The 228,849-nt window shown below is 34.9% G+C and overlaps 3 protein-coding genes, 2 long non-coding RNA genes and 1 other non-coding gene across 7 annotated transcripts; 4 read left to right on the top strand and 2 right to left on the bottom strand.

Moving 5' to 3' along the window:
- Window positions 1-25,051: 25,051 nt before the first annotated feature.
- Window positions 25,052-25,157, top strand: LOC120219610. The gene has a single exon (XR_005525326.1). It is a non-coding gene; the product is annotated as a U6 spliceosomal RNA (small nuclear RNA).
- A 15,281-nt stretch (window positions 25,158-40,438) lies between these two features.
- LOC120219600 (pleckstrin homology domain interacting protein) lies at window positions 40,439-170,476 on the top strand. 2 transcript variants are annotated; one of them, XM_039216423.1, is made up of 40 exons: window positions 40,439-40,635; window positions 40,751-40,809; window positions 40,942-40,971; window positions 41,161-41,220; window positions 56,327-56,477; window positions 56,565-56,663; window positions 75,589-75,749; window positions 92,795-93,016; window positions 93,288-93,388; window positions 97,985-98,055; window positions 99,435-99,535; window positions 99,628-99,668; window positions 100,427-100,525; window positions 101,290-101,443; window positions 101,862-101,996; window positions 113,160-113,288; window positions 114,428-114,653; window positions 118,175-118,312; window positions 118,978-119,161; window positions 121,570-121,687; window positions 127,467-127,607; window positions 130,256-130,332; window positions 133,129-133,360; window positions 136,737-136,856; window positions 138,886-138,993; window positions 139,730-139,854; window positions 139,982-140,064; window positions 144,295-144,406; window positions 144,592-144,653; window positions 147,033-147,188; window positions 148,479-148,599; window positions 151,006-151,131; window positions 154,047-154,116; window positions 154,460-154,510; window positions 154,804-154,953; window positions 162,453-162,605; window positions 163,974-164,137; window positions 164,592-164,851; window positions 165,374-165,571; window positions 169,698-170,476. In XM_039216423.1, exons 1-40 carry the CDS (start codon window positions 40,596-40,598, stop codon window positions 170,330-170,332), a joined length of 5,463 nt encoding a protein of 1,820 aa, XP_039072354.1. In that variant the 5' UTR covers window positions 40,439-40,595; the 3' UTR covers window positions 170,333-170,476. The 2 variants fall into 2 exon arrangements, with proteins under 2 accessions (XP_039072354.1, XP_039072353.1); XM_039216422.1 differs by having other exon boundaries at window positions 169,695-170,476.
- A 10,359-nt stretch (window positions 170,477-180,835) lies between these two features.
- On the top strand, window positions 180,836-184,711 carry LOC120219604. Its single transcript, XR_005525324.1, has 3 exons — window positions 180,836-180,906; window positions 184,210-184,293; window positions 184,475-184,711. It is a non-coding gene; the product is annotated as an uncharacterized LOC120219604 (long non-coding RNA).
- A 3,795-nt stretch (window positions 184,712-188,506) lies between these two features.
- LOC120219602 (proline-rich proteoglycan 2-like) lies at window positions 188,507-190,784 on the bottom strand. Its single transcript, XM_039216426.1, has 2 exons — window positions 190,620-190,784; window positions 188,507-189,141 (listed from the first exon to the last, which is right to left on the bottom strand). Exon 2 carries the CDS (start codon window positions 188,951-188,953, stop codon window positions 188,522-188,524), a length of 432 nt encoding a protein of 143 aa, XP_039072357.1. The 5' UTR covers window positions 188,954-189,141; window positions 190,620-190,784; the 3' UTR covers window positions 188,507-188,521.
- Window positions 190,785-201,906: 11,122 nt separating this feature from the next.
- On the bottom strand, window positions 201,907-216,673 carry IRAK1BP1 (interleukin 1 receptor associated kinase 1 binding protein 1). Its single transcript, XM_039216425.1, has 4 exons — window positions 216,340-216,673; window positions 207,120-207,185; window positions 202,319-202,449; window positions 201,907-202,211 (listed from the first exon to the last, which is right to left on the bottom strand). The coding sequence occupies exons 1-4, from the start codon at window positions 216,652-216,654 to the stop codon at window positions 201,941-201,943; spliced, it is 783 nt and encodes a 260-aa protein (XP_039072356.1). The 5' UTR covers window positions 216,655-216,673; the 3' UTR covers window positions 201,907-201,940.
- A 79-nt stretch (window positions 216,674-216,752) lies between these two features.
- LOC120219603 lies at window positions 216,753-227,140 on the top strand. The gene is made up of 3 exons (XR_005525323.1): window positions 216,753-216,817; window positions 220,666-220,756; window positions 227,017-227,140. It is a non-coding gene; the product is annotated as an uncharacterized LOC120219603 (long non-coding RNA).
- Window positions 227,141-228,849: the final 1,709 nt, after the last annotated feature.

Genomic DNA, 228,849 nt, shown 5'->3' with positions numbered 1-228,849 from the left:
AAAAAAAAAAAAGAAATGTAAAAAAAAATAAATAAATAAAAATCTATTCCAAATAAAACTGAAAAAAAAAAAAAAAGAAAATAGGTGTTCTGCTGTTTTCAGGTGGAGCACTCTATAAATGTCAATTAAAATAAGTTGCTTATTAGTGTTGTCCAGGTCTTCTACATTCTCAATATTTAACTCTCAATTTTCTTATCAATCACTGAGAAAAAAGTGTTGAAATATCTAAACATAGTTGTATTTTTGTCTATTTCTCCTTCCAGTTCTACTATTTTTGCTTTATGCATTTTGAAGCTGTTATTATGTTCATATACATTACGTTATGTCTTTGTAGTTAACTGGTTCCTTATCATTATGTAATGTTTCTTTTTCTTATTATGAATTCTTTAATATTAATGTAGTGAGTTCAGCTTTCTTTTGATTAATTTTTTCATAGTAGATGTTGTTCCATTCTTTTGCCTTTATTCATCCTTCTACTTTTAACTTACCTATGCTTTTACATTTGGTAAAATAAATAACATTTGGTTAGGTCTTGCTTTTAATCTAATCAGACAATCTCTGTCTTTCAACTTGCATGATTAGTTAGATCTGCATTTTCCAATAAGATAGCAACTAGCCACATTTGCCTTTGGACAACTTGAAATATAGCTGGTCTGAATTGAGATGTATTTTAAGTGTATAATGCCCATAGAAATTTAATAAACAGAATGTAAAATATCTCATTAATACTTTTTATGATGACTATATGTTAAAATAACAACATTTTGTATAGATTCTGTTACATATATTATTAAAATTAACTTCATCTGTTTCTTTTCATTTTCTTTAATGTGGCTACTAAAAAACCTTAAATTATATGCCTTACTCATATTATATTTCTATTGGACATCACTGGTTTAGACCATTTCATTCAATTTCATTGTTAATAGGATTTAATTAAAATCTACCATCTTGCTGGTTAGCTTCTACTTGTTACTTTTTCCCTTTTGTTTCTCTTTCTCTGTTTGCTTTTGAATTAATTTACTATTACGTTTTTCTTTATTGCTTACTTACTATTTATAATTTTTGCATGTTTTAGTGTTTTCCCTAGAGCTTACAATATGTTTTTAGTTTACCACAACCTACCTTTAAACTCTATTTTACTTCTTTTTATATAGTGAAAGAATCTTATAGCAACATACTTCCAATACCTTTCTCTCTTCGTTTTTGTTATTTTTGTCATATATTATACCTTTACATGTACTATGAATTCACAGTACATTGCTTCTATTTTTGTTTAAAAAGTCATCGGTTCCTTAAAGCAATTTAAAATGGGGAAATGCTGGGGTGCCGGGGTGGCTGAGTCGGTTAAGTGTCCAACTTCGGCTCAGGTCATGATCTCACAGTTCCTGGATTTGGGCCCCACATCGGGCTCTGTGCTGACAGCTAGCTCAGAGCCTGGAGCCTGTTTCAGATTCTGTATCTCCCTCCCTCTCTCTGACCCTCTCCTGCTCATGCTGTCTCTCTCTCTCTCGCTCTCAAAAATAAATAAAACATTAAAAAAAATAAAATGGGAAAATGCCTTTCATATTTACCTTTATTTTCTCTATTGCTGGAACTCCTCATTTCTATAGATAGCCTAGGTTTCTGCGTGATATTCTTTTCCCTCTGCATGAAGAATTTCCTTTAATATTTCTTATATCACAAGTTCATTGGTAATAATATCATTCAACTTTATGAAAAAATATTTATTTTGCTTTTATATTTGAAAAATAGTTTTTCTGGGTAAAATATCCAAGGTTGACAGTTTGTTTTTTCTTCAATACTTTAAAAATGTTACTTCATTTTTCTGCCTTGAATAGTTTCTGATGTAAAATCTGCTTTAATTGTCATCTCCATTCCTTTTTATGTGTGTGTGTGCATTTTCTCTTGAGACCTTTAAAGTTGTTTCTTTGTTTCAAGTTTTACACGCTTTGAAGACGATATAGTTAGGGGTTCATTTTTTGTATATTTTGGGATATTTGTTATACTGTGAGATTTTTGGATCTAATTTGTCTTCCTTAACTAATTTTGGCCATTACATTTTCCAAAACATATTTTACCCCATTATCTCCCTCTCCTTCTACAAGTCCATTTATATGTATGGTAAACCATTTTTATATTGCCACAGTTCTTGGATACTGTTATGTTTTTCCCATTGTGTGTTTTATTTTTTTAATGGGGCTTTTTTTTCTTTTTCTTTTTGAGAAAGAGAGAGAGCAAGCATGAGCAGGATAGGGCAAGAGAAGGGGGGGGACAGAGAATCTAAAGCAGACTCTGTGCTGACAGTAGAGAGCCTGGTGTCAGGCTTCAATTCATGAACCTGTGATCATGACCTGAGCTAAAGTCCATTGTTTAACACACTGTGCCTTTTTTCTGTGTTTTAGTGAGGATAATTTTTATTCAGCTATTTTCTTTTTTAAAACTTTTTAAAAATGTTTTATTTATTTCTGAGAGAGAGAGAAAGGCAGCGTGAGCAGGGAAGGGTCAGAGACAGAGGGAGATACAGAATCTGAAACAAGCTCCAGGCTCTGAGCTAGCCATCAGCACAGAGCTCGAAGCAGGACTGGAACCCACGAACTGTGAGATCATGTCCTGAGCTGAAGTCAGATGCTTAACCGACTGAGCCATCCAAGCGTCCTTATTCAGCTATTTTCAAGTTCACTGATTATTTCCTGTATCAAGTCAAGTGAGGAACACATTGAAGGCTTTATATATCTCTGTTGCTTTGGAGGTTGTGTTTTTTTTTTAATTCTAACATTTTATTTGACTCTTTCTTGTAGTTTTCACTTCTCTGCTAAAATTTCTTATGTGCTGGTGTATGTTGCCCACCTTTTCAAGTAGAACCTCTAGCATTTTAAAAATAGTTATTTTAAATTCACCTCATGATTTCTGACCTCTAGGTCACCTCTGATTCTGATTCTGTTAGTTGCTTTAACAGTGGGTTGCCATGAGGTGCCTGTGTGGCTCAGTTGGTTAAGCATCCAACTTCGGTTCAGGTCATGACCTCACAGTTTGTGAGTTGGAGCCCCACATCAGGCTCTGTGCTGACAGCTCAGAGCATGGAGCCTGCTTCAGACTGTGTCCCCTTCTCTCTCTACCCCTCCCCAACGTGTGCTCTGTCTCTCAAAAATAAATAAATGTAAAAAATTTTAAAAAATGGGTTGCCTTTTCTTAACTTTTTATGTGTCTGATAATTTTTGTTGAATAACTAGACTTTATATTTAGAACAGTAGAAATTGAAGTAGAAAGCACCTGGATGGCTTAGTAGGTGAAGCATCTGACTTCAGCTCAGGTTATAATCTCATGGTTCACAAATTCGAGTCCCACACCCAGTGAGCTAGAGCTCCACTTTGGGTGAGCACGAGCTGTGCTTCAAGTGAGTTCAAGACTGGCTCTGGGTGAACATGAGCCCTGCTTTGAATGAGCCCCACTTCTCTCTCTCTGCTCCTCATGGAATTCTCTCTCTCTCTCTCTCCCTTTCTCTCTCTGACCCTTGCTCACGTGTGTCCTCTCTCTCTTTCTCTCTGTCAAAGAAAGGAAGAAAGAAAGAAAGAAAGAAAGAAAGAAAGAAAGAAAGAAAGAAAGAAAGAAGAAAGAAGAAAAGAAAAGATGTTACTTATATTTGGAAATAGGCACACCTCTTCTATTAGACTGTGATTTTTAGTGTTGATTCAACCTCATCAGAAGTTGAGCTGGTTTTGGTTTTGTTGTTTCCATGAGTTTAGTTTTCTACAAGTTTCAGTGTCCTTTAGGCTTACCTTGTGGTTAGGGTTGGGGACTCTGTGCTGATTGTTTTTTTCCAATGATCCTGATATACCCTAAGCTTTCAGCCTTCCCTGTGCAACTATGGCACATTGAAGACCTTCCCCCACAACCTTGCCTCCTCCCCAGTGGTAGCCTGCTATTTATTATTCAATGCTTGCTCTCTGGGGAGGGGCCAGGAAGCTTCTCTGTTGTCCTGGTCCAGCTCAGTATTAGTTAAACTCTCTGTCCCTCAGCTTTTGTGATGGGGATTTCTCATGATCTTGTCCCTCTTCCCCATGATAGTCAAACTATGCCTTGTATCCTTAGTGTGGCTTGTTCAGAAATTTCCAGACTCCACGTCCCTGTACCTCCCACTCACCCTAGTAATAGGAGAACTTTAATGGCATTGATTGATAAAGGATTTGTGAAATAGAACTATTTCCTGACTCTCTTGTAAGTACCGAGTATTTTTCTTTTACCTAATCACCAGCCACCTGTGGTACTTCAAATGTGTCCTGAGAGTATCAGGGTTTATTGCTTCTACCTCCATGATTTAAGGCTTTTATTTCATAGAAGCAAAAGATTCAGGAGAAGCTTATGTCTTTTGCGCCAGAACACTCAATCCCCTTCAGTGGATCCTGCACCACTCAAGGAAGTTCTTTCTGCTCTCTTATCCTGCCCATAAATGTTTCGTGTGTGATCTCCCCCCGGAAACCATGGGAAAGGATTTGCAGGTTGGTACACACTAACCTTGTGTTTATGGCTCTCAAGTAGGTATGCTCTCATGCTAGTCCACATTTAGCCTTTTTATCAATTTCTTAATTTTTTAGCTAAACCCTTCTTACATGTTTTTTTGTGGTATATCATCTCTTTTTCCCATGTTATGCCACAAATGAGCCAATTCTCACATTCCCCATCTCTCTGGAGAGGACTGTCTGCTTTTGATTGCAGAGTTCATGGTTGCCCTGTAATCTTAACTCTCTGATGGGTTCAGGAAAATTTAAGTTTGTAACTCATTGTTACAAACTTGTTCTCATTTGTTATGATAAAACCAGCATTATTTCTAGCTTTCTACATCTGAAGAAAAAGCAGAAGTTTTCTTCATTGTTACAAGATTTTTGAAAAATTTTTTAATGTTTCATTTATTTTTGAGAGAGAGAGAGAGAGAGACACCATGACCAGGGGAGGGTCAGAGAGAGGGAGACACAGAATCCGAAGACAGGCTTCAGGCTCTGAGCTAGCTGTCAGCACAGAGCCCGACACGGGGCTCGAACCCACTAACCATGAGATCATGACCTGAGCTGAAGTCGGGTGCTTAACTGACTGAGCTACCCAGGCACGCCTACAAGACGTTTCTCAAAAAAGGTTTTTTTTTTCTGGGTGTAGAAATCTAGGTTAAAATTTTTTTTCTTTTGGTTTCATCTCATTAATCAAGTTCCTCTATTATCTTCTGGTCTGCGTGTTTTCTGATCAGAAATCTGCTGCCATTTTTACCTGTATCCTTGTGAACATAATGCATTCTTTATCTATGGATGCTCTTAAGATTTCGTTTTAATCATTGATTTTAGTAATGTTTCAAATTTTTAAAAATGTTTATTTATTTTTGAGAGAGACAGAGTGAGTGAGGAAGGGGCAGAGAGAGAAAGGGAGATACAGAATCTGAAGCAGGCTCCCAGCTCTGAGCTGTCAGCACAGAGCCTGATGCAGGGCTTGAACTCACAGACCACGAGATCCTGACCTGAGCCAAAGTCGGACATTTAACTGACTGAGCCCCCCTGGTGTCCCAATGATTTTTAGCTATTTGAGTATGATGTGGGTTGGTGTGCTTTTCTTCATATTTTTGTTTATAGAGGATCATTGAGATTCTTGAATCTGTAGGTGAATGATTGTCATCAAATTTGGAGTAATTGTGGCCATTATATTCTAAAATGTGTTTTTCTGTTTTGCCCTCCCCTTCTGGTACTCCAATGATACATATATTATTAGACTATTTGATATTGTCACACAACTCATTAATCTTATGTTTGCTTTTAGAAATGATTTCTCTGGGCACATGGGTGACTCAGTCAGTTAGGTGTCCAACTTTGGCTCAGGTTGTGATCTAGTGGTTCGTGGATTCAAGCCCCATGTCAGGCTCTGTGTCGACAGTTCAGAGCCTGTTTAGGATTCTCCTTCTCCCTCTCTCTCTGCCCCATCCCCACTTGTGCTCTAAATAAATAAATATTATTTCTCTTTACTTCATTCTGGATAGTTTCTATTACTGCATCATCAAGTTCACTAATCTTTTTTCTACAGTGTGTAACATGCTATTAACCTCATTCAGTTACTTTTCATTTCAGATCATGTCTGTTTCAAATCTGAAGCTTAATTTGTTTTTTAATACCTTCCATTTCTCTCATTCTCATCTTCATGTTCTCCTCTACTGTCTTGAACATATGAAATATATTTATAATAGCTATTTTAACATCCTTGTCAGTAAATTATATTATCTCTCTCATCTCTGGGTCTTTATCCATTGTTTGATTTTTTTCTCCTGCTTATGAGTTGCATTTTTTGTTCTTTTTTGCATGCTTGGAAATATTTGATTGAATACTATTGTAATTCATTTTACATTGTTAGACACTGGATGTTTTTGTATTCATTTAAGTATTGTTGGGCTTTGTGTCTTGGAATCAGTTTGATCCTTTTGTGGTTTGCTTTTAAGCTTTGTGAAGCAGATCTAGAATAACCTTTAGTGTAGGCTCAGATGTCCCCATTCCTGAGACACCATCCTTCTGAGGATTTATTTAATGTCTATGCATTAGGAAGTTGTTCCACTCTAGTTATTCAGAACACAGACTACTATTTGCCTATGTGAGCTCAAGGGTTCTTCAGCCTCTTCCTTCCTGATAGTTTTTCTTCAACCCCAGGCAGTTCCTTCCATACATTTACAGATCAAGATTCAGCCTCAAGACCTTCAGGGAACCCTCAGAAGCTTTCTGGAGCAAGTCTCACCCAACCCAGCTAAAGCTCTCACTTATTCAGTATTTTGCTTCACAAATTCTAGCTACTTTCATCTCTCTGAACTCCAAACTCTGTCTCTTCAACTCAGCAGGATTTCTAAGCTTTGTCCTGGGTCTCTCTTACTTTGCTATGGCCAAAATCTTTTTCTAGACAGTAAGCTAGAGCAATAAAGAGGCTCACTTTATTAGTTTCCCTTCTCTCTAAGTTCAGTGTCTTGTACCACTTATTGTCTAAATGTCTAAAAATTGTTTTGTCTTGTTTCTAATTAATTGTTTAAAGCAGGAGGATAAATATACCCATTTTTACTTTATCATATCTGTCATATAGTCAACTTAAAGGTTTTAAGGTGTTACCGAATCTGGTCTGGATCACCTGGCAGAAGAACCAAGTGACACTCAGAGGTCTTGGAAGGAAGGTTTATTTTACATCGGTGGGCTCAGAGGCGATCACTCCCCAGAGGTCTGAGTCCCAAGCATAAGCAAAGGGAACGATTTGTACTCCGTTACTTCCGCATTACTCATTGCTAGTAATTTGGTGCATAGCAAGGAGGGTGGAAAGAAGAGCCCAGTAGGGGAGTCTTCAGTCAGGGGCAGGAATTTTCCCTATCAGTTCCATCAACCATCTTATAACAGATTTTTCCCATCAAAGGTATACAGAACATGGTAAAATTTGTGTTTCAGTCATTCTGATGGGCAAATATAGTATTATTTGGAAGAGAGTGAGAATAGGAACCAAAGTCAGGTTAAGATGCCAATAGTCCCAACATACAACAAGATCATGAATTCTTGGCATGGTATATTATGTCCAAGAAGTAATAGATATAATAAATATTTAGAGCACTAGGATCTAGTGACTGATTGAATCTAGGAAGATCAAAGGAGATAATGAATACAAAATCATTTCCAAGCATCCATTTAAGCATTTAGTAAATAATGACTGTGTGTCCAGCACTATGGCAGGTTAACAGACTACATATATACATAATACATAGTATCTTGACTAAGAGAGTTAGCAGGCTTATAAATGTAATTTTAAAACAATGCAGGGACTGATATGATGGAAGTGTAAACAAGGTACTATATTGCATAAATAATGGAACAATAACAGCTGAGGGAAGTCAAAGAAGCCCTTAAAGAAGAGGTCATACTTGAGATAGTTCTTGACAGGTAAGTGGGAGCTCTTGGGCATATGAGGAGGAAAAGGGCCTTGCAGGCAAAGAATAATAAAAGCCTTGTGATTTCCAATAACAAAGACTGCTTCACGATGAATGAAGCATAGAATATGTTGGATAATCAAGCTATGTCAATATCAAAATGTAATATTATAAAAGCAAGATATTATTTCATCTCTAAGGATTGTTTCTATACATACATCGTGTGAAATATATGAATAGGTTTTGGTGATGCCAGGTACTCAAAGCAGAGCCTGTGTTGTTAGTTAACATAAAACAGAAGAAATCAATATTTATGCCTATTTCCAATCCAGGATACAGCAAATACAATTACTTAAAATGTCTGCATTCATGTACTGAGATAATGTTAATCTATGCACTTGAAAAGAAATAGAAATAAATATTTTAAATGCCTCTAAGAAATAAAGAACAGTCTATATAGCATTCATTATTTTAAGTTCCCTTTCTATTGGTGAATTCATTGGTATTCATTGCTACCCATTAAAGTAGTGTTCTTTTTGTTATTTGCCCATATTCCTAAGAAACATATAGAGTACCTTCTTGATATTTCAATTTTAAGCATTTGGATGTTAATTTTGACTCAATCTACTGGTTTTTCTTTTGGAATTCCCATCCTCAAGTGTGTCTGTGGTTCCTATCAAGACTATACTTAATCCTCTCCAGAAAATAAAGCTCTGGTCTGTTGTTGTATAGTAGGGGGTTAGTCACCTGCGGTGTAGGGTGGTGGAGGCTTCTGTGGGTGTAGCTGCTTCTTAAATAGACTTTCAGCCAAGTCTGTTATTGCCTGACATTTACCTTCTCTGCCAGAGGTGCCAGACACCCATTCCTGAGTCTTTGGGGTGGGAGTGGGGACAGGATTCTGCATGTAAATCAGGCTGCTGCTTGGCTTTTCCTTTTCAGCTTTCTGAGTCAAAGTTAGTTGCCATTCATCTTTCTTTTTTCCAGCTTCCGGTATTCTGGTGATACTGTTTTACTCTTGTTCTCTTTGTCCTTGTGGGTTTATATTTTATTTTTAAAAATCCATTTACTATCACTAGAGTGGTCTTCAGAAGGGAGCTGAAAAATGCATGTATTTATACTTCCTCTTTAACTGGAAGGCCTTCAGTTCATTCTTTTTTAATATCTATGTCTCTGTATTTTATAATGTACATAATATATTTGTACAATAATACATACAATTTATAAATAAATAAGTACCTTCTTTCACATTGCTTAATTTAAGTTATTTTTTCTTCTTCTTACAGATAATGCTATGTGATTCTAAAGGTTTGGAGACCACGAGTTTCCTGGCCTCTAAATGATGGAGTCCTCCAGGACTCAGAGCTTGGCATTATTCTCTTTTTAATGTTCAGACTCCCTTGGGTGACCTCACTGATGTTAATGATTCTTAAATGTATGCATTTAGGAACACGTGGGTGGCCCAGTTGGTTAAGCATCCATCTTTGGCTCAAGTCAAGATCTCATGGCTGGTGAGTTCGAGCCCCAAGTTGGGCTGTATACTGACAGCTCAGAGCCCGGAGTCTGCTTTGGATTCTGTGTCTCCTTCTCTCTCTGTCCCTCCCCCACTCACCCTCTCCCTCTCTCCCAAAAATAAATAAACATTAAAGTAAATAAATAAATAAATAAATAAACTAATAAATAAAATGTATACATTTAGCCCTGACCTCTGCATTCTGCATTCAATCCCAGATATCCAGATTCCTACTTGATATCTTCACCTGGATGTCTAATAGGTACCTCAGATTTAACATTGCCACAACCCCACACCTTCCCCTAAGTGCACCTTGCCTAGGCCGCCTGGTTATTCCGTCAAAAATTTTTATTGAGTATCTGTATGATTTCAGAATCTGAGAATACAACACTGAAGTCAACTGAAAAGACTGCTGTCATGCAGCTTATGTTCTTGGGGCAGGGGGGAGGGAAGACAACAAAAAATTGAAAAGTAAATAGATGTCTTGTATTTATATGTATCTACATTTTTCTAGGTTGAGTGCGTTAAGAAAATAAAGTAAATGGAATGGATAAGGGTATGTATGCTATGTGTTGTCTGTTGTCTCCTTTCCAGCCTCCAAAATTTTGTCATTAGTGCCTCTTCTTTTGTTGTCTTTGTCTTTGTGAGTTCATGGGCTTAAAAGTCTTAAATGGCTTAACTGCCATTTCATGGAAGTTGAGGAGAATGCTGAAGGAAATGCATGTGTTCAGTCTTCCATCTTCACCTAGAAGTTGAAGAGTGTTAAGGGGATATCTTTATGAGAGGATGATATTCAAGCAGAAATCTGAAACAAGTGAGGAAGTAAGCCACGTAGATATCTAAAAGAAGAGCAGTCCAGATGGAGGGAGCTGCCAGTGAGAAAGGTCCTAAAGTAGGAGTATGCTTAATGTGTTCAAGGAACAGCAAGGAGTTGTGTTGCTGAAGTGGAGTTGAGAGGTGGGATAGAAAGGGAAGACTGTTAGGAAACGAAGTTGGAGAGGTGGCAAAGGACCAGATCCCTTATTGGAGGCCGTGCTAAGGATTTTGATTTTTATTCAGAATGAAATGGAAAGGCCTTGGAAGGTTGTAAACAGACATTATTAAACTTAACTTTTTAAGTAAATCACTCTGGCTGCCGCATAGTCTCTTGTAGGGAGATGAAGGCAGAAGCAGAAACGCCAGTTAGGAGTGGATAAGCAAGAGATGATGATGACCTGAGCTAGAGTGGGGGCAATAAATGTGGTGAGAAGTAGCAGGATTTTGGATATGCTTTGAAGTTAGAGCCAGCAGAATTTTACTGATGGGTTGGGCAAAAGAGTGCCAGCCATATTCCAAGGTTTGTGACATAAACACATAGAATTATGATGCTATTGATGATGATGGTTGTATGTGGAACAGATATGCGAGGGGTGCAGAGGACAGGAGCTCTGTTAAATCTGAGATAGCTGTTAAACAACTAAACGGTGATGTCAAATGATTGCTGGATGTATACGTCTGGGGTCTCAGGGAGCAGGCAGGTAGAAGATACTAATTGGGGTTTATCAGTGGATGAGGAGTATGTAAAGCCACAGGGCGTGATTAGATCAACAAAGGAATGAGTGTAAACAGAAGAGTTCCAATGAGTGAGATTGGGCGGTTCCAACACTTACTGATTGGGAAGATGAGGAAGAACCTGCTGAGCAGACTGAAGGAAGAGTGACCGGCCAGTGAGGAAAAGAGAACCAGGAGAGGATGGTCCCTGGAGGAAAAGTTAAAAATGTCTCAAGGAGAAGGGAGTGGTTGACTTTCTTAAATGCTGCTGAGAAGGTAAGATAAAGTCTGAGAAATGATCATTACATAAACAATGCGAAGGTCATTAATGCCTTTGATAAGGTTATTTCCGGGGAATGGAGGGAGTAAAAAGCTGAACTGGAGTGCTGCCGATGCCAACTGATGGCTCGGGAAAGACCGGAATTGTCTGTTGAAGCAATGCTCAGAGTTAGGCAAGAAACACAGGAGCCCAATGTGGGGGTTAAAGATTAAATGATTTGCTTCGTCCTGAAGGCCCTTGTCCCTCGGCCCACTTGTCCAACTCCTGTAGCATTGTCTTCTCTGATAACTGTCCTGCCTCAGCCATTCTGGCCTCGTGTTCGGTTCTCAAACATGCAAACTCCTGTTGTCTCAGACTAATGAAATTCTTTCTCCTTCTGTCCAGAGTGCTCTAACTCTGGCTGTCTAATTGGTCACTTTTACCTATTTTCCAAGTCTTAGATCAAACTGTAACTTCCTCAAAGGAAACTTCCTTGAGCTTAATACTTAAAGTAGTCTTACCCATGTACTCTGTATCCTATCACTTCACTTGTTTCAAGCTTTCCACAATGTGAAGTTATCTTTATAGATCTGTTCACCTGTATACCCCAACTAGGATGAAGGCAGGGGCTTTGTCTCTTTCATTCTCCTCTTCTAGTCTTAGAGCAATAGATCTCAAACTCTTTATCTCAGAAAGTTTACACTTTCAGAAATCATTCAGAACCCCAAAGAACTTTTGCATATGTGAGTTATATCCATTATTAATCTACCATTAGAAATGAAAACTGAGAAATTTAGAAACTTTTAAGTTTTCCTTTATTTTTAAACAATAACAAACCTATTACATGTTAACACAAGTAACATTTTTATGAAAAGTAATTCTTCTGTCTTCTAAAACAAACTATTAGTGAAAACAGTGGTACTATTCTGATTTTTGCAAATGACTTTAATTTCTGCTATACTAAAAGACTTCTGGAATCTTATATTTGTTTCTGCAAAATCTGTTGTGATATGTAATATTGGTTAAAATCTGCCTTCAGGGCGCCTGGATGGCTCAGTCCATTAAGCATCCACCTCAATTTCAGCTCAGGTCATGATCTCATGGCTTTGTGAGATCACAAACCACACACTGGGCCCCCTGCTGGCAGCTCAGAGCCTGCTTGGGATTCTCTCACCCTCTCTGCCCCTCCTCCACTCATGCTTTCTCTCTCTCTCTCTCTCTCTCTCTCCCCCCCTCCCAAAATAAAATAAAACTTGAAAACAAATCTGTCCTCATACTGGCTTGTAGTTGGAAAGGGAAGATGATTTTATAGGCTTTTCAGACATTTGTCTATATTTTCTTTGATACTATGCTAAAACTCAGCAAGTGGTAGTTCCTTGAAGGCCAGTTATAACATGGAATTTGAAATCATATCAATTAACTTTTTCCTTTTTTTAAGTTTATTTATTTATTCTGAGACAGAGAATGAAGAGAGGAAGGGCAGAGAGAGGAGGGGACAGAGGATCCAAAGTGGGCTCCATGCTGACAGCACAGAGCCCAATGTGGGGCCCGAACTCACAAACCGGGAGATGGTGACCTGAGCTAAAGTGGAATGCTTCAACAACTGAGCCATCCAGGCGCCCCTCAATTAATTTTTTCAATGTGCATTAAAAGTTATTAATCTACTTTAAAATTTGAATGGATTGTTTGCCTGTGCATGATTTTGTAACTTTATGTATTGGTCATTTGATCATTTATGCAGATTTTTCAAATGTTTACACATTTTATTATAGAATATCAAAACATGTCACATTTGTTCTGATCTCATCAGAAAAGTCTTTAAGTATTGGGGAAGCATCAAGCTCATGGTAGTAAATAAAAATTCTCCAAAATTCTAATTTTCATTTAGAAGCTTTAGTTTTTTATTACCTATTGCTTCTTTTAAAATGAAGTACTCACTTTTTTCACTTTTGAGAAAATATCTGTGAAATATCCAAGTCTGATAATCAGTTTGTCAGCCAGTTGTTCTTTCAATATATAATGATATTCCATGAAAAAATTGATGCAGTTTTTTTTGGCAAAAGTGCTTTTCTTCAAGATGACCATTGTATTTCAGTATGTATACTTTGCATTCTGTCACAAAATATTAAAAAGTCATATCCAAGTGTTTGATTTAATAAATTAATAATTTTATTGCCTCAGCAAGGAGATCTTACTAAAAAAAACTGGTGTTTTTTCTCTGTTGTTGTTTCAGTATGAGTGCATGTTGGTGAAGAATACAATGAATATTGGTACAGTTTGGTGCTACTGTCTGGCCTCATGCTAAGATACTGGGAAGTTTCATCCTCCTGAATTGTTTTTGTACCATCGAGGACAATGTTAATGGAGTTGGAAAAGCAAGTAACATCTTAAAATTGTTATAAATAGAATTCTTCTCTTACAGACCTCCTGAAAGGGTCTCAGGTCATAGAGATTTACAGGTCATCCTAGAATACATGATACCCTGCCACATGGTAGGAAGTCAGTAAAATTTTATAATATAAATGAGAGATTAGATTACTCTACTACTTGAGTCTATTATTGAATCAAAAATTCTTATAAAAATAAGTCTTTATTCTATGTGTTGGAGAACAATCTGGCAAAGTAGTTGCATATGTACCAATTATGTTTGATTACCCAATCATATTTCTAAAGTAAAAGGGAGAGAGAAAAATCTTACAATAAAAAACACGTTAAGAGAGTATGTTTTTCACAATATTGTGGAAGCAGGAAATTGGAAACAACCTCGCTGCCTACCACTAGAGGAAGGAGAAGGCTGTGGATGCACACTAATGAATATGACCCCACAGTTAAAAACAACATCACTCTTAAAACATAATGCTTGGCAAAAACAGAAGAAAATACATGAAATGTATTTGCATACATTTTAAAATCCACACCAAAAAGCCCACACTACTCATTTCCAAAGATACATTTAAACTTAAGAATATACATTAAACACATTAGAGCAGTTATCTGTTGGGGAGGCGAGGATGGGAGTGAGGATGTGATCATGGGAAGAAATCCATTTAAAATTGCTATTTTGCCTTGCTCAGATTAATGATGATACTGTGCCATGAACCAGAGAGTTAGATTAACTCAACCTCTGCATCTATCACACCGTCTACAACAAACAACCAAACAAACAAACTAGATGTATATATTAGGATAGTAACAGATTCATGTCGTGTGTACATTTGGACAAGGATAATTAGAAAAATTTGCTGTCTACCTATGTTATGATCATTCAGTGGTGTTAGCCAGAGAACTGTAGAATTCTTGAGAGCTGGGAAAGAAATCTATACTTTAGATTTTCTAGTCCCTGATTGCAAGTATATCTGTTCCCTGACAAAACCAAATTGATATGTTGTCTATTTTTCTTCGGAAAAGTCATCAACAAAGGAGACTCCACATCTTCTTTTATAGCCTGTTTTAATATTTAACAAAAAACCCTATCAGTAAATTCTTTCTTATGTCTGTACTATATTTTCACAGTTACTTTCAAGTCATTTATCAGAGACGTTGGATAAAAGTCGCTCTATATTTTTCTTATGATGATGCCTCATGTATTAGGAAGCAATTATTGTCTCCAAACTAATTAATTCCAACCTCTTCTACCTGTTCTCATGGGTCTTATTTATTCACCACTTTAATCATATTATTAAACTATTCTGAACTTCCCCACTTCACAGCATCCTCAAGGTGAGGAGACATAAACTGGATGCAATACGAACTCCGCAATGGCCCAATAGGTGCCTAGTTGAGAGAGAAATTACTTCTAACTATTGCTACCATGAGTCTTTAAAGATAATAACTAGTGGCTGGTAAATCTAGTCAACTGTTTTCTTTATGCATTTCAATGATAACAATCCCTTATATGTATACATGTTATTGTTAAAAAGCACTATCTTACTTTATCTTCCAACAACTCAGTGGTGACAGGGAAGGTCTCCTTCTCATTGCATAGATGAACCATGTGAAGCATAAAGAGGTTAAAGTAACTTGCTTGACGTCACTGAGCTAATGGGTTCTGGGATAGAAATTCTGATTCTCAGTTTATAGAAAGCATGCTTGATCTCAAACATGTAAAGAGCGTGAGTGGGAGGCAGTATAGAGTAAGAAAAGGTACATTAATTTGTTGCCAGAGGACGTGGATTCATAGTCTAGCTCTGGCACTGGCAGCCATGTGACCAAACAGGGATAACAATAGGGTTGATGTGATTGATTAAGGTGTAATGAGCACCATAAGCTTTGATTTTCATGTTTTCTTTGTTCTGATGATTTGAATACATCTGACTTTAAAAAAGTTATTCCCAAATAATTTTCCTTTGCTTCTCTGATCCCACATCACCAGTTTATTCTTCTTGAAAGTATGTTCCTTTTTGTTGTTAATAGTTGTTTGGTTTTCTTCCTGTTCCACCAGGAACAAAAACAATCCTCTTGTTTTTAGGATATTTACTAACAACATTAGGGAATTAATTACAATTTTGTCCTTCCTTAGATTATGAAGCAAAGCAGTCTCAAAATATTTATAGACTATGGACCCTTCCCCCCCCCAAAAAGAAAAGGAAAGCATTAGATATTTGTGCTCCCATATATTTGTGGCTTATGAAGCAGTAGAAGATGGAGTGAATGATCACAGAAATTGAGGAAGAAATATTTTAATATCAATCTAAGTTTTGCCATGTCCAATGACTTCTTAAACCTTTAAATGTTAATATTGGAGAAGAAGGGCGGAAATGGTGGGGGAAAGGGAGAGAGGCAAACCATGAGAGACTCTTGAATGCTGACAAAAACTGAGGACTGATGGATGTGGGGGGGAGGGGAGGATGGGCATGGAGGAGGGCACTTTGGGGATGAGCACTGAGTGTTATGTAGAAACTAATTTGACAATAAACTATTTGTAAAAAAAAAAAAAAAATATTGGTGAGCAAAATTTCAGAATGTGTCAGTGATTCACTGGCACATAATACTTTATTTTATTGAACATAAGTATAATACTTGTACACCAAATTTTCCCATCTGAAGAATCACAACATCTTCACAAATTATAAGCAATGTATAAACTTTGTTTTTTGCTTTGCAGGGGACATTTGGAGGTGTCTGATTAATAGTCCTCTTCTAGAAAAATGCACCCTTTTCATCCACATAATTAAATTGGTCCAGGGCCTCTGCCCATGTTTCCAGAGTTTCCTCAGACTCAGTGATTCCTGGCTTATTATTTGGTTGTTCAATATTTCCTTAGATTACATAAGCCAATTTAACTTTTCTTTTGCCTTAACGTGGTAAAAATTGATATCTCTTTCACAATCTAACCAACACCTGCTACAATTAAGGTTTACGTGGTGAAGACGGTATCTGTCATTTGGGCTGCTGAGCTGAGTAGACCAAGTGGGAAAGTGTAGATTAGGAATAACAGGCTTCTTACTAAGCTAGCAACAAAGAAAAAAAGTCATGGGACGCATGCATGCAAGAACTTTACCTAGTGAGTATTAAAGAATCTATAGTCAAGTCATCAGCAATGTAGTATTGAAAAAACAACCAAGTAAACTGATTATTCTCTCTGCTTTTATAGATACTATGAGATGTTATTATACAGTTACCATTGATTATGTCACAATTATTGCTCTTTAGTTTTTGCTTCAAGTCTTTAACGCTTTCAAATGTGGTGCCACAGCTATAATATTCAAAAGGAACATAGAAGATCTGAGAACTCTTGCTTCAGATTCTGTGTCTTCCTCTCTCTGCCCCTCCTACTTTCACCCTTCCACAATCTCTCTCTCTCTCTCTCTCTCAAAAATAAATATATATTTAAAACGGGGGGGGGGGGCGCCTGAGTGGCTCAGTCGGTTAAGTGTCCGACTTCAGCTTAAGTCATGATCTCGGGTCATAAGTTCAAGCCCTGCATCGGGCTCTGTGCTGACAACTCAGAGCCTGAAGCCTGCTTCAGATTCTGTGTATCCCTCTCTCTCTGCCTCTCCCTTGGTCACATTCTGTCTCTGTCTCTCTCTCAAAAATAAACATTAAAAAAAAAAAGATCTGAGAACTCAGACTGATATACAAAATGGCAACAAAAAAAGTTGAAACACACTGTATCTTCTCAGTTCTAGTTTTCTATCTTCACACTTAATACACCTATAGTTGGGTTTTATTTTACAGTGATCTTTTCTTAAAACCTTGCCAGCCATCAGGGAAAAAGAAAGGGAAAAAAAAAAAAAAAAACAACAACACACACAGTAGATTGTCATTGTCTGTGCGTGTGCCAACCTGTATTTAGAAGGAATCTGTTCAATCTTGTTATTTGCTGTTGAATTTTAAGTTAAATGGGGATCTTGTTTATGTGAAGTGAAAGCCATTAACTGAAGCATTGAACATCTATCTGTCAAAAGCTCCCAGCTGGCTTAAGAAAAGTAATTTTTAATTTACAAAAAACCCACGATTTTACCCAAACAGAAAATGCAGGAAAAGCACATATTCTTCAATGTGCCTAGAATTCTATCAAGCCTTAAGATGTCAAAGAGGTCAAGGTTTGAACAGGAACTATGAAATGCAGTGGGTCACTATGGTATTATCCGTAATTGAAAATAGCTAACATAGTGCAGACTTCTTAGATGTCAGACATGCAGAAAATTTACTCCTAAATTCTGATATGTTGCTGAAAGAAAAAAAAAGACCTAATTATATGGATAAAAGATATTGGCAAGTTAAAAAAATCTTCATTTAATATAGTTTTCCCCCTTGAAAGCTACTGTAAAATGGATGAGGTGTCTCAAAATTGCTGGCAACTTATAATTGAGGGTTTCATGTATTTTTTTCTGTGCTTCTAACAGATTGCTAGTTGTGACTTGAGTATCTGTTTTTCAAATATATGGTTCTAAAAAAAATGTGGTTGAATTAAATATACCCAGGTCCAATTGAATTGCTTAACAAATAATTTTATTCTCTTTATCCTCTAAAACTTCTAGGATATGATTAGTTAATACACATTGTCCATTGACGGTTCTGTAAGTTTCTGCTACCATATTTTTAAAAAATTATCTTTTAAGAAATGTTTTAAAAGTTTTTATAAGAGGTTTCCACCAGGAAGTCTATTGAAAACAATTGGTGTTAAGTGCGTTCCACTGCCACTTTTTAAGAACTATGGTAGAGGGAACCTGGCTGGCTTAGCCGATAGAACATGTGACTCTTCATCTTGGAGTTGTGAGTTCAAGCATGTTGGGCATAGAAATTACTTTTTTCAAAAACTGTCATAGAGATTGGAAATTAATTGGGAAAATCTCCAACTTTAAAGTATTTGAATGTTCTGGCTCTGGAAAAATTGAAACTTGTATGCTTTGAAGCTGGTGATAATTGAGATGATAGGATCATTAGTAAGGCAAACAGTAAATAGAGCCAGCCATTACCGGTCCTTTTATATCCTTGTTTTTCTTCCAGTATCACTTAGCCCAACCAGCAATATTTAGGTGATCTTTAGCTCAGAGTTGCAACAGTATTGGGACATTTTATTTTATAATCTCTTATTTCATTGAATTCTGTAGCCTATCTAGAATTTGTTTCTATGTCAAGAATGCATAGCTTTCTTAGATCTTTCATATTGCTGTTTTATGAATAACTGTGTCATGATATGTTAATGTCAGTATGACCTTCTGTAAATAAAAATGTCTCTATGTAAAGATGTTTCATTGTTTAAAAGTAATCAAATACCTTTGTTTATCAAGACCTTAGTAAAAAGCAGCATGGAGTATTGTAGCTTGATACTAACAGATCAGATTCAGTTCCTTTGATCTGTCTAAGTTTCCACAGGGATGGATCTTAAAATAGTCCCCATATCCTGCTAAGATATTGCAACTTGTCACTTTTGCCACCTGTGCCACCAACTGCCCACCATGTTTAAGGGAAGCCACATGCAAGCACAACCAGACTTTACTATCTTCGTCGTTATCATGGTCCATAAAACTCAGAGAACACATTAAAAGCATTCTTTACAATCAGAGATTATAATTGCTGGTATTAAATTTAGCTCTTTTTTAACTTTAACATTTTAAACCAATTTTGCATAGATAAATGAATAATTTCCTCTTAGGATAAAAAAATACTTCACCCAACACAATAAATACAATGGACAAATTAATATTAATTTAAAGTAATAATTTCAGAAAGAACATATATAAAGGATCAACTTTAAAGACTTAACATTTTTAGAAATCAATATTTATTCATTAATAAAATTTAAAAGATAGGCACTTCTTACCAAAACAAAGAAAGAAGAGAGATTTGGTAGAAAAACTTGGAATCTCTAACTCTTTTTATTGTATAGGAAAATTGGCAAATAACATATTCTTCAATTATTAATAATGCAGTAAAATACTTCAGTGATGAAAGGAAATATCTTGAAATATATTTTATTTTGGTACATTATTGACTCTGTTGTTACGAGTGAACTGCTTTTTTGGTATATACTGCTTATTTCTGGAGTGAAATCAAATCAAAAATCAAAATGGGAAACTGCCAAAGGGAAAAGTGAGTTGAGTCTGAGACATGGCATGAAAAACAAGGAATATGATTAGATGAAGAAACTTTTTCTTGAAGGATGACTTCATTGTTATTCTTTTTACCAAAGAAATATCCCCAAGCATCAAAAACGAAGCTAAAGGGAGCTAAAGATATCAAAAGATAATGCTTAATAAACAGACTCAATAATAAGGAGGTGTGGGGTGCCTAGGTGGCTCAGTCAGTCAAGTGTCCGACTTCGACTCAGGTCATCATCTCATGGTCATTAGTCAAGCCCCGCATGGGAGTGTCTGCTATCAGTGCAAAGCCCACTTTGGATCCTCTGCCTCCCCTCTCTCTGTCCCGCCATTGCTCACTATCTCTCAAAAATAAATAAAAACCTTAAAAACACACACACAAGGAGGCTGACTTCTCTTATGAACATAAGCTTTTTTGAAGTTTCTGCCTTGTTAGTAATGACATAGAAATAGTAACACTTCCCCTATATAAATAATGATAGATTGATTTATTAAAGAGTGATTAAAATGACCAGCCTATATTCTGAGATCTAGTGTTGCTTACCTGGACAGGGAAAAAGTAGCAAAGACATGGTGGACTATGAGAAAGAATAACATGATTTAAAAACAAAATCATTCAAGTCTTGATATATAGTGCAATTAATCTTTTCAAATTTGCTTTATGATTTAGCATATACACCGGTAAATTAACACCTCTTTGCTTTCACTTGAAAAGTTAACCATGTGACAGGGCTCCTGGGTGGCTCAGTTGGTTGGGTGTCCGACTTTGGCTCAGGTCTTGATCCCACGTTTCGTGGGTTGGAGCCCTGCGTCGGGCTCCGTGCTGACAGCTAGCTCAGAGCCTGGAGCCTATTTTAGATTCTGTGTCTCCTCCTCTCTCTGACTCTCCCCTGCTCACGCTGTCTCTCTCAGAAATAAATAAAACATTAAAAAAATGTTTTTTAAGAAAAGTAAACCATGTGAATAAGCAACATTTTCTTTCTTTTTTTTTTAATGTAGGTTTCCCAGAAATGTTTTGCAGCTTTAAGCAAAAGTTTCTCCTGAATATGTACTTATTTACATGGTTTTAACATGACAGAAAAAAATAAAAACCAAATACAAAACAGTTATATTTTTAAGGCATAAGAAGAGCTGATTACTTTGGTGTTAAATTACCAGCTATAATTTGGGTAGTGGCAGGAGATTACTGGGCCAAAAATATCCACTCTGAGGCCTGAGTGATACAGATTCTTAATTTATTCTCAGGGGATAACTTTATGGGGGTGTCATTCTATATTACTTTTACAACACATCTGCTTGTTCTGTTGCCCCACTCTGCAATCAGACTACATGAAGGACTCGTCATGTGACACTCTTTTTCAGTATAAGTTAAAGTTATGGATTCTATGTGCAGAAAGTATAAACACACATTTGCATACAATTTTAAAATATTCTTAGATTTCAAAGCACTGTGTATCTGGTCCCAGGTTAAGAAATTATTTTGCATTGATACATATGCCATGAACTTGCCTTTTCATTAAACAGCCTTTTCCTTGCCATTGAAGTCTATATAACTTCCACAATGTGGAATATTCTCAGCTGCCAGTGGGTATAATGCTTGCTGGAAGATAGAACAGTAAAGAAGAGGATCTTTGCCTGCCAGTAGTAAACCCCAGAAGGGTACATGCCAGCACACAAAGGGAATGAACAAGTCCTAAATACTACAGTCTGTCCTCACTGACAGCCCAAAGAAGTCAAACTTCAATTTGTCTAATGTTCAAATTTTAGCTTTTGATTTTATGGTAGATTTGATAGACAAATGTATATTTTACATAAATAATTATAGAATAACTTCTATCTTTCCTCTTCTAAATGGTTAAAAATATGTCTTTATGGCTTCTCAACTAATCATCATGGGGAAAAAATGGACACAAAAGAAAACATGGCTGGTTTCCAACTTTTTTTGCGAAGAACAGTGCAGTGGCAAAGAAGAATTAAGTACAGCAGTTAAATCTTTTGCTTAAGTTTCTTCTTTTTCTTTTCCTTTTTTTTTTCACAATTAGGAAATGCATTCATCATACAAATTCTTACTGTCAGATTGATCCCAATAGCTTACACTGAAGACCTTTTATGAAGCTGATGGGTAAAAATTATATGAGTCAAGCTCCAAGATGAATACAACAATGAAAAGCTTTTTTTCTCCTCTTGGGGAAAAGTCAGAATTTTTAGCGTCAAAGTTTTAAAATATTACTAAAAAATAAGCATAATGTGAGAGAGATTAGTTAGTCAAATTTGGGTGAGATAAATATTTTAAAAGTGGAAGAATGTACTTCTGCTTCCAGAGAAGATGGACTAGTAGGGACTGAGTTTACTCGCCTGACCAAAACAAATTAAAAAACTGAATAAATATATGAATCATTGGTTTTCAAGAAATTGGACATCAGGAAATGAGTGACAATGATCCAATGAAACAGAACACAAATGAGATGAGCACCAAGATTGCCCCAGTGTATTGCCTATAAACAGACATCAAGTCTGGCTATCAATAAAAAAAGTACAGGGGCTCCTGGGTGGCTCACTTGGTTAAGCATCCAACTCTTGGTTTTCACTCAGGTCATGATCTCACAGTTTGTGAATTCAAGCTCCACATTGTGCTCCACGCTGACAGTATGGGACCTGCCTGGGATTCTCTCTCTCTCCATCTCTCTCTGCCCCTCCCTCTGCTCATGCTGTCTTTCTCTCTCAAAATAAATACACTTAAAAAAAAAGTACAAAGCACACTGAAAAGGCTAAACTCCCTCCCCCACCAAAACCAGAAGAACACAATTTGAAGAAAAGGAGCAAGCATCAGAACCAGACATGCCAGGGATGTTGGAATTATCGGACCAGGAATTTGAAACAACTATGATTAATATGCCAAGGACTCCAATAGATAAAGTAAACAGAATGCATGAACATATAAAAAATGTGAGCAGAGATATAGAAATTTGGTTCTAAGAAAGAATCAAAAAGAAATACTAGGGATAAAAAAATACTGTAACAAAGAATACTTTTGATGGGCTTATTAGTACACTGGATATGGTGTACTAATCTCTGAGCTTATTAGTACACTGGATATGGTATAAAGAATCTCTGAGCTTGATGATATATTCATAGAAATCTCAAAAACTGAAAGGCAAAGAGAAAAAAGACTGAGAAAACCATAACAGGATATCCAAGGACTGTGGGACAACTACAAAAGGTGTGATAAAGTATAATCGGAATACCATAAAGAGAAGAGAGACAGAATGGAATAGGAGAAATATTTGAAACCATAATAATTGAGAATTTTTCTCAAATTAATGTCAGACACCAATTCATAAATTCAGGAATCTCAGAGAACACCAAGAAGGATAAAACCCAAAAACCTTACACCTAAGCATATCATTGTCAAAGATAAAGAAAAAATTATTCAAATAACAAAACAAAACAAAAATAAAAACCAACAGAGAGAAAAAACACCTTACCTATAGAGGGAAAAAGGCAATAATTATATCCAACTTCTCCTAAGATACTATGCAAGTAAGAAAGTAGAGTGAAATACTTAAAGTATTAACAGAAAAAAAATCAACCTGGAGTTCTGTATCCTGTGAAATTATCCTCCAAAAATGAAGGAGAAACAAAGACTTCCTCAGACAAATTGATACTGAGGGAATTTGTTGCTGGTAAACGAACCTGCAATAAATGTTAAACTAAGTTCTTTAGAGAGAAGGAAAATCAATATAGGTTAGAAACTTAAATCTACATAAAGAAAAGAAGAGCATTGAAGAAGGAATAAATGAAGATAAAATAAAAACTTTTGTTTATCTTATTCTTAATTGATCTAATAGATAACGGCTTATTCAAAATAACAATAGCAACAATGTATTTGGTTATGTATTCCTATGTATGTGTGTACGCCTATGTGCGCATACATATGGTTGTGTATGCTTATATATAAGTGAAATGTATGACTGCAGTGATACAAGGGACAAGACAGAGGAATAGGATTATTTTGTTATTATAAGGTATTCATACTACTTGTGATGTAGTAGAGAGTTATTTGAAAGTGGAATTGGATTAGTTGTAAATGTAGGTGGAAAATTCTAGGGCAACAACTGAGAAAAGTAAAAAAAAAAATCTATATACCTATATATATAATTGATATGCTAAGAAAAGAGAGAAAATGGTGTCATATAAAATGTTCAATTAAAGCCATAAAAGGCAGAAAAAGAGTAGAAGACAAAATTAGGAACAAAGAATAAGGACAACAAGTGGAAAAAATTAACAAATATGGTAGATATTGATCCAACTGTATCAATAATCATTTTGAATGTCAGTGTTCTAAATGCATCAATTAATAGATGGAAAGACAAATATAAATTAAAATAAAATTGGGAATTAAATATAAACTTAAAATACATAGAGACAAATATAGATTAAAAGTTAGTGAATGGAGAAATATATACAGTATGAACACTAATTTAAAAAGAACAAGAGTAGCTATATTAATTTCAAATAGAGCAGACATCAAAGCAAAGAAAGTTATCAGAGATAAAGATATACATTACATAATGACAAAGCAGTTAATTCTTCAAGAAGACATAACGGTCTTTAACATGTATTCACCTAAAACAGAGTGTCAAACTACATAAGGCAAAATCTATAGACCAGAGAAGAGAATTAGATGGATCCATTATCATAGTTGGAGACTTCACTACCCTTCTACCAGATATTAACATATTCAGAAGGCAGAAAATCAGAAAGGTACAACAATGCCAACAATGACATAATTGACAACTATATCCTATTTCATCTAACAACAATAGAATATACATTTTTCTCAAGTTCACATCGAACATTCACCAAGATAAACCACATTCTGAGCCATAAAACACACCTTAATTTAAAACAATAGAAATCAAACAATGTCTGCTCTCAGACCACAATGGAACCAAACTTGAAATCAATAACAGAAAGATAATTGGAAAATCCCAAAATATATGGTGATAAACAACACACTTCTTAACAACAGAGGGATCAAAGAAGAAATATCAAGAGAAATTTTTTAATATTTTGAATTAAATGAAAATGAAAGCACAATTTATCAAAACTTGTAGGATGCAGTAGGGGGAAATTTATAGCATTGAATGCATATATTTAAAAAAGATAAAAGAGCTAAAATCAACAATCCAAATTTCCACTGTGGAAACTGGAAAAAAATAAGCAAATTAAATCTAAAGTAAGCAGAAGAAAAGAAATAATAAGAATTAGAGCAGAGTACTCACTTCGGCAGCACATATACTAAAAAAAAAAAAAATGGGAAAGATACAGAAATTAGCATGGTCCTTGTGCAAGAATGACACACATTTTTTTGAAATGTTTCATATTTTTCACTATATTGTACACCTGAAGCGAATATAGTACTGCATGTTAACAATATTGGAATTAAAATGAAAATGTAATATAAAAATTATCACAAATTACATTAAATAAAGAATTACAGCAGAAATCAAAACAGGAAAAAATGGGATACCAATAGGAAAAAAATCAACAAAATCAAAGGCTAGATCTTTGAAGAGATCAATGAAATCAATAAGTGTCTAGCCAGACTAACAAAGAAACACAAGACACAAGTTATTAATATCAGAAATGAAAGAGGGAACATTACTATAGATCCCATGGGTATTAAAAGGATAATAGAGGAATACTATGAACAACTCTATACCTACAAATTTTACAAATTAGATGAACTGGACCAGCTCTTTAAAAGACACAATTTCCAAAACCCACACAAGAAGAAACACAAAATCTGAATAGATCTGTATCTATCTAGTAAGGAAATTGAATCCATGATTAACAACCTTCCAAAACAGAAAACACCAAGCCCAGATGGGTTCACTGGGCGAGTATGTCAAATATTTAAGGAAGAAATTATAATTCTTTACAATCTCTTTCAGAGAATAGAAGCAGAGAGAATACCTCCTAACTTATTTTATGAGCCTGCATACAAAACTAGACAAAGACATTAAAGAAAATAAAACTATACCAATATCTCTCATGAACATAGATGCAAAGATTTTCAACAAAATACTATTTCCTATATACCACCAATCAAGTGGAATTTGAGATTAAAAAATACAATAACATTTTCATAGCACCCAAAAACATGAAATATGTAGTTAGAAATCTAACAAAATACGTACAAAAATCTGTGTGACGAGAACTACCAAACTGATGAACAAAATCAAAGAAGAATAAAGAGATGGAGAGATATTCCATGTTCATGGATACAAAGATTCAATACTGTCAAGATTTCTTTTCTTCGCAACTTGATCTATAGATGTGATGCAATTCCAATTGCATCACAGAAATCTCAACAATTATTCTGTGAATACGGACAAACTGATTCTAAAGATTATATACAGAGGTAAAAGATCTAGAATAGCCAACACAATATTGAGGAACAAGAACAAAACTGGAGAACCTAAACTACTGACCTTTAATACTTATTATAAAGCCACAGTAATCAAGACAGTGTGGTATTGGTGAAATAATAGACAATGGAGCAGTATAGAGAGCCCAGCCAGATGAATCTAGACACAGACTTTACACCCTTTACAAAAATTAACTCCAAATGGATCACAGACCTTAGTAAAATGCAAAACTATAAAACTCCTAGAAGACATCATAGAAGAAAATCTAGATGAACCAGTATGACAATGACTGCTTAGATTCAACACCAAAGTCACAGTCCATAAAAGAAATAATCGTTTAGCTGGACTTCATTACAATTAAAAACTTCTTTGTGAAAAGCAATATCAAGAAAATGAAAGACAAGCGATAGACTGGGAGAAAATATTTACAAAATACACATCTGATTAGAGATTCTTACCCAAAATATACAAAGAACTCTTAAAACTTAATAAGAAAACAATCCAATTTTTAAAATGGGCCAAAGACCTTAGTAGACACCTAACCAAAGAAGATATACAGACGGCAAATATCCATATGAAAGGATGCTCAACATTATAAGTCATCAAGGAAATGCCAACAGTGAGATACACTATTAGTATCTAATAGATACACTAATAGATACACATCTATTAGTACTTATGGACAAAATTCAGAACACTGACATACCAAATGCTGGTGAGGATGTGAGAAAACAAAAAGTCTCATTCATTGCTGATGGAAATGGAAAATGGTACAGCATCTTTGGAACACAGTTTGATGGGTTCTTACAAACTAAACATTCTCTTACTTTATGATCCAGTAATCATGCTCCTTGGTATTTACCCAAAGGGGTTGAAAACTTATATCCACACAAAATCCTGCACACAGATGTTTATATCAGCTTTATTCATAATTGTCAAAACCTGGAAGCAACCAACATGCCCTTCAAATAGGTGGACAGATAAATAAACTGGTACAATCAGATAATGGAATACTAGTTAGTACTAAAAAGAAATGAATTTTCAAGCTCTGAAAAGAGAGCTAAGAAACTCAAATGTGTATCAGTGAAGGAAGCCTAACTGTAAAGGTTATGTATTATATGATTCCAAACGTGTGACATTCTAGAAAAGGCAAAATTATGGAGACAATAAAAGATCAGTGGTTGCTAGGGATTGGGGGTGGTTGGGTTTGGAATACATATGCATGCAGAGCACAGAGGATTTTTAAATGGTGAAAGTACTCTATATATCATAATGATGGATATATATCATTATACATTTGTCTGAACCTATAGAATATATGACACCAAGACTGAACCTTGATATAAACTATGGACTTTGGATGATTATGATGGGTCTATATAGGTTCATCAATTATAAGAAATATACTATTCCAGTGGGGATGTTGATAATGAGGGAGGCTCTGCATAATGAAGGTAGAGGCTGTGATTTCTCTGTACCTTCCTCTTAATTTTGCTGTGAACCTTAAACTGCTCTTAAAAAGTCTTTTCTAAAAAAACAAAAACTACATCGGATTATGTAAAATCCTAAGTGTATCCCAACCTCTGGTGTGGTAAATATAATGAAAAAATATAGATAATTGTTGAAGCAGTTATTAGCATTAGTTGACTATTTTTGGTGTCACATTTAACCAGTTTTAATTAAAGTGACTCATGTCATGAGCTATTAAGTGATGGTATTATATTCCTTTTGCTTACAGGTGACAGAAATTAAATGTGATCTATACTAAACAAACAGGAGAATTTACAATATGGATATAGGATTTTCTCATCCATCCCAAGGATGGGAATTTGGTATCAAGTAAAAGAAGGGATTTGGACATCTGGTCTAGCACTTTTCACATGGAGGAAAATTTAGTAAGGAGTAAGTATGATCAAGCAACTGGTTAGTTCATAAAAGAGAGATGGTTCAAATGGACCATTCTGTTCTCAGATCACATTAAAGACGTTTTTCTGGTTAATATAACAATAATTATATAAAACTGACACTTTATCATGTGATATCACATTTAATTCTTACAACACTGAAAGATGGGTGCTATTACTTCCATGTTATAGCTGTGGAGGATACAACTTAAAGAAATTAAATGATTTATAAGTAAATAAAAAGCTGCGGTGTAACAGCGTTAAGGTTTAAATTCTTTCTACATCCAAAATCAATGTTAATTTTATTCCATATTGTCATGAAACAATAATGTAAGTAAATTTCACTTTGGAAATTCTGAAAAAATTAATGATTGCCTGTATCTGTTGTCGATTATGTAAGTCTTAACACCCTGCTTGAGTTTGGGGGATTTAGGATTGTTAAATTAAAGAAATATACACTTTGGCACCTGGCTGGCTCAGTTGGCAGAGCACTCAACTCCTGGTCTCGGGGTCAAGAGTTCAAGGCTCACATGGGAGGTAGAGATTACTTAAAAACGAACAAACAAAAAAATAGAAATATACACTTGAGGACACTGTGGATATAGGTAACTTGGAGTTAGAATATAAATTCTCTTTTCTCAAAGATTTTAAAATCTCTCTTCTAATACATTCCGAAAGAAGCATTTAGAACAAACGTTGCAAATGCCTAACAGACTGGGATTTGGTTTTGCGAAAAAAGACAGAGATATTAGAAAATGTCATTTTTAGTCAAGCTAGTATAGCATAGTCAGCATTCTGTCCTTGAGAGTAATGTCAAGAGACATAGGCATACTACACCCTGTAATGTTACTTGAAAAAAGTTAAAGAGGTTTTCTGAAACAATTCTTAACTTCTGAACGGATATGACTTTTATATATTAAGAACTTTTATTTTAAATGTTTTAAGCCAATAATATTATTTCCTTTGTCTTCTCAAAGGAACAAATACAATTTGGGGGTACAGTAAGAATTCACTGGTCCTAAACTTCTCCTCTTTCAAGCTTTAAGAAGTGCTCACAGGACACATTACTTATGCAGCATTCATGCCAAAAACATTAATCTAATCATGAGGAAACAATCAGAGAAATTCAAATTGAGAAACAGTTTGCAAAATAATTCGCTTGGACTCTTAAAAACAATCAATGATGAGAAAGATGAAAAAGGCTGGCTGACTTTTCCATATTAAGGGAGAGTAGAAAGTTATGCCAAATAAATGTAGTAAGAGCTATCTGATTGGGCTCTGAATCAAAAAAAGACTACAAGGAAAGAAGGAAGGAAGGAAGGAAGGAAGGAAGGAAGGAAGGAAGGAAGGAAGGAAGGAAGGAAGGAAGGAAGGAAGGAAGGAAGGAAAGAATGGCAAACTATAGAGGACTTTATTGGGACATTTGGAGAAATTTAGACCAGGTTATATACTAGATAATAGCATTAATGTTAAATTTCCTACCATGATAATATAGGGTGATACTCTAGGAGACACACTTCCTTTTGAGAGGTATATTCTGAAGCATTCAGTAGTTAATAAGAATAATAACAAGAACAACTTGCTAGGTTCTGGAACTCTAGATCTTGATGAATAAGTTTGTGTTTATCCTACTTATTTTCATCCTAAAAGTTTTCAGGTTTCAAACAATATTTTTAGTCCATTTTCTAGCAGACAACTTTTCATATCTTTGTCATTTTAATTACCTTTCTCTAGATGGTTTAGCTTTATGACTTTACGTTTCCCTTGAGGTGTGGTGACTAGAACCAAAAAGTGTTTCTAATGCTGATGTACAGTAGTATGGGATAATGCTTTATATTTCCAGTGCTCTTCCTTGTGACACTTTGCATTCATTTTGATAAAAAAGCTTTTTAGGACAATGTTTTACAAGGAATAATGTAAAATCCCTTTAGATCCTTGGTCTAGCGGTTCATCTGGGAGTCTTACCATTTGATATCGTTGGTTTGGCCCTTTTCTCCCCAGAAAACCTTAGTGTCAACTGAAAACTAGTCAATTTTAATGTGCATTTGTATTCCCCATTGTGCTCCTAAACATGAAACTCAACTGGCTCAAGCATTGACACTGGGGACATCAGTCATCAGCTTCTGTTCTTCAGAAACTTAGTAAATTTTTCCTTGGCAATTGTTCAAATCCTCTTTACTAAATATTGCTTACCTATAGGTCATATAAAATATTGATATTATGTATATATGTGCTTTATGTGTTCTGTACATATCTACTTATACACTTAAGTGGGGTTTTGGTAAAAGAGGAATAACAAGAGTGTGAATTCAAGTAAGAGTACAGGTTGGGATGCAGTAAAAACAACATGGGCTGTAGAAAAAGACTATCGTCCCCTTAATCTCTCTTCTGACCTATATTGGCTTCTGACCATGGTGGAACCACGGAAACTAGTGTCTATGGTTTTCCAGGCTGGTTTTAAAGAGAACGCCTCATGCTTAAAGTAGGTCTTCAGTCAGTATTAGTCCTCTCTTTCTTTTTCCACTTGAGAAAGTGTAAAAGTATTATTAACTGATACTTATTAGGTCCTTATTGTGTACCTTAGGCTGTACATGAAAAGGGGTGTGCATATATTGACAGTCAGGAGGTTGACTGGTTAAGAGTAGGGGCTCTAGGACTAGCCTTCCTGGGTTCAATTCCTGACTTTACCAATAACTAGCTTCAGGATTTGGACAAGTTACTTTGCTACTCTATGCTTCAGTTCTCTTATCTTTAAAGTGGGGAGATGATAACAGATTTGTTAAACAATTAGAGCAGTGTGCATTTGTATGCCCCATCTTAACATCTTAACATAAGTACTTAACGTACAGTAGCTTTTATTATAAAGTGCAATTATCTCATTCAATTCTCTTAGTAGCCTGGTGGGTTAGATAAAATTACTATTCATATTATTTGTGAGAAACTGATCCTAAGTGAGGTAAAATAATTTGAACCAGGACACTCAGTAAAAAACAGAATGAGGACTCGATTCTTGTCTGTTATTAACTACTCAAATTTCTCTTTAATTCTCTCCAATCCAATTTCTTATGGGGACTGTTTAAACAGTCTAATATACGAACTTGTCAAAAAGCTTTTTGGAAGTTTAAATATAGATTTTCTATCTAAATCTCCTTAGTCATACTTATTTATTCCCTCAAACAACTCTAGTGAAACAAACAAACATCATTTCTCATGCAGAAGTCATGTTGACTCATTCCATGCTAAGTTATTCTCTTTTGGCTATTCAGCTATCCTACACTTTCACCAATACCTCAGAAAAATTGCAAGGCTGACTGAAATTTGAAAAGGAGGGTGTGAGTTTGGACAAATCATTTAACCTCCTTGAAAAGGTATTTGGACTAGATAAGCTGAAGGGTTCTTTCCAGTTCTAAAATTTTATGATCATGATTATGGATGTAATGACTGAGACCCTCTTTTCCATTTGCTATAGGGGCACTGATGAGGCACTATTCCATTTATTTGGTACTCTACTTACATATATATTTGTTTTTCTTCTGATTCTTTAGGGTATAAAATAAAAGATGGAGACAAAAGATACATAAAGAAAATGTACTAAAAAAGACAAGTTAAAGTTAAGTAGCAAAGGGAATTTCAGAGGGAAAATGAGGGACTTGATATCATTTACTTTAAATTAGGCTTCCTTTTTGTTGTTGTTATTATTTTGGTATCCTGCGACCTTCCTTTATTGACCATATCATTCCTTCATTTTGTATTCAAATAATACTGTAACAGAATTTCTCAGAAGGCAGAGCTGATATCCAAATTTGAAGAACATTCTGGTGTTTCTTTTAAATACAACACATACTTTGTTTCCTTCCCTTAAATAGGAAAACTGTCAGCGGTTGCATGTGTCCATTTTAGTCCTGTCAAATTAGGCAAACTGGGGTCATTATTAGGAACCATCCTACTACACTCCCAGAAATGACCATAGTTCATCTAATAAGCACATTCTAAGGAAAAAAACCCTGTATTGATTAAATATCTGTTGTATATTCCGAATTGTTGCACATATTGGGGATACAGAAACCCAAAATTCAGAGACTTTCCTAAAAGAACATAGTGAGTCAAAACAATATAAAACAATAATATGCCTCAAAGCTGTGCTACAAAAGACATACGGCATACTGTTCTGGAAGCACAGAGGATGAATACCTGGTTTGTTTGCTAGGAGGAGATGCATACAGGGTCTCTCAAATAAGCAGAGGATAATTGGGTGGTATCTTGAAAACTACATGATAATTGGTCTGGTTTTGAGATGAAGTTTCCAGAAAGAGAGACCAGCATGTGCAAAAGTGAAAGACAGGCATATTCGGAAAACTAATTTCATTAGTTTAGAGTGCATATGGTCCAGTGGGTAAAGTTGAGTGTGGAGAGGTTAAGAGAGGCAGATTATGAGAGATTTCACATGTCCTACTAAGGATTGTCCAGGAGTTCATAAAGTATCATTGATAGGTTTTAAGCAATTGAATGGGATGATCTGATTTGTTAACATTTCCCATCATAAGAGATCTGCTTAGAAAGGGTCCCAATGACCTTGCCCAGCTAATCAATTTCTAGGATTTAATACAATGTCTAAAATACGGTAGATTCTCTACAAATGTCTATGAAGTACTAAATAAATGGATCAATCCATCAATGAAAGAACTAAGCTCTTTAGAATTTGCTTCTGGACTACATATCAAATTATTTACAGGAGTAATGATGAGATTTTCTTTAAAACATTTAAGCAAGAAAAGGGGTTGTAGGGGAGGACAGATAAAACAAGATTGTCCAAATGTAAATAATCATGAATACTGGGAATCTAGTACCCAGGGGATCATATTTCTATTTCTTTAATTTTTTTGAATGTTTGATATTTTTCCATGATAAAGAAGTTTTTAGAAATTGCCCAAGTTAATAAGGCAGCTTGATTTCTAGCCTCCAAATGTTAATGTTTTGAAGCATAAATATCTGTTAAAAAGATCTAAGCTTTTAAAGAATGATAATGTTTGTAACTTAAAAAAAAAAACCTAAACCTTGAATACTATACAAATTTTTGCAGTTTTTAATGAAATTCTTGACTCCAGGTTTTTAAAGTTTCAAACTAACTATGGCTAGAAAGCTTCTTGACTCAAACCTCTTTAGTTTATATTATAGAATTGCTACTAATCTGCTAGAAATTCATAATTTTTTAATATGGAAATCATACCTTTACTCCAAAACATGTTATGAAAGAAATGCCTTCACATTAATTCCTATCATGTGCAATTGATTTCACAAAATTTTTTTGTTAATTTTGCAGTTACTAAAAATAGCTTGGTGGAATTTATTTCTGCTAGTATTTGTAAAATATATACATTTAGTACTAAAAACAATTAGGTTAAGACACACAAAAACATTGCCTATATGTATAGGTGTATCATTGTTTCTATTTCAGCAATGTGAATTCATCATAGGTGAATTTGAATGGTATGTATAGCCATTGATTTTATCTCTTGCAGTCCATTCAATAAATTGAGATATTGCTGCTGAATAAAGCCAGATTTTAATAATTGACTATTTCTGGGGACTGGCCAGACTAGCACTGAAACCTTTTCTTTCCAGGCATGGCCATTTGGGGGTGGGGGATGGAGAGGGTCTCAGCTACTTCAGATTAGCTGTCATATCTACAATCAGCGTCTGGTGAGCTGGGCATCTCCATGTGTTATATGAAAGTACACAATGAGGATCAAACCAAGCTAGTGTTTAAATGATGGTTCTTCAGTTAATGCACGGAGAGAAAGTAAGCATGTTACAAAGAGGATAGCATAGAAGTAGGAATGGCGTATGGAGACAAGGGACAGATATTAAAGGTTGACTTGTGTCCTTATATCTACTCAAACAGTTTTGCCCAAGAAAAAGAAACACAGCTTCACAGAAGTGGTACAGGTTACAACTTGTGATAGAAGTTCTTATTTTTCTTTTTAACACTTACAAAATAAGTTTCTGTCAAAATATTCTCTTAATAAGAAAAAGGAAAAAAAAATACGAAGCCACATGAGAAACTAGCTAATTGAAAGGGAAAATGACCTTTGTAATTATTACTTCATAGAAGAATGATATGTTAACAGGTGTTGGGGGAAATCTCTTATTATTGTGCCATGGAAATTTGCCCTTGTCTGTTCATCAAGGATGCCTTTAAAAATTTTTTTAGACATGATGTGATCTGGCTCAGGAAATGACCTAAGTTTCTTTCCTATCCTAAATACCTCAAAGAGGTTAAGTTAAGCAATAGTGATCACAATGGGTTTTGAGTCAATGTAAGTTTTCTTCAGCCACTATTACAGTGGAAACTTTACAAACGAGAGTCTGAAAACTGCAGTAATTACTCCAAAGATTATCTCCACAAAATCAGTAATTCCTCTAACTCAGCAAAATTTAATATCTAAAGAGGCCAGATTTATGTTGACTTTGGCAAAAATGTTGAAATAAAAATTTAGTAACACACACACACAAAAAAAATATATATATATATCACAAACAGAAAAGGCTTGCTGTGTAGCATCTCATTTCTTTTCTTAACGGAAAGTAGAGAACTGAAGGCTTTTTTCTTTTCACACCAGTTGTGTAAATTATTTCTCTAGTTTTTTGTGTAAATAACCTGGAAAGCTGAAAATAAGAGATCTTGAAGATTTTAATGTGTGACACTCTCAACTATAAGCAAAGAATAGATTCTCTTTATATTTTTAGAGCCCTTAGGATATATCCACATTAATTACACTTTTAAATTCCTATGCTTGGTTTACCATTGAAAACTAAAGTTTCAGTGACAGAAAGAGAATGAAACTTTCAGGAGACACTGAAAAAACTGAAAATATGAGGATATGGGGGGAAAGGTGAAAATCTTATATTTACCAAAAAAACCCAAAACACTGAATGACAAAAGTAAGCATAAGGTGTAATGTGTGCAAACTGGACAGGTAAAGATGGCAAGACATTTAACGAGGCAATATATTTCTTTTTTCCTGTATGATACCACTTACTCAATGTTCTTAAGAAAGATGTTCCCTAATGATGTTCAGTAACATCACTTCTGAGAACTACTGAGAGAAAATAACACATATGTGCTTATGAGGAGATTCCATTTAAAGGCTATATTAGTTTTTCTATAAATCATTGTTATTTGGTAAGTTGTGATGATCCATTAGGAAATCTACTATACCCATTTCATCTGTACCCATTTTTATGTGCTTAAACATAAGCATGAAAACCTATGAATACTTAGGAATGAATTTGTAGGTGTAATCTCAAAATCAAATTATAAGCTTTTCTTAAATTTTGCACATACACACATCTCAGTTGAAAGATCTACTTGTCAATATTATTTTAAATTTTACAACTGTATAATGGAATGCATTCTTTGTTTGAGCTAGTTAGCTAATCACTATTTCAAAAAACTTAAGTACACCGATCAAAGGGACTAAAGTAACAGAAGCATAAGTTAAGAAGATCTTTGGCAAGCATATATACATAAGAAGAAAAATAAAGGCAATTTACAAGTAAGGTGGTAAAACTTGACAGGCCTTTCTGTGGGAATTCAGAAAATGGAAATACTATTTATTACAAAGTTACTTTAAATCTAATTTGGCTTCATTCTCAATTTGAGTTGGATCTTTCATAAATGTCTTAACTCTCATCTTTTAGTCTCAAGTCAGACTTTCGGGCATTCTGTCAGTCAGATCTTCCTCTTTAAACAACCATTCTTCTTCACCAACAGTATCTACTTTGTGTCCTTGATTCTGAGTGGTTTTTTTTTTTTTTTTTTTTAAATCATGTAGAGATTCCTCACTGTCATATAAATCCCCCCCTTACCTTCTCATGAATAAATACTTTTTATTCTTTGGGGTCTGCAAAGTTTATGAAATCAGGCATATGTAAAGACAAGTGAGTACTTACCTCTTGTCCTCAAATCCCATCTTTAAATCCCATTCAAAATAGTATGCTTTATCTAAGACACCACCACTAGCAACTTTCAAAGCCTCTGCATCTCTTCCCCAGAGTCTACCTTCCTGTTTCCACGGTTCTGGGTTAGTCCAGCCCACTCTTGATCCATCAGACATCTGCATATTATAGAACATGCCTACAGACTTCTTTAAGTTTCCTCCCATCTGGAACAGCTTTTTCTACTTCATCCACTGTGCTGCTCCAAATCTTGTGGGAATATGTTCTAAAATTGCTTTTCTTCTTTAATCTTTGTAATTGTACTGTTAACTCATGAATTGTTATTAAAAAAATAAATAAGACCACGAAGATGTGTATTTTTTGTGTAAACCAAGACTTACATATAAAATATGTAAGCTAGTAGGATTATTTAATTTGGAGGAAAAAAAGTTGGTGAATTACTAATAACAATCAAATAAGTGAGGAATTATACAATTGTTGGTAAACGACTAATCTTTGTTACAGATTAAAAGGAATTGAGCTCTAACATAAGTAAGTAGGGTTTTCAGTGAGATACAAGGGAGGCAACACAAATTGTTAAATAATGGATTGGTTTATTAAAGCTGGTTATCTTTATTCTTTCAGGAGCAGCCAAAAAGTTTATCTGCTCGTATGTTTCAAATTTGATATACATCCAAGCTTTGTGAAGAAAGAAGAATGTCTGGGTGGAGAGAAAGTCAAACAGACATGGACAGAAACATACAATATCAGGGAGCAAGCCAGGAGCAGGAGTGGGGTGTGTTAAATAAGACTCTATTGATAGTTGTATATTGTTGTTAGGGCAGATGAGTATTAAAAAAGAAGGCATTTTTTGAAGAAGATTGCTTTCTACTTTTCCATTTCTACGCTTTATAGGATAAAGCTTTTGCTATAAAACAATAAAAGCATAATATCAAAATAAAAACAAGACTTAATATATAATTTTAAAAATTGTGTTCGCAGAAATTTTTGGAGTTATGTATTATTTCATACTATTGGAGACAAACCAAATTTCATAAATGTAGTAGGATATTTTCATTTATAAATATTATCCCGTCTTGTTCTAGGAAGGACTTAAATGGCAGCATTTGTTTATTTCATTGGAATAATGGCTTATCGTGATCAAGACAATTAAGTGTTTACCTTGTTTCATGTGATACCAAATGAAAAGAAGTGAATTTTACAGAAACTTTGACATTTCAAGAAAAGTTTATAATTCTCCTGAAGAGTGTGTATTATATAAAAATATTTGTTGTTAGCTTTTCAAATTTTTACTATGCTTGTTAGCCTTCTAATATAAAAGGCGTGGAAATCTTTTTAAGTTGGCATTTTATTTTTGAAGTCCATGAAAAAGTTAAAATAATAAAACAAAAAGGGATATAGATGGAATCTGAGCTATCCTCACATGCAAAAGAGTTAATACTGGAAGAAGTGCAAGGTCCATGGCCTTGGGAACTAAAGTATAGGACTTCAAGGTCAGATTTTCTTTCTACTCGCCATGTACAGGCTTTCTGCGTTCATATGCACAATGAGTGACTTAATGTAAACTTTATAGTTAATTGATGAGGCCAGAATCCAGAAATGTGTTTCATGTTCATAAGAAATTAAAAAATTATAAGGGAGTATTTGTTATATTTGAAGAACTTAGAAAAATCCAATTTAACCTCTATTGTTAAAAACAAATAGTTTACTTGGTTGTAAAAAAGCTTTAATTTTAGCCGGTAACCTATATTTTCTTATAGCAGACTGACAGTAATAAATTAATTCAAAGGCAAGGTTACAAATGTCTTCAAATTAGGTATTTGAAAAAGAAACCATAAACATTGTCAAAGGTTAGTCAAAATAACAAGAGCATCATTTTCAGAAAACTTAGTAGGGAAATTTTCCTTAACAATTTTTTAGCAGCTAAGTACTGGTAGCAAGCTTGGGAAAAGTTGTCGTGGCCTTCTAAATGAAAAGCATACATGAGATAATCATACTAGCTTTCCATGTTTACATAACACTCGCAAGATATATATGGAAAACTTTACCCAGAGTAATTTTATATTCCATGTCATAATTTGGTTTATTTTTCTTTGCAAGGATAAAACATCTATTAGTAAGAATCAGACTAATACAAATATTTTAAAACCACAAGATTATGACTGTAATTTTTAGTTCCTAAAATATGTTTGTATGAAGAATATCATGATGATGTAAAATATCACAATTATTCGAAGAATATAAGACTTTTTAAAAAGTTAAAATAGAAAGCATCAATCATAGAAAGAAACAGAATTGCAAAAAGGCATATTAAATGACCGTCTTTTCAAACGTAACTATCCAGGAGCAAGCCACTTACCTATAATAGATAGAATGGAATTAATGTCTATAAAATGCAAATATTTTCAGTATTTGAAGGCTAGCCATTTCAATAAACACAGTAGCTCTGATAACCAGGCTACGTGGTAGGACGAGTCATGGTAACTTCTTTTTTTTTTTTAATCTGATTAAGATTGTTCTAAAAGGCAATTTTTACATCCTATCTTTCCAAAGAGGTTGAGGCTTTTTTCCTTCTTCCTCACATGATTTCTGGATATTTAGTATAGGGCATCACACCGGTGCAGTCTTGCAGTGCAACAACAAGGCAGTTGCAGCAAGTATTTCTCACTAGTAATGTAAGGAGCTAGGAGGGAACAAGGCTTGTGGAAACAATCTAGAAAACCATAATACAGCTTGTTGGCCCCTTACCCACAAATAACCTTTTTAGACCAGATACATAAAATGCAGTTTATTATCTAAAATGTTAAAGGAGAATCTTTTGTTAAATGTTAACAAAGAACGACTATCCTAATTCCCTTTAAAATGCAACCCTTAAAAAAAATCAACTATCAAGTCTTTTTGAAAAGTGCTTAAATCATCTGGAGATAAATATCACTTGGTGTCCTTGTTTTCTAACAAATGGCTTTTTCCATTGTTTCCATTAATTTCACCCGTATTCGTTTTTTAAAACACAAGGCCCTTACCCTCATCAGCAAAACACAGATGTATGATTTAGCATATAAAACCGGTAATTACATACTAATTTACCAAAGATTAATTTTTTTCTCTTTTCGTCAGTTTTCAAGAAGTCTTCCCGTGATTAACTGTAAACAGGAATGGTTTACACCTCAAATTAGAAGCCATTAATTAGCACGACGAAGTCAACTGCAAGATACACAGATGATTTAAATTATTTAATCACTAATCACCTTGGTTAAACTGTCGTATGCTCTTTCAATATCCTTCGGTAGGTTATTGATCTGTCAGTAAATTACCTACAGATCAGTTAGAGATAAATATTAGCGTTCTTTCCTCCCTCTCAGCTTTACATCATTCCTTCCTGTAAATACTTAAAAAAGCTTTAAGGTTCTTTAATCCCAAATCCCTAATTAGCCATCACTAGTCTTTTTGTAACCAGGAAAAAGAGTATCTGAAGTACAGATCAGGAGTTCGCTTTGCCCGTAAACAATAAAATAAAATAGAATAAAACATTTTTAAAATGTAAAATGCTTAAGGCAATGGCAATAATAAAAGATATATGCAGAGGTGGCTTCAGCAAATAACGGGCTCACAAACGCCAAGTGCTTAACAAAAAAAAGAGCCGAACGTCTATTGCAATATACAGCACTCCGATAAATTACACAACACTTTGCATAGGCTGCAGAAATAACGCAGGACAAGACTTACACAGATGCCAATCCGCAGCATTTATACACATGCACATGGCAAGAGACAGAAACCAAACACTATCATTCAACTCGGGCCGGGGAGCGCGATCCCGAGTTTGCCCAGCGCGAGAGGGCTCTCTGCGTGTGTGTCTGTGTGCGCGCGTGAGAGTGAGACCCATCCTCGGGGCATTTCCCCTCTTTGGGCAGTTTTGCTTCATTTGTTTCCCATTTCTGCTACATAGAAACTAACTTCCATCTCAGCCCCAGCCAGCGCCGCTGAATAGAGCCTGTGCTGCGGCTTCGTGTGCGTCAGATCCCTCCGCGGAGCCGTCCCCGGCCCCCTCCCTCCCGCGGTCGGCCTCCACAGAGAAAGCGCCTTTCAGCCAACCGGCGGCTCCGGCTCCGACATCTTCTCCGACTGGAAATAAATAAATAAATCGCACCTTTGGCCGGGGAGGAGGGGGCAGGGGTCTCGCCACACTGGGTGTGGGGGCGCTGGGGCGCGGGGCCGGAGGCACTCCTTTTTTGCGCCGGGGGGCGGGGGCGCGGGCCCAGGACGGGGCCAAGCCCGGGCCGCGAAGGCGGCGGACTCCTTTCTGCGGCGGAGGGATCCGCGGCGGAGGCGGCGGCGGCGGCCGTAGCCGCTGCCTGAGAGTTGTTGTTTCCTCCTCCTCCTCCTCCGCCTCCGCCGCCGTTGCTTGAATGGTGGAGCCGAGGCTGGGCTCGTGAACACACACTGACAGCTATAGGGCAGGCGGCGGCACCATCCCCGCTTCCCCTCGGCGGCGGGGTGTCCCGCCGGCGGCCCTGAAGTGACCCATAAACATGTCTTGTGAGAGGAAAGGCCTCTCGGAGCTGCGATCGGGTAAGTCGGGGGGCTGCTGGGGCCGCTGGCACCGGGCGATTCCGCCCGCGGTCCCCCGCCCCCCGCCGCCCGGCCGCTAAGCCTGTGTGTCTCCCCGTCCCCCTCTCCCGCGCAGAGCTCTACTTCCTCATCGCCCGGTTCCTGGAAGATGGACCCTGTCAGCAGGCGGCTCAGGTACGGCGGCGCGCGGCGCGCGGCGCGGGCCGAGCCGGCGCTCGCCGCTCGCGGGCGTGGGGGAGGGCGGCGGCGGCGGCGGGTCTGCGGCCCGGGGCGCGGGGCTCAGCTCTCCCCGCTTTGTTGTTGCAGGTGCTGATCCGCGAGGTGGCCGAGAAGGAGGTAAGGGCGGCGGCGGCCCGGCGCGACTCGCCGCCGCGCGGCCGCCCCTGGGCCGTGCCGCCGCCACCGCCGCCGCTGGGGCGCGGGGCGCGGGGCTCGGGGTCCCCGCCGGGGCGCGGGGCGGGCGGGGGAGGGGAGCTGGCGGGCCGGGGCTGGGGGCCGGGCTCACGGGGCGTCCTCTCCCCGCAGCTGCTGCCCCGCCGCACCGACTGGACCGGGAAGGAGCATCCCAGGACCTACCAGAATCTGGTGAGACATTCACGTCGCGGAGCAAAGAAACTTTTCCCCGAGTCGAATAAAAATTGAATTTCCCGCAATTTTTTACAGAGACAAAAACTTGGCCCCAGAACGTGAAAGCTCCAAAGGCCACGGGGAGGGTCGGGAGGCCGGCGCGGGGGCTTCGGGGGGCAGTGGTCGGGGGGACCCGCACCCCGAGGCCGCAGGGGCTGCCAACAATTTATTTGCGATATTTTGTTAATGTACTAGAAATAAAGATACGTCATGAGTGTTGTGCAGTGCAAGGCCGGAGGAGGAGGGGCCGGCGCGCGCGTCCGTGCGGGCGCGGGGGCGCGCGCGAGGCGGCGGCGGCGGCGGGAGCGGCGCGAGGAAGGAGGGCGCGCTTGCTCGCTCGCTCGCTCTGCACGCGCGGTCGGCTCGGCTTTCTCCTGCCCCACACAATAGCTGGTGACTAACTGCTCCGAAGTGGCATTAGCATTTCACAAGCAGGCTATTCAGCCGCAGCGGAACCGTAGCAAGGCGTTATTTTATTTATTTTTTTTTTTTCTGCCTCTCTCGATTCTTCTGCTTTCCTTAAATTCAGAGCTAGGTTTTTTGTTTGAGGGGTTCAGATATATGATGCGAGTCGGCCAGAGGCTCATCGTGCTTTTGCCAAAACACATTCGCAGACGTGTAAAAGCCTGTAAGACGCCCTGAAAGCCAGAAGTTTAACAGGCTTTTTCTAATTTTTGCTAATTCTCGTGCTGTTCTGCGACTTCAGTTAAAACCACTTATTGGAGGTCACTGAGGAGTTTTGATTTTTTACGCATATATTTATTGTGGTCTGGAACTTGGCAAGTAAAAGTTTCTCCGTTTATGTTGGCGTATATCTTAATAGCTATTTTTTAATTTTGCGGGGTTTCTAAGTGAATGTGTTAGTAATTTCTGATAGTGATCTTGTGAAAGTGGACCTGTTGTGGCCGGACGAGTAACGGATTTGTGTTCGGTAGTTCTGTTTTTTCATACTGTCTCCTAAACCGATTTAGGTGGTTGGTATGAATATGTGCGTCTGGGGCAGTAAAAGCAGTCACACGGCGGGGTGGCGGGGCGCTTAATCTGTGCAGGGCGACTGACTTGGAACTGATGTTTTGAAGTGGTTCTAACGAGTAACGTTATTTCATAAGGGCTTCTGAAACGATTAGGAAGTTTCACCCCAGAACTGAAGGTCTTCTGTGAGGTGAAGGCATGGCAACATTTTGATGGCATTTGTTTCATTCGGTTATAGAACATCTAACTGTTGAATCGAAACCTTTATGATCTAATATAGATTGTTAAGTGTTCATTAGGGTTAGGAAACTTATGGAACCATAACGGTAGGTTTATTTCTACACTGTTTTAAAGTAGTGATTGAGGCTACATTTGTTCAGTACTTTGCTACAGTGAATGGAGTTTGAAGCAAACTCCAAGATTCAGTGCCTGCAATATTTTAATTTGGTATGGGGTGGGGGTGTAAATATTTGACAAAATCCTAAGTGGATTCCTTGTCTTGTTATTTGAAAAAATTATGGAGCTTATAATCCGTTTTTTAAGAATTGGGCAGATTTTACACAACTCATCGTTGCATCTCGTTAAAACCTCAGTCACTGAAGATTGCTCTGTTTTGTAATATTGTAATGTAGTATTACATTTTTAAAATAAAGTAGCTGATGGATTCTTGCTAAATTATGGGACTGTCTAATACTTGCAGGAATATCATCTTGTTTTCTCCAGTAAAAACAGGGATATTAACGTTCATTTTTAATTTTTTGAGAGGGTTTCTCATCTCATTAATAAAATGAATTTATATTTCTTGACTCTTTGTCAGACTTAGGATAATAAGTGCTGTCCTCATTAGTGTGTTATTTTTCAAAATCCACCAATTTTGCATGGAAGTGGGGTTTTTTGCTTGGAGTGTTGTCACCTTTTTACCTGAACAGTCATGTTGGCATACTTATGAGGCAGTTAAGAATTCTCCTTAAAATTTAAGAGTTCTCTGGTTCGTTTTTCTCTTTTAATTCATTCAGCATATTGTTCACTCCATATCTACTGGATGGATATAAGACACCTTTTGAAGTGCTTTTATATCCATCAAACTGCATAACTAGGTGTGTGGGTATTTAATTTTATTCGGCTTTTTGAGATTCAGTTTAGTTCTCAAACATTTTGGAACACCATATGTGTAGGTGAGCACATGCAAAATCTCTTCAGTAATGTTCTTAATGTTCTTGAATAATGTCTTAATTTATTCTTAAGACTTAAAAAATCTTGACTTTGTTGTCTTCAAGTTGAATTTACTTAACATTGGTTTTAAGTCCACCCTGATGAATGAAACCAAAATAGTAACTATTGTTTATGGTTTCAGTAGTGTCTATCTCTACCTGGAAATTGGTTGCTATGTTAACGGATAAATTGAGTAATATGTTAAATGGAAGAATTTATATATGTCAGATAGAAATTTCTAGAAAATCTCAAATTACAGCTGTTTAGTCTGATGTATATTTGTACTTGAGAGATTTAAAAACAAGCATAGATCAGCATCTGTAGTCAGCCTACATATAAATCACAGTGATTGAGTTTTGACCAAGAGGAAAGTGGAGTTTTAAGAACACTTTTAAAGGTTTAAGGTTTTTTAAAAAATGATGCCCTTATTGTGTGATTGGTAAGTTATTGTAAAACATGATTGTATTACCATCTACCATTAGATTAAAAACATTTTTAACATTGAATGGAATTTGATAGAAAGTGAATTTTTTTTGTCTCATGGTATATGTTTAAACAGAGCTTATATTTTTAAAAATAGGTTGATCTTAAAGAAAAAGGGCATATCATAAGCTTTCATCAGAATTGTTATTTTTTAAATGGAACCAAGCATAGGTGGCAACCTTTTATAGAACTGGAAAACTCAGCTAATTTTTGGACAAGGGGAAAGCTTTGTCATTTATTTCTTAATTTGAATAGTGAAATTAGTTGGTTTATTAAGTTTCGCTATCTAGTTGTCACCTTAATTAGTGGTGATTGCATACTTAAGGGATCTTGAGGCAGAATCTTTAAATGTTTTTTACCAAGTTTGAGATTCTGATTACATTTCTTGTTTACAAGGCTGGGTTTATTTTTGTTTGCTATATAACTGGGTTCATGTTTTGTTACTCTTTTAAGATGATGTAATTCTTATTTTATGTAGTAGTATTTACTTAAAAAATTTTTTTTTAAATGTTTGTTTATTTTTGAGGGAAACACAGAGCATGAGCTGGGGAGAGAGGGAGACACAACCTAAAAAGCAGGATCCAGGCTCTGAGCTGGCAGCACAGAGCCTGATGTGGGGCTCAAACTCACGAACTGTGAGCCGAAGTAGGACACTTAACCGACCAAGCCACCCAGGTGGCCCTACTTTTCTTAAAACCATTCCACTCGTTAGAAATCTTTCTAATCAAGTGAAAGGATTGGGAGTTAGATATGGATTGTAATTTTAGTCCTGTCCACAGTTAGCCTGCTGGTTACTTCAAACAAGTCATGGAATTCTTTGGGTCCCAGTGACCTCATTTGTAAAATAAGTGAATTGAAATTTTTGTAATCTGAAAATTAATTTTGAACTAGAACTAGCAATACATTGTTTCTAAAAGCTAAACTCTTCATTTTGTTGATGGTTATCCAAAACAAAAAAGTAGATACGGAGAAAACCTGCAGATTAGAAAATTGTATAAATGCTTTTTATAGTGCCGTTCTTAGGTTGTAGTATGTTTCTTCTTAGAGATAGACGAATATTTTTGATACCCTAACCACATTTTAGACTTCCTCTTTAGTCTGTAATTAGTAGGTTTCTCTACGTGGTTTAAGTGCTAGTTTTCATAAATTATTGCTGGTCTTAAATTCAGAGAAGAATAAGAACCATGAATAAGATATACTTAAGTGTAGATCTTAAGTGTACATGTATTTAGAGTGTGCTGATTAATGTGAAAGTTAAGATACAAAACCTAGGAGACAAGTTTTGGGGGAAAAAAAACAAGTTTTTGAATGAGGTATTTCTGTTCTATATTAAAGATAATGTGGTGCTTTTAAAACTTAACCAGTACAATTTTGGGGGAGAGCTATGATGAGTAATGAAGTGAATGTGTAGAGTAGAGTTACATTTCATTTTCCAATGGAGTATCAGTGAAAGAGGAAGCTTTGCTTGGTAGTCTCTAAAACACAGTTTTTATGTCTCATAATCCTTGGGGTGCCTGGGTAGTTTAGTTGGCTAAGTGTCCGATTCTTGATTTTGGCTCAGGTCACCATCTCATGATTCATGGCTTCGAGTCCCTTATTGGGCTCTGCGCTTACAGCACAGACCTGCTTAGGATTCTCTTTCTCCCTCCCTCCCCCCCCCCAAATAAATAAATAAATAAATAAATAAGTAAATGTCGTAATCCTTTTAATGAAGACTACATAGGGAAACAACATGCTGAAAGGCTGAAATGGGCAAAACTTCATCCGTTCTTACCTATGCAGTTATTCTGTTGGTATATATACCATTATTTTAAGAAGCCTGAGGCATTTACAAATACTTTTAAATGGAACAAAGTATCTGTTAAATTCTTTATACTCCTGAATGATTGTAAAGCGGCCTGAACATAAGGAGAAGTTGGATTATCCCGTCCCCAACTACATAATGGTATTTTACATGAGTAATGAGGCAGAATAGTACTGCAGGAGTTTGTTTCCAGTCTGTAAAATGGGCTAAAAATAGCCATATTTTGTAGAATTCAGTGAGTGATAACTGACTTGCACCAATCAAGTACTATGTAAAGATTAGTGTTTGCTATTATCAGAACTTTAGTCATGGTAGTAAAGTTTCCAATTTTAGCTTTATAATGCATTAAAGTTTAAGAAAAACATCTTTATTTCAGAATTATGCATAATTTTCTGAACATAGCGGCAGTGTAAGAAAGATCGCTTTAGAACTTCAGAAGATACCATTGGTATAATTATGTTGTAGATCCAAAGATGAAATAATTAAGTCTAAGATATTAAAAAAAAAGTATAATAAATACCAAAAGTAAAGAATTTTTAACGCATTGTGGCTAGAATTCTAGAAAAATTTTGGTGGTCTGTATAGTGATTTTATGACTTTTTTTTGGTGAACTAATTAACATTAAGAAATGTTTGGATGTTTGAAGTGTCCAAAATTGATTAGAGAATATATGAAGCTTTTTATCTTTTGGTAGTCAGATGATATTTAGGGATATGTGAAGGGAACTTGGCTGTTGCTTCTGTCTCCTTCTGTTAAAAGATTTATATAATTTAAGCTCCTCACAATAGTTTTTATTTTTGAAATTGTCAGGGTGTTTTGTCAGTCGGGTTTAAAGATACATGTTTTGAATTAATACAGACTTGAATTAATCTTTAAGTGAGCACTAGGTTAAATAAATCCTGTGAATGCCAATTTTTTAACCCATTCAAAATTTGTATGTCAGACCATAAGTTTTTCTTTTATGTAGACGCACTTTCTCTAGTCTACTGTAGTCATTTTTCTTTTTCCCAAATTGTATAGTTACCTGTCATTGTCACTGCAGCATTATAACAGATAAAATTGTATCCTATGCAACTTGTTTTACACAAGTAATACTAGACAGGTTAATTTCATTCTTGAGTTTCCCTATTTAAGCTTCTGAATTCATAGAAAAGTATATGTAATACTAATAGCAAAGTGGACATTAGTTAACAGTACTAAGTCTATCCATTTTAATGGACTTTTAATTAAATTCAGGAAAGTTAGGCATTAAAATAAGTGCATTTTTTTAAGGATATTTAAGTTGCTTTTGTAATTCTATCTAAAAGTAATGAAAGCTGTTCTATAATACGAACCAAACTTAGCATTTTAGAAATAAATTTAAAATGTGTAAATGATCAATTTCTATTTTGCTTGTGAGAAGCTATGTTATAGGTACCTTTATGAGTAATTTGTGAAAACTAATAAATTATTTTAGAATAGGTAAGTATATGTTACTGAGCATATGGAATATAGAAGAGTGTATTTTAGAACAGATTGGGGAAAATGATAGCTTTTTTCTCTATGGAATTTGAGAATTCAGTGTACTAAAAAATCAAAATTATGATGTAGGAAAGTGAAATATGTGAGAAGCCAATCTTCAGATGTGAAGTTGGTCTACCTTTTTTTGCCTTATACACACAGAAGCAGCCTATTTGAGCTCAGGGATCACAGATAAGGAAGAGGATGGATGGTTGGTTGAATGAGATTTTTATATTAAGAAAATGTAGTTAACAACATGATCTGATGCACCTTTTGCTTAAGTTAAAACTAAATTATAAATAGAATGAGTTTTGTAATACAAAGCTTAGGTTATTCGTAGTAGTATGGATGATGGCAGCCCCCTGCCGAGGAGGCACATAAAGAATCCATGTATTCTGGACTCCCAAGTGGCCTATGATCATGGTGGCATGACCCATTTGATCTCTATCAGGGATAGAGAACAGGCACGTAGCCTGTCTTGGCAGAGGTTATAGTATAAATGCAAGAAATATTTACCTTGTGTCATTTGATTCTGGTTTAGATTTGGGGTGAGGAAATAGTAAATTCTAGGCAACTGGGAGAAACATGCATTTTTATTTTAAAACAACTTCTCTGCCATTGTATGTGTGGTGTTATTTCGAGTATACTGTTTGAAACTGAAACGTTACTAAAAATGAAACTGGTCGTTCTCTTAAGAGTATTTATATTGGCACTTTAAGAATAGTTTAAGAATTTTTCGTCTTAAATTAATAGACGATAACTTTTCCAGCAGAATCCCAAATTTGAAATTTAAATTCTAGTTTAGTAAATATTTTAAAGAGGATTTCTTAACTGTACAAATTTTGCTCAGAGAACATGATTTGATTTAAAAACCAAAACTTCAGAATGTGTTATTTCAAAAAGTTAAATTTTATCATGTAGTGTTTTAAATTAATTTTTATAAAGCATCTTTTGTGGTTTGTGGAAACCTAAATTCTTGATAAAGTTTTTTTTGTTTTTTGGTTTTTTTTAGTAAAATTTGGTCAGATTGTGATGAATAAAATTTGGAAGAGCACTATGCATATTCTTTAAAAGACAGATATGTATTGATAATACTAGCTGAATTATCTAAATTAATTCTTAGGTGGTTGATTAAATTGTGAATAGAAGATAGTCTTTCAAGCATGTTTATTGACCGTTAATTAAGAGTAAATAGACCACCAAGATTAATTTTGACACTTAATAAGATTCTGTATTAATTTTATTATACTTCTAATTACAAAGAAATCATAGGCATGTAGAGAGTCCTTCTGAGAATAGTTACCCAGATTAGAGAATTTGACTCGAAAAATGTTTATGTTGGTTCTATTAAGCGCATAATCATAAGAGCTGTGTGACAGTGGAGCAGGAACTTAAGTTTTAAGCAGGAAACTGTAATGAATGAAAATAATTAATCTTGGAATCAGGAGACCTTGGGTTTGATTACTAACTTTCTAAATGTATGACTTTGAAGAAGCTGTAACCTTTGGACTTTAGTTTTCTATATCTGTGAAATGGGAAAAATACTTAATCTTACTTGCTTGTGAAGATAAATTTTGAGAATCCTTGACACAAAGTAAGTATTCCGTGTATTTTTCTACATGGAAGGCTATCACACAGTTTTCTAAAATAATGCTCAGAAAATGTAAACTTGCTTTAAAGGTTGTAGATGTAATTTTAGCCTTTATTTTGTAAAGATGGTAATAGATTTATAATTACAAGTTTAAAGTTTTGAGAATTTGAGATCTGGCTTTAAAAATAGGCCTTAGAGAATGATTGATAGCAAATAGGGTTTTTAAATTTATGATTTTGTTTATATGTTAGAATAGTTCTAAAAATAAGGATTGTATTTTATTAAGCTGACCTTTTAGAACTTAGAACTATTGTGGAGAGGAGAAGTAACTAGTCTTCCAAATTTGAAAAAAAATTGAGAAAACAGTTGTGAAAAACTGGCATTTTTAGAACAAATCAGGTGTTCAGGACATAGTAGTACTGAATATTTGTGGATCTTCTTTTCATAGGGACTTCTTAAATTATATGCTCGGGGAAGGACTGGCATTTCTAGATCTCACAGGCAAATCAAGTAGTTTAATTAATTATATTGATCTGCCTCATTTTGGAAGGTCTGAAAAGATTTCCAAAATGTTTTTTCCCTGTGTAGGTCTAGATAGATTCTCAACATGAAAGATCAATGTGGAGGAGCATGTAAAATGGAGTATAATTAAAATGATAGTCACCTCCACATCAGCTACCAAGGCAATCTCAGTCTTGTAGGTGACGACATTGAGATGTGGAGTAAATGTTTTCCTCCTCATTCAGCAAGTTTAAACCTAGACTGTTGGACTTTAGAGCTTTTAATCAAACTTTTGACCTTTCTTTAAAAACCGACTACAATTCTTAATGACAGTATGTCTGGTGGAATCCAGTGGTTTCCAGGTTTTTTAATATTTTATTCCCACTGATAAAATTTACATTTTAATGATAATTTCCATTGACAATGGCAAAATTTTCTTGGTTGGGAAGAATGGCTGTTTATATGAAGTAGCATAGCAAACAGAAGCAGATAGTTTTAGCCAGAAAGGCAGGAAGGTAAACTACTCAGTCTTTTCTTGCTCCTTCCTTGCTACAGTTCACATTTTCAGAAGAGAGTCCTGTTGTTCCAATTGTGATAGACAGTTCTAGAAATTTTTTATATATGCAACTCGAAAAAGGAGTAGTAAAGGTTTATGATTTGGGTTGAGGCTTGAGCAGAGTTGTCTCTTTCACAGAATTCTGCTATCCCTGATAGTAGAAACATAGATAGAACCAAGAATTATTTAGATCAGGGGTGGTAAACTATGTTGGTTGCAGATAAATTGTGTAGGAAACCTGTTTTTTATAAGGCCTCAAAGCTAAAGTTACTACATTTTTAGAGCTGGTAAAAAAAAAAAAAATATATATATATATATATACATACACACACACACACACACACACACACACATGTACAACAGATAGTCGCCCTCAAAACTTAAAATATTTATCATCCGACCCTTCACATAAAATGTCTGCTGACCTCTGCTCTAGACATCATAACATATTTACAAAGGGATACCTTTAATTCAGGTTTTAACCATTAATTATAGACCATTAATCCAAAGATTATTGTTACTGTATCACGTGATTCTCTATTGGGATTGGAGGTAGGGGTGGGGATATGAGAAGTTTGAAAAAGCTCTGAGCCCCCTGGTGTAGGAGTGAATCTCAGTGGAATGACATCAGAGTTTGCATCTGTAAAGCAGGCTGTTGCATCTAGTAGGAGAGATGAGATGTTTGAGAATTTAAAAGGGGAGCACAGCTGATAAATATGCATTTTTTAAAATTTTCTTTTAAGGATAATAATCATAAATTTTACGGTTGTTTAATCTGTTTGTGCCTTGTAACTTTATGAGTTTAAAATTTTAGTCTTAGAAATATCGAGAAAAGTAAGGTTGATCACATTGATTTCCTTTAGCCACAGTAGGAGAGAGTACTTAGGGTTGTCACTCTCTTTGTAATTTTATTTTCTATCCTTAGTTTATCTTTTTTAAAGAGTTTTATTTATTTAAGTAATCTTTACACCCAGCGTGGGGCTTGAACTCAAAAACCTGAGACCAAGAGTCACATACTCTTTGGGCTAAACCAGCCAGGTGCCCCTCTATCCTTAGTTGTTGTGTCTCCCTTTACCTATAGGAATTTGTGCTAGTTTGTTTTGTACTAAAAATGAACTTTAGAATGTTTCTTTTTCTGGCACAGTTCAATGTCTGTTGAAAACTATTCAAAATGTCCAATTTTAAGCTTTCTTCTATATTGTTATATATGTATCTGAGGCAATAGGTACTATAGGCAGTGTAAATGAGGGCTGGAATTACACTGGCTTGGTTTGATTCTCTGCCATCCACTAAATGTGTGTGATCTTGGGAACCTTGCTTTATATTATTGTATAATAATTTCTTCATTAATGGGAATAATAGTTATATCTCTTATGGTTGTTAAAATAACTAACTGAACTTTTACATGTAAAATTTACCATACTCACCACAAGGCCTAGCATTGAGAGTGCAGTCAGTATGTGTTAGTGTTAATATTTATCACCATTAACTTTATAATTTGGTCATGCTTTTTATACTTTAATGTCTTAAGAATTTGAAAGCAGCATGGGTCATGGAAAGTGATCAGTATATTAGAATTGTGGATGATATTTTGTTTTTCCCAAATAATAATGTACAAATTATTACTGAGAATCCAAATATATATGTTTTGTCTAAGGGATTTAATTATGATATCATTTCCGATTTCCCTTTTGATTTCAATTTCCTTTTAGCTATTTACCAGTATAAATAAATAAATAAAATAAACATTTATTCAAACTAAAAAGTGTAAGTTAATATTAAAGATACAGTGTCTTGCTAATTTGAAAATTAAATATGCCTATATGCTATATAGGAACCATTTTAATTTTTTTGAGCCATTTTAATTTTTTAAAATTTGTGTTTGTCTTTACATTTTATTGACCATAATGACATGGAGTAATATTTATTAAGAATAATGATTTAAGAAGGTAGCAAAAGAAAGTTTTCATTTATCTTTAAAAGTATGTAGTGTATGTGTGTGTGTGAGAGAGAGAGAGAGAGAGAGAGAGAGAGAGAGAGATGCAGTTAGGACCAAAAAGAGACTTGATTCTTATTCTCTTGTAGTTAATGGTGAAGTTGAGAAGAAAAACACTGTATTATTAAACTTCGAAATGTATAATTATAAACTGATACATGAGTTAAGAAACAGTCACCAAGAGTATGCACCCAAGGTAACACATTTAGAATGGTAAGGTAAAGGAAAACAAAGGAGGTTATATTGGAGAGAAGATTTGAAGCACATTGAAGAGTTGTTTGGGCAGGGAAATGTAGGTAGAGAGTGTGCCACATGGGAAAAGCCTGACAGCAGAGATCACAGGTAAAGAACATGAAAAAAGGCCAGTATATCTAAATATGGTAAATGGGGGTGGGACTGTGTAGGACTAGGAATGTGCAAGATAAAGCAGAGAAGTATGAATGGACTATACATGCCTTTCAGGATTTGTAGACCATGTTAAGGAGTTGGATGTCTGAAGAGCAAGGAAAGTCTCTGAAGTGTTTTTTTGTTTTCTAATTTTTAAAAAATGTTTATTCATTTTTGAAAGACCAGGTGTGAGTGGAGCAGGGGCAGAGAGAGAGGGAGACAGAATCTGAAGCAGGCTACAGGCTCTGAGCTGTCTGTCAGCACAGAGCCCCATGTGGGGCTCAAACTCATGACCTGCGAGATCATGACCCAAGTCAAAGTCAGACGCACAACCAGCTGAGCCACTCAGGTGCCCCATCTCTGAAGTGTTTTTAAAAAATTTTTATATGTTTATTTTTGAGAGAGAGAGACAGAGTGTGCGCTGAGGAGGGATGGAGCAAGAGGGAGACACAGAATCTGAAGCAGGCTCCAGGCTCTGAGCAATCAACACAGAGGCCCATGGGGACCTGAACCCAGGAACCTCGGGATCATTACCTGAGCTAAAGTCAGACACTCAACTGACTGAGTCATTCAGGTATCCCTCTGAAGTGTTTTAAATCAGGGTGATTTGACCAGATAAAGCTTTTGGAAAGGTGATAATGATTGCAATATAAAGAGTACCTCTGGAATAGAAGAGCTTATAGATTCCAGTGAGGTAGGAGGCATGAGTGGATGTGGGAGAGAGAGGGGTTTATTGCAAAGATGATTTTGAATTGGACTGTTGTGAAGAATAAGAAGGGCAAATCATTTGGACTTGGTGACTACTTGGATATTGGGAATGAGATGGAGGAATGGGCAATGTGAAAAACACGACTTTTTCGTTTGAGGCTGGATAGATAGTGTTGCCGTTTGTCAGGGTAGGGAACATTTTGGGGAGGAGTGTTGACATGAGGATTATGAGTTCATTTTTTCATATGTTGAGCTGAGGAGGATTTGGGACTCCAAAGAGAAGTATCTTTTAAGGAAGTTTGAAATGTAAGTCTAGATTACAGATACAAATTTGGGAATCATTGGTATAATAATTGTCCAAGGAGAGAGTATTGAGTGAGAAGAAATAGGGTCTGGAACTGGGCTCTGGGATCCTGGACCTTAGAATAGGAAAAGTCAGTAGTTACTGCATATTGTCAAATGTTTGTTTACCTAACAAGCACTTAAATACAAGTATGATGTTAGGTACTGAGTAGACAGGTAAACGAGATCTAAGCCCATGTCTACTTATGTAGGTCATGGACAAGTCGGCAATCTTAGGATACTGCAGGGAACCTTCAAAACAGGGCAAGATAGAGTTGTTTTGGGGGGGAAGATGATCATAACTATGATTAGATTCCCACTGAAGTCTAGATATCAAAATATATGAAGAACAGTTAATATGATAAAGTACTACAGAGTGCTGATGAGTGGGGTAAAAGAATATTTTGGGAAAGAGTATAATGTGCTATGGAAACACAAAGATAGAAAGTCCAAAAAGAAGGGGCAGAGGTATTGTAGTAAGTCATAGAAGGCAGTGAGGCATAGACTGAGACATGAAGGAGAATGAGGTGGGGAATGTGGATGGGCAGAGGGTACAGCTTGTATAAAGTTTCAAAAGCCAGAAAGTCCCTGAGGATTTTAAGAACTGAAAGTATCTAACTTTTAAAGTGAAAGTTGATTTTGAAAAATTGAAATATACTAAATCACCAAGGAAAGACTAAGTCTGAGAATATGGATTCATAATATTTTATTCAAAGACACAATTCTGCAATAAGGATTTTCAAGTTCATACCTGCAGTGTGTCTTGCAAACTCTAAAACAGGATAATCACAGAACTAAAGTTCGTAAATAATGAACTTTATGATTAAAATAAATTTTTAAAGGAAATTTTGATCAGTTTAAAGAAAGCACATGAGAAATATACAATTTAGAACTAGAAGGTACTCTAAATATTCTAGGCTTTTTCCTTTAAATTTTGTTTTTAAGTAAATTAGGGAAGATTCAAGTATAATTTTAAAAATTCATGCTTTGATAATTTCTTCAAAATTTGTTTTGCTTAGCTAGTCACACTAAGGTTTGGAAAAGTATGTTTTGAGTCAGGAAAGTGATAATAGAGAAAAAGAATCCTAGCTTAATTAAAAAAAATTTTTCTTAATGTTTTATTTATTTCTGAGAGAAAGAGAGAGCATGAGCAGGGGAGGGTCAGAGAGAGGGAGATACAGAATCTGGAGCAAGCTCCAGGCTCTGAGCTAGCTGTCAGCACAGAGCCCAACACGGGGCTCGAACCCACGAACCGTGAGATCATGACTTGAGCCAAAGTCAGATGCTTAACTGACTGAGCCACCCAGGCACCCCAAGAATCATAGCTTCATAAGATAAGTTTAGGAAATTGTATTAAACAGAATCAAACAGATTTATCTCAAGATTTTTCAGAGGTACATAATATAGTATATATAATTTGTTATAGGTTAGAACCTCTTTTCGAAAAGTCTTCATTCCACTAGTACTTATTGACCATCTACTATATGCCACACTCTGTATTATTTAAAATTGTGTAACAGTGTGCCTCCATGTTGTCTCCATGGTAGGAATGTATTATGATAAAAAGTAGGTTGGTTTCTCTTAATTGGCTTCAGCTTAGAAGGATGAATAGTAGCTAACTTTTTAAAAATACCATTCATGTTCTTCTACAGTTCGGGTATAACAGATACTGCAAGATGTAATGAAATGATTCATCCCATCAGTTCCCTCCCCAAATCGATCTTATAAGGAATTCATAATAAAATTGTCATTACCATGTGTACTTGAGTAGCATTTCTCAAATACTTGGCCTCAGAACCCCTTTATGTTAATAAAAATTACTGAATTTTCTTTGTTTACATGGAATTATTTGTTCACATGATTTAAAAATTAAGATAAATTATAAAGTATTTTATTCATTTAAATATAATAAATTCATTTCACGTTAATAGAAATAACTTTTTAATAACAGTTTTCTAAAACAAATTGTTGAAGAGTGGCATTGTTTTATACTTTCAGGAATGTTTAACATCTGGCTTAATTGATTTCTTCTATCTGCTGCCTCATTTAGTCTGTTGCAATATCACATGCCACTTGGCCTTTGGAAAAATCCATCATACATTCATGAGAAAGTGAAAAAGCAAAATAACTTATTAGTATTATTTGTGATTTTTACTTCAGGAACCATCAGGGGTTCTCAGAACTCACTTTGAAAACAGCTGAACTATAATATTTAGGTGGTACATTGACAAATTTTTTGTAACTTGATAACCTAACTCTGAAGTGATAAAATAGTATACTTTTTTTCCCTGTAATTCTCTTTAGAGTCTTCTTAAAGACTTTCAGGATGGATAATAAAATTATAGAATTTCATGTCTTGGCTTCAAATCCTAGTGTAAATTAAGCAGTGTTTTGAAGTTGTTCCAAAAGTGCCCAAACTTTTTGTGGTAGGTAGATTTATTTTATAGTTGAAGCTTAGTTAAATCAGTAGTTGGACTTAGGCCTTTCTCACTAAGGTTTTTTTGTAAATTACAAAATTCATCATAGAGGCTCTATAAGTGTTTTTAAATTTTGTGATGAGTACATGAATTATCAGGGGTTTTGTTTGTTTTATCCTTAATTATTCTGGAGATATTCCTTATATGAAAGATCCAAAACATTTATTATATTTAATAGTTGGATGACTTGTAACGTTTTGAAAGTTAAAATGTTAAACTGAAACATTTTAGGTTATAATGCTGTATATTTTTTCTTCTCAGTATTTGCATTGACTAGAATCTGCTAATTTATAAGTTGCTATATTTAGGTTACATTAATTTAGCAGTTTTTCTTCTGGGTGAATTAAATGATGGTTGGGGTAACTATTTTATTCTGTGAGTCAAGTGGTTGAACAGAACAAACATGGACTTTTACCCCAAATAAAATGAAATGTGGACTAGTCAGAACAAAGTATTCTGTTTTTTAAATTTTATTTACTATAAAGAACCATATCACTTTATTTAGCAAGTATTTTATATGTCTTTCACATAATAGGTGAAGTATTACAGACATTTAGCACCTGATCACTTGCTGCAAATATGTCATCGTCTAGGACCTCTTCTTGAACAAGAAATTCCACAAAGCGTTCCTGGAGTACAAACTTTATTAGGAGCTGGAAGACAGTCCTTGCTACGCACAAATAAAAGTATGAACAATTTCTAATAGGATTTAGACATTCTTTTTTGTGTATGTGTCCTATCTTTGGATCCATAAAATTATGTGTGTTTGATAGGCTGCAAGCATGTTGTATGGAAAGGATCTGCTCTGGCTGCATTGCATTGTGGAAGACCACCTGAGTCACCAATTAACTATGGTAGCCCACCCAGCATTGGTGAGTTGTTTGAATTCATTAATAAGTTGATATCCTCTTGGTAAAGAGCTTTTGAATATAAAAAATGTTTCAGTACTTCAAGAGAATTTCATACTATGTGCATTAGTATTCAATGAAAAAAAGCTATCATTTTTTAATAAGTCAGTAATCTTAATAGTGAAGTCATAATATGTAATTATGGATTGTATTTATTGCACCTAATGTAGGCTAGCTAGCTCATTGATACTCTACAGGAAAAAAACTGTTTTCCTAAAATGTATTACATCGACTTTGTGGGGGCCTATAACACAATACAGATTAGTTATGATGATGGAAAAATAAATAGTTTGGTTATTTGTTTTATAAAGTATAGTGCATTTTTTTGCCTTTAAAATTTCAAAGAGAAACTGATACAGATAGGTCTTCCTTTTATGAAAAGGCTCCTAGATCCATTCCTTTGTATCTTTTACTACTAGGCACTTGTCTAAACCTAGATTACTGTAGCATCTTCCAGACTAATCTTGCTTTCAGTGTCTTCTCCCTCTTTTCCTTCCCAGTCATACTTAGAACACTGCAATGTTAATCTTACTTAATTTTACCCTTGGTGTGTTGTCCTTCTGCTCAAGGTAGCATAAAGAGATTAAGATATTTTAATGGTGTCATAACTTCTCTAGCACCAATTTAAACTTCTGATTTTCAGAGACTTTTATATTTTAGTCATAGCCTATTCTCCCACCCACCCTTTTGCCTTTCTAGGAGTGTTTTCTCCCTCTTCCACCTATCCAAGTCATACATCTTCCTTTTCTGAATCCTTATAATACTGATGATCATCAGCATTGCAATTCTGGGGGCACCTGAGTGGCTCAGTCGGTTAAGTGTCCAACTTCAGGTCAGGTCATGATCTCGTGGTCTGTGAGTTCAAGCCCCGTGTCGGGCTGTGTGCTGATACCTCAGAGCCTGGAGCCTGCTTTCAATTCTGTGTCTCCTTCTCTTTCTGCCTTTGCCCTGCTCATGTTCTGTCTCTCTGTCAAAAATAAGTAAATATTAAAAAAACAACATTGCAATTCTGCCTTTTGCTTAATATTTATCTAGTGTAGTGTATCTTTTTTTCATTGTTTTACTCTTAACCTTTTTGTGTCCTTTTATTTCCCATGTCTCTTAAAAATAGGAAGTGGCTTTTTAAAAATACAGTATGGTAATCTTTATGTTTTATGTAGAGCATTTTGTTCTGTATGTATAATTACTGATAAATGTGGGTTTAAATCTCCTAATACTTGCTACTTGGAAGGTGATCTCTCTTGCTGGTTTTCTACAGTTTGTGATATGCCTTGGCGTCTGTGGGGTTTATTTATCTTGTTTGAGATCCATAAGGTTACTTGAATCTGTCATCTCTTTTTACTGGCATTGGAAAATTCTCAGATATTATATTTCAAAATATCATATTTGCTCCATTCTCTCTCCTCTTGGACTCCATTTGCACATGCTATTCTCCCTTTATCTTCTCTGTCACTCTCTTTTTGTATCTTTTTGTCTCTGATGTATTCTGGTTTTCACTGACCTAATTTCTAAAGGTATCCTATGTGTATGGTGGGCAACCATTGATGATTTTTTTTTTCAGCATATGATTATCTTGGTTACATAATGATATTTATACATAATCTTTACATAATGATATTTGTATATAATCTATATATAAAGAGAAGCTTTTAATAAAGAAAGGATTTGAGACACTGGAGTGTATTTGCGCTTAGAAAATTACACTGGGAGCAGAATGGTGTTCTTGAAAGAAGGGGAAGGTAAAATATTAAAGGAGTTTCATTGATAAGGAGAAGTTTATCCTCTCTTTGAAAAACTACAGGTCTGTATAGTAAGAATGTGTTACGTTATTCTTTAAACACATTGTCATGTAGCCCTGTGGTAGGCAGTGCAAGTGCAAGAATGATGGACAGTAAATAACTTTCCTCTGTGAGTAATTATTATGTGCCAGGCAGTACTCAAAGCATTTTTCATTTATTTTCTCTTTTAAACCCTAAACAGTCAATAGGAGGAACTGTTCTTACTTTATAGAAAAGGAAATTGAGGCATGGAAAACTTTGGCATCTCGACCAAGGTTATTTAGTGAGTCATGAAACCAGGCTGACTCCATTATGCTATGTCTTATTTTCAATCAGCTAAACTTAAGTATTAGCATTTGGTTACTCAAGACAATTGATATTAAGTCTCATGGTCAAATCAGTAAATTTGTTGACATGGATATAGGGAATATGACCAAAAACGTCTTGTTTTTTGTCACATCATAGAAATACAACTGGTATATTCAGGTATCAGAATTAATTACCAAGCAGGTAAATTTTGTACCTTTCTGAAAGACTTATTTCATTTTTAGGGTTTAAGATAAATGTTTTTTTCTTCCATTCGTATTTTCAGGTAAATACTAGTTCTTTGTATTTAGAAAAAACTATTATAATGCTAATTTTACCTGCTTTTTCATATTTGCATATAGTTTCTTAAGGTACTGAAGAAAAAAAAGCTGAACTAAAAATGAGTCTACCTACTCTAGTAATAGTTTACTATCATGTCTTATCAGTTCACCTTGGTGACAGTCCTGAATGTTTTGTGATTGCTACAAATTGGGAATAGGATGGTAATGGGAAAAAATGTTTATCAAGCTTTGGGCCTGCTTGGTGACACAGTGTATCATTTTACGTTAGAACAGAGTATGGGTTAGAAGATTTTTTTTTTTAATAATGAAAATTTGTAGTACTGACTTAATTTTTTTGTTGATTCCTCTTTGCTATTTTTTCTTTTATAATTTATTGTCACATTGGTTTCCATATAGCAACCAGTGCTCATCCCAACAAGTGCCCCCCTCCATGTCCTCTTTGCTGTTCTATCTGGCTACCTTTAAACATTTTCTTTGCTCTTTCCTCGGTCAATGTAGCAGTACCAAGTATAAATGGACATAAGAAAAAACCTTAACATTTTAGCTTTTCATAAACTATGGATTTAAATGTTTAATATAGATCCAGATGTTTACATTTTGAAACATTTGAGATTTTTAAAAATAAACTTTTAACTTTGGAATAAGAAGTTACTCGCCGAAGAGTTGCACAGATAGTTCACAGTTCCTTTATACACTCTGTGCAGATTTTCCTAATGTTCTAATCTTATTACCTGGTACATTTCTCAAAACTACAGAACCAGCATTGGGATGATATTATTAACTAAACACCAGACCTTATTCATATCTCACCAAGTTTTTCTGCTAATTACCTTTTCTTGTTCCAGGTTACTACACTGCATTTAAGATTTGGTTTTTGTGTGTTGTTGTTTTTTTTTTTTTTTTTAAGTGAACTTTCTCTTGTAACTCAGAGGATCACATAAGATGAGTGTGGTGATAAATTGGGTTTTCCTTTCTTAGATTTTTGCAGACTATATGCGAACTGTTGTACTTCTCAATTTGAGTATTTCACATTTGTCTGAAACTTTAAAATGCGTAAAATAGAACTTCTGACCCTGTGAAACTTGTTATTCCAAGCCTGGGAGTTAGACTTCCTAATTCATTTAGTAAATAAGGCATGTGTATTTTATTCTAGTCTCTTGAATTTGTTTTTCATTACCATTGCCAACAGGCACATTTGAGGCCTTGGTACTTCTTGCCTGAAGCTCTAACATCTTTCATTCACTTACTAAATAATTACTGAATCTCTCTGCATTATTTCTGGCTTTGGGTTCGGATCTGGAGTTGTAGGATAAGTAAAACATGCTTGCCCTCTGCTCTCCTTGAACTTACAGACCACTTGATCCCTTGCCTCTAGTTTTATTCCTGTGCTCTAGGATTTAGCTCTTAATCAAGGTTTTGTAACTTTGGCACTATTTATATTTTGGGCCAGAGAACTATTTGTTGCAGGCTACTGTCTTGTGCATTGTCGGGTGTTTTATCAGCATCTCTGCCTGTGCCCAGTAAATGCTAAAACATTTCCCACCTCTTGCCCCCTGGAATTGTGACAACCAAAAAACATCTCCAGGTATTCTCAAATGTTCCTGGGGCAAAATTGTCTCCAGTTGAGAACGCTAATTAAAAGTTCTAAAAGACATGTGTGATCCTGTCATGCCTCCTTTCCCTCATTGACTTTGAATAGTCTTAACTGTGTAATGTCTCTCACAAAATCGACCTTTTCCTATCTTCCCGCCTTTTCCTCACCTCTACCTGTGCTCTAGCTTTGTGTAACTTCTTGGCAGTTCTTCACAGTCAGCTAAATTCTTATCCTCTTGTCTCTGTACATATTTTATTTCTGTCTGCAATATCTCTTTTTGTCAGTTCTATGAATATCTATTCATCCTTTAAACTTTAAATGTCTGCCTATGCTTACGTCTCCTATAGCTTTTGTCACATAGTTGTGTCTATTTTTTTCTTTGCTTTTTCTGTAATATTGTTAGGACATGGAGGATAGAGATTATGTTTAATTGCTTTTTATAGACCCAACTCCTCAGCATTAGTAAACATTAGATGAAGAGACAGTCAGTATTTGATGAACTGGAGTGGGACTCAAAAAGTTCAGCAGTGTATAGGGGGTAAAAATTGGAATAGATGGTTGGAAGAAGAGCAAGAGTTGGTCCAAGGATAGCATTGAATTAAGGGAAAGCCACAGAAGCTGGTTTTTAACAAGTAAACGTTTATTAATGAACTGATCTATCAGTTTCATTACACTTGGGACGTCAAAATTATACCTGTATAATTTAAGACCCAGGTGTTGAGCTTCTCTCAGCTTTGTGTCTTTTAGCCCTTGATGTAAATTGTGAAAATTGGACTGGAATTCATTCTCCGGGCAGGAGAACCAAAGCATTCATCTCCTTTCTGGTCCTCTAGAACCTCTTTAAATGGAGGAGAAATAAAAGAAAAGAAAGATCATACTAATCTGTTATCACTAGCTTCTAATTAATTTTCTATGGAAGAGATGCATGAATGTGTATTAGGCATAACAGATTCACTTTCAGAAATACTAATGATCTCAGGTATTGTGCTTTCTCCAATCTCCTTACCCATATTATGCCTGTTTTCAGGTATAATTTACTCTGTATTTACCTATGTTCAATAGGCATAATTCAGTAATAAATGACATTAGTGGAGGGAGACCAGGAAAGAAAAGACTTAGGTACATTAAAGCTGTTTTTAATCTTAAATTTGGAGATTCCTTTAATACAGGTTTATCTTGTGAAAAAAGTTCTAATACATTAAAGCAGTCATTTGCTTATTGACTGTTTACATTATTTGACATTTACCATATTAGCAAAGTAAACTAATGTTTAGGTTTTCCATATCTCATCTTACATGTTGTTTTGCCTATGTAGTTCATATCTCTGTTCTCCTTGTTGCTTCTGTCATTTTATTTGTTGCTTCTGCTGCAAGGTTGCAGTTCTTGTGGGTGAGGATAAGGAGTATTGGGAAACCTGATTCTTAAAAATGTGTGTGTAAGGAAAGTTTTACCTTGGAAAATAGCCTTACTATACAAACACCCGGTTAACACTAAGGAGCTTTTGCATGAAAAGGAGTTTTAGATCTCCTCTACATTTACCGTTTTTTCCGAGAAAACTAGTTTTGAACAAAGGCAGCAAAGATTTGCTTAAAATTAGATTATAAATCTTGGCTTGGCTTTAGTCTAGATGTGTGGCCTTAGGCAAATTAATTTTTTAGAGTTTCAACTTCCTCATTTGTAAAATAAGGGTAATACTTACCATATATGGTAATTTGGAAACAAATGAGATAGCAAAGTGAGGCACAATGTAGACTACACTAAATGTTACTTTTTGCCCTTTCTTCCTATAATTCTCATTAAATGCATTATTTTGCTAGTAAATCTTGAGTACTTTTAAAGAAAAGGGTCTTTTCCCCTTTTATTTTCACTGCTATGTTTTGCCACATTTCCAATATTTGACTTATTCTGCAATTGGTAGTTTTTTAACATAATTTGACACTGGTCTAAGAGCTGGAAGTTAGAGTTAAATTATTTCCTCATGTAACTATATTTCTTACATAACTATTAGTAATATCGTATACTGAATCTATAAGATTTAACATATAACAATTGACATATAATTCAGTAATGTATAAGATAATCTGTAGTTTCTTTCGTGTTCACTTATTCTTTGACTCATATTCTCTTAAGTCTTGTACCTTTTTCCCCCTCAGTCCATACTTTCTCCTTTGTTAGGCCATCTATTCATCACTTATTTAAAAACATTCATTTTGACCATTTTTCTCAGTAACGATTTTCTCTCTTAGAACGCATTTTCTTCTATTTTTCTAATCTTAATAGTTTTATAACTTGTGTTGCTTAATCATTTCTGACTTAGCTGTATTTTTGGATTTTTATTTTTTGGTCTTGGCTTCTGTCTTTTCGTCTGTCCCTTGAATGATATTTATGCACCTTTTTTTTTTCTACTATACTGTTAGGGCCTGGAGGATAAGGATTGTATTTCATTGCTCCTTATGGACCCAACTCCTCAGCATTAGTAATATTAAATGAAGAGGCAGTAGGTAATTGGTGTAATTAATGAATGAGGTGGGACAAGAAAAGTTCAGAATGATACTCATATTTCCATTTGGCACAGGTTTTTTGTTTTTTTAATTCTCTTCCTTGTTCCCCTTCCTCCCTCAGCCTCCCTACTTCCTTGTTTTGCCTTCTAAGAATAGGTAACTGTGAGAGACTCCTAAGATGTATTGCATTTTTGTTTTAAGGGAAATAAAGCTAATGTTCATTATGCCAAAGTGCCAAATATATAAAATAGACATTATTATTTATTTTTTCTTTTGCTTAAATTTCTTTTCAAATTTATGGTTGACCAAAAAAGGGGAAACACTTTGAAGAATGCCAGTTTACTTAGGTGAGTTCAAATTATTACTCTTGTAGCTGTGTTTTATTTTCTTTTTGTAAATAATGAGAAGAAATTCATTTTAAGGTCATAGATGTGAGTGCTATCATCTGTGCCCCCTGATGCCTTGTTGCACTATGTCTGGCAAGTAGTTTCCATAGTAATTAGGAAGCACTAGCACAAACCCCTTTTAGTTTGTGTTCTGTATTTTTCCAAATGCCTTATTGGTGTTGAATTTCATATCTGTTTAAGTGAAGCAAATTATCTTAGTTTCTTCATAAAGTCTTTGACTTTTCATTTTGAATTTTGAAGTTAAGAATTGAACATCTTCTGGGGTACGTGGGTGGCTCAGTTGGTTGAGTGTCTGAGCTGACAGCTCAGAGCCTGGAGCCTGCTTCGGATTCTGTGTCTTCCCCCCACCCCCCGACCCGTCCCCTCTTGCCCCTTCCCTACTTGTGCTCTTGTCTCTTTCTGTCGCAGAAATAAATACCATAAAAAATATTTTAGGGCCGCCTACGTGGCTCAGCTGCTGCTTAAGTGTCTGACTTCGGCTCAGGTCATGATCCCACAGCTCATGATCTCACGGCTCGTGAGTTTGAGCCCTATATCAGGCTCTGTGGTGACAGCTGAGAGCCTGGAGGCTGCTTCAGATTCTGTGTCTCCCTCTCTCTCTCTGCCCCTCTGCACCCTTGCTTGCTCTCTCGCTCTCTCTCTCTCTCTCAAAAATAAACATTTAAAAAGGTAAAATAAAAATTTTTAAACTAAAAGAAAAAGAAGAATTGAATATCTTCCTAGACATCTTGAAATAAGTCCATGATCAGGCTGAATAGATATATGAACAGAGCAGCAGTTTGTTCAGCTTCTTAAGGAAGATGAAGGGGGAAAAATGATGTCTCACAAAAGTCTTTTAAAAAGTAAGAGAAAAGCTGTGTTCAGTAAGATTTAGTTTTATAACTTGAAGAATTGATTGTTCAAGGACAGTCAGTATTGTGTTAGTATATAATTAATACCTTTGAGTTTACAGAACAAGTTGTCTCATTTGATTTTCATAACAACATTGCAAGACCCAACTTTATTGAAGAAATTGAAACTTAAGAAGAGGTAGTGACCAACTCTGTTATCCCTGGTTTTGTTGTTTCTGTCACATTTATTTAGCACCTTTTTGCCTTCTAAGTGAAATTCTTAATGCATTAGACTTGTACTACTTGTGTCCATTTATTGACTTGGGTATGGGAGCCTTTGAATTATGCCTCAGAGTGTGAACTTTAGAAAGATTAAAATATGGTATATTCTTTAAAGTTTATCATTTACCATATAAATACTTAATTTGAGAGAAAATAATTCAAGTCCTTGAAAAAGACTTAACAGTCTTGCTGGCAAACTGATTAATTTTTATTCTAAAATGAAATTTCGTTTTTTTGAACCCTTTGATTTCTTTTGCAAAATCAACTTCATTGTGGTCAGGCGATGAAACTGCTTTGGTTATCCCAAAGCAAATCTTAGGTTATTCTCACTTCTTTCTTCTTAAAAACTTTCAACTTACTATTTTCAGAAAATAATCCAGAATGCCTTACCATAGTTTACAAAGCATTTTGGAGTCTGCCTCCTACCTTCCCATCTCTTCTCTTGACACTTGCCCCTCTGTGCTCTGTGTGCTAGCCATACCTACTTTCTTATGTCGCTTGAGTTCCTTGTTCTTTTCAGCCTCAGACCATTGTATACGCTCTTGCCTCAACCTAGAATATGCTTCCTTCCCACCAACATTCTTTGTTCCATTTTTGAGGTCTTAGTTTAAATGTCCGTTTTTCAGAAAAGCCTGACTCACTGATATCCAACCTTTCCCTCCCCTGCCATATATTTAAGGCCTTCTGCTGTATATTTTAAGGTTTTACTGAAACTTTTTTTTTTTTTTTTTTGCTGACACTTGTAAGTCCTTGTTTCATGTCTGTGTTCCCTGCTAGACCTTCATGAGATTAAGTACTGTGCTTTTTCTTCCTCTGTTACATCCCTTTGTCTATATTTGGCTCATATAGGTGCTGTATAAATGTTAATTTAAAATTAAATGATTACCGTGTTTGGCATAAAATGATATAGCTTTTAAAAAAATGAATTTTTATTTTTGTTATTTATCATTATTTTTTTAAGGTTTTATTTATTTCTGAGAGAGAGACAGCATGAGCAGGGGTGGGTCAGAGAGAGAGGGAGATACAGAATCTGAAACAGGCTCCAGGCTCGGAGCTAGCTGTCAACACAAGCCCAATGTGGGGCTTGAAACCCATGAACTGTGAGATCGTGACCTGAGCTGAAGTTGGACGCTTAACCAACTGAGCCACCTAGGTGCCCCATTAAAAAATGAATTTTTATTAAAATTACTATGAAAACATTTAAAATTTTATGATTGAAGTAGCATCAGACTAGTTTCTAAGAAAGAAAAAGGAAGAATAATATAAATCAAATAATTTTACAATTCTAGTAAATTTGTTGTATTTTATTTGTTTTTATTTTTTTTAATGTTTTATTTATTTTTGAGAGAGAGAAAGAGAGACAGCGTGAGCAGGGGAGGGTCAGAGAAAGAGGGAGACACAGAATCCGAAGGCAGGCTCCAGGCTCTGAGCTGTCAGCACAGAGCCCAATGCGGGGCTTGAACCCAAAAACCGTGATTTCATGACCTGAGCCGAAGTCGGACGCTCAACTGACTGAGCCACCCAGGCACCACTATAATTCTAATAAATTTGAATCCTTGTAATTACAGTGTCTGTTTTGGGGGTTTATTTGTGGTTATTATATACGTGTTTCAAGAGAATTTTTTGCTTAACTCTTGGAATCTCTTTACTTTCTGTATTTTATTTTAGTATTTATGTTCTCTTTAGAGCTTATTTATCTTTGTGGTATCTGTTAAATCTTAAAAACATGATGTCTTTCATATGGGAGGTACAGCTAAACACCAAATTGACTATGTAGAGACTTGGAGGGTATCTGCTGTGCATACTAATTATTGTAGTTACAGTAGTAAAATAGAGAAGCTCTCCTGGGTGCTGTGTTGCCCAGGTGATTTCTTTTTCTTTTTCTATTTCTATTTTCTCTTGCCTTTTTTGTTGACAAAAAGTTGTTTACAGGATTATCCTTCTAATGTTGCAAACCCCTTATACTACAAAAATAAAGTTGGGAATTTTGTTCATTATAGTTAACGGTGATTTATTTGCCTTGTTCTTGTGTTGGTTAGTTGCTAGTTACTGGTGCAGGATGATATAAAGATCAGATGATGATGTAGAAATAAGCCAGTCTGTGTTGAATTATTTCCCAGATTATCTCTGGCCCTCAAGTTACGAAAATTTGGTGGTTATTCCCTACTGACGTCTGTGTTAGTAACCTCAGGAGAATTGTGGCAAGCTTGTCAGTTGTGGCTCTATAGTGAATTAAATGTTAAAAACTCCTTATATGAGTCCTTCCCAAATAAAATTGAACCTACACTGTCTTTGATATATTTCTCTTTTACCATAAAATTTTAAGGGGAAAGATTTTAGAAACAAAACTTATAAACAAAATTAATAGTGCTTTGTATTATTTTATGGCTTTTGAATCAAAACACATGTAAATTCTTTGTAGTCTTATCATTCAATCCATTGTCAGATTGGCTGTGATTATTGTCTGTTTTATAGCATACAATTCTGGTACTTAAGTATACTTTGTCTTGAGGGTTTCTTTTTTTATGATTAAATAAATTTAAATTCATTGCATCTTTATCCTTGGGCCTTTTTTCTCAGTTTTTGAATTTAAGTTAATCTCTTTAGACAGTTTAGATGTTTCATATTGCTCTTTTTGAGTTTCTTCAGATAGACTGAGCTATACTTTAATTAAAACTTAATCAGAATGAGGGGCGCCTGAGTGGCTTAGTCGGTTAAGCGTCCGACTTTCGCTTAGGTCATGATCTCGTGGTTCGTGGGTTCAAGCCCCGCGTCGGGCTCTGAGCTGGCAGTCAGCACAGAGCCTGTTTCAGTCTGTGACTCCCTCTCACTCTGGCCCTCCCCTGCGCACGCTGTCTCTCTCTCTCTCCTAGAAATAAATAAAAAAACATTTAAAAAAAATTAATCAGAATGAATAGGTGATCAGTAGAGAAAACTTGGAAAACAGAACAGCTTAAAAAGCAGTCAGTCTCACTGGTTAACTGCTATTACTGCTCTGGCGTATTTCCTTTCAGTCTTTTTTTCCTAATAATTGTCTACCTAACTACCATGGTAAGAGTGTGCTCTTGAGAGTAGATGCCTGAATTTTATCCTCGGCTTCAATTCTAGAAAAGTTAAATTTTGTCTTTCAGTTTCCTTATTGGTAAGGAATATTACTCCGTTATTAGGGATAAAGTAGTACCTGCCTTAAAAGATGGGTGAGATATTAAATGACATGGGTGACATGTAAATGTAAAATGCCTGGCATGTACTTAAGCACTCAGTAAATATTAGCCATTATTTTCCAAACTATTATTTCATAATAGTGTTCTATAGCTATTTTTCTCCCCATACTCGTAATAGTATTGTATTTTGACATTTACCCACATTGTTACTTGAAGCAGATAAGCTTCTTCTATCAATTAGATTCTTTTTTTAAATGTTTTTTAATGTTTGTTTATTTTTGAGAGAGAGACAGAGTGCAACTGGGGGAGAGGCAGAGAGAGGGGAAGACATGGAATCTGAAGCAGGCTCCAGGCTCTAAGCTATCAGCACAGAGTCTTATGTGGGGCTCGAACTCATGATGAACCACGAGATTATGACCTGAGCTGAAGTAGGACACTTAACCGACTGAGCCACCCAGGCACTCCTGTCATTAGATTCTTGAAGTCCTTGAACCTCTCTGGCTCTAACTCCTGATTACTTTTTTCTCTACATAGCTATTTTCTCAAGGTATTTGATTCCTGGCTTTAACATAGCTTCTCTTTTAGAAATGCACATAGCTATTTTTTTGTGACCCATAGTCATATCTCTTTTTCATTAGAACATTTTTGTGGCTCTTTGAAATGAATAAAACTTGATGTAATTTTATGCCTTATTAAATACCTTTGGATATATCTAATGGAAACTTTGAAATCACCAACACTACATTATAGGCAACTTTTTGGACTTGCAAGGTCATCTCTGTAGTAATTATTCTATAAGTGCCTGGTCATGGATATAGCATTATTTTGTTGGGAAAACTAGTTATCATCTAGCAATAAAGCAGTTTGGAATTTGTTTTCATGTGGTCTTGCTTACATGATTATTACCAGTTTTGTAGTTCACTCAAGTTTAGTTTTATATGTTTCCACACTCCTGTTTTATAGTTATGAATTACTAATTTTACATTTAGAAAGCCTTTATTAACACAGATCATGGAGGTTGAAATGAAACCTTGGTATTGATTGTCCGGAATTCAGAATTCTTTTCTACTTTAATTTAGGAATTGTTTATGTGGTTATTAATTATAAATTATAACTAGTTTGCATTTTATTAACAGATACTTTGGGAGCTTTCCAAGGTTGTTTATTTTTTTAAGTTTGTTTATTCTGAGAGAGAGAGAGAGGAAAAGAGAATCCCAAGCAGACATTATACTGTCAGCATGGATCCCAGCACGGTGCTCAATCCCATAAACTGCAAGACCACAATCTGAGTTGAAATCAGGAATTGGATGCTCAATCAGTTGAGCCACCCAGAAGCCCCCAAGTGTTTTTTTTTTTTTAACCAGAATCACAGAATAAAATTAGTCAAAATATAGTACAAAAATAAATTTCATAAAAATCAGTTAAAGTATTCTTATTAAGTACTATGAGGTTTTTTATCTGAGTACCCCTTCTCTATATAAGAAAAGAACCCAGATTATATTCAGATACCTGCTGAATTACATATTCTATCTTTCCTTTGCTTCGTCTACTTTTTCTCTTGTCATAAAATTTCTCTGGGTTTTGGAATATACAGCCACATGCTTCTCCTTGCATTCATTATGGCACCAGCAAACAATAGTTATACTAGTTTAGATTGTTAAGAGAAAACAGCTTTCCTTCACTGGAGTAGATATTGTATAGCATGTTATATTATTCTTTGTTAAAACAACAAAACCCAGAAAAACCAACCTCTGCAGTTTTGTTAATTCATAGTAATTAAAGAATTTTTTCCCAACCCATTTTTTTAAGCAATTTTACTTTTTCAAGAAGTTTTTATCATTTATTTTGAGAGAGAGAGAGAGAGAGGGAGGGAGAGGAAGAACCAGCACGAGCAGGGGAGGTGCAGAGAGAGAGAGAGAGAGAGAGAAAGAATCCCAAGCAGGCTCCATTCTGTCAGTGCAGACTTAATGCAGGTAGGGCTCGATCTTGCAAACTGAGATTATGAAGTGAGCCAAAATTAAGAGTTGGACACCTAATGGACTGAGGCACCCAGCAATTATTACTTTTGATCTTGGATAGTTTATTGCAGTCCTACCATTTTAAAAGTACTTAGCAGAAGGAGAAAAAAAAATCTAAACATTTTGGAGGGAAATGATAGTATTCTTGATTCAGTTCTTTCTTGTTTGCAGAATTTTTACCATGTATTTTTCCAGTGTCCTCAAAATCATAGCTACTAAGGTTATTGCAGATGCGCTTTCCTGGCCATTACCCAGTGTTTCCTTACAAAACTTGGTTCAGATAGTACATATTTGTATACAGATTTCCCATGAAGTTGGTTCAGATGGTCCAAATTTGCATAGTGAGGAAAACTATAAGGTAACTTTGATTATGTTAATCTTTTCTATTTTTAATTTTTTTTTAACATTTTATTTCTGAGAGAGAGACCGCGACCGCATGAGCAGGGGAGGGTCTGAGAGAGAAGGAGACAAAGATTCTGAAACAGGCTCCAGGCTCTGAGCTGGCTGTCAGCACAGAGCCTGACGCGGACCTCAAACCCACAAACTGTGAGATCATGACCTGAGCCAAAGTTGGACACTTAACCGACTGAGCCACCCAGGCACTCCAATGTTAATTTCTTCTTAAAAACATCTGTTTTGAAAACTTGATCCCAGGTATAGGAGGAAAGCATCCTGTTCCTAGATAGAAAAATGTCCGTTGTTTTATAAGTGGATGAAATTATCCTTCCATTTCCAACAAATTGATTTTTTTGAACTTACCAGTGATCCTCAAATTGAATAGTAATCAAGACTAAGACCTTTAAAAATGGATGCATAATGATGAATAACTAGATAAATACCAAAACATTATTAGTTACAAAATTAATTTTCTGGTACTGGCATGTAAATAGATATGTGGTCAGTGATCTGGCACAGAAATACATATGTAAGGGGCGCCTGGGTGGCTTAGTCAGTTAAGTGTCCGACTTTCGCTTAGGTCATGATCTCGCGGTCCGTGGGTTCGAGCCCCGCGTCGGGCTCTGTGTTGACTGCCGGCTCAGAGCCTGGAGCCGGTTTCAATCTGTGACTCCCTCTCTCTCTGACCCTCCCTTGCTCATGCTGTCTCTCTCTCTCCTAGAAATAAAACATTAAAAAAAAAATTAAAAAAAAAAAAAGAAATACATATGTAAGATAGTTTAATCACAATTTTTAATAGAGAAGGATTCATGAATGAAAAGTCTGGAACAAATGATTATTTGGAGGAGAAAAAATGTCTTTACAGACTCAAATACGTGAAAATTTCAGGTAAATTGAGTTAAGTGAGAAATTTAAACCACGGAGAAGTAAAAGAAAATATAAGTAGATGTTTATTGTGTTATTGGCTAGTTTGGAGGACTCTTCATATTAAATCAGTAGAAGAAATTATTTTAAAAAGGAAAATATACTGATAAAATTGATTGTGAAATTGTGAGATGTTAAAGAACAACATAACATGAAAGTCAAGTATATTGTGGAAAATGTTTCTAGGAATATAACTGGAGAAATTGAAAATGAGATAAAATCACTTGCTTAAAGCTCCCACAGTATGAAGTTTGAACGCGAATCTGTCGAACTTAAAGGCTAATCTTACTTCATTAAGGAATATAGCATAGGGGCGCCTGGGTGGCTCAGTCGGTTAAATGTCCAACTTCAGCTCAGGTCATGATCTCACAGTTCGTGGGTTTGAGCCCCGCGTCAGGCTCTGTGCTGACAGCTAGCTAAGAGCCTGGAGCCCGTCTTCGGATTCTGTATCTCCCTCTCTCTCTGACCCTCCCCTGATCACGTTGTCTCTCTCTCTCTCTCTCTCTCTCTCTCAAAAATTAAAAAAAAAATAAATTTTAAAAAAGTTAAAAAAAAAAGGGAATATAGCATAGCTGTTAAAATACTGTGGGGATAACAAAAAATGAGGGGAATCTTTGCACAATTTTAAAAGTGACTGCATTAGATGTTAGAACTATGGATTTTTCTTCTTTCACTTATGTTCTTATTTTCTGCACTGAGTACACATAGTATTTGGATTAGAGAAATGAGTCAGTTCTTGAAAAATACCTATGTATAAACTGGGGAAAAGTGACCTGTGGGGAGATTTGATTTATCATCCTTATACTTATAGAAGTAATGAACATGAGCCCACAGGTTAGATAATGTATGTATTTATATCTAACATTAAAAATTTGTGGGCCTTTTGTTTATCTCTAATAGTTCTGTAGGCTTGTGCACATAGACTTTGTTTCAAAGACTGTTCTGAATGAATTGGCACAGGTGGTGGTTTTCACCAGTTTGTTTATTTTCTCTTTTTCAAACTTTAAGAGACTGATATTTCAAATGTTTAACAGTGATTTCTGGAATGTTTATTTACTGGTCTATTTACTTAGACTTTTGAGTAATATATGTTTACTTTTCTCTTTCCCTCCAAATTAAATCCATTTTGCAGAGCAGATGAAATGAAGAACTATTTAGACATATTTTGGGTATATAATCAGTTTGACAAAGAAATCCTCCATTTTTGTTTTATTCCTTAAACCTAATTGTCTTATTAAATATGTAATTTATTCATTGAATTTACCAAATATATCCTTATCATCTACTAAGTGCCAGCCATCATTGTCAGCTTTTAGGTAATACAAGAACAAAAAAGACAAAAATCTGTCACATATAGAGCTTATTATTTATAAGCTGTAGTTTGGGAAGGCAAGAAGTAAACAGTGAACATAATGAGAAATAAATGTATGCCATCAGCTGATAAGTGATGGAAAAAGAATAAATATAGAACTACATAAAGGAGGACCAGGAGTTGTGGGTGGTGTTAGGGAATGAATTGCAATTTTCAATGGACTGATCAGGTTAGGCTTCATTGAGAAGTGACAGAAATCTGAGAAAAGACTTGGTTGGAGAAGGTCAGGGAGTTAGCTGTATGTGAGGAGAGTATTCTAGCCAAAGGAACAGCCAGTGCAGAAACCCTACATTAAGGGCATGCCTCCTGTGTTGGGAGAATGGGGGAGAATGGAGTGTCTGGAGTAGACCAGTTAAGGGTTTCGAGTAGCAAGTGAAGTCAGAGAGGTAATGAGAGACAAGATCATGCATGGCCTTGATAGGCTTGATGTTTAGGAATTTGATGTTTGTTCTGAATGAAATGAGCATTGTTGCAGTTTTGAACTGGAGTAGTATTATAAGGTGACCAGTTAGGGTGCTTTTGAAATTCACTACTGTCTTATTAGAAGAGGTGACATTTTAATTGGCCTTAAAGGGTAAGAAAGAATTTGCCAAGTAAAGGAAGGTAGAAATTTGCTTTGGCAGGTTTAATTTATTTCCCATCACCATACTTAGGAAAATAAATGTACTTTCAAACCAAGTCTTAAATGTTACCTGATTTATAATAATGTCATATAAGGAACTTACTCCTTTGTGACCCGTTATATCTGTTTAACCATGCTCATTTTAAAAACTGATGTTCTAGTTTCATAAAATTTAAGGAGTTTCTATAATCCAACAGACATTTCCTTTTTACTCAGAAATCCAATTAGTCTATTAACAGTTTCTTTAGAAAGTGAATAATTGCCATTTGCCTTTCTGTCATAAAACTATAGATTACATTGACCATCTTGTGTATGTTATTAACTAAGATTAATTTATATACTTTTTTATTTAAAGGCTCTATACTCAGTTGTGAGAAATATGAAAAAGAGAATTTCTTTCCTTAGGGTACTTAAGATCAGATAAGGAAGGTAGACATTATGCAAATGATAGAGTAAAAGAAAATGTTGAATTCATTGAATGGGAGTCCTAGAACATCTTACTTTTGTAAAAATTTTCTACAATATCGATAGTTAATTGATAGCCAAGCATAACAAAAGGTAATGTAAAATATAGTTTAAACTGTAAGTATATTTTACTTGAATATATCGTTTCTGATAAGTTTTACTCTAAAAGTTAGCTATAAAGTAGCTTTTTGAAAGGGATATTATTTTTTTCAGTTGCCTCCTACAATGAAAATAAAGGTTTAATCTCAGTTTAGAAAGATTCAGTAAAAATAAGTTTAAGAGAGCAATAACATTTTCTCTTTCTCTTTACTTAGGGCAAGGATTTTTTGCTTAGAAAATACTTTATTATAATTTTTAAATGGTCTTTATAACAAATTTATTTTTAAAAACTTTGACATACACATATGCTTGATCATTATTAAAATAATAGTTATGATATTGTAATTATCTCCAATAATCCTACTTTTATATCTGAACAGTGTTAAATATCTTAATAAAATCTGTCATTTTGAAAATTTTGTAAATTTTGGTTGGAGGGAATTAAACTACATCTTGGTAACACTGTCAACATTTGTGCTTTTGTCTTCACTTATTTTCTTATAGAATAGATAGATGAGTTTGGGATGTCAGTGATCCTTAGTGTTTGCTTAAGATTATTTGAATTCTCCTTTGTCAGAACAGTTGATGTATGGATTTTGCTGTAAATCAGTTTGGAACAAAGCACTAGAGAATGTCTTTTACCAGGCTATTTCTGTGCATAAGGAAAAATGTATCAGGTTTATTAGAAAATTAATGAATCACTGTTATGTATATGCTAATTCACAGCTGTCAAAGCTTATCCCAGATATCCCAGATGTTAAAACAGATAGTAGAATAGAGCTTATGTAAAAGGTTTGCTCTTAGAATATAAAATAATTGATGCAGTAAAAGAATATGTAAATATGTAATTATTCCTTGAAATATAATACAAAGCATTTTCCTACATTTCTCTTGTTCAAGAGTCCCCAAGATTTATTTTTGCTTTTAAATGGAGTGTGAGTCATTTACTGTACGTGAATAAAATAATAATTGATTTTTTTTAATGATATACTAATATACTTTTATTTCATCAACTTTAGGACATAATTGCTGGGCTCTGAATCTAGGTTAAATAGTATTTATATGTATATTTAAATTTTCTTTGGGACCAAACTCAAGTGAGAAAGCTGCAGTGCTTAACTATCCAAAGTAGATGGCAGTCATAGAAAAAAAGCCATACATTAAAGTAATTTGAAGTGTATTAAAAGGAATCTGTTGATGAATAATGTCCCTATAGATCACTTAGAATATATTTTATTGTGCACCTTCTTTGTCCATAATTACCAGAATAGAAAATACATACAGTAGTGATTTAGGTAGAAGAGAACATTTTGGGCTGGAGTCAGCACATCAGGCTCTGGGCAGAAGATAAATTTCAGACATACCATGAAAGATGGTTAAAATGGATGAGTTGAAAAAATAGAGCTAATAGGTTCTAGAGAAGAAATCATTATGCAGGTATTTGGCAGGATCCCCAGTTTAATTATTTTTTAAAATAATGCAATAAATTATTCCTCACTCTTCATTTGTGCAAAGTTTGAGTACTAGCCAGAAAATAAGTCTAAATATTAAATCCTAGCTTCATGTCTTTCTTATTTTGTGAGTTCAGACAGTCATAAACTGACTGTGCTTGTTTGTAAAATATGAGGACAATAGTCCTCATATTTCACTTCTGGTGAAATATGTGTTTATTGACTGTCTTGGGGACTTTTACCTAGGAACCATATGCACTAGAAAGCATCTTTTGTTTTTACCAACATATGAGAAGTTGGAGTATGTAAATTCTTAAAAGATGGTAATTGAGAAAATTAATTTCTGAGTTACACTTCTATTTCCCCCTTTTTTGGTAGCGGATACTTTGTTTTCACGGAAGCTGAATGGGAAATACAGACTTGAGCGACTTGTTCCAACGGCAGTCTATCAGCATATGAAAATGCATAAACGAATTCTTGGACACTTGTCATCTGTATACTGTGTAACTTTTGATAGGACTGGCAGACGGATATTTACTGTAAGTAATTTTTGAAGTATTATCTTAATTCATATATGTCATTGAAGAAACACTGCTTATAGTTGAACTTGAACTAGAACTTTTATTTTTTTCTTTTAATGTAAAACTGGATATTCAGGTAACTTAGCTTACTGTAATAGATTTTACTTGAAGTTGAACTTGATCCAGGCTTGGAAAGTTCCTAAAGGACATGTTGTCATACAGGCACAGCTATATGATACAGATAGCTATATGATACATTATGGATAAATATAATTCTGGACATTATATCAAATACGCAGTTTGACGTTTTATAAAATGTCATATAATAATCTAAATTCTATACCAAGGGCATTTCTTTCTAAAGTGTGTTAAGCAAACTAGAGGAGACTATTAAATGTATCTTTTTATATTATTCTTAGCACTTCATTTTTTAGTATATCTGATTTTGTGATAAAAAGCTCTTTGGGTTTATTTGCTATAGTTTCTTTTAGCTTGTTAAGTGGAGAAAAGCAACTTTTCAGCTTTAACTGAGAAAATTTCTTTTGAAAATAGTTTTATTTTTAATTGCTTTAAGTGTTATATCCACTAAGGGTAGTAGTTACTACACTGTTCTTATAATTAAATACTACCCTGTGGGCTAAAGGTATGCATTCATTCCCAAAGTCCTTAATTTTCTTTGAAGTAAGAAAATGAGAAATGGAAGGTAAAATGGAAATTCCTATCTTTGCGTTTGGAGAGCAGCTGTGAATTTTACAGTTTGGGACAATTTCAGATTCTTCTTTTTTTAATGTTTGTTTATTTTTGAGAGAGCGAGAGAGCACAGCAGGGGGAGGGGCAGAGAGAGAGGGAGACACAGAATCCAAAGCAGTCTCCAGGCCCTGAGCTGTCAGCACAGAGCCCAGCATAGGGCTTGAACTCAAGGACCTTGAGATCATGACCTAAGCCAAAGTCAGACACTTAGCCAACTGAGCCACCCAGGCACCCCTAGATTCCTCTCTTAAGTAAATGTGCCTGTAAACTAAGACTTATTTATATCTGCTGCTTCTCTATCCCACCCATATACCCAGTCACCTGTAAAATGTTTGCTTAATTAGCAGGATGTGGGAAAGGATTTCCGTACATATCTTTTCCCTGCTTCTAATCTACTCAGGCATTTGCAGATCATTTCTTAGATTAGTATACTCTTTCACCTTCTTTTTCATCTTTCTCCACTGTTCCCTATGAAGAAATAATTCTAAATTTTCTGACAGGTCATTATTTTCAAAGTGGAGAACAGGTATCTATAAATTTGCAAAAAGTGCTTGATATACCTACAACAGTAATTTGTTTTCAGATGGTAATGTAAAATCACATTTAGCTTTTTCAGGTTCAGTATACTAAATATTTAAATTCAGTTCTCAAAGTAAATTTCACATTTGTAATGTTTAAAAGGATTCTTTCAAAAATAGTAATAAAGTGAAATAATGAGAAAGAAGCTTTACATTGTGTTTGTACTTCATTTTGGTAAGTATAAAGTTAATGCCATTGCACTGAGGTTACAAAAATATATAACTTGCTTAATTTTAATGTTAGTAAAATACCTTGGTAGGATTCTTTCTTTAAAAATGATAGGGTAGTAAGCATTTGTTAGTTGTAGTTTATGACATATTATGTGTATTTTAATTTGAATTAGATACATAATCTAGAATTTTTTTGTGGGAAAATGCAGTGAAATAACGTGCTGATGCTATCTCATGAGTTTGGTAGGATGGTAAGGAGTTTGGAAGAGCAGCTTTGGGTTTTTTTTTTTTTTTGGTTGTTTTTTTTTTTTCCCTAGGTTTTTCAGTTATAAATTTTTTTTCCATTTCTGTGACTAATTAATTAATTAATTAATTTTTTTTTACGAATTGTTTATTGTCAAGTTGGTTTCCATATAGCACCCAGTGCTCATCCCCACAAGTGCCCTCCTCCATGCCCATCTCCCCCCAACCCCACTCCCCCTTATACCCATCAGTTTTCAGTTTGTTCTCAGCATTCAAGAGTCTCTCATGGTTTGCCTCTCTCCCTCTCCCCCACTATTTCCCTTCTTCTTCTCCCCCTTGTTCTCCGTCAAGTTCCTCCTCATCCTCCTATACTTGCAAACATACGGTATTTGTCCTTCTCAGCCTGACTTATTTCGCTCAGCATAACACCCTCAAGGTCCATCCATGTTGCTACACGTGGCCAGATTTCATTCTTTCTCATGGCCATGTAGTATTCCATTGTATAGATAAACCACAAAGATGTGGATCTTGATCCATTCATCCGTTCATGGACACTTAGGTTCTTTCCATGATTTGGCTATTGTTGAGAGTGCTGCTATGAATATTGGGGTCCATTTGCTCCTATGCATCAGCACTCCTATATCCCTCGGGTAAATTCCTAGGAGTGCAATTGCTGGGTCATAGGGGAGTCTGTTAATTTTTTGAGGAACCTCCACACGGTTTTCCAGAGGGGCTGTACCAGTTTACATTCCCACCAACAGTGTAGGAGGGTGCCCGTTTCTCCACAACCTCGCCATCATCTAGAGTCCTCTGATTTGCTCATTTTAGCCACTCTAACTGGCGTGAGGTGGTATCTCAGTGTGGTTTTGATATGTATTTCCCTGATGAGGGAATGCTGAGCATTGTTTCATGTGTCTGTTCGCCATCTGGATGTCCTCTTTGGAGAAGTGTCTGTTCATATCTTCTGCCCATTTCTTCACTGGATTGTTCGTTTTTTGGGTGTGGAGTTTGGTGAGTTCCTTATAGATTTTGGATATTAACCCTTTATCTGATATGTCATTTGCAACTATCTTTTCCCATTCCGTCGGTTGCCTATTAGTTTTGTCGGTTGTTTCCTTTGCTGTGCAGAAGCTTTTAATCTTGATGAGGTCCCAATAGTTTATTTTTGCTGGAAGAGCAGCTCTTGAACTAAGGGGTAACACTACTCCTGTGGGTCAAATCCAGCCTTCTACCAGTTTTTGTAAATAAAATTTTATTCCAACACAGGCATGCTTAGTTGTTTACACGTTGCCTCTGATTGCTTTTTCACTACCAAATGGCAGAATTGAGTAGTTACGACAGACTGGCACTTTTGCATATTTATGGTTGCAAACCCTAAGATAATTAGTGGCCCCATATGGAAAAAAATCTGCATGTAGTCCCTGTTCTAGATTTAAGGAGAAGGAATGATATGTGAAGAAGTTGTTTTTTGGGGCTTCTGAGTGGCTAAGTCAGTTATGCTTCTGACTTCGGCTCAGGTCATGTTCTCATAGTTGGTGAATTCAGACTCTGCGTCGGGCACTGTCCTGACAGCTTAGAGCCTGGACCCTGCTTCGGATTCTCTGTCTCCCTCTTTCTCTGCCCTTCCCCGCTTGCGCTCTGTCTCTCTCTCTCTCTCTCTCACTCAAAAATAAGTAAACATTTTTTAAAAAGCTGTTTTTTGATTATTTTTCTTTAGTTGAAGACACATGCTTAAACGGAAGGAAATAATCTCTATATTATTTTATATGGTTTTGTCAGAGCCTAAAATTGTTGATGTTTTATGTATGTGATATAATTTGCTCATTGGGCCAAACTCAGAGTATTGTCATTTTGTACTGGTGACTTGGAGTTGGAGTTATAGAGTCCAAAATGTTACCCTGTGATAAGAAATAAAAAGATATGAGAATACGTTTACTTAAAATTTCCTTATATTTTTATGATTATCACCTCAAGTGGCAATATGGTACATAAGTGTTCACTGTTCATATTAACTTCATAAAGTAGAATGGCTACTGAGTGTTCCCTCATTCCACTGGAAACACACTAGCCACTGACTGACATTTGAAAATCAGTCTTGAAAACTGATGGGATAAACCTTTAGGATAGTAGATCATGATTGACCAATGAGAGATTCCTGTGAGAGAGCACACTCATGTTATTTATTGGAATAACAGTTCAGTAATAGATCAACTCAGGTTTTTTCTTTTTGTGTATTTGGTATCTAAGAGATTACATATGTATTCCTAAAGTTCTTGTGTAGATGTATTTGAAAGTTTTTGTCCAAGGGACTAATTTTCTTGAGTCCCTTCTGAGTAGACTTAGCTAGAGACAAAATAGATAGCACTGTGTTTGTTTAAGAGCATCAACTTTGGCATAAGGGGGTGTTTTGTTTACCTCACACTTTACCAGTTCCTAGCAGTGTAATTTGGACATATTACCTCACCACTTTAATCTCTAGTTTTCTCATCTCTAAAAAAAAGGAGGGAGGGGAATAGATAATACCAACCCCATAAGATTTTTATATGATTACATGAAATAATGCATGTCATCTGTGTGGAACAAGATCTACAGTAAGCAGTCATTAAGTTTTACCTGCTGCTGTTGATTTTATAGATAGATTTAAATAAATTTTATCCATTTCATTTTCTTACTAAAATCTTATTTGTAAATACTATACAATATCCAAAATGAAATCCCTGTAATTGATAAGAAAAATTCTGTAATAGGACAATTTACAAATATTTTGTACTGGAATATTGTAATGGATATTTCCCAGTAGAACAGTGGTAAGAACACAGGGAGGGAGACAGCATACTACAAAGTCAGACTTGCTTCCTAATTCTTAGTTTTTAAATTGTTTTACTTGGTTTTAGAATCATTTCCTCAAATAATATTTACCAAAGAAAAGCAGAGTAATGAATTTTCTCAGGAGTAAACTATTCACTCATAATATACAAAGTATGTTGAGAACCATATAAAAATATTCTCTCCCTCCCTTTCATTGAAGGAAAGTTTCTCTCTCTCTTCAAATCAAGGCAGAAGAGCATAAAATATTTCCATAAATTCTGTAAGTTACAGCCAGATACTCTTCTAGACACGTAGGATCTAGAAATGAAAGAGGATCTGGCCCTGGAAAATTCATTAATAGTCAACAGACAATATTGATACAATTGATAAGAAAACTTGAAAGAGGGGCTATTCTATAAGATACTGAAGTGTCATAGGAAGATAGGTATCTAATGCAGTGTGTTGTAGAAGATGCTAAGGGAAACATTAGGCGTTAACACTACTCAGCTGAGTTTAGCTGGATATTGCAGACTTAGGGAAAGGCATTTATAAACCTTAGAAGAATGTAACATGCATTTGTGTATTATTAGATATGGCAAAGAATAAATATAGATAATCATTTAAGCAAGAGCTAGAGATATTGGTGGAGGACAAAGTCATCAAGCCTTTTGATGATGTATGAAGGGGAGTGGGTTTCTTTCCTGAAGGCAATGGAGAGAAAATGACAGATTTAGACAGAAGAGGGTGTATAATTTCTCTTTAACAATTTCTTGGGAATTGTAAGGATGATGGAAGAAATGGAATCTGTATATAGAGAGATTGGTGAAAAGGTACTGGCATTGATCCATGAAAGAAATCATCAGGCTTGAATAGAGTCACAGTGGAAGTAGGGATGGAATTAACAGATAAAAATATAATCTGTAGGATTCAAGAGCTTCATTTGAATGTAGGGAAGAATTGAGTGAGAAGAGTATGGGATTGCATGATTTTAACTTATGTGACTGGTTAGAAAAGTCGTCTTATTTTTTGTGGTAGGGATTTAAGTGGAGAAGTTTGTGAAGGTGGACATGTTGAATTTGAGATACTTATGCATATAGCCAAATAGAAATGTTCAAGAGACATTGGGAGCTCAGGAAAAAAGATTTAAAGGCCAGAAGATTCACCTTGGGAATCATTGAATATGGAAATTGATTATATTACCTCATGTGTGTAACCTAAAGCTGAAACTTTAACTTCTAAAACAGGTGAAGGAAAAGGAGAGGAGTCAATAATTCAGACTGAGAGCTGCTTAAGAGGCCAGAGAAAATGAAAAGAAGTGGTGTCTTAAAAGCCAAAGGATTTGTATTTTATGAAAGATGGAAACCTCAAGTAAATTAGAACTGAAAGGCATTTTTTGGTTGTCAAGGCCGTTAATGTCCTCAACAAAAAACAGTTTTATTTTAGTATTAGGATTAGAAGGAAGATTGCAGTGCACTGAGGAGGGATTGGAAATTGAAGGATGGAAGAGATTTAATGCAGACTACTCTTTCAAAATGCTTGACCATTAAAAAAAAAAAAGTCTGTTTTCTGAATGTGGAGTACGATCACTGAACTGCTTACTTCTATTGTATTTTTCTATTATGTTGCTATTTGTTTAGATGTCTCTCTTTTAAATTGTGAACTTAATACAAAGGCTTTTTTTTCTTGAACCTTTTTAGATCTGTAATGCCTCAGAGTATCTAGTGCATACATTAGGATAGAACAAATGATGAATGAATCAACCAGTCAATTAGAGATATAAAAATGAATACTGTTTTTTCATACAAAAAACTTAGAATCTGTTAAGGGAGATATAGACAGATGTCTGTAAGATAGAGTCCTTTCTTGTATGCTTCTTTTACACTGGTCTTTTTCTGTACTTAGTACTTGCAAAGCCTGTTTTTGGCTTAGAGCCTTTGTAGTAGCTATTCCCTTTGCATTGAATTGTCTTTCCCAAAATATTCCCATGGCTGACTCCTGTATTAGTACAGCAACCACTTTTTTACAGACTTTTCCCTATCTTTCCTACTGTACTTCACCATGGTCTATTCCATTTAGACACTTTACTGTATTATTCTTAAAATCTGTATCACTGTCTGAAATTCTTATTTTTAAAATCTGGGTTTTATGAGAGACCACACTGGGGCAAGTGAGAGCCAGACAGGCATTGGATGACTATGCCTTGCTGAGGAAAATAATTAAACATGGACAGAGGGCATTCTTAGAAGCCAAGAGGCAGATGTCATCATGTGCATTCTTTATGCAAACTATGGGAGGAGCACAAGAAGAAGCACCCAGCTTCTCAGAGTTTCTAAGAAGTGCTCAGAGAGATGAAGACTGTCTGCTAAACAGAAAAATTAAAAGATATGACACAGATGGACAAAGCCCATTATGAAAGAGAAATGAAAACTTAATATCCCTCCTAAAGGAGAAACAAAGTTCAAGGATCTCAGTACACCCCAGAGGCCTCCTTTGGCCTTTTTCTTGTTTTGTTCTGAGTATCGCCCAAAAATCAAAGGAGAACATCCCAGCCTATCCATTGGTGATGTTGCAGAAAAACTGAAGAGAGGTGGAATAACATTGCTGCAGATGACAAGGAACCTCATGAAAAGAAGGCTGTTAAGCTGAAGGAAAAATATAAAGAGGATATTGCTGCAGAGTGAGTTAAAGAAAAGCCTGATGCAGGGGGAAAAAAATCAAGGCTGAGAAAAGCAGAGAAGAGGAGGAGGATGAAAAGAATGAGGAGTAGGGCAGGTTTTTTTCCCCTGATCTATAAAACATTTAATGCCCCCTGTATACAACTCCTTTTAAAGAAAAAAACTCAAATGTAAGGCTGCATAAAAATGTGTTTCTAAACTGTAGGTTGTTGTATTTTATATAGTTAACACAATACCAAATGTGTCTTTAGCCCTTTCCTGGTGGTATTTTCACCTAACCTTGCCTGATACAGTATAAAGGTTGTAAATTGATGTAGAAATTTCAAGCAGGTTTGGGCCACCTGGGTGGCTCAGTTAAGTATCTGATTCTTGGTTTTGACTCAGGTCATGATCTCATGTTTCAAGTTCAAGCCCTGCACTGGGCTCTGCGCTGATAATATGGAGGCTGCTTGGGATTCTCGCTCTCTCTCTCCCCCTCTCCCCCCCTTCCCCTCTCCCCCTCTCCCCCCCCCTCACTCTCTACCCCACCCCGCCCCCACTCATGCTCTTACTCTCTCAAAATAAACTTTTTAAAAATTTAAAGTAGGTTCTTGTTGGTACACAGCAGAAACTAGTTATGCATAGGAACAGTAGCTTTTTTTCATCTTCAGTGGTCTCTGGTACAGCTTATAGGAAATAATTGTTTTGTTAATGGAATACCACTCTAATTGCAAAAAAAAAAAAAGCTGTTTGTTGACATTGTGAATAATTGTTTTGTTAATGGACTACCACTCTAATTGCAAAAAAAAAAAATTACAGCTGTTTTGTTGACATTGTGATGCTTCTAAGTAAATATAATCTTTTAATTAAAAAAAGGAAAGTAGAATTGGGGTTCTGTTGTATTTTCTTAGTAAGCTCCATTAGAGTAGTCAGGACCTTGACTATCTTATTAATATTGACTAAAATAGGAACCCATGAGTCTATACTGATGTAACTAAATAAATGAATAAATGAGAAAGGAAGAAAAACTCTTATTTATGGACAAATGTCAACTGATAATTGTAGAAAGAATGATGATTTGGCAACTATCAAAATGGTAGTTGATTCATTTGTGTGTAATCAGTGGAAGCTAGCTAAGACTAGTAGAGGATCTTGGTTTGAAGATCTTGGCCTAATCTTGCAATATGTTCCCACAACATACTAATTAAAAGGGGGAAATCGCAACTTTACAGGGGAGAAACCTTGAAAACACATGATAAAATTAACTTCACTGGTGCGAGATGAAATGACATGATGTGTTCTCTCATGTGGTACACTGAAAAATCCAGCATTTTGTTTGTGGGATTCCCATCAAGACAGTATTACCTAGGTTTGGTCGTGAAGAAACATTAAGTAGCCTGAGGCTTGGGGTCATCCTACAGAACTTAAAGGTCTGTATTCTTTATAAATTTCTGAGGACACAAAACAGAGAAAGCCTGAGGAAATATTCTACATTACAGGAAATTGCAGAGACAATATAACTAAAATGGAACGTGTGTTGCTATATGGGATCCTGGAACAAAAAGGAAAAGGAAACATTTTCATAGTAGTTAACAAATTTGAATGGGGTCTGTGGATTGGATGGCAGTTAAATAAATATGGATTTACCAGCTTATATAGATGAGTATCCCTGTTTTGGAGAAATATAGACTGGGATATTTAGAAGTGATGGAACATCAAGTCTGCTGCCTGCTCTTAAATGGTGCAGAAAAAAACTAATGGTAATGGGTGTGTGGATTGATCGGGGTTATGGAGATATGGAAGACATTGGTACTGTTCTTGAAACTCCATAAGCTTGAAATTAAAAATTATTATTTTAAAAGTGCATTAGAAGTATAGTGAGTATTCAGTAAGTTTGGCAGTAATGGAAAGGAAATCAAGAGCATAGTAATTTATAGAAGATAAATTTGTGAAAAACCGTTGGTCAAGGGAATAGAAGTAGAACAGTAGACTTTTGATATACAAAGGTCTTTAAGGGGGATAGATAGAATAAATAGATGAAGATGGGATGTATAAAGAGCACTTTATTTTGGTCTATTTCAAAAGATAGTTTATTAGGTTCACAATGAACCTAGTCATTGTGAAATATTTTATGTTAGAAAATAGAACTGGATACTCTAGGTGCGTGATAAAGCCGCGTAATGGGAAAAGAGTGACAAATAGGGACCAGTTAGCTTTAGCCTCCCAAATAAATAGAGGGTTCATAATATTTGCAATGTTGCAGATTTAGTATGTATATCTTCTTTTTCCATAATAGTACTTAGTATCCTGGGAGCAGTATCCAAAGAAGTGATACTTACATTGATACAGGTTAGTCATTGGTGGTTTATGTGGATAAGAGAGTGAGAAAATTGGACATGTGTTGAAATGATTGACACTGAAGTTTGGGATAATTTGTAAGGGAAATGAAACAGGTCTGATAGATTGGTAAGAGAAAATCAATGGCATCTTTTTGAAAAAACATTGAACTACGTTTAAATTGCAAGCAAATTTTAAATTACAAGCTGCCTGAAGAACAAGCTACTTTTTAGCTTGAATAAGAAAATGACACTATAGTATACATGACAATATATGTGATGTTTTTAACATTTAATTCTGTTTGTTCTAAAGACATCAAGAGTGAAATCTGATTCAAATCTGTGTAGTAGTAGCAAGAAAAATTAGGATTCTCTTGATTTCTGCCAAGGAATGCTAGATTTTCCAAGATATTAAAGGTTTAAATATCACATAATTCTCTTTTTTTTTTGTTTCAAAGTAGTAGTCTTTGGTTGGTCTGCACAGTTGATGCTCCTCTTAGCAGGGAAAAGTTTATTAGATCTTCTTGTTCCTTTTAAGATCATCTATGTATATGTAACCTGCTGTAAAGTTTCCAAATGTATGTGGTTTTCTGCTTGCAGAAGTCAGCCGTTCTTTGGCACTTATTCTTCCATCCTGTATTTTCTTTATCACTGACTAGTTCACATAATTGTCATCTTTTTTTTTTTTTTTAATTTCTAGGAGAGAGAGAGAGAGAGACAGCGTGAGCAGGGGAGGGTCAGAGAGAGAGGGAGTCACAGACCGAAAGAGGTTCCAGGCTCTGAGCTGGCAGTCAGCACAGAGCCCAACGCTGGGCTCGAACCCACGAACCGCGAGATCGTGACCTAAGCGAAAGTCGGACGCTTAACCGACTAAGCCACCCAGGCGCCCCCATAATTGTCATTTCTAATCTTCTAGCTTTTAGTTTAAGTAAATATATTAATACAAATCCAATTAAGCCTTTCAAACTTGCCTTCCAGAAATTTAAATTTTGGGAGGACAGACTTTAGATTCTGCTTTAGTTTCTGCATAGAATTTAAGTGATTCAGGGGCGCCTGGGTGGCTTAGTCGGTTAAGCGTCCGACTTTCACTTAGGTCACGATCTCGCGTTTCGTGGGTTCGAGCCCCGCGTCGGGCTCTGTGCTGACTGCCAGCTCAGAGCCTGGAGCCTGTTTCAGTCTGTGACTCCCTCTCTCTCTGACCCTCCCCCGCACGCTGTCTCTCTCTCTCTCTCCTAGAAATAAATAAAACATTAAAAAAAAAAAAAAAGAATTTAAGTGATTCAAAGCCTTGTTACTGAAGTTGTTTCATAAAATTTTCATAACATTAGGTAGGACTTTCTTTTCTAGATTTTAAGGAGAATTTTGATACCCGAGGCCATGACAAAGTGAAAGCCATGCCACAGAGACCTGTGGAGTTTTTCTTTACCAGAATAGCAAAGTCGGATGTGTACCAGACATTGCCGAAGCTTCATTTATGGGGAATGTCAGTATTTGTTTTTGTTTATCTGAATTTTACCTCTCAAACTTTTTTTTCATGAAACTTTGAAGTTTCTAAGAGGCATTCCCAAAATGGAATTTGTTGTTGTTATAGAATAAAAAAAAAAATAGGAATTACCCACAGTGTAAGAGATACAGTTGCATACTGGAAGGAAAGATCTTTGCAGCTACTGTCTCCATAGTCTACTTAAAAGTTTAAGAAAAACAGAGAGAGAGAGAGAAAGAAACATGATTCCTAAGTGAAGCCTGATTCAGTTTTCTTCCTCTATCCTAAGGTACAGAACATATTGATTATTTTAAAGGCACACGGTTTTATTGTGAGTATGGCTTCTTTGGGTGTGGCAGTGGAATATACAAATTAATTGGGTTCTTCAAGCTAAATCCTGTGTTCAGGCAAATCTAAGTGTTATTTAAGTTCCACTCTTTCTTCCCAGGCCTTTTCAAGAGACAGAGTGTGAGTAGGGTAGGGTCGGGTAGGGTCTTACCAGGCCTTTTCATAAATAATATCTACACTGCTATTTTTCAGAATAGAGATAAGGTAATTTTATTTTTATTATTATTAATTTTTGCTTCTTTGGCTTTGTTTTTGCTTTGGCAATGATATCTTTAAAAAAAATCACTGAAAATTTGGTGTCATATCTTACTTGAGGATTTAAATAAGGTGAAGCTACACATTCTTTTCATTGTAATTTTTTTCAGATATTTTTAATGCTATGTTTGACATAAGCAAATGATAACATTAATGAGTCCACTTTCACAATAACTTTGACAATTTTACATTATTGAAGAATGAAACTAGTGATTGGGGCGCCTGGGTGGCGTAGTCGGTTAAGCGTCCGACTTTCGCTTGGGTCATGATCTTGCAGTTCATGGGTTCGAGCCCCGCGTCGGGCTCTGTGCTGACTGCCAGCTCAGAGCCTGGAGCCTGTTTCAGTCTGTGACTCCCTCTCTCTCTCTGACCCTCCCCTGCTCACGCTGTCTCTCTCTCTCTCTCTCCTAGAAATAAATAAAAAATATTAAAAAAAAATGTTTAAAAAAAAAAGAAACTAGTGATAAACTGTGCTGTCTTATGTTTGCATGGCATTAAACACTAGCTTAATATTTAAATTTGATTTAAAAATGAATTCCTAAAAAAGCATTTTCTGTTTTGCAGCTAGCTCATAGATTTCTTAAAACTTATTGTGGCTAAAAATACTATGGTAACCAAGTCTTCTCTGCTTAAAATTCTTCAGTAGCTACCTCACTGGTTTACTCCTTAACAGGTGTTTAAAACCTATTATCTTCCTCAAATAAAACCTTTCCAGCTTAGTTTCTTGTTATTTCCACTTCTAACTTTGTACTCCCAGCTTTTCTCACTTTGCCAATCCCCTGTCCTAAGAGCAACATCTAGACGTTAATTGAAAAGAAATGACTACTCTGGGGGCGCCTGGGTAGTTCAGTTGGTTAGCTGTCCGTCTTCAGCTCAGGTCATGATCTCACAGTCTGTGAGTTTGAGCTCCGCATCAGGTTCTGTGCTGACAGCTCAGAGCTTAGACCTTACTTCGGATTCTGTGTCTGCCTCTCTCTCTGCTCCTCTCCCACACGTGCTCTGTCTCTCAAGAATGAATACATGTTAAAAAAATAATAATAATAAAAATAATGACTAGTCTGTTTTCCCCTAGGCATTGGAGCTTTGCTAAAAAATAAAACAAAACAAAACCTGTCAGTTGAAGTTTTTCTAAAATCATGCTATCTAATTTTAGCAGGACTTTCCACTTTTGCTTACAGATTTTTTCCTTTTTTCTTATTGCTCTTCCACTTTATTTCCAAGCATTATTCACTTTTTTTGGTTCCTTCTTTTGTTTCTCCCTTCTCCCATTTTAGGAAATTATCCTCAGATAATTGTTCATCTAATTTCTTTCCAGTTTACTTTAAATTTGCTATTTATACCATACCTCTTTCTTCTCCATACATCTTAGAAACCTATGTATTCTTCCTAGCCAAGGCCAACTACGATGACTGTGTTGTTCATCTTGTTCCTTTCACCATTACATAACATTGGTTTTATTTTAATATCCATAACACTTTTTTAACATTTTGATTTAAAGACTGTAATGTCCTACTCTTTGGTCTGTTGTTGACCCAACTAACATTTGAGGTAGGCTTAGGGAAGGAAAGTTCTTCTATACTAATTCTGCTCTACATTTTTTTTTTAAGAATAATTTAATCAGTTTTAATTTTTCTTTCCACTTTCAATTTAAACACCTGTATAGTGCTTTTAAAATGTTTTCCCAGGGGCACCTGGGTGGCTCAGTCAGTTAAGCGTTTGACTTTGGCTCAGGTCATGATCTCATGGTTTGTGGGTTTGAGCCCTGCATTGGGCTCTCTGCTGTCAGTACAGAGCCTGCTTTGGATCCTCTGTTATGCCCCCTCTCTTTGCTCCTCCCCCCTCTCAAAAATAATCATTAAAAATAAAAACATTTTCAGTCTATTTATGTGCATTTATGTTTCTGATGATAATTTTAAAAGAACTTAGGTGAATTTGTCAGATTGTCTTTAGTTTTACATTCCTATAAAAATAAATTAATGATCACAAGTAATGATTAATTAAATAGAAATTGTTTAAGGATGCTTTAGAGTTCTGTTTGAAATTCTGCCCGGAGTTTGGGGAATAGAGGGGAGGATGGGGACACCACACTATTGTATAGGTCATGGAAGAGGATAGTGAAGAGAGATTTCCCTAAAAGTCAAAAGATTTCTCTCCTGCAACTGAATGGAAGAAAAGACAGGGCAAATGGAATAATACATACTTGGGGAAAATGTGCATAATGTTGTTTTATTTTAGTACCTATCTATGTAGAACAAAATTATTAAAATATTAAATTGATATTATTAATAAAGTCAATATGAATATAATGGGACTTTCTTTTAATTGGTGAAAAGTCACTGAATGCTGATGTTAGATCACAGGTTGCTACTTTTTTCATTAAAAGCTGGCATTTTGGTCAAGAAGGTGTTTGGTTTTTGTTTTTCTCTATTTGTTAATGTGAAGATACATGAAACACTATAGTAGAATGTAAAGGAAACTCTTATTCAAATACATAAGAACAAAATGAATTCTGTCAGTATTATGAAGCATAATGAGATATCGTGATTTTACTTTTTCATATCTTCTGCCAGTATTAACATACTTAAAAGTAATTTTTTTTTTGTTGTGAACTTAGGTCAGAGCCAAATATTATCTCAATTTTTAGGAGATAAACAGTGAGTAAATTGACTTAATTTGTGAAATTAAAAGAGTTGAATAAATAAGTTTAAGAGTTGAATAAATGCTTTATTGCTGTTTTTTATTCAACAAATGCTTAGTACGGTTCCCGTTTGCCAAGTGGTATATAGACCAGCTTTCTGGAAGTCATAGTCTATCTACTACCATCCCTTTTTCACTTTTCACTGATAGCAGCGATATAATCTTCATTCCTTTAATTCTCCAAAGAGCTCTGTATCTATCTCTCTTGAGCTTTCTGTTCAATCATAATTTCAGTTTTATCACTCCTCTCTCCTGCTTGTAGCACTTTAACAACTTTCACCTGGCCTCCAATTTTCTATCCTAATTCACACTGATGCCAACAGGATCTTTGCTGATACTGACCTGTTTGATAATCTTCAGTGATCCCCATTAGAAAACATACTTCATAATATACTATAAAAGGTCCTTTGCAATTTTTCCCTAACTTCATCCTCATGCCTTTACCTCAAAAGTTAGCGTTCAGACTACTTGGAGTTCTCACATTTATATTTTCATGCCTTTGATCAAACTTTTCTCTCTTGTTGCCATATCGAATGTTTTTGTTCTTTTTAAAGGAGTAAGGATATTACCAAATAAGGGTGTTTGGGTGGCTCAATCGGTTAAGCATCCAACTCTTGATATCAGCTCAGATCATGATCTCTCCCCTCCTCTCCCTCCATTGCTCTCTAAATAAGTAAACTTTAAAAGAATATCTGAAGTAAAAGGAATAATACTGCTCAAACAGAAGCAGTGGTAATAGTCCATAGCTCTTACTGTGTGCCAGGTACTCCATCCTCATTTACTTATTTAGTTTTTGCAACAGCACTATGAGGTAGGTACAGAAAAGAAAACTTAGGCATAGAAAACCTGGGACTTACCCAGGGTTAAACATATAGAAAGTGGCCATGTCAGGTCATGAGCTGAGACGTTTGACCCTGGAGTCTGTGCTCAAAGCTACTACGTTACATTGCGTCTTCATGCAGAAGGCTCTGTCCAGGCATCACCATTGCTGGATTCTTTTCCAGATCCTGTTTCTTTACCTCTCAGGAAAAACACCTTGTTCCCTTGTTTGAATCTCTTCTGATCAACAGTATAGCACTTTAGACATGTTCTTGCATTTACACTCTTTTGCCTTGCTTATTAAGGACAGGAATGCTGTGTCTTTGTATCTCTGGCGTTTTTCACATACTTAATCTCCAGGCATATGTATAAATCAGTGGATGAATCACTGAATTTTAAAGTAGATGGAACCTTAGGAATCATCCAGTTTATACACCTTATTTTATAGATAAAGAGCCTGAGATAAGTGAATGGGATAAGAATACCAGATTTTAATGTAGCTAATTTACCAAAGTGAAGTTTTATCACTGGTCTTTAGTGGTTGGTTATCCACTTAATTTGCTTCAAAGCTCAGAAGAATAGGAGTTAATTGAAAGTATTCTAGGTAGTATTGGCAGACTCTGGTTTAGGATACAGCATTTAAAATGTTCTGTTAGGGCCCCTGGGTGGCTCATTTGGTTGAGTATTAGACTCTTGAATTCAGCTCAGGTCACGATCTCATAGTTGTGAGATCAGCACTGACAGTGCGGAACCTTTTTGGGATTCTCTGTCTCTCTCTTTCTTCCTTTTCCTCTTCTTTCCTCCCCCTGAAAACCCTGCTCATTCTCTCTCCCTCCTCATTCTCTCTCTCTCAGTAAACATTTACTTAAAAATGCTCTGTTAATACTATGTTTTTGGTCATTTATATATCATATCAGTATGAAGGTGATAATACATCTGTACATTCACTTCTGTGGATCTTCAAACTACTTTCTAAAGTCAGATATAAGGGGGTGTTGTTTTTGTTTTTAAGAATTAGATAGGATGGTTGTAACATGCCACCATTGAAACCTATTAAGTTTGAATTTGGGAAATGGATATATAAGGCTAATGACAATATTCTCTACTTTTTTGTATATTTAAAACTTTCAAATAATGAAAAATAGGAAATAGGGAGAGATTGGTAAAAAAACTATAAATATACAGCTATAAAATGAATTAAGAAACTTAGAAAAGAAAAAATAATAAAGCCTAAAAATTCTAATCTCTGTTTTTGATTGTGTGAGATTGCAATGTTTATTTGTAAACATAGGTGTTCCTGGAAGACGTCTCTCTTTTACAGTTTCTTTCTGAGCTTATGCTGGTATAGGAGAATAAATGTAATTTATGTATTTTTATTGACTTCATAGAGATAAAATGAAATTTTTTTGGTAACTAGCTTTGGTAATTTTATATGTAACGTATCTAGCTGAAGATCCCTGATGGGAAACTCATTTATGTATTATGTTTTTAGCTTCCTAGGAGAAAAAATCCCAGATAAGCTTACTTTCTTTTTATTTCTGTATAACATAATAAGATAGGATTGATCAGTATTGTGTGTTACATTTATTCTACTATTACAGTTTTGTTAAGAAGTTCAAATTCTTTCACAAGATTCCAGATAGAGGTTACCAGGGGTGGTGGGTAGGAGATCATAGGTAAACATTATTACTAACATCTTACTTCTCCTGGTAGATTGGCAGGCACAGGCATTGTTTATAAGTGAATAATTTAATAAAAATAACCTTTATAGAAGAAAATTCCTAAAACAAGTGTTTAACACTTTAGTACTTAAGAATATAAGTGTTGGGAAGTGAACATAACATACAATTTTTTTTATCTCTGTTTAGAATTTGAATTAAAAGTTATAGTTAATTCCATTAATACTCATTTTTGTTTTAAGGGTTCTGATGACTGTCTTGTGAAAATCTGGGCAACAGATGATGGAAGATTATTAGCTACTTTAAGAGGACATGCTGCTGAAATATCAGACATGGCTGTGAACTATGAGAATACCATGATAGCAGCTGGAAGTTGTGATAAAATGATCCGAGTCTGGTGTCTTCGAACATGTGCCCCTTTGGCTGTTCTTCAGGGCCACAGTGCATCTATAACGTCACTACAGGTAATTGTTTTAATCCCTATAAAATCCTTTAGATTATAATATAAATTTTAAGTCATTGTTATAATCCATTGTATAAAGCCAACTAAAATGAAGAAAGGAATATTTCTTTTTTCTTTATAAATATGTGGACTTCAAATACATGGTAGTGGTGACCTTCATCTGTTGTGGATGCTTTCTAACTCTGTTTATTAGCTGCTATTTATATGGTAAAAAATGGGTTATTTGGATTGTGTCACTCTTCTTATATATTTTTTCTTCAATTGTTTTTCAGTTCTCACCATTGTGCAGTGGCTCAAAGAGATATCTATCTTCTACAGGGGCAGATGGCACTATTTGTTTTTGGCTGTGGGATGCTGGAACCCTTAAAATAAAGTCAGTTGCTCTTTTATTTTCACAGAATAAATTAATTCAGTGGTTAAAATAGCAATAATATAAAGTAGTCAACAATAAGTATAAATTTATTCATTCTCCTTGAGTAAATAACAGAAATGCATTCACTGACCTCTTTGATTTTCATGTTTCTCACCCCCCCCCCTTTTTTTTTTCATGCTTCACAGAAAGTTTCTTATGTTAATGTGTTTGGGTTTTTTTTTTCTCTTCCTTAGCCTTAGCCATTGCCTTCAGAACATACCTGTTTCATTACCACTCCTTTTTGTATACGGCATACTTTCATCTCAGTTGCTGCTTCTGTGTTGAGAACATAATCTTAAGAATTCCTAAGGCTGTTCTTCAGAAGAATTGTAGTTTGTTTGTGTCACTGCATCTACAAACTTTAGATTTTATTGAAGATCTCAGGAAACGTAGGAAAACAGATTGATTAAATTTTTACTAAACTGTATCAAGGTAGATAAATGCATCCTCACCTCATCCCATAATAGCATTTTGCACTTGTGCTTTCTCTTGTTCTAATATCTTGGTTTAGTAAAACAAGTTGACGAGACAGTGTTCTCTTTTTATTAAGGACAATGAGGCAAAACAGTTTCTAAGAATTGCCATGGCCAGAACTTAGAACAACACTTCTCTGCTTTTTGGTCCTATGCTGTCTGTGCCTTTTCGCCTCTCAAGTGGGTATAGTAGGGAGAGGAAGTACTGCATTTTGCCCCAGAGACAGTCTATGAATGGGAAATTATATTCAGTGATTCTGCAGTGTCAAAATTGTCATCTCTGTGCTCTAATGGTAGAACGTTATTCAGATTAGAAGGTATATCTCAATAATTCTGTCTGACTTTTGTTTATAAATATCAACTCAAGTTGAGTAATTTGAGAATGTCTTTATAATTTTAAAACAGTAGCATTTTATAAGCTTCATGTTCATTAACATTCCTGGAGAGTGCTGCTTATGGGAAAGCATTAGGAGGCCATGGCAAGTAGAATAACATAATAAGATATACTTTACTTGAAAAAAAGGATTCTGATTAAAGACATGGTTCTTTGGAGAAAGCAAATTGATTTCAGTTTAGTTGCATTGTTAATATTTAGAATATTAAAGATTTTTTATAAACATTTAGATAAAAGTTTAAATACTGATGTGTATGGACAGTAGCAATAGGTAATTGTTTTCCTTTTGAATATTTTTTACCTTCTTATGGACCAGATTAGGATACCATTGTCTTTTCATGTTTTGTTTTTATAAAAGAGAAGAAAAATATGACTAACATTCTTCAATTAACATAGGAACAAAAATGTTTTCACAAAATTAAACTCAAGTTGTGCTTCTTGAGGATTACATTGCTAAGTACAATAATATTTATCTGGAATCTTGAGAAGTGAGTTATTCCACATAAATGATATTTTTATCAGAACCTTTGCAAAGATTCACACATTAACCAACTATCCTAACAACTTTTTTCACATAAATGTGTATTTTTAATGTAGATGTAAGTAGAGAAATGTATATAATTTTGTTTTTTCTTAACATTTTATCATAGGTATTTATAATAATTTTAATAGCTGCATTGTGTTCCACTGAGTTGTTATGCTATACTTTGCTTCATGATTTTCCTAGTTTTGGACATAACAGATTTTTTTCTAGTTATTAAAGGTAGTATTCTTTTCTATTCTTTTAATTGTCCCTTAAAAGCTTTTAACCTACAGTCAGACAAAAAGGAGTAATTTTTCTAATTATAGACTTGGGGACACCTAATTTCTTTTCCATATTTACTTATGGCTAAAACCTGCCAAAAACTTTGGCAGGATGTAGATTGTTACTGTCACGGTTTTAATTACTGATCAAAGGCAAAAATTGTATTGAGCTGTAATACGCTTGTGTAATCGGATGAGGAGGTGCCTTCAGCAACCCAATCTGCATTAATTGAGAAAATCAGTTCTTCTAGTAAATGAAACCTACTTTGGAAACCCAAGCCTCTTGGTAAATTTGCTTTTATGCAGAGTTTATGTATATGGTAACAACTCTTACTAATAAAGATGCTGCTTTTTAGATGAGAAATAGGAGTGGCTGGGTGACTTGGAAGCTGGCTGAGGTGATCTCTGAGTAGGAGAAAGGCTGTCCATGCATATTTAGATATAAATATATAAATTTAGGAGAATGGGAATCCTAAAATATATAGATGATAATAATGATTACAAATGTTTATTAAGCACTTAGTCTCCCAAGCTTGTACTAATAAGCACTTTACATTTGTCATCTCATTAATCTTTATGACAACCCTCTGAAGAAGGCACAATTAGTTTCTTTAGGACAGATAGGAGAGAAAATAGAGGCGATACGGGAAGTATACCGTCAACCACCTCTCAAGCACAGTGCCAAACTAAAAGCTGTTATTCATTGATAGACTATATTTATTTTATTATTATTTTTTTAATTGATGTTTAGGGAAGATTATCTTTTTTTTGTTTTTTTTTAATGTTTATTTACTTTTGAGAGCTCAAGTGGGGCAGGGACAGAGAGAAAGGGATAGAGGATCCAAAACAGGGTCTGTGCTGACAGCAGCAAGCCTGATGGTGGGGCTCGAACTCGTGAAATGCGAGATCATGACCCAAGCTGAACTCAGACGCCCAACCGACTGAGCCACCCAGGCACCCTATTGATAGACTATTTAGAACTGGTTGAATTAAACTAATTAAAATACTAATAATACTAACACTTATTGAGTGTGCAGTACTAAACACTTTACGTGGGTTAAATTTATTTAATTATCTCAGTAACTCTTAAGATATACTTTGTTTTTACTCCTATTTTATAGATGAGACTGAGGTACAGAAATGTTAACTTGCCTAAGGTCATAACACCTGATACGTGGCAGAACTGGAAACTGAACTCACAGAGTCTGATACCAAAGCCTTATCTTAAAATTATTTCCTCAAAAGTGCATTTAAAAATAAATTATTTGTGGAAGTCCTGGGTGGCTTAGTTGGTTAGGCATCTGACTCTTGATTTTGGCTCTGGTCATGATCTCACAGTTCAAGCCCCACTGCTGACAGCACGGAACCTGCTTGGGATTCTCTCTTTTCCTCTCTCCCTGCTCCCCCCCCCCCCAAAATAAACAAACAGACATTTAAAAAATAAGTTATTTGTGCTTGTTTATCTGTTTTTTCCCTTTAAAAATATTAAAGTCCATTTAAAATGGCATTCTATATGACTGTGTGTTCTGATTGTAAGTTCCAGCTAAATAGTTGCGTAACACTTATATGAAGGATTGTGCCAAAAATTAACAAAAATGGAGAGCTAGAATCCATAAGATATTAATGAAAGTAGTGCATTTAGTTGTCTTTATAATTTCAGTTGATTAATTTACTTAAATTATGGTTGCTTTAATTCTACTCTTAATAATTGTTTAGGTCTTAACAATGTTGTAATAACTTTGTTTCTCTAAACTATTCATGCTCAGTTATGTCAGGGCTTGTGACTATTAGGAAAAGTTATTATAAATGTCACTTTAAGATATTTATTTATAAATTTATCAATTAAAATTTTTAACAAATACTTTTGTGTTCTGTATCAGTGACAAAGATTCTTTTTTCCTAAATATATAACTGATAGATCATAAATATTTTATCCTTTTTCCTCCCTATTTAATCACAGAACTGAAACCACTTTGTATTTAATTGCTGTGGATTGTAGAAGTTATGCAGTGCACTTTGATTGAAGGCTCTGTTTATTTTTTTGAATTTTCTCCCCTGATATCTTGAAAAAACTAGATCAAAATGTATGTTAAATAGTGCTTTAAATAAAATCCCTGTATTAGAGCATTATAAATATATATTTATTGGAGTTGGTATGGTATAAAATTTATAATTTTTCTTTCTTCAGTACTGTTGATTGTAACAAACGTGTAATATTAATAGTGTAAATATAAGGCATAGTCTGTAATATAAAGTTATACAGTGAATGTACATATATTTCAAGGAAGATGAATTTTCTGTAGATAACTATTTTGAATGAACATTATAGTTGACATAAGATTCAGACGGTCTTCAGATTTTCACTAGGATAAGTGTTTTTCTTTTTAGAGTCTTAAAAAGCATATTTTGTCACATTAGAAGATAAATAGAGGGAAATGTTTAATTAACAGTGTCTAATATTGAAAAAGTTGAGTTGACTGATAGTATACATATGCCACAGGAAACAGTACCTATTTTGCTAGTGTGTTCATGTTTTCAAAAGACTTACTTTTTTATGTATTTGTGCATTGCCATGCTACTGTATGAAAAACTGAAGCCTGTTTGATTAGAAGTAAGTGTAATTAATAACTACATGTCTGTGTGACAGTGGCTTTGAGAGTGTTTCATATGTTGATTGTTGTATAATCTGGGCTCCTACAAAATCTGCAGTTTCCATAAGATCTGCTGATCACGACACATAATGATTTCCAACTTGTTTTTAGGAAGGGAGCCATCTGTTGCTTCTTATTTAATTTTGTCTTTCTGTATTTAGTTTTGAAACAGCTCATTTCTGGTGTTGCTGTTCCCTTCAGGGATATTTTTAATTGTTTATTTTTTATATTACAGCCCAAGACCTGCTAAATTTACAGAGCGCCCTCGGCCTGGAGTTCAAATGATCTGTTCTTCTTTTAGTGCTGGTAAGAATTTTTTTCTCCCTAATTTTCCATTTGAAGTTGTACATTAGAAACTTTCTAGTGGAACACATAAAATTTTGGAAAATATTTACTATTGTGATATAAATCTTATTCACATACATGTACCAGGGGATGGTCATAAGTTAATTTAGAAATATTTGAACTTTTCTAGAGTGTTTTATGTACTCACATGACTAAGAATTTTCTTTGAGACCATAATGCTCTGCTCTGGAGAATAAGAGTTTCAGAATTGACTCTATTAAAGAATAGATCTTTGAATAGTTATCTCATTGGAAGAAAGGTATTTTAAATATAGTTTATATTTTCAAGGCATTTGGGAAGTAAAATAAATTTGATTGCTGTTTGTAAACATTAATTACTTTGCTCCAAATTCTTCTTCTTTGCTCTATAAAAAGTAGCTTATAGCAATGCTGATAACCTCAGTTATGTTTTGAGTTTATGCAGTAGCATTTTGATTGGCTATGTCTTTAAACAAACTGTAATTTGAAGATTTGAAATGAATTGATGAGAAAATGAAATGAAATATTAATAGATTTAATACCTGTTAAATGTACCTAGTAGCAGTTCCTTTCACATTTACTTCAAGTTTTAACTTCTCTTTTCAACTTATAATTGTGAACTGCAGTAGTTCCTCAGATAAGTGATAGCACACTAATGACATAAATCTGTTTTTCCATATTAATATCCAGACATGTTTGATTTCTAATGTCTAGATTTCCACTTCTATTGCCATGAAGACAGTTTTTCTTTTAGTTTAGTAATAACACAATTATGGGCATTATACATGATTGCAGAGTACTCTAAGGAGTTATATAGAGCACTGTGTTCTGCACTGTAAGAATATTAATTCTGAGTGGAGAGAGTAAATTGCATTTATAAATAACTGTAATGCAAAATAGAATGTATGTGCTACAGGACAAAGTCTTAATAAGAGTTCAGAGGATAGCAGGCTCATTTGATTGCAGGGTGGCAAAGAGCCTATTGAAGAAATTGGGCCCTAAAAGTTTGATAGATTTTAACAGCTAGGACATGTGGCAGGAGAGAGACTTCAGTGGAGTTAAAGGGCATGTTTTCTAGGGAGGGTGACAAACTTTAACATAAAATTATGTAATCACTTAGTGAAATGATTTATAGTGGAAATCTGTAAATATTGAAAATGCATCCTTGTTAAAGCTGTGTTAAATGTATTTTAAGTTCATTAAGTTCAGTTTTAGATGTAATTTTATATGCTTAGGATAAATATGCATAGTTTTAGAGTAAAATGTTAATCATCAGTGTATATTATGGTAATGTTTTTGCATTTTATTTTCAGAGATTTTGAAATTGTGTTTTACTTGCAAGTGTTTGCTCTTATTCCTCAGGTGGCATGTTTCTGGCCACAGGAAGCACAGATCATATTATTCGGGTTTATTTTTTTGGATCTGGTCAGCCAGAGAAAATATCAGAATTGGAGTTCCATACTGTAAGTACTGATAAAAAGAATAAGATAGGTACAACTTAAATGAGTTTAACAGTTTATATTCAGGATTCTCTTTGTTATCTGTTTATATGTAGGACAAGGTTGACAGTATCCAGTTTTCCAACACTAGTAACAGGTAAAATAATTATTTTTGTAAATTTAATTCCAATTTTAAAGTTATCAAATACAGACATTTCTTGTAGTCAGATTTTAATTATAACTGTATACATATTAACTACCTAATATAAGAATCTTGAGCAGTTACACTCAAGAGTGACTGTAGCCTTCATATGCATGTGACCATGTCTTATTTCTATTAATGTTGGTGTATTTGGTCACTTTTAACAATAGGGACTTTTATCCACTCTATATATTTTCTATACATATCAAAGTGTAGGGAATCTGAGAAGAGTTTAGAAATGTATCCTAATGTAATATTTGAGGCAAACTATTGATGATAAACATTTTGATGTTTTGTAAATTTTCCCAGGTTTTTATTTCAAAATGAAAGAAAGCTATTTCTAAGTATCTTTTACCTTGAGTAAAAGAAGTCAAATTCTTTGACATTGAGAGGAAAATCAGTATTTTTCCATTGAAAAATATTAACTTTATTTGTAAGGTAGTAAATAGTGGCCTTGAACCACTTTTGAATGTCCTTTTGAAACCTAGCCATACACATTAGAATATGTACATAAAGTTTGAAAAGCCCATAAAGTTGCAGAAGTTGTTAATTTTGTAGAGAATATTTGACAGAGTAATCTATTGTGTCAGAATGTTGTGTAAATAAAGATGAGTTCTGTCTTTCAGTATTTTGAAAAACCGCTCTGGAAAAATGCATTTTAGTAAAGTACATGTGGTTTTTTTGGCGGGGGGTATGGGCTTCCTTTAATTTAGGTTTGTGAGTGGGAGCCGTGATGGGACAGCACGTATTTGGCAATTTAAACGAAGAGAATGGAAGAGCATTTTGTTGGATATGGCTACTCGTCCCGCAGGGTAAGAGTTCACATTTGAAATACTGCATAATATAGGTAGATCATTTAAAGTTGGTGTGACTCTCAGCCTATAGAAACATATGTCATAATCCAGGTTAAAATGATTACTTTCGTAGTAGCTAGAGGTATTACTGGAGATAAATATTTCTGAAATTATTTATTGCCATATATATACCAGAGATAAATAAGTAAATATATCCGAAATTATTTAATGCCATAAGGTCTGCTTTAATGACTTTTTTCAGTTTGATTTATTAAGATGATGATAGTACTATAGGAATACTAGTTTTCTTTAAAAAGTAGAACGTACTATAGTGTTTATCTGTTACAGACAATTGATAGCCAAGAGAAATTACACCTTGTAACTGTTATTTTGGCTTTAATATTTAATAAATAACTCTGTATGTAGTGGTCTCAGGTGGATGGGAGAGGAAAGCAATTAGTGGAGCATGATAGCAGCAGTAGAAGATGGAGAATGAGCAGTGTGGCACAGAATTCTTGGATCCAGGTAGAGTTAGAGCATTGATAACATACTCAAGGTCATCTACTACTAAGGGCTTAGGAGTGCTGAAATCCTGGGTATTTGCTGACTCTACAGTGTATTTGCCCTCATTCTTTGTTGCTTCAGATTATTCTTAATTACTGTCAAATGGTAGTTATCCATGTAATCAATATAGATTATAAGAAGACATATTTAGGTTTTTGTCATACTAGTATTTTAATAGTAATATTGGTGTAAACAAATACTGCCTCCATCACTTTCAGCCAAAACCTTCAAGGAATAGAAGATAAAATCACAAAAATGAAAGTAACTATGGTAGCATGGGATCGACATGACAATACAGTTATAACTGCAGTTAATAACATGACTCTGAAAGTTTGGAATTCTTACACCGGTCAACTAATTCATGTCCTGATGGTGAGGAAAAAACCTCATTTTTATTTGGTATAATGAAGCTGATTATAGAATGGAATATTTTCTTTGAGGAATAAAGAATAAAGTCTTTTATAAAGATAGCCAAAACATCTTGCTAGGTGGATAACACGTGTTTTTGGGGAGATTAGGAATAATTTTAAAGTGTAGTTACACAAGGTTGACTTGGAAATCTAGATCGTTAATATATAGGGCTGCATCAGTAGTAGTTTAAGGTTTGACCAGATGATAGCAAAGCCCTGAACAGTGGTGTTAGCTCAGCTTCATTATGATACATTGATAAATTCGAAGATTTTTGCTATGTTAATAATTCTTAGAATTCACATTCTAGAAATGTTGCCATATTGATGTTTGATTGAATTTTATTTCTTAAATTTATAATGCAACTTCAAACATATTTCAGGGTCATGAAGATGAGGTATTTGTCCTTGAGCCACACCCATTCGATCCGAGAGTTCTCTTTTCTGCTGGTCACGATGGAAACGTGATAGTGTGGGATCTGGCAAGAGGAGTCAAAATTCGATCTTACTTCAATATGGTAATTATCAGTCTCTTCATTTTATAGTTGTTAAAGATTTGGGGACTTCATGCAGGAACTCTGCATATCACAAAGGAAATCCATTTAGGAGTTTATTTAGATATATTTTGTCTTTAAGTTTCAAAAAAGAATTATGTATTGTACACTTATATTTAGATGTTAAATTTAAAAGAAAATTGTGCATATTAACAGTACATGTTATAGTGGTGATAACTAATTTGGTTTCTAAAATAGTGTTAACAGTGATACTTTGAGAAACTCACAAATACAAAGATACAAAATAATATAATATAGATAAGGAAAAATTTTGGAAAACCATGTGGAGAAATTATAAATATATTGTGTTGTACTTCAGTAGTCCTCTTGTGCAGCAGACTTTTATTCCAGTACACCCATTTTATTTTATGAAGTTTTATTTAGTTAATCTCTACACCGCACATGGGGCTCAGACTGATGACCCTGATGTTAAGGTCTCATGCTCTTCCTAGTGAGTCAAGTGGGCACCTCCCCAATACACCCCCATTTTAAAATTAAAGCCAAATTAAAGGCTTTCTTGTCTTTTATCATGGAATTGTAGTATGTTAAATATTTATTGTGTTTAAGCTCCCTTCCCCTCCAAATTTTGCTTTTTATATAAATTTTTAGTATATTTTGCTGAGTAGCCTACTATGAAGTGTTTTTCCACTTCTTTCTAACCACTGTATGAAATATGAAGTTCTCAAATATTGCTGTTTATCAGTCACTTTTTTAAAAAGTCTACTTCCTATATATATATAGAGAGAGAGATCTGGGATACCTTTCAACAAAAGAAAGAAACATTTATTTCTATTATTTCATCATCTTTAGATTTTTTAAAATCAATTATGGAAGCCTCTTGTAATGTGTCATGAAAAGGTACAATTAATAGTGAGTGTAGTCAGTTATTTTGCAAAAACAAACAAAGAAACTCACAGTGTCTTTTTTGAAATGCCATGGTTTGTGAAAGAATTTCATGAAGGTGTTACTATACTTCATTGATAATCATAGTAAGGTTCTACATAATAAGTAATTAGTAAAATCAGAGGAAGGAATAAGAAGATAAATGTTAGTGAAGAAATTCGGCTAGCTGTGTTTATACATATGCCTTAGTGTATATGCAGTAAAACTTAAGATTTGTCAAATTCTTATTTTTCTAAAAATACTGCTAATTATTTGGAGCACAATTTTTAATGACAGATGGATTTCCTTAGTGATATGTGTATAGAGATTTTTTTTAAAAGCAAATCCTTAAAGAATTTGGTAAAGAATTCTTTTCTATCCTTGTGTTTCTGGTTTGCTCCTTTGTGAGGCATCTCTGTGTAAATAAAAATATTAGTTCCTCAATTTGTTTTTATAGCTTCTAAAGAAAACAATTTGTGGCCTATACATATATTTTAGTGACTTTTTTAAGTAATTTCATATTTTCAAAAGGCATTGGTGGGTTAGTAGAGTGTTTGGAGGGATGTTTTATCTCATACTTGAATACTGCTTTCACCTTTAAGCTACAAAGGTGAATTTTTCCTGTTCAGGTAAGTTGATCACACTAATATTCCACCTTGTGTTATAAAAATTGGAATACGTTGAGACTGAAATGATTTGCTCTTAAACCATTACAAATTAGTGATGTAGCCGGCAATTAAAGTCAGACATATTACATTGCATAGTCATTGAAATTAACTAAGGGATTTAGTTAATATTACTGCCTAAAAATTGTTTTAATCAGAGCTTTAGATAAGGATATTTTTCCTGTTCCAAGAATCAGAGATAGAAAAGCCTTTAAAGGGCAGAAGAAACAACTTTATATAATAAATAGATTGGATGGTATCCATAGAATACTCAAACTGAGAAAGACAAAACAGACTGAAAAGGATTAAAAATACAGCCTGCACTTAGAAAATGAACTACACTTTTCTCTAATTAAAATAAGGATACTCCTTTTAATTTTTTGCATGATTTTTAATGACTTAAAATACTCTATATATTCCCTCATTTGGTTTTCACGAAAACTTTGTAATGAAGTCAAGGGCATATTTTATTTTTACTGGTTTTATGAATGGAGAAACTGTATAGAGATGAATTGCTTTGCCCAGGTTTCTCTAGGTCACACAGCTGTTACAGGGGATCTTGGGGTTTAAGCCCATGTTTTTTAATCCATTGTTACTGTGTTCTTAATGCTGACTCTAATTAATGGTTGGCCATTGCACAGCTAACTTCCAACTCTACCTAGTTAGTGATATGTCACCAAGAGAAAATGTATTTTTATAATGGTATTAACTCTAAATATCTTTTGAGATCTTATAATTTAGCTTGATGATTTTTTTCTGTCTCTTCATTTATAAGTTCTGTAAGTGCCCTAGTTTTTGCTCTTTGCTTTGTTTTTGTCCATTTCATTGATTGTTTTATCTGTGGACAGATGGAAGATAAAGCATCCAGCATTGCTATTAAGGAAATAAAAACAATTTGAGGGGAAAGTAGAAGCTTGTGTTCACTGCCCACTCTCATGAATGTAGCATTTTGGTTGTAGTAGTCATAACTATTTAGCTCTGTGTATCAAGTCAGTCATTTTTTCAGTACTAAAATACCATAAAAGTTGAAGAAGTACAAATTCAAACCCTAATATTAAATTTTATTGGTAATCATATGTTCAACTTAGTAAATAATTTTTGAGTAGAGGAAGTAGTTATATAGTGCCTTGGAAGATTTAAGGATGAATAATTCTAGTGGAATACTCCCTGTTTAGACTAGAAATGGTAGAAGTTTAGAAGTAGTATTATTAGGACTAAGTAATATTTCATGTGAGTTTACAATCAAAGCCTTATAACATGAAGAAAAAATTCACCATTGAACAGATACACAGCCTGAAAATAAAGCATGTAAACTGCATTTAAAAGAACAAAAAATGTATATATAAATTCTTTAAGATACAGGTTTTTATCAATTATATTTTGGGAATACTGCTTTAATACTGGTTTTTCTTTTTTATAATAATTGGATTTTCTACTTGAAATTCATAATACCTTTGTAAGAAGTTTTGAAATCATGTAACATAATTATTTTGTGTTAATCAGCATTTTACTGTCCTTTTCTTACCTATGACAAAAATTAAACTTGTATCATCAAAAATGCCTTTCACAGGTAAGAAATTGAGTTTTGCAAATGCCTATTTTTGGCATGGAGTAATTACATTTTAATAAAGAATTATATGTACATTTAATAAATTTAAAATGTGAAGCCCTGATGTATTAATATTGCACTGATACTTATTCTGATAAATAATTACTGTGTTTTCCCCTTGTATCAAGGCTTGACTTACACTTTTAAAAATCTGACACTTTATAGGACCACCTAAATATATAAACAAGGTTTGAGATTAAGAATTGAGATAAAGATTTAACTTGTTTACCTATAAAGTCCTCTAATTTATTTCATTTCAAAATCTAATAAAAAGGTTCTAAACTTGCTAGTGGTATTGTCTAGAAAAAGTGATGGAGTTACTTTGCTTATTTTTACTACTAGCTTTTCTCTTAATGGAAGATCTGAATGGAAAAGCAGTTGGGGGGTGGGTGTTGGGTTTGCTTTTGTTACATACAAGAAGTATATGACAAGAGGGAATATACAAGAGGGCATGAAGTGGAATAGACAATACATGTTCCTTGCACTGCCCACCACCATTGTCTTATCTTTAAAAATAAAATAATCTTAAGCTTTTAATAGCATTTGTTGGAGAAGCATGTAAGGTAGAAACCTGGAACCCTTCTTTCTTTTTATTATTATTATTATTATTGTTAATTATTATTATTATTATTTGAGAGAATACAAATGGGGGAGAGGGACAGAGAGAGAGAATCTTAATCTTAGGCAGGCTCCACACTTAGTGCAGAACCTGACACAGGGCTCAATCCCAGGACCCTGGGATCATGACCTGAGCCAAAATCAAGAGTTGGATGCTCAACTGACTGAGCCACCCAGGCAACCCCTCTTTTTTTTTTTTTTTTAAATGAACCAAAGAATGAAAGTAAAAAGAATATTGTAGCAAAGATTAAGACAACTTTATTCTAATTAAAAATATATATAAATTTTAGCCCTTAAGCTTTACTTATCTACATTCTTTTAAAACCTGTCAATTATTCATGTTATAGTTGAACAGCCCTTTATATACTTATATAATATATTTATATACATATTCAGGATAAAAATTATTTTGTTGAAGGCAGATAGTACATATTAAGAATATTCCAAACTATTCGGGCATTGTTTAGCAAGCCTAGTAAAGCTTTGTTTTGATGAGAGTTGTTCTAAACTCTAGTTTAAAGGCTCTGAAATTTCAATTAAATGTTAAAAGTCAGATAAATTATTCCCAGAAATAACTTGAAAATGTGTGGAAACTGTCTGAACTGAATTTAAAGGATTTTTTAATATTTCCATTTCCTGAAAGAAGTAGGCAAATTTGAGAGTTTAATATAACCATAGATGGGCATCCTAAATGCAGAGTTGCTTTATAGCCCTTTTCCCCTTAAATTAACACAGTATAACTATGTTTTAACTACAAGCTTAAATGAATAATAAATTTGAAAAGAGACTTTTCAAATTTCTTAGTTTGGTTTTATTATTAGATAGTAAATAAAAAATGTTTGAAGTGGGATTGTAGACCCCACAATCGTAGCTTTCCTCATGTTTCTGGTGCTTTTATCTTTACTGTTCCCTTCTTTTTCTCTGTATTATTCTAGCTATGTCTATGACTCTCATTTCATATCTTTCTGTTTCTGTCATGTTACTCAAAGCTGTAGTTTGTCTCTTGTCTGGTTTTGATTTTAATTGAAGAGTACAATGTCTCTTTCTAGAAAGCAATTTACTGAATTTGAGTTTTGCTTTACTTTTGTTGTTTCATGAGTAAATTCTAAATAACAATTTTTATTTGTTTTATTAAAATTTTCCTTATTTTTATAATTAACCTTTTCTTTTACTTGAGATTTTTAAAAAATGTTCCAGTGTCCACTAATCCAGAACAATGTATTTCTCCTTGCAACGTTCCAAACAAGCAGAGGCTGCCAATCCACCACTCAGAATTTTTGCACATGCATACTTCTGACAATATGTTCTCAGTGTGACCTCTAATTTAGTTTTAGATGGTTGTAGCTGCATGTATCTAGGAAAGGGAGGAAGAGAAGCTCAAAATAGGTAATCTCATATTGTGTTCTCTTGTGAATCAAGATTTCAAGATAAATCTTTCTCTCTTTTTCTCCTTCTCTCTTCTCCTTCCTTTTTTGCTTTCATCCTTCCATCTCTTTCATTACCTATCTATCATCATCTAACAAGATGCCATATATCTGCACTCTATGTTAAAAGGATTCTTTGATGCTTCCAGTCCTTGTTTCAGCCTCCCTGGGTAAGGAATTACCTTCAATCTTCTGAGTATAAACTTTATTGTCACTTTTTTTCAGATTTCTCCAGTTCTCTAGATTCTGTCTCTTTCTCATCTTCAGTATCAAAAACATATCTTAAAATTTGTTGCCATGAATGTGAGTTTGTCTCTCTAGCTTGTCATACTGTATTACAGTTAGTGAATTACTTTTATGTAATTCTTTGTTTTGGTCTGTGAGTTACTGTCACAAGGGTTTTAGAGATTTGATAGTTAAACAAGGAAGTATCTAAAGTTACATAGCATGTATACATACGTATGAAACACACTTTGATTAGCAAACATTTTTGCTATGCACAAAATATGGGGACCACAAAGAATAAGACATTGTTTTTGTTTTTAGCCAGCAGTGGTAATATGGCATATCTGTGGCATTTGAGGAAAGAGAATTGCTGTATCTAAAGATGTGTAAGGATCACTTCAGAGTGGATGGTCAGAAAGTTTTTTTTTTTTTTTTTAGAAGAATTGGAATTATGTCTTGAAAAATAAAAATTGAGTCATTAAGAAAGATACTTAATTTTGTAAATAAAAGGAATATTACAAATAACCAAGAATGATATGTTAAGATGTGTGTAATTTAGAATGGTTATCTGGAATAGCTTTTGAAAAATGGATGATAAGCTGAAAAGTGTAAGTTGAGGTAGATTGTTGATGGCCTCATATTACCTTGTAAGCATAAAAAAATAGTTAACATAGTGGGACTTTGATAAATTATACTTAAGAAACAAGGGAAAAGGTTTGATTGCCAGTAGTAGTATTTCAGGTGTGAAGTTGAATAGGTTGGGCGATAACTACTTTTATCAGTGAAATCATAATGAAAATTTATAGGAGTTAGGTAGTAGAAAAATTGTGAAAGAAAACTACATGTGTATAGGACTTGGGATTTTGTGGCTGGTAGAAGGATTAGGGCTGGAGAGTGACAGAAAATTTAATAAATATGTTGGGAGTATTAGCCCTAGGTTGCATTGAAAAAATGATATTAAAGGAAATATGAATGATGTGAAGAAAAACTGATATTTTTAAAGCTCATCTTGATATGTTTTACGTAACGTAGTGTTGGAGACCTATGTGGAAATGGCCGGCTGACAATGGATATCGAATATTTAGACGGGCTATGAGTGGAAAGAGATGTTGAAGTCTTCTATGTAGAATGCTGTTTACCTCGTGGAGATAGAACAGTGTAGAGGGCCTAAAGCTAAACTTTTAAAATACAGTCATATTTAGCAGTGTAGAAGAGATCACAATCCCTAAAGAGTGTGTTAGAAAGCTAGCATGTTAATATTATGTCAGAGGCCTAAGGAGGAAAACATTACAAGAAGCTGATTAATAATATTACAGCCCTCTGTGAAATCAGAATATGGGTAAACAGAATGCTGTTACATTTGAAGATTATTTATTTTGATAAGAAATGTTCTTTTGGTGAAAATTAGAGCTCATTCTTCAAAATCACTTTTATGAATCTACTGGTTCTATCAAGCCAGTTATAGCAGTTCCTTTTTTATATAAATTTATTTATTTTGTCACTACCTACAGTTATCTTTAATTCATATTTAATAATATTTCACTACACATTAAAGAATTTTCAGTATTAAAGGAAACATTCATTTGCTCACGGTCTTTAAAGTAATATGATGACACCCAGACTATCAGAGTGTGGGTAACTTCCCTGAAGATCTGTTTTTTGTTTGCACTCTAGCTATCATAATGACTAAAATGGCCAAAGCATATTTTAATCATATATATGACAGTGTCTGTCTTCAGTATTTAGTGTACTTTCTTAAGTTTATTTCTCCCCCAGTAGAAAAATTTTAAAAGTTCTTTATAGATAATGACTTTCTAAGGATAAATCTTAGCAAAATTTCCATTTCCCAGCTATTTTATTCCTGGGATAAGTCTGTATCACAAAATCATTAGGGTGTTTAAAGGTTCAGAATTTTAAATTCTGGAGTATTTCTAGGTAAGATGTTCCCTTCCAAACAGTAGTATAGTTTTAAAAATGAATGAGACAAAAAAAAAAAACCACTGGCCCAGGTCATAAAGCTGGAATAATTCCTTCACAGGACAACTCTGCTTAAGATAGCCCATATTATTAACCTCCTTGAATTATGTTGAGTTTCTCTGCGATTGATGTAATTTAGACTCTGTAATTTTAGTGTGTATTGTAGTGCTATCACTATACCTCATTTCCAGATTTGTCTAATTCTTCCAAAAAGAATACCTGAATATCAGATATTAGAATTTTAGAACTGGGTAGGACTCTGGTGATCATTTAAATTATCTCTATCATTTCAAAGAGATTACATGATTTGCTAGTAACCAGAGCAGTCTCTTAGGTCTTAGGCCTCATTTCTCTGTCTACTTTAATTATTCGTCTTTCTGCTTAACAAAAATTATATTGGTAGTTGTGGATAATATTCTGCCTTGAAAAAGATACTAGTATTCTTCATTCAATATGACAGTTCTGTTATAATCAAAGCTCTTTGCCCTTAAGTTTTTGTATTATTTCAAGTTCAATGTAAACCTCTAACTAGTACTACTCATTTCTTGGAAATATTTTTAGAATTCCTTAGTCAATATGAATGAGAATTTCCCTACAAAGGAATTATTATTTTAACTCATCTAATCCTTTTATCTCTTGCTTTAAAAATAAAACAGAATAATTTCTGTATTATAATTGCATAGTAAATTTTTTATTTTAACTCCTGTTCTTTTGAAATTTTTGCACTTACTGGTAAATACCATCTCCTAGATTTTCTCAGCTCTCCTTATTGTGATATAATGTGTGGTCTGTATTTACATATGTTCCAAATGTTCTTAAGCATGCTTAATTTTATTAGGAGTAGTTCATCCAAAATTCACTTTGAAAATTTTATTTTTATTATTCCTGTTTTTAAACTTTCTACAACATGCATTGAATACTAGCTTAAGTTATATACAGTATTAAATTTTATGTTGACTTATTCTTGGTCAGTACTTTTAGTTTTATGATAGGCCCATATAACTTCAATAAGGATAGAGAAGATATTTTCATCCTTTTGGTTTTTGAATATAAGCTTTGTTTTCTGGTTACACATGAATATTCAGATAGTGCCTTCATTATTAATTTTTTTTTCCTTTGGGAATTCTTAGAAGTACTTTCAGCGTGATTTAAGAAGGTGAAATCATTTTTCAGAGAGAAATACTTAACTTTCTTTTTTGGTTGGCTTAATCATAGCATAAAAAACAGTTACAGTGTATTTAGTATATAGGAAAAGTAAAATATTTTTCTGCTTTGTATCAGCTAGAAAGCCTAGTCTGCATTTTATAGTTAGGTGATGTTTATTAGCTGAGGAGCAGTTACCTAAAGATAAATTTGGTGTTTTAATTACCAAGATGTTATGGACTCCTTTTCTAATTGATTCATGAGTAGATTCTTTCAGTGTCTTTAATGAATAATGGGTAAGCCAAATAATGTGCTTTTACTTTTTTTCTGATGTTCCGGAAATACACTTTTATTTTGTCCATATAAAAATCACATGGAAGTTATATGGATGTCTTATACCAAGAAAATTGGTATTGTACTGACATATTCAAACATCATGTATTATATAGGAAAGACAGTGAGTGACCCTCAGTAGGACTGATAAATTTTTCTTTGCTTTTTTAGAATTTTATAAGTTCCACATCTCCCAAGTATTCTTTTACAGATCTACTAATTGCAAATATGGCAACATTAGTAGATTAAATGGAAATAGGGTTGATTAATCACCATGGAGCCCACTCCAGGAAGGAAGGAAGGAAGGAAGGAAGGAAGGAAGGAAGGAAGGAAGAAAAAAAAGAAGAAAGAAAAGTATAGAGCAGGGTTGCCTAAACATGTGAAGGGTAGTATGGTTATGAACATCTTTTAAATATCCTTTGTCATTGCTGATCAGACTTCTTTCAGATCTCTTCCTCTGTTCTACTGTGTACTTAGAATTATAAACTTAGACTTACAATAGTATTACATTTTTTGAAGCATTTATTATAATGGAGTAGATTTATAAAGTAGTTCCTTTTTTGTTAAATTTGAAATGAACTGAGATAAAACCTCTGACATATTGCCAAGGCAGTTTGAATGAAGTCTTGAATTTTTGATACGGAATTCTATCTAGAGGTAAACTTTTTCAAGTGGTTACTTATAAACAGTTCATATAACTTTATTTGCTCAGAAAACATTGGAAAAGACTTTCATCCTGACGTTTCTTGTTTTGTAGTCTTTCATTTTTGGCACAAACTAAGATATGTATCTACTAATGCCTGTATGTTACTTTGGAGAAATCATTCTATTCTTTCTCTTTTTGAATAGTTTTAAGCTAGACTTGGAATCATTTCCCTTTCTCTAATGTCTTATCCTCCAACTTTCTTCACAACCATTTTCTTGCTTGTATCGTAAATCTTTAAGTGTATTAGTCATTAGGTAAGTTTACCAATCTTCTTTCACATGATTAATTTTAAGAAAATTATTCCTCTTTCCCGTTATTATCACTATCCAAAACACATTAATAAACACCAGTGCTCTCTTTCCTTCTTTTCAAATAGCTGAAGAAAAACTAGTTTTCTTTTTATATCAGTCCATTTGTGATATTATATACTTCTTAGGCAGAGCCCTTTCTTTTAGAGTGATAGTTTCTCTTTTGACCACAGAGCAAACTTCCCTTGAGAAATTAACTATTCTTCGGAATTTTAATTTAACTTCCATTTTTGGTGAAAATGTCATATTTTTAACACTAAAGAGAGAAAAATACCACTTCTGTCTTTTCTAAGCATTTCCTGGAATATTGGGATAGTATTAGTACAATTCAGTTCTAGATCAGTGGATACCGGAACAGAGAGGAGGTATTTCTTACCTGATAATGTGTGTGTGTTCCGATTCTGCTAATCCAGAAATCCAATCGCATTTGTTGAAAATCATCCTTAGTTGTTATTTGTTAGGGAGTCGACTCCCTATTTTAGTTGTTTTCTGAAATTCAGTCCCTAGATGTGCTTTAGATAGGGTAGAACTTTTACCTCTTTCAGAACACTGCTAAAGAAGTTTTCAACTGGAACATAGTCTGAAGAAGCACTGAGAGCAAAAAAAATTCAGAGTGGTGATTGGCCACCTCTGTTTGATTGACAGGTTGCAGGGAGAAACCCATTCGTTCTGGATTAATGGAACTGGAAAACAGAAAACAATTATCAGGTAAAAAAAACCTTTTCTTTAACCTTTGAAATTCACCATTTAAAAGATGAGTCAGACCATCAAGGGAATTTATTACCAAAAAAAAAAATTTGGTGTCTTGTGAGCAATAATCTCTGGCTACTACTTCCAAGAGTTGACTAAAATTCGCTACCGTTACTACACGTTGTCAGCCTTTGCTGAAAGGGCTTGATTAAATGCAGATAAGATGGATGTAAGGTGCAGTTGCATTTTAAATGTGGCTTAAAGACATGAAGCAGAATTCTATGGGTGGGGGAGATTGATGTTTTATTTCCTGAATTGTGTTTGATCTGTGTGTGCATAAAGAGAACACTTTGTTTTTCAAGGCTATTAATCTGGCACTTTTCATGAACGTTCACAAAATTTGTTATTGTACTGTGTTATCCTTAATCTTCACTTTATTGGGATGTATATTTTTCCATATCTTTTATCATAAAATTTTAGTAACAGTAATGACCAGTTCTTTATATTTTAATGGCAACTTTCTGACTGTTGGTTAAATATGTTTCAGATTGAAGGCCAAGGACATGGTGCAGTATTTGACTGCAAATGCTCTCCTGATGGTCAGCATTTTGCATGCACAGACTCTCATGGACATCTTCTAATTTTTGGTTTTGGCTCCAGTAGCAAATATGACAAGGTAGAGTATGATGACTCTTTATCTTCTTCTTCTTTTTTTCTTCGTTGTTTTGTTTAAATCCATGGATGCTTAGGGGTTGTATTTTCTTCTTCAGGGGTGGGTAAGCATCATTTATGCTTTCAGCCTAAAGCTTGAAAAATTATATTTTAAGTACTCTAGAGACTTAAGTTTCAGTGAACATAAGAGTTGTTAAATTACTCTTCTCTGTAATAGACATTAGATAATAAAATTTTATTCAGTCATCTTTGTATTTCAGAAAGAATAACTTTTTACTTAAGCTGCTAGAGCAGTCTAGCTTGTAATTCTAAAGCTGGGCATGGGAGAGGTTGTCCATGGAGAGACTCTGAATTTATGTAAAATGTTTTATTCATATGGATAAAATGCATTTACCTGGGGTAGAAATCTGTGACTTTCATGGGATTCCCAAAAATGTATGGCCTACTGATATAACTAATGTTTTTAAATATTAAATAGTCTGTCTAAGATCAATGACTTAAAAATTGAATAATTCATAGTTTAAGAAATACCAGATCAATAAAATTTTGAAGTTACAGCTGTGTCACGCATGAGTTCATGTTAAAAATTTTGTGTTAATTTCAGTAAAACTTCAGCGAAATGTTTATTAAGTCTTGGAAAATCATGTCATGTTGATTTTTAGGTTAATTACAAGTCACCTGTACAGTATACTTAAGAATTTTCTTAAATTGTATAAGCGATTACATTAGAGTTTAATTCAAATAATGTATTCATTGAGTGATTCCCCCTGCAAAATGCTAATAAAAAATTACTGTTTATTAAAACAGTAAGATAATACATGGTAGCTCTAGGAAAGTAATAGTACCCCTGAATGATTTATACCTAGATTTTATTTTACCATTTAATTTGAAATTACACAAATTTAATTATGTTAGTGTTTTATATATATAGTCTTTTCCTTGTTCCAGAGAAAATTTAGAGCAGCTGTTTTTCTGATCATAAAATTTAATGTAAAAATAAAGTAAGACTTCTTTACCATTAACTCAAGAATATTATATTATGTTGTTGCTTAATACCTTGATTTACATTAAAACATTGCTTTCCATCTGAAATTTATAAATGATTAATTTTTATTTTTCCATCTTTTATGGGCTTCTTTACAGATAGCAGATCAGATGTTCTTTCATAGTGATTATCGGCCCCTTATTCGTGATGCTAACAACTTTGTATTAGATGAACAGACTCAGCAAGCACCTCATCTCATGCCTCCCCCTTTTTTGGTTGATGTTGATGGTAACCCTCATCCATCAAGATATCAGAGATTAGTTCCTGGTCGTGAAAATTGTAGGGAGGAGCAACTCATCCCTCAAATGGGAGTAACTTCCTCAGGTAAATGCTCATTTTCATAGACTGCCAAATTTTCCATTTCTATTGATGTCTTATAAAACTGCTAATTGGGTAAAATGTTGTTACTGTTTTGAACAAATGAGAAGTAAAGTGGTTATTAAAAATTTCTCTAAAGTCCCTTAAATAACGCTTAAGTATATGCTATAAGATAATTAAAGAACACTGGAGAGCGATAATCTTGGTCATTTATTTATTCATTCAGCAGAATATATTGAGAATCTTCTCTGTGGTGCCTCTAAACTGGTATTCAGTAGTGAATTGAATAGACACAATCCTTGTTCTCATGGAGTAAAATTAATAAACACAGTTATAAACAAATAGTTGAAACTTGTGATAAATGTTATTGAAAGGAATAATAGTATGAGGTGAGAGAGATTAAGACTAGATAGCCCATTCATATCGAAGACTCTTTTAAGAAATGATCAACTTAAAAAATTTTTAAGATAGGGATGAACGTGTTGAGAGCTTATTAGTGAAGTAATGGAGAATGAAAGTCAAATTAGTTGAAGAATTGAAAGGAAGTTGAAATGGAAACAAGGTCTACAGACCTTTCCCTTTGACAAAAAATGTAGGACTAATTAATTAAGTGAAAGTAATAGACCCTATAAAGAAGATTAAACCAGTTTTGTAATACATGCATCTCTTATTTTTTAGATTAGAAAAAAGTTTATGAAAATATTTTAAATATTCTGAATGTTAGCATAATGGACAAAACTTCTAAGTAGATGTAAAGGACACATTTGAGATGTAATATATAATGAGTAACTTTGAAATAATTGAGTCTCTTAAAGCTGCATCAAAAAACCAATCTCACTGTATTACAGACAGTGTAATTTTTCTTCTTTTCCTTTAAGAATTTGGCACGAAGTTGAAATGAAGGTGAACCTTTTGGATAGGAAGAGCTACTCTTGAAAGTACACATGCCCACTCAGGATTGAGAGTGAGGAGAAGCATTAGAAGAATAGTCCCTCCTGCTACTTGTAGAGAGTAGTACAGTCCAGCAGACCTGAATGTCTGGAATGTGTGAAACTAAAATGTCTCATACATGGACATAGCATGATCTCAGAGAATCTCAAAACAGGTAGTATTCGAGGAATTTGGCAAATATTCAGATTAGAGGAGTCTCAGTTATTAGAGAAGTCTTGATCATGGGGCTGAAATTAAGATAAATGTCTTCAGTCTCTTGGAGGGGAACTGACAAGAATCAGATCTTACCTAGGTCTCAAAATAGGTAGCTAGGCTGGGATTTCAGGGACAGAAAAATATTAAAATATCAGTGCTACTTAATTATCATGTTTATTACTTTTTTCTTCCATTTAACAGTTTGTAAAGGATTTTCATAAATATCATCCTTATTCTAAAAGTTGAGAAAGTGAAAATTTAATAACATATGTCTTGTTCAAGTTAAAGTATATGGAACCACTGGTACTCAGATCCAGCTGTGACTCTTAGTTCATTCTTCCATACTAAGCTGCCCTTACAGTAGTGAAAGAGTGTACCTGGTCTTGACAGTAAGTTAGATGTCAGTTATTAGTACAGGACCACAAGAGAACCCATAGCAATAATTATGGCTTCTACATGAGTCATAGAATTAAGTATTCTAGGTCACAGAATTCAAGGTAAACTTCATTTTTTCCATTTTAGACTTAACCTAGTGCAATATAGAACAGATGGAAAATGTCTTTAGCATCACTTGTAACTATATTTTTATTTGTAAATCTAGATCTGCAATAAAATTCTGGGAAATCTCTTAGTATTAGGTAAAAATAGATGGCTGTTATGATATGTTGGCTTCAGTGCAGTTTATATTTATATTGTTACATTTATATTTGAACCATATACTTTAAATATGCTTCTTCAGTTGTAACTTGAGATATCAGATTAGTCATTGATGTTCAGACATATTTTCCCAGCAACATAAGAGGAAAGGGAGTATCAACAGGCATTTTAACTTCTACCTCTTCTTTTACCACTTTCTAGCTCTGTGACCTTGTACAAGTTCATTTTATCCCATTGAATTTTAGTTTTCTCTGATAAAATGAAATAACATTATATGCTTATTAATACGTTATTTTCCCTTTCCTTAGATCTTCCTTACTACTAATTTGTTTCAGAATGTCCTTGTGTCTTTTCTTCCCAGCCCACTCTAGAAGCCTGATCTCATCACATCATCTCTTCACATACCTACACACCCGATACTAATTGCTCCCTTTTCTCATGGCAGCTCTTTCATATATCTCAACACATTTTTTTTTTATCTATTCAGCAGGATTGAACATTCTTATATACCTAGCATTATGCTAGGTTTAAAATTAGGCTATTAAGGTAAATAAGGCAATCCATGCTTTTGAGGAACTAACTAGTGGGCTTCCTTTTTATATTGGGCTTGGGGAAATTAAAGAGGACTGCAGCTAATTCTTTCAGGGGTAGTCTGGAAAGATTTCACAGAAGAAATATAGAGTTGCCATTTTGGTTGATGTTTGAAGGATAAGTTAATGTTTATCAGGTTTATACTTGAATTGGGAGTATTGTAGTTAAAATCTCCAAAGCATAAAGGTGTTTATCCTTTTAGGAGAGCAGAAGAGTCAAGTAGTCCCATATGACGGATACAGGTGAAAGTTGATGCTGGAAAATTATGGTGGGTTAAAACACACCAAGTTCCTACCTACCTCAGAGGCTTGTTCCAACTCTTCCCTTCTGTCTGGAGTGTTCGTTTTCTTGTTCTTCACCTGGATGACTAATTCTTTTTCTTCAAGTCTTAGCTTAAATTCTGCCTTCTCAAAGAGGGCTTCTTTGACTTTTCTGACTCACCATAAGTAGTTCCTAGCTCTCTTTCCCATTTTCTTTTTCTCATTATCATCTTTAACGTTTTTCACAGTCTGCATTTATATATGGATTTATTGTTCCAATTTTCCCATTAGGATGTTAGCTGCCTAAAGTCAAGAACCTTGAATCCTACTCACCACTGCATTCTCACTTCTTTGGTATAGTTCCAAACAAGTAATAGACACTCAGGAATTTGGTGAATATATGAAGCAGTAAAATTTTTTTGAGAAAGTTGGGTAATCAGATTTGCCTTTTTAAAAAGAAACTGGTCTAGGATGAAGTCCTACTTTTGCCATTTACCATATATGTGCCTTTGAGTAATTATTTTGATTTTCTCATTTGTAACTGGAGTTAATATTATGTATCTTACTGAATTATTGTGAGGATTATGAGTGCCTGAATCGTGGTAAACAGTAAGTTATCTGTATCATTGTTATTTGTAGTAAATTAGGTTTGTGTTGGCATGTTCCTGGGTGTGTGTGTGTGTGTGTGTGTGTGTGTGTGTGTGTGTGTGTATTTTACTGCCATTATTTCAGGTTAATCATTTGAGGTCTTTTACTTAAGCAAAATTTATGTTTAATTCTGGACTCAGAGTGAGCTCAATTAGTAAATCAATTAGTAAAATGGTTTGACTAGTGGACTGAAGTGTCCTCAGCATTTTGTGTGGTATTAAATAGGACTGAATCAAGTTTTAAGTCAGCAAGCAAACCAGGAGATCAGCCCACTGGACAGCATGATTCAGAGACTACAACAGGAGCAAGACCTGAGACGTTCTAGTGAAGCAGGTATCAGTAATACCAGCCGTTTAAGTAGAGGTAAGCAGTGTTTGCTTTAAGTAAAATATTTTTAAAATTGTAATACTTTAAACAGTAAAGAGGCAATTAAACAAAAATATGGCACATCCATCAAATGAAACATTAGGCTGCCAGAATGATCGTGTTTTTAGAAACATAATAGCTAAGAAAATGTTCATAATATAAGGTTTCAAACTGTATGTAGATAATGAGTCTTTAAATAGATATATTCTTCCAAATTTGCTATAGTAAACATGTAGAACCTGGAAAAACTTTAAAAAAAAATTTATTCAATAATGTATGAAATACACTCCACATTCTCAAATATCTCATCACCCTATTGTAACATTATTTTAAGAGAAAAGTTAAAAGATTTATGAACTGTATATATTCTTGGGTTTAACTGGTTTTGCTTCTTCTATAATTTTTCCAGAGTATAAAGCATATTTTAAAACTTAATGATTTTACATGTTTATAGTCAGTAGTCATGATTCATTAGTTTATCTAATTAACTGAATAACTATGTTTTGTTTTCATTAAACTTTTGCCTGTGGTTTGATTCCTGATTTGGTAATTTAATTGTTTGCATTAATAGGAAGTTTCATGTGGAAGATAGTATAGATTTTGTTTTCTGTTATAAGCTTATGTTTCTAAATAGAACTTACTATATTAATTTTTTCAATTAGGCTCTGTAAGTTCTACCTCAGAGGTTCATTCACCACCAAATGTAGGACTAAGACGTAGTGGACAAATTGAAGGTGTACGGCAGATGCATAGCAATGCACCAAGAAGTGAAATAGCCACAGAGCGGGATCTGGTAGCTTGGAGTCGGAGGGTTGTGGTACCTGAGCTGTCAGCCGGTGTAGCCAGGTAAGGGGAGTTATGAAGTTTTATGTACTGCAGTTGGTTATCTTCATTTTGAATTATAACCTTCAAAATATCTTTTCAAGTTTCTAATTTATTTTAAATTTTTCTGAGGGGTTAGTATTTTAAACTAGTTACGACTCTGAAGGAAAGTTAAGTTTCAATTGTATCATTTTCTAGAATGATTCATGTGAGTGATTCATGTGAAAGATATGGGGGGGAATGAGTTAAGATGAGTAGCATATTTAATAATCTTAGTTTATCTTGTTTAACTATATTTTAAAACCTATTTCATGAAGTTTGTTATAATGTTTTATGGATTTTGGTGTGCACACCATATGCAGATAATTATAGTGAAATTACATGGTATTTACTGGTAATACATTATATAAACATTTTTTATATATTAAAATGGTTGTTTTTGTTTTTTTTTTAATATTTTTATTTTATTTCTAGGAGAGAGAGAGAGAGAGANCTTCTATTTTAGTTCTGCAATATGGAGTTCATAATAGAAGTCAAAGTGATCTTTTAAACATGTAAGTCAGTTCATACTACTCACCAGGTTGTTTTTTTTTTTTTTAATATTTTTATTTTATTTCTAGGAGAGAGAGAGAGAGAGAGACAGCATGAGCAGGGAAGGGTCAGAGAGAAACGGAGACACAGACTCTGAAATAGGCTCCAGGCTCTGAGCTGGCAATCAGCACAGAGCCCGACGCGGGGCTCGAACCCACGAACCGCGAGACCATGACCTAAGCGAAAGTCGGACGTTTAACCGACTAAGCCACCCAGGCGCCCCTAAAATGGTTGTTTAATGATTATTTTTATATTTGTATACATACATAAATTTTGATTTGATATAAATCTGTTTTCAAGGTCCATTTTGTTAAGGAACTTTATGTCCAGTAACTTTTGATTTCTTTTGATTTAGTAATGCATTATTCATGAATGTGGTTCATATGAACACAACTAATACTGACTACAGTTGACTCTGGAAAAACATGGGAGTTGGGATGTTGACTCCTGTACAAATGAAAACTTGCATATAACTTTTGACTACCCAGATACTCAACTAACTACTAATAGCCTCCTATTGAATGGAAACCTTACAGATAACAGTTAGCTAACACATATTTTGTATATTGTATGTATTATATATGGTATTCTTGTAATAAAGTAAGCTAGAGAAAAGAAAATGTTATTAAGAAAAGGAGACAATAAGTTTCTGTATTATTTCTAAAAACTATATGTGAATCTATGGTTATTCCAATAAATTTAATTTAAAAAGAATAAATAATGGAGCACGTGGATGGCTTAGTTGGTTAAACATCTGACTTCGTCTCGGGTCATGATCTCATGGTTCGTGGATTCAGGCCCCATGTCGGGCTTTGCACTGATAGTGCAGACCTTGCCTGGGATTCTCTCTGCCTCTCCCCAACTTGGGCATGTGCTTGCGTGCCTTCTCCCTCTCCCTCTCCCCCCCCTCCCCCAAAGTAAGTGAATAAACTGAAAAAAAATTATGATCAAACAAAAATTAAATCAAGGCTATTATTTTCACAAGATTTAAATTTACTCATTTTATTTTCCACTTAGAATTATGACCAGTTGCATTAGAGATTCTGCAGTTAAGTAAAATGACAACATTAATATACTCTAGTAATAAAATCTCCACATTATAGATCTATTTCAGGTTTGAACATTAACTCCCTTCCAACTGAAATCTCCAGGGAAAAATTAACATTCAAACATTAAATAGCCCTGCAGGTCAAAACTTTAAAGTTGTAAGGAATTAAAGTAAAAACTAAAATTCTCTTGCCCTTATAAGTTAGGTTCCATGAAATTAAAGTTCACAATTAATGTTCTTCATCTTTTTTTCTGTTGCTCACTTTCAGCTTGATGCCTGGAATGAGTTGAAATTTTTTTCAATAGCTGAAGCTATACCTGCTTTTCATTAGAGAGAACATAGTTCTCTTAGGGCATTAGGAGTTATATCAGTTCAACCTCAAGGTTCTCTTACGCCTCTTTTTTTAAGATTCTAACCATCCATGGGCACAAGATATCATCTCAGCCCTACACTGACATAACTTTAAAAAATAAATCCAATTTCTAACCCTTGAAGCAGTTACCTTAGGATAATCATGTTCCCAGAACGGAGTACTTGATTTGCTAGAGACCATGAATAGGAGAGTAGGATCAAGTTCAAGTAGACATTCTCTTTTTCCAGTATTCCAGTCATTTAATGCCAAATGTCCAGAGCTCATAGCCTATGCATTTAAACTCAGAAATTGTTATCACATCCTCTACCTGAAAAATAAACATCAGGGGTCACGTTCCTTCTGTGACACTGAACATGCCTTTCAGAGTGAAATCAGTTATAAAAATTCTAGATTAATGTGTGGCTTTTAATTCTCTTTCAGTAGGCAGGAAGAATGGAGAACTGCAAAGGGAGAAGAAGAAATAAAAACTTACAGGTCAGAAGAGAAAAGGAAACACTTCACTGTTCCAAAAGAAAATAAAATGCCTACTGTTGCAAAGGTAAATAATGATTAGTTTGATGTTATTTTGCTTCATAAGTATAATGACTATCTTAAGGCCCTTTTGTAATTAAAAATGTTAACATTTTAAAAAGGATATTTCGTTAATGAAATAAAGTTCATACAGTTAATTCTGATTACCTCTTTGGATGATCAGTTACCACTTTAATTTTATTTTACTGCCTTCAAGCATACCTTTTCCCCAGCTGCCAATTATTACTTGCCCATTAAATGTTACAAATTCTATCACAAACCTAATAAGCAAGATCTTTTTTCAGTTCTGCCATTGATTGCACACTCTAAAAGTTTTTTTGGTTTTGTTTTGTCCTATGCTTTTTTTCTGTTTTGTACCTGTTCTTATAGGTAAGTCAGCTATGCTACTATAAATAATAGTTCTTATTATCTCCATTAAAAGAAATTGTTTCTATTAGTTTGCCTTGTTGGTTTCTCTGTCTTCCTACTCTGGAAAAACTTTTGGCTCTGGTAGATTTCACTTGGTCATTCCCTAATCTGAAGAAGATGTGTACTTATCTTCTTGAGTGTCAAAGAATCACAATGATCTATTCTTCCATTCTTTTTCAAACCATCTTGACTTGGAAGCTTCAGAGCCTTAAAATACGAAATTGAAGTAAACTGTGGAGCTTTTTTTTTTTTTTTTACTTACAAGTCAACATCTAAGCAGCTATCTAAACAAAAAATAACTAGTTTCTTGATCCTGCTTTGTTCTCCTTTCTCTTTCTATTTGAGTTCCTTAAAACTATTGTATATTAGTCTCCCTTGCAAGAACTATCTTTCCTTTATTTTTATTTTGTGACTCTTCATTTTAAAGGACTCAAGTGGTCCTTTGCTATTTTATATTTTCCCTTTTTTAGGAGTATCATACTCTGGGATCAGTAGGTCCCCACAAAGGTTCATGTTAGTATATGAAGTAATCTTTTGTTTTCCGGGGGTCTTTTTGGTTGGTTGGTTGGTTGGTTGGTTAGTTTTCATGGTGGCTAAAAAGCATACCCTTTTCTGGATCCTTTGTTCAGAATCCAAGGATGTGGTGATATAAACTCATGTAATGATGGTGAAAGTTTGTATTGCTACCAGTTTCTTGGATGGGATATGGAAATATCTATTAAAATTAAAAGAACATGCTTACTTTTAATCCAGTGGTAGTTGGGTTACTTTAAGAATGGGTTTTTGGGGCAGCACCTGGGTGGCTCAGTTGGTTAAGTGTTTGACTTCGGCTCAGGTCATGATCACGTTTCGTGAGTCCAAGCCCTCTGTCAGGCTCTACACTGACAGCTTAGAGCCTAGAGCCTGCTTCAGATCTGTGTCTCCCTCTCTCTCTGCTCCTCCCCCACTTGTGCCGTCTCTCTCTTTCTCTCTCTCTCTCGCAAAAATAAACATTAAAAAAATTTAGAAGATGGGTTTATTTTTTTAATAGAAAAGTACTATTTAATATTTAATAGAATTTAATATTTAATATTAAGTACTATTTAATATTTAATAGTACTATTTACTATTTAATAGAAAAGATATAAATGTATGTACATATATATGTGTCTGTGTGCTCAGGCATTTATGGTTTCTTTGGTGGCAACCTAGAATGACTTTAGTGTCCATTGGTGGAAGAAAGGTAGGCTGTCATTATATCTGTATATCCATGGAATATTATACAGCTTTTTAACAAAATGAGTTAGAACTCTGTTGCCTTGGGGAAATGTTTATGATTAAGTGAAAAAACAAGTACAACGTTTATGACCTTGTTTTTTGCTTTTCAAATTTTATAAACATAAAGGTTTGAAAGCATACCTGCAGGTGTACAAATTAGGAGATGGCCATCTTTCATCTCAGAGTTGCAGTGTTTTTTTCTTCTAATAGTAAAAGGTAGTATGCAGGTAGGAAGTATAAATTAATACAAAAAAACTGTATAGAAAGCAATAATGATGATAACAGGATTTTTAGCAGTAAGTTTCATCCAAAAAAAAAAAATACTTGGCTTAAGTAAATAGAAATAATATTTTCTCTGATGTAAAAGCCTCAGTCGGTGGTCCTGGCCCAAGTATGATGACCTGGGTGTTGAGAACTGAAGCTCTTTCATTTTTCTGATTCTTATGTGTGAATTTGAACTCCTGCCTCCAGATATCAGCATTCTCATTTAAAGATGCAAGATGAAGGATCAGGTCACTGAGGAAAGTGTAGAGAGCACATCTGCTCTCCTGAGGATCTCTCCTTGAAGTTGCTCTGCAGCATTGTGCTAAATAGCCAATTGACCAGAATTTAGTAATGTGAAATTCTGACAAGGAAAAAAAACTTTTTTGTGCAAAAAAAGGGAGAACACGTGTTGGTTGACAACCAGCTTTCCCTTCCACTGCATTATTTATTATGGCATTAAAAATGTTAATGTTCTTTGATTTGGAATTTATCTTAAAGAAATAGAAAATTGTGGAGAAAGCTTTACAAAATGGAACAAATAGCAATTTTTAAATGAATTTGAATTGTAAGTGAAAATGTTAAATGAAAGAAGTAGGGTACATTACATTCTTCGTGCATTACTCACAATTTATTATTTTAGTTGACCCCAATTTTCCTTTTTATACCCTTTTAAATATCCTAGAATTACAAAACCCTTCAGTAATCCTTTTAGAGACAATCCAGGTAGAGTGAATCTTGTGTCCTTGTATGTGAAAATGTCTTTTACTTCATATAGCTGTTACTAGTAGCCATTTGGACAAGAGTAAGGCTGAAGTGTAGGGCAGGGTTCTAGTGATAAGTGGTTGTGGAGAAAGAACTGGAGAGTTGAAGTGGATGAAGGAACAGGGAATGGTTGAACTCAGATTGCAGTATGATGGGTCTTGAAGTACACATCTCCTTCACCTATGCACATTCAGAATCTGTTTTAGGAGTAAAATGCAATACCTAGATTTTTGCTCTTTTCTCTCCTCCTTCTCAGTGCAATATTAGCACCCATCATGCTTGTGAAGTCAAAGCATGATGGGGAGAACAAAACCACACTACAGATGGACTTACATGACTTATATAGGGAAACTAATGGCATGCACAGAACAGATATTTGAAATAGCATATTCTCAGAGAGTTCGGAGAGGATATTGGAAACATATAACCATCAGCAGTTTTGGAGAGGATCCTATTAGATATATTGTGATGAAACACATCATTGTTGAAACAGAGAACTCAGTGGATGACCTGACTAGAAGAATATAAGACACTGAAAAATGAGTTAGTTGGCTGGAAAGTCAAGTTGAAGAACTCTCCCAGAATTTATCAACAGAAAATGAAATAATGGGAAGAATGACGAAAGTGTAAAAAGCAACATACATATTTATGTGATATGTATATAGGTATATGTAAAGAGAGCATGTAATATTAGAAATAGTGGTGTAAGTATTATTTAATGAGTCTCTGAAGAAAAGATAATAGAGGAAGGAAGGAGTTGAAAAAACAATGAACCTGAATTTTCTTAAAATTAACTTCTGGCTATGTGCCAGACAGGATAAATAAGATAAAAATGATAGAGAATTGAAAAATTTTAAACCTCAACTAAGCACATGATAGATTTGAAAACATGTAAAACAATGTTCTGAAAGTTTCCTGAGAGACCCAGAATCCCCTGAAAATGAACATAAACTTGATTAATTTTACGTAACTTCTCATTTGGTGTTAATAATATGAATTCCATTGAACACCTCATAGAAGATAGGAAGAAATTGTTATGAAACCAGCACCTGCATTAAGAAAATTGGGTCGGGTACCTGGGTGGCTCACCATTTGTGAGCTTAAGCCCGAAATCGGTCTCTGTGCTGGCAGCTCATAGCTTAGCCCCGCCTCAGATTCTGTGTTTCCCTCTCTCTCTGCCCCTCCCTTGCTCGCACTCTGTTTTTCTCTCAAAAATAAACCTTAAAAATTTTAAGAAAAAAGATTGGCTGTAACCTCTACAACATAGCATTTGTTCCAATTTCGGTTGGAAAATTCGGTTGTTAGAACCAAATGCTAACGTACATTGGTTCAGGGGATGGAAAATCACCTGTAAAGATGACAGTGCCAGTGGAACCATGCTGCTTGTAGTTCTGGACAGTTTTGACATCCTTCCACCAACTCATCCAGCTGACAGACTTTTGTGCCTGCCCCTCCATGTTGTCTATAAAATTGGGTGGTATTGGTGCTGTCCCCACAGGCCTAGTGGACCCTAGTATTCTCAGACCCAGCATGGTGGTCGCCCTTGCATCAGTCACCATTACAATTTTAGTAAAGTTTGTTGAAATGTGTGTACCATGAAGCTTTGAGTGAAGCTCTCCCTGGGGCTCATGTGGGCTTTAGTGTCAAGAGTGTGTTTATAAACAATGCTTGCCCATGGCACTATAGCTGCTGACAACAAAAATAACCCACCAGTGCAAGCAGCTGGCTTCACAGTGCAGATTATTATCTTGAGTCATCCAGGCCAAATCAGTGCTCGCTATACACCTGTGCTGAATTGTTACACAGCTCCCATTGCTTACAAGTTTGCTGAGCCAAAGGAGAAGATTGATTGCAGTGTCCTGGGAGGAAGCTAAAAGATAAATCTGAATTTTTGAAATCTGTTGATGTTGCGAGAGTTGATACAGTTCCTGGCAGGCCTATGTGTGTTGAGAGCTTCTCTGACTGTCCTCCTCGGGGTCATTTGGCCTTCTGTGACATAAGACAGTTGCTGTGGGTATAATCAAACCAGTGGACAAGAAAGCTGCTAGAGTTGGCAAGGTCACCAACTCTGCCCAGAAAGTTAAATGAATATTATCCCTAGTACTGGCCACTCTGTCTTAATTAGTAGTGGAAGAGATATCTCAAAACTGTTTGCCTCAGTTGGCCATTTTAAGTTTAAGAAACTGCTTAATGATAGTAATGCATTGTAAACTCTTGAAAGAACCTTTTGTGGTCATTTGGAGTGTGTGGGTGGGGGGGACAACTTTAAGGAAATTAGTTTTTAAATCTGTATTTTTATTGGAAACAACTTGGCCAGAAATCTGTCACACAATTTTGAGACCCATTAAAACAAAGTTTGATGAGAAGGGGCAAAAAAAAAAAAAGGACATAGTTGTAGTTTCAAAGTTATTTTCTGTCACTTTTAAGATTTTCTTATTGTATGGTATATATTCATTTATGATGTATTACATAAATGAATCTGATGTCAATCTTTTTTTTTAAAGTAATCTTTATTCTAGTTTTTATATTTACAAGTAGTCTTATTTTTTCAGGTGTGAATTCTTAGATTTGTTGGGTTTGTCACCATGTTGGATTTTCTCAGTTTTTTTTTTTAATCATTGTTAATTCTGTTCTCATCTGCTGCATTCAGTCTACAGCTGAAGAAAGATAGCCAGCTACCTGGTGTCCTAGGTCCACAGTGGCAGGGTAGTTTGTGATCAACATTACGCTTTCCAGTTTGCCCCTGCCTAATGACATATGTCTCACAGCCCATGGTCCTCTTTGTTACAGCTGTTCTGTAGTTTTAGTTTGGGTATAGGAGAATTTGTTAGTCTGTATCAGTTAATCAGAAAAAAATTTTTCTAAGCTAACTTATCAGCAGGTGAATTTTCAGCATTTCTCAAACCTGTAATTTAACTTAAATATTTACTAATGATTTAGTATTAAAATATGTGAACTGTTACTGTAGTCCACTTATGTGATTATCTTAAATATGAATGGATTTTTTTTAAATGAAAAAATATATAACTTTTAAAGGAAAAAGCATGCTCTTTAATCACACTTCAAATAAAGAAATTTAATTTACTTTTTTCCAGAATCATGCTCATGAGCATTTCCTGGATCTTGGAGAATCCAAACGGCAGCAGACAAATCAACACAATTATCGTACAAGATCTGCATTGGAGGAGACTCCTAGACCTTCAGAAGAGCTAGAAAATGGCACTAGTTCTTCAGATGTAAGATCTCAGCACATTCATAAATTTGTTGCCAGTTTTACTTTTTTTATAATGACTTTTTTTGTATTCATTGATGTATTTATAGATGTAGCTCAAAAATGATGTTTCCTAGGTCTTACAATGATAGTGATAGCTTCCATTTACCAAAGACTTATTATGTATGTTTTAGGCATGGGATTATATTCATAATCCCAAATCCATAAAACACATACATATGAATGAATTATTTCTATTTTATGTATAAGGGATCTGAAGTTCAGAGATGTTTAGATTACCTATGTACCTAATTATTAAATGGTAGAGCAAAAACTAAATCCAAGTTCCTTTTTACACTAAAGCCAACCTTTAATACCATAAAGCTCTAGTCTGTAATTATAATAACTAATTAATAGACACTTGGCAATTTTGGCTAGTTTTTTATCTCTGTACCAGTTTATGACTTTCTCAATCTTTCACATTTTCCTTATGTATAATTATTTCTATAATATCATTGTCCCTATTAAATTCTGTGTTCTTCCAACAAAGGCAATTTATGATCATAAATTAATCTTAAGTATTTACAACATTTCCCTTCCCCTCCCCACCATCCTAATCATCCCCTCCCCCAGTAAGGTGAAAAACTATGATCCTGTTGACTACTACACATTTAAGAAGCAACATTAGACATATACAAGAATTCTCTGAGTATATTCTACTCTGTAGACATGGCAGTAAAACTCAAACTGTGAAAGTATGCTAACCGGAATTGAGAAGTTAATCTCCAGTGGCTTCAGGTCCTAGTATGGCCAGGTCAAAATGTCCAATCTAGTAAAAAGACCAAATATACTAATAACATAATTTTGATACATGACAATTTAGATATTCACATAAGAGAAAATATATGTGAGTTAATTATTTGCCTTTATAAAATATTTATTTTTGAAAGACTTAGTATGATTCTTTTAGTAATATGTTTCTATAAAATACTCTAAATATGATTAAACTTATTAGAAACATTTCTGCATACATCCATTACAATTGAAAAAGTTCACTAAATTCTTCATTTGTCTTCAAAACTAATTTGCTTATACTTTAACATACATCCAGAGCAACTGAATAAATTTCTAGAGGAATACATTGAGAGCAGAGTATCACCTTGGGTACAATATATTAATTAACAGAAAGAATCCTGTTTCTTTTAGTTCAAATATTTTGTACTTCTGTATAGTACTTCTTAATTTTCTACTAAGAGTATAGAAGTACATTTCTTTTCTCTCTCTTTAAAGAAGTTATATATATAGTAAGATGGGAATAATGAGATCATTTGTTTAAATTATTTTTTTCTGTTATATTGAGCAGAGATTAAACTTACTATCGGTTTTGATCTTTTCATATTTGCTTAGTTCTCAAAACTTTGTGGAATAGTTGCATAAGACACAGTTTTCATTATTAAGACATCAAAAAGAAAAATTTCCTCCCAAAATATGCTATTTTATTTAATTAATAAAGGAATACATCCCATTATCGTCTTGAAGAATTGAGTGAATATACCCAGCAAGTATAAATACTAAACCATTCTTGTGGAGAATAGTCTAAGCTTTGGAGTAGCTTAGTTGCTTATTAATGGTGCTGCCTACGGTACATTTCTTAACCTTTTTAAACTCTAATTTCTTTTACTTAAATAACTGCTCCCTATCACCAGCAGTGTTTTGTCTAAGTCAAATGGGATAATATATACAACATGCTTTGAATAATTTCTGAAATAATGCTAAAAGCTTAATTAAGGTGAGCTGTTATTTTTATTGGACCATAAAGTTTTATTTGAACAAGGGAGAAATTGTATAAGATTTTGTGACCTGGAAAACAATTTTTATGAAGAAAATGGCTTCACCAGAATATCCTACGTTGAACAGAATATAGTTACTGAAGAGAAACAGTGGGTAGTTTTTAATCCTCTGCGATTTGTATAGAGTAATAAATAAAATGTAAACTCCTGGTATAAGCTTCTCAAAACATCTGTAGAAAAACCTTAATTTTTAAAAAGGCCCAAGAAGTAAAAGTTGATTCCCATTGTTAATCTATAGAATTTGTTAATATCCAATCTGGAAGGTACATTGAGGCTTAAAAACAACAGCAAACAGAATGTGTTAATCACCTGAGAGATTGCTCTGAATCCATTATTAATAGGTATTATTTTGTTGGCTACATTTAATAATTTCGTTGGATAAAAATATAAGACCTGTGTTTCACAGCTCACTAATGGTTTTAATGGTTGTAAATGTACAATATGATTGGTACTCTCAGATATCACTGATACTTTTTTTTTTATTGTTATGTAATAAGAACATAGAACAAATGAGATTTAAAAAATTTTTGGACATTCAAGATGCTTTAAAATATATTATTTCCCATTATGTTTGTTCTATATAATCACGCATGCGTAACTGTTTAGCAGGGATGCATAAAGCAAATATTTGTTAGGTATATTTCCTTCGAACTACCTCATTCATGTTAGCGTGCATTTTTAAAAGTTATTATTTTTAAGTTAAATCCAAGTTAGTTAACAGATAATGTAATGATTTCAGGAGAATTTAGTGACTGATATTTTCTATAATCATAGAATGTTATTGTAAAATTACACAATAAAATATATATTAAATATTTCTTAGGAAGGTGAAGTTGTTGCTGTCAGTGGTGGAACATCTGAAGAGGATGAGAGAGCATGGCACAGTGATGGCAGTTCTAGGTAATCATCAAATTTCTATTTCTGAAGTAGTAGAAAGCTGAAGATTCTTTTTATCAGCAACACATTTCAAAATTTCTTTGGGTTTAAAGTTGGTTTTGGGGGCACCGAGGTGGTTCTGTTGGTTAAGCATCTGACACTTGATATCACCTCAGGTCATGATCTCACTGTTGTAAGATCAAGCCCTGCATCAGGCTCCAGACTGAGCATGGAGCCTGCTTGGGATCCTCTCTCTCCCTTTCTCTCTGGTCCCCCTCCCCCCACCCCCCGTAAATAAATAAACTTAAAAAAAATTAAAATTGGCTCTTCTTCAGAGGTCTTTTTGTGGTTGGCCAAAATTTAGGCGATTTTCCTTTTGAGACATTTTATCTTAGCAGAAAAAAAATTGTGGTTATTGCAATTAGATTTGCAAAATGATGCTTTTAATTTATCTTCTTAGTTGATCTTTCATCTTATGAATCCTATTATATGTAATAACTACAAATTATGTTCATTACTTGTTTTGAGAAATATTTAAGCATTAAATTATTAAACTAATGAGATCTTGTAGAATTGTCTATTTTATATAGTATACTTTGTTAAATGATAATTATTTCTTCCAGCAATGAGAATAAACTTTCCTCTTTTGTTATTCCTATCCCATTTGACCATGTAAGTGAGGATTCTTTATCTCCTTATACTGGTGATCTACATTGTTACAGGGCTGATCTATGCTGACCCTATAAGGTCTTAGTACCAAGAAAGTTTAGCCTTTGATTATATTTAGCTCCTTATACTTAATCCCTATCAGCAGTAGCTCTTAAAATTGCCAAGGAAACCAAAAGGTGGAGGTTTTAAGAATTCCTAATATCAGTGTTAGAATCAAGGGCTTTCCTATTCCTACAGCAATGACTCCTAGTAATGATATGTACGTGCCCGTGGTTGTGTCTGGAAGATTTCTATATTTGAAACAGGGCAATTAAAGAAACAGTCTCTTTTGGCTCAGCAATAGAAAATAGAGTATCTCGACCATGAGAAAACATAGAGGTTCATGTATTGAAAAAGCAATAGTGGCTTCAGCAGTTAGGGGCAGTTGTAAAGATCATAGGCTCTGCAGTTTGTATTTGATCTGTGTTGGCATCAGATTTTCTGTAAGTGCTGAGTGCTCCGGAGAGTAGCAGCTGTGAGTATTTGGTAGGTGCCATTTATAGTGACCATGGGCTGGAGTTAGTATAAATAAATGCTCGTAAGTTGAGGACAGCTTATTCTTGGATAGATGTTTGCTCTGCAGATGCATTCTCATGCATCCAGTATAGAATCTGAAAATAGTTTTTATATTCTTTTAAATCATTTTCAAATTAAAATAAAGTCATGAAGTCATACTAGAAAGCACCTTAATTATTTGATTCTTATCTGTAATGATTATTCTTGGCGAGATATAGGTAGATGCCTATTAGGGATATTGAGTACAGGAGTAAAAAGTGGTGGTAGTAGAATAAAACTCCAGAAAAATCTCTCCCTTCCATGTTAATCTTAGAGAAGTAAGGTTATACATTATCACTAAATATAAGTAAACTAATTATTGATTTTTAACATAGTATAACTTAGATTTCTTTAAGGCATTTATTTTAAAATTGTACAAAATCAAGTAACATTCTCATGTACTAAAATTAGAAGATGACATAACTGCATTCTTTGTTTTGCACCAACATCCGTTCAGTAAACGTGGATCTTTTGAAGGTACACTGAAAAGAAACGGTAAACATGAGTAGTAGTGATACATAAAACACTAAGGCCTGTAGTTTTCAGAATTATGGCATTCTTTGAAGCATAAGATATATCTAAAGTATATGTAGATGATAGTAAAATTTGCAAGCACAACCTTCCTACTAGGCTGGAGCACTTCGGACAAACCCCACCTCACCCTCACTTAATATCCAGCTATCATGAAGATACCAATATTCTGCCGTCAGAATTCCAGTGGTGAAGAGTTCCCTGCTCCTCTCAAAAAAGCAGTCGAATTCTCTTCCCCAACGTTGATATCTCTGTGGTATCCAAAACTGTCTTTCTGCTGTTGCTAGGATTGAGGAAAGTGACCCTCTGCTTTTTATTTTTGTATGGCCCACAATATTTTAAACATATGCAGCACTCCTCAGAAATTAATTTTTTTAATGTTTTTTTTTTTTTTTTTTACTTATTTCTAAGAGAGAGAGACAGTGTGAGCAGGGGAGGGTCAGAGAGAGAGAGAGAGTCACAGACTCCAAAACGGGCTCCGGCTCTGAGCTGGCAGTCAGCACAGAGCCCGACGCAAGGCTCGAACCCACGAACTGCGAGATCATGACCTGAGCGAAAGTCGGATGGTTAACCGACTAAGCCACCTGGGCGCCCCAGAAATTAATTTTTTAAGTTTATTTAATTTGAGAGAGAGAGAATCCCAAGCATGCCCCCCACCTACAACGAGGAGCCAACATAGGGCTCAAACTCACAAACTGAGACCATGACCTAGGCTGAAATCATGAGTTGAATGCTCAAATGGCAGAGCCACCCAAGTGCCTCAGAAATTAATATTTTTGTTAAAATCATAGAAGGCACTTAAATTCATTATTTCGATTAAAACTAAAGCCTTATTTATCTTAAAAAATTTTTTCAGATGTTTAAGTAAGTTAAGCCTACAGAATTTTAAGAAACGGTTTAGAATAAGAGTTGAAAGTTAAGGAAATATTTTGTTTATTTAGTATGTTATTCTGTCATTCTTTATTCCGATAAAATAGTCTTACAGTGTATCTTTTTCTATTTTTTAAATCCCTTTTTGCCTTCTAGTGACTACTCTAGTGATTATTCTGACTGGACAGCAGATGCAGGAATTAATCTGCAGCCACCAAAGAAACTTCCTAAGCATAAAACCAAGAAAGCAGAAAGCAGTTCAGATGAAGAAGAAGAATCTGAAAAACAGAAACAAAAACAGATTAAAAAGGAAAGGAAAAAAGTAAATGAAGAAAAAGATGGACAAATATCACCAAAGAAAAAGAAACCCAAAGAAAGAAAACAAAAGGTTTCTTTTTTAATATAAATTAATGTTTTCTCTGAAAACAAAGCACACATTTTAAAAGTGCCGTTGATTAGCAAATATTGTTGAAGTGTACCAGCAAGTAGTGTTGGAAAAAACTCAGAAGTATACAGTAGTAAAATATAGTATGTCAAAACATTTAATTTTCTCAAGTTTTAAATGATTAGTACCTGTGAGTATTTACTTGTAGAATTATATTATCTATACTGAGCATTTAATCTTATCAGGTTTTGTTTGGTAATCTTTTGGGATTTATTCATTAGTGTATGTAAAAAAATTTTAAAACATACAGTTTTATTAGTCTTTTAATGCTTTTTGACCATCCTTATTGACTGTTATTGCTGAAAATAACCAGAAAGAGTAGAGCACACATGACCTGGAATAATAATGACAGAACTTGTTATAGTTGACCACAAGGCAAATATGAATCTAAAGTTAGGATACTTCTGTTGTTAACAAACTTTCATTAATTTTCAGAGTATGAACCATGATTAGATGCTCCTTAGGTCAGTAGCAGTATTGATTTGATCACCTTATCTTTAGTGTAGGTAATTTGAGACAAATCAGAGAAAGTAAGAGATAAATGTTATGGAAATAAGATCTGTCAGCTCTTATGGAAATGAAATTCTTTTAAGAAAAATAAGAGCTGTTTAACTTTTGCTCTAAAGTAAATGAAATACAAGGGACATGTTTTCTATTCCCCAAAAGACTATAAATAGAAAGTATATTTGGTTAAATAAACAACAAGGAAGATTTTTTTAACCCGTTTCATTTTTAGAATTGTTAATTATAGATTTAAATACTAGGGAGACTGTCTATCTCAGGAGGGCTTTGAAAATTTTAAGAATACTTCTGTTTTTAGTGTTTATTTTATCTGCATCATATGAGGTCTTGCTTGTTTCAGCTTTGTAATTATTAATTTGAATTCCACAGCCTACTATTCTTATCACTTACTTTGCTTTTGTCTGGGCATGATGTACCAAAGAGAGTATCACACATATGTGCTATATTTTCTCTTGTGTGTTGCCAGTGATGATAAATGTAGGCTGACCCGTTATTTTATGTGGTACACAGATTGGTTGAAGAAAACTGATTTAGCTTTCTATCTGAGTAATGAACTTTTTTTTTCTTTTTTCTTATCTCAAGATCAGTGTTCAGTCACTGTGAGAACATAATTTTTTTGTCCCAAGAGTGCAGTTTACCTCACCTGGTTCCTTTTGATTTGACAATTGTATGTAAACTAGCACCTAGGGCTTTTTCATGCAATGCCACATTTGGACCCACTGTTATTATTTGGCATATTTTAATTTCACCATTTTTCTTAAAGTATTACAACAGGATCTGTGTGCTACTAAATTTATGTGGGACAGACTTTAAATATCATGAAGTAAGGCTATTACAGACTGTTCTCTTTAATTTGGTTTTTGTACACGTTTTAGTATTAGCCTGCCTATGGATCTAACAATAGATAGAATTGATCTTATTCTTTAGTCTCCTTGTTATCCCAAATAAACACAATATTTCCCTTCTAATGCGGAGTCCTAGAGCTAGAAAGTAATAGAGATCATTAAGTAATATTTACTCCAAGTATAAACAGATGAAGATATTTTCCATATGACTAATTGTATTCAAATTAAGCAAAAACCAGTAATGCAGATAAAGAAAATGCTTATTAATAGAGTTCTCCAGAGACACAGTAAAGTCATCTCAGATGTATCTGATATAAGTCTGTTAACACTGTCAGGAACTCTGGAAACCAGATCAATAAATTTTTATTGAAGGCTTACAGTTTATAAAGCAATAACAATGGATAAAAAGAAATATAAGATATAGTACTTACTCTGAAAACAATGTGTGATTAACAAGTTCCTTGAACCCCCCCAAGATAAAAATAGAATATCACATTGTCTAATGTTTAATTGCCAGATTAATTTTAAAGATGATAGCTCAAATCAAATAAGGATACCTTTTCTTAGAGTAAGTAAGGCTTCCAGAAGTAAGATGTGAGGTAGACCTGGAAGAATTTCCATGAATAGGAAGGAAAGGTATCAATTATGTGTATCTCCAAAATTTAAAAAAAATACAAATGATGAGGCTGGAAATTTGAGGAATATTCAGTGCATTTTATTTCCTAAGTGGTTTTAGGAACTAAGTGATAGAATTCTACTTTAAAAATTCTAGGCTTCCCAGGAGAATAAGATATATCATCATAATGATTTTTGGCTGTGCCATACCAAAGTCTTACAGTTATAAATATTATTAATATTTAATAGCCAACTTAACTTGGTTTCATGTAAGTGTTCACTATTTCAGTCGTTACAGGTATTTTCCTTACAGGGAGAAATATTTGTCTGCTGTAATTAATAGCCCATATTGAGGCTGGAATTACCAAATTTCAGACCTTTCCTACCTTTTTTTTTAAGTCAGAGGAAACTTTTTTCACACATTTTAACTTAAAACCTCAATGTATAAAACTGAAATCTGTGGCTCTAATTTTTTTTCTTTTTCAAGTTTTATTTAACTTAGTTAACATATAGTTTATGATTTCAAGAGTAGAATTTAGTGATTTAGTGATTTATCACTTACATTTAACACCCAGGGTGCTTTATCCCAACAAATGCCCTCCTTAATACCTTTTACCCATTTAGCCTATGCCCCACCCACCCACCTCCAGCATTCCCTCTCTTCTTTTATTTCCCCTCTTCCCTACGTTCATCTGTTTTGTTTCTTAAATTCTACATGAGTGAAATCATATGCTATTTGTCTTTTTGTATTTCACTTAGCATAGTACATTCTAGCACCATCTATGTCGTTGCAAATGGCAAGATTTTATACTTTCTTGGTGGCTAATATTCCATTGTATATATACACCACATCTTCTTTATCCATTCATCAGTCAGTGGACACTTGGGGTCTTCCCACAGTTTCACTATTGTTGGTAATGCTGCTGTAAACATCAGGGTGCATGGACCTCTTCCAGTCAGTATTTGTATCCTTTAGATAAAATACCTAGTAGTGCAATTGCTGGGTCATAGGGTAGTTCTGTTTTTAACTTTTGAAGAACTTTCGTAGTCTTTTCCAGAGTGGCTGTACCAGTTGTTCACCTCCTCTTGTTCTGAATGTTGTGTGTAGGTTTTAGTTCATCTGGTTCTTTTTTTATGTGGTGATTTGGAGAGATTGAATAAGTATACTGCCATTGCTGCCATCTTCCCAGAATAAGATTTTTTAATGCTGAATATATATTTTTGTTCAAAGATCTCTTCCCCTTTTTATTTAATTACCTTTATAGTTATTTTAAAGAGCAGATTGAGAGATGAATGCTTTTGTGATAATATTACTTTATAATGTTCTAAACTCTTAGAGATTGGCTGTAGGAGAACTAACGGAAAATGGTTTGACATTAGAAGAATGGTTACCTTCAACATGGATTACAGATACTCTTCCCCGAAGATGTCCATTTGTGCCACAGATGGGTGATGAGGTACTTTGAAATTTTTAAGAACAATCTTATCTTTAAACTTTTTTTATAGCTCTTGAAACAGAACTGTAGAAAACGGCAGCAATCTCATGAAGTATCTCATTTTTAGGTGCTTGTAAGCTATGTACAGAAAAAATCTATAATTAGGAAAGCTCTAATCTTTTTTGAGGCGACTTGCCACTTTAAATATTCCAGTAGTAAAAACTAAATATTGTAAGAGAATGGGGATTTTATTAACATTTTAAAATCTAGTATTCTTTTTAATAGGATTCTATTGCCAGTTTCTTCTTCTTTCTAAAAGTATATTTTTTTCTTAGATTAAGGCTTAAATATATAGCATATTAAAGGAAAAATGAAATTTAGTATTTTATTTCTATTTAACTTTATATCATAAGTTTTCATTTAAATACAATGTTTATTATTTATTTATTGGATCATTTAAAGTATTATCTTAGAATAAGAAATATTTCATTTTTAAGAAAATGTGATTGGCCATCATAACACTTATGAATTTGAAATGAGAATATAAGATCTTAGATCAAAATTTCCCACTCCAGGGTTCATGTCTTATTATTTTATGCATAAATGTTAAGAAGCAGAGTCCTCTGATATCCATTAGATAGGCAGTAATAAATTAGGAAGTACAATATGAGCTTCTTTAGCAAACCACACTAAGGAGCAGTAGAAAGTGGAAAATGATGACAGGAAGGAAGGGAGGGAGGGAAGGAGGGAGGAAGGAAGGAAGGAAAGAAAAGAAAAGAAAGAAAGAAAGCAAAGTCACCTGGGTGGCTTAGTCAGTTAAGCATCTTGACTTCAGCCCAGATCATGATCCCATGGTTTATGGGTTGGAGCCTCGCATTGGACTCTGCTGACAGCTTGAGCCTGGAGCCTGCTTTGGTTCTGTCTCTCCGTAACATTCCACCCCTCCCCCGTTCAGGCTCTGTCTCTCTTTCTCAAAAATAAACATTAAAAAAAAAAAGAAAACAAATAATGCAAGAGTAACTCTAAAGAGCAGTCTGAAAAAATTCAAAGACCCTACTTAAGAAGATTTGAAATGCACAGAACATTCCCATATTGTTCTAACTTACACAGTGATAGATCCTAACAGACCCTTGAGCATCAAGAAGATGCTTGGTTAAATTATATGTATTATTTCCAGTGATAGATCCTCACAGATCTTTGAGCATCAAGATGATGCTTAATTAAGTTATATTTTTTATTTCCAGATAATTATGTTTACTGTTACTAGAAAATGTGTAAGTCCTTGTAGAATAATTTTTTCAAAATGCTTGTCTTTTTAATTGTTGGTGCTTAAGCAGGTAAGTTCTCATTAGTCAGCAAGCACTATTCCTTCGTATGAAATTTCAAACAACTGGACCAGTAGTGATATTAATGAATACAATAAAAGTATGTAGAATAATGGATATCCCCAAATGTTACTATGAACTTAATAACATTTAAAAAATTTTTAATAGCATTTCTTAACAGTCTCTAATTTTTTTTGTAGTGGGAAGAATAGATGGTGTCAGATTACTATGTCAAAAACCAGTTTTACAGGATGGAGGTCAAGTGGCAAATTTGACCTTCATAAAATAGAAACAAATATGTGCCTTGCTCTCTTCTTAACAATAAAATATATAAGTACATTTTTCATCTTAAAGTTTTCTGCATATGTACATACCACTTGCTACCAAAATAAGTGAATAATAAACTGATCATGACTCCTTACAACTTAACTTTGTTATACAACATAGGTCAACTTATTTTGAATCCAAAACTAAAACAGTGAAACAAACAAACTTCTCATTTTATCCTCTTAATATATAACCAAAGCAATGTTATTTAGAAGACTTTGTTTATGACTATGTGACATTAGGACCACTTTAGGAAAAGAAGGGGAAAAAATAAAATACTAGAATTTCTTTTTGTTCAAAGAACATTAAATCTCTCTTTGCAGTTTTAGCTGATACCTTGTATCTTGGGTTAAAAGAAAAATTCATGTTTTTAAATTGTGACTTTATTTACTTTTTAGGTTTATTATTTCCGGCAAGGACATGAAGCGTATGTTGAAATGGCCCGGAAAAATAAGATTTATAGTATCAATCCCAAAAAACAGCCGTGGCATAAAATGGAACTACGGGTATGGTGTTTATTATTTAAAAGTTGCAGTTCTAGATTATGTAGAAAATTGTATACTCTTTTCACTGTAGGAAACTGTTTCATGAAGATACCGTTTTTAGTTGAAGCAGTCCTGGAGAGTAGAAGATATTTAATTTTCAGAAAGACACAAGATTGAATTTACATACTCCTGTAGTTTATAAGTTGGGTACAAAGTGTAATTACAGAGAAAATTAGTACCTAACATCTAAGGTAAACTTCATATTTGTGAGTAAGTATTTCTAGATTTATCAGCCAGAGTTCAAAATTATGTAGAGGTCTTTGGAACTGTATTAGAAAACTTTTATTTCATTGAAGTTTTTCTCTTTTTAAGTTATTTATTTATTTAATGTTTCATTTTGAGGGTGTGTGTGAGTGGGGGTGGGGGGCGGCACAGAGGATCTGACTGCCCTGACTGTAGTGAGCCCAATGTAGGGCTCAAACCCACAAACGGTGACATCATGACCAAACCGAAATCTGAAGCTCAACCTACTGAGCCACCCAGGCACCACTCCTCTTTTTTAAAATTTTTTATTGAGATACAATGTGTGTACTATAAAATGCACAGATCTTCAGTACACAGGTAACAAATTTTTACATGCACAGGGTAGTCACCACCAAGATCAAGCTTGAAATGAAGAAATGTTTTAATTACATGTATCAGTTTATTTTGTGTTTATTTTGTGAAGATGGTTTCTTATTTTTTATCTCTTTTTCAGGAACAAGAACTGATGAAAATAGTTGGCATAAAGTATGAAGTGGGATTGCCTACCCTTTGCTGCCTTAAACTTGCTTTTCTTGATCCTGATACTGGTAAACTGACTGGTGGATCATTTACCATGAAGTAAGAACTATAGAAAGAGGCAGTGGTTTCTCAGTGTTGTAGATTGTTTATCAAGATTCAGATAAATTTGAACATTTAGGTATTTTTATGTATGTGACCTAATCAACTTGTTTCTGTTTATAATTAGATACCATGATATGCCTGATGTTATAGATTTCCTAGTCTTGAGACAACAATTTGATGACGCAAAATACAGACGATGGAATATAGGTGGGTAATTTATTTAGAAGCCATACATGTTTGTTATTTTTTAATCTAATAAGTTATTTACTATTTTTAATAATTTAGAAAAAGATAATCAGAGAAATCTTCTTGCCGTTTATGGGAATGTTGATAGCAAAGTCAGTTATGGTGTCAGGTATTTAAAATACAGTGACCCTTCAGCAATGCAAGGATTAGTAGTACTTGACCACTTACATAATCAGAAATCTGTGTATAACTTTTAATTACCCAAAGAGTTAACTACTAATAGCTTACTATTGACCAGAAGCCTTACTGATAACATAAACAATTAATACATATTTTATACATGTATTATATACTGTATTCTTAAAATAGAGTAAGCTATAGAAAAATGTTATTAGGAAATTGTAAGGAAGAAAAAATGCATTTATAGTACTGTACTGTATATATAAGGAAAAAAAATCCATGTGTGAATGGACCTACACAGTTCAAATCTGTGTTGTTCAGGGCTCAATTCTCCTTTTAATCTAAGTCATGCTGAAATTCTAAACATTGTATTTCAGATTTGGTAACTCATTAGATTGTTTATAGCTATTTCTTTAGCTATTTTATGTGTTGAATTAAATTTTCTTTTAAAAATATAACAGAATTCAAAGTTGAAGCAAAAGAGGTCTTCCAGTTCAAAATGTTTAATGATTTGGACTGGGGCCAAAGCTAAACTGACATTTTCCTTTCATTTGTTCAATCTGTTATGATCTTTAAACTTAATATTGTGGGGCACCTGGATGGCTCCATCGGTGAAGAGTCCGACTTCAGCTCAGGTCATGATCTCATGGTTCGTGGGTTTGAGCCCTGCATCGGGCTTTGTGCTGACAGCTAACTCAGAGCCTGGAGCCTGCTTCAGATTCTGTGTCTCCCTCTCTCTCTGACCCTCCCCTGCTCATGCTTGTGTCTCTCTCTCAAATAAATAAAACATTAAAAAAAATTATTTAATAAATAAATAAACTTAATATTGTAATCAAGACTCAGTGAAACTTTAAAATTCTTAAAAGGTTCCAGACATTTAAGATGCATTCATATATGTACACATGGATGTGTAATTCATTAGTTGTTTGTTTGTTTTTTAAATTTTCAAACAGGGGCACTCTTTGGAGTGGCTTATTTGGTTTGAGAAAACCACATCAGTTGATACGCCAATCCATCTCTCTTCCAGTGCCATTGGAAGGCATTGGCATGGTGATTTGTCTTGTTTGGTCATGGTAAACTTAGAAATTTTTTAATGTGTGCTCTAAAAATAAAAATTAGAGAAATACAAGTTACCAAAATTAGAGACGTGGGAATTCTCAAAAAATTTACATTCATGTAAATTCCATTACAGCATTTTTCTGGAAGCTTTGAAAGATACGTTCTATCAAATAAAGAAATGAACTAAGGAAGAGAAAGACATGGAACCCCAGACACACACACCACCACCACCAGGAAACCAGAAATCCAGAACAGTAAAGAGCCAAAATGAATTCCTAGTAATAGTCAGTAGAAGTCTCAGGATAGCACCTGTCTAGCAAGTTTATAAAATGACCAGTTCAGAAGATGTTGTCCTCTAAGAGCAGTCTTGAGGAAAAAAAGAAAATGGAACTGATGAATTATCTAATGTGTTTGACTTTGTTGGAAATTAAGTTGAATGTTTTATAATTTAAGCTTTTAGAGAATGTGGACTTTATTGTAAATTTAGAGAAAATAAACCACAAAACTAGTGAAGCTGCTGCTTATTAGAGAAGAAGGGAATTGTATACAGTTTGGCTCTGTAGCAAACAATACTTATATAGTCATGATAAAAACAAAATAGATCAAATAAAAGACACATAATTTTTTATATAAGTATATGGAGAGGTCAGTACTTAATGTCTAAAATTAATGAGTGAAGCCATAGCTCTGTACTCATTTAGAAATCTAAAGTCAAGAAGAAAGAGTTAAAGATGTATTTCTTGGTTTTAGTTACAAGCCTTTGGTACACTTGTTTTTTTAAATTATTTGCATGTGTTACTGGTAGATTTTATTTTATATATATTTTTTTTATTTTAGAGAGCATGAGTAGGGGAGAGGGGCAGAGGGAGAGAAGAATCTTAAGCAGGCTCCATACGGGGCCTGATCCATGGCCTTGGGATCATGAGCTGAACTGAAATCAGGAGTCAGACATTCAACCAACTGAGCCTCCCAGACACCCCTAAATTATATTTTTTTAAATAAAATTTAAATTCTGACCTGTATCTCCACCCAGACCTGCATCTGTCAGTAAATTGGAGAATAAATATTAACAGTCAGAATTCAGGAATATTCCAGAAATGAGCTGATAACAACCTGTGGTTTCAGAAAAGTTTAAAGTTTACTCTGAATGGTGTACTCTATTCCTTGCTTAATTTCATTGTTATTCTGTAGTATTGTTCGTTGTGGTTGGGCATATATTATTCACTTCCTCTTCTTTAGCATAATGTCATCAGTATATGTAAGATCATAAAAAATGGCTCTTTGAAACTCATCCTTATGTTTACTGTAAGGTTGTGGTGGTACCAAGAATGCTGTGTATTAATTATATGGTAGCTTCTCACTAAGCTCAGTGTCACTAAATGCATCTGAAAAGCAAATAGAGACTTAATCTGGTAGTAGATACTGTTTCCTGCCTAACATTGTCTGTTAGAATGCTTGAATCTGCATTTGGGTCCCTCATCATACGCATTCAAAGTTATATATAATTCAACAGCATGCACTTGTGTTCTGTTAACTTACTCCTGGCTCCAACTTCCCTTTTTGTCATTAAATTTCTTTTGTCTTTTAATGAGTTAAAAGACACTCAGTCAGTTAAGCATCCAACTTTAGCTCAAGTCATGATCTTACAGCTTGTCACTTCAAGCTCCACATCAGGCTCTCCGCTGTCAGCTCACAGCCTGGAGCCTGCTTAAGAGCGTCTGTACCACCCTCCTCTCTGTCCCTTTCCTGCTCGCACGCGTTCTCTCTCTCTCTCTCTCTCTCTCTCTCTCTCTCACACACACACACACACACACACTCTCTCTCTCTCTCTGTCTCTCTCTCTTTCTCAAAAATAAAGTTAAAATTTTTGAGAAAATAGCTAAAATGCAGTTAAAAGGTCTGGGTCAGACCTAGCTGCTAGACCAAGCTTGGATTTGGGTGAGTCTAAGCTCTGGCCACTGNACTCTCTCTCTCTCTCTGTCTCTCTCTCTTTCTCAAAAATAAAGTTAAAATTTTTTTAAATTTCTTTTATCTTGTTTTTTTGTTTTTTATTTTTTTAATTTTTAATTTTATCCTCTATGTCTCTAAACTTCTAAATCGTTTTTTGGTAAAAAAAAAAAAATGAGAATATAAACAAATACTTTCTCTTTATGGGTTTGAAAATGAAACTTATTCAGATGAGTTCTAAAATAACTAATTTGTTCAGAGTCACACAGATATTTGAACGTAAGTCCTTCAGACCCTAACCTGTGCTCACCAGGAGAAAACCACTCTGTAATGTGAAAGCCCAGGAAGAGAAAGAGTGGGAAGAGTGATTTACAGTTTTCATATGACACAGAAGGAAGCTGAGAAGATAATTTATTGGGTCTTTTGGGAAAACAGTTTTAGTAACATGACAGTAGCTGAATGCAGTTGGGTAAGGAAAGAGATACAAGGAATGCTATTTTACAAAGATTAGTTGTTTTTGTTTCTTGTTTTTATAGGAAAGGGAAAATGAGTGTGTGTGTGTGTGTGTGTGTGTGTGTGTGTGTGTGTGTGTATGAGTGTTGCAACTTTAGGGTGATTAACATGAAGGGGAACAGATTGGATGTTTTGTTTTTGTTTCTAGACTGGAGGAACTTGCCTATAGGAAACAAGAAATTAAAGATAGACTCTAAATACCTGTTGGGTAGAAATTATCTAAACTATGCTTTTATTTGAATGAAAAGTTTGGGCATAGTCCTAACAATGAATTTAAAATTCTAGAATGGTAAAAATGCTTAAGAATCAATTTCTCCTGACCCTACTAAAATGTAAGAAATGGTAATGGAAACTGGTAAGTCATACTGTGTGTTTATTAAATAACTTTTTTCTTCAATATTACTATTTTATTTATTTATTTATTTTGGAGAGTGTAGGTCACTTTTTATATGTTTTCTGAAATTATAGAGGCAGTTTAGATTTGGGAGGAAAAGGAGTAAGAACAATAGCAGTACATTTCAGAGTAATGAGATGGCTTTTATTCTTGTCCAGGTGACCGTTTCAGATCAGTCATAGATGATGCCTGGTGGTTTGGAACAATTGAAAGCCAGGAACCTCTTCAGCCTGAGTACCCTGATAGTTTGTTTCAGTGCTATAACGTTTGGTAAGGGAGTGTTTGTTGTATTTTAGTTTAATTTTAGTTATTTTAATTTTTTCCCCAGTCTGTTAATAAAATGACAAAGACACTTGTTTTAAACACTTAAAGAATTTTTTTAAAATAATGTAATTTTATAAAACTTACAACACAATATTTAGACTTTTTAATATAAGGATTTTCCTTCCTTTAAGCTGGGACAATGGAGATACAGAAAAGATGAGTCCTTGGGATATGGAGCTTATTCCTAATAATGGTAAGTGTATGTGTGGCTTTTTGTGCCTGTATTACAAAATTAATTTCTTAACTAAAGAATCTGATGTGCTGACTTGCTACTGCTTAGGGTTGTTACGAAGATCAAACAAAACATTCAGTAATTATATTTATTGTACACCTACTGTGACTTTGGATTGAAGGTAGGGATGGCATAGCATTGAACATAATAGACATAATCTTTGTCCACTTGGAATTTATAGCCTTACAGTGAAGATTGAAATTAGTTAATTACAGCAAAGTACAGAAATGTTTTGCTAATTATTGTTCACTCCTAAAAGGTGAGCATTTGGGAGCAAAGATTTTTTTGTGACTCCAACAGAACACTTAAAACTATAACATAATGTTAAGATTCAGGCTTTTTAGTGAGACATAGAGTCATACCCTGTCTCACCATCTTCTATCTGAGGTCATCTTTGTTTTCTTTTAATATTTATATTTGAGAAAGACAAAGCATGAGCAAGGGAGGGACAGAAAGAGAAGGAGACAGAACTCGAAGCAGGCTCCAGGCTCTGCACTGTCAGCACAGAGCCTGACTCGGGGCTTGAACCCACGTACTGCGAGATCATGACCTGAGCTGAAGTCAGACGCTTAACCAACTGAGCCTCCCCGGCACCCCGTGACAAACTTCTTAAAAGATTCAAAACTTCAGATTTTTTGAAGATTCAGATTTTTAAGACTTCAACCTTTAAAAGTATGTAAACTAATGCCTTATAGGGCTCTTTTGAGAATTAAATGCCATCATGTGTATAAAGAGCTTATTATAGAGCCTGACATATTTAAGGGCCTCCAAGAGTAGGTAGTTTACTAATAATGCTAACTGTCTTCTTGCATATGGCCTGATACATACACATTGCCTTAGGATTTGGGAATTAGACTTGGGCAGTAAGCAGACTCTCTTCCTGGAGGTTGCATTTTCTTTCTATCTCAGTACCCATTTTTGTTTCTGTTTTTTAAAAATTAAAGCACACATACATGTATCTGCATAAAAGGATTTAAAAAGCTGTATATTCCAGAATATTAAGAATGATTGTTTATAAAGGTTGGGAATTTTTCACAATGAAATCACTTTTCCTGTTAGGTAAGAATAAAGAAAGACTTGAAAAAGGAAAAAGATCTGTTACACAATAGAAATAATCATTTATAAAGAGTTGTTCACTAGTTATTGTATCCTTGAAAGTCAGAGAAAAGATAATTTGGAAATTTAAACCCAGTTGGTAAACCTTAGAAATGAGAAAAAAAGTCATGCTCATAATTATCTAAAACTAATTCTTTCTAGAAACTATTACTTTGAAAATTTAATACCAATAACATTTTTCATCTCCTTGCTATATTAGAGCTGTTTGAAACTATATTAGAGTTGTGTATAAAATACACAACTTGTAAAGATGTTACATGGCTTATGATTTTGTTTATCTTTTTGTAAGCTTGAGTTTGAAGTCACATTGGACTACTATATATGAGAGAAGTGAAGCTAGTCAGTGTTGTAATGCTGAGGCATTTCTTGAAATGAATTAGTGGCATTAAGTGCTTGCTTCGGCAGCACATATACTGAATTAGTGGCATTAACACAGTATTTGTTTCCTACCTAAATTTATCTGTGGGTGAAGGGGGTGACTTTTGTTGGTTTTGTTCTGTCCTGATACATATACACCATAAACCTATGGAGTTTAATTACATTTTGTAAGAGGAAGAATTTTGTATACAAATAGTAGCATATTTTCCTTCCAGTGTTCTCTGATGAAGTCTAGTTCAAAGGAAAAAGTACTTGGGATATTTGTAAATCTTAGGTCCCCATCACGGCCTAACGATTCTGTTAAATATCCAGATATGTGAAGGCAGACCTTCATCATTTAAAAGCAAGAAGCATAAGAATCATCTGTTAGTATTAATAATTCAGTTTCTATATTTTAAAAAGTTAAGACTTTGCAGTATTTGTGAGAAACACCACTTTAGTTAAGTTTCACCTTGTGTAGGTTTTATCAAAATAAATATGAAGATTCCATTATAAAATGATTCAGAAAACTTTTAATTTCTATCATCTTATGGAAATATGCTTGTCCTTTGCCTGAAACTGATAGGAGAGCAAGTTGTCAGGTATAATTTTGGGAAAGTAATTTTATGCCCATCTAGAGAATTATTTATAAAACTAGTGTTTTAAAACATAAATTTTTTGACTCTTGAAACATACTTTTCTTTAATGCAAATAAGGAGTATACTTAATAGATCTTTACAAAATTAGACTTTATGTTTTTTTGACAACCTCAACTCTTTCTAAAGATAACCTAAATGTTAGCAAACAACCTAAATATTTAAAAAAGGACCTATTTTCACTAAATCTGCTTTCTTTTGTATATTTCAGCTGTATTTCCTGAAGAACTAGGTACCAGTGTTCCTTTAACTGATATTGAATGCAGATCGTTGATCTATAAACCTCTTGATGGAGAATGGGGTTCCAATCCCAGGGATGAAGAATGTGAAAGAATTGTTGCAGGAATAAACCAGTTGATGACACTAGGTAAATAATAATAGTAACATAGCAATGTATAAAAAGCTAGCAAAAAGGAAAGGAAAAGTGTTATTATTTGAATAAAAATTTTTTCCACAGTGTCATGTCACTGGTTTTCAAATATTAAGTGGAATATTTTTTTAATGAGATCTTACATAGAACTCAGATATCTAGAACAGTAAAAAAAAAAAGGGGGGGGGTGTTACTCTAGGTGAATTTTAGAGTGAGGGCCCCCAGAAATGCCAGGGGTACCTCTGAACATCTGGATCATTCAGAACCCAACTTGAAATCCCTCCACGTATTTAAGCTGACATGATGTGAATTGGGAGAGTAGGGCTGAATGCTTAATTATAATTATATGGATAGCTGTACCAGTTTTCCCCTTACCTTTGGGATTATATACACAAGGGAATACTTGAAAGGTGATAAGAGAATACTGAAATGCTTTGTCTTATATATATGAAAGAAAGAAAGAAAAAACAATGACCACAGAATATTTTGTTACCTGAATTAAGGACTTCCAAAACAACTCTTAACTGATGTGGTGGTTGGTAGCAACCTCCTCTTTCAGTAAGGAATCAAACTTAAAAGAGGGGAAATTGATAAATAAGAAGAAGAAAATACTCTGGAGACACATGTTGGATGATATTTTCATTTGAAGTCTTTTTAAATATGGCAACACTTCATTTAAAGAGTGTATAATTATAATGTTAAATAATTTTAGTAGGTAGTATTTTAGCTTAAGAAGTTGTCTTATACTATTGTGCATGAGCAAAAAGTGGAGAGTGATCTTTATCAGGTTTTAGATTTTGCCAGTTTACTGTGTGCCATTTGGTCAGTGACATTGAGTCACAGACTTCTGGATCTGTTTCTTCCTCCGTACTTGCCTGATATTTCACAGAATTATGTTGTTAAGATGATAAGTTTTGAGAAGGTCAGGTTACATTTGAATGGAATGTGTTATAGTATTACAGAATGATTGTAAAAAACCTACAGATTCAGGACTGGCCAGGTTTTAAGTATAGAAATATATGTGTACTTAATAGATCAGATTTATATATTATCTGTCATCTCTTTTCTTCTAAGAAATCTGAATAACAAATATCTCTAGAATTTTGCAGTGTAAATGTAGACATAATAAGTGAGACTATTACACTAGCTAAACTGTATGCATTTTCTATGAAAAGACAATGACAGTCTAATGGTTATATGAATTAGAACTTGTTTTAATTCAAGCAGAATTGTGAAGTCTTGTTAAACCATGAAAAATAAACCTATAAACTGATTTTTTTATTCTAGATATTGCTTCAGCATTTGTGGCCCCTGTGGATCTGCAAGCCTATCCCATGTATTGCACTGTAGTGGCATATCCAACGGATTTAAGTACAATTAAACAAAGACTGGAAAACAGGTTTTACAGGTTAGAACCCATTTGCTGTAGCTACTACCAAAAGAAGACTAAATGATCCTTGGGTATTTCTCAAACTGTAATGTGCATATATATCACCTAGGGATTTTGTTAAAATGCAGAATCTGGTTCAGTAGTTATAGTAGAACATGAGGTTCTGCATTTCTAAGTTCCTGGGATGCCACTGCTCCTGGTCTGTAGACTTGGAATATGATTCATAGATCGTTTTTTCTAATTGCTAATGAGTTGGTCCTCACTGTCTTCATACTGTATTTTATAATGCAAGCCAGAGTATTTCATTTCCCCCAGGCATCACATTGAAATGTTTGTTCATGGATTTTTCATAGAACAATATTAAAAAGTTGTGGAGGTTTTTTTTCTTATTTTGCTTATAAATACCTGAGAAAAACAAAGTTAGGAAAATTCAGGATATTTTTCATACTTGTAGTTTAGGTTGAAATACCATTTTAAAAAGATGTCTAATTTCAGTTAATTTGCATCTTCTAGTTAGCAGTTTCAGTAAACATTGAGTTATAATCTGAGACAGGCATTGTAGGTTTATTGCCTAGAATACCTTTTAAGAAAAGTGAATTTAAGTCTATAGTTTTCTCATAATGAAATCATATTTCCGGTTTTCATGACTTTTGCTCAAAAGACATTTTAATTTAAATCACTTCATTAAAAAATTTCTTTTTGGAGTCCCTGGGTGGCTCAGTTGGTTAAGCATTTGACTCTTGATCTCAGCTTAAGTCCCCATGTTGGGCTCCGCTCTAGGCATGAACATTGCTTTAAAAAAAAAAAACATTTACTTTTGTGAGCATTTTTATATTACTGCAGTTCTTTACATTACTTTTCATTTTAACTTAGGGGAATATTTATTCAAATTTTGTATTTTGTAATATAAAATGTGCCTTTGGTTCTTTTTATTCCTTAAATTTTAGTTCTGATTTGGTACTTTCTGTACCTGCACTGAAAACACCATTTATTATTCCTTAACTCACTAAAGCAAAGTTTTCAACAAAAGCATTATTGACATTTGGGAGCTAGAAAAATTTTTATTGTGAGGGGCTGTCCATACATCTGCCTTTTGGGTGCTAATAGTAACCCCTCATTGTAAAAAGGAAAAATGTCTTTAAACATTGCCAACTAAGATGTTAAGATTTTAGGTTCTAAAGATTCTTCTGATCTTGTTAGGTGCTTTTGCTGTTTCTCTATTGGTATTTGTCAAAAGCATAGAGATGAGGAAGTACCAGTGATGGGTGCCTCCCAGTGATCTTACCTTCAAAGTACACTTCCTTAAATCTTTTTTAACATCACATGTTAGAAGTTTAAGAGAAAAGGGAGAAGAAATTTTTAACCATAACCTTTCCTTGTCCCTAGACACCTAAAATTGCTAAGCCTTAGGAATTGCACTTAGTGTTTCAGAGATGGAACAAGATAGAGGAGGAAAACAAAAAGAGTTGTTCCTGTACACTAATTGTTGGACTATAGCTAAAAAGAAAACCTCCTGACATCTCCCACTATTGTTGTGAATGTACTTTCTCATAGAAATACTGCTCAATATGGTAATTGCTAACATGTAGTGTTTTTCAGGGTACGTTATAGCTTATATAGGCTTTTTTGGCATTAGCTTAGCTTAGTCACTTTAAGAAAAAAATCTTGGAACACAGTCCTTACATAGATTAGAAAAAACTGCCTGTTTTTGAACCAGAGTTATAGACCGGAGTTAATGTTATTTAATAAAATGATGCCTTCATGTGCTCTTTCTCTGCTTCAGGTTTTTTGTTTTTCCTTTACTTGTTGGCTTAAGATTTCTTGCAGTTCACAATTTTCCTCTCTGATACTTCTGGTTCAGTCTCTTGTTAAACTACTACTGTTAGTTTGCCCTGCTGGACATCAATTTAATACTTTACACAGAGTTTTCTATAAGAGTATCCTGAATATGCCTGTGATTTCTGTTACTAAAATCAGTCTTGCGATGCTGTACGAAATGCACAGAGCTTTCTGTATCCACAGTTGTATATAATTTTTGTAAAATTACATATAATTGTGTTTCTGTTCACACATCAATATCAGCAATATTTTCTGAGCATTTTCTTCTTTGTTATTTTAAGTGGAATATTGGTTGATATTCCAGAAGTCATCTTTAGATTTTTCTTTACTTTCAGAAAGAAAAGAAGGCACTGTTGCATGTCTAATCTAGGGTGACATTTTCTATGCAAATACACAGCCAATGCTGCTACTTTTGTTTTTCCCCTACCCAAATGAGATTAGATATTTTTTCAAAATAACTTAAGTGGTGAGTTTTGTAATTGAATTGAGACTGCAGTTGAAATGTTGGAATGTCTTGGTTTTAAATCATGTGGAAATATTTCTAAATAAAATGAGGTTAAGATTTCTGTATTTTGTTTGTTTAAGGCGGGTTTCTTCCCTAATGTGGGAAGTGCGTTATATAGAGCATAATACACGAACATTTAATGAGCCTGGAAGCCCTATTGTGAAATCTGCTAAGTTTGTGACTGATCTTCTTCTACATTTTATAAAGTGAGTAGTTTTCCTACACTTAATTATGATTAATTAATGTCAAAATTTTAAGATTTAAAAATGTCAAAATATAAATTGCATTTATTTTTAATTTGTATGATGTTACATGTTGTGCTATAAACTAGTTTCACTCAAAATAGGAAGCATACAATGTCTGTCTAAACATTTAGTTTATTGGCTAATGTTAATTATGAAATCATAGGGGCACCTGGATGGCTTGGTCGGTGAAGCGTCCGACTTCGGCTCAGGTCACGATCTCATGGTTTGTGGATTTGAGCCCCATGTTGGGCTCTGTGCTGACAGCTAGCTCAGAGCCTGGAGCCTGCTTCAGACTCTGTGTCTCCTGCTCTTTGACCCTCCTCTGTTCACGCTGTCTCTCTCTCTCTCAGAAATGAAATTTAAAAAAATTTTTTTTTAATTTTGAAGTCATAAAAGTTGTTATAGTTGTATTCTGTAGTTAACATTTAAAAATATGGATCTAAATCCATCTGTTAGATAATAGTAAGTCTTAAGCATATATAGAATATGTAATATTTTACCTAAAATAGTTCTAAGCCAAATAATAATAATATAGGTGGGAGATATCATTATCTGGAATTAACAGTTAAGGACATAGTTGTAGAGGTTTACATGTTTAATTCGCATACTAATGGAGTGTCTGCCATCTAAGAATTTTTTATCTTAACATTATATGCCCCAGACAAGTTTGTAAACAAATATTTAAGTAGTCTAGCAAGTTACTAAATTTAGCTTCAAGATTCTTCTTAAAAGTCAGGTTTACTTCCTCATTCATTTATCTCATACCAAGAATGATAACTACAGCTCTTTAAAAGGGAGCAGCTCTTTTATTTTTTTATCTTAATGAATTTTATATAGCCATAGAATGAATTGAGCCTTCTAAACTGAAGTCAGAGGAATGACTCAGGTTTTGTATAACATACCACTCTTGAGTTCAGACTGAAGTTATTTATATTGGATAACTTTTTCTGGTTAAGAAAAAAGAATGTATTTTATAACTTAAATTTAAATACTCAAGTTGCTGACAGCTTTCATTTTTCCATGAAGGGATTATTGAGACTTTTTTAAAAAACATCTCCAACTTCATTCTCATTACACAGTGTAAATATAGGGTCCCTTTTTGTGGTTATTAGTTAGGGTTTGTTTTGTTTTGTTTTTGGGAAAGAATATAGCTAATTTCAATATAAGAAAACACCAAAGAAAATTAGTAAAATAAATGTTATGCCCTACCCTCTACCTTAACTCTATAAAGAAATCTGTTGCCTTTCAAATGGTTTGGGAGTTATTTTTACTATGCCCTTTTTATTTCCCCCTAATGTTATTGGGGAAAACTAAGACTAATTAAGAATTAGTTATTCCTGGAAGATTGTTTATATAACTTAGTTATAATGGCTTGTAATATTTTTCCAATAATATTTATAGTCTATAATTATGTATGTATGTACATTTCTGTTTTCCAAAAAGGAATCAATAGCATGATACAGTAAATTCACAGTTAGGTGAAATAATTTAGATGAAACAATTATTTTTATATTTAGAATAGTCTATAAAATATTTCTTTCAAATTGTTACTTTGAAATGCCTTGTAAGAATGTATTAGTATTTAAAGGATTTACATGTATCGAAAAATAAATCTCTGTATTTTTTAGAGGTATATAATTTGTTTATACATTATTGGGCCAAATTTCAGGCAGTAGGGTATATAATGATGTGATGTAAAAGATACGTGAGATAGAAATGTATATTTACTCTCTTAATACAGTTTTATAGATAAATTTTAAGTAACTATAAGGAAAAAACTAAGAATCTGTATGAAAGTTTAGATGGAGATTACTTCTAGCTTATGACAGTGGGGTTTTATGTATGGGGAAAGGTAAGCTAGGATGTTATGGACATAGTAGATCTTGATAGACTCAGAAGTGAGATGAAAGGAAAGACATTCTAAGGATAAGGAGTGGCACAAGGGGTAGGAAAGTGTAAAGAGTTATTAAGGGAATTAAGCCATTTAAACCAGGTGAATTAGAAAGTACATGAGCAGAAGTGATAAGGATACAATGCTATAAGCAGGAGTTGGAGCCAGATCATAGAGGGCCTTGAATGCATTTCTAATATTAATTGATAGGGAAGAGACAGAAAGCATAAATAGCAGATTGATTGCTATACTGACCAACTAAGAGGTGATGAGGATTTAATTTATGGAGATGAGAAAGAAGCAGAGGCCAAGAGATTTTGAAGGTAGAATCGCAGAACTTGGCCAGTGACTAGATTTATAAGGAGAAAAAGGAAGGAATAGTGAAAAATCATGCATTACTGTGAGAGTGGTAATGCTGTTAAAAATAGGAGGAGGAAGAGTGGGCAGTGAAAATTAGGATTAGACATGTGGAATTCTAAGTTCTGATAAGAATCTCAAGAGAAGAGTCAGACCAAATTATAGGAATTTGGAATTCATTTACACAAGTAAACTGCAGATGTATAAGTTTATCAGGGCAAAAGCTGTAGTATCACGAAAAGATGACTAAAGGACAAAATTTTAGGGAATAACTATAAATACTTAAGAATGAAAGGAAGAAGAAATTAGAAGACAGGAGTCATCTTAGCTTTCCGTTGTGTATTGAGGAATGAAGGAGGACATCCCAAACACAGCAGCAACTGACCAAAGACCGGGAGGTAAGAAAATTGGGTTTGGTGTATTGAAATAGGCCAGAATGGAAGCTCCACAGGGTGGAGGGGCACAGGCAGGTGTGTGAGTATAGGGTTTTGGAGTCAACCAATGAAAAAAGCCTTCCATTTCAGGTTTATCTTAAAATCTGACTTTGATAACAGACATTGAGGGTTAAAAAAAAACAACAACAACTCATGACTCTTATCTTACATACTAACATTTCTTTGCTGTTTAGGGATCAGACTTGTTACAACTTAATTCCACTGTACAATTCAATGAAGAAGAAAGTTTTGTCCGATTCTGAGGTATTTAACGTTTCATTATGATCACCATATTGGTCTTTTTCTATATATGTATATAAAGAAATTTACACATAGTAGTTTTCAGATAAATGCTGTAATAAAAATTATTTTTGGCTAATGCTGTAGTTTCCAAAAACTGGTCCAGCATTTTCTTGTTACAGTTATTAAAAATATTGTGGAGGACTTTCTAATGAGTCCATAAAGTATTCCAGCATATACGTTACGGGTTTTCCAAAGTGTAAAAGTGATAATTGGTATATGAACAACTATGGTAAATTATATTAACCCTAAAACATACAATGAAGTCTTGAATGTTTAATGAATCTGATAAACTCTTATTTCAAAGGAAGAAGAGAAAGATGCCGATGTGCCAGGAACTTCTACCCGAAAAAGAAAGGTAAGATTTTTTGTTCAGCAGAAGTACTTTATATGAATTAAAATGTATTAAAAGCAATTTTTTAACTCTTAGTATTTCTGAAGATAGACTCAGTGTTCTAAATCAGTTTCCATTACAAAATACATGGTTTTCAGAACTAGGTGAATAATATTTTCTAATTGAATTACTGTATATTACCTAATTATTTGAGTTTGCATTAAGAATACAATTTTACTATATAAATGTTATTCTATTAATTTTTTATTTGAAGCTTTTATAAATTTTATTAATACACTTGAAAATTTTCATTTTAGGACCATCAACCTAGAAGAAGATTACGCAACAGAGCTCAATCTTATGATATTCAAGCATGGAAGAAACAATGTCAAGAATTATTAAATCTCATATTTCAGTGTGAAGATTCTGAGCCTTTCCGCCAGCCAGTAGATCTCCTTGAATATCCCGTAAGTATTTTTGAAAATATTTTCCTTACCTCTCAGCTTGCCATATATCTCACACATGACAGTTAATTATTTAAGTTATTTCTTACGGTTATGGTTTCTTTCTTCATTATTAAATACATGTTCTCATCTGTTTGGTTAAATGGAGCATTTAAGTTGAGTAGTGTGGTACTTAAAACAGAAAGAACCCCAATCTAAGACTCTTTATAAAGTATTAGATTACGGTTCTGGCCCTCCCACTAACCAGTTGTGCAACTTTGAGCAAGTCATTTAGTTTTTTCATCTGAATATTATTTTTTACTGTTTTCTTTTCACACTAATTCCAAGAATATATTATGGCAGTTATTTAGGAAGCACGATTTATAATACCCAACCTTCCCTACAGGGTTATGGATGAAGCAAGAACACATTAAAATAATTTTTCGCTTGTAGCACTATATACAAACCTAATCTGAGTATTTATTTTTGCATGCAGTTAGCAACTTAAATATAGTTTAAAGTGATTTTTTTTTTATTCCTTTATTCTGTTATTAGAGGTTGTACAGTTCAGGTAACATTCATCCATGATTTCAAATGAAAATATAAATGAAATATTTTATAAGAGATCATGACCCAGATGTAGTATCATCTGACTTCATTATCTGTTTTTTATGTGTGTGTTCTAATTTGAAATGATGAGTGAAAATAGAGAAATTACATCAGTGGATAAATACCATAAAATGCCTTTTATTGTAATTTAAAAATCAGGAAACCTGGAATTTTGATTGTACAAGATTTTTAATTCCAGCAATGTGATAAACTGGGCTAATTTGAACCCTACATCCCAAAAAAACTCAAATGCTACAGTACTCTGGCTTTCAATTCTCTTTGTTTTTGGAAACTGGATTTCCCTTTGTTTTTTGCAAGCCTAACCATGTATTTTAGAGAACATCATAGTTTACCTAGTGCTTGCAGGTATTTGTATTCTAGACTTTTCCCCAGAAAAGACGAGATAGGTGTAAGCTTTAATATTTAGATTCTAGAGGCACAATAATAACGTGACAGAAAAAGCCATGTGATCCAAGTTGAGGAAGGAAATTAGAACTGAGACCCCAGTAGGACTGTTGACAGACTTTACCCTCAGTGAAAATAATAGTACAATTCCCTCCACAAGGAAAAATTATCTGTGGTGTTCTGATGTCAGGAGAGAAATGTCTTTAAGCTGGCCCTATGCATGGATTTAGAGCCCAAATTTATAGTACCCGTTTATGTAGAAATTCATCAGAGGGAGAAAAAAACCAATCCCTAAGCAAAGATGAATCAGTGATGAAAAGAAATCACTAACTATGAGGGAACAATTCATCATAAATATGATAGAAATGACATATGGAAATAGTACCCTTTTCCCCAAAACTTGACATAATAGATTACTTCTGAAATACTGTATATGCTTCATCAGATATAAAACACCAATGACTTACTTTATGCACCACCAAGAAAGGAAAAAATGCTGCCAATTAAACTTGGTTTTGTCGTTTTGGTTTAATAGATGGAGGGAAAAGAAGCATAAGGAAAAAAATGTTATTTGTCGGGGGAAAGCAGTGAGACAGATATTTTTAAAAATTTAAACTAAGAGCATCTGGGTGGCTCAGTTGGTTGAGCGTCTGACTATTGATTTCAGCTCAGGTCATGATTTCACAGTTGTTGAAATTCAAGCTCTGTGCCAGTCTCTGAATTGACAGCACGCAGTGTGCTTGGGGTTCATTCTCTCTCTCTGCCCCTCTCCCACTTGGTGTTCTCATTCTCTCTCTCAAAATAAATAAATTAAAAAATTTTTTAAACTAAATAGAATTTCTGAAAATGAAATGTTAAATCATTGAAATTAAAACTCTATGAAAGAAAATTAGGAGATGCAGTAGATGTGATGAAAAAATTGAAAACATGACTTACAGGAGTTTCAGAATGGGAGAGGGGCAATCTTTGAGGAGTTAATGGCTGACGTTTTTTAGGTTTGATAAACATTTGACAAGCATGACTCCTGAGCTGGATGGAGATGGAAAAAAAAAATATCTTTACCTGGAATAATAGTGAAAAATCAAAACTAAGGACAAAAGAAAAATGTTAAAACAGCCATACAGAAAATATATAGAAGACACCTATTCTCATGACTATGCATAGTAGTATACTTGTGCATCTAGAATCTAAACATTAAAGCTTATATCTGTCTCTCCCTTAATGGGGACGAGTCCAGAATACAAATACCTGCAGAGAAGGAGAGTAAAACATATATGTATATAACATATATATAAACATGTATATGCAAAGGAGAGTAAAACATGTATATATATATATATATACACAAACTTATATATATATAAGTTGCTTTATGTATCCAACTCTGAATACAGGTATAGCTGACTCATTGTTGAACTGAGGCTCACATTAAGCAGCTCTCCAAGATACACAGCTGTTTGTTGACAAAAGTGAGGACAGGAGCTGCTATTTCTTATATCTGGTGACCAGAGCTACATGCAGTGTTCTTATGGAATAACTATATAAGAATGTATATGCATTCAAAATAATTTAGAGGTTCTTCCACCAGCCAAAAGTATTAGCAGACAATTAGAAGAAGCAAGAAAAAATTTTAATTTGATCACTTGTCTCTTAATGGTACTCCTTGATGGAGGGAGGTATGAAGACTTAGGACTATTTACTGTTTTTTATTATTATCACCGAGAAGAGACTACTAGATTTATCTGCTGTTTATACTTCAGAATTAATTATAAGTTAGTTAACTGTAGCAAAATAATTACGGCAGTCATATTCTTCATATTTCAGTGTTTCTATGAAAATGTTAGTTCACATTTTGAGTTTAATCAAAAAATTAAAGCAAGATTTTAAAAATTAAAATTTTTTGATGGAAGTTATCATGCTAAATGAATATTCTACCCCATTCATTTATTCAGCAGAGATGTATTAAATGGTTATCATATACTGTACTGAGTAATAGAAACCAAAGATATGAACCAAGAAGTGTTTTATATAAATATATTTAACATTTTCATAAAATCTGCGAAGTTTGTAAAGCCAGTATGTCATAATATTCAATATCCGTCTAATTATAGTTACTGTTGAAGTGGTTAGTTACCCTTAAGGAGTGAGAGAGGTTGGATGGACACTGTTCAAATGACGTTACCATTGCATAAAGCAGTTTTATAACTCCTTTAACTATGCTGCCCCCCGGCCCCATCTCCCCAAAAACTATCTTAAGAGTCAGGGTTTCAGTCTTTGGAATGTCTTTATTTTTTTAAAGATCATTTATATGGTTTTATTACACAGGAAAATCTGAAAATGCTGTTTTCACTTTGGATATGTTATTCTTTTCTATTTCACTATCTTTTTAAAACTGTTTTAATTCCAGTTAGTAACATTCAGTTAGTTTCAGCTGTACAATATAGTGAATCAACATCACCATGTGCTTATCACAAGTGCATTCCTTAATCCCTTTTGGTAACCGTCAGCTCTCTATAAGAGTCTGTTTCTTACTATGACTCTCTTTTTTCCTGTTGCTTGTTTTATTTCTGAAATTCCACATATGAGGGAAATTAAATGGTATTTGTCTTTTTCTGACTCATTTTGCTTAACATTATACTCTAGCTCCATTCATGTCATTTCAAATGGCAAGATTTCATTCTTCTTTATGGATAAACGATATTCCACTGTATATTTAGACCACATCTTCTTCATCCATTCATCAGTAATACTGCTATAAACATAAGGGTACATGTATCCTTTGGAATTAGTGTTCTTGGGGGCGCCTGGGTGGCTCAGTCGGTTAAGTGTCTGACTTCAGCTCAGGTCATGGTGTCACGGTTCATGGGTTCGAGCCCCACATTGGGCTCTGCTGACAGCTAGCTCGGAACCTGGAGCCTGCTTCAGATTCTATGTTTCCCTCTCTCTCTGACCCTCCCCTGCTCATGCTTGTGCGCTCTCTCTCTTTCTCTGTCTCTCTCTCTCTCTCTCAGAAATAAATAAAACATTAAAAAACTTTTAGAATTAGTGTTCTTGTATTCTTTGGGTAAATACCCAGTAGTGTGATTGCTAGATTGTAGAGTAGTTCTATTTTTAACTTTTTGAGGAACCTCCATACTGTTTCCCAGAGTAGTTGCACCAGTTTGCATTCCCACCAACAGTGCATGAGTGTTCCTGGTTCTCTACATCTTCATCAAAACCTATCTTTCCTGTATTTTTCATCTTAGCCATTTCGACAGGTGTGAGGTGATATCTCATTGATGAATATCTTTTTGTGTATCCATTGGCCATCTATATGTCTTCTTTGGAAAAGTGCTTACTACGTGTTTGGCCCATTTTTAAAGTCAGATTGTTTTTTGAGTGTTTTATAAGTCCTTTTTATATTTTGGGTACTGTCCCTTTATTGGGTATGTCATTTGCAAATACCTTCTCCCATTTCATGGGTTCTATTTTGTGTATGACACCAGTATATTTTGATAATTTTTTATATATTATAAATACTAGAGCAGCCGCTTAAAAAAATGTATATGTAGAGTTACAATCATAAACACGGTACATAAATCAAATGGAATCTGTTCAAGTGACCAAGGAAGATTGGGGAAAAAAGTAAAAAACAACAAACAAAACAATAAAATGACAAATGTAACTGAAAGCATACAGTGTTTTCCAGCCAGAGTGTAATCAAACCAGAAATAAAATAACAGGAAAAATCTCTAATCCCTTGATTGGTGACCAGATAAATATACTTCTGAATAATCTGTGAGATCAGAGAAATCTTTTGGGAAATAAAACACACTGAACTAGTAAATGAAAATGAATACAATATATTAAAATTGTGGGATGAAGCTTGAAAATGCAGGAAAGTACAGTACTAAATAGTACATCAGGCTAGAAATCTCAAATCAGTCATCCAAGCTCTCTCCTCAAGAACCAAGAAAAATAAAAATAAAATTAACGCACAGTGAGCAGAAGAAAGGAAATAATAAAAAGATATCAATGCAACTGAAAAACAGAAAAGCAATAGAGAATATCCATGAAACCAAAAATCTGGTTCTTTGAAAAGATCTATGAAAGTGACAAATCTCTATTAAGAAAAAAGACACAAATTACTAATATCAGGAATGCAGTAGAGGATATCACTACAGACCGAGCAGATACCAAAAAGATAATAAAGGAACACTGTAGGCAACTCTACACATACAGATTTGACATCTTAGATAAAATGAACCATTTCTCAAAGTACAGACTACCACAACTCACCCAATAGAAAGATCATTTGAATAGCCCTATAACTAGTAAGGAAATTTAATTTGTAATTAAAAGCTTTCAAAAAAGAAATAAATGTCTTAGGTCCAGAGGTCTTCACTGAACAATTCTACCAAAGTTTAAAGAATTAACACAAATTCTACATAGTCTCTTTCACAAGACAGAGAAGAGACTACTTCTCCACTCATTCTGTGAAACCAGTATTATCCTGACATTAAAACTGGACCCAAAAAAATGCAAAAATTCTTAATAAAATACCAGCAGATAGAATTCAGTGATATGTACAAATGATTTTATACCATGACCAAGTGGGCTTTAATCCAGGGATGTAAGGCTCATTCAGTATTCAAAAAAGAGTCCATGTAATTCATCATATTAAAGAAGTCATATGGTCATATCAGTTAATGCATATGAAAAAGTATTTGACAAAATACAATACATATTTGTTGTAAGAACGTACATATTGGATATGGGGTTAAATGGTAGAGTCAGCATTCCCATAAGAGGAAGCGAGAATGGGGCTTAAAAGGAAATTTATAACACTCACAAGTCCCAGAGATGGTGTCACTGAATGCCACTTAGAGCAACAAGGGAAACATCAGGTTTTGCTCAGATGGCAGAAGGCAGGAGCAAGGAAATGCTTAAGCCAGAACCTTTAATGGGGTTTTTATGAGAAAGGCAAGGCAGAGCAGGGTAAACACTTTAGGACTGGCTAATTTGAACAATTCCAGTGGGCTTTGAGGGATGGGGTTGGTCTCTAGTTGTCTGGTACCTGGCCTTACGACAATTCAGGGCAGAGGAAATACTGGCTTGTTTGGTATATGTGAATTAGATAAGGAGATTAAGGAGATAATTGGTTTACATGTGAAAGATGTGTTTTAAGTGCAGTCTTTTGCTGTCTCTAAGAATTGGTTAGCCCTGGAAGGGGCAGTCTCTAGTCAGGTATGTAAGGATCCCAAAATGCCAGAGCATCAGGAATAACAAAAGACATGAAAATAATTAACATAATTACCCCTGTGATGAATGGATGCCAGATAGACAAATACATAATGTAAGAAAACACCACCATTAGTGATAATTAAAAAGAAAAAACTCTTAAGAAAACTAGAAATAAAGTTGAACTCTAAAAACATGATAAAGAACATCTATTTACAGACCTACAGCTAAATTATACTTAATCATGAAAAACCAAATGCCTTCCCCCTAAGATTGGGAATGAGGCAAAGATGCCTATTCTCACCACTGCTTTTCAACATAGTAATGCAAACTCTAGCCAATGCAATAAGGCAAGAAAAAGAAATAAAAGGCATATAGATTGTTACAGAAGAAATAAAACTGCCCATATTTGTAAAAGATAATGCTATTTGCCATATGACCAAACATATTTGATCATAGATTTAAATTGATGCTGCAAACTCAAGCTGTATTTTGAAAAATATAGTTACATACTTCTAGGCTATGGAAAAGATGTATTACTCTTTCTCTTTTAAAAGATACCATATTCAAATAATTTTATACCCTTCTGTTTCTGCTTTCACTTGTCTGTTTTTATTGCTTCTAATCTATTGCCTTATTTTATACACAATTGACTAGGTGGATACTTTAGGTGATTCCACTTCTCCTTTGTCTAATGAAGTGCATAGGCTTTGTGACAACTATTTACATTCACCATTCCTGATTAATGCAGAGTTCCCAATTGTAGTACTAAAGTTGAGATTACTAGAACTCAGACTTTCACACAAATGGGATATTAGCATATTTCCATGGTTTAATCTCCTTATTTTTTTTTATCTTTTACCTCCTTATTTTAAAGTTACAGTTATATTTCAGTGAGTCAAAGCCTTTAGAGTGCATAGCTAGTATAAAATTTTGAGTTTATTACATGAAACAAATTTGTTAGTTATGGATCTGAGGTTTTTTCCAGTACTCTTAATCTTACTTTTCCAGAACAGCTCTACCCTTTACCTCTTCCTCAAGAAAGGGTAGCAGAACTTAATAGCTTCTTGAATGAGAAGAATCCTGTGTTGACTGCAATAAAAGGGAGAGGACATGAAAAAAATAAAAATTATTAGGAAAAAAAGAGCCTTGACGAGGAAAATATGGGATTATTAATAGTTCTGGGACTAGTATTCATTACAGGAATTGTGTGTGAATCCCTGTGGTAAGTAGTAACGCTTTGTTGGTAGTGATGTTAATAATAATACCACCTGTTTTTCTTCTCTTAGGACTATAGAGACATCATTGACACTCCAATGGATTTTGCTACTGTTAGAGAAACTTTAGAGGCTGGGAATTATGAGTCACCAATGGAATTATGTAAAGATGTCAGACTTATTTTTAGCAATTCCAAAGCCTATACACCAAGCAAAAGATCAAGGGTATATAGTTAAATTGTTTTCATTTATGTTTAATTTAAATGAAATTAGTAGAAAAATATGTTAAGTAACTGAAGTTCCTTTAATTAAATATAGAGCAAAATTTACTTTCTGTTATGTTCTTAATGGTATCCTAGTGGAAAAAAGAATTTACATCTTTCTGTTGCTTTCCTTCTGTAAAATAACAGCGATGACACTAATGTCCAGGAATGGTTACTTTTCCTTAACACATATCACATACTTATTGTCCTAGTATATATTAGGACAATGTGGACTTTTCCAGTTAGTTTTGCATTAATGGAAAGGCATTTTTGTGAATGATTTATAAAAATGAGTAAAATAATAAATACCATTTATCTCTCTTTGGGCAGACAAGACATCACAGAAGGGTGATATATGGAAATGAAATGAAAAAGAATAGGGATGCCTGGGTGGCTCAGTTGGTTAAAAGTCTGACTTCAGCTCATGATCTTCTGATTTATGAGTTGGAGTCCCATATCGGGCTTTATGCTGACAGCTCAGAGCCTGGAGTCTGCTTCAGATTCTGTGTCTTCCTCTCTCTCTGCTCCTCACCCACTCATGTTCTCTCTCTCTGTCTCTCAAATAAATGTTAAAGAATTTTTAAAAAAAGAATAAGTATAGATGGTAGTTCTAGGTAGCAGTGGAAAACAGGTTCAACACTTCAGGAATAGTTTCAATGTGATGTCTGTATGAGCCATGAATTGATACTAAGGCTTTTATTTAAGAATCTGAAATCTAGGGCCCTTGGGTGGTTCATTTGATTGAGCGTTCAACTCCATTTTGGCTCAGGTCATGATCCCAGGTTTGTAGGATTGAGCCCTGCATTAGGCTCAGTGCTGAGCGTGGAGCCTGCTTACTAAGATTCTGTCTCTCTCTCTGCTCCTCAACCCCCCCAAAATTAAAATTTTAAAAAGGAATCTGAAACATTGAAAGATCCCTAATCTAAATATAAAAATAGTTTAATTGTCAGGGCACCTGGTGGTTCAATCAGTTGAGTGTCTGACTCTTGATTACAGCTCAGATCATGATTCCAGGGTCATGGGATTGAGTGCTATGAAGGGCTCTGTGCTGAACATGGAGCCTACTTAAGATTCTCATTCATATTCTTTCCCTCCCTCCCTCCCTCTCTCTCTCTCTCTGTCAAGAATTAAAAAATAAAATTTATTTTAAAAATACAGTTTAAATATAAAAAGGCTTTATTTAGTTTTACTTTTCATCTAAAGAGATTGGGGGGAAAATAATGTTTAAATTGTTGAAACTTTTTGCTAGAAAAATACTTAAATTATATATTAATATTTACTGAGTAGGCATTTTCCTTTCCATGTATAAACACTTGTTTTCTTATCATAGATTTACAGCATGAGTTTGCGCCTGTCTGCTTTCTTTGAAGAACACATTAGTTCGGTTTTATCAGATTATAAATCTGCTCTTCGTTTTCATAAAAGAAATACAATAACCAAAAGGAGGAAGAAAAGAAACAGAAGCAGCTCTGTTTCCAGTAGTGCTGCATCAAGGTACATTATTTATTTTAAAAAACATCAACTGATCTATAACTTTGTCTTCTAAATGATAGAACTCGGTGTTTTTTAATACTTCCTTTACTATTCCCTATATTGCAGAATGATATATTTGACATGCAAGTTCCTATGATGTGGAGGATTTTTAATCTTTTAACTAAAGCTATACTAGTGTAAGTGCTAAAATTCAAACTGCTAAATCTATACAGTAAAACAGCATTTTTAGGATAGTGATGGCATCATGCTTTCTGTCATATAACTGTAGCATTTATGGCAATCCTTCACTAAATATTCACTTTCAAAGGCTCACAACCATATGAAATCCACTACAAATCTCATATTTTAACATATTTCATAATATTACAAATATTGAATCCAGCAGTATTATAAAACTATTTTATTTATCCAAATAGAGCCATAGGAATGACTAATGATATTACTTTATTTACAGCCCTGAAAGGAAAAAAAGGACCTTAAAACCCCAGCTAAAGTCAGATATGTCTACCTCTCCATTCTCTACACCTACACGATCAATACCACCGAGGCATAATGCCACTCAGATAAATGGTAAAACAGAATCCAATTCTGTAGTTCGAACCAGAAGCAATCGAGTGGTTGTAGATCCAGTTCCCACTGAGCAGCCATCTACTTCTTCAGCAGCAAAGGCTTTAATTTCAAAAGCTAATACATCTGCAATACCAGGGAAAACAAGTAAGAATCAGTTACAGTTTCTAAATTGGAGTATATATGATTTTTAAATTTAGCTTTTTTTTTTTTTGCCAAATGAAATATATTGGATTTTTGTAAATTCCAGCAGAAAATGTTGGTTTTGCTTTCTGGATTGTTTCTGCTCTTTTTGGCTTAGTTGTTTTTGCTTTTAATAGGAGAAAAATGAGGTTTAGGAATGTCAGTATAGAATAATACTTAAAAATGGCAACTCTGATCCACACTGTGGGGATTAAAATCCTAGTACCCAGACTTGCTAACAGTTTGCTAAGGCTTGCCTTCATAATCTTGAAGTGACTGGACATCATCAAAGGCCTGAAACCGTTAAAAGAGTTTGTGTATTCCTTTTTCCTGTTTTAAAGTAGATTTCCTAAGGAAACATTAAGCAACTCCTAGGTTTTACCCTTTTGGCTAATTCAAGCAGTTCAAGTTAAAAGTAATCCTAACCTCCTTGCTTGTTTTTAGGTTAAATAACTTGGCTTTTAATCTTGTGTGTATGTGTTTCAGTTCTAGAGAATTCTGTAAAGCATTCCAAAACCATGAATACTCTTTCAAGTCCTGGTCAGTCCAGTATTAGTCATGGAACTAGGAATAATTCTGCAAAAGAAAACACAGAAAAGGAAAAGCCAGTCAAACGTAAAGTGAAATCTTCTGTACTCTCAAAAACATCCACTCTTTCAAAGTCATCACCCATCATTGAACAAGGTAAGGTATAATTTGTATCTTCTAAGATAAAGTAGATCTTTAAGAGTGATTCTTTTTGTTGAAGGTAGCATTTATATCAACTTTTTGTTAGGTTGCTCATTTAAAAGTCACATTCTGTATTAGTTGACACATTCACTGAGACATCTTTTGATTTGCAGTTTTGTGTCCAAAGCAAACTGTATGTCATTAAGTTCTAAGAGCCAAGAAAAACTTGGTATATAGAAATAAAAACAAATTCTAGAATCAAAGGCTTTTACTGATGTAAGTTAACTAGTTCCTAACTTCATTATTACAAAACCTTAAAGAGTATTTTCAAGAAGTTTAAATTAAATTGGATTTACTTAACCAAATGTAAAAGTCTTTACTTTTCTAGAAAAATTAAGTTGTTCTTACATCACAAAATTCAGCACACTCCCCTTCACTATATGTTAACTCATTGGGGTTGTCCACAGCCCCACCTTTGTTCTGTCATACAACTTTTAACCCTTTACAGTTATGCTTCCAGGTTCTTTTATCTGCAGTTTTTCATTATAAAGACTTTATGTTTGAGTGATGAAGAAAGTGACTGATATGGTACACCCTATGATATGTTAAAACAATTATGGCTTGTTGTCAGTGAACAGTTCAAGAAGAAGCATTTTGTATTACAACTTCCAAAGTATGCCTAAACAGTATCCTCTTCAGTTTCTCCTCAGAAACCTCTCAAAATTTAACTTTTCTACTGAAACATCCTATTATGTATGTCATGGCATTGGGGTATACACACACACACACACACACACACACACACACACACACACCACCCCCCCACCCCTCCGGTGTAAGCTTAAGTACAGGGAGTCTTCTAGCCTTTTCCAGATCTACTTCACAGTCCTTAGTTTCTGTTATTTCTGCCCCCTTAATCTCTCTAAAATCGGTTCCTTTGATTTCCATGTTCTTAATTCAGGCCTACATAATTTCTCACCTGGACTGTTCTAGTTTCCTAACTGGTCTTGCCGTCTTGGTTCTCACCTGTTCCTTACCCAGTATATCTTCCACATTGCATGAAGATGATCTTTCTGATATTTATCTCTAGCACAAGTACATGCATGCCCATACACACACACAGTTGAAATCCTTCCCTGCTTTCAAATCATCTGTGGAGTCAGATTTTAATGTTTTTGCCTACATAAGACTCTTCATTACTTGGCTGCTGCCTGACATTCCAGCTTTCTTTACTTTTCATTTTCATTTTTATGTCTGAGCTATCCTATACCACTTGAAATCTCCGAAATATCATTGTCCTTTTCTTCCTTCTCTGGAATACCTTTTTTCCCCTTCCAATTTAATGGTTTCCTATTACCTTTCAGTTCCCACTTTGAAATATTATCTACTCCAGGAAGCCTCTTCTTGGGTTCTTTGACAGTTTCCAGAACACCCTGTTGATTGCTTTTTGTGGCACTTAGAGTATTCTTTTTTACATGTGTCTATATCCAGTGGAATCTGAACTTTTGGATTTAATTACTTTTTCAATCACCTATACTTAGAATGGTATAGTGGACAGTAAGTGAATAAAGAAGCAAATGACTTTGTATATCAGTGTTTTACATTTTTATTATTTGCTTCCTTTCTGAACTGAATTCAAAGCTTTTTGTATACTATATTGATCTTGATTCTGTCACTTTGAATCCTACAAAAATCAAATGAACATAGTGAACTGGTTCTAGCATTAAAATAGGGGATCCAGTAACCAATTTGATAAAAGTTTTGAATATCACAAATATATGAGTTACCAGTGCAGTATAGAAATACAGTTAGCTAATAAGTCATTAATTGTGACTTATTACATAAACATTGACACCTGGATTAACTATTAGAATCAAGAGGCAATTCTGTCCAGGGGAAATAAAATATAAAGCACCACAAATCACGTATATAATTTTAAGTTTTCTAGTAGCTACTACATCTAACAAAAACAGGTGAAGGTACTAATTTTAATAATTTATTCCATTATCAAAAATATTTCAGCATGTAATCAGTATTTCAAAATGTACAGTGCTTTAGTATTCACATTTAAATTAATTAAAAATTCAGTTCCTCAGTTGCATAGCTATGTTCCAAGTGCTCAGTAGCCACACGGTTAATAACTACCTTACTGAACATAGACCCACATAAAGAGTGCTACATTCCTTCTTAACCTTTTTAGTATATGTATTGCTTTGCAAAGTTGAAGAAACCTCTAGTTCTTTCCCCGGAAAATGCACATAGGCATATTCACACAAAATTTGGACCATTTCAAGTAATTCGTGGAGTTCTTGAAGCCAAGCTGTAGAATTTCTATAGTGAGTATGTGGACTGGTTATTTAGAACCTTGTCAGTAATCTTAATGTAAAACATATAAGATACACAGAATCCTCAGACAGGTTAAGTGTAATTGTGTGTTACACAATAATTACTTTATTCACACACACATTTCTCCCCTCTTTCCACTCCCCTCATTATGCCAGAAAACCACTGAAGAAAATTATTTGTACTCTTGTGGTCAAGAAATGAGGGCTTTGCCTTTTTCCTCTGCTTCTGGCTCTGACCTCTTGTGATCTCTTGATTTTATTCTTGAGATATATGAAGTATAATTCAAACCTATGACAGATACTGTTATGAAAAAGCAATACATGTTTGTCATATTTTTCTTTCATCTAAAGGAGTATTATTAGCATTAATTTTTCACACAAAAAGGCAGTTCACAATGTTCTCTAGATAGATTTAGAATTTGATCTCTAGAATTTTATATATTTTTTTATAAAGCATAATGGCCTTAATGATGGAGTTTGTTACCATTATACTGGTGGCATACATAATAGATTTGATTGATACATGCAGTCAGTACTGCTCATGATAATACATCAATTGTTTGCCATTCAATTACATAAGGATATAGGACTGTTTCAAAGAGCCTATGAAGGAAACTGCTGTTTAGTTGTTTACTTCATCCTCTTTTTTTTATTTGTTTTAAATGTTTTTTAAATGTTTTATTTAAAACATTTATTTATCTCAGAAATGTTTTATTTCTGAGAGAGAGAGAGCATGAGCAGGGTAGGGTCAGGGAGAGGGAGACACAGAATCTGAAGCAGGCTCCAGGCTCTGAGCTAGCTGTCAGCACAGAGCCTGACGCGGGGCTTGAACCCACAAACTGTGATATCATGACCTGAGCCGAATTTGGATGCTTAACAGACTGAGCCACCCAGGGGCCCCTACTTCATCCTTTTTAAACATTTCTGAGAACATAGTTCATAACTAAGAGTAACTTATTTCTACTGTTGCACTTAGGATAGATGAAGAATGTCAAAGTCATGGCAGTTTTTATGTAGAATAATATAAATTATTCTAGTAGATGTACTCAGAAACCTCATTTGTAGTAGGATTAGGAGAGGAGATTCTTCTTCTGAGGAACATAAGCAAATATTTAGATTGTAAACTATTCTCTGATATCAGAGAGGGTATGATAATCATATCGAAAAAGGGATCAAATAAGAGTTAGAATCATTACGGTCTTGTTATCTCTTTTTCTTTCATCCCTAGTAGAAAACGTGATTAGAGGTAAGTAGAAGGGGATAAATATGTTTACTACTTATTCAGATTACCAAGTTAGAAGGTCATGGATTTTATACTAATATCATTTTCCATGATTGAGATGCTTAAAGGTAGGAATACTGAAAACTTGTTAATGAGGTAAGCAGTAAAGTTCTTTGTGGTTGTTAAGCTCCATACAAGTGAATATGGTCATTTTGTGTAATAGAAACAATGTTCATGTATTAGAACATGTAGGAAAGGTAGTGATGCTAAGAAACCTTGGCTGATCTCAGCTGTATCATAATTTACAATGTTAACAGGTTATTTGCTGAGTGTCATTTCCCTCATGTAAGGTCATTAATGACTTCATTAAGGATCTTTCTTTCTCTGAGTTTTAAGTAGAAAATGGTATCATTAAACTATTAGCCTTTTATTGATTCCTTTTCTCATTTTAGTAAAAACAAAAATTAGAATTTCATTCTTACATAAGTATAGCAGTGTCCTTACCGACTAGTTTGAGAGTCAAATAGAAAGAGCAATTCTGTATGTTAAGTGTACTACTGTTCCTTTTTAGCAGATTGCAGGAACAATGCTCTTGTACCAGGAAGCATTCAAGTAAATGGCCATGGAGGGCAGCCATCTAAACTTGTGAAGAGAGGACCTGGGAGGAAGCCTAAGGTAGAAGTGAATACCGGTAGTGGTGAAGTTATACACAAGAAAAGGGGTAGAAAGCCCAAAAAACTACAGTATGCAAAGCCAGAAAATTCAGAGCAAAATAATGTGCATTCAATCAGAGATGAAGTAGTTCCTTCTTCAACATGCAGTTTTCTTTCTGAAACTAATACTGTAAAGGAGGATTTGTTACAGAAGAAAAGTCGTGGAGGCAGAAAACCAAAAAGGAAGATGAAGACACAAAAACTAGATTCAGATCTCATAGTTCCTACAAGTGTTAAAATGCTAAGGAGAAGTAACCGAAAAAAGACAGATGATCCTATGGATGAAGAAGAAGAGTTTGAGGAACTTAAAGGCTCTGAACCCCACATGAGAACTAGAAACCAAGGTCGAAGGACAGCTTTCTACAATGAGGATGATTCTGAAGAGGAGCAAAGGCAGCTGTTGTTCGAAGACACCTCTTTGACTTTTGGAACTTCTAGTAGAGGACGAGTCCGAAAGTTGACTGAAAAAGCAAAAGCTAATTTAATTGGTTGGTAACTTGTACCAAAATATTTTACTTCAAAATCATAAAGCAGGTACAGTTAAGGAATACGTAGAACTAAGGCTTCTGCTTCCTTGCTGCTATGGTGGATTAGGGAATGTTATGATTTGATTTGCAAAAAAAAAAAAAAAAAAAAAAAACAAGACACTTCACTTCTTTAAATGAATATATATATATAAATATATACGTATATATTTTAAATGTTTGCTATTTATTGCCTTTAGATAGGTTATGCATTTCAACATTCATTTCATTCACTGTTTGAAACAAAAGAAATTGACCTATAATGAATTCCAAGTTTATTTCTGGAAAAGACAGTTCTGCTACACTCTTAAGGAACATAGTATTCCTAGTGATAGAGCATTTCATGTTAAAATGAATTATTTTTGACCAAGCCAGGTACATTTCTATTGATACAGAAGTCTTGCCCCTAGGAAGACAGATGTTGCCAGAGTAGCAGTAAATTAAGAAGTGTGTTTCCTCTAGATACATATAAAAATTCCCACCATTTGATAACCCTAAAAAGTTTAATTTTAATTATAGAATGTTCATCTGCAAAGAATCTAGATGAGGCTTTTGCTGTATTCCATTTCTGCCAAACATAAGAGAAAATGTACTGATGGAAAGGAAACATATCCACATTGGAAAACATTTGACTGTCTAATTTTTCAGACCTTGATTCTTATATCAATCACTCAATCTCTGTTTATTGTGCCAAAGACTGAGAATCAGTGCAGTGGAAAGCCTGTTTTTGACAGTCAGGACAGCATACACTTTTCAATATTGGAAAGGCTATATATTATTCTAAAGAGCACGTTATTAAAAAGAGTTATGCTGAGATGTATCTTTTTTTGGTACTTAATAGTAGAAAATAATGCACTGGTGGGTCCTTTGACAGAGATGTTTTAGAGAAAATGTTTAAGTGGTTAAAGGATTCAAGGAAAATACAGGAAAAAGGTATGGGATTTGATGTTTACTTGTTGATCTGGATTAATGTCGTTTCTAAACTTTAGACATATCTAATAGGCTAAAATGACTTACAAAGAAATGTGTCTGTGTGTGTATGTGTATATATTGATAAATGGGTAAAATTAAATATATATACAAACACATACTTCTATACTATTACCCAGGTATAAATTCTTTTTTCAGGATTTTTTAGATAGTGGTAGAATAAAAATAATTTTAAAATGTCATACTTTATAGTTTAATTTTAAGGGGAAGATTGGTTATTTTCAATTATTAAAAGTTAAAATAGGCCAAATCACTTTTTATGCAATCATGTTTTATACAGTGGTCTCATTGCACATTGTGTTTTTTCTGCACTTTTTATGGTATCCTTATCACGCTGGTATGTCAATATACACCCTAAAGAAAAATTCCATTTAATGATTGTGCCTTGTATTCTATTATTTTTTGCATCATTAGTAAAATTGAGTTGTCTATTGTAAATGATAACTATATGACTTAGGAGAATGTATTGCTATATGTACTGCTATGGAAAAGGAAAGCAGTTATTTATTTGTTTATGGTACAGTAGTTATTTTATACCTTAAAATCCAACATAAATACCATTTCTATTGTTTAAAAATTATTGTCCATTTTTTAAAAAGTTTAAAGAATGTAGTATTTTCTGAGGACTGGTATGGTACAAAAATGTAACCAAAATTTTCAGATACTACATTTTTAAAAAGTGAGGATGGGGAAATATGTATCAGCATGACCCTGATGTAGAAAAATAAAGTCTTTAATTGAACCTTGGCAAAATACATTACATAATTATTTCTTTACTTATTTCTGGTAGGGATAAATGTTAGCCGTCATTTAATTGTCTTGAAAAAAAATGGAAAGTGATGCATTTGGGCTTTTTAGATCATTTGTAACTAAATTTGTACAGAAAACCTCCTGTGAAATTAAGTAAACCATTTTCCAGATCTTAACTGGATTGCTGTGATTTTGCAGTTGAAAAATAATTTCAAATTTTTCAGGTTTTTTGTATATTTATTTTTTTCTAACAAATATATTTAACTATATAATTAAAATTCAGTAGTTAAACTCTTCATAATGCAGAAATGGATGGCTTGGTTGTATAGTAAAATGAGTCTGTCAGTTACACCATTATTGAGAATAATGTGTATGTTTGAAATTTAAGTCATTAAAGTAATTTGTTGCTTTTGAAGGCAATCTATTTGAAACATGTAATTTCCTGATGTCATCTGCATTGTGTTGGAAAAAAATAGGCTATAAATCCATTTTTGTAAAAAATAAGTGTACAGTTTAAAGGTGTGTACAGAAAAAGGAAGAGCATACACAGTCTTAGAGTGGAATATACCTCTAGTACGATGTATGGAGTAGTTCTAACTCTTGAGCAAAGAAATGAGTAATTACCATCATACATGCAACAAGTAAATGTTATTATTCCTGTTCTAAAGATAACTGTATATTTATGGCCTTATTTGGACATTATTAGACATTGGTTTCTTAGTAAAGCAAAAATGACTTGGATCCAGATTCTTTGTAATTAAAACACTTAAAAATGTATTAGTAATATCATATATTTAGATTTTATATTTTTACAATTTAGCTTCTATACATTGCAAAAGTTGAATTGAGAAATTTAAGTCATCGCCATATTTTGTTCTGTTTGACCAAATATCAAAAATATTGAAAAAATAATCCTATTTTAGACAATGACACCATGTATGTACTCTTTGTAGGCCAAAAGAAATGTTGGCAGTTGTCTTAGGTGAGCAATAAAAACCTCAAGTTTATTGAAAGTTTCAGAAATCTAACTTGTTGCATACATGGAAAATATAAATCAATTTATAAATTTTTAAGTACCTAATAATCTTTCCCTCCACCCTGGTAGTCTCCAGTCCCAATCAAATCTTATAAAATTATAAAATGTTGCAAATGAGCAGTGTAAATCATTCAGTCTAATTACAGTCTCAACAACTCTGGGCAATAGATAAATACCTTCTTAAAATTTTATCCTTTGCAGTCTACTCTGTCATTAGACTTTTCTGCATAAATTGATATACTAAAGATTTGTTGATCTTGTTTCCATTGTTTTATTATTGGCACAACTTCACAAATTTGAAGACTGTTAACATTATCTTGATACTATCTTCCTCAAATTTAATTAGAATAACTATATAGAATAATATAGTTTGATCATGTCACATCTGAAATAAGAGTTTGGCTGAATTTAGTATCACTTGGAAATGAATTGCAGAAAAGAGACTGGTCTGCAAAAAGACCAGTCATGCAGCATGTGTGTTAACATCTAGAACTGTCCCTCATCTGGAGTGTAGTATGTTAATTAGATGTATTCAAATCATATTTTTGCTTATGTTGTATTCACAACATTTACATGTTTTAAAATTTGATAATATAAATTAGTTCTTCTAGTTAAGAGTGTTTAATTCTAGCATTCCATTTTTATACATGCAAATATACCTGTGTATCTCAAATGTCAACTAAGAGCAAATTTTTATTCTGAATGTTTCTGTTCACTTGAAGTTAATTTTTGAGTAGGTTGAAAGGACCAAGATACTTGAGTGTTTAAAGGGCTATAAGCGTTCTTATATGCAGGAAATACATGGTTGTAGAGTCATAAAAGGGGAAGTACTTCTACGTTCTGTGAATTACCCCCATAGTAAGAAAGTATTTCTTACATAACAGATGGTGATGTGGTTTAGTTATATTTAGGTAAGAATTTATCTTCCTATTAAAATTAGAAAAATATACCTTTTCCTTACTTTCGTCCTTGCACTTCCCCCAAATTCCCCAAATTTCCAAGTGATTTGAACTAAATATTACATTTACTAAGAAACTACTTATGTTCTTAATTATACTAAGCTAAGCACTCCAAATGATGCTTTGTACTATGTACACTAACCAAGAAGAGGTCAAACTGAGTCAGAAGACTGTAAGTACCACTTTGATGCTCCAGAGATAAATCTTGTACACACTGCAGTAAAGCAATTAGAAAACATTATGAGCTATAAGTATATATTCTTTTTAGTTTTGATAGCTCTCTGTTGAAGTACTTTTTTAATGCAGATAAGATCATCAGGAAATTAACCTTTATATGGCACAAACCAAATACGTAATAGTGGGTGGCTATGAATTTCTACATTTAAGGAGCTAAGAGAATAGGTTTGAAATGATATATAGTACACACGATAGGATGCAGAGGCACACACATACTCATGACTTTTAAGATTGTGTGTGTTGATTGGGAAAAAAAAAAAGATTGTGTTGACTAATCACAATGATAAACTATAAATTGAGACAAAATACAAAGTTACATTTTTGGACCATATTAAAACTGCAAGAAGATGAGAGGTCTTACTAAAGATCTTTTAGAAAACTGCTAAATCCTGTCACATGATATTTAGACATGTAGAATGTAGCTCATTTTTTTAAAAGTAACTGACCTAGAGGGTTAAAGTTGAAACTGACACATTTTCAAATTAAAATTATACTTATTTTGTACAGAAAACAATGTTAAACACAAGCAAATCTGTTGTATGTAATAAGTAACAGAGTTTAAAGACAAATTATTTAGCTTTATTGAGGTTTTTGTTTTTTTCCTTCCAGAAACCTGGAAGTATCATGTTATAAACGGCAGTCTCACACCAGAATAGCAGTGCCCTTTCTTTTTGTACATATTGATTGGACCTTTCTTTACTGTTATGTGGACACTTTCTATGTTAGTTTTGATGCATAATTCTTTGAATCCTTTTATACAAACTAGAATGTATGTGTAAGAATTCCTGTCCCTGCAATGTAGTAACTACAAACTTATTTTTAAAATAAATAGAAAACTTGTTTTTCTAAGCTATTTTGTAGAGCCTCCTGATTTCTTATTGCTCTTTTTTGGGGGGTGGAGGGCGGTAACACATAAAGCTCTCAGTACATTATTTCAACAGGCACTGTACCAAAGAAGCCATTATGTAAATACTGGTATATTAGAGTTTTGCCCTATTTAGCAAAATACTAAAACTAATAGCCAGTTAAAGGATTGTGGGTACTCTAATTAATTCCAAAATAACCAAAGGTTGAAAATAAGCCACTTGCCTTTTAATGTGTACATTTAATTTAAAAATTAATTTACTATGTGTAAGTTACTATACTGGGTGATAAATACAGTATTCAGATATGTAAGATAATTCAAAGGAACAATTTCTGTAAGTATTTTTTAAAAAACGTGAAGTAAGATTTCTGCAAAAGTAATGGAGGAAAGAGGAGATACTGCACTTGTTAAACAGTTATACAAGATAAGACTTGTGAAAGTATTGCTGTCTTCCTAGAAATTTGTTCAGATTGGCATGTTTTTATTCACTTCCCAAGAATCCCAATTATAGTATAAATAATACATAAGGCTATAATAAATGACAATTCAGATTAAGCAGATAAAGGGATGATTTTTTATTTTGTGCTCTTGATCATTTCTCCCTAAGAAATTTTGTCTAAATGACTATAAAATTTCTAAGTTGAGGAAAGTAGGTAGACATTCCTGGTGTATCTTTTTTTTCTCTCTCTTTCTAAAATAGACTGATACTAACATGTGGTATATATACTTAGAAGAACCAGTCGAGAAAAATTCATTTTCAGTAACCACTTTTTACCGGTTTCTTTTTGTAATAGCATCAATTTTATGTTTGAGGCTGTTTCTCTATTAATTTGAGGATGGTAAGATTAAAACCCAAAGCACAAAATTTCTGTCCCTTGCAATATGATACCTTGTATTTATAATCTTTCCACTTAACACATTTACTATGTATTGATTGCTCTTTGGTTTTGTTTGGGACACGAATAGTACAAAGGATTCAGTGAAATACCTTTTAGCCTAAATTAGCTAGACATGGTGGCAGCAGTGTAATGGAATGAAGTAAGCTTAGAGTTGAGTCATTTCATCTCCTTTAGCCTCTCTTCTTCTGTAAAGTTGAAAAATTTTATCAGATAATTTCCAAGGTCCAATTCATTTCAAATAGCCTATGGTTACCTCTCATTTGTATATTGTCCGCTGCACTCATGGGTCAGTCTTGGCTTTTCTATTTAGTCATAAATAAAATATGCCATTTAATGTATAACTTCCAGGCAAGCTGATTGTAGTAAGTGTACATGTGACCATGACCTTATTGTAGGGAATGTAAAATCTTATGTACTCTTAGAAAACGGAGTTTTGAGTTGCAATATTTATTTGCTACTAATAAAAAGTACTGAAATTTGTGATTTTCCCAGGGCCCTCTGGGAAGTCTCAAAGACAGTTTCTGTGTAAAACATACCTTGAAGTTTTTACGATTCAGTTTTGGGAAAGCAAAATCAAAAGGTTTTAGAGAATAATCATATGATCAAGATAGGATCATGGGTGTCTGGGAATAATAGTTGGTTTCCACTTAATAAAAATGAAAATATTTAAAAAGAAACATAGAAGGCAGAGCGATATCAAGGAAACTCATCTATCACAAATAGGAAACTTGTTCTTTTATTTTGATCTTTGTTTAATAATCAAGAACATTATAAGGTTAAAACAAAGCCAGGCAAAGTATTCTCATGAGATATGGAATATATGACCAAATTATACAGAAATTACAGAGCAATTTAGGCTTTTTGAGCTCTTTAAAAACTATTATTTTAACAAAATCAACTTCTAGTTCGGTATTGACATAGTACTTAGCAGTAAAGTTTTCACACACTCTTCTCTCCCCTTGTGAAAAGTGCATCAAAGCTGGGTAAGTTTTGCTGAATTTTATAGTACAATCTGTAGTTTCTTTTTAGAATCTTTCTTCTAGATACTCAAGTTTTTCATATATCGGAGCAAATAGACACTTCAGGACAAAACTCTGAAAAACAAACTCATTCTATTATTCCGATACTTAATTGTATTTTTCCATTGGTATTTGTTCCTCGTCTCACCTACATATTTTAATTACAAATTTTAAGCAAAGTAACTATTTCACTGAGAAAACTGAAAGGAAAGTAATTGAAAACATATGCAAGCATTTTTGTAGAATAGCAAAGCTCATGAATACACAACTTTGAAACCTGTAACATTGCAAAAATGAACATGTTCATTAAATACATGACTTTATATGACTCATAGATAGCCACTCCATAGTATACAAGAAGCAAATGTAAATGAAATTATGCTGAGTGAGCGGTATTTTAGTATTGAATCTTACAATTAAATAAGTATCTAATGATTACCCATTAATTTAATATTAGTTCAAAGTTTTAAGTTACCTGAGGATCTTGGAAATTATGTTCAACCTGACATAATATGAAACATTATTACTGTTAATTAAAACATTTGTCATAGGGCACCTGACTGGTGCTGTTGGTAAAGCATACAACTCATGATCATGGGGTTGTGAATTCGAGCCCCATGCTGGGTATAGAAATTAGGTAAAAATAAAATCTTAAAAAATAAATAATATATGTCAGAAGCATAATTGAATTTGTTTGAACACACTTGATGTTTTTCTTCCAAATATTATGTAAGTAATGTTAGCTTATCTGTCAGTAGACCATAAATTTAAGGACTTCAGATTAACTTGTCTCTTGAGAAAGCAAACCCAATCTTCATTTTTTTTTAAATAAAATGTATTCTTGTATTATACAGTGTACTTCCATAGAAAAGATGCAGCCATTATTTATCTTTTAAAACCAAAGTTACTGGGACACCTGGGCAGCTCAGTCAGTTAAGCGTCTGATTTCGGCTCAGGGCATAATCTCATGGTTTGTGGTCTCAAGCCCCATAACAGATTCTGTGCTGACACTTCAGCTCACTCACCCCCTTATCTCTCTTTCTCAAAAATAAACATTAAAAAATGTTTAAAACAAAATTACTGAATCAGCTTAATTTTCCCAAAGATTCACCTTAATTATATGAACCAGGACTCATATTAAGATGTTTGTGAGCCAGTGGTTTTTTAAGAAAGATTGTTTTAAAATGTTACTTATTTTGCTGGTGTCCAATTTCAACTCAGGTCATGATCTCACAGTTCATGGGTTCAGGCCCCATATTGGGCTCAGGGCTGACCGCTCAGAGCCAGGAGCCTGCTTTGAATTCTGTCTCTCTGTCACTCTCTCTTTCTCAAAAATAAATAAACTTTTTAAAAAATGTTTAAAGCTTATTTTGAGAGAGTGCAAGTGCACATAGGGGCATGCATGTGATTGGGGGAGGGACAGAAAAAAGGAGAGAGAATCCCAAACTCAGGGCTTAATCTCACCAAGTGTGAGATCATGTCCTGAGCTAGACTGGGTTGCCTGACTTACTGAGACACTCATGTGCCACAGAAAGATTGCTTTTAATGTCTCCTACAAGTACTAGAAAAATACTGGGTTGGCGGGGGGGGGGGGGGGGGGGGGGGGTGGTGAATGTAGTTTCCAGTTACCATATTATGATATTTTAAATATCCATTTTTAACAAAAAATTGCATGCAAAGAAAAAAGTATGGCTCATTCACAGGAAGGTAAGATTGCTTGATTAGATTAAAAACCTGGTTAATGTTTTACAGACCAATACAATAACTTTGTAGTTATCTTTTCCAATAAACAGAAGTGATTTTTAATTCTACTAGACAAAATCGACAAGTAAACACGTAACTTTACTTGATCTGGGTGGGACCTTTAACCAAAAATTTAAGTCTTTGTAAAGGACTTCATATACTCAGCTAAAACAATATATCCAGACTTCAGAAACAGATCATGTCATCAAGCTTTCTGCTGCTCTCATGATATAAGGACAATCCTATTAAGCCTGTGTAGGCCATATTTACCTCAGAGAAATAATAAACATATATAACCACTTTGCTTCTAGAGCTGTATCCTAAAGACTCTCAGGTCCCAGTTTTGTTTTTTCATGATTCACTAAATTTTGCTAATCCCCATGATGACCTATTTCCTCATTTACTTTAGCCAGCCTTCCTTTCCACTTGAAAGGTTGATCTAGAATATATTTTTCTATTATTACTATTAGGAAACCAGTTTAATGCTAATTAAATTATCATAGTAGAGTAGCCACATTTTATAAAATAAAGTGACTGGCATTATTTCACCAGGTATCAAACTACAATTAATAAATAAGCTTGCTATATGAAAACAGTGCAAAACTTGAAGCAAATGAAAGAAGTTCTTGCCCTTTTCAGACATACCACTGAATGAACAAACTCTAGCTTTTTTCTAACCACTCTGACCATACCTTTTCTTTTTTTCACTTAAATGTAGATTTTCTATCTTAGCTGTTTTTGCAAACTACATGTTTTCAAGTACCAAATTCATACTGATAGTAATAATGATCACTAATGCGCTAATTAACACTATGTGCCAAGCACTGTTCTATATTCTTTACATATAGCAGCTTTTTTTTTAAAGATTTTATTTTTAAGTAATCTCAACACCCAACATGAGGCTCAAATTTACAATCCCAATATCAAGAGTAGCAGGCTCTACCAACCGAACCAGCCAGGTGCCTCCATGTAGTGGGTCTTTTAGACTACAGAATAATTTTATGAGTTAGGTACAATTATCATTCCCATGTTACATTAGGGAAACTAAAACATACAGAGATTAAGTAACTTACTCTCTTCTCCCAAATGAGTTGACTGGATTAATGAGTGATTTGTATTTATGACTTATAATATTGGCTCTAAAGGCAATTTTTTCTAAGATTGGGTCTTATTACAAAAGGCCAGTATAGAGACGACCGAAAGGTCCTGCTTGTACTACCCATAATCATTTTCTGATATCTTGGATTTTAAAAAAATCACCAATCTGTCATGGATCACATTACTGTTAATTGAATCCCCAGCAATGTATTTCTGGACATATGTTAGTCCAAGTCTTCTAAGAAGTACACACCAAGGGGCGCCTGGTAGCTCAGTTGGTAAAGTGTGTGACTTCGGCTTGGTTCATGATCTTGCAGTTTGTGGGGTTAAGCCCAGTGTCAGGCTCTGTGCTGACAGTTCAGAGCCTGGAGCCTGCTTTGGATTCTGTGTCTCTCTCTCCCTTTGTCCCTTCCATGCCCATGCTCATGCTCTGTCTCTCTCTGTCTCTCAATAATAAATAAACATTTAAAAAAAATTTTAAAGTACACACCAAGATGAGATTAAACATGTAAGGATTTGAATAAAGGAAATGCCTCTGAAAGAAAATTGGGAGGGACCTAGGAAAAGCTGAGGCCCATCAGATGCAATTTAAGTGTGACCCCAGATGAAGGAGAGGGAAGTAAGTTTGGATGAAAGTATCTTTGATTGGGATGCCTCAGTGGCTCATGAGGTTAAGTTGTCAGACTCTTGATCTCTGCTTAGGTCATAATCTCACAGTTTGTGAGTTTGAGTCCCTCATTGGGCTCTGTGCTGACAGCATAGAGTTTGTTTGGGATTATCTCTTACTCCCTCTTTGCCCCTCTCTCACTTGCATGTGCATGTGTGCACTCTCACTCTCTCAAAATAAATAAATAACCTTAAAAAATTATCTTTGCTGTGTAGTCTAAGGAACTTCAGCAGGACAAGTCCTGAACCAAAGTTGACCACCAGAGGAGTCCCCCATCTCCCAGGTATGTTTGCACCTGCTTTAGCATCCCTGCATGCCCAAAGTGGATGGAAGCAGCCCCAGGAAGGTGGGTCTATGGCACAAATGCAGTGATGGAGCTCAGAGTGTGGCTGTGGGGGCCCCTGGCCTATTAAATTCCCTGTAGTTGGAATTCTTCAAGGCACATTCTTAAGGCCAGTACAACATACTTAAGCACCTGAAGAGCTATGGCTTTATTTTAGTCATAAGGTCAATGTAACATTTTTGCTGCATTATTTCCATCACTCCTAACCTCTTGATGTATTACATTGTTAGGAATGCAGACTCACAGTCCTTGAATATGTTTTTCTGCTAATCTCAGTTGTTCATAATTTAATTCATGATATGCAACCCAGCATCCAATGACCCATATGATGTGGCCAGAAGTTCGTATGTGAAACATGATAACAGTTCTGTCTATAATACCTAGGATATAAAAACTATAACTTAATTGTTAATATTATTAGTATCAGTAAAATTTATTCAACCTATTAAGTCAAATGTCATAATCACCAAACAAGGGAGTTGTTCCATCATTATATATGGGCAATGGGTGATTCACTAGAAATCTTGAGAGCGATTCTACATGTGCCATATTTCACAGAAAGCTTTGAAACTGTTTAGGAGTGTTGCCTTGAATTAACTTTTAAGAAAAACTTTTAAGAAAAACTTTTTTATGCGTTTATTTATTTTCGAGAGAGGCAAAGACAGAGTATAAGTGGGGGAGGGGCAGAGAGAGAGAGAGACAGAATCCGAAACAGGCTCCAGGCTCTGAGCTGCCAGCACAGAGCCCAACACGGGGCTCAAACTCATAAACTGTGAGATCATGACCTAAGCCGAAGTTGGACACCCAACCGACTGAGCCACCCAGGTGCCCCATTAATTTTTTTAATGTTTACTTATTATCTTTGAGAGAGAGAGAGAACATAAGGATGTGGGGGATGAGCAGGAAAAGAGGGAGACAGAGGATCTGAAGCAGACTCCACACTGACAGCAGGAAGCCCAATGTGGGACTCAAACCCACCAACTGTAAGATCATGACCTGAGCTGAAGCTGGATGCCACTGACTGAGCCACCCAGGCACCCCAACCTTGCATGAACTTTTTACACGATAGAGGCCATCAACCAGGACACTTGCAGAAATGGAACTTAGGCAACACAATCTAATACACTCTAGACATAATACAGAAATGTCAGATTTTAACTGCATAAATAGACCTTTGCAGCCTGACAATTTATTTTCTCAGCTTCTATGCCTGCCTACCAATAGCCTTGGTGTGCAAAAGCTAGACTTTTTATTTTAGAAACATTAAAGTATTGTACAAATAATTGTAATGTGCTGGATTTTATGTTACCAAAATTTAGAAAATGGCTCATCTTCAAAATTAAGATTCATTTCAGTCAAGACTTTAAAAGAAGTTACCCTCGAGTTAACCTTTTCATAATTCTTGTTAGGTGAGGAGCAAGTCAAGAGACACAGACACACTTTTTCCTGAGTTTTGAGAAAATTTCCCAGTGTTCTCTTACAAGTTATTAAAATCATCCAGGAGTTAGCTAATAAATGTATTAACATCTTGGTCCCTAGTTAAAGCAAGTTTCTTTTAATTTAGAGGAATGGTTAAAATGGTCTATATTACAAATGAAATTTTATTTTGGAACAGTGCATATCACTCAAGTATTTTGGCATAGTATAATATGGTGATGATTACAAATACTGATTCTTCATTCTGTCATCTTGTCATTGCTAGAAAGTGTCAAAAGACATGAGTGTATCATCGGCTCATTTCTGTTTACCTCTCCCCATTTTACTTACTATTTTTACCTACTATTTGTATTTTTCCAAGAAATCTATGAAATAACCATTTTTAACTCCTTTCACAAAAATGGTTGAAATATTGCTAAAGAAAAAAAGGGGGAATTTCATTTTAAATATGTGCTAATTAGTTTGTTCTCATCACTTTTTAGATTAAACTCATTTTTCTATACTAATTAATGTATAATGTAAATTGCATATATTTAAGGTGTGTAATGTGATGGTTTGATATATACATTGTGAAATGATTACCACAGTCAAGTTAATTCATATATCTATCACTTCACATGGTTACATCCGTTGTGGCGGACACAACTAAAGATCACACAATACAAAATTATTAACTATAAGCACCATGCTGTGTAAATTAGATCTCCAGAACTTATTCATAACAAAGCATATACCTTTTGACCAGCCTCTTCCAATCCCCTATGCCCTTCTCAGCCCCTGGAAACCACTGCTCTACTGTCTCATTGCATGAGTTCCACTTTTTTAGATTCCACATACAAATGAGATCGTCTCCTCAGTAATATCTGTGCCACCGATCATGCTTTCACAATCCATTTTATACCAGATGTATTATGTGCTTATACAACATGGTCTTCTTGTGCTTATAGATGCCTTGTAATTATAAACACTCAAATATTTGTGAAATAAGTTGCAAATATAGTAAGTGTAAATATTGACTATCACACTTCTCTTTAACAAATAGAGAGCCAAAGCACCCTTTTAGATCTTTTTTATTTAGTAGGCTTCATGCCCAATGTGGGGGGCTTGAACTCACAACCCTGAGATCAAGAGCCGTAAGCTCTACCTACTGAGCTGGCCAGGTGGCCCTCTTATATCTCTTTCCTACATTTTTGGTGGCATATTCTTTGTCCCTTTATATGATCATAATTTTGTAATATTTTCAAAATGTATTTCTGTTTTTACTCAAGGTATAATTCAGTCATTTTCATTGCTGTATATCATACTTACCATGTGAACTTTTCAAAATCTAATCATTTTGTTGCCACTAGACATAGTGATTCTTTCCAGACTTTTGTTATTCTGAACAACCCTGCTGTGGACATCATTTCCTGTGTCTGCTTTTGTCCCACAACAACTCATCCTCTGCACTCTTTTTTTTAAATTCTTTTCTTAAAGTTTATTTATTTTTGAAAGAGAGAGACAGAGCATTAGTGGGGGAGGAGCAGAGAGAGAAAGAGAGACAGAATGTGAAGCAGGCTCCAGGTTCCCACAGAGCCTGATGTGGGGCTTGAACCCATGGACCATGAAATCATGACCTGACCCAAAGTCTGACACTTAACTGATCGAGCTACTGAGGCACCCCACATCCCCTGCATTCTTGCTGGCAGTGAGTGTGTGCGTGTGCTTATGTGTGTGTGTTCAGTAAATACAATTCTGATATTACTTTTTTACTTAAAAATCCTTCAATCTAGTGGCTTGGCATAACCACCTGGAATAATATTTCAGATGGCCTGGAATGATATCGAGATAACTACGGTTAACTCAAGACATTCCTTTTGAGGATATACATCAAAATAGCAATGCTGCACAGTGAGTTTGCTACTTCTCTTTCTTTTTGTCACCAGAAGCTGAAACCACTACAGAAACGTAAAGATGGATAGAAATTAAGATGGATACACTGATGCTTCAGCAAGGCTTGACTTTTAACTAAAACTTTTCTCTCTTTCTCGATCTTGAAGCCTCTCCCTCCCCTTCAATTGTTTTTCTGTAGAATTCTTTGTTCCAGGAACTTGGCATTGATATGGATATCTTGCTGACCTCAATGTAACCAGACTTGGATGGCCCCTGCTAGTGCTAGTCACCTTGGAAGACACGATGAACGCAGCTGGCTGCACTGTTGATACAGCCACCATCCTGTATTTTCCTATAAACCCACTCAGCCTTTTCCTCTGGGTGGGTCTGCAGTTTTGAAGGCATTAGCCTTCTGCAGCCTCCTCTTACTGACAAAATAATAAAACAATTGTGTGTCTTTTCTCCAAACTCTGTCTTTGTGTTATGTTTCAGCTCCAGAACACAGGTTTTGACAACAAATCCATCCTGTCCCTCTCTATTGTGTACTCTGGCATTACAGATGCTTCAAATCCGGTCAGATATGAATCTCTCATCATTGAAAAAATAAGCAACCAAGAATTCTTTATCCAGCAAAGTTGTCATTAAGAACAGAAGGAGAGATAAAAAGTTTCCCAGACAAACAAAACCTAAAGGAGTTGGTGACCACTAAACCATCCCTGCAAGAAAATTTGAGAGGGACTATTTGAGTGTCAAAATAAATAAATAAATAAATAAACAAACAAACAAACAAACCAAAACAAAAAAAGGACCAAAAGCAACAATGACTAGAAAGGACCAAAAAACATCACCAGAAACACCAACTCTACAGGCAACACAATGGCACTAAATTCATTTCTCTCAATAATTACTCTGAATGTAAATGGACTAAATGCTCCAATCAAAAGACATGGGATATCAGAATGGATAAGAAAACAAGACCTATCTATATGCTGCCTAGTAGAGACTCATTTTTGACCTAGAGACACTTGTAGATCAAAAGTAAGGGGATGGAGAACCATCTGTCATGCTAATGGAAATCAAAAGAAAACCTGAGTAGCCATACTTATATCACACAAACTAGATTTTATTCTTTTTCTTTAAATTTATTTTTGAGAGAGAGATCGAGACAGTGTGAGCAGGGGAGGGTCAGAGAAAGAGGGAGATACAGAATCCGAAGACAGGCTCCAGGCTCTGAGCTAGCTGTCAGCACAGAGCCCCACGCAGGGCTCAGACCTACAAAGCGTGAGATCATGACCTGAGCTGAAGTTGGACGCTTAACGGACTAAGCCACCCAAGCGCCCCACAAACTAGATTTTAAAACAAAGATTGTAACAAGAGATGAAGAAGGCCATTATATCATAATTAAGTGGTCTATCCACCAAGAAGATCTAACGATTGTAAATATTTATTCCCCCAACATGAAAGCACACAAAATTGATATAAATCAATTAATCGCAAACAAAAAGAAATTCGCTGATAATAATACGATAATAGTAGGGGACTTTAACAATACACTTACAGCAATGTACAGATCATCTAAGTGGAAAATCAGCCAGGAAACAATGGCTTTGAATGACACACTGGACCAAAGGACTTAACAGATATATTCAGAACATTTAATTCTAAAGCAGCAGAATACACATTCTTCTCCAGTGCGCATGGAGTATTCTCCAGAATAGATCACATACTGGGTCACAAATTAGCTCTCAACAAGTACAAAAAGATCAATATCATCCCATGCATATTTTCAAACCACAACACTATGAAACTTGAAATCAACCACAAGAAAAAATTTGGAAAGACTGCCAATACTTGGAGGTTAAAGGACATGTTCCTAAAAAATGAATAGGTCAACCAAGAAATTAAAGAGGAAATAAAAAATTACATGGAAGCCAATGAAAATGAAAACAGAACACTCCAGAAACACTGGGATGCAGCAAAGATGGTCATAAGAAAGAAGTATATAGTAATCCAGGCCTTCCTAAAGAAGGAAGAAAAGTCTCAAATACACAACCTAACTTAACACCTAAAGAAGCTAGAAAAAGAACAGCAAATAAGCCCCAAACCAGCAGAGGAAGGGAAATAATACAGATTAGAGCAGAAATCAATGATATCGAAATCAAAAAACAGTAGAACAGATCAACAAAACCAGTGTGGTATAGAAGACCCAGAATAGCCAAAGTAATGTTGAAAAAGGAAACCTTTTTCAACCTAATGTAGAGGAATCACAATTCTGGACTTTAAGTTGTATTACAAAGCTGTGATCATCAAGTCAGGGCTCAAAATGAATAAAGACCTAAATAAAAGACAAGAGACCATCAAAATCTTATAGGAGAAAACAAGCAACGACCTCTTTGATCTTGGCCGCAGCAACTTCTTACTAGGTATGTCTCTGAATCAGGCAAGGGAAACAAAAGCAAAAATGAACTACTGGGAGTTCATCAAGATACAAATCTTCTGTGAAGGAAACAATCAATAAAACTAAAAGGCAACTGACAACATGGGAGGTATTTGCAAATGACATCTCAGATAAAGGGTTAGTATCCGAAATCTATAAAGAATTTACCGAACTGAACACCTAAAAAACAAATAATCCAGCAAAGAAATGGGCAAAAGACATGAATAGATACTTTTCCAAAGACAACTAAATGGCTAACAGACACATGAAAAGATGCTCAATATCACTCATCATCAGGGAAATACAAATCAAAATCATAATGAGATACCACCTCTACCTGTCAGACTGAAATGAGCAACTCAGGAAACAGCAGATGCTGGTGAGGATGTGCAGAAACGGGGAACACTTTTGCATTGCCTTTGGGAATGCAAACTAGTGTAGCCACCCTGGGGAACAGTATGGAGGTTGTTCAAAAAATTAAAAATAGAGCTACTCTACAACCCAGCAATTGCACTACGAACTGTTTATCCAAAGAATACAAAAATGCTTACGTTAAGGGGCACATGCATCCCGGTGATTACGGTGGCACTATGAATAACAGCCAAATTATGGAAAGAGCCCAAATTTCCTTCAACTGATGGATAAGGAAGATGTGGTATATACATCTTATATATACATAATACATCTATATACATAATGGAATATTACTCAGTGATCAAAAAGAATGAAATCTTGCCATTTGCAACAACATGGAACTAGAATGCATTATGCAAAGCAAAATATGTCGGTCAGAGAAAGACACATATGATTTCATTTATATGTGGAAATTAAGAAACAAAACAGATGAACAAAGGGGAAGGGAAGGAAAAATAAGAAAAAATCAAGGAGACAAACCATAAGAGACTCTTAAACACAGAGAACAAAGTGAGGGTTGCTGAGGGATGTTGGGTGGGGGGGATGGGCTAAAAGGGTGATGGACATTAAGGAGGCCACTTGCTGGGATGAACATTGGCTATTGTATGTAAGTGACGAATCACTAAATTCTATTCCTGAAACCATTATTACATTATATGTTAACTAACTTGAATATAATTTATAAAAAAATGAATCTCTTATTACCAAGTTTTTCTAGGAAGAATTAAAAAAAAAAAGTCTTCCTTTGGGAGGCTGTCCCAGAAAAGGCTACTATGATGAAAAGAGCATAGGAAGAGTCAGATGTCCCTCATCTTCAACCATGTTACTGCTGTTTATGAACTGTCAGCTCACTTGGCTTTCTGAGTGTCTTTCCACAACAAAAAGGCAGTTATGATTCCTGAATGGCCTACCTTTTAGTGTGGTAAAGAAGATCAGATCAAGCCTCCATTTATTCCACGACACCTACCATGTGCCAGTCACTGCACTAGGTCCACAGTTGAAGCACAAGGCCCCTTGTCCTAAAAGGACACACCAGGCTAGAGCAGTGGTTCCTGGGCTGTATATGGGAAGCACCTGGAGGGTGATTTGTAAAAATATGGAAGCCTGAGTTCCCTGTGTCCCGGTCATGTGACATTGAACAAACTTTTTTTTTTTAACTTTTTTAAATGTTTTATTCATCTCTAGGAGACAGAGAGAGACAGCGTGAGCAGGGGAGGGTCAGAGAGAGAGAGGGAGTCACAGACTGAAACAGGCTCCAGGCTCCGAGCTGGCAGTCAGCACAGAGCCCGACGCGGGGCCCGAACCCACGAACCGCGAGATCATGACCTGAGCGAAAGTCGGACGCTCAACCGACTAAGCCACCCAGGCGCCCCTGAACAAACTTCTTAAGCTACTTCATAGGGTAGTTCTAAGTATTAAGGTGCGGCTCAAGCCCCCGGGAGGGCGCCCCTGCCCCGCTAAAGCCCCCGGAAGAGTACGCGCGGCGGGTCCGTGCGCAGCGCGCTCCCGCCGCGACGCCCGCAACGCCCGTCCGGGGGGGAGCGCGGTTTTCGCCCGCGTTGTCCTCACTGCCGCCCGTGGCGCCCCACCCGGAGGTGAGGAGCGGGGGCTGGGGCTAGACAGCGCGGGCGCAGGTGGGGGGCAGGGGCCCTGGCAGAGGCCCCGTCCGCCCCCGGCCCGCGTCCGCTTGTTTCCTTGGGGAAGCCGGCCGCGGGGCTGCGTGCGGTTTGAGCGCGCGGCCAGCGAGGGGCCTTGTGTTCGGGACCCCTGAACGGGATTGACGGGGAGCCTGGACGATGGCGGCGCCCTCGGCCTCTGTTGCGTCATTGCAGGTATTTTGAGGCGACGTGCATATTTCAGGGCTCCTTTGTCGGCCTCGGGGAGGACAAGTGTTTATCTTGGCCCCTTAAAGCTCGGTGTGTGCTTTGTGGTCCGCACCTTTCTCTCTTCCGGTTGATGTCAGGTTTCTTCCCTTTGTTATATCCCACTGCTCAGTTTCTTCAGGTACTTTGTGGCTTAAAAAAAAAACGTGTATTTAATTACTTTGGTTAATTTATTTGCGGGGGGAGAGAGGGAGAGGGAGAGAGGAGAAAGAGAATCCCAAGCAGGCACCCCGTCGCCAGAGCAGAGCCCCACGTGACGCTCGAACTCTTGAAGCTGGGAGAGCATGACTTGAGCCCAAACCGGGAGGCCCGTTGCTTAACCCAGGTGCCCCTATTTAGGGGCTTGGGTCTACATCAGTAGAGTTCTTTTTTTTTTTTTTTTCATGTTTTATTTATTTCTAGGAGAGATAGAGAGAGACGGCGTGAGCAGGGGAGGGTCAGAGAGAGAGGGAGTCACAGACTCTGAAACAGGCTCCAGGCTCTGAGCTGGCAGTCAGCACAGAGCCCGACGCGGGGCTCGAACCCACGAACCGCGAGATCATGACCTAAGCGAAAGTCGGACGCTTAACCGACTAAGCCACCCAGGCGCCCCTACATCAGTAGAGTTCTTACAACACTGACTATGGCCTCTACCAGACATAGATTTTTCTGTCGCATGTTAACACCAAGGTCACTACTACTTTTTTGTGAATAGTCTACTTGGTGATTTTCTAGTGATGCTGATTCCAGAGCCAAAGTTCTGGGGCGTGTATCTCTCTGGAATATTCCGTAATGCCCAGGACTGTGGTCGGACTTTCAGTACATTCTTGATAAGCTATCACGTCTTATGCAGAGAGAAACGAGTATCCTCTTCTCATTGTTCTTGTGACCTGATCACACCCCCCCCCCTTGTCTTCATCCGTGTCATAGACCTGCACTTCATCCAAGAGCGACTCCACGTTCCTGTCTGTACTCAGACACCGTAGCCTGTACTCAGACACATGACCAGACTTGGTCATCTGGCTTCAGCCTGCCTTTCGCACTCTGCATGTCTGTCCTTTGTGACCCAAGGACACAAAGACCCAAGTCTTCTCATGCTTTTTCTTCCCTCCCTATATTCCTGTCAGATACAGCATACTGAATGGAAAGATGCCATTTTAACAACCATATTATGAAAAATAGCAAACCTATAGAAATAACGAAAAACATTTAGTCACTAAATTTCCAAATATCTCCTGCTATAAATATTTTTTTAATTTGTTTCAATCAGGACCCAAATAAGTTCCACAAGTTGTAATTGGTTAATATATTTTAAGCCATACGTTCCCCCTCTGTCTGGACTTCATCTCAACCTCTGTACCTTTTTATTGTTACTGGAGTAAGTTATTTTTTTTTTAAGTTTATTTATTTATTTTCAGAGAGAGAGGGAAGATGGTCTGTGTGTGCCTGAGTGGGGAGAGGAAGAGGGGGAGGGAGAGGGAGAATCCCAGCAGGCTCCCTGCTGTCAGCACAGAGCTAGCTGCCAAGATCGTGACCGGAGTCAAAATCAAGAATAGGGTACCTAACTGACTGAGCCACCCAGGCACCCCTAAGTTTAAGGGTGAATGTGGATAGTGAAATGTGGGACTCACCACTGACGTTCAGATGCACAGTTGTAGAATTCTTGTGCATTTTCCACGCACTTAAAGCCAGCACTGGCTTACAGATACAAGTCTCTTAAATTATGCTTTCATTCACGGAGATCCTTGATGTACTTTATAAGACATACAGACACTCTTCATACATGTACACGCGGTGAGTTTGCTGAGAGAAGTGAGGTTACAATCTTTACAATTCAGGGAAAGAGAAGGATGTGCTGACCTTCAGGCCAATCTTACTTGTCTGCTTCAGTGGTTTTTAGTAAATTAGTAGTTTTCCTCCTCCTCAGTATATACTCTCCCCCTCTTATTTCATATTTTCTCCGTAGTCTCAGGACTGGCTTTTTATGCAATTTATTACTCTTTATAGTTTTCTACCAATTCTGTAATGCCAAAGACCACTCATCAAAGACACTGTAGAAGAGGTTTGGAATTAAGTAGAAGGTGTGCCCAGAGTTGACCTCTGTGGTCCTTCCACTCCAGGATTCATGTAAATCAAGAAAGAAGCCTGATGCTGGGAAGGAAGCTGAAAGGCAGGAGAGAAACCGCTCAGGCTACTGGTGGTGAAGAGTCAGCTGAAGGTGGTTTAAAAAATTATAGCACATTGCTTTTCTGCCCCACCACATCTCAAACCAGCACTTGTTTGAGCGGATGTACACACCGCAGGGATAACATAGGCAACTATGCTACACTGGCCAACGAGGGCCATCTCCGTAACCAGAGAACTCAGCAGAGAAGTCCGATGTAATTAGGTTCTCTCAATTTTTTGTTCTGTGCCAAGTTCTAACCTTTTATTGTTTTAATACAGGAACTCTCGATTAAATGGGTCTCAGGAATTTTAATCCCCTCTTAAGAAAGTACTTTCTAATCCTGGTGAAGGAAGCTTTTCTTGCAGTCTTAAGATTTCTCTTTTAACTGTTTTTGCTACATAGATGAAGTGAGCTTTCATCTGGGCTCACAAATGTGAGACACTTGTTAAGTGAACCCAAGTTTTGTGGAAAATTGGGTGCTTGAATCAGCGGAACCAAGTTATGCTATTTATCATTTATTTTAAATCGAGTAATAGCTGGGAAGAAACCTAATGACCTGGTAACACTTGTAATAGCTTTCGATCCAAAATGTAAAAGTGCCAAAAACGAAAAATTAGTGACTTACTGAGTTTGGCAGTAGCAATTGGGAAAAACATCTATTGTTTCACATGCAAATGTTGCTAAAGGAATTTTCACATTAAAGGTGAACCACCAAGTTTTTCTCCTTTTTGTTTGATAATACTACATCGAGAAACATCTTGGAAGACTGTGGATATTGTTGCAAATAGTGCCCTTAGGGTTTTGTAGCTCTGTTTTCTATAGACAGCTTTCCCCTTACAGTGTTTTGTCTCGGGGGTATGTCAGCAATTCTGCTCACAGTCTTCAGGGGAAAAAGTTGTATTGTAATTCTTGTATTTTCTTTCATCCTTAAAAAAATTGGTAACATTCCTCAGAGGAGATCTTTACGTTATTTAATATAATATTTTGGGATTTCAGGGCTGAAAATAATGATTAATCAATTTAGTGGCTTTTGGCAAATAAAGTATTTAAAACAACATATGTTGGGTGCTTGGGTGGCTTGGTTGGTTAAATGTCTGACTCTTGATTTTGGCTCAGGTCATGATCTCATGGTCCATGAGATCAAGCCCCATGTCAGGCTCAGTGCAGAGTGCAGAGCCTGCTTGGGATTCTCTTCTTCCCTCTCTGCCCCTTCCCTCCTTGTGCACTCACTGTGTGCTCTCTCTCTAAATAAAAAAGTGCACATTTTACTATTTATGTTGAAAAAGTTCAGGAATAGAAACCTCCTAACACATTGATATAATCATCCTACTGTAAGTATTTGAAAACAAAAGTAAACTAGTCCAAGATCAGGAAGCACTGTCCTTTTGTAGTGGAAGCTTTGTAATTAAATCTTCCATCCTTTTACATGAGAAGCAGGAGAGGGTGACTTAATAAACTGTAACACTAAATCCATTTGTCCAATTAGTAGAATACTTTTTAACAATATTTGAGTGATTTGACTACTTAAAAATTTCAGTTGGCTTTAAGAACAAAGCGGAACTCTTCTTCAAATCTCTTAAAACCTAGCTTGGAAAAAAAAAAAAAACCTAGCTTGAGCACTGATGGGGAAATGGGGATTCAGACAGTTTTGGAGAGAAATAAGGTCACTTAGTAACCTTAGTTGACAAAGTGTAATTTCTGAAAAATACTTACTTTTTAGTTTTATCTCCAGGAAAATGAAGCAAGACTATGAGGATAATGGAAAAGTGATCTTAGTTTTTCTTTATCTATTTCATCTGTCATTTCCCTATATAGTTGGAAAAGAAACCATATTCAGAAAAAGAGAATATTCATCCTTCCATATACCTGAGAGGTTTATTCTGCAATACTCAAAAGCCTTACTTTCAGCACTTTATTGGTGTATATTCGACTTATCCGTTGCGGGAGAGAAGTACCCAAGTTTCTCTTGCTATTTCAGATAGGCATCATGTGTCATGTCATTGAGGGCTAAGGTAGAGGATGTGGTAAGTTTCTTGGCTTCCCCAAATCTGGATTTTACTCTCAGCCTCCATTATTTTGTTTGTAGTTTTATAAGTTCTTGGGACATTAGAGACTGTAGCAAAATATTGTTATAAAATCACATATCAATGCTAAATATTGGTATATAGGGCTTTAGAATTCTTTTTACCATTAGAATAGACCAATTTTGACCCCACAGGGAGAAACGCTCCAAAGTATTCCAGAGGTGACTGAAAAACAATATGCGCCAAAAAGTTTTTTTTTCCAAACAATAAATTTTATCTGATTTATATTCCTTTTAACCATGTAACAAAAAAATGAACGTGTCCAAAACGAGAAAAAGAGCCTCTGTGGAAAAAGGAAATTGGCTGTAAGGAAAAATAAAATTATTATTGAAATGCAAAAAAATGTTATCTCATTGAAAGATTATATTCTTGAGATAAAATAATCTGAAGTTCTGACACCTTATTTCATAAACAAGAGAAAATTTACTGGTCATGATATGAAATGTGTGTTTATGTACTTTAATATTCTTGTTTTACAAGAGAGAGATCTATCTTCTCTTACTTTTGCACAGATCAACACAGTGTGGCTGGATAAAAGGCAAGTCCCCTCTCAGAATGCCTGGGTGGCTCAGTCAGTTGAGCATCTGACTCTTGATTTTGACTCAGGTCCTGATCCCAGGGTTGTGGGATTGAGCCATGTATTGGGCTCTGCACTGAGTGTGGAGGTTGCTTAAGATTTTCTTGGGGCGCCTGGGTGGCTCAGTCGGTTAAGCGTCCGGCTTCGGCTCAGGTCATGATCTCACGGTTCGTGGGTTCGAGCCCCGCATCGGGCTCTGTGCTGACAGCTCACAGCCTGGAGCCTGCTTCGGATTCTGTGTCTCCCTCTCTCTCTGACCCTCCCCTACTCACGCTGTCTCTCTCTCTCAAAAATAAACATTAAAAAAATTTAAAAAAAAAAAAAAAAAAAAGATTTTCTCTCACTCCCTCTGGCCGTTTGTCCCTTTTCCCCGCTCGCTCTGTCTCTCTAGAAGAAGGAAAAAAAAAAAAAAAGAAGTCCTTTGCTCAGATGACAGCTAGACATTATGTAACAAGCAGCAGCATTTGCTATATATTAATATGCACAATGCCACTTGTTATTTTAAGCATTTTATTTATTTTTAATGCTGTCTGATTTTTGGAATGGTTTTAGATGGTCATACCAAAGAATGAAAGCATGGATGACTCATGAAAGATTGGTTACTAAAGACAAGGTAGTATACATTTATGTGATATAAATCTGCATTTACAATTTACCTTTGAGTCCTAATCTGATTCCTGACTTGCACATAACCTTTGCAAGATATATTTTGAATGAAGATATTATGTATAAAATAAAGGAAGTTAGGAAGGGTTTTTTCTGACCATTTGGAAGATGTACCTAGTTTCTAGTAGTCTATTAATACTTATTAAATCCATATTACTTCTGCATAAATATTTTAAAGGGCAGAGAGCTAAGAGTAAGGATAATTACTTCCTTTTTAAAGAAGAAGATTCATTTTCGGTAAACTGTAGTGTTAGTAGTAATGGAGACATGGCAAAGGAGTAATTCCTTATACTTTGAAGATTTATATATCTATCTAGCTCTATACGTACAGATAAATGTTTATGTAACTTATCAGATAATAGTGTAAATCCATGAATTTAAAAGTATCACGACCGCTAGGGAATGAAAAGTGGTCTAAAAATTATTGGCCAAGGGATGTCACTGACCACAGGCGTCTAGCAGCATACTTTAATAGGCACTACAAATGTAAGATTATCCAAAGTCCATTGCAAACCCTGAAAACAAAAATATTTTTGACATTTTTGTGCTGATTTGATTCTGATTTAAGAACTAGAAAAACTAAGAATTAGGTAACCTGACATTTATTACATTTGTCCCAGATTATTTTAGGCTTGGCTGGAAAGGGGGATAGATTATGAAAAAGTAACTATGCTGTAGGTAAAACAATATTCCTTAGTTTCCGTCATTATTTTTAAAGACTTGATAAACAGTTTAGAACACATAATCTACTTTTTTCCCAAATCAGCCATGAAACATCTGCATCATAATTCATTTGAGTTCTCAGTGGCAAAAACTAAAAGATGTCTGGCCTTATTTGTGATATGGCTGATCCATTTAAGGGGATTTATAACAAGCTTTGGGCAGTTTATTTTTTCTATGACTAGACCGGGAACATTCATGGGAAATAACACTTGGTGAGACAGAGTAGGAAGGGGAGGAGGGTATTCAGATTTTTTTTTTTAAAGCAGATACTTAAAATTTTAGTGATTTCTCTTTATTTATTTCAGGCATTTTCAGTTTTTGCCCCTTTATCATAAGTATGTTGCAAGTGTAGTATTACAGTGACACTACATTCCATACTCTTGATCATGATTTTAAAAATTCTTTAGATTTACATTTTCTTTCACGTCTGCATACACACTTAGGTATAGGTGCATTGCATTTATCTATAGGTGTTCAAAAAGCGTGAATATGGGATGCCTGGGTGGCTTAGTCAGTTAAGCATCCAACTTAGGCTCAGTTTATGATTCGCAGGTTCAAACCCCACGTTAGGCTCTGTATTGACAGCTCAGAGCCTGGAGCCTGCTTCTGATCCTGTGTCTCCCTCTCTCTCTGCCCCTCCCCCACTCACACTCTGTCTCTGTGTCTCCCAAAAGTGAATATTAAAAAATTTTTAGGGGCGCCTGGGTGGCTTAGTCGGTTAAGCGTCCGACTTTCGCTTNCTGGGTGGCTTAGTCGGTTAAGCGTCCGACTTTCGCTTAGGTCATGATCTCGCGGTTCGTGGGTTCGAGCCCTGCGTCGGGCTCTGTGCTGACTGCCAGCTCAGAGCCTGGAGCCTATTTCAGAGTCTGTGTCTCCTTCTCTCTCTGACCCTCCCCTGCTCACGCTGTCTCTCTCTCTCTCCTAAAAATAAATAAAAATATTTTTAAAAAAATTTTTTTTTAAAGTATAAATAGTTCTAATAAGTAGCAGACTGAAAACTAAGCATTGGAAGTGCAACCTCCATTTTTACCTCTGGAAGTGATATTACTCCTGTCATGCCATGCTGGCTTTCAAAAAGTTCATTATTCTCCCAACTCCCGTGTTCTCTTTCTGAACACGCTAGTTCACACATAGCAAAGCAGTAGTTGGGTGGCTCTGTGGATACTGCTAGGGTTTCTACTATTCCTGCCATCAGGGCTGCTGTGGTGGGGTAAGTGGCTGGAATCTGTACAAATCTCAGAGCTGCAGGTGTTCTCATAGTTATTCAGTTGTGTGGTTGTTGCGGTGTTAGGTTTCCAGAGTTATTACCAAATAACATGAAAAATCATTAGTTAATATTGGTTAATGAAATGTCTAAACATTTACATAAAATATTTCCGATGTGTTGAATTTAATATTCATGAGATATTTCTCTCTTATTCAAATGAAGTCATAAACAATTGAGTATTTTAAATGAATGCAATGTTTAAGAGCAGTAACATTTTGGGATACTCTGAAATCTCAACATTCCTACAGAATGAAACCAATATAGTCATCCCTCAAATACATGCTGACCTCTGTGGTTTGCAAATACATTTTTTTTTTTTTTTTTTTTTATTTCTAGGAGAGAGAGAGACAGCGTGAGCAGGGGAGGGTCAGAGAGAGAGGGAGTCACAGACTGAAACAGGCTCCAGGCTCTGAGCTGGCAGTCAGCACAGAGCCCGACGCGGGGCTCGAACCCACGAACCGCGAGATCATGACCTAAACGAAAGTCGGATGCTTAACCGACTAAGCCACCCAGGCGCCCCTGCAAATACATATTTTAAAGGTTTCTGCTGCATATTCATATTGGCTTCTTTGCAGAGACACCTCAATTTGTAATCACTGCATCTTTATCATTTTAGAAATAGGTACAATGATGATGAAAAAGAAATCTATGCTTTAGTATTGAGCTGGTGAAACACTTGACACATTAAAAATAGTTTTGTATTTATTTGGTTGACATTCAGCATTAATTACACTTTACCCCCATTCCAATATAGAACATGATATCTTAGACTTCCCATGATTAATTTAGCATAAACTAAGAAAAATTTTCTTTTGATGCTATTTACTTACTTGGGCTAGAGTTGATATATTTGAATCATACCAACTTTTTTAAATTGGAACTACAGTAAATGTTACTAATTCAATAAAGAGAAAAAACTTTTTGTATGAGCTACAAATGCATTATTGCTATCAAATACAAATATGGTTTTATAAAATAAGCTTTGAAAATAAAATTAATGCTAATGGAAACAAATTAGATTTAAGCATCTGTTTATTAAAAGTTAACTTAATTTATTAGATGCAGTTTTATAGTGGTTGCAGTCAGAATTTCAAAAGCAGCTTTCCCTGAGCCGTGCCCCCTATCGGTGAGGCATTTGTGATATTACACAAGTGACAATGACTCAGTTTTGCAGGCAGGTAAAGAGCAGAGATGGACACTTAGAGCTGATCTATAAGCTTAAAGTGAATATAGGTTCTGAAATAATTTAAGAGATTAATTTAAACAACAAAATATGTTATTGCATAGCCACAGACTTACTTTCTGAGAGAGCTAAGCTTTGGAGAAATAAAAGCATACCCATTTAGGGGCGCCTGGGTGGCTTAGTCGGTTAAGCGTCCGACTTTCGCTTAGGTCATGATCTCGCGGTTCGTGGGTTCGAGCCCCGCGTCGGGCTCTGTGCTGACTGCCAGCTCAGAGCCTGGAGCCTGTTTCAGTCTGTGACTCCCTCTCTCTCTGACCCTCCCCTGCTCACACTGTCTCTCTCTCTCCTAGAAATAAATAAAATATTAAAAAAAAAAAAAAAAAACATACCCATTTAGTGATAAAATGGGCATTTTGAATGTACATTCTGGAACCAGTGCTTTGCATTTTCCTTCTCTACTTCTATATGTACCAGCATTATACTCTGCTATAAATGCTATTCCTCTATAGGGGATAAAAGAAAATATCTGGCAGCCAGCTTTTCTTCTTCTTAGCCTTTTATTACTCAGATAGTAGGAAAAGAAATGTTTAAGATATAGCCAGGCTCTTAAGGAATTCATAGTCTTGTGTAGACTATGTAATTAGTGTATAATTAATGTGATCAGTGCAAACCTGATGTATGTATGAAGTGTTGGCACTACTTATCTGTTTTTAACTCTTTGCCCAAAGTTGTTTGCAGAAGGCAAGCAGAGGACAAGTGATACAATCTTTATATTTAAAAAAAAAATATACACACATTCCACCACTCACCCGCCACGCCAGATGGTAAGTAATATGGTAGTTGGAAGATTTTTTTTTTTTTTTTAATTTAGGGATCACTTACTTGTTTCAGGATCATTTAGGCTAGCGCTTTCTCCTGCAATCTGGGATTTTCATCCCTAGTGTGGAAACTAAGATAGGCTGGACACTATTTTGAGGTGAGATTGGTGATCATCCACAATCACCATGGCTATCTGGGAGTAATTGTTGGTTAGGATGTTGAAGCCAGATCTCCAGAAGAGTGGCTGAAACATAAATACCATCCTGATAAACAAGAAAGGGTATTATTCTTTTAATAAAATAGCACAAATCATCTCTCTTGAAAAATGTCTATTACCTCACCCCGAGAACAGTGTTTGACTTGGATTAGCCACTGTGAATTCTAGTCTTTTAAACAAAACTGAACATGTTAAAGTAATTTAGGCCACATTGGATTATCAGTAGAAGCTATTTGACTGTAAACACAATATGCATAAAAATATTAAATGTTATTTTAAACTAATTTATATAGTGGGTTTTTTGAGGAATGAATAGTAAAGCATTTGTCTCCTACACAGTTTTGTAATGTAAATAATGATATATTAACTCCCATTTTTGACCTCTTAATTCATGTTTTTATATTTTTAGGCCAGTGAAAAGAATTTCTCGCTATCAAGTTCTCCTCAACATATCAGACAGAATTGGGATATCATTGACCTACATTCCTGAGGAAGACGTAACAATAATTATGGAATATGAAGTACAGCATCTTAAATTATAAACTACTTTTCCAGGTCTTATTTACATTGACCTAAAAATTAACTGTCAAGTAAGAACACTGATACTTAAAAATAAGGTAAATTGCTACTACAAAAAAATGTACTCTTTACCATGTAACTGAATAGAATCCTAAATTTTGTTGATAATATTCAGAAAACGTACTTAATAGTAGTTCATTTTACAGAGGCGCTTGGGATATACTGGGTCTGTTTCAGCTATCCTAATTGGAAGATTCTTTTTTTCTTTCAGAAAACAGCAATTATAATTTGCTGCTTTCTAGAAAGATTTTTTTTTTTTTTTTTTTTTAATTTATTTCTAGGAGAGAGAGAGAGAGCGTGAGCAGGGGAGGGTCAGAGAGAGAGGGAGTCACNGGCAGTCAGCACAGAGCCCGACGCGGGGCTCGAACCCACGAACCGCGAGATCATGACCTAAGCGAAAGTCGGACGCTTAACCGACTAAGCCACCCAGGCGCCCCTAGAAAGATTTTTTTTAAAGGGGGTTTAGAAAAAATGGTCAGGATTAAGTTTGGGGTAGGCTTATTCTAGCAGGCTTTGTGGCACAGGTCCCCTGAATAATTCATTGAGATTCTAGTATATGCCACGTGTCAGAAATTCAACTCCATCAACTGACAACCAAATTTGATGCCATTGGTCTTAAGAACATAGGATGTTATACATAAGGCAGTCTGATCTTTGAAGGATTTTTTTTCTCTTAGCTGCTCTACAGAATTGTAGGACTGCCCTTTTTATAGGCTTTTTTTTTTAAAGCAAAACCTTAAAAAATTCCTTAAAAAATTTATTAAAAAATAAATTTAAAAAAAAAACTTGGTAATTTAAATTTGTTTTTAGGTATTTCATGCTAAGTAGAAAAGCTTTACCAAATATAATGGAACCAAAATGTAATAAAGATACAGCTAAGAAAAATCTATGAACATAATTAAATTTTTATTGAATAAAAACAATTTTTTCTTGATGTTCAGCCCCAATAATATTTTCCTATCCAACTGGATAAATGAAAGCTACAATTGAATTTATTTAGCTTTGTTTTTTGGAAATAAAAACCTATCTTAAACTGTTTTTGTGATAACTTTGTTTTTAATATGACTTTAAATTCAAACTTTTAATTGGGTTGCTAGTAATCAAAGAATGCAGTTGCTATAATAGCAACCATTTAGTGAGTGATAGCTATGGTGCTAGGTATTATTCTTGTGGTCTTGTATTTATCAGCTTTAATCCTTATAGAAACACTGCAACATAGATTTTTAGCCTCATTTCATTGGTGAGGAAAGAGAAGCTTAAAGAGATTAAAATGTCTTACTAAGTTTACACCACTGGTAAATTTGTACAGCAGGTATTGGAGAGCCTACTCTGTGTTGGCCCTGACACTATGCTGGGTCTGACAGTGCAGTTGTGAACAAGACAAGATCTTCATTCTAAAGGAGCTTATATTCTAGTAATAAAGTCTGGATTTGAACACAGGGTGTTAGATTCTAAAACTTTTTTCTTAGTTTTCACACTCCCTCCTGCCAATGACACACTACTCAGGAGATGAATAAATTTGTTTTAGTACCATTTAAGAAAGTAGGTGGGGATGTAAACTACATTCCTGAGTGTGCTGTAGGAAAGAAATACTGGTATATGAGTAGCAAGATATATCAAAGGAAGAACCCTAGGACCTATATAACTCTATGGTGGGGAATGGAAAGCCTGTGCTACGTAACAGTCTTGCTTTATGATCACCTGTAGATAATGTGCAATGCAATAGCAATGCCATGTACTTGCTGTTATACATCTCAGACAGCCTTACAATCAGTATTATCTCAGTGTATAACCCTTCACTGTCCAACACAGTAGCCATAAACCACTTTCAAGTATAAAATGTGGCTAGTACAAAGAACTGAATTTTAAATTTTTAAAAATGTTAATTTGAAAATTGCTACTTGAAATTGCTACTTAATGCAGTTACTAGATCTTTTAAGCATGTTTGTAACAACCTGTATGCGTGTGAATCTATTTTTTCAACTACATTTTAGGAAATAAATACAAATCAATATTTCTGATGAAAATTTAGCATCTGAATTAAGGTTTGTTATAACATAAAATGTATACTATATAAAGATCCATTAGTTATTTTTAAAATATTGACTACATGCTGAAATGATATTTTGGACATACTAAATTAAACAGTTTAATATTATTAAACTTAGTTTAATTGCTTTCTATTTTACTTTTTACTTTTTTTTATATGTGTCTACTAATTTTAAATTACAGAGTGCTGGTATAATCAATCACAGGAGTCTGGTGAAGAGGATCTGGTCCATTTATTTTATTTCTGGGATCAAAATACTTTCTTAGTATACCTCACTCTGCTTTTATCAAAAGTTATGTATTCCTCCTTATACTTTCTATTAATGTTAAGAATCATGCTAATAACTGCCAATGTTTATTCCTGTAGTAGAAATAGAAAAATTTGTTACACATCACTTATATTGTCAGTATAAAAGTACGCACATAGAACACATTGTTTTCAGAGTATTTTTCATAGTTTTTAAAAATAGAAAGTAAGCTTAGGTATTGACTAGATTCAAGGGCTGACAGATTTGGGGGAGAAATACTTTATATATATACTATACAATATATATATTCAGGATAAAAACAAACATAAAAAGTATAAAAATTAAAAAAATACAATATATTTTAGTTGGAATTTCAGAGATTTTTTCTTTTCTTCTCTTTCCCCTTTACTTCAAAAGTTATAAAAACTTTTGACGCAGCATGTATTGTTGCACTTTTGATTTTTTGTTGTACAGTTAATGAACTTGATAGTCTGGATGACTGGAGATCATCTATTTGGCCTTCCCATTCTTTTGTTTCTTCTTCTTTGATTAATAAAGGTTTTCCTAGAGTTTGGCCTACAAGGTTACAGACTTCTTGAGCTTTGCGCCATGCATTCTCAACAGCAACAAGACAGGCTTGCCGTCTTAGGAATTAAATGCAGAGATTATTAATATGACATTCAATGAACTTTAGTACTGAATAGTTTTGTTTAATTAATTGATAACTTAGTTAAAGATGTGCTTAACTTACCGAAGATTCTCAACAGATCCTGGAGTATGATAGAACTGAGGTTGGCTGATGACGACAGAGCTATCTAGCTTTTCAACAAGAAAGTTACAGATATTTTGCATTTTTCCAAATTCAGTAAATGTAATGCAGACCTGTAAATGAAATAACACTTGAAATTATTTTCATGCCTGATGGATTCTTTTAAAATTTTCTCTAGGAGTGCCTGGCTGGCTCATTTGGAGCAGCAAGTGACTCTTGATCTTGGGGTCATAGATTTGGGCCCCACATTGTGCATAAAGATTACTTCAGTAAAACTTATAAAAATAAAAGTTTTCTCTAAATATGAGTAAAAAAATTAAAGCCAGAAAACAAGGTCATTTTATGTAGCCTATTTGATACTTATAACTAAATTATTAAATTTTATTAATTTTTAATAGTGTCTCTCCTTTTGAACATATGAAATAGTAATAACTAATAACCTTGTCTGTTAATTTTAACATCTGTATTGGTTGTTGGTTGGTTCGACTTTCCTCTTTACTGTGAGCTTTATTTCCATGCTATTTTGCATACCAGGTAATCCTTGTGAATTAACTTTAGGGGAAGTATTGGATATTCTTGTATCTCTATAAATAATTCTTTATTCTAGAACTGTCAACTTACTTGGAAACTGATCCCTTTGGGTTTGCTTTTAAGATCTGTTACGTGGGACTGGAGTGTGTTCAGCGTGACTCTAATTATTGCCCCCTGATGAGGCAAGATAGTTTCATATACTCCACCTCATGCCCTATGATTTGTAACATTTTCTAGTCTGACTGGTGCTGTACAGCCCTGTATGAACCCCAGACACTGTTCCCTGTAAATCCTGGTGTGATTCTTTTTCTAGCCTCAGATAATTTTCACACATGTGTGTGCTGAGTACTTGGCAGGGGGCGGTGGTGGGGGTGCCCCTCTGTGGTTCGCCGAAGACCTCTCTCTGTGCAGCCCTCTACTCTTAACTCTAGCTGTCTTGTTTGGACTTTCAATTCCAGTTCCTCAGTACAAGGAGTTTGCTAGGCTCTGTCTGGGTTCCCTTCCCTGTGAAGCTGCCTGGACACATTAAGACACTGAGCTAGGACAACTGTAGGACTTTTGTTGGTTTCCTTTTTCTCAGGGATCACTGTATTTCATTGCCTTATGTCCACTCTTTTGAAAATCATTGTTTCATATACTTTTTCCATTTTTTGGCTGTTTCAGGTGGGAAGGTTAATTTGGTCCATGTTATTCTACCTTACAAGCAGAAGTCTTGTCTGTCTTTTGAAGAGAACTCTGTGTGTGTGTGTGTGTGTGCACGCACACACACATTTTTAAATACTATATGGGCTAATAAACTTTTCTGTTAGTCAAAATCAATTTCCCCAGTCATACCCAGGTTGCTAGTTTTTAACCTCTGGGTAGTTTCCAAATTTATATTTCCTTCCTGGGTGAAAATCACAGCTCCAAAATGCCTACAGGCTGTCTTTAATAAGAAATACAAACAATATAATACTTTCTGCATTTGCATAGTTTAAATGTGGAAAAAAATCCTCTATCTTTTGTTGCTATATTTAATCCATAAAAATGCCGCAGAGGCACTGTACATACATTTCATTACATGTAATGAAACAGCAAAATTTACAGTGATTCTGGAAGTTGGAAGGTAACCAAATATGAGAGTTCAAAGGGTTTCTCTGCATTCAGATTGAAGGGATTGAATATAACAGGTTCCAACTGTCAACAAAAGCAATTCTTTGCTATACAAGTGCCCTTGAAATCAATTTTATTTTTAAAAATTATTCCAATTTCTACTTTGTCAGCTTAAAAATAATTTTTACAAATATACCTGCTTTCCTATGAAACCTGCTGAATCTTTTGTATGCATGCATGGTATTCTTTTTTGCTTAAAAAAAAAAAAAATTATCTGGAAGGAAGGACAGTGAAAATTCCTAAGCAGGTTGCAGAAAAGATACTAATTCTTCCTTCTTCAATTCCCCTTCACCCCTATTCACTTGAGGCAAATCTAATCCCACAGAATCAGGTTTAATATGTGGTATTTACTTGTTCTATTTCTATAAATAACAGGAAAATGTGTCTGTTGAGATCAGTTCAGCTCCTAGCTGCTCAAACAAGATTTTCTCTGCCTTTCATCCTCTTACCATTACCATGACTTAAAAAGTTAGCAGATGTAGCTTTTTTAAGTACATCTATATTGATAAACAGACCATGAACAAAATATAGTTTAGGAGTATTTGTGTTAAATGATTAACAAGTAAATTTTGCAGAAAAAAACTGTTTTCTCTTTTTCTAACTGTTCAAGGACTGTTTTAAGTCTTCCAATTCCCTGAACTTCTGCTTTTAAATTCAGCAATGTGGTATATAATCAAAATGTAGCTAGATAGAAATCCAAGTTAATGAAGTAGAGTCACTTTGCTGAAGAATAGAGACACTGCATCACAATTTTTAGAGAGGTATTTAGGATAAAAATATTCTAAGTATCTAATACATTGAAGATAAAGATAAATCCATATATTCAGAATCCTAATTATATGTTTCATTGTAGTAAAATAATGTGATTACAAATGTATACACATATACACATTTACACAGTACCTATATTAAATTACAAAACAGATTGATACATAAATGCTTCCCATCTCTATGGTCAAGAAGAATCCTCATTAGTTTAGAAATTTCAGTACTGAAAAAGACACTGAATTCCAAAATAGGCCAGTTTTAAGTAAACTTATCCCCAACGTGGAACTCAATCATGACCCCAAGATCAAGTCATTAAAGTCTCATGCTTTAATGACTGAGCCAGCCAAGCACCCCCAAAGGTGAGCTTTTAATTGCTTTTAATGAATTTGTCTCTTGGATAAATCAAATCTCAGTTTATTAAAAATTTCTGCAAATGTGACTTCTAAATTATTGCTAATCTCAATTACCATAGAGAAACAGGCCATATGCCTCTTTAAAAATATTTATAGTTCTAATTTCCAAAAAGGGCAAGTTTATAAAACTCAACAAATTACACGTAGTAGTCTAGACACCTTTCAATTCTGGGCAAGATTCTAGAAGATTACTTTAAAAATTAGTTTGTGGGGTGCCTGGGTGGCTCAGTTGGTTTAGCATCTGACTCTTGGTTTTGGCTCAGGTCATGATCTCACAATTTGTGAGTTCTAGCCCCTTGTCGGGTTCTGTGCTAACAGTGCGGAGACTGCTTGGGATTCTCTCTCTCTCTGCTGCTCCCCTCCCACCCCCACACGCTCCCTCTCTCTCAAAATAAATACTTAAAAGCAATAGTTTGTAAGGAAATAGGAAAGGAAAAAAAAAGGTTTCTCTGAGAAACAAGATAGGGCCTTGTGATTCATTTTGTTACTTTGCCAGAGGCCTCAAGTACTTTATATGTTTTCTCTCTTTTTTTTTTTTTTTTTTTTTTTTTTTTTTTGGTATTGCTGCAACCTACTATTTTCTTCTTTTTTAAATCTCCAGATTTTGTTTTTAGTCCCATTGCTGAAGAAAAGAATACAGGGCTTTCTCATTTTAATGGTTCTCCAAGAAAGCATTCAGGGAAGAAAAAATAAGGACACAAGAATTTAAGAGTAAAATCTTTTAAGTATTGAGTTTCTTGATAAGACATTAGGTAAAAACTCATCTGAGTGAAGTTCACCAGCTCTAAGCTTTTCTTCTAATTCCTACCTTTCTCAACCACTGCCAAATTATTTTTATCCAAAGGCCAATCTATCGAGCATGTAGATTTGAGATTATTAAGAACAAATCATGATGTACTAAACTTGTCTTCCTAGCTGGCAAGTTACCAGAGAAATACTGTAGCAATAAAGAATTTATTTTTTACTTATCTTAGGATATACTGACAGAGTCTTTATGGCAACATTGTTGGTTAGGGTCATAGTTGATTAATTTTTATTTTTATTTTATTTTTTTATTTTTTTTTAAAAATTTTTTTTTTATTTCTAGGAGAGAGAGAGAGAGACAGCGTGAGCAGGGGAGGGTCAGAGAGAGAGGGATTCACAGACTGAAACAGGCTCCAGGCTCTGAGCTGACAGTCAGCACAGAGCCCGACGTGGGGCTCGAACCCATGAACCGCGAGATCATGACCCAAGCGAAAGTCGGACACTTAACCGACTAAGCCACCCAGGCGCCCCGATTAATTTTTATTTTTAAATAATCTTTGCACCCAATGTGGGATCAAACTTTAACAACCCCGAGATACTGTGTCACACATTCTACTGACTGAACTAGCCAGGTGTTCCAAGTGATTTTTATAAAAAAAAAAAAAAAAAAACAAAACCCAAGTGATAACTTACAACACAGTAAAACTGCATTACGAAAGAAAAGAATGTTTCAATCCTTATTTTAGGACTCTATTAATTTGCTTTTTAACTGAGAAGAAATTTCCTATAGAGTTTTCCTGCTCACTAGGTGATAACTTTACTAAAATTTTATTCAAGTGGCAATTAACTATTTCCTTCTTGCTGTTTTTATTCCATTTCAAAACAATTTCTCTTATATATACCTCATTAAAATTTATTTTAAAACCTCCTACAGAGGCACCTGGCTGGCTCAGTTGGAAAAGCATGTGACTCTTGATCTCTGGATTGTGAGTTCAAGCTCCATGCTGGGTATCTATATCTATCTATCTATCTATCTATCTATATCTATATCTATATCTATAGATATATCATGAGAAGCACTCCTCCTATACATTTCAGCTCAAGAATAAAAATAAATGCAAATTGTCCCCACAAAGTCATGCTGTTTCCAATTATTTTTCATGATAAGTACATACCTCTGCTTCCATGTGATAAGCATTTTCCACTCTTCTAAAATCCTTTGTCACAGTTACATTTTCTGCCTGAAGCAGAAAGTACAAGAGTATGATTACTAAATATTTGGCTACCAAATGCAATTACTCTAAAACATAAAGTAGAAACCTGAATTTATTAAACTCAGAATAACAGAGAATGCAGAAAGAACTGGTTTTGCCTGATGTCTTAAACCTTCCCTAAAAGTTACATAAAATAAATTCAAAGCCTACAAATATTTGCTGAAAACTGCATAATTGTCACTCCATTTGTAGTAATTTTTACATTAGCTTGTACAAAAAATATGAACTTGAGTGGTATACATATGAAAAATTATTTGTACGTAAAGCAGTTTGAATGAACCTAAAATTGTTTCACCATTAATATTTTCCTTGTAATGTTTGGCTGGTGGGCTCCCACACACAACATGAGATTTTCTGCTTATCTGTAGGATAATGGTTTTTAACCAGAGGGCAGTTTTGCTCCCTGGGAACATTTGCTAATGTCTGGAGACATATTTGATTGCTAAAATGGGATAGGGGAGTACACTATCGTGATGTAGTAAGTAGACAGGGTGAATAAATGCTCTTGTTTACCAGAAATTGAGGAGGTTCCTGAGACATGGGACTATCAGTTGCAAAACTGGAACAGTCCCAGGTAATTCAAGGCAAGTTGGTCACCTTAATGGGTAGGGGCCAGGAATATAGCTAAATATTCTACAGTGCATAGGACAGCTTGCCATAACAAAGAATTATCTAGTCCGGGATGTTAAAAACTAGTTTTGAGATTGGGAAATCCTGGCATATTGCATACAAAGTAAAAAATATTAAAATATACCAGCCAAGTCCACTAAGTTTTCCCAATTAAGCTACTTGGAAGCTATTTTATATCTAAATACAAAGGACAGATTTTATTTTTTAAATTTTTTATTTTACTTTTTTTTAAGGGAGAGAGCATACGTATGACTGCATGCAAATGGGAGAGGTGCAGAGGGAGTGAGAGAGAACCCCAATAATGCTCAGCGCAGAGCCCGAAGCAGGGCTCCATCCTATGACCCCAGGATCTCGACCTGAGGCACAATTCAGAATCACACCTACCAATAACCACCCAGGCACTCTGCAAAGGGCAAATTTTAAATGACAAAATGGTCAGTATAAGAATAGCAACTTAAATCTATGAAGGCAGCCAGGTAATATTCTCAATAGATACAAAAAAAAAAAAAAAAAAACATGTTACGGCAGGAGTAAACTTAAAAAGGATAAATATGAAGAAAACCATAACACTTCACAGAAAAAAAAAAAGATTGAATAAATGGACCAGGACAAAACACTTTAAAATCAGTAATTCTCCTCAAATTAATATATAAACAATACAAAATATGAACAGAAGTTTTATTTGGATTCTAGAATTTTACACTGTCTGTATTTTCTGATTGTATCCTCTTGGTGTCATTTAACATGTCCTTTGCAGACAAGAAATCTTTTCATTAGGAAAGTAATGAGGGGAGAATTTGCCCTACAAATGTTTGACTAAGATATAATAGTTTAAATAATGTGGTAGTAATGTAGGAACATAACCAGGATCAAAAAACTAGTATTCTGAAACCAATTCAAGAATGTCTGAATATTGCAAATATAATACTAGTAATGTTTCAAAAAACTTTTTAATGTTTTATTATTTAGTTTTGAGAGAGAGCCTAAGTGGGGGAGGGACAGAGAATAAGGGACACACAGAATCTGAGGCAGGCTCCAGGCTTTGAGCTGTCAGCACAGAGCTGGACATGGGGCCCAGACCCACAGACTGCAAGATCATGACCTGAGCTGAAGTCAAAGGCCTAACGGACTGAGTTACTCAGGTGCCCCATAACATTTTAAACCAATAGGCACAAGGAATATGGAATCCTCATGTCACATATTTTGCCCCTACTCTCTCTGAGCAGCAACTATGTGGTTCAAGGTAAATCCTGATAGGTCTAAACCATTCAGAATGATCATATCTAACTTGCTACAAGATTAGGTTAAAAATAGGCAGAAATCCAAATCCAAACTAATTAGTATATGGCATTTCTTCAGCCACAAAGACAGATTTAGGTCATCCATTTACAGTGAATTACAGGAATATTTGTTTTTATGTTATTGCAGGAAATAAGAACTACTGTCTTTCTTGTTATGGTACAGTATGCAGTGTAAGGCTTGGGAATGTTGCAGCCATTTTGTTATCATGAAAGAAGCTTCAGGAAAATTCCAAGAAAACTGCATCAAATTTGAGCCTTGACATTGCATACTTAAAACCTTTATTACCCATTTAAGGTTATATAAAGCAATACCTTTTATTTTTAAAGGCAATTTGAGTGAGGTTCTTGCATATGCAGTAAGGGAAAGATAGACTTCAATAAATGATTTCAGGGGGCGCCTGGGTGGCTCAGTCAGTTGAGCGTCCGACTTTGGCTCAGGTCATGATCTCGCGGTTTGTGGGTTCGAGCCCCGCATCGGGCTCTGTGATGACAGCTAGCTCAGAGCCTAGAGCCTGTTTCAGATTCTGTGCCTCCCTCTCTCTCTGATCCTCCCCTGCTCATGCTGTCTCTATCTCTCTCTCTCAAAAATAAATAAAAAATATATTTAAAAAATGATTTCAGTACAGCCACTTACCCATTTAAGAGAAAACAAAGCCCTCTTCCTTACACCAAAATAAATTCCAACACAGCAAATATTTAATGTAGTATAAATGGTCCCTAAAGGTTCCAGGAAATATTAGTTAACAGTTATATAGCCTTAGGCTTGGAAAGGACCCAATAAGCATTATACCAAAGGCAAGAAACATACAGAAAAGATTAGTGATTTGGGCTAAATTTAAAAATTTTGAATGTTCAGTACTGTAAACAAAATTATATGGCAAATACGAAATTGGGAAAATTTTTGCAATAATGAGAGAGTTATTGATAATCTTAAGGTTCACTTAAAATAATCTTGAAAAAGCTAGAGGTATCACAATCCCGGATTTCAAGATATGCTACAAAGCTACAGTAATCAAAACAGTAGATGTTGGCACAAAAGCAGACACACAGATCAATGGAACAGAATAGAGGGCCCAGAAATAAGCCCACATTTATATGGCCTATGACAATTAATTAATCTACAACAAAGTGGTATGAATATACAATGGGAAAAAGGCAGTCTCTTCAACAAATGGATTGGGAAAACTGGATAGCTACATGCAAAAGGATGAAACTGGACCACTTTCTTATACCATACACAAAAATAAACTCAAAATGGATTAAAGACCTAAATGTGAGACCTGAAACCATAAAGTTCCTAGAAGAAAACACAGGAAATAATTTCTTTGATATTAGTCATAGAATCATTTTTCTATATATGTATCCTTTGGTAAGGGAAACAGAAGCAAAATTAAACTACCGGGACTACACTAAAAAAAAGCTTTTGCCCAGTGAAGGAAACCATCAACCAAACGAAAAGGCAATCTACTGAATGAGAGAAGATAAATTGCAAATGATATATCTGATAAGGGGTTAATATCCAAAATAAAGAACTTATACAACTCCACACCACACACACACACACAAATAACCCAAATAAAAAAATGAGCAGAAGACCTGAACATACATTTTTCCAAAGAAGACCTCCAGATAGCCAACAACCACATGAAAAGATGCTCAACATTGCTCATCATCAGGGAAATACAAATTGAAACCACAATGTGATAGACAACCCCTGTATCTGTCAAAATGGCTAAAATAAAAAACACAAGAAATAACAAATGTTGGTGAGGATAGGGAGAAAAAGGAGCCCTCATACACTGTTGGTGGGAATGGAAACTGGGGTAGCCATTGTGGAAAACAGTATGGAGGTTCCTCAAAAGTTAAAAATAGAATTAAATGATCAGTAATTCCACTACTGGATATTTACCCAAAGAAGACAAAAACACTAATTGAGAAAGATACCTGCACCCGTGTATTTAAGTGTTCATTCATAGATGAATGGATAAAGATGTGAGACATGCATGGGTACACACACACACACACACACACACAGAGCCATAAAAAAGAATAAAATCTTGTCATTTCCAACAATATGGATGGGTCTAGAGGATTTAATGATAAATAGAGTAACTCAGACAGAAAAAGATAAGTACCATATAGTTATCACTCATATGTGGAATTTAAGAAACAAAGCAAATGAACAAATACGAAAAAAAAGAGACCAAAAAAGACTTTTAACAATAGAGTAAACTGGTGGTTGCCAGAGGAGAAGTGGGGGGTGGAATATACACAGATCGATAAAGGGGACTAAGAGTATCACATTGATGAGCACTGAGAAATGTACAGAATTGCTGAATCATTATACTGTACAGCTGAAACTAATTTTTAAAAAGTTCCTATAAATTAATTAAGAATAGAAAAAGTGGATGAAGTACTATGAACTGGCAACTTACTTGAAAAAAAGTTTAACCTTGAATGTAAAAAAACAAAATGAAACACAGGAAATGACAGTAACAATTTTTTGACTACTGACTTGGCAAAGTTAAAAAAGAAAATAATGCCCACTATTCCAAGGATATATTTATAGTGAAGTTGTAAACTTAATTGTCCTACACTAATTTTTTCATAAGTCTTAAAATATGCATAAGCCAGAAATTAATGTACAAAAACATAATTAAAAACATTTATAAATACCTAGCAACAAGGATATTCATTGTGTCACCATTTTTTTTTTTTAATATTTTTATTTATTTCTAGGAGAGAGAGAGAGACAGCGTGAGCAAGGGAGGGTCAGAGAGAGAGGGAGACACAGACTCTGAAACAGGTTCCAGGCTCTGAGCTGGCAGGCAGCACAGAGCCCGACGTGGGGCTCGAACCCACGAACCGCGAGATCATGACCTAAGTGAAAGTCGGACGCTTAACCGACTAAGCCACCCAGCCGCCCCTGTGTCACCATTTTTAATAATGAAAAACTGAAGCCAACTCATATGATATGCTCAGTCTATTGCTACTACTCCCTATCTTAATTTGAATGTACCTAGAAACTGACTCTGAAACATGGATGTGAGTACAAGCAGTTAGTTTTTAAGGTAATCCCAAGAGGGGCGCCTGGGTGGCTCAGCTCACCTCACCTCAGATCATGATCTCATAGTTTGTGAGTTCCAGCCCCCACTGGGCTCTCTGCTGTCAGCATGGAGCCTGCTTCATATCCTCTAACTCCCTCTCTCTTTGCCTTCTCCTCAAAAAAAAAAAAAAGATAATCCTTGGAAACACCACAGGGGAATGGGAAGTGAAACAGAAGGAAAGCAAGCCATTAAAGTGTGCAATGTGGAGTAGTCACCACTGTGGGCAACTGGAACTTAATCCTGCAGAGGAACTCTGAGAGCCAGGGCAGAACATATGCCTCAGAACTATCCTGCCCAATAGGTAAGGTCTCTTTCCACTCACTTCCCTCACTTGTCAACTGAAAACTGTTAGAGATCGGGGAGGGGCTGTTAATTCTCTGGCACTATTGGCTGGCCCACTTGTAGGTGGAGCCAGGGAAAGCTGCAGCCAGGAAAAACTGGCAAAGGATTCTCCGTGTTGGCAGATGGAAGTTGGGCCTGTATGCACACAAATGTGAAGTGCCAAGGGATACAGTGTGGGGTATCAATAGCATCTGCTACATCCCCTACTTAAAACTCAATCACCTACTGCCAAGACAATAAAGTAGCAACAGACTACAGTGGTTAAGAGCAAGAGTTTTAAGGTCAAAATTCTTGACTGAGGTCGAAACACTGCCACTTCCTAGCTGTGTTACCTTGAGCAAGCTATCTGCCAGTAATCACTCTGATCCCAAGAGTTCTCATCTATAAAGAGCAACTGAAATGCCAGTCTCATATGGTGGGAATGAGTATCAAATGAGACATTTGTAAAAGGTCTAGTAATAATAAGCAGGTTTTATTTTTTTTTTATCACCAATAACATTCAGACTCCTCAATGTAACAAACAAGACCTTCTTCCATGTTCTGCCTACAGCTTTCTTCTTCAGTCTTATTGCAATTCTCATCCATTTTCCCCAGGTATTCCTGTGTCCTCGCCATAATGAATTGTACATAGTGCTCTGAACACACTTGTTGCATTCCAGTGTGGGACTGCAATGCTTTCCTTTCGGTCACTATTCAAGATCTGACCATCACTTCCATTTCTGGTGCCTAGCAACATGAATCTATTACACATTTATAAAAAAAAATAAGTGTGAGTAGTCAAATACTGGACTTTATAGCCTACGAAGGGAACATACACACTGGAAAAAAAATAATTACTATCATGTTAAATGCTATTTAAAAGTAAACAGTGATAGGAAATGCTTAAAAAATGTTTGATGGTTCAATAAATACTGCTTAGATCTTTAAAACATTTCTCCATGAAAACAACACTGACGGGGCGCCTGGCTGGCTCAGTTGGTTGAGTCTCTGACTTTGGCTCAGGTCATGATCTCATGGACAATGGGCTCAAGCCCTGTGTCCAACTCTTGACAGCTCAGAGGCTGGAGCCTGCTTCAGATTCTGTGTCTCCCTCTCTCTCTGCCCCTCCCCTGCTTGTAGTCTGTCTCTCTCAAAAATAAACAAACATTAAAAAAAAAAAAACCACAATACTGACAATGAGGGTATGCCTTGCATGTGAAACTATATATGGTCATGAAATAATCTATAACATAGTTGATCTGTAATATAGATGAATAGTTTATTTAGTGCTTCATTTTTTTAGTCATTCAAAAACCATTTTTTCAAGTTTATTTATTTTTGAGAGAGAGTGACAGAGTGTGAGAGATAGACTGTGAGTGAAGGAATAAAGAGATAGGGAGACACAGAATCCAAAGAAGGCTCCAGGCTCCACACTGTCAGCACAGAACCTGACGCGGGGCTTGAACTCACAAACTGCAAGATCATGACCTGAGCCGAAGTGGGACACTTAACTGACTGAGCCACCCAGGTGCCCCTCAAAATCCATTTTTTGAGTATACAATATGTGATGTGTATGAAGTGTAACCCTTGGATGCAGAGCAAGAGATATAAAATGGTCTGTGCTAGAGAGGTTTAGAATATGAAGGAGACACCAGTAAAGCAACAATTTAAAATACAGAGGGTAAGTTTTATTACAAGTAGGGAATAGAGTGTGGTATGGCAGAGACTAGTGTTATGTTAGAAAAGGAATGCCAAGAAGAAGGTAAGCTTGGGCTGATTCTTTTTTTTTTTTTTTAAGATTTTATTTTTAAGTAATCTCCACACCCAACATGAGCTTGAACTCACAACCCTGAGATCAAGAGTTGCATGCTCCACTGGCTGAGCCAGCCAGGTACCTCTTGGGCTAGTTCTTTAAAAAAAATTTTTTTAATGTTTTATTTATTTCTGAGAGAGAGCGAGCGAGTGAGCAGGGGAGGGTCAGAGAGAGAGGGAGACATAGAATCTGAAACAGGCTCCAGGCTCTGAGCTGTCAGCACAGAGCCCAACGCAGGGCTCAAACCCACGAACCGTGAGATCATGACCTGAGCCGAAGTCAGATGCTTAACCAACTGAGCCACCCAGGCGCCCCAGGGCTAGTTCTTAAAGGAAAAAAATGGGAGTGAGCTAGTCAAGGAGGGGAGATAGATGAGATGAATCAATAGAGAGTTAGGTCCCATCTATAAAGCAAAGGAATCTGGAATATGAGGAGACCCTAAAGCAGGGGAGTGATGTTTTTAAACCCCAAATTCCAAAGTGTAAAATGAATAACTCTGTGAAAACCCATTATAATTCCACCTGAAAAGTAATATAAATGATTTTTTGCATTATCTACTGAACAAATTCTCTACATGACTGCTTTCTTCCATTAGTAGAGATAACTGGGAGATTACAGACATTCTCTGTCTTGCCTTGAATACTGAACTTTAATGTAATTATTAAGTTAGATGTAGCAATTTATGGCTTTACATGTTAGAAGTTACAGCCATGTGAAGTTGGTTTACTTAAGATTATTAGTTATATTATTCAAACAGGACTGCAGCACTGGCAATAGTTTTTATGAGGAAATTTTTTCCACATATTAAACCACTTAAATCACATTGTCTATAATTAGCATTTGAATTCTTCTAAACTGTTAAATCATTGGGGTTCTCTTACAAATGACTTTTAAAATAACTCTGTAAATGCAATACAAATATATTTTTTCCTTAAAATAAAGACTTGCTTTTTGGGGGTGTGCCATTTCTAACGACAGACTGGAAGCACTTTTATGAACTCAGTGTTACTTTGGGTAAATCCCAACTCCGGCCTTTTGAGTCCTACTGTGTAAAATAAAGGAAATGAGATAGTTAACTCATTCTGGGGCTTCTTCATTTTCTTTGTATTACAATTTTCAGGGGCCAGCGATGGTTGGAAGCAACGAAGAGTTTAGTTTCGGGAAGACAAGAGTTCAAACACCATCCTGGCTAAAGTTTAGAGCTAATTATGTAACCTCCTTAAATCTAAATGGGGCTATTAAAACCCGAGTAACAGAGCTGTTGTTGAGATTAAATAAAAAGCTAGTTCATTTTTTTCTTCTTTTCTTAGAAGTACAGTTAAGGTGAGATTTACTTAGTGATTTGTTCCATGGATATCTCTGGTAAATAGAGGTATTTCATTTATGTGGCATCTACAATATACTGGCTTAATTATTTTTAAAGTTAAAACTAAAAAGCTTAGCAGAAATTTTTGAGTCTTTATTAAACGATGATGGATACAACTTTCCTTAAGTTACTGTTTGTGAAAAATACTGAAGAACCACTCCATGCAACGCTTTACATGGTTGGGAGGAAGCATGCTTTTCACTCGCTAACTGCATGGTTCAGAATAAAAACAAAAAACTATTAGTGTCTAGTATACTTAGGCAAGCACTTTCATCTAATGTGTCAAGTCTAACAGTTAACCCCTATCAAGGTAAAATACAAAATGACTGCCGCAAATATCGCCAAATAAAAACCCACTCGATTTATATTCTTTTATTTCATAAGCCACTGGGGCCAACAAGTACTTTCATCTAGAAGATGGACCGAAAGTTTTACTCCGCCAGGTCCTGTCGCTCCGTAATACCGATGAGATAAAGGTCAAGACCCTAGACACCTCAACTCACACCAGGGACCGTCGGGGCCGGGAACTCTACCTCCGGTTTTTGCGGTCCGGCCCGAGGTTCCTCCCCAACAAAACTCTCACCTGCAGACCTTGCTGCTGGAGGCTCTGCGTGATGTAGTCCAGGCGGCGGCAAACGCTCTTCTTGGCCTCGGCCGCCGCCTCCTTCGTGCTGCTCACTAGCACCGCCACCTGCGCCCGGTCGGGGCTCGCAGACACCTCAGCGGTGCCACTTACGTGCACTTCGCGGGTCGCAGTTTGGGCCTGTGCTGAGTGGACGGGGCGTCGGAGTGCGGGCAGCAACTCACCCCCCGAGCCCACATTGTTTTCCCGGGCCCGGTCAGCCCAGGGAACCAGTTCCACGAACACCCGTGACTGAGGGGCCTGCTGCAACGACATAGCGAAGGTAGCTGGGTTTCCATAGCAACTTCGAGCCTACGGCGGCCGAAGGAGCCAAACCGCGCCAGGGCTTTCAGTGCGCGGCGCAAAGGATGCTGGGATGGGCTTGGCGGTCCCAGAGTTGATGCGAGCTGTGAGGAGTTTGCAGTATCTCCTTTACAAGGTGTTGGCCGGGCGCGTCATTATAGTTTTTTGTTTGTTTGTTTTTTAAACGTGTTTACGATATGACTTTCAGAAATCTTAAGTGAGTTTTCTCTGCGTCCTCCCTATTAGAGAGCGCCGCCTTTCCACGCCCACCGTCCGTGTCTGTCCCCCTATCTTCCATACTTCCAAAGAAGCTCCGGAGAGGCCAGGCTGGGTAGAGTGAGGGTGCTTTTCTATTCCTCTGACGCCGGTCTGCGATTGTCCCCAGTCCTGTCTAGTTTGACTTTAGCAGTTCGTCTTGGGCACAGCTCTTTGAGGCTGCACAGCGCCGTGGTACGCGAGAGAATTCGGCTGCGGTGAACCGCTTTCTGCTAGTTTCGTCGTGGGGAGAGTTTCAGTTGCATTGTTTCTAAAGTCATGTTGGTAATACGTTTCACATTTGCAGTGCTCGCCATATGGAAAGCAAAGAGAAAATAATAGCTTATAGTAATAGATTTGACATGATTTTTATCTTTTGAATTTTCTTTAAAATCCCTGGAATGGTTCTGGCTTTGAATATGGACAGGAGAGACTCAACCGGTGTCAGAGCACGTTCAACATGAGCATTGCCGGGCCTAGGCAACTTACATCTTATCTGTACCCTTTGAGAGAACAACACAAGCTTCAGCCCAGTGATTCCCATTAGGCAGGTTTTATTCTTACCACTAAGTGTGTAAAATATACTTTTACATAGATATATTACCCCTCCTGTCCCATGAGGGGAAAAAAAACTTTTAAAAATAACTAATTAAAAAGATAAGGATTCTCTTGAAAGGAACCTGAAAAGGCCAATTGGCAATCCTCATGAAGTTTCTTCTCTATCATTTTTCTTTTCTTATCATTTAGTTAGATCAAAAAGTGCAACTAAATCAGATGGTAGGTACCCCCTTTCCTCTTTCATTTGGGTTAAAATAATTTTGTATCTATCTTGATGTTTATTTATAACTAAACAATTATGTGATATAGTATTTTAATTTAAAAACTTTTCCTACTTAATGTTTTTATAATTTTTATCATTTGAGACACCCAGAATAATGTTCCTTTAATTTGGTGAAAAACTCGTTTTCCTTAATGATAAATGTGGAACAATATAATTTCCAAAATGAGTTATCGAACAAGTGAATATCATAAATAAAAAGCAACAGGAGTTTTAATTGCATATAAGTATTTATGATATGAGAAAAATAGATCTAAAATAAATGGGAAAATGAGTAAGTGGTACAGGGATAATTGGTTAGCTGTATGAAAAAAAAATTGATCTGTATCTTACATCATACATTGAAAACAAAATTCAGTTGAGACAAAAAAGAATTGGAAAAAAATATAGGTGACCAAAAGTATGCTGTAACAATGGAACAACTTTCTAAGCACAATTTCAAATGTAGCAATCATAAGGAAAGGCTTGAAAAATTTTACTACACTAAAAAAAAATTTTCAGTGTATAAAACAAAACAGAAAAGTGAGGGGGTACAAAATAAATTGGAAGAAATATTTGTAACATTTATTTTGTATGAAAGGTGAATAGTCTTAATATTAAGAGAGCTTTCATCGGAAGAAAATAAAAGAAAAATGGAATATGAACACAGGCAAACAGTGTTAGTCAGCTAGGCCTGCTCTAACAACATACCACAGACTAGGTGGCTTAGCAGAAATTTATTTTGTCACAATTCTGGAGGCTAGAAGTCCAAGATGAAGATGTTGACAGTTTTAGTGTCTCCTGAGACTTTTAGTGTCTCCTTGATTTGCAGACAGCCTTCTCACTGAGTCTTTCCATGGCCTTTCTTATGTGGACAAGCATTCCTGGCATTTCTTCCTTTTCTTATAAGAACATTGGTCCTATTGATTAGAGCTCCACACTTATAACTCAAATTAACCTTAATTTCTTCTGTAAAGGCCCTATCTCTAAGTATAGTCATATTGCGGGGGGGTGGGGGGGACGGGATTAGTACTTCATCATATGAATGAGAAGACAGAGACACACAATTTATATAACACAAACCAATGAAGCAGAAATACTGATAGTCCATAACATAAGGGAAAAATGAAAAATATTTATTTCCACCAGTAAAGAAATATAAATGTAACTTCAGTGAACTAACTTTTTTTGAATCTATCATTTTGGCAAATAATAAAGCAGTGGAAATGAAGATAGAATAGTAAAGAGGAGTTTTGAAAAAAGAATGAAATTGTTCTTGGTGACAGAACTATATAGTAAACAAGAGAGAAGGATAAACCAAAGCTGACTTTGAGGTTTTCAGCCAGGATAACTGGGAGAATAAATGAGGATGAGTTTATCTATTTGTTCAGCTTATAATTACCCAGTTCTTCCTCAGAGTCAAAGCAAAGCTTTTGGCAACGATTCTGAATAAGATGACTCTCTACATAATTTGTTTGGATATGGAATAGGCACTACATTCAAGTTGTGCCAGTTAGAGGTGTTTTGGGGCTTTGTTTGTTTTTGTTTTTAACATGGGAATCTATATTTACAAAAATTTTATTTATTATTATTTTTTAAATGTTTATTCATTTTTGAGAGAGAGAGAGACAGAGCACAGGCGAGGGTGGGGCAGAGAGTGAGGGAGACACAGAAACCAAAGCAGGCTCTAGGCTCTGAGCTGTCAGCACAGAGCCTTGATGCAGGGCTTGAACCCACAAACAGTGAGATCATGACCTGAGCTGAAGTCGGTTGCATAACCAACTGAGGCACCCAGGCGCCCCTACTCACGACATGTAAAGATTTAAAGGAGTTTACTACCTATAGATTTCTCACTAAACCATGATCATAGAATATGCCTCTGTGATATTACTAAGTCCAAAAGGAAAGCATGGCATAGAAGAAACAAAACTAAATTACAGAAATTGGTAACATGTTGAGAAATTTATTTATTGAAAATGATTTCTTGTTTGTGTGTGTGTGGTTAAACAAAAATTGAAACTAAAAAATATTCTAGACAATTAAACAAAAGAGGAGTGACATTCCATTGCATTTGGTTAAAGCATCTTAAGGTCCTTGGGTTATTCAAAAAGACACTGAGGATACTGAATTATATTGTACTTTGTTGTAGTACTTTGTAGTTAATTACCTATGGAAAATATATGGAAATAAATGGAGAGTTCAAAGGAGGCAGAAAAGGCTCAAAGAGGTAGCAGGAAGATTAAGATAGCACAATGTTGTGAAACACAGGATATCAAACTTTCAAAAAGGGAAAGGTGATTAGTAGTGCCATATAACACAGATCTGTAAAAAAATTGGGGGTATAGATATCTATTGAATATAATATTTAGAGGGTTACTAATGACCTTCAAAAAATTGATTCAATGGGAACTGGTTGACAAAAGTGTTAAGAGATCAATGAGTGACTAGATAAAGGAAAGACAGAGAAGTATCTAATAGAATGTGAAGGGTTTTTTTCTTTCTTTCATTTTAGAAAAAGTAATTGGATTCAGGCTTTCCAGGAATGAAGATAATATCCTACCTTATCTTATAAATACCCCAGACACTGGAAATAGTCTCCTATCTTTTCTTATTATTTCCAGGTTTGTGTTTTTGTTTCCTTACAGGTTAAAGATGTTTATCTTCTGGTACCTTAAATGATACAGGTAGAACAAAATAGTGGGCATAGATTATGCTGTGTCCATGAGGACTTCAGCCAGTCAGGTTTATTTACTTGTCTCCTCTGCCTATCTTACACAGAGTTCCAGAGTCTAATAAATATATCTTTATCTCGAAAGTTACAAATTAGTACAGAAAAAGTTTTCGCTAGTACATCTCTACTCTCTAAGGGAAAATAAATGTGCAACTTTCTCCCTACTATTTCATCTTGTTAGGCTGGACTGTCCTATATTTTGCTGTTGAACTGGAAACCATCTGACCCTGTATACACACTTGACTGACATCTTGGATGCTTCAATTTTTCAGGTAAGCTTTTGGTTTAAATGTTCTCTCACTGCACTCAATTTTTCTTTAATCCATTTCATATCACTGGCCTTGGTTGATATATCTGGCTTATTCTTTGTATTCATGTGTTTGGCTGCATAATATAACCACATAACATTTTGTTTATGTAAAACAGTGGCTGTCTTAAGGAGGGGAGAAGTAATATTTTATAAATGAAACTAATGTAGTAACAGTAACAATTACTAGTTGTAATTATATCTTAGCTGACTTATACTGTTTTTATTCAAGAGAATAAAAATATTTGATAGCTTGTTTGTAAATTTAAGCTGTGAAATTCTCACTTGGGTAGAGACTGCTTCTTCTTGGTATTAATTCCCTTTGAAAACCGTGGATTAGAGATAACTTTGCCAATAGATGCTTTAAACTCCAAAAATTATTTAATTCCAAATTCTAGTTGTATCCAAGGCAGTAGGACATTGCAGATATGTAAATAACTTAGGGAGAAAATCTTAATTAAATTTCTTGAGTTTATGCAGGTGCAATGGTCAATTTCAATTTATACTGCACATCAGGTGAAATTGTAATGAATAAGAGAGGGCTACTTACAGAAGTTGTTTCTCTGATCATGATACTTTATTAGATATTTTTAACGAATTACTTTTAACACCTTGGTTAGATGGCAGTCACAGGGATATAACTGGCCGCAGCGAAATGGTTGCTAAATAAATGATCAAAATTATCAGAGAAGAAAGATGATATCCAAAAAATAGAAAAAGCAAAAGAGGAAAGACCATAGGAAAGAAAACATAGGACTTTGGAAGCTAGAAGAAACATAGACTCATGTTACAGATAAACAAACTAGAACAAACCAGAAAGTTTTTAAAGTTAAGTGCCCCAGTTTATGGAACAGGGGCAGTCTAATGTTCTTTCCACTGTGCCATGCTGCCTCCTAAGGAGGAATGATCATTGGCAGCACATAAAGGCTAGTTGCTGCTGGCTATGCTCTTTGTCAAAGCAAATGAACAAACAACATTTGCTTCATCTCTAGCCTCCCTTGACTCCTATAACACTCTATTCTTCTTGTTCTACTTCCTTTTCTCTGGCCATTTCTTTACTTCGTGTTTCATTGATTTCTTTCCTCTGACAAGCTCAGTCCTCAGCCCACTTCTGTCTGTACCTAAATTTGTAGCTACTTTCATGGATTCAACTTTCACCTCTACTGACACAATTTTCTTATTTGTAAGATGAGAGACCTGGAGTAAATTTATTTTAATTTTTAAAAGCAGGGTCAGGGCACCTGGGTGGTTCAGTCAGTTAAGCATCTGACCTGTGATGTCAGCTCAGGTTACCATCTCACAGATCAGATTGTGAGATTGATCCATGTGTAGGGCTTCGTGCTAACAGCACAGAGCCTGCTTGAGATTCTTTCTCTCTCCCTCTCTGCCCCTCCCCGCTCTCTCTCTCTCTCTTCAAAATAAAGAAACTTAAAAGAATAAAAGCAGGGTCCGTGACAATGCAAGATGATGGATATTATAAAAGTTTTATTTAAAAAACCAGTATTATCTGAACAGATACCTCACCAAGGAAGATATACAGATATTAAGTAAATGTATGAAAAGATGTTCCACATCATATGTCCTTAAGGATTGCAAATTAAGCAACAATGAGGTACTACTGTACACCTGTTAGAATGACCCAGATCCCAAACTGATAACACCAAATGCTGATGAGGGTATGAACAGCAGGAACGCTCAGTCATGGTTGGGAGTACAAAATGGTACAGCCACTTTGGAAGACAGATGGGCAGTTTCTTACCAAAACTAAACATATTCCAGCAGTTGTACTCGTTGGTATTTACTCAAAAGAGCTGAAAACTTACGTTCACCAGAAGCCTGTTCATGGATGTTTACAGCAGTTTTATTTCTAATTGCCAAAATTTGGAAGCATTCAAGATGTTCATCAGTAAGTGAAAGAAAACATGAACTGTGGTACCTCCAGAAAATGGAATATTATTCAATGCTAAGAGGAAATGAGCTATCAGGGCACCTGGATGTCTCAGTCAGTGGAATGTGAGGCTCTTGATCTTGGGGTTGCAGGTTTGAGCCCCATGCTGGGTGTAGAGATTACTTAAAAATAAAATCTTAAAAAAAAGAAGAAATGAGTTATCAAGCCATGAAAAGATACGGAGAAACCTAAAATGCACATTACTAAGTGAAAGAAGCCAATCTGAAAAAAACACATACTGTATAATACCAACTGTACATATTCTGGGGAAGGCAAAACTATGGAGACAGTTAAAGGATCAGTGGTTGTCAGTGGTTAGAAGGCAGGAACAGATGAATAGGTGAAGCACAGAGGAATTCTAAGGCAGTGAAACTATTCTGTATGATAGATGCATGTTATACATTTGTCAAAACTCATAGAACATACAAAACCAAGAGTGAACCCTAACATAAACTGTATACTTTAAGTGATTATGATGTGTCAGTGTAGGTTGATCAATTGTAACAAAGGTACTACAGGTACAGAGTATAGATAGTGGGGGAGGGTGTGTGTGTGGGCAGATGGGGGTATACGGGAACTCTCTGTACTTTGATTTTGCTATGAGCCTAAAACTACTCTAAAATATTTTTATTAATTTTATTAATTAAAAATTTTTAATGTTTATTTATTTCTGAAGGAGAGAGAGACAGAGCCTGAGCAGGGAGGGGCAGAAAGAAAGGGAGACACAGAATCTGAAGCAGGCTCTGAGCTCTGAGCTGTCAGCACAGAGCCAGCGGGGGGGCTTGAACTCATGAGCTGTGAGATTATGACCTGAGCAGAAGTTGGTCACTTAACCAACTGAGCCACCCAGGCACCATTATTATTATTATTATTATTATTATATTTTCTTCTATAATTTACGGTCAAGTTGGTTTCCATATAACACCCAGTGCTCATCCCCACAAGTGCCCTCCTCCATGCCCATCACCCCCCCTTCCCCTCCCCCTCCCCCCCCCCCAGCAACCCTCAGTTTGTTCTCAGCATTCAAGAGTCTTTCATGGTTTGCCTCCTTCCCTCTCCCCAACTATTTTTTCCCCTTCTCCTCCCCCATGGCCCTCCATTAAGTTTCTCCTAATCCTCCTATAAGTAGAAGCATATGGTATCTGTCTTTCTCTGCCTGACTTATTTCGCTCAGCATAACACCCTCAAGTCCCATCCATGTTGCTACACATGGCCAGATTTCATTCTTTCCCATTGCCATGTAGTATTCCATTGTATAGATAAACCACATCTTGATCCATTCGTCTGTTGATGGACACTTAGGCTCTTTCCACGTTTTGGCTATTGTTGAGAGTGCTGCTATGAACACTGGGGTCCATGTGCCCCTATGCATCAGCACTCCTGTATCCCTTGGGTAAATTCCTAGCAGTGCAGCTGCTGGGTCATAGAGGAGTTCTGTTGTGAATTTTTTGAGGAAGCTCCACACTGTTTTCCAGAGGGGCTGCACCAGTTTACATTCCCACCAACAGTGTAGGAGGTGAAACCTCTATTTATTAATTAAATTAAAAAAATTGTTTTGCAGATATATAAATAACTTAGGGAGAAAATCTTATTTAATTTCTTGAGCTTATGCAGATGAAATGGTCGAGTTTATACTGTACATTAGGTGAAATTGTAATGAATGAGAGGACTGCTTACAGAAATTGTTTCTCTGCTCATAATACTTTATTAGATATTTTTAAAGAATTATTGTAACATTGTATTTTAAAAAGACAAAACTATTTAGGGTAAAATGACTTGCGTTACCAAGCTATGTAAGCTGTGAAACATCCCTTCTGATGCTTAGTTGCTTTATTTGTTAAATGAAATGTGTGTGTGCGTGTGTGTGTGTGTGTGTGTGTGTGTGTGTGTGTGTTAGAAAATATTATTAAACACCAGTACTACAGTTCTACTTACAGAACTGTCTGTATTTAGGAAAATGCTTTGATAAACTTCCGTGAGTGTGGAAAGTGAGGCCTTGCAAGTGTAGTCTAGGAGACTGCAGTACAAAGAGAGAACTAAGCAGTCCTGCATAAAGAAGTGAATAAAGATGTGGGAGGAAGAATGCCAGGAAGAAAGACAAGGAAGGGTGGAGTTGAAGAAAAGGCCATACAATATAGATAGGAGGTTAGATCCTCTGGAGAAGGATATAAAATTCCCTGGTGGCTTTGTGGCCAAGAACTTTAAAAACCATAGATATCTAATTTACAGCATTTAGTTGTTACCTTTTCAGTAGTGTAACAAGTCAGAGCATTGCATTGTCTGTGTGGTTTGGGGGAAGTCAAGGAAAGCAGCTCTGTTTAGAACAAAGAAGCAAGCATCTGCAAGACCTCTACAAGACATGTGTGAGATCAAGAGTTCAGTAGAAGTGGGAGCCACAGTTGACCATGAGAATGAAAGTGCCCAGGATTAAGGGCACTGGAATTTCTCACAAAGAGAGAATGGGGTTCAGGCTGACAGATCAGATGACTGGATTTACAGGACAATTTTGGGGATGTATTAAGGTGGGCAGTACAGTGCTTGACACATAGTGGTAAAAACTTAAGCACTTGACTTCCAATTGTCTTGTATAGTCCTATATCAGTTTTGGAGCTTAGACAGCTTTGGCTTTGAGGAATATTCCTGAGTAAGGTAGGGAAGCTCTGATAGAACAAAATTCACTTACATGGCACCTGACAGAGTGTGGAGGAAAACTGCTTCTCTGAAAATACCACTCACCCAGCTAAAATAAAGGACAGTACCTGTTAGAATAGGTTTAACTCAAGTCATGTCTCTGTGAGGATGGAGTTAAGACATATGATTTTTTTTCAGACTTGTAAAAAACATGCTTAAGTGGCATTAAGCTTAGAAAATATACATTGTGAGAACAGTAAAAGATTATCCCATAGAGGCTTAAGTTAGATAAATAACATTCTAAGAATGACAAAACTGAACAAGAAAACAAACTGTATTCTCTCAGAAACATGTTTGTAAAATTCAGTAGGATCAGAAATACTGAGTAACAAAATATGGAAGTGCTCCTGAGATGCAATGAATAAAAAAATAGAGAGGGGAAAAATAGCAAATGACTAGCATCATTGGATCTACTCTTTTTCACTTTCATAGTGGTTATCCTTCTAAATAGCTTTCCTGTCTGCTTCCAGACCTTCCCACCAGAACCAAAAACATAATTCCATGGCCGCTTAGAAAAAATGTAATTATTTCCATCAGCAATTTAGAGCCTAAGGTGGTCTTTCATATCAAATTAGATTTTAAGTCTATGAACTTCAAGGATTTTTATGATTTTTTCAAGCACTTTTTACCAAACTAATCTTTTGGTGTGCCTTGACTTCTATCTGATTTATAGCCACATTTGCTTAATGATTTTTCCGTATACCTAACAATCTTATCTACACTATGTTGCCAGCTCACTAGTCATTTGCCTGTGAAGAAAGTGCTCCACTTTCATCTTAATCACTTCATGTTCTGTCTTTCCCCTAAATGTAATTGATTTCTGTTTGTGCAGAAATATCAAAGAACAAAATAATCCTGAATATTTGAACAGTGTGGCTGAGTTAACATACATAGTCTACATGAATTATCAACCTCGAATGAGTTATTTTGTAATAGAATTCTTAGTGATAAGATTAAATATGATAAAGTAGTTCTTTGATAATTCAGAAGAAACTTTAGAATCTTGGTGTGGTGTAGGCTCACCAATACAAGCAAGAATTGTTATTGAGTAGCTCTGCAAAATAAATCTGATTATTAAGGTGTTCTGGGTGTTTTTGGATTCTGGATAAAATAGATTATTCTAGCCTTCAAAACATAAGTATTCTTTGGTCTTCTCATATTAATCCTGTTAGACTATAATCATTTATGGAATATCCTGGGAACTTACGTATTTGACTATGGCATTTTGGCAATGAAATACCCACCTCTTCAGTTCTGTTTTTTGTTTGTTGAAGATTTTCCTCAAGTCATGCAGACATATTCTTTAGCGATGCAAAGTGAGAGTTTGATTGCCTAAATAGATTTTCCCAAACTTGCTCTTTTGTAATGGCAGGGGAAGATAAATAGTTCAGTCCCCTAACATCTCCTGACCCTTTGCTGAATCTTTCTACTGTAATAAGTATACTGAGATGGTGGCAATTTCTGTGAGTTCTGCAGTGTTACGTAGAAAAAACATGGGTCTGGGGGCCTACAGACCTGTGGCTGAATGTCATTTTCTAGGTGTGGCCTTGGGGAATTTACTTTATAATGTTTCTTTATTTTGGCAGGGTGGAGGGAAGAATGCAAGCTGGAAACAAGAATGCAAGAGGGGAACAGAGTATCTGAAGCCAGCTCTGCACTGACAGGCTGACAGCAGCGAGCCCGATGTGGGATTCAAACTCACCAACTGTGAAATTATGACTTGAGCTGAAGTTGGACACTTAATTGACTAAGCCATCCAGGTGCCCCTACTTTAATGTTTCTAAGACTCAGTTTCCTATTCTGTAAAATAGAGATACTATTCTACGTTATATTGTTATTTATATCTAAATAATGTAGAATATTATTCTATGTATAGTATAGAATATAGAAATAAGACCTATTGAAAAGACTGATAATGTTTGCAGTACCCATGTTCTCCTTTTATTCTTGAGCATAGTTAAACTCTGTATTTTCAGGCTTTCTTGCAGATTAGTCTGTCCATGGTTGAGTTCTGGCAATGGAATGCTTGTGGAAATAAAGTGCCAAGAAATAAACTTCCTGGTTTGGCCCATAAAAATCCCCCAGGTGGACTCTTCTCTCATTTTCTCCATCTGCTGGTTGACTGGAGACAACCATAGAGACCTGTTAGAGATCAGAGCTATGAGACATAAGAAGTTTGGGGCAGAGTCAGCTGACACTCTTACCACGCCCATTAGGTATAAGGAAGAAGTAACATGTATTTTGATAAGCCACTGAAATTTGGAGGATGTTTGTTTCAGCGGTTAGCCTGCCCTGATTAATACAACTCTAGGATTGATATAAAGACTACAGGAGGAATCTTTGTAAAGCATCTAACATAAATTGAGTGTTTAGTACATGACAGTTATCATTAACATTATCCTTTACATGTATAAGGATGTGAGCATTCAGGTACGAGAGATTTCCCCAAGTAAACAGACTGATAAGGTCTGAGTTGATAGGACTGACTTCTTGCTGCTCTTTTATACTTATACCCATTGTTAATTTACAAATTCCTTGAAAGTATAGATGGTTAATTCATTTAGTTATAGATTTATTTTTATTGCGGTGTATTTGACATATAACATTAGGTGTGCAATGCAAAACAGTCACCACAATTTGTAAAGTTAACATCCAGTTATAGATTAAAAAAATTTTTTTAATGTTTTATTTATTTCTGAGAGAGAGACAGACAGACAGACAACATGAGCAGGTGAGGGTCAGAGAAAGAGGGAGACACAGAATCTGAAGCAGGCTCCAGGCTCTGAGCTAGCTGTCAGCGCAGAGCCCGATGCGGGGCTTGAACCCACAAACCATGAGATCGTGACCTGAGCCGAAGTCATGTGCTCAACCGACTGAGCCACTCAGGCGCCCCATCCAGTTACTGATTTTGACATCATGGATTTAATTCTTTTGTTGACCTGCTACTTTTATTCTCTATCATTATAACATGGGATACCCCTAGCTTAGATCATATGTTTTATACCTATAAATGTGTACCATTTAGGATCCAGGAAAGAGACCAGACCAGTGCTGTTCGATAGAAATATAATGTGAGGCATGGACATACTTTTAAATTCTAGTGGTTACATTAAAAAGTGTTTAAAAAACCTAGGTGAAATTAATATTAATTTATTACTTAACCTGGTATATCCAAAATATATTTTCAACATGTATTAGTATTACTTGCATTCTTTTTTTAAATGATGATTCTTTGAAATCAGTGTATTTTTTTTTATAACAAAACCCTTAAAATGGTTGCTTTTATTTATTTATTTATTTTTTACAAATAGTTTATTGTCAAATTAGTTTCCACATAACACTCAGTGCTCATCCCCACAAGTGTCCTCCTCCATGCCCATCCCCCCTCCCCCCCACATCCATCAGTCCTCAGTTTTTGT

Source organism: Hyaena hyaena, unplaced genomic scaffold (genome assembly GCF_003009895.1).
Source record: "Hyaena hyaena isolate Hyena2069 unplaced genomic scaffold, ASM300989v1 scaffold_633, whole genome shotgun sequence".
In the NCBI taxonomy this organism is placed as follows: domain Eukaryota; kingdom Metazoa; phylum Chordata; class Mammalia; order Carnivora; family Hyaenidae; genus Hyaena; species Hyaena hyaena.
The sequence above is the reverse complement of the archived record's forward strand: the minus strand, read 5'-3'. Positions and strand labels throughout refer to the sequence as shown.

Coding starts and splice junctions, on each gene's coding strand:
- LOC120219600 (XM_039216422.1), top strand. CDS start 40,596: ATGTCTTGTGAGAGGAAAGGCCTCTCGGAGCTGCGATCGG. Junction 56,664..75,588: donor TGGTAGCCCACCCAGCATTG/GTGAGTTGTTTG, acceptor CTTTTTTGGTAG/CGGATACTTTGTTTTCACGG. Junction 130,333..133,128: donor CACAGTGATGGCAGTTCTAG/GTAATCATCAAA, acceptor TTTGCCTTCTAG/TGACTACTCTAGTGATTATT.
- LOC120219602 (XM_039216426.1), bottom strand. CDS start 188,953: ATGACGCAACAGAGGCCGAGGGCGCCGCCATCGTCCAGGCTCCCCGTC.
- IRAK1BP1 (XM_039216425.1), bottom strand. CDS start 216,654: ATGTCGTTGCAGCAGGCCCCTCAGTCACGGGTGTTCGTGGAACTGGTT. Junction 207,186..216,339: donor TCCAGCAGCAAGGTCTGCAG/GTGAGAGTTTTG, acceptor TTTCTGCTTCAG/GCAGAAAATGTAACTGTGAC. Junction 202,450..207,119: donor CTTATCACATGGAAGCAGAG/GTATGTACTTAT, acceptor TTTCATTTACAG/GTCTGCATTACATTTACTGA.